General features: G+C 41.9%; 13 protein-coding genes and 1 long non-coding RNA gene across 33 annotated transcripts; 9 read left to right on the plus strand and 5 right to left on the minus strand.

The window, feature by feature from the left end:
- Positions 1-5,315: 5,315 nt before the first annotated feature.
- SBNO1 (strawberry notch homolog 1) lies at positions 5,316-40,865 on the minus strand. Of its 3 annotated transcripts, XM_063350663.1 has the most exons (33): positions 40,683-40,865; positions 34,030-34,163; positions 33,270-33,374; positions 31,204-31,513; positions 29,465-29,509; positions 29,013-29,113; positions 27,778-27,874; positions 26,094-26,254; positions 24,948-25,081; positions 24,708-24,798; positions 23,591-23,752; positions 22,919-23,054; positions 22,736-22,841; positions 21,325-21,478; positions 19,881-20,063; positions 19,573-19,670; positions 18,743-18,894; positions 17,993-18,190; positions 17,531-17,701; positions 17,274-17,443; positions 16,257-16,388; positions 15,352-15,487; positions 14,824-14,936; positions 14,654-14,725; positions 14,075-14,174; positions 13,465-13,539; positions 13,063-13,209; positions 12,889-12,983; positions 12,599-12,691; positions 12,036-12,173; positions 11,259-11,335; positions 10,284-10,477; positions 5,316-9,352 (listed from the first exon to the last, which is right to left on the minus strand). In XM_063350663.1, exons 2-33 carry the CDS (start codon positions 34,159-34,161, stop codon positions 9,210-9,212), a joined length of 4,221 nt encoding a protein of 1,406 aa, XP_063206733.1. In that variant the 5' UTR covers positions 34,162-34,163; positions 40,683-40,865; the 3' UTR covers positions 5,316-9,209. The 3 variants fall into 3 exon arrangements, with proteins under 3 accessions (XP_063206733.1, XP_063206734.1, XP_063206735.1); XM_063350664.1 differs by lacking the exon at positions 29,465-29,509 and having other exon boundaries at positions 40,683-40,864; XM_063350665.1 differs by lacking the exons at positions 29,465-29,509; positions 31,204-31,513; positions 33,270-33,374; positions 34,030-34,163; positions 40,683-40,865 and adding an exon at positions 30,081-30,099.
- A 461-nt stretch (positions 40,866-41,326) lies between these two features.
- KMT5A (lysine methyltransferase 5A) lies at positions 41,327-56,659 on the plus strand. Its single transcript, XM_063351337.1, has 10 exons — positions 41,327-41,513; positions 42,614-42,668; positions 45,076-45,626; positions 45,954-46,048; positions 48,179-48,335; positions 50,449-50,665; positions 51,485-51,569; positions 51,925-51,984; positions 53,058-53,248; positions 54,338-56,659. Exons 1-10 carry the CDS (start codon positions 41,327-41,329, stop codon positions 54,546-54,548), a joined length of 1,809 nt encoding a protein of 602 aa, XP_063207407.1. The 3' UTR covers positions 54,549-56,659.
- A 1,828-nt stretch (positions 56,660-58,487) lies between these two features.
- On the minus strand, positions 58,488-63,194 carry RILPL2 (Rab interacting lysosomal protein like 2). Of its 2 annotated transcripts, XR_010073188.1 has the most exons (5): positions 62,850-63,194; positions 61,808-61,959; positions 59,791-59,886; positions 59,309-59,419; positions 58,798-58,813 (listed from the first exon to the last, which is right to left on the minus strand). XR_010073188.1 is itself a non-coding variant. In XM_063351355.1 (4 exons), exons 1-4 carry the CDS (start codon positions 63,192-63,194, stop codon positions 58,771-58,773), a joined length of 651 nt encoding a protein of 216 aa, XP_063207425.1. In that variant the 3' UTR covers positions 58,488-58,770. The 2 variants fall into 2 exon arrangements, 1 of the variants encoding a protein (XP_063207425.1); XM_063351355.1 differs by lacking the exon at positions 59,791-59,886 and having other exon boundaries at positions 58,488-58,813.
- On the plus strand, positions 59,893-62,543 carry LOC134523002 (uncharacterized). 2 transcript variants are annotated; one of them, XR_010073190.1, is made up of 4 exons: positions 59,893-61,555; positions 61,666-61,749; positions 62,163-62,322; positions 62,408-62,543. It is a non-coding gene; the product is annotated as an uncharacterized LOC134523002 (long non-coding RNA). The 2 variants fall into 2 exon arrangements; XR_010073189.1 differs by having other exon boundaries at positions 59,893-61,749.
- Positions 63,195-63,229: 35 nt separating the features above from the next.
- Positions 63,230-65,087, plus strand: SNRNP35 (small nuclear ribonucleoprotein U11/U12 subunit 35). 2 transcript variants are annotated; one of them, XM_063351352.1, is made up of 2 exons: positions 63,230-63,369; positions 64,052-65,087. In XM_063351352.1, exon 2 carries the CDS (start codon positions 64,055-64,057, stop codon positions 64,850-64,852), a length of 798 nt encoding a protein of 265 aa, XP_063207422.1. In that variant the 5' UTR covers positions 63,230-63,369; positions 64,052-64,054; the 3' UTR covers positions 64,853-65,087. The 2 variants fall into 2 exon arrangements, with proteins under 2 accessions (XP_063207422.1, XP_063207423.1); XM_063351353.1 differs by lacking the exon at positions 63,230-63,369 and adding an exon at positions 63,537-63,709.
- A 522-nt stretch (positions 65,088-65,609) lies between these two features.
- Positions 65,610-93,429, minus strand: RILPL1 (Rab interacting lysosomal protein like 1). 8 transcript variants are annotated; one of them, XM_063351346.1, is made up of 8 exons: positions 92,903-93,424; positions 89,101-89,251; positions 81,335-81,453; positions 79,768-79,986; positions 75,869-76,041; positions 75,249-75,341; positions 71,026-71,113; positions 68,408-68,551 (listed from the first exon to the last, which is right to left on the minus strand). In XM_063351346.1, the coding sequence occupies exons 1-8, from the start codon at positions 93,197-93,199 to the stop codon at positions 68,546-68,548; spliced, it is 1,146 nt and encodes a 381-aa protein (XP_063207416.1). In that variant the 5' UTR covers positions 93,200-93,424; the 3' UTR covers positions 68,408-68,545. The 8 variants fall into 8 exon arrangements, with proteins under 8 accessions (XP_063207415.1, XP_063207416.1, XP_063207419.1 ...); XM_063351349.1 differs by lacking the exon at positions 71,026-71,113 and adding an exon at positions 71,955-72,030 and having other exon boundaries at positions 68,412-68,551; positions 92,903-93,423; XM_063351351.1 differs by lacking the exon at positions 68,408-68,551 and adding an exon at positions 68,989-69,054 and having other exon boundaries at positions 92,903-93,427.
- A 2,650-nt stretch (positions 93,430-96,079) lies between these two features.
- On the plus strand, positions 96,080-102,862 carry TMED2 (transmembrane p24 trafficking protein 2). 2 transcript variants are annotated; one of them, XM_063351334.1, is made up of 5 exons: positions 96,080-96,390; positions 97,743-97,935; positions 98,356-98,376; positions 100,322-100,429; positions 101,368-102,862. In XM_063351334.1, the coding sequence occupies exons 1-5, from the start codon at positions 96,211-96,213 to the stop codon at positions 101,490-101,492; spliced, it is 627 nt and encodes a 208-aa protein (XP_063207404.1). In that variant the 5' UTR covers positions 96,080-96,210; the 3' UTR covers positions 101,493-102,862. The 2 variants fall into 2 exon arrangements, with proteins under 2 accessions (XP_063207404.1, XP_063207405.1); XM_063351335.1 differs by lacking the exon at positions 98,356-98,376 and having other exon boundaries at positions 96,094-96,390; positions 101,368-102,861.
- A 334-nt stretch (positions 102,863-103,196) lies between these two features.
- On the plus strand, positions 103,197-111,780 carry DDX55 (DEAD-box helicase 55). Its single transcript, XM_063351205.1, has 14 exons — positions 103,197-103,348; positions 103,623-103,673; positions 103,762-103,848; positions 104,451-104,542; positions 104,656-104,718; positions 105,433-105,582; positions 106,064-106,253; positions 106,801-106,883; positions 107,279-107,410; positions 108,469-108,561; positions 109,208-109,322; positions 110,038-110,206; positions 110,582-110,874; positions 111,357-111,780. The coding sequence occupies exons 1-14, from the start codon at positions 103,241-103,243 to the stop codon at positions 111,522-111,524; spliced, it is 1,794 nt and encodes a 597-aa protein (XP_063207275.1). The 5' UTR covers positions 103,197-103,240; the 3' UTR covers positions 111,525-111,780.
- A 30-nt stretch (positions 111,781-111,810) lies between these two features.
- EIF2B1 (eukaryotic translation initiation factor 2B subunit alpha) lies at positions 111,811-116,037 on the minus strand. Its single transcript, XM_063351206.1, has 9 exons — positions 115,955-116,037; positions 115,776-115,877; positions 115,521-115,657; positions 115,318-115,434; positions 114,730-114,842; positions 113,703-113,771; positions 113,015-113,090; positions 112,689-112,814; positions 111,811-112,253 (listed from the first exon to the last, which is right to left on the minus strand). Exons 1-9 carry the CDS (start codon positions 115,965-115,967, stop codon positions 112,098-112,100), a joined length of 909 nt encoding a protein of 302 aa, XP_063207276.1. The 5' UTR covers positions 115,968-116,037; the 3' UTR covers positions 111,811-112,097.
- A 37-nt stretch (positions 116,038-116,074) lies between these two features.
- GTF2H3 (general transcription factor IIH subunit 3) lies at positions 116,075-121,854 on the plus strand. Of its 2 annotated transcripts, none has more exons than XM_063351400.1 (13): positions 116,075-116,127; positions 116,343-116,422; positions 116,770-116,879; positions 117,483-117,646; positions 117,902-117,964; positions 118,212-118,241; positions 119,076-119,104; positions 119,190-119,264; positions 119,758-119,811; positions 120,045-120,113; positions 120,238-120,373; positions 120,457-120,493; positions 120,578-121,854. In XM_063351400.1, exons 1-13 carry the CDS (start codon positions 116,118-116,120, stop codon positions 120,645-120,647), a joined length of 927 nt encoding a protein of 308 aa, XP_063207470.1. In that variant the 5' UTR covers positions 116,075-116,117; the 3' UTR covers positions 120,648-121,854. The 2 variants fall into 2 exon arrangements, with proteins under 2 accessions (XP_063207470.1, XP_063207471.1); XM_063351401.1 differs by having other exon boundaries at positions 116,773-116,879.
- A 322-nt stretch (positions 121,855-122,176) lies between these two features.
- Positions 122,177-133,008, plus strand: TCTN2 (tectonic family member 2). Of its 3 annotated transcripts, none has more exons than XM_063350759.1 (18): positions 122,177-122,343; positions 123,169-123,282; positions 123,580-123,653; positions 124,411-124,606; positions 124,855-124,955; positions 125,208-125,404; positions 125,640-125,763; positions 126,414-126,549; positions 127,191-127,256; positions 128,094-128,222; positions 128,486-128,563; positions 128,895-128,975; positions 129,281-129,392; positions 129,774-129,877; positions 130,278-130,434; positions 131,227-131,352; positions 131,860-131,948; positions 132,756-133,008. In XM_063350759.1, exons 1-18 carry the CDS (start codon positions 122,268-122,270, stop codon positions 132,869-132,871), a joined length of 2,076 nt encoding a protein of 691 aa, XP_063206829.1. In that variant the 5' UTR covers positions 122,177-122,267; the 3' UTR covers positions 132,872-133,008. The 3 variants fall into 3 exon arrangements, with proteins under 3 accessions (XP_063206829.1, XP_063206830.1, XP_063206831.1); XM_063350760.1 differs by having other exon boundaries at positions 122,184-122,291; XM_063350761.1 differs by lacking the exons at positions 122,177-122,343; positions 123,169-123,282; positions 123,580-123,653 and adding an exon at positions 123,683-123,981.
- Positions 133,009-133,354: 346 nt separating this feature from the next.
- Positions 133,355-155,375, plus strand: ATP6V0A2 (ATPase H+ transporting V0 subunit a2). Of its 2 annotated transcripts, none has more exons than XM_063350758.1 (20): positions 133,355-133,502; positions 135,296-135,374; positions 136,778-136,875; positions 137,732-137,869; positions 138,432-138,532; positions 139,263-139,389; positions 140,186-140,268; positions 140,620-140,713; positions 141,049-141,261; positions 141,856-142,006; positions 142,758-142,897; positions 143,883-144,040; positions 148,501-148,591; positions 149,397-149,515; positions 149,978-150,188; positions 150,724-150,843; positions 151,083-151,202; positions 152,370-152,487; positions 153,098-153,269; positions 154,155-155,375. In XM_063350758.1, exons 2-20 carry the CDS (start codon positions 135,359-135,361, stop codon positions 154,255-154,257), a joined length of 2,373 nt encoding a protein of 790 aa, XP_063206828.1. In that variant the 5' UTR covers positions 133,355-133,502; positions 135,296-135,358; the 3' UTR covers positions 154,258-155,375. The 2 variants fall into 2 exon arrangements, with proteins under 2 accessions (XP_063206828.1, XP_063206827.1); XM_063350757.1 differs by lacking the exon at positions 133,355-133,502 and adding an exon at positions 133,674-133,944.
- A 291-nt stretch (positions 155,376-155,666) lies between these two features.
- Positions 155,667-213,171, plus strand: DNAH10 (dynein axonemal heavy chain 10). The gene is made up of 78 exons (XM_063351338.1): positions 155,667-155,904; positions 157,857-158,002; positions 158,802-158,907; positions 159,878-159,993; positions 160,477-160,702; positions 161,403-161,560; positions 162,275-162,505; positions 163,161-163,351; positions 163,826-164,024; positions 164,464-164,658; positions 165,250-165,420; positions 166,165-166,341; positions 166,700-166,825; positions 167,551-167,720; positions 168,445-168,596; positions 168,988-169,152; positions 169,811-170,018; positions 170,909-171,065; positions 172,239-172,715; positions 173,180-173,338; positions 173,676-173,792; positions 173,866-173,968; positions 174,204-174,382; positions 175,056-175,267; positions 175,584-175,740; positions 176,183-176,416; positions 176,514-176,636; positions 177,442-177,675; positions 178,201-178,424; positions 178,922-179,191; positions 179,286-179,469; positions 179,762-179,896; positions 180,307-180,459; positions 181,002-181,190; positions 181,300-181,446; positions 182,341-182,532; positions 182,694-182,812; positions 182,981-183,139; positions 183,462-183,597; positions 183,727-183,849; positions 184,396-184,530; positions 184,822-185,038; positions 185,519-185,638; positions 186,563-186,708; positions 187,099-187,251; positions 187,792-188,052; positions 188,722-188,894; positions 189,499-189,592; positions 190,647-190,814; positions 191,121-191,309; positions 191,965-192,136; positions 193,073-193,276; positions 193,878-193,958; positions 194,361-194,558; positions 195,201-195,362; positions 195,934-196,108; positions 196,969-197,150; positions 197,919-198,055; positions 198,952-199,169; positions 199,537-199,758; positions 200,382-200,529; positions 201,044-201,323; positions 201,690-201,919; positions 202,626-202,899; positions 203,321-203,425; positions 203,978-204,132; positions 204,902-205,056; positions 205,299-205,485; positions 206,313-206,513; positions 207,707-207,916; positions 208,299-208,394; positions 209,138-209,309; positions 209,771-209,902; positions 210,344-210,555; positions 210,636-210,803; positions 211,063-211,243; positions 212,373-212,518; positions 212,990-213,171. Exons 1-78 carry the CDS (start codon positions 155,667-155,669, stop codon positions 213,134-213,136), a joined length of 13,764 nt encoding a protein of 4,587 aa, XP_063207408.1. The 3' UTR covers positions 213,137-213,171.
- A 1,551-nt stretch (positions 213,172-214,722) lies between these two features.
- On the minus strand, positions 214,723-232,745 carry CCDC92 (coiled-coil domain containing 92). Of its 3 annotated transcripts, XM_063351216.1 has the most exons (6): positions 232,487-232,744; positions 224,343-224,485; positions 222,976-223,082; positions 218,197-218,343; positions 217,740-217,781; positions 214,723-216,255 (listed from the first exon to the last, which is right to left on the minus strand). In XM_063351216.1, the coding sequence occupies exons 4-6, from the start codon at positions 218,324-218,326 to the stop codon at positions 215,480-215,482; spliced, it is 948 nt and encodes a 315-aa protein (XP_063207286.1). In that variant the 5' UTR covers positions 218,327-218,343; positions 222,976-223,082; positions 224,343-224,485; positions 232,487-232,744; the 3' UTR covers positions 214,723-215,479. The 3 variants fall into 3 exon arrangements, with proteins under 3 accessions (XP_063207286.1, XP_063207285.1, XP_063207287.1); XM_063351215.1 differs by lacking the exon at positions 224,343-224,485; XM_063351217.1 differs by lacking the exons at positions 222,976-223,082; positions 224,343-224,485 and having other exon boundaries at positions 232,487-232,745.
- Positions 232,746-243,793: the final 11,048 nt, after the last annotated feature.

Below are 243,793 nucleotides of genomic sequence, written 5' to 3' on the forward strand. Positions count from 1 at the left end.
GCTGGCATGGCCCTGCCTCGGCTGCGGGCCCAGGGCGGGCAGCACCCCACCCTTTGGCTGGGGCAGAGCAGCCCTGGAGACTTGCTTTCATCCCAGCCCTGTCTGGGAAAGCTCCTGAACCTGCTCTGCGTCCAAGAGCGGAGGGGAATCCGCAGCAAAGCCGAGTGCTGGCTCGCCTGAAGGGCTGGTGTCACACACCCAAATGCCCTGATCAAATTGTGCCTGTGTGAAATCAGCATCCACGTGACACCTGCGATGGCTGCAGAATCTAAAGGCTTTTTGGAGGGACACTTTGGGGTTAAGTCTCACAACTACCCCTCCAAGTGCAAACCAAGTATCACCAGAGCAGTGACATATTCCCAAAACAAATAAGAGGCAAGAAACCCCTCTGTCCCTCGTAGTCTCATCGCAACCCCAACTTTAAAGCCTGATGGGAGCATCCGTAATTGTTTTGTTACTGGTCATTTGAGCAAAGGAAGTGGAGAAGAGAGTGGAAGCAAAGCCCAGGGCTGGAAAATGGAAATGACTGTGAGGAAAGGAATGTGGAGCTTCACGACAACTGGGGTGGGAAGAAGAACACAGAGCCGAGGGAAGGAGGAAAACCAGGGGATGCATCGCAGCGGCACGGCCACACAGATTGCTGCAGAGCACGGTGCACGGCACGGGCAGCTCCTCGGCAGTCTCTGTTCGGGGCACCAAATGGCCCCCAGCTGGGCACAGCGCTGCCTTCCCCTGCCCAGGCTGGCACCTCAGACACGGCTTTTGCCAAGACGAGCCCAACACATCTGCTGAGCTCCTGCCCCAGGACAGCACTCAGAGCTGAAGGAGAGCCCTGAAGACGGCTCTTGCTAAGCTGGCGTCTGCCTGCGAGGATCGCTGGGGTAAAAGCCTCCGTGCCCAGCTCGGTGAGCGTGTGGAGTCTTGCCCTGATGATTGCTGGATTTCAGTCTCCCCGCGGAGGCCGTGGGTCGGGGTGATGCCCACAGCGTTAGGGCTTGGAAATGCTAAGTGTTTTTAGGCAGCCGAAAAATCAAACTCTGCCTACATGTCTACCTGAAGAGTGACAGCAGCAGCGTACTGCCCTGGAATACTGGAATGCTGCCTGCGAACCCCTCCTTCTCCCCCCACAAAAGCCAGGAGGGCAGTCCACGGGGTCCCTCCAGGTCTCTCTGGAGCGGTGGGTCTTCCCCATGGAGCCGCTGGCCAGCCGGCCGCCCTGGCGGACGCTGCAGCCTGGCAGCCGCCGCACCGGCCCTGTGGTCGGGGTCTCTACGTGTGCGCAGAGAAAGGGAGGGACAATCCCGGATGTGAAGGATTTACAGCCCTGGCAGACGCTCGTCACAGGAGGTAGCGTCGTCTGTAATTTAAATAGTGCAGTCTGAGGCCGGGACTTGCCAGCCATCGAACACAGCACGGCTGAGGCAGGAGCCAAAGGCAGAGCCCCCGAGGCCCTGAAGCATCGTCCACCTGCCCAAAAGGGCTTTCAGGAGGCCAGGCCAGGCCCTGGCACCCTCCCCAGGAGCGCGAGCCTGGGATGGGCTTTTCTCTTGCCAGGGAAGGGAGGAAACATGGGTGTTTTGCTCGATTCCACCCTGGGAAGCAGCAAAGGGCCACGCACGTGGCTCAGCAGCCACCCTGCAGCCCCAAAGCCCGAGCTGGGGGTGGGTGAAGTCGGGGGGGTCCTCTCCAAAGCAGGCAGGAGCCAGGGAAATCCCGATCCTGACTGCTGCCTGCTCCCAAAGGCTGGTTCTCCTGCACAGAGAGGGTAACGCCGGGGATGGTTTGCAGAGACCAGCTGCAGGCTCAGGTCTTCAGTTTCTTTGCTCGCTTCTACCTTTTTAGTCACTCCAAGTAACTTCAGGGGAGATCTTACCCAGGAGCAATTAAATCACTTGCGCCCTGGTTTATGATTTAACTTGGTCACTCTGGCTAAGCTGATACAGATCTCTGTTTCATGCCCTGCAGTTCGTTGTATACTCAGCAGGCCCAGTCAGTTCATCCAGCTTATAAACGTGGAAGGAAGGAACACATAAACCAGACCTGGGCTTCCAAAGGTAGAAGCCCAGCTCACAAGCTGCCTCTCTGGCATTTTTAACGTGTATTATGTACATACTGGAAAAATGCCAACCAAAACCTCTCTTCAGACATTTCTCCCTTACTTACAGAACAAAGTCTACTGCTTTATGAAAATAAATAATTAAATTCTGAGGTTTGGGCATCTTCCTTTGTTGCTGAGAACTTGGCATCGTCACCTTTCCAGATTTGGGGAAAATGAGAATAAAAGTCAATATAAAACGATTCACAAAAATAAGATTACATCAGCCTGTTTATCCCAAACGACCTCTTTGGACAAAGGAAAGACACTTGCCTGCTACGCACAGAGTATGAAGCAGTTGATACTTTCCAATCTTGACACAGTTTTTATAAACTCTCCTCCCTTTTTTAAGATCATTGCAATTAGCATTCAAAGAATGTCGTGAATCTGCTCTTAACTACCAATAAAGCCAGTTTAATTAACCGGTGAAATTAAACAGGTTAAGTGCCAGGTATTTAAATGGATTGAAAGAAAAGATGTTTGGATTACTACAACATGACTTCGACTAGTCTGAAGGATCCTAAAATGGAGCGGCAAAGTTTAACGCACGCAGACGTTTTGCTGAGAGGCGTTCCAGTGTAAACAACCTGTGTGGATAAGGTCCACAATAGAAAATTAAAAGGGAAAAGACCCCCAACAAACAGTTGGCTTTATTTATTTAACTTTTTTTTAGCAAAAAAAAAAAAAAACCCAAAAAAATCAATACAGAATTCATTGTGTTCCAGAGTTTGAGTTTGTCATTTTTGTGAGTCTCAATCTTCCTAACCTTTGCTGTAATATTTTATGGCCGGGCACTGGAAGTTCTGCCCCTCCGTAGGAGGGCCGCGGGCAGGCACAGGTACTGTCTGCTGACGGGGAGGACGCAGGGACACGCAGCTCTGGAGGACAACATCTTTGAGGTTGGCAAACATCTCCACTTAGGCCAGACACATACAATCAATCTTAAATGTTACGTGTCTTTGGAATTCTGTCGCATTGAACTATTAAATATGTAGACTGAAGAAGCACGAATAGCCAAGCTCTATTTAAAAAAAAAAAGGCGTATCTGTTGCTCAGAGGAAATCTCCCAGCAAAGGGGATTGCAGGGGTGCGGGACAGCCCTCCACAGGGCTGCTGGAAGGTGCTGCAACAAGGAGCACCCCGCCTCAAATAAAATTCAGTGGGATTCAGGTCAATGACTGAAAAATAAATCAAATGACTTGCCAAATAAAAATGCCATTATGTGCCTGCAATGAATTTGGCATTTTACTGGTTATCCTCCCCAATTCAGAAAGCAGATATGTAAATGTGGATGTAAGCAGAAATGTCAGTAGAAATGTCTCTCTGTCCTTCCCAGTGCAAATCAAATACAGGAAAACTCCTCTTCTGCAGGTGCCCTGTCTCATTAAAATTATGCTCTAAGCGCAGCTAAGTTCAGAAACACTAACCGAGCTTAGTTCTTACAAAATAAAACTTAACGCATGTTGATTCAGGTATTTAAGCACTGCAGGACTTCTATAAACAAAAGACATTGCTTAAATCCGACTGTATTTCCAGACTGGCTGAGCTGCCTGCTTAAGCGCACCAGATGCAGTGCCCTCAGCCTGTCCTCCAGCACAGACGTCTGGCTGCTGGGAAGAAACATCGGCATCCTTTACGCAGGGTGACAAAACCCCGCGGTATCGGTTCATGACACAGCAGGCGAAAAATTCCTTGGAGGAGTTTTGACCTCAGCTTAAACCTGTCCAGTTCCTATTCTTGAACCTTATTTCTGCCTCAAACTTCATTCAACAACTCAAAAATTGTTTTGGACTGATTAAGAAACAGCGAAGCCCATCAAATCAGCTAAGTTCTTGCTTGGTTTTTACTTCTCACTCCTTAGCAGAAGCTTTTAGAGGCAGCCTGCCCTCAGCTGCTCTAAGCGTGGCTGGGAAACACTGGTATTTCCAGTCTTTTCTTCCCTCCTTCATGTTTTTCTCCTTAAAAAGAGAGTTATTGTGTTTCAAACTCAGTGTACAACCTGCGCAGCAACTGAGGCCGAAGTGCCAGCCCTGGGGGTTTCCCAGGCCTCGCTGCGCACCCGGGCACCGTTGCGGTTGCGTTACGTCGGTACTTCTGCCAACTCCGTCCGCCTGTAGCGTGGGAGCCTGACAGGGAACCGCACGCTGCGCCTGCCGGTACACGACACCGACGCCTCCGTTATTCATCCACACTTATTGTTAAAGCTTGTATTGACCACAGGAATGACCAGAAGTATTTTGTTGCCATTTGCAGCTGGATGCTTCTTGCAGTGACTCTCCCAGTCAATGGACTTTGCAAACCTCTGAATTCAGGAAAGAACCGTGTGGACACAGTCCTTCCCAGCAAGAGAAGGGCAAAGCCTGCGTGACAACTGCTGGAAGCTTAAGGGCCAAATAAGAGACAGATAATTCAAAGGATTTCTCATTAATCTTTGATAGATGTATCTTTATCTGGTAATTGAAAATACGCACTATTTTTTTAAAGGCAGGGAAGTTCCATTGCCTCCATTTTACACATTTTGACATTAGAATCATAGAATGGTTTGGGTTGGAAGGACCTTAAAGCCCACCCAGTGCCACCCCCTGCCCTGGGCAGGGACACCTCCCACCAGCCCAGGTTGCTCCAAGCCCCGTCCAACCTGGCCTTGAACCCCTCCAGGGATGGGGCAGCCACAGCTTCTCTGGGCAGCCTGGCCCAGGGGCTCACCACCCTCACAGCAGAGAATTTCTTCCTGAAATCTAATCTAAATCTCCCCTCTTTCAGTTTAAAGCTGTTCCCTCTTGTCCTACGGCTCCACTCCCTGATAAAGATCCCTCCCCCTCTCTCCTGGAGCCCCTTTAGGGCCTGGAAGGGGCTCTAAGGTCTCCCCGGAGCCTTCTCCAGGCTGAACCCCCCCAGCGCTCTCAGCCTGTCCTCATAGGAAAAGCTCAAAACTTTCCCAGGCAATACTCTACAACAGATGTACCTTTGCCGCTTTCAAATTACCCACCTCTCTAGAACGCTTTTAAAAGTTAACATTTAATAGGAATGTAGTAATCATACTTTTACACGTTAGGACAGTGGGCAAGTCCTATTGATAATGCATTTAATTCTAGAACTTGTATTGCTGGAGCTCACTGAATGCCCAATTGGAGATGCTAATAAGTGGAAGAAAATGGGAATATACCTAGGATTAAAGCTTAAGATCGGGAACGCAGTGAAAAAACTAAAGAAAACAAACTACATGAAAATTCAAATACTTGTTTCTCTCTGATAAAGGCACTAAGAAATGAATAGTACCAGTCGCCGAAAGACACCGGGAATCAATCTCTCTCAAGAAAATGCATTATATGCTAAAAATATAGAATAAAACCACATAGCATCAAAAGGATCACGGAAGACAGACAACTGATAGTTTTGAAAAAAATGATGACAACATAAAACATCTACAATGTATGCAGACATCCCTCGCAAGTTTTATATATGCTATATATATTTCAAAGTACACACAAACTGCCTCTTTGGCAGGTTGAGAAAATAGGAATACATCTTGGGAAGGTCATGAAGAAAAAAAAAAACAACACAAAAGGAAAACAGAGTTATTTACATTCAATAATTCAGTAGCCTTTAACATCTCTATATACATACATACTCTTTCTATATATGTACAGACTGCGATGGGATCTGAATGAAGCTTATTCCAAACGCAAACAAAAAATACAAAAACCCCTTGGTAATTCACTTGACAAATGTTTACAGGTTGCAGAGCTTTCTTCATTTACAAAGAAAATACTACGCGCTGACGAGACAACCAGCATCTTTGGGCAACTTTAAGTCCTTACAAGAGGTGTGTGCTCCCAACGGACCATACAGCGATTGGAAGAAAATGGGAAACTTGCTGTGCAGAGGGAGGGTTTCGTGGTCTAGAATTGCATTCACTGCGTCAGATCTTAAATATGAAACTAGTTAACAAGTCAAAATTTAGTTGCTGTCAAGGGACAGTTTAAAAGAGAAAATCCCAAATTTTATCCCTTTGGTTCCCAAGTCAAATAGGTATCTTCCCCTCCTACAGCACGCTTCCAAAACTCAGCGGGTACAGAAATGACTAGCGCTTCACGTTTAGCTTAGCCCCTGTTACCAGACATCTATGCTTTATGGATTTTATATCCATTTCGGATGGCGATTTGTATGAGGCAGATCAATTCCCTACACACAGGAAGAATACAGAGACGACTCTTGCCTGGCCTGGTAATATATCTGACAGGACAATTGGTCTCTCCTTTTTCCTCCCTGCGAGGATGTTTGTCTTTGGGACAGCGCTGGCCGGGGGAGGCGGCGTCGCTGTGCCTCACCCCGTCCACAGCACTATCGCTATTCCTTTTCTTCCCCCAAGCTTTATCAGCAGCTCAGCAAGGAACAAACTACCACCACAAAGCCACACCCCAACCACTAAGCAGGAATTTTCAAGAGAAAAATGTTTCTGTAGCTTGAAGGTGATTTTTTTGTTGTTTTTTTTTGTTAACAACTAACACTCCAGTGCAGCGGATGCAGCCATTAGTAAGTGAACAACAAAGCCAAGGCGCTGATGGTGGCACGCAGCAGAGCAGGCGAAGGAGAGCAAGTAGGGGAAGAGCTTTCTGGAATGGGAACAGTTCTTACGGATCTTCTAAGTGCTCTCGGGGTGTTTTTATTTTCCTTCTCACGGACACAAGTCCCTGGGAAGTTTCAGCGGGTGTGAGTGAACAGCATATGCTATATAAGTAAAATAAAATAGTATGGTCTGGTTATCAATACAGAGGACATCCAGTCCAGTATTTGCTCATCCCAACACCCAAAAGTTAACACAACAGCCTGAGAAGAGCACTTAGGAACTGAAGTGTAGTTAAATAATGACTTGTTTAAAAATAATAATCAAACCCCACCATCGCTATTTGTGAATCTACCACTTCTAAACCCACCTTAGTAAGGATTAAGATCTAAAAATATGTAACCATCTCAGATGGTAGAAATTTCTACACCAAATAATAAGAAGACAGACAGACAGTGAAGTCCACACAGCTTGCTGTTACTAGCTATTTGGTTCACTACCTGTTGCAAACATAATCTGTCAACATACTCCTCAATCCCATTACTTCTCCTGGAACGGATGCCAAATATATCCAATGGTGGGTACGAAACACATGAACATCCTCCCCCACACCCTGCCTGTGGTCTACAGTTCTCCAGGGCGTGATCAGCTCCTGCTGGTATCACAGCACCCAGGCAGGCTTCCCTTTACTACCAGAGGATTAGGAACTCTCAATGCACCTACCACCTGCACTACAAGTTCTTTAGAGAGATGTAGCAGGCGCTACAGCAACAGGGAGACAGCTGATTTATTCTAGATCTGCATTTCCAGTTAGTGACAAGCGTGTGCAGGGGATTCATCCCCTCGACCATTTCGGAGCAGGAGCTGAGGACAGCAGGCAGGCCTCCTTCCCCGACACAGGCAGCGTTAACAGAACCTCAAGCGAAATAATTCACGTAAAGGAGCTCACTTCAGCCCAAAACTGTGGAGCTTCTGGCCCCATTACTTATGGAAAAACTCAAAGACACTTGGATCTGGCTCACTGAGTGTTTACAGAAGTGACACAGGCTACAGCGGATCACTGCTCTGTCAGGTGAACATTACTTAAAACACGCATCAAGGTTTAACCACAGTTTCCTTCTTGCCTCATTAATGAGTTCAACTGAAGGAGTTGGACTGCAAGACAGAAGCCTGGGTAAAGCAGACTGGAACATGCCAAGTCCTGTCGAATTCCAATTGTACAGACTTGTTAGTTTTTTTGGAATACAGTGATTGCCTGAACAAGACTCCACTTCTTGTTAGTACAATAACTTTTATTTGACATCTACAAGATCGTTATCTTGTAGTTTTTTTGGACAGGTTTATACAATCTCAATTTTTCAATAGTGCAACCTGTGCAAGCAAGAAATGACAAACATTGTCCTTCACTTTCTTATAAACATCTACTATTATAGGCAAAACAAAACTTACCCATATTATAGATAAGTGACTATTCACATTTGTACATTACAATTTCTTTTAAACAGCTCCAGATAAACTCTACAATGTCTTACAACATATTAAACAGTATTCAAGTTACTGGGTAACAGAAACAGCACATACAGCGGAACCCTCAAGTGTTTCCCATTCTCTAATTTACAGCTCAAGTAAGGTTTCATCTTACAAGTGACAAATTAAATTACATTAATGAAGTAAAAAATATAAGATTGTATGCGAGATGGAAGTGAATTTGCACTTAAGTTTCCATAACCACCTCAGATTAAGGAAATGCTTCAATTTAAGGAAAATAGGCATCCAGCCATCTTTGCAGTACACATTAGGAATACCATTAATACATTAAAAATGAACTAATTTTAATTTAAGATGTTTATCACAAAAAGAACATGTTGTAGACTCAAATATATAACCCCCAGGAGAGAACCAGAAAAAATGCAACACCTGGGTATAAACACTATAAAAATGCAATAACCAATGCTGTACAACTAAGATTGTGTTTCTCTCTGAATTCCTGTCTTGTGTGTTTATCCTGTCCATGCCCGTTTCCAAAGACATGCACTGTCAAACAGAAACTGGGAAGGAACCTGAATGCATGATGTGCAACCTCTAGGTTTCATGCTTTTATAAACTCATAAATTGAAGAGAAAAACCCAATATATATTTTCTATATATATACTCAATACATGCATTCAAGGAGATCTCCCACAGCAATGGCATTGATGCACTGCGTTAAACCCTGAGCACTGTATGACAAGATAAAAATAAAGCCTGCTTGGGGATTTTCAAGCATTTTCAAACAAATTGTGGTTTGTAGCTTAAAAGGCCAAAAGTAAAAGCAAACAGGAAGCACTACAGAGAGCATAAGGAAAGACAGATGCACCACCATAACAACTGCTGGCTTTCAGTTCTACCAACCTTTTTAAGATCTCTTTATTCCCAAAGTATTTGAGAGCACACAACTGAACTGAAAAAGTTATATTTCTTTGGAATCTGTCCCTGATTTTTATGCAAGTGATATGCTTTTACAGCCTTTTCCTCAAACACCAAAGTCAACACCTGTAGTTTGTCCTCTTATGCGTTGTTGAAATTGGTGATGCTTTGCGGGTGATGCTGCTGCCATATCTGCTGCTGTTGTACTGCGAGCTGTTGAGACTGGTCTGACGTTGACAGGAGGTTTACAAGGGGCGATACACAATTTGCAGGAATGATCAAACCTGGAAACAGCAACAAATCAATTGTTTCATAAGCATGCAAACCATTTGTTCATTAAAACCTCAGGCTGATGATTCCACCTTTCAATTTATGCAATAGTCAACGGTGACCATTTCCAATGTCAAGTCTATTCAAATGCAGCTACAAGTTGTGCTTCTCAAGAAAAGGTCTATCTTCAGAAGACACTAGATCCTTTAGGTCATGAATCAATAGAAAGTTGCCATTTTGCCCCCAAGACAAATTTTATTCTTACGTTACCCGCTGCCACCTATTTTTGCTTTTCTAGTCTCGTGGAAGTTACACCATTATCAGAGTTTAAGCCTGAAAAACCTAGTTTCAACATCTTAGAAAACTGTTACTAGAGTAGGAGCTGCCATGCACAGCCACAGAAGTCCACATTTAAAAAAAAATAATAGAGATTTCAGCCTCTGAGGTACCTGCTATGAGGGCTTCGCTAAGAGGTTTAGCTACAAGAAATGACACCGTCATCTTGCAGTCATTCTAAACTATTGATCATGTATGACTTTCCGTAGCTCAAAAACCACAAAAAAACACCATTTCAAGGGCTTGCTATTCTTTGCCAGAAGTGTGAAAGAAGTGCAGCCCTTACAGTTTCACGGGTAGCTTGGTGGGAACAGGCCAAATATGACACTTTTGTTTCTAGTAAATCAAGAGAACTGAAAGAATAAATGTTCCAAAGCCTGGCTGAAAAAAAGTCTTCCTCCTTTAACCTGACTCAAAACGGTGTTTGTACTACACACACAGTTTTCAATAGTTGTACTTCTGCCCCTCCCCAACATACACACTGAGGAGCCTTTTCTCTTGGAAGCATCTCTATGAAGTCTACTACGTGACCGTCAACATGAAATGACTTTTAAGTTACAACTACTTTCTACTTCAAGATGGAAATAAAGGAGCAGACGAGCCACTTACCTACGATCCTCTGCCCATCTTCTGTTCTTAGACGAACTATTTGCATTTTCACATTTGTACCACTCACAGAGGCTAGAACGCCTTCTACTTTTGTCCAGACGCTCAATACTGAACCACACAGGACATAGTAAGTTCGGCAGCGGAGTCCCACTTCACAAACTAATCCCAAGCCTGCCTTCTTACAATTGCCTCTCCTACAGTAGAGAGGAAAAAAAAAAAGCTTTCAAAAGAATTCTGCAAACAGGAAGTATCCAGTTGAATTAAAAATGAGACCTGAGGTTATTTAACATGTATTCAGAGTTGAGCGACAGCTGCAAGTACACAGTAAGGGAAGGATAATCCACAGCATGCCTCTAATGGTAACGCTTTGAGAAGGGTTGGCCTGTTTAGGACCAGATCTTCAAAGTGTACAGACAGAGCTCTAAGCCAGAGACACCACTCGTTTAGATCACCTGAGAACCTGAACCTCTTACATACAAGACTGGTATCTGACAAGCGTATTTCAGAAGCTCCAATATTAACCTGAAGCTTCTACTAGTTATGCCATTCCTCAGAAATTAAGACATCAGCTGCCGAGTTCAGACAAGAAGAGGTAGCACAAAACCAGCTGTTTCCGACATCTATCTCTTCTCTACATGAAGTATAAATATTTTTCCCTCCAAATAGCATTAGAACTATTCCACCACAATAATAGAATACATCAAGGCACAAAGCACAAGCTACTCCTGGGTCATTATATTTCTACTGGAGTGCAATTTATACATTAGCATTCCTCTAATATCAGTACTTTAAGGGCAAGTGCAAAGCTTCATGTTTCCACTCAACAGTTGGGTCATTTGACTGGTCGTGGGACAATTTTTCTTAAGCACAAGAAACACAAGATTTCACATGAACAGCAGAAAAGCAGAAGTAGTGATAAACCCAGTTTGGGTAAACAGTTTAAGTTAAAGCGTCTACACGCACAGAAATACTAACCAATAAGCATGGGTGCAGGTATCCGCAGAAGAATTGTACTGCTCTAACCAGTGTGGCAGAGCATCTTCGGAAGGTACCTGGAAAAGTTACAGTGGGGATAATAATGAAGTAAAACACATCAAGACTTGCATAAAAACAACAGCAATTTGGTCATTACTATGAGAAAAGCAGGAGCACCAACGTTCTGAGGGTGAGGAGAGGTACGTTATCCTGTAGTTTGAGGCTATTCAATGAAAATGCCATCTCAAAGGATGCGCAAAATGCTTGAATACAGCAGAATCTTAGAGCTTTTCCAATAATCAACCTGACTTCGGAGTTTCCTTAAGTTTTTACAAATTCAATACCATGACATTGTTTAAGAGTAGTATTGCATATTTTACCAGCCGCTAAACAAAATAATCCCTTAAAGTATTTAAAACTTCATCAGCAAACAGCTGAAGCTTCAGCATCATTGCTTAGAACATACTATACATAGCTGCTTATTTAAGAGCATGTTTGTACAACTTGCACAGAAGCAAGGCTTTTCCTTGCTAGACCCTAGAAAACCTCATTTTACATTACCACACCACAGATCATTTATATTCAGAAAGCTTGGTATACAGGAATGCAGAAACCATGTAGGATCCACTTAAAAAGCCTAAATACAACCTCTGCTCTGGAAAAATATACTTAGTTTTTAACTTGCTGGAATTATACACAAATACCAGAAAAAGAAAGTCCTTAATATTTCTTTTCAAAATTTTCTAAGTTTAAAATTAGCATAATTTTAATGATTACCTTCTTATATTTCTTTTTCAGGTCTGCACATGTTTCTAGTTTGAGTTGTTTCCCAGTATTTGGTCTGTACACTAAAAAAAGCTTCTTTTTAGGATTCACTTCTTTTACTAGAATAGCGGTTTTCTTGTTATTTCTTATCTGGAAAAGAAAGAGAAACCACAGACTTCGTAAGTTTAAACGTGCCAACAGTATCAACCTTAGTGATGTGATACTGTGTTCTTTACAGAGTAATAGTGCGTGTGTGCCAGAACAACAAGGACACCTTTAGAAGGCAGTACCACTGATCTACATTAACCCCACAATTTTACTTGCAGTGAAAGCATCTGGTTTCTTGATGCAGTTTTAAATAGAAGCTATTAATTTGGGCTCACTTTCCTATCAGAAGGTATCCGGAGCAGCTAAAAAGGAGCACTTCATATTAGCATCGGAAACAAACTTAACATTAATATAAGATTGAAAGCATTTTGCAAAACTGAACACTAATTAATTTCATATGAGACAACATATTTGGTTAGCCCCCCCAAAGCTTCTCTAAACATAATCCAAGAGACAGAGAATCTTACCTGTAGTGATAAATAAAATCCATCATCTGGACCCGTCTGTTCTGCCCAGATCTTAGTTGCTTCGTCCCAAGACATTCCTCTCTCTACACTGATCTAAAAGAGAGCCATGCAGAGGTATTTAAATCTCAGACTTTAAACTGGTTACAGGAACTAAAGAACTGTAGAACCAATTATTGCCCAGTGAAAGTCCTGGAACCTCCCCTCACTCACCACCCACTGAAGCTGATTTAAAAACTTATTGGCAAGCAAGTTTTATTAGTTCATACAAAGAAGATACAGAATTAACTTACTGTGTATAGTTCTACATGTCCAGAGGTAGAATATCCGGGAGTTAAAAATTTCTTAACGTCTGCCTTCCTTACTTTTTCATCCCCAGAGCCCAAATCTTAAAAGGAAAGGACAGAGTTACTCTGCTTGTCTGTTCTTACTTAAGTGCAAGAGTACCGAGAAACTGATTTACTCACCTAAGATGCCCATATCGTATCTTCCGTTCTTTTTAGCATTTTGAATAACTGCATTTAATGTGTCAGAAAAGTACTGGAATAAAGCATTCTGCTGATGTACTTCCATACCAAGAATTCTATTCAGAAATTTCCCTATATTGTTATAATCTTAAAAAGAATAAGAAATACACATATTAGGTGAGCAAAGGTTAAGTTTGATAACAACAAGCTCTCAATCAGCGTTTAAAGAATTTCAAAAAGACTACCCAAATCCAATCTTCAGAAGTGAGGAAAACATTCTGAAGTTCTCCAAAAAAGTGACTTTTTAGATAGTTACAACTTCAGTTCTGTTGCTAGGAATCCACTATTATGATATATGATATTCCTAGCAACATTCTAAAGATACGCTAAACACACAAATACCTTTATCAAGCGTTAGTATTCCAGATCTGTCTTCTACATTTATCAAGCCTACGCCAATCAATCCCTGACGAACATCTAGGAAAAAGAAACAAGTTAAATCATTGCTGCTTTGCCATCTAAAAATAAACCAATGAAGTAACAGCTCGTTTAGCAGTCTTGTTTCAGGATCCAATTCCAAAACTTCTGAAACCCCTCAAATACATTACTTGCAATTTCTACCTAATACATCAATAAGCAAGACAGAACTTTGCCTTCTGTCCTTCCAGGAAGCACAGGCAGGGAAAACTGTTAACGGCACTATACGTGAGCCCAGAGGAGAACAAGATATTGTAACTGATAATGGGAAAATTAAGTTAAAGGACTGTATGCAATACTTTGGCCAAACACATATAGAACATGCCTTATATTAAGAGAGTTCACACATCTTGTTTCATACATGAACTTCAACATTCAAGCAGGGTGCATAGGAATAACATCCCGTGAGAGCCTATCTGGGCCAGCTTATCAGTTTAAATAGTAACAATGTTTTCTAGCTCTAAAATTATTTGCATTTTCTGCATAATAGAGAATGATCAAAATGTAGCTGTTACATCCAGTGAACTATACTTACCTTTGAAGAAGTCTCCAGGAAAATCAGGAGGCGGCGAGACCATTGGGGAGTCTAAGTTCACAATGGATTTCATAACAATCTCTAAAGCATTTCTGCCATACTGCATAAGAAAAAGAAAGTTGCTATAACAACGTGATCCAGTGTTTGTGCCTCAGCCCCAAGCACACATGATTTAACAAGCATTTGTAATTCACAATAAAACGTTTCTCTCTGCAATAGTAAAAGGAACTGGTGATTAGCTTTTCAATATAAACTACACTATATGAACAGCCCAGTCTTAATAATTAGGATTTCCAAGTTAATCTTTCAGTTGTGACTGAAAGGACGCATACCATTTACTTAAGACTTGGATTGTTAGCAAACACAGAAAAGTAATTTACACACATATTTCTGTTCCACATGGCTTTGCAAACAGAAGTAAGAATGTTTACTGGCCAGCTCAGAAAGGGGCCTCCTATCAGGAATTAATCCAGTTAAAAGTAAAACACTTCACAGGAGATGGAAGAAATTCTTCCTCAACAAGTCACTTGCGGAATAAGCACCACAGCATGAGCTTTCAAACAGAAACAGAAGCATCACCTTGTTGTCAAAATTGAATCTGCTGAGGTCTCGAGTTTCTGTAGCCCGTCTGTCACCATGGGTGAGGGCTCCCTGTTAAGACACACCTTTGTCATTAAATCAAATTTTAAGAAAGAGATTTAAGTTGTATTTTCTCAAATGAAGGATCAGATTTCTTGAAACAATCTTACCAAGCTCTCCAGTCTTTTTGCAACTATAGATGCAAATCTTTGCTCTCCTGCCAATTCAGAAATTAGGAACACGTACTCCGGAGCAGTCACTTGGTTGGATCTATGAGTTCTTCCTGGATAATTAAGTACAAGTACATATGTTAAATAAATTCCACTTCATTGAACATTTCTAATAAACTATGAATTGAGGAGACTAAAGAAAAAAGCTAGAACTTAATCCTGCTGAAAATGAGTTTCTGCTGTAATACAGCCAACAGAAGGTAATACACAAGTGCTCTAGAGCAACTTCCATGAAGATCCCAAATACATGAAAAACCCCGTAAGCTGCAGTGTTATTTGCTAGGTTTCTTCCAAAACTTTCAAGACTATTAGCTATGGCTATGAACAAAGCTGATTCTGTCCATAGGTAAAGGAGATTGGAAGGGTCCTTAAGAGGAAGCTTAGTCAATCTTATTTTCCATGAATTAGCAGTAAACTCAGTTAGCATTACTGAGTTTGCTAGGGGAAGGATACAAAAAAGTTATTTACCAAACTGCTGTATTGCTCTGTCCGCACTCCATGGCAACTCCAGAGTCATGTGAACTCTCCGTCTCTGATTCTTAGCTCTACGGTCTGCTTGCAATGATATACCGGAGCTGGCAGCCTCCGAGATTATGGCAATGTTCTTTTTTTAAGAAAGGAGTTGTTAGTTAGCAATAAATCCAAGATCAAGCTTCAGTTTTCAGTTTCTAAAAAGATTTAATTTTGCAGCTACTAACATGCACGTGGAATGGTTTCACTTTTATTTGGTCTTCCTATTGCAAGAAGTGTGGGGGCAGGAAGAGGAGAAAAAGTATGGTTCTCTATCAGTTTGAAATGCTAATGAATTTTTTTGAGTGAAAGGAGTGGTTTTCACTTTACATTTCAGCAACAACTTTCTGTGCAAATGAAGAAAGGCAGTCTGTTGCAGCATTGCCATTCCAAAGGGCATGTTTCTGTGATGTTGGCATTGCACTTCAGAAATAAAAGGGGAGGGACACAAGGAGACTTGCTCTGATATCAAACAACACAGAGAAGACAAAAAGCTGCTGCTAATACTGTATAAGGAAGCATACGGCCATTCTAGCATCTGAATGCATTTGCCTTGAAAGAATGTAAATGTTTGGACTGCGCGCAAGTCACTTACAGGAACATGAGTATTTACCCTCAAGTGTAACAAGAGGCCACAGAAGTTCCATGCAACAGCTACATTCACGAGACTTGCCCTCTTGTGGTAGCATGTCTCAAATGAACCACAGGGAAGTTTGTTGTGACTGGAAAATGCTTTCTAACTAGTACTTACTTATAGCACCTAGAAAGTCACTGTGGGATAATGGTAGAGCCACAACTTGAACAACTTAGTGTTACTATGGCATTCAGCAAGTTTTTCTAAATGGTGTCTCTTTAAGGACTACCTTATCTCCATCCATGAACCTCTGCTTTTCTGTGATGTTCAGAATTTCAACAGGCACATCAAGTTCAGACCTTGACTCATAAGATATGCTGCCATCATCATTGCTTACAACTCTTCCTTTGCGGCCTGTCATCTTTAAAAATAAAAGGGAATAACAAGCTCATTATGGTAATATCAAAATTATTACATGACCAAAAGCTTCAAGCAATGATGCTATTTAATCATACATTGACCTTAAAGCAGATTCAGTGATTTACTCCAAGTGCAAAACTACATTAGAGAATCTGGACTATTTTTTGGTTGATGACATTATCTGCTACGTGGAACGCTTGGAGTTAACTCAGCAAATCAGAAGTATAACAAAGCATATCTATGTAGAAATGATGTAGTATTATCCTACTGTCCATAAGGGATTTGCCAGGAGTACTAAGAAAATAAACTAAACTAACAACTGAGATTGTCACTGATTTTAACAGGGTCTTTTAAATCAGTGATGCTTCTACTTGGATAGAAACAGGTAGCTTACTGAAGACACGTTTCTCAAGTTATTGAGAAAAAGAGATAATTTATCAGGCTTTTCACTATCGCAGTTTTATTATACATGTCCTTAGTTTTCATTGCCTACAAAGATGAACTAAAGCTGCTTTCTCTCTCATATACACCAGCTTCAAATTGACTACGACTAGTTAGAGAAATATAGCACTATAAAGCAAAAGAGAAACTAGTATTGATTTACCCATCAAGAAACTGTAAGTCTCAGAAATAACCTATTTACCCATTCAGAACTCTCCTCCGTATTCTAATACTATCTTCAAGTTTCTCCTGAATTCAGAGGCATTCGGCAAGAGTAACCTATATTCTTATCCCTGGGAGATTACTGTCTAAAACTGATGAACGAGTTCTCTCACATGCAGCCTTGAAGAATGACAACACTGATTTACTGCAGCCAGATCATGTATGGCTGGAGCAGAAAAAAAACGCAGTTTTTTTTTTTTTTGAAATGTGAACATCAGCCTACCTCTGCAACATTTTCGGGACCACCCAGTTCATCAATAAGCTCATCCAGTGTATTAGGTGGAAGATCTTCAGCCAGCTTTTCCAGTTTATCAAGCAGTTCTTTTTTCATTTGTTGGGCCCTTTCAACAGCATCCTGACTTGTTACAAAGCTGCTGTTTGTGTTACTGTTTGCTGAAATTTAAGAGAGACTTTAAGACTTAGAATTTCGCTGCCTAATTGCTAAGAAAGCGAATCAACGTCAAAGAAACTTTTTCTTACCTGACGTATTGGTACTAGAAGTGGTGGTACCAACGGTGGAAGTAAAACAGCTAGGTCGTTTTGATCCAAGACCAGAAGCTAGTAAGGCACTTTGAATAGAATCTGGATCTATACTTTTCTTCTTTTTCTTGTCTTTATTTTTTTTATGCTCTTTTCTAATTAACCAGGGATCTAAAGTTAAATAAAACATTTTCAAAAAGTTTCAAGCATTTACTAAAAAGTCTTCCTTTACTTTCTACATTCTCATTACAAAAGGTGAGTGACAGAAGCCTGAACTCCAGTGTGTAAAACCTACTTAAGATGCAAATCAACATTCTAGTACTAATTCCAGTCTTATTAGAATTAAGCTACATGCTTATCAAGCACTCTTATTTTTGGCTCACTGGAATGGTTAGGAAAGACGTTATGCTTACTGTCTGCAAGTACAGTTACTTGCTTGATGAAACACTTAAACTGTCTTACCATCTTCATCATCTTCACTGGATTCATCTCTGAACGGGTTGAAGTCATCATCATCTCCAGAACTCAAGAATCTGGAGCTCTCATTGTCACTTTCTTCATTATCTGAAGCATCAGACTCACTTTCACTCTCATCAGAGCTGCTACCTGCAAGGCCACCTGTTTTGCGAGCTTTTTTGGCTTCTCTGCTTATTTCTTCACCTAATTCCATCACCCCAGAAGAAAAAAGGATTAGTTTAGACCTTGTGGTCTATTTTGAGGTTTGTTTTACCATCACTGCATACAAACTAGAAAAATATTCAACTTCTAAAAACAGAACTATTTAAAAGAATCTAATCTAAGTTTCAAGTAAGACCTTTCACCCAAGATTTATGATCACCTACTTTTCGGCAAGAACATAATCAGTTTGGGAAGGGCGGTGATATTAGGCAGGAAAAAAAAGCAATTATTTGTGTGACTGCATCAGGAAGCAGCCTGACCTGTACAAGGCATTTTGGGATATGGTCCCATGCTCAATCAACCCAATTTTGAGCAAAGTAACAACCAGAATTTACAGGCTATGTTGCTTCAGCAGTAGTTTTAAGATCTGTTAATGGAGATGTCTAGCAAAAGTCTTAAGGACTTGTAATACATGCTCCTTCCCAGATGATTGTACTGATATTTACATTCCTTTATTTTTTTCAGAATTCACTCTTAGGCAGCTCTAAAATTGCCATTTTCACTATGGCATTAGCGTAAGAACTTAAGCATTACCTTTCCGTTTCTTTATTTTGTTCTCCTTGCAAGGGCTGTCTCTGGGTGAATTGTTATTACTTTGAGCAGTCAAGTCAATTCCCAACAAGCTAAACAGCTTCTTCCTGTCAGGAGCTGGAAAGTGCTTTTCAATAAGAGACTGGAATACTCCTCTGTTTAAGAAAGAAGGGTTCTTCAGTCAAATTTGCATTTATTTAAAGTAGAAATCTGTAACATTTTAACTGACTTCTCTGCAGAATTATTCCTTGTAAATAGTTCTTACACAAGCACTCTGTATAATTATCAAACATACTACTGTATTTGTCATCTTAAACATAGGAGACATTTACTTTACAGCACTGTTACTTATAACTTGTTAAATTTGGTTTTGGTATCAAGTGGTATTACTACTGCCATTTTCCTATTGCTCAGAGTTTAAGTGACAGAATAACTTAATTTATTAAGATCTTCAGCCAAGGTAATCTCAGGATTGTATCTAGCTCATCTGATAAAAGAGGAAAGTCACAATTGTAACTTGCTTTGGTATAAATGCAGTGTACACTTGGCAAGTCTTCCCCTCCTCCCACTTTGAGTACAAAAGTACCAGCTGTTCACACCCGAAAACGTCATTTCAGAGTGCCAGCAGAACCAGGAACTAACCAATGGCTCACTTGAGCAATACTGTCAGATTTTGCGTACAGGCAGCTTCAGTAAAGAACACGGCTAATAAAGGATACCCAACTTTGTGGGCACTGATGCATCTTTTACAAACGAAAGGACAAATTGCTACACAAACTAAGTTGGATTAAAGACACTTTCGTAAAGGACAGTTCAACAAACTTCAATCTTACTTTGCTGTAGAAACAAAGTCATTCAGTTCACCACCACCTTCCTCCAAAGCTTCTAATGTTCTTGCTTCTCCTGTTGACTGCAGGCCAATAACGACACACTAAAGGACAAATGAATACAAGGCGTTGTCATTAAGATGACTGACTTTTCAGTTTATTTTTTCCTGAATTTCTGCTCATTAAATAGCTTTGACACCATAAAATACAAAAGCATGATACTACTGTGTCTGAAAATCTTTGTTATAACAAAAGAAAATTTAATAGCTTTACATTTAACAAAGATATTTAAAAATAGGTCTTTATCAACTTACCTTCCCATTCTTGATTTCTTCCCGAGCGAGCTGCACCACCCTCTTCACTTTAGATGCTATGCAAAGGTACTTGAAAAACCTCTGATGAGCTGACCAAAACTGACCCCACATGGACTTTTTCATTCGTTGTTCTGCATCGATAAGATCAGCTGCTTGTTGAAACCTCTCTCTAGCACTGACCCACTGAAAAAAGAAAGTGTTGATTGCTTTACATGTCATATTTCGAGGCTACATTGGTACATTGTTTAATATCAAAATAAAGACAGAAGAGAAGTTTAAGTTTACAGTACTATGGGACCGCAAGTCACAGAAACTCATCATACATCAAAACAAAGCTCACCAAAAAAACCCAACCAGCTACGGCTTAGTAAATTCAGAATGTAATTACTCTCATAATGAAAAACAGATACATTCACATTACCACCAATGCAAACATACACAGTATTTTCTAATTATCTAGTTTTTTCCATTAATACAGTCAGGTTAAGAAAGCAAAAAGTACTGCCCATAATTAAGTGTAAAGCAAGATCCCAAGAAGAGACAAATCCCACTGCCTTCATCTCTATAACATTTTGTTATACCAGTTCTTTCCAGATAAGGTAAAATAAGCTTTGGACACAAGTTTAGTGATTCTTTTAAACAACATTCACAAAGTGAAGTGCTGTTTTAAAGTTGATGTCATAGACTTGTCAAAGGTTAATTTTAATTATTGTAGCTATACAACATGAATACAGAGTCATGCTTAAGCATCTCTTATGCAGGTGAAGACCCTGCTCATTTTAATCTATGTCCAAGGAGTAATTATTTTTACCTAATACAGCAGTGGCAACATACAAGCAGAATGTGCATTTAGGAAGACGACACTCAGCTTAACATATGGACAAAAGCAACTAAGAACAACATGAAAAAGATAATCAGCAGATGAATAAGGGAAAACATTAAAGAGAACCACAGCTCCAATGCCTTGGATTTGATCTGCCACATGAGTAAAACTATCACCCTGCACTGTTTAACTAGAAGCACCACTCTACCATACCGCTTCAGTGAAGTGCATGCAGCCTGTCTAATGTTTTGCAGCTCGTTCTCAGCTCAGTTGCCTTAAGGGGGAGGACTGGAGCACAAAAATATGACCAACAGGTGAACAGCTTTATCTTAGGCAACAATGATCAAGGTCTTTGAAGCACTGCTAGAAGGCAGTGGGTCTGGCAGACACTGGAAGATGCAGCCAACACCACAGCTTTTATGGCTCAGAACAAGAATTAACAGCTTTTTCCAACTCTTAAGTGGAGAAGTCTTTACATTAAGATGAGACAAGATGATGCCATACCTGTCTCTCAGCAAGCAACAGTACTACATGCAATTTCAGGAGCATTCAAGTTTAAACCAAGTAGCTACAACCTCTCAGAACTCAATACAGAAAGCAAATTTAAAGAGGCATTCTTACCAGTTTCACAGATTTATTGTACATTTTAACATATTCCTGTGAAAGTAGAACTTCATCAATTTTGAAAGTTACACCTGAAAAACTCAACTGTCTTGCTATGTACATTCCTCTCAGCTTCATATCCATAGCAACTATTTCCATGGCACCAACACCTCTAAAATAAAGGAACAAATTAAGTAAATATTAGAATTTTCAAAAGCAAGGATTTGTTAAAAAAAAACCCTCAAGTGCTTTAGAAGAAAACAGCATGCTTACAACTATGAAGGCATATGTTTTCAAAATCAAAGTACTGTTGGTTACACACATCTAATCAGGGGGTCTTGAAATTTAGCCTTCACGTAAAACTATATTGCTGCCTCTTGAGTATTAAGTATATCCCAAGAGGTATGATTACTAAAACACTTACTTCCCCCACCCCCCCGAACAACCTAGCAATGCATTAGGAGACAGTACTTTACTAACTGTAAAAGGATAATGAATGGCCAAAATACATAACAAAATCTTGTACTGAAATTTTATAAACTCCACTGAAGATTTAAAATAATGAATACAAACTGTATTAAGCTATACAGATTTATGCTGATACAAAAATAATTAAACTAAGAGGTAACTTCAGTTCTTTTCAACAGCAACACACCTTTACCAATACCTTTAGAGCACAGAAGTCAACTGCAAAGCCAACCTACTCACAAGCTTGAGCCTGTAATTTCGTTATTGCTCATTTGATGCGTACTCAGGAATGAAGTGGAGACTACATTTGCAGCCTAGAAAAATCATGCATCATGTAGACAGTATGTACGAAGATGCATACTACGCCCTACTATAGCATTCCGAAGTGTTCAAAATTCTTTTTAAGTAGGCAAAACATAATACATTAAGACGTTCACCTACCAAAGAACGCAGCATTTTCTACTGGCTTCTCACATTTAGTTTTTCTAGTAAGTTCTGAAATACGAAGTACCTTACAACAGCATATATAATTTTTCTGAACTGGGTTCTTGTGCCAGAAAGCAGAAGAACAAGACTTCTTCCTGTTAAACTGCCTAAGCTGAATGCATAAACATTACAGGTCTTCTGAATAGAGCGAGACATAACTATACTGAGTGTACTCAGTACACAAAGTGTGTTCTCATGAAGAGCAGCAAAATATTTTCATTTCATAACACCCACATTTTAAGAAGGCTATTTTCCCATCAAGCTTCTAACACTCTCAAAGTTTTCTGTGAGTGAGGGAAACATCCCATTTTTCACCACAGGAGATAAATTACATCTCCGCTAGATTTAGAAGCTAGAGTCAGAAAGTTCTTAGTGTGACAGAACAAGTTTGCAGAGGACTATGAGTGAGTGAAGACAAAGGAACACAGTCAATCACAACCATATATGTTCTTGCTACAGCTCTTCAAAATATTACCTTCTTTCAACAGCCTGAATAAAATCGCTGAATTCCCTAAATGGAGTTCCTTCACCCCATATTCCAAGACGGTTCATGTATGCCATATTTCTTGGCTCAGATGCACCTAGGAGAAGAACACACTCTGTACCAGTGCCAGTAAAAACATACAGAGACATTTAATGCAAACCAAGTTGTACATACCTGTGGCACTAGCATAAACAACCCTGGCTTTTGGAAGTTTATTTTGAAGTTCCAATACAGCCAGACCTGTTTTTGTTGGTTTCGATGAACCAACAGGACACAGATTCTTAGCTTTATGACACTCATCAAATACAATCTGAACTGTCATTAAGGAAAAAACTTTGTCCCACTTTAGAATGGGGAACTAAACCAGAAAACAATAAAATCTGCTAATTACAATAGGTGGCAGCAGTCAATTGTAAACTCAGACACTATTTGTATTTTTCACTAAAAACTTTGGGAAAAATATTTAGCTAGTAAGTATTTAAGAGCACAATTACCAACACATGAGTTCCAACAAAATTAAGAATTCACTGGAGAAAATTTCAGTGTAAACTTAAGGTTCTTAAATGCAGTATTTTAATTTTATGTGTTTGTCATACAAAAAAGAACCAAAAGCTTCACTCTTGTACCAGAGTTGTGTGGCAACAGTATGATGGTAATAGATTTGGTATGAAGTTTGTAAAATTTCCAAGTCTAATGTCAGAGCATGCACACAATCAATTGCTGTCATGAATAAAGAACAATACCTAAAACCCCCAGTAAATAAAAATACAAGACGGTCTTTAATGATGCAAGCTTTAGTGCTTTAGTACTTTAGTTACAATCAACTGAACTCCAAATAAAGGATACAACTCCATCAAAGTCTTCACCACACCAGTGAAGAAGCTGCTTTAATCTGGTTTTGTATTTACCACCAGACTGGCTTTCACCAATAAGAGAAGAATAGGTAGCAAAGATGACACCTTTCTTCACACTTCCATTATGTTTGGAAGAAATTTTCCCATACTTGAACTGCAATAAAAGGATAAGAAATTATTCAAGAGAGATCCCTCCTCAAACCTACCACCCACCTACCATATGATAAAGGGATACTTGTGGTCTTAACATTAAGGTGTGTACACTTCGAACCACCTGTATCCCCACATAACAATGATGGCACAGCTGGCATATGGTAATATGGTTAAGGGGTTATATTATACAGGGCCTTACTTAAATATGTACTTAAGGAATACTAGATGTGAGGCCTCAAAAGATTAACAGCCATATTCTTTGACTACATCGTTTCCTTAAATACAATTAAGATTTTAGTTTCAATGCATCCCTTAGAGCTAATAGGTCAAGTGTATTTACAGCTGCTACCATAAACAACAATTTCTAAAGCTTTACTATATTTTAGAAATTAAGACTTCACAAAGCAAAAATACTAACTTAAAAACAAACTTTAAGTTCAGTGAATTCAACCAGTAATTGCACTTTACAATTTATGTAAGTGCCTAATCCTGAGCAGAGGCACAGTCTCCAAAAATAACTGCACACGCTACTGCTGCTTTCATAAATTACTGAGGAAGTCCATTAGTCAAGCATAACATACAAAATGTATTACTTATCAAGTGTGCACTGGGAGACAGAAAGGAAAAAATTCAAATGCTACAAAGCCTAAAAGATGTAAAGAATATTTCAATTTCTAGAAAATACTCTACTAGTAGAGTCAGTAGTGGCTTGAAGAGTAATGTTTTTAAGAAAAGTACCACATGCTAAAACTTAATCCTACAAGGGTTCTATTTACATGATTAACTTAAAGCTCTGTGTGGCTCTTCATAAGATTAAGGCCTGTCAAACAAGACCTACACAGCAAATTTGTTGAAGTTAGTACATTCTCGCTCTTAAAACAGTCAACATGCACAACTTGTCACACAAGCGTACCTAAAGTTTTGCCTCAACTGTACATAGTAAAAATTTTCCACACCTTGTTTAATGAATGAACCAGTATGTTTTTTGCTCCAATATCTCTCAAATCTCTTTCAGCATCGTATTTCAGATCATTTGACACGCTAAACCTGAAGATATAAAACAAAGCATATATTCTGTAAGTTACAGCAGAAGTTCAAAAAGCTGTTGCTGAAACATTTGTCAGAAGACAGACTACGCTGAATTTAAGTACTATAGTCAATGCAGTGTCTGCTCTAACAAATCCTGACACACTTACCAGACTGCTCTTTTTCTGCCTAACAAGTAATTTTCATAGATTATTCCAGCTATGGTCCTTCCTTTTCCTACACCAGCACCATCCCCTATCAAGAATCCAGCTCTGTCTCCATTGGGCAGGAATGTTTCATGTTGCTGTAGGAGAAAGAACAAAAAACTTGTACCCATTCTCCAAAACACATCACTGTGGATTCGCAGAAACGAGCAAACATAAGAAACATCCTATTGGATGAGACCAGCAGCCCACCCAGCCAAGCAGCCTCCTCCCAGCAGGAAGAAGGGATTTTATTTAGGGAGAGCATATGAGCCTAACTGCTTCATGTGATCTATTCCCCCACTTCCTCCCTCAGCACCTAGAATTGCTTTATCTATCTGTCTAATTCTTTTAGAGCTTACTACCGGACTGGCTGCTTTTTTTAAACCCATTGACAGGCAACTCAACAGCCTTTTGTGGCAGCAAGACCCCGACATTCACTGCCTCTGTAAAGAGGTATTCTCCTATCCATTTTAAACCAATCTCTCAGCTTCACCAAGTTCTGCTTTGTTCTTGTTTTGTGGAATTCCACCACCTTCTTGATTATGTAAACATTTATTTCATTCCCCTTTGTTTTTCTTCTCTCCATCTCAAGGCGCCCCAGCCTTATTAGTCCCTTTCCATAAAGCAACTTCTTCCCTCCTGGGAAGTTAGCTGTCCTCTAACTTCAGTATCTTCCTCCCCAACATGCAGAGAGCTGCATGCATAACTGATGTGGGCCCACTGAAGTTTAACATAGCAACAAAATAACACCCAGATTTGATCTCTGTACCTTTCTCAATGATGCCAGTCAGTGTTGGCTTTCCTAGCCTGCTGCTACTGCAGCCATTAAGTTATTTCAGAGAAATAAAAATAACGACTAAGATGTCCTTCCTGAGTTCTAAGACAGTTTGAGATCAGCATCATGGAAGTGGTTTAGACAAAGCTTTCTTAGGTGTATCACCTCACATTTATTTGAGTTGAAGCTCATCTGCCACCTTCTAATGCAACTCAAACCTTAAAGCTCTTAATTATTTTATCTCCTTGTAGAACTGACATAGCTGCACTTCCAAGATCGTAGTTTTTCCTCTGCAAATTCTGTTAGCTTTTAAGCTGTACTAATGTCTAGCGTACCTGGGCTGCATAAGTGATTGCTTCAAGTTGCAAAGCTGACAACCAGCCACTATCAATTGTTTCTTCTGATATTGATGTCTGGTACCACACATCAGGAGGAGTCACACTGGATAATGAGCTGGTTTCCACTACTGGGTCAGGATGACGTAGACCAATTTTTACTGGTTGAAGAGGGAAGGGAAGGAAGGGAGAAGATGAAAACATAATACAGAGTTCTGTTGCTGCAGCACAGGTTATTATATTTACCAAAACAAATGACACTTGTCCATTGCAAAGGCTGAACTCAAGAACAACTATGTTTCATTGCAACACTATGTCAAGTATTAAACAAAGTGTATCGCATACAAAGGAATACATTATCATGAGTTTATATAAATGCAATCTTAACTTTATTTCTCTTCTCACTACTTTCCCCCAATTTTTATGAAATTTGATAAAATTCAATTCATATATAACTAAAACATTTGTGTACTTGATGTGGTTGAGAAAAACTGGTCAAAAGCTTGCCTTCCCAAAAGGCCAGAGGTGGCCTCAAGATGCCAGAACCACAAAAGCAACATTCTTTTCACTATTTATATAGTGCTGGTTTTAAGCAGTATGAGAGAAGAGAGATACAACAGTCATAGAATCATTTAGGTTGGAAAAGACCTTTAAGATCACTGAGTCCAACCATGAACCTAGCACTGCCAAGTCCACCACTGAAACCACATCTACAGGCCAGAGATGGTGACCCCCCCACTTCCCTGGGCAGCCGGTTTCAGTGACTGATAACCCTTTCAGTGAAGAAATTTTTCCTAATATCCAATTGTTTAGATTGGCACAACCTGGGGCTAATTTCCCCTTGTCCTATCACTTGGGAGAACAGACCAACCTCCCCCTCACTCCACCCTCCTTTCAGGTAGTTGTAGAGAGCGTAAGGTCTCCCCTCAGCCTCCTCTTCTCCAGGCTGAACACTCCCAGTTCCCTCAGCCACTCCTCATGAGACTTGTGCTCCAAACCCCTCACCAGCTTTGTTGCCCTATTTTGGACATGGTTTAATTATTGTCACTGAGATCTGTCAGCAAAAATTAACTATTTAGTTACAAATTCCGTACAAAACTTTTTGCCTTGCTTTTACAGCAAGTCAGCAATGTACCTAGGAAACAAGGTAACAGCTTTTTGTCACTGATTACAATAAAGAAAAGAAAGGAGAAGAGAGGATGGCAATTAACAGCAATAAAAGATTCACTTTCTTAAAAACAAAACAGGTCCAAGAAGTCAGTCAGGAACAACGCAGGAAGAATGTGCTTCAGGTAATTTCACACTGTAAGACTCAAACTAGATTAAGTGTAGCAATGACCACTTAATCCCTTTACAAAATTTTCTTTGCTGAGGCACAAAGCGTCTTAACTCAGGTAAGAAAAGCCTGATCTTGGTTCAATCATATTTCTGAAACAAGTACTGCTCAAAGATACACTAAATAATTCCAATTCTATTAAAAAAAAAAAATCTGTGTACCTTCCAAAACTAAGCACTACAGACAGGAAAGATTTCCTAGGAAAACCCACCACAAATTCAGGTCCTTTTCACTGGATTCAGACAGTAACCTATCTGGTTTTTGGTGTTAGTAACCACAGAAGAGTAAGTAACAAGTCAGCTGTCAAAACATTTCAGCCTTTTGACATAACACAACATCAGGTCATACATTTTATTGGCATATACTCAGCGTAAGTTTCTGCATGGCCCATTTCTTCTTCATCTTCTTCCTCAGGTTCCTCCTCTTCTTTTACTGCTGGTACTTTCTAGAATAGAGGAATACCTGCATTAGTCAAACAGTGCATTGTTAATACTCTATGTCCCAGAAATTAACGTGAGAAGCGAAAGGAGCACTAACACGCACACATGTACTAGATGAACAAGTGAGCAGCTGGGAAAACTGCAGATGGAAACATAGATTTCTTACACACTGAACAACCCTTCAAAGACAAAGTCAGGGAACTTCCTCTGCTTTGCAAGGAGATTTGAGCACTCCAAACTCACATAAGCAGAATTAAAAAAGAAACACTTCTTACAGCATACTAAATCCAAACTATGACTTAAAACTGCCCTGAAAACACAACAGCTAGTTAACAGCCAAAACCTAACTCTCAAGTACTCCTATGAAGTCTGCTGCAGTTTCACATTCATTACGTAATTTCACAATTTCAGTGAATAATTACAACAGTCACAGTTCTAGCCAGTATTCCCTGAAACCTCACAGTTAGCCTTTTTTTTTTTACTGTGATCTTGATCAATGTAAATACATGAATATTTTTAAGTACCCACTAGATATTAAAAAAATCTTCCACAAGCTAGCTTAATATAAAAAAAGTAATCTGAAAATCCTTCTGTATGCCAGTCCCTAAGGAGCACTTGTTCATCACAAACTTCAGCCTGGTCCTTGCTATCACTGCACTTAAGATGCTGAAACTCAAGTGTTTACAACATCGGAATGTATTTTTATTACACTCAGAAAATTGAATGATACTCTATTTACATCTTAAATCAAACTGCCCAGAAGGTCAGCCAAGCTATAAAAAGTCTTCTAGTTTCCTTGTAGCTAGTTACATCAATGGGGATATTTTAGAAGAAAATGTCTTAAAACACAAAAGCTTATCAGCTTTAACTGGAGCACACCCTTCTTCCACACAATGAGGTTCCATTAAGGACAATAATTTCTTGAAGCTGTCATTTACTACATAGGTAGTCTGCTCTACACAGCTGTTAGTTTGTCATCTAACCAAGTACTCATCTAATGGATAAACCAACCTTTTGAACAAACAGATGCACTCGATAATTCTACCACACAAAAGCCACGTATAACTACTGAAACTAGTCACAGGTGGTTGTAGCCAATAAAATACACATCCATTTAGCAAGTTAACCATTGGTATTACTTACCATAGTAGGTGAAAAACTTCTCATTTTAATGTCATTTATCCATATTCTTGCTACCTCTTTTGTGGAAGCCTCCTTCTTCACTGCACCATTGCTTAGATCGGCTACAAAAGAAAAGCAGTGTTTTAAAGGAACTCCCTCCAAACATCCCTCAAATTAACATCCTTCTCTATTAATAAGCGGGAAGATAAGTTTAAGATGTCCAGTAACACACCGATGCTTCAAGAACACAGCATTTTTGTCCAAATTAACAAGTCTGAGCAAGGAGTTAAATCCTGTTACTTCTTTGACTGAAGAAACATCCCATGCAGTTGTATATTAGTTTCAGTATTAAAAAGAAGTATTTTGGACCTTCACCAAATCTATACATTGTATTTAGAAATACTCCATCTTGCGAGCCTTTGAAGTTTAACCACAAACCAGTAAGCCCAGTGTTTCAACAGAAATGAACTTACCTGGACTGGTGGCATTTACCACCTTCGGAGAAACTACAATTATTTCTGTAAAAAAAGAAGTCAACACTTTGGACTCAATTGTTTAAAGTTTATAACAGGATCCTTCAAGAGGACAATTTATTAAATTTCCTGTCCTAAGCCACATTTGGAAGCAACTGCCAACGGGGCTCAGTACAGAACTAAAAAAATTTACACAAGGATAGACATAAAACATTGATAGCAGCTGTCAAGCTTCCATCATGTTCACAATCAATGCATGTAATGAATTTAGCTTAATTGCCCTAAAAAACAATTAAGACAATTGCACAAATAAAATTTTCCTCAAAGAGGTTGCATAATTTAACTTTTTAGTATTTTCTGATGCAGAACTCCTGCTGCCTGAATTATAAAAGACCATGTTTCCTTCCAAAAGCTTCTCTGCCCTTGAATTTTCTACAAGTATTTGTCAATTTTTTTTTATAAGCACAAAGAAGGATCCAGAAACACAAGCACAGAAATAAAACGAGAAATGCAGTTCTAGAAGTTGCATGTCTCCTTTTCCCTTAATACAGAAGCTACAGATTCAACTATTTTCTGCATCTGGGCCACTACAACAGCTATTGTGTATTGATGTTACCTATTATTTATGTTCTTCTGTGAGTTCTCACTTCGCAAAAGGGGATAAGTCAGTCCTATGAAACCTTCTCCCCTGCTCTTCCTCACTTCTTTACCTCCCAACCCAACTTCAGTTGGTGTCTCAACTTCAATTTTTGTCAACCACTCCATAACAGAAAGCAATGAAACAAGGAGGCACATTCTTCTTTTTGTTTCAGTCCTAACAGACAGCTTCCTTTATTGCACACTATCTGCATATGAAAAAAATAGGTTACTTCCAACCCCGCCTAGAAAAATCAGTAAATCCTAGTTCAGAGACAATGAAAATATAGTAATTCAGAAAAAGCCTATGTACCCCTCAGCAACTACTCTGATCTTAACCTCATGCTAAAACCAGAATAACCTGAAATAATCATAAGAAATACACACACACACAGCATTTCCCTTATATTAAGCTGACCATATAAACTGTCCATGTATTAGAAATAACATACAAAGAAAGATTATGAAAGGAATCACAAACTGAAGATGTGGAGTGTAGTAACAAAATACTTGTGGCATTTTAAGTTAACACCACATTTAAGTAGTAACATGGAAACAATCAGCAAGTTTTTAGGATTTAAGTTCTTAAACACAATAGATCTGATGCCTCCCATGAAGCATACAGGACAGAGATCTTTCTCAGGAGATGCTTTACAGAAACACACTATTATAGGAGCACTAGCACGTAATACAAATCTAGTTTGGAAAATGCAAAAAAAAAAGTACTCATTTGTCATAGTTCCACAGCAAGTATAAAGCAGAACGGAAACTGATGTAGACTCAAGATAGCCAAAGCAACGTCAGTAATGTTCATGAATTAATTTTACCGATTTGCCAGCTGCAATCTAAAATGACATTTTCATCATTCCTTGCAGTAAATCAAGAGCTTAAGTTTTTTTAAAAGCCTGTTGTTTTGTATTACTTCACCCTGAATTCTAACACTACTAAAATTAGAACAGAATTTATCGGGTTTTCTTGTCCATTTCATTTTACTGTGATATTCTACTAATAAATGAAAATACAAGATGTGCAAAGATCTTCACATTATATTATTTCACTATTTATCTAAAACAGTGTAATTACAAAGAAAGAAGAAAACTTACTTGCTGCTGTTGCTACTGGTTGGGCAATATTAGGAGGTGGCTTCAATTTCATGAGTTCATTAAGACTATTATTCTTTAGCAGATCTTTCAGCTGAATCTGGTCCTTTGAAGGTGTAGTGGTCAAGGCATTGCGTACTGCTGGTGCTGCAACCGAGGGTCGAGTAGTTGTGCTGGTCTGAATGATTTTTGCTACAGTGATAGTCTGCCTCGTAGTTGTAACAGGTGTTGTTTTTGTCATCACTATGGTAGTCCCCAAAGTTGGAAGCTGATTTATTTGATTCAGCACAAAGGTTGTGGTGGATGGTGGTTGCTAGTAACATAGAACCAGGGAAATTTTCAGAAGACAGTGGGGAAAACAAGCAGACTTTATTAGCCTTTCACCCAGAGCACAGGAGTCAGCAGTTTCTAAAAGACTCTTGTAATGAGAGATGTCTGCAGTTAACATGCTGAAGATGCTAGAGTCATTATCTTATGGTGCAACAGTCTGAGCAAGAAGTGTCTATTTATCAATATATTTCTGTACATATTTTTGAATGTTATTTTTAAACTTTATTTTATAGTAAGAGAAAGAAAATAAAAAGATAGGATGAAGGATGGCACAAAACATGACTACTAGAAGTACAGGAACCCTGAGCTGAAGAGAAATTCCAATATATAAACTAGCTGCAAAATTGTCGGAGTAAATAGCTTGAATTGCTTAGAGCATATGCGTAGCCTTTTTCAGACACACTGAACTACATCCACCTTCCTGCAGAGCTGCTTTTTATATTCTCATTTCAGGTGCAACCACCAGATTACGGTGCTCAGAATTATCTGGAGCTAGTAAAGGTAGTACACAGTTCAGGTACAGGAGACAAGTTTACACAGCTTCCCTATCCCCACAATTTGCATGCACACAGGACACCTCAAAATGTTTTCCTGCATACTGTTTTGTCCCCCTTAGTACTCCTTATCATATCAACCCGCGGGTAAGCTAAGCTTTCCCAGTCTCAGTAGAACCAAGAGGACGGCCAACTGGCATTTTACAGTCCTACCTCTTTTGTTACATTTTACTACTATACTGTATTTGGTTAACATGACAAGATTTTGGTAGTTGGGGGGCTACAGGGGCGGCTTCTGTGAGAAGATACTAGAAGCTTCCCCCATGTCCGATACAGCCAGTTCCACCCAGCTACAAGACAGACGCGCCGCTGGCCGAGGCCAAGACGACCAGCAGCATTGGTAGCGCCTCTGTAATAACATATTTAAGAAGGGGTAAAAACTGCTGTGCAATCAGCAATTGTGAGAGAGGAATAAGAATATGCAAGAGAGACAACTCTGCAGACACCAAGGTCAGTGAAGGATGGGGAGGAGATGCTCCAGGTGCTGGAGCAGAGATTCCCCTGCAGCCTGTGGTGAAGCAGGTTGTCCCCCTGCAGCCCACAGAGGCCCATGGTGGAGCAGATATCCAATCTGCTGCCCATGGAGGATCCCATGCCAGAGCAGGATGTGTCTGAAGGATGTGTCTCCACTGTGACCGCATGGAGAGGTGCCGATGTCAGAGAGGTTTGCTGACAGGATCTGTGGCCACGTGGGAGACCCACATTGGAGCAGTCTGTTCCTGAAGGACTGTGCCCCATGGAAAGGGCCCACTCTGGCGCAGTTCATGTAGAACTGCAGTCCATGGAAAGGACCCATGTTGGAAAAGTTTGTGAAGGTGATGCTGGAGCTGGGGAGGATCATGAGGAAGGAGGAGAGGCAGAGACAATGTGTGATGAAGCCGGGAGTGAAGTTGAGCCCAGGGAGAAGGGAGGGGGGAGAAGGTGTTTTTAGATTTGTTCTTCTTTCTCATTATTGTACTCCACTGTTAACTGGCAATAAATTAATTCCACAAAGTTAAGCCTGTTTTGCCCATGACAGTAACTGCTGGTCTTGCTGTCTTTACCTCACCCCACAAGCCTTCCATCACATTTTTTTCTCCCCCTGTCCACTTGGGGAGGGAGCGATAGAACAGTGGGCACCAGGTGTCCAGCCAAGGTTAACCCACCACATATACACATACAAAACCCTCAAATACCAGTTCTTACCCGAACATTTAATAAGGCTGGAGTTGATACAGTCTCTGGTTCTTGTTTCACAGCAGCTGTGGCCTCAGTCTCCAAGCCTAGTTCTAATGCACTAAGTGGCACTGACTGCAGAGGAAAGAAAGTATGCATCAGGAAACACATTAGCAGAGAAAAAACCTTAAGACTAAATATTGACCCACAAAATGGAAGTTAATGGGGAAGTCCATAACTGTGCCCATTAACAAAGGTTTCACTGAAAATACAGATCATCAAGTAGTTGATTTCACATTCAAAGAAGTTAAAAATACAACACCTTGTTAGGTAACTGCGGCAAAAATGTAATTACTTTTGTGATGTCACTGTTCAACTTATTACTGTTCCCAGTCTGTGCCTGAAATGGTTACGTACTTGCAGACTGAATACTGTCATGGAGGTTAAACATCACATAATATTACAATTTCTGCTTATTTTATAGGAGAGCAGCTAGACTCCTCTGATATTAGAGCTCTCCATGGATACATGGCAGAATACGCGCATTTAGTGTCCAGAAGATAGGTATATTTACGTTTATACCCACCTTAGTAGTGTATTTCAGATTGCTTTTTTGTATAAAAGTTTAAAATTAATTAGCAAGTCATTTTCTGATCTCAATACTATGAAGCAAGCAATTTATGAAAACTCCACATTCTTTAACCATTTGCTATGGACACCCCCCCCCACCCCAATACATCAAGTCCAAGCTCTTATGTCCTCTAGCAAATGACTATGTTCTTGTTTTAACCTGCTGAACAGCTGGAGTTGGTGCTGGATTTGCAAGAACCACGTCCGGCGAGTCAATATCAAATAGATCATTTGGACTGATTCCACTCTCACTCAAAGCAGCAAGCAACAGATCTTGTCCTGGCTCCACCATCTCTAAAAAATTAGAACCATAAATACAAGTTACATTTAATTTTTATTTGTTTTATGCCCACACACACACTCACATTTAAAGTTCCCTTTCCTGGATTTAAGGACACCCGCAATGCAGTCTCTTGTATACAGTTTCACTTTCTATATTTGCTCTGGCTCTTTTGTTAATTCGTAGATTTTTTTCCTTTTTTTTGGTTGTGTTTTTTTTTGTTGTTTGTTTTAATCTTTTCAATATATCCACCACATTTAGAAGTAGCAAGACTGAAAGTTTACTACACAAAATGCTATTACACCCATAACCTTAACAAGAAAAAAAAAAGATGCCTTTTCTAGTCTTCATCGCACTATATTTTTAAGCATTACAAGAAATACCAAGAGGCAGAAATTGTGAGACTATATTATGCTAATGATGCGTCTTTGTCAGTGAAGCACGAGGCAAGCACAATTAAAACTCATTTAGTTTATCTTGTAACAACAAGTCAGCAATAAAAAGCTTACAAGGAAAGCTTTTATTTCTTACTTGCCAATACATAAGGTAGTAATTCATTCATTGTAGAAGTTTGGGTTTGCATAGTGGAAAGAACAACTGTACCACTATTATAGTATGTTAACTACATATTAAATAGGACACTAACATCAGGTCACAGACTCCTTTATGCATAGGTCAAGCAAAACTAATTTCAAAAAGCTATTCTAGACAGCATAAAAACTTATTAAAAAAGCCAAATACTCTTATGTTTTAAGATGAAGAGGGAAGACAATGAGTTTTGCTTCCTTAAGAAGGAAGCCCATTTGCCCTAGTAAGACAAAAATTAAGTGAGTCCACATAACTTGAGCTGTTGCTTATATATTCTAAGACACACCTCAAGTAGAAATTCATTTCACTTATTCTCCACATGCCCTGTAACACCCACTGGTAACAAAACATCAAAAGCTAACAAAGCTGAACACCTACTCTAAAGCAGGTAACAGGACAAAAAAAATATTGGTATTTTAGATACACACATTCAGACTCTGAAACAGCATCCACTTGCTTATCCTTCTCTACATGTACAGCTCAGCCACATCCAGCCGGTTGGTCACACACATTAGTTAGCACATTTGGCAGAACAGGTAATTCTTGTAATAAATAAAGCCTCTGGCACTTAATTCTTATTCTTCCTAGTTTTAGTCTGCCCAATAGTAGGGAGAGACCTTCAGTGGACTAATACTGAGATGGCTGCACAATTGAAATAGTGGATGTAAGATACTGGGACAAGGGAAAGATATACTTTTAAGCACCAAAGACTGTACTACCCAAAAGAACAGCAAAGGAACACACAATAATTGGTGGAACTTCTACTGACCAGAGGCAATTCCATTAAACACCATTTGCTGTGTCAGAACTAGATGCTATTTTTTTTATTTTTAAAGGCATCTGAGGTGATGAGATGAATTGGTAGAACAGCATTGTTTGTAGTTATCAGGTACAGAAGATATTAAGAAATATTGAGACATCTAGCAGATTTAATTAACATGGCAGCTCCTTCAAAGGATGTCACCTCCCACTAGTCTCACTCCTAAAACCCTGAATGGGTCAAGCAGAATGAGTAAGAACAGACCGTTAGCTTTACCTTTCAGAAGGATTAAACCTCTCTCTCAAAAAAAGGGGGACTAGACATATAAATTATTTGGGTAGGATAAAACCTTAGTTTTCAGAATAAAATAGTAAGAGCAATCATTATATCTAATTTTAGAAGCTTACAGCATTGTTTACTAATTAGAAACAGGTGAGAGGAGAAAGATTAAGTCCATAGACAAAGTTTTAGCTTATCAGTACTTTTTCTGTTAAGAACTTCAGAGCAGCCATTGAAGGTGAATTCCTCTACAGAAGGGGAATTAACAGGGGTTATCCCATCAAACCAGCAGCTCCCAAACACTTTACAATTTTAACTTTACAGTAACAATTTGGGAAAGAGGCATGAACACTCTTCCCCATAATGCAACACCTTTGCTCAATATGATGAAATAAACAAAAATGCCTAAATATACAAAGGAAAAATAAGTCATTATTTAGTCTGCATTTAATTTTGATCACACCATCTCCAAAAGAAAGTATGACTAAAATTTGGTTGAGAGATGAGTGGCTATACTGAATAGCCACACGGAAAGACAGAAGTTTAGAGCTGTTTACCTTAAGAGAACTAGGACCAAAAAAAATTACTCAAGATTACTTCTAGTCTACTCTTGTAATATATGAGGGAAAGGCCTTTCTATGAAGTTCAGACTCAGAGCAAAAACCAAGGCTAGAAAAAAACCACACAAACACTACAGAAAAACACATTTTCCCCAACCATCCTACAATGGTGCCACAACCTATCAAGTCTGTTTCGAGTCAAGTTTAATACATCCATGATGACACAGAACTCTACATTTTTAACCTTTAAAAACACAATGGCTTGGCTATCTTAAGACAGTCTCACCAAGTTCAGAAAAAACATTCATAGCAGTAATACTTTAATTGCTTACTTCAAAATTTTCACTGGATGACTAGTGATAAAAACTAGTATAACAATTCCTACAATTCCAGAATAAGTATCTTTAGTTCAGAAGCATCCCTCTCTTAGCAGAGCCATTTTCACATAAGAAATCCCCCAGCTGCATCTATCTCATTTATGCTAACCCCAATTTAAACAGCCTTAAAAATTAGTGGTTGCTAACAATCCAGCAAAAAGCTAAGTAAAACAACAGCAATTGTTTGTCTGTCAGACAGTTTGGACAGTGATATTTTGACTAGTTTCACTTATTTTGTTTCTGTACACTGAACAAAGCTGCATTGTTTGAAACTGAAACAAAAGGAATTCTGAACTTCTAGAATTTTTACATTAAAAAAAGATCACTGAATACTTAGCACCAATTTTAGGCTTTATGAAACTTCCAAGCACCACTGCTGCCTTCCCTCCACCCTCTAATTTCTCCTCCCCCCCATGTAGTTTTAATTTGGTAAGGAAAATAAATGAGAAAAAAATACAGGAGAAGCTGCATTGTGATAGCTTAGTTTGTTTGTTGTGACATACGCTAGTCAAGCCTAAAACGTTATCAAGCTGAAACAGATCCATAATCTTACAAGGTAGGAGGCTCCTTAGCTAACATAAGTGAAAGCAACTTTATCAAGCTCTGCAGCTCAGCTTTGGCAATACTATATAAGGACCTGTTTGCCACATCTTAAAAATCTCCAAAAGAAAAGCCTTATAAAAAAAGTTGTGAATATTGCAAGCTGTTTCCTGAGCATTTCACCAGTCAAAGAAATGTTCTGAGAACGCAGACTCTTGCAGATAAGGTTGTCTATGCTTAGTCAGGCTGTCCAATGTCACTAAGTAAGAATCAAGCTGCTAGATAAAACTAAAAAATATTTATATTTCAACAGTAGTAGTATCTCAATTATTTTCTTTGTATTAAGAAAAAAAAATATAAACTGCTGCCACTTCAAGAAGGGCTATCAAAACACATCAAGCATTTTTGTGAGGTGCTCTTCTGTTGAAGAATATAGCCTAAAACTTTGGTAAAGAGACAGTTTTGCTACCAGTGCACATTATGTAAATAACTTCTGATTTAAAGATACAAAACCAGGATGCCATGTTTAATATTATGTCATGTATCCATGCCAACCTGGCTCTCTCCCTCCCTCCATTTTAGCTTTGGTACAAAGAAGCAAAACAACAACAAAAAAGAGATATTCTAAAACACATGTCAAGCAACCTGTTCTCCATCTCCCCTAAGAAAAATAATAGTAGAATCCTAAAGGATGAAAAGGCTTTTGATGTTTAGGTCTGCAAGTTACACATTGTAACAAAGTATACCTGACTAATTTAAAAATTGTAATGACTGACAGAATTGCAACTTAGCACAAACTGAACATCACAATCCACTCAGCACAGCTATTTCCAAACCCTTCAGACTACTGGCCTCTGTGGCAGATTCAACCTACAAACTTTGGTTTTAATGCTCAGCCTGGGACACTAGCATGGTTAAGCAACTCTTGTTTTCCTTTTATTAGAAGGGTTTTTCCCACTGGCTTTCTGAGGAATACCTATCACTTGAGCTATACTGGAAGCCATTTAAAATATCACACAAATTCTGACATAGCGAAGAGGAGACAGATATGCCCCCCAAATTCTCTGGCTGCCTAAACTGTGACCTATTATCAACCTAAAAATTTCACATCCCCATTTGCAGCCTCTCACTATAGAGGTGTAAAGGCTGCTAACCCCTAATTGCACACAACAGGATTCTCTGGATATCCAGATGGGTTCTGCTCCTCTCGCAGCTTCTGGCTCCAGAAGGCAACCTGGGTAACAACAAAAAAGAAAAAAACCCAACTAATCCATTCCCTTCTGGCCCTTTCCAAGTCACCATCCAATCAAAGATTAAAGTGCTCATTACTGAACTAGCCCATCCTTACATGCTTTAACCTCCTCAAGACTAGTAGTTAGCATTGCATTTAAATGTATAAAGTTAACTTCTGATTTTTGCTAAAATTATTTCAGTCCTGTAAAAAACATACCAGTTTTTCAAACACTGGTTACCTCTCTAAAGCCAAAGCTTCTAAGGACATGAGGTACAGTTCAGGATACTGTGGGATTCAACTTGCCTCAAAGCTCTCTTATGTTGTTTTATAAAATATACAGTAGTTGTGTATACACAGTCTAAATATGTGAAATTCAGAAGTTGTTAAAGAGACTAAACAATGCAATGATTTGGCACAATATTAGCTTTCAGACTAAATGGCTGCAGGTAGCTGGTGGGGAAAGTTTTTAAGTAGTAAAAATCCCGAAGAGATAAGAACAGTATCTGAGCACTGAATCCATACTTAGTTTTGGTCTGGGAGTCAGTCCTAGGTGTATCTCAATGCACAGGAAATGCATAAACCATACCTGCTACCTACTTCACTAGCTTTTAGAATAGCTACCAGCCAGTTCTGACACCAAAGAACTTGTCTGGACAACAAGACAAACTGCTCACATTTTATTTTTAAAGGCTAAGATTGCACTCAAATATAACATATCATGCCGGTAAGGAAGATATAGAAAACAATCAAAATATCATGCTGTTAACACAAGTGCCATAGTAAATTCTTTGCTTTACATCAAGATTATTTTTTCAATTCGGGGGGGGGGAGGGGACGGGACAAAAAGCTTGCAGAATGTTGACATATATATTTAAATAATTTTAATACAGACACAACCTACATACTCAAAAAGCCAAACAGCCTACCACTGAATTCTTAACTCCAGAGCAAGTAGAAAAAAAATTATTAGTGTGAACAAACGACACAATCTGAAGTTATCTAATACATTAATTCAACCTTTTTTTAATCATTTAAATGATTTGCCTAATCTTTAACAGGTATCAACCATCTACCAGCCTACAAGCACCTGGAAGAAAGTACAAGAGTTCTAATTTATACCCTCAAACACAGCCAGGAACCTGGTCAGCTAAAAATAATAATGAAACAACCGAAAAAAAAGAAAAACCCACAAGGCCTCTTCCCCTTCAGCCTGTAAGGGCATTTTTATGTTAAGCAATTACTCACCCTAGCAACCTCTGTTTGAGGTGCGCTCGTTAAGGGCGGCTGGACTTTGAGGCCGGGTCTGTCGCTCGGCCCTGCCGCTAGCTCCCGGGAGCTGCGGGGGCCCCCGGGGGGGCGGGCGGGGGGGTCCCGTCTCCCGGCCTCGCCACCTTCCCCGCCAACACGTGTTCGCGACATAAACTTCCGGGTTGGGCCCGAATTGGCTGCGTAATTGTGTCCCATGCGCGACTTTTTGTTTTTAGACCTTCGTCTCTTTAAAGATCCCTTTAATAACATCAGGATGGCGGGGAAGAGCGAAAGGGCTGCGCCCCACGGCTGCCTTTACGGCCACTCAACCACCATAAATCACCCCCCACCCCTCCCCCGGTTTCACCAGAGCGGCTCCATTTCAAACCTTTACAATTAACCCACAAAGGCGAGCGGCGCGGACCCGGCGGCGAGACGCCACCGTCCCGATGCCATTTTACCCGAGCAATGCGAGGGGGGGGAGCGAGACCAGCCCCACCACCGCCCCCCACCCCCGCGCCGCCAGCTCCACCAACCCCTACCGAAACGCTCTACAGGAGCCGCGGGGAGGGGGGGATTCGCCACCCTCCCAGAGAGCCCCTCCACCCCCACACAGCCTCCGGCACAAAGTTTTGCCCGACTCCCGGGGAAGCGGCGCCTCCGCCGAGGCAGCGGCGCCCTCCCCCGCACGCCGCGCCGCTCCCGGCCCACCTGGGACCCCCGGCGGGGGCGGCTGGCTGCAACCTGAGGGGCCGAGCAAGACGCCGAGCTCGCTAGCAGCACAGTGGCCTCCCTCACGGACACCTTCCCCCACCCTCGCCGCCGCGGGCCCTGCCGCCTGAAGGGAGGCGACCCCCGGGGGCGCCGCAGCGGGCCCAGCGCGCACGGAGAGCGCCAAGGCGGCCGAGCAGGCCCGCCGCCAGGCGAAAGGGGGGAGCGAGACTCACTCTCTCTCGCTTTCGATCCTCCCGCGGCCAGTCCTGGAAGTCTCCGCCGCTGGCCCCGCCGTCCGCCGCTTTCTAACTCACCGCCGCCATCTTTGCCCTCCCTCCCCTCTCACAGGGGAGGGGGAGGGGAAGGAGGCTGGGGCCGCCCGCCGCGCCGCCCCACGTGACCGCCGCCGCGCCTCCCCCCCCGCCCGACGCGGCGCACCCGCCCCACGTGACACCAGCCACCGCCCGCCGCTGGCGCGCGCTCCGCCCCACGTGACGCGGCTCCCCCCAACCCGGCCTCCCGAGTCACGTGGGCGCCTGCTGCCGCCGCCGTCTCGCGCCCATCCCCCTCCTTCCCCCCCCGCCGGCAGCGGCGGCGGCGGCGGGGCTTTGGCGCGCGCTGCCCGCTCTCCCCCGTCACGTGACATGGCGCTCGTCGTTTCTGCCCGCCCCAGCAGCAGGGGAAGGCAGCAAACTCCCCAAAAGAAAACCCGGCATCTTCAGCGTCCTCAAAAAGCGACGTCCCCGCGGGCGGGCCCAGCCCCAGGGCGGTGGCCAGAGCCGGGCCCGGCGATCCGGGCCCGGTTCCCGGTGGGTGGGGGAGGGGAAGGCGGAGGCGAGCGGCCTCCCGCGGTCACGTGATCCCGGCTCCCCCCAAGATGGCGGCCACCGCGAGGACGCGCTGGGTGGCCGCTCTCGCGAGATCCGCGGCCAGAGGCGGGGACGCCTCCGCTGCGATGACGCGCCGCTCGCGCAGTGCGCAGGCGCGCCTGGTGTCGGCACGGGCGTGGTGTGTGCGCATGCGCGCTGCGCACCCGCCTGAGGCGGCGGGCGGCGCGGGCGGCGGTTGAGGCCGCCCTGGGGCGGGTAGAGCGCGGTGGGCCTGGCCGGGCGTCGTGCTCGGCCCCGTGCGGCTGCCGGCCTGAGGAGAGATGGCACTGCTTCAGCCTCTTCCTCCGCCCGTGTTCTCACTGCTGAACGCGTCTCCCTTCAGGCGGCCCCTCGGTTCCATCCCGCCGCCTTGGCACTGGGGTTCCTGTGGAGCCGGGCCTGGGCGCGCCTCTGTGAAAGCACGCCGAGGCGGGTTTGTAGGGCTCCGAGTGCTGTGGCGGGGTCGGTGCCATCACGTCTTGGAGATACCCCAAGAGCCCCCCCTCGGCTCCCTCACAGCCCCACGGCCTTCCGCTGTCCCCCTCACAGGAGCTTCCTGGGCTCCCCTGGGAGAACGAGGGGTGACAGAGCTGCGCTGTGCAGACGGTCCCTGCTGACCAGACTGCCACACCCGGCGATGCGCTGGCACAGGAGTTTTCCCTCGCAAATATTTTACAAGCTGCCAATGCGAAATTTGCTGCTGCAAAAAGCTAACGGTGGTTGAAAACCTGATGACTACTTAAGCTAGTTTTACATTTGGAGAGGCTACCTTAGCATTTAAGGCCCTCAGATTGACAGATTTTTGCTAAAAGAGAGAGTCTTCCATTAAAATGTTTTCCCAGTTGTGTAAGAACATGGAAATTTTTAAGAGCAGACATACATGAAGCGTGGGCAGTCATGAAATCTGCTTAAAATGTTCAGTACTGCTTATTCAATTTTATTCAAGTTTACTTATTCTATCATTAGACAAACTCAACAAGGATTAAAATAACTAGTAAAGGATTAGACAGATTTAGGCTAAGCTATTTAAAGACAATGCGATGTTAATTAAACTGACTTAAGTAATTCAGATTAATCAGTGATGCTTCAGACACTAAATGAAGAAAAAGATGATAGAAGTCTGGCCAGAGATAAGAAGAATTTAAACAGCAGCTAATATCTTCATTATTGGCCTCAACGCACCTCAAATAAAGGCACAATGAAGCACAGTCCACATGCTGTGTATCTAACGTTAAATGCATCTAAGCAGCAATCGAGGCAAGAAAGTGATGTTTTTGATGTCTTGCGTTGAAAAGATAGTTACCCGTCAGGCCTGCGAGCAGAGTTTATGATCATCCTCGACTGGGAGAGGTGAGTAATCCCACTGGTAGCAATGATGCTTCCTACTGGTATGAAATTAGCACATGCGGAATTACCTGCAGGATGCTGTTTCCCTAGGATTTTGCATGTGATTTAAGGATCCCACTGAATGCACTTTTTTTGACAGAGATGCTCTTTTTTATCATTGGTAGATACTATACTGAATGTAATTATATTTTATAATCTATGAAATGTAGTTAGCACTTGTTGGCATTTTACTGTATCACTTCTTAAAATAATGTTGCTTATTGTAACACTCAACCGTTACCCTTAGGGCATAATTTTTACTTATTTTCTAATGGAGAGGTATGGTGGCTGAAACACGAATTGTCAGGGTTTCATCTTGTGAATAAGGAATTTGTGTAAATGTTGTGATATGTATTGCAAATATGACAGGTGCTGCGTAAGTGAGAACTACAGCAAGAACTTGCTCTCAGGTGGAAATATTTAAGAAGCATTTTTTTTTGTATATTTGAAAGAAAATTAATTTTTTAATTCAAAGGTAACCAGTCCTAAAAATAAGGTTTTTTTTAAACTAGGTGAAGTGTTAATTTAGACTGAAGGTATTTACTATGAATATGTTCTTTTCTTTCTGAGCAAATACACCACCATGCTCGTTAATTGTTCATCCCTTCCCCCAGAAAAAAAATTCACATTTTCACATTAAAGCAGTGCTCTCAGGAGCTGCCCTCACGGCACTACGGGAGATAATATTTAGGTCACTGGGTTTTTAAAGCCGGTGGGAGCCGCGCTGCTGCCTCTGGAGCGCAGGAGCCGGCCACCGCTCTCCATGTGCCCGGTGTCCTGAGTCACGGTGACTGGCGGTTCCAAGCAGACGCGACCTCTTTTGGGCTACAGGCTTATTTGTGACACCAGTTTAACTTCCCCTCGGGACTGGCTTTTTGGCCATAACTCCCTTAGGAAAGCTAAGAGGGGGTGCCAAGCTCAGCGTGTTTTGTTAATTCATAGCATGATCCCGCCGTGCTGGTAGCAGGGGCCGGTTGTAGATGACGTTGTTTTCTTTGTTGCTCTAAGGAAGATAATTACTTAGCTTGCTTTGCCCTCTAGTGGCTTCCGAGTGCGAACTCGGTTGCTTTGTTTAATATGCATACATAAAATTAATATTAAAAATATCCAATCCCCAAAAGCTGAGCAAAACCACAGTAAAGATGTTTCTAGAGCTTCCCCAGGATATTAGGAACAGTGTTGCTCAGTTACTGCAAGAAGGAAATCATCATTAGTAATTTATGAAGATTTTTTTTCCTGTCACATCCTAGCATGTGAAAAGAACAGTGTGAATTGGGGTGGAAAAATCAGACCAGTGTCTGCTGAAGGGCTCTGGTGCTTTTCTGGAGAGTGTGATGTACCTGCCTCGATGGAGGAGCTCATCAATGTGATGCTCAGCTGGTGCCACCTTGACTCTGCTGGAGTTTACAGGGAAACACCCAGTGCATTTTGGCTGCTTTTCTGTGAAAGGCCTATGTGTGCCTTGTTAGTGAAGACACAGACGTAAGAAATTATGGTGACAACGCAGAGCTGGGTTTCTTTTGCCTTTTCTGAAAGCGCTGTTCATGCAGAGAGCTGTCACGTAATGAGGGGAGTGTAGACTCAGACACTTTCTGGTATCTCCTCTGCAGTTGGGCCATGTCCGTGTCCTGTCCGCTCCCCAGCTGCTGAGGGACAGCCTGGGAGGGATGAGGCCATCCCTTCTTGGTGAGGCTGACAGCGGATTTTTTTTTCTGTTGTTCTTAAGGAAAAGGAGAGTTTTCTGTTGTATTGCCATCCTGAACTGGCCGATTATGTTGCTGTAGGAATGCCTGAGGGACAAGCAGCGCCTTGTGGCTGCAGATAAGCTTTGGGCAGGAGGCCGTGCCCTGTGCCGATACGCTCTGGGGGCAGCTTAGCTGCCACAGCCCCTACCCTGGGCACGCAGAGGTTAGGTGGATCTTCAGAGGGCTAACACAGATAAGACGACGGACTAGTCACACGTTGTTGCTCAATATAATTGCTCTGCTTAACAAGGAGCACCAAGGAGGTCCTGTGTGGTTATTTCCTAACTTCCATGATGACATCTGCTGATGAAGAAGTGACATTCAGCATCCCTTGATCTGTGAGCCTGCTCGCTTTGTCCCTGGCTTTGCTCTTCGCAGCCGGACTTTCCCCATTTCGCAGGACCTGTACGGGACCCGTTGTTGGCTTTTCAATGCCAGAGGCTGTTCCTGGCCATGGGTCTATGGTAGTGCCATGTTCAGCCACCCTTGTTATGGAATAGAAGGGCTTTGACACTCGAGTGTTACCTGTTCTCCAGGCAAGCTTTGCGGACGGAATTAATAGACTTAAATTAGCAACATGGAGATTTAAGCAAGACATTGCATAAAGCACTTTGATAATTTCGCAGAGCACAGCTCTGCAGCCCTGCTAGAACCAGGAGTCGCCCGGGCCCTGCCGTGAAGTGGCGGGGGCTGCGAGGCGGCGCAGGAGGGAGGCAGTACTGCCGGTGCACCGGAGGCCGGGCGGGGCGGGGTTCCGGCTCGCCGCCGCTCCCGGGCCACGGACGGACCGGCGGGGCCCGCTCCCCGTGGGGCCTCCTACCCACGTGGCGGGACCCTGCCGCGGAAGGGCGTTCCTTCCCGGGCCGCCAATCAGAGCGCCGGTTGCCCTTCGCACGGGCCAATCAGCGCCCAGGGAACTCACATTTAAATCCTGTTCGCGGGAGCTGCCACTGTCTCCGTGTGACAGGGAGAGGGCGGGTTGAGGCCCTGCGCGCCAATCAGCGGCGCGAAAGCGGTTACGGGCACGCCGTTAAGCCAATGGGGTTGCGGAGAGGAGCGCGGCGTCTCCCTGCGGAGCGGTTGGTTTCGGCGGGGGAGCTCCTTGGGGACCGTCGGGGCAACCCGGCCGCGGGGGGCTGCCGGGCGCCGGGCCGCGCCGCCGCGGTCATGGCTAAAGGTGCGCGGGCGCGGCGGCGGGGAGGAGCGGAGCCGGCGGTGTGGTGGGGCTGGGGGCGCGGTGGGCTGTCGCTGCAGGGCGGGGGCCGCGCGGCGCGGGGCATCTCGGCGGCGCGGATGCTCCTCCCGGGAGGCGCGGGGCGCCGGGGCCGGCGGGACTCCTCCCCCGCGTGGTGTGCGCAGCTCGCCGGGAAGGGGCTGGGCCGCCGCGGCTCGCCCTGCCGCATCCAGCCCTTTAAACATGGCGCAGGCCGCGGTGGCTGGGCGATGACCGCGGGCGGCCGCGCCGGACATGGCTCAGGCGCCCATCTTCCCTCCTTGCTCCTAGGAAAGAACATGCCCAAGGCCAGGGCGGGCGGCGCGGAGGAGGCGAGCCCCGAGAGCGCCGAGAGGAAAGGCTCCGGCCGCCCCCGGGCCGGTGGGGTAAGCAGCGCCCGGGCCTGGGCGGGCGGAGAAGAGCGGGTGGCTCCCGGGGGTCTGCCGCGCCCACCGCTTCCCCCCGCTGTGCGAGCGGGGTGGCCTGCGGGCGGCCCCGGGCGGCTGCGGCTCCTCGGATCATTCGGAAATGGGTTAACTTTAACTGGACTCGAGCTCTTTCCGTGTTTCCCCGTCCCCTGCCGCAGCTGCCCCGCAAGAGCGGGGCGCTGCCGGGGCTGTCAGCCAGCAGCCAGGCCCCAGGCTCGGCAGTCCCTCCCTGCCATCTTCCCCGTCCTGTGACAGGCAGTTGGCCGGAGGTTGATCGTCACTTTGCATTTAACCCCCCCTCCCGTGGAAATAATTGTGGCTGTTGCATCAAATCCTAGAGCTCCTCAGCTGCCCTTCATGTTCTGTGCTCTGCTGAGAAAATCCCTGCTCTCGGGGGTCTCAAGCCTGGCACAGACAAAGACGTGGCAGCCGCGTCTCAGTAGCGCCAGGAGCGCAGCAGGCAGGGAGCTGGGAATCAGGGGAGGAAAAATAGTCGGTCGTTTCCTGTTAATGGTGTGTTGAAATTCAGAATGCTCTGCTGGCACGGCAGGTGGACTGCTGCAGTTCACTGCTTTCTCCGGAAATGCCCATATTTAAACTCTTTGCTAAATCTTGAGAACTTTGCAGTGCAGCGTTCACTGCTTGCAATTATTAAAATGAAATGTTTTCATAGTATTTAATCCTTAAAAGTCCTAGTTTTTTAATTAACAGGCCTTGTCTTTCATAGGCCTTTTAGAAATACTGGGGGTCAGGGAGTGTCTGACTTGCTTTTTCTCAGGCTGTTCTACTGTACTATTAATCAGTAGTAAAGCTTATTTGTGGACTAAGATTTGAGCCTTTAACTGGTCTTATTTTGTGTGTGAATTATGTATGCATTAAGTTTGTTACTCATTATTATGTTAATTATTAAAATTACCCTATGTATTCTATTGCGTGCTTTGTTTACTTTTTTTTAGTGTTTGTGTTACTACTATACTGGAGTATTTGTTTAGTCAGCTATATTTGAGCTATTTTTTTAACTAATGGGAACCTTTGTGCTTTCCTAAAAAAAATGGATGCATTTTTTTTGTTGCTTTAACTGGCTTGCAATGTCTGAAAATTGGTTCTAGTTGAGTCAAACTATAGCCAAGACAAACTCATTCTGGCCAAGTTGCATCTTCTTGTCCAGGCACTGAGATTTCAGAGCTGAAATTTGTGTGCCCTACATACAAGTCAAACTTGGCGAGGTGGTAGGACACGGTAAAAGCAAAGGTGGCACGACTTCACTAAGCTTTGCTAAATTTGATACTGCTCACCGTTGGCTCAAGCCAGTGTACAAACCCTGGTCTCTGTGGTGTTTGACTGTGCCAGAGGGTTTTACCATTTTTCTGGCTGGGTATGAGTGCTTTGTGTGTACCCTTTAATGTTTCTTTTGCCATGAACAACTTTTACACTTTGTTTTGTGAAATATAATGGATAAAAAGATAGCGTTGTTTATCTCCCAGACTTCACTGAGAGGTGTCACTCAAGGTAGACTGTGCAAAACTGATTCTTGTCTTCTGTGTTGCTCAGTAGAGCATATAATTGACTGTGTGTGGATACGCTCATACCTCTCTGGTTATGAGAGGTATGCTCTAGGCTTGGGCAACTTTTGCTGTGCTATTCATATTTTTTTTTGGCGTGCACTCTTTGAGGCTGCCTTCCTCCTGAGGAGCTTGGGGTTGTTTTTTTGGTTTGGCTTTTGTTGGTTTTGGGTTGGTTGTTTTTTTTTTGTTTTTGTTTTTTTTTTTTTTTTTTAAGCATCAGAGTTCATACTGTGAAGCACAGGGTGGAGGCTGGAGTTCGTTATGACTACCCCATCCTGCCACATCTCATGTGAAAGTCCTCTTGGACTGAGAGTTTGCATTAGTACAGCTCTCTGAGTGCTTACCACCATTATGTTTTCACTTAGTAGAAATAGCAACAGCAGCAAGGGTGATGCATTAAAGCTGCGTAATTTGCATTAGCACAGTCAGCTGTCAGCCCTGGTCTTTGCAGCGTGTTGCGGATACCAACTTGATGTACCTGGCATCTCTGTGATGTACTGATTTTTGTGTGGGTCTGTTTTAGGAGAATGTGTTTATTGGTCAATCCAAAATCTACAGCTACCTGAATCCTAACAAAACTCCTGGTGCTCGCCCCCCGCTTCAAGAAGAAAACTCTGTCATGTATCACGAGGTGAAATGTCAGGGCAAAACACTAAATGAAACCTACAGGAAAGGAGATGGTAAGATTGATCTTTGGATTGCTTGCCTCATTAAATGTGCTCCCCCCACCCTCAATTTGAAAACTTTAATACGCAGTCAAGGGGACCAGTCACCTCCCCTGGCCCAGTTGCTTTCCCACTCTTACAACTCTATTGGCAAACTGGGACTCTACAAAGATGAAGGTGTCCTTATCCTTTTCAAAACTTAGGTCACAGGTTTACCAGGCTATTTTTCCTCTGTTTTTTTTTGTCTGGCTATGTTTGTATTGTCTCTCTGGATATAGAAAGCTAATGCTTGCATTGTCAATATGCCCTAATATCCTTGCAATTCTATTACTACCGTCCTTTTTCAGGTCAGTGTTTGCTGTTTATCTAATTTATTTGGTTTTGGTTGGTTTTATTACCTAAAACTGGTTTATTCTATAATTTAACTACTTTATACTGATTTATATAAAGGCAATTCAAAGTCAAATCAGGTATGAGGGAGAGGTACTGGTAGAAGAAGAAGAAACAATTCTTAAAATTTCAGGATAAAACAAAGGCAGTGAAAATGAGGAGCACAGATTATGGATGCTGAGTGCCAGGCTTCATAGGTGCTTGCCTGTAGTGAGTAGAAATGGGAATGTTCTGTGATTTTATGGAGAGGGGGAAAAAAAGCTGGTTTGTGTTTAAAGGTACATTTAATAACCTTGGTAATTTGTCAAAACACTTTGATGTAAACACTTCTAGAAAGAAGGTATTTTAAGTCCCACTCAACACAGGGAGTGTCAGGTTTTCTGGAAACTTAGGGCCTTTAGCTCCTAATTTAGCTCTCCAATTTTGCCAAAGTGAAGATGGCTTTAGCTTGTCCCACTGCGGTGGCCTTGCAGCTGTGCTTCATTTCTCCAGTGATATTGAAGCATCTGTTTTAGCAGACAGGACTGTTAAACCTGGTGATTTGCTTTAAATAAAAACTTTATTCAGCTTTAAGCCGTGCTCACCTACCTCTAAATCAGTTGGCTGAGAAGGAGGATGTGGTCGTATCAAGGTAGGATTGCGTGCAACCAAGAAAATGTTGGTTGTGTGTGGGGTAGACTTCTTGTAAGTCCCAACCCTTTAGCTCCAGTGGATTTTGTCTGAGTGGTGTTGGCCACTTGGTACTAGTGTCTGCAGCTGCTGATCACAGCAGTGCGGGATCCGGAGAGGCTTCCTCTCCCTCTTCAGTGCAGGATGTTCATTAGCTTATGGCAACTTGGTAATTTAGTATGCCAGATGCAAACCGTGTAGTTGTTTCAGACATTGCATTGAAGATGCTGCGTGTTCAAGTGTCCTGGTTTCAGCTGGGATAGAGTTAATTTTTTTTCTACTAGGTGTTGTGTTTTGGGTTTGGTGTGAGAGCGATGCTGATGATGCTTATTGTTTTAGTTGTTGCCAGGTGATATTTTACATTAGTTGGGGACTTTTTCAGCTTCCCATAGAAGCTGAGAGGGAGCATAGACAAGACAAGCTGGCCAACAGAATATTCCATACCATAGACTTTATGCTCAGTATATAAATAGGGCTTGCCCCAGGGGGGGCAGGGATCTGCAATTATTGTTTGGGACAGGCTGGGCAACCAGTCACCAGGTGATGAGAGCGACTTGTGTTGTATCACTTTATTTTGTATATTTTTTTTACCATTATTGTTATTTTCCTTTTCCATTATTGTTCTATTAAACTGTCTTTATCTCAACCCACAAGTTTGGTTTTTTTTTTTTCCTTTGCCTTCCTTTTCTCCCTCTTCTCCCTTCCCTTGTGGGGAAAGCGAGCGGTTGTGTGATTGTAGTCACTGGCTGGGGTTAAACCATGACATCACATTTGGAAAAAGAGTCGCAAACCTAACATGACAAAGTACTTGTGCTCTGTTTTACCCTTTCCCTGCTCACCCCTCCCTCTGTACTATGTGTACTGTAGCAATGACTAGTCAAAAGATGAGTAACAGCCTGTCTCTGGGTTCTAGCAGAAAGAGATTGTATCATTCCCTTCCTCTTTCTCCTGTTTGACAGAACTAGAAACTTGGACTAGAAACCATTGGAATTCATTTAAAGCCCTCTGGTATAGATGATCCTAAGTTCATCTAGGCTAATAAAGCCTTACTTTATTTTCCTGTCACCAGAAAAAAAGAATGGTGGCAATATAATTGAAGGTGCTATGAAACCAGAAGACCAGAAAGATAAAGAAAGTGGGTGCAATGCTTCGGTGCCCTCCTCTGATCAAAAACAAGAAACTGTAGAAACCCAAAAGACACCCCTGCCTTCAGACTGTGCTGATGAGGCAAATGCAAAGCCAGCTCAGAAAAAGATGGTTAAAGTGAAACGTGGACCAAGGAGAAAGTAAGTGACTTCTGGAATTGTAAAAGCTTGTCTTCTGTGTCCTTTTACACCAGAAGGCTTTGATCTGCATTTTTCCTTCAGGAACTACAGATCTGTAATTAATTGTTACTCTTGTTTTGTTGCCTTTTTTTTAAAGCAAACGGTTATGTTGGGGGATACAAATTTTGAAGGAGGCTTCGTTTTCTCAAGAATAATATGTTTGAAAATACAAAATAGCACTCAAAGTATTTACCTACCTTGCAGAAGACTGTTGTTTTTCTTGAAAGCAAGGCTAGTGTCTTTTATCTCAAGTGAGATACTTGCTGATCACCAACAGAAAAAGAAATTAATGAGCCATTAAGACCTACTTTTCTGTGGACAAACGGGAATGTATCTTGTCAGAAACAGAATATTAGATTAATTACAGTTGGAGGCTTTCTGGCTGAGCTGATGATCTTTCTCATGATATCAGAGTAATGTGACCTAACACTAATGAATTCCTTGCCAAGCAGTTTTCATGACCTATATTTTAGAGTGCCTTCTGGCAAGGCACACAGGGGGCTTCGGATTTGCAATGTGACCTTCAGTTGGCTTCCAATGGCATCTCTTTCTTGTTGTTAAAGGCTTAGTACTGGAGGAATGGAAATATAGTGGCAAAGAAAAGGGGATCTAGCTTTTGGCTTGATGTGGAGAGTACTGATAAGAAACACTGATTCATATGGATCACCTTTTAACATACCAAGCTGAAAATAAAGATTTCTTACAGATACCTCTGTCCTAGAGGTGTAACTTCAGAAATGGTCTGAAATATGCATGTTCTCTATTCTTCTTATCCCTTAGAACGCAAGGAAGGACACCAAATCGAAAAGTGACAGATTATTACCCAGTTAGAAGAAGTTCCAGGAAGAGCAAATCTGAATTGGAGGTAGTGCTTCTTGTTAAAATTAAATTACTTATAACATTGCTGGTTAATCGAGCATTTGAGGAAGTGCATAACTATATGTAAATGGTTTCCGTTGGACAAATACATGCACTGGAACTATTGTTAAGAACACTCTTAAAATTTCGGAATGCTGATCCAGTTATTCTAGAAGAGAATCTAGCTGATTATATATTTTAAGGGATGGAAATCTGTCTCTTCACCATTCAGTTTTGCTAGAAATATGGGATGGTTTGGAAAAATAAGTGCCACAGGCTAATAATTTCCTTTTAACTATAGAATAAGCTACAAAAAGCTATCAACAACACTGTGGCTTTATTTGTTCTTGTTTCTTCTGCAGACTGAGGAGAGGAGGAAAATAGATGAGCTAATTACAAGCGGGAAGGAAGAAGGAATGAAGGTAATGGCGATGTCAACCTGAGTAGCCGTGTACTGTTTATACAGTATCTTGCTGTTAATCTGTTTAAGCACAAAGTAGCAGAACTCGGTCTCGGAACTGCTGCAGTGCCTCGGTAGTAAGATGAAAGTGCAGCAAAACTGGAGCATGCTGTCTTTCCTTTTGGATGGGCAATATTTGGCTCTGAAGAATATGGATGTGCAGGCTCAGTCATAAATATTAAAGGAGCTTTATAGTCTTCACTGAAAATGCACTCGTTCCCTTTGGTATCTCATTTTTTGGGTTAGCTTCCAGAAATGGGGTTAGATACAGCATCTTAACTGTCATATGTTTTAAAGGTAACACCATATATACTCTCTGCGTGGTAACAAATTGTCTCTTAGCCTGTTTTACAGCCAATTGCTGTGGGTCTTCATTATGGCACTTGGGATAATGGGTTGTGCTGGTTTTCCTCCCATTGCTAGCAAATACTGGTTATTGTGACCAAGTGCTTACCATTTGGGTTACTCTGATCACGCTTTTTAGAATTTAAAGCAGAAATGGCTCTGGAAGTGCAGAAGAGCTGTGATTCTTGAAAAGCAGCAGCCTGCAGCTCACACTGTCACATCTACGACAGTGATAGGAGAACTTACTTGGAGTTGTCCAATTTACAGGGGGAGGCAGGAATAATAAAATATTCTGGTGGGTGATAAATGTAATTTCTGTGATAATCTGTGCATGCTAGTGGTGATGATGGTGAGCTTGAAATGGAAAAGCTTACTGCCTCAGCTAATTGGTAGTTTAAAAGCAGAAATAGATAACTATTCTCTGTGTATGGTTTATTTAAAGTAATTCTTCGTTCTTTGATTAGAAGCCTTCGTATCAAAACACCTGGTAACTCAGGGTGTGTCTCGAGCTCATCCTATAGTTCTTCCACGATGCTGTGCATTGTGCTTCTACAGCTGTCTGCAATACACATAAATATCCTGCTGCAGCATTTTTTAATGACAAATCACTCATTTCCTAATAAACAGTGTATTTCCAGTCACGTAAATACTTCCTAATTTCCCAGCTGATTTTTCTTTTCAACTCAACAGATTGATTACATCGATGGCAAAGGGAGAGGAGTAATCGCTACTAAACATTTTAATCGAGGAGATTTTGTAGTTGAATATCATGGGGATCTCATAGAGATCACTGATGCTAAAAAGCGAGAAGCTCTGTATGCTCAAGATCCATCCACAGGCTGCTATATGTACTATTTTCAGTACCTCAGCAAAACGTACTGGTAAGCTGTTCTTCCCTTGAGCGTCATAGTTGAGTGATAGAGACTTTGAATGCTGCTAAGTCTTGTCTTGTTTTCATGCAAAAAAAAAAATTAACGGAAACCATGAATTAGGAAATCTTTTTGGGGTACTCTTTCATGGTCCCAGAGCCTCCTCTACCTCTGGGCGAAAAGGTAGGTGATTCAAAGCACTGCTCTCTGAAGTACAGCACAAGCGATATGGAGAGTTATATCTGCTTGGATGAGACTTCTAGTTCTGCTGTGAACTTCTGCCTAAATTCATTCTTGTAAAATTAACTCCTTTTCCTGAGTTGCAAGGATTTTGTTTGAAAAGTGGTACGGACAAACTCACTGGAGAAGAAGCATTTCCTTCAACTGTCTTTGACCGGGTCCTCCTTTCTCTAGTACGTGACACCCACCCCATGTGCATGCTTTATCCCTGTATTTGTCATGTAATTTGCCCCAAACTCCAGTTCTCTCAAAGCAACTATTCAGACTGCATTCTTTCTTCCTTGGCTGATGTTACTGGATACTGGAGTGTGGGTCACTTAACCTGTACATTAATTACCTTGAAGCACCCTATATTCTAAGTGTCTGACTTCCAGTTTAGATGCCATAATACTTTTTTGTGCAATGAGAGGCACTAGAGCTTTAGTATCCAGGTCTCTGGAAGTTGGGCATGTAGTATTTGGGCATTCTTAGTCTTTCATGTGAGTAGAGACCCTTGCTGGCTTACTCAGTGGATACTACTTAGCTTGGACACAGCCTTCTTGAGGGTGTTTTAAGATGTCAAGCCTTGCTGATGATGGTCTACATCTGGATTCTGGTGTTCCTCGTTGACAGTTGAGAGCTGCTTGGAAACGGTTCACGTTTTTGTGCTAACTTAATCTCCCAGAATTGCTTTAGTTTACCTACATTGCCATATTATGTGCTTGCTGTTCAATCATATGAATATTCTGTAATATTCTGTTTTTCCTTCATTTTTCAAGCCTTTTGTGGATTCCTGGTTCTTTATCTGATTTGTGCTTTGGTTTTTATCCACAAATGTGACTACATGATATGCAGCAATCCTGCATTCTGTTCTTCTTCCAGTGTTGATGCTACAAAAGAAACTAATCGTCTGGGAAGACTGATTAATCACAGCAAATGTGGCAATTGTCAAACAAAGCTTCATGACATTGACGGTGTGCCTCATCTCATACTGATAGCTTCCAGAGACATTAAAGCAGGTGAAGAACTGTTGTACGACTATGGAGACAGAAGCAAAGCTTCCATTGAAGCTCATCCATGGCTGAAACACTAATTCATCTTCTTTGTTTGGGGTTGTTTCTTTTTGTTTTTTGGACTGAGTGCTCTACAAGGAGTCAGTGGATGTTTGGGGTTTTTTTTCTCCCTGTCGTCACTTCCCTCAGCTTTCTTAGTGGACTGCTTATGGTGTTCTGAGCTCCTTAAAAACTACCTTTTTGCTTTGCAGTATTTAAATGCCTATTGCAGTTTTCCAGGCAGGCTTGAATAATTGATCTTAGATTGCCAAAACTTTCATATCATGAAAGGAAACCCTCCCTAAAATTTGAATACTTTTGCATAGTGACCAGTGCCACTTGAGCACGCAGTCAAAGACTCGCACAGAAACTTAATCACTTGGGTTGTGCTTCTGCTTTTGCAGTGAAATCTCATGCTCCACTTTGTGGGGTGATGAACTTGGCATTAGCTTTATGACAGCAAATGTACTTCTGTACTCTGACTCGTACATCCAATGGCTTGACTGCTTGTCAGACTGCTTTTTACAACCCAGTGCTGACAGGCTTCTCTGAGACGGATGCAACTGTTTCTATCATTCTCAAATAATTTGTGGTAGGGATCCAGTTTTTCCAGTGTCGTGTCTCATGTTGGCAATGAACTTTAAATGCACTGGCGCTGAGGGAAATGGATGGTCAAATTGGCTGCTTTCTTCAGAGAAATGACTCCAAGGCAAATGAGGATGGATTTTGACAGACTGGGTTGATACTGATTAGAAACGTGAAGATAGAACCTCACAGTGAGAATCAATGTTTGACATTACTTATTTTCTAAAATTTAAAATGGTACCTTTTTATAGTTGATGGCTGATTCTTGGAGGTGTCTCCCAGAGGATTTTAAAGACGTAAAAGAAAAAGCTGTCTCCAAAAAATTTTTTATTACCTTCCTATGCTAATTAGCCACATCAGAAGCTATTTATTTACTGTGAATGCTTGAAGTAGAGCATAGCGGTTCCAAAAATAGGAGTCATCTTCATATGCAGCTTCAAACTGTAATGATGGAGTTCATGCAGTGAAGAAAGTAGATTCCTTATTGCCTGGTCCTGTAGGTCTGTCCAGCTTGGTCTGGTCCCACTGTCTTAAATGGGAGTTGAGTGCTTAGCATCTTGCGGATGTTTGTAACGTTACTGCTGGAGAACCAAATTTGTGATATAGGCGGGCAATACAATGCAGGTCCTTTATGTTAAAGATTAATTCTTACCAGTTGGAATTTTTGCCAAGGCAGGCTTGGCACGTGTGTAGATGAAAATGGCTGTGAGCCATCAGCCACGCTTGCTGCTGGAAGATGTCAGCAAGGGATCTGTGGCTCTGTTAATGTCTTCTGTTCCTCATGTCTTGAAGGCTGCTGCTGTTCCAGCTAACGCCTTCTAGGACAATCTTAAATGCTTGCCTATGTGATAGGTCAAATAGCAGCAACATCCTGGTTGTATGCTCCAGCAGCAAGAGAGGTGGCTTAGTGATGTATTTTTTAAATTAAAAACTTGAAGACAATGTCTCTGTAAAATAAAGAATATATTTATTATTGATGAAGTGGCTGCTATAGTACCTGTCTCTATTGCGGATCATTAACATTTTGAAAGAAAGCTGTGAAAATCGTTAGCCATTAAATGCTTTATATTATTTACCACTTAACACAAGGCAAGCTCATCAGAGACAGCCTGTGTATTTTCGCCATTTCTGAAGAGTAACTGGAGACCTGTTGTCTTACACGTACTGAGCTACAGGTAAGGTTTGTTGGCTGACTTATTTGAGTTGGCACTGATTTTTCTCTGGTCTTGGTAACAGAGACTACAGCCGTGTACAGTATCCTGTTTTACTAGAGCACTTCCCTGAAGTCAAAATTGAAATAAAATGCTTCTTTTTGTATGTTTTTTTTTTAATTTAAATATTTGCTTGTTCTCTATCAGGTCAAATAGCTTAAAACCTCTGTTCTTCAGCATCACTTTTGTAAACAAGAAAAGGGGGAAGATCACTCCCTATTTTACATTTTAAAAAAAATTGTCGTCTATGAAACCCTTAACTGGTAACTGAGTAGCACTGCATCGGAAGATGGTAATAAAGCTGATGTTGCACTGAGTATGTATCCTTTACTTTTCTAGGAACTGATATATATATATATATATAATATATATATAAATATATATATATATGTCAAAATGCTTTTCACAGAAATATGCCACTTGAATTGTTATCCCTGTGTCTTATAGGAAGGTTTCATCTAACAAGCTGTAAAGCACTGAGCAGGGAAAGATGCCCTTGGGTTGGGAGCTAAACAGCTTTTGTCAGGCTCCTGTGGCTTTGCAGAGGTAACGGGGTTGCTCTAACAGGACTGTAGCCTTTTCCGGAGTAGCCATAGCTGAGGAATCTGCTCCCCTTTTGAGAGAGGAGCTGTGTGCAGCTCACTTGGCACAGAATGGATGCAAGTGTGACGGGTCCAGAGGAAGACCAGCCCAAAAAGGTTGAGGTGTTCTCCTGTCTGCTTTAACTGGTGAACTCCCACCTTTTTATTTATTTATTATTAAAGAACATCTCACATGGTAAACTGGAAAGAATAATTGCGGCTTTCATTATTGTCTCCTTCAACTAACTGCAAAGATTGGCCTCGGGCTATGGCAGTCTTCTGTGTCTGTGTGGCAGGTTGTTACTTTTGCACAGCTCTGTTTAATCTGTGCAGTTTATTACTTGAAGTTGTTTCATTAAGACTTATTAGAGTGCTTAGTGTGTTTTGGGGCATAATTCCTCATCCCCTCCATTTTTAAAGGAGATGAGAAAATATATCCCTGGATAAACATCTCCTCAGCTCAGAGGTGTATCCTGGCTGTTGCTGATGATCAAATTGATTGATTGTTTTTTCTCTAAACACAAAGCCTCTGCTAAGGAAATGCAGTAACTTCCTTCCCTGCTATCATGCTCTAGAAAATATGTCGCAGGGACGTGGTTAAGGCTTTTTAATATTTTGAAGATGGCAAAATCACTTTAGCAGTTCTGTGCCCTGGCTGAACCAGCTTGCTTAAGACAGACATCTTTGATGTTGCATCGCTAACGTACAGTTACTCACAAATTCTCTCTGACAGGAGACTGCGGTTCTACCTTCTGCGAAGCTGCATTCGCATCAAGCATCTGAGCAGATGTTTGAAGTGTCCTATATTTTTCATGCTGCTAGTGTATGAGAAGGGAATCAAAAGATTCCAGAGCCTGCTTTCGCTTCTGAAGACAGTAAGATCATAGTTTGATACCTGTCATTGCTCCTTTTATGTCTGCTCAGACTTTTGTGCTCTAAAAATTCTACTTTTCTAAATGTGAATCCTAATTGGTATATTTCAAGCTGCTTTTCTACTCCTCTGTTTGCTCTATATGCTTCCACTAGTGAGAAATCTCATTACTGAGGCTAATACCCAGCTTGTGGCAGATGATTGAAAGAACAGAGCTTATGAAAAATACAACTGTCTACCACAGGAGACCTTTAACTGTCAGAAATGAAATGTTTGGTGCATCTGTTCCAGTTTGAGCATGTCTGCACCTCTGAAAAGATCAGTCCTTCATGTGGGTGGAGTGCGATGCAGCAGCTTTTCTTCCCTTGCTGTGCTTTTCTCCACCATCATTCATCTCTACCTGAAACAGCCGCTCCTGTGTGTGCAGGGGCTCTGCTGTCACAGCCCAACTGCACCTTCCTTTGGTGGGGTGTGACAAGCTACTGCCCGTGTATCGCCCAGGTAATGTGATAAAAGACAGAACAAAAGGCAGCGCTGGGTTTTCTTCAAGCAGTTCGCCATTAGTGTAAGATAGTTACTTTCCGCGTAAAAGCGGTGGGGACTGTGATCTGAATGGGTTCTTCCTTCCCAGCGCTTCCCTGTGAATGGCACGTAGCTCTTGAAAATATCTTCATCTTGCAAAATCATTTGGGATATGCATTTTGATAGGTGCACAGAATAAATAAGTGGTAGTACAGATCATCACAAGCTCTTTTAATAAGAATAAAAATCACCTTTGTATAAACACTTATTCTCTACACGTTGGTAATGTCTGGCTGGAATCTAAGAAATACAAAAAGTGTCTGTCTTAAACAGTTTCTAAAAAAGCAAACTAAAATCTACTCTGAAAGAATATGATACAACACATTTTTATGAGATTGCGTATTCTCTACAGTAGGAGTGATGCTTTTTCTTCCCATCATTGACTCCTCTAACACCTTGGAGGCTCATCAGTGCCATTTCTGAACAGCAGTGGTTAAGTTCTCGAGGATGCTCCTTTTCCGTGTTTAAAAGAGAATCTAAAAAAAAAAAATAAAGACAACAAAAGGGAAACAATAACGTACAACTGGAAAAGAAGGAACATGCAGTGAGATGGCCATGTTGATGTGTTCTGCTATTTCGGGGAATTTCAGGGCCACAGCCTGAGCTTGTGGGTACCGCATACAGCTGCTGCACACAATGTAAACAGAGCTCTGGGGACAGCTGGTGTGTTCCCACAGCAGTGTCTTAACATGCTAGCAGGGGAGGCAAGTAGCACATGGTTTTGTTCTGAAATGCTTATTTTTCCTAGAAAAAAAGTGACACCCTGCTTGCCTGAGTGGAGGTTGCCTTCCTGTGGAGGGCTTTTTCCACAGGAATGGATTTCTCTATCAGGTTTTAATTTTACAGGGAGAGGAGGAGAAAACAATATCCAGCCAACTAGGCCAAAGTTCAGAATTCATCCCTGGATTCACTGAGTCTGGAGCATGCCGTGTTCTCCCATATTCTGCCAAAAAAGATGCAGACAAACTTACAGCCGTTTGATGATTGTCTTCTCTTCGCTGTCCTTGCTAGTGCCGGGGCTGCTGCCACTGGCCTCTTTTTCCAGTTCTTCAGTTTGGTCCCTTTTCTGTGAGATGATCCCACTGGGAAAAGAAAAGGGTTTGTTTATTTTTCGTGGGTTTGTGCACAGCGTGTCATTGCTGTCTATGTTCTGCCCTTCCCTGGGCAGCCTAGGATGTGGGTGAATGGGTGTTCACAGGACAGAGATGGCAGCATGGCTTATTTCTCGTGATTAATTGCTCTTACTTTCCTTAAATACTACAATGTAATATTGCTTAGGCTGTACTCAATTGAGAACACAAAAGAAGTAAGAGCTGACTTCTCCACAGAAGAAGAATGGCAAATCATAACAGGAGTGAAAGGGAAGTGTAATTACACGTTGGATTTATACAAGAGTCCAAAGACAACAGCAGGACGCAGACGGTGAATTTCTACATGGGTGGATCCGTGGTACCTTCAGCGCAGCCACGAAGGCTCAGACCACGCAGCTGGGAATAGATGCGAGATTCCCAGCTTCCCTGCAAGGCAGGTGCCTGTTTCTCTTTCCATCCTACAGAGGAGAAAAGAAAGGCTTTGCCCAAGTTGTAGATTTTGTCATCCTACTCTAATGCTGCTACGCTCTGCGAGGTTGTAACTGCCTATTTTAGGCAAAGGCTTCAGTTTTACCAAAGGATGTTTCCCCTGCTTGGAATAGGGCTAGATTTTACCCGCTTGCATACTGCACTGTGTTTTCACAGCATGCCAATTTACTGTCCTGAGCTGACCTCATTTATCTGGAGAGCTGAGTGGATCAAAGCTCGTGACTGCAGTGGCTGAAGGCTGAAAGTAACTAAGCAACACTGCTAACGAGCAACATTCGTCTGGACCTTGGAAATAAAAATACAGGAGAGTATCTGGAAATTGGTGTGACATCAGGAATGGGATAATTCTGAGGTAGATTCTCCTCTTAGAGAGAGGAGAAACGGAACTATGAGCTGTTCGGTGACACTGCAGATCTCTAATATTTGCATGATAGCTTTTACTCAGAAATCATGATTAAAAACGTAAACCCCAAACATCGTTAGTCGTTTTAAGCCATTCTCTGTGAGGATGTTGGTTGCCTTGTGCTATATAGAACTTATATCCAATATACACAAGACATTTTAAAATATATATTTATCCTCTTCCCCCGCACAACTAGTCTTTATGGCCTATAATTATAATTGGGATTTTTATGTGAATGTTTCAAGGGAAGATGGTTTTTGGTTTAAGCTGTAATGCTGTACAAGGAAATAATCACACAGAATTACTTGACCTGAGAAGCAGCCTTGCCACGCTCCCTAGGTGCACGGCTCTGTGGCTTAAATCACTCAAAAACTTAAAACATTCACACTGTTAATTTTTAACTTGGCCTGTAATAAGCTGTGTAACACAGCTGGGAAATCAAAGCAAGACGCCGTTCCAATGGCTGCACAGCGAAGGCAGGCAGCTGAGCTGGGGAAGCGGTGCCTCACGGTGCGGTGAGAAACACTGTCGAGCAGGCTGTAAACTGACTTCTTGGATTTAACTTTAACTTCTTGGCTTAACCTGCCTGCTACAGACAAGGCAAAGGGTGGCCTTACTCTATCTAAGAGGTTGTTGTCAAGATATCTCAACTGAAATCTAGTGTGCTCAGACATTTTGTGTCTAGATTAAGAAGTCATTTCTTGCCCCAAAGAGTTTATAATGCAACCTGGTGATGAGGGGCAGAGGCTGGGGGAGAGCAGCCTTACCAGCGAAGGGATTTGTAGCACCGAGAGCAAGACCCTTCCTGCATCCCGCCCTTTGGCTCACACTGATTCTCCCAGGCTGGTCCCTTCTACAAAGACCAAAATTGTTCTCTAAAATCACTTGTTTCGCATAGGTAAGTGCCTTACACAACCCTCTGTTGGTAGTCTTAAAAAAAAGACCCCACAGCTTATCTGGAATGATGATGAAAGGGCCTGATATTCTGCTTTCTAGATCAATGCTAAACCCCCTGTGGGAGCAAAGGAGCAGTAGATAAGCTCACATCCCCCACAGCAAGCCAGAGGAGGAAGGACATTTTGACTGAGATGGAAACCCCCGTGCTCTTTAGTATGTAGCGTGGCTTTAGACAAGAACAGTACATGTGCGACTGCTGTGACTGCACAGATTAACTCATCTGCATGGGAACCCAGCTGGTACATGGAATGGGAGTAACCGCATGGAGGCTTAGAGCGGTAATTATGGGAACAGGCTGCGAACTGCGCAGAATAAGAGGGAGTTTAGTTTTAAAATGACGTTGCATAGAGACTTCATCATTCCCCCATTTTTCTTTGCTTGTTTGTAGGCTCTTGGGAGCACAGATCTCTCTCGTCTGTCTGGACAGTGCCTAACCCAATCCAGGTGCTCAAACCTGCAATACTCCGGTCTGGTAAGCTCCCCAGGCAAGAAGTAATTGTTATTAATTCTTTGCTGACTTTATGATATACCTCTTATAGCACTGTAGCTCCTCTTGCACCACAAGAAGTTGAGCTTTCAGCTGGTTACGCTCTTGCAATACATCTCGCAGCTCCTGTAATGTGAACCGGGGGCGATTTGGATCTGTGAGGTCTATTACCATCTTATCTGGTCCAAGGCTGAGCTGTAAAATAAATGGTATAGTGGTCATGATCTTGTAACCTGTCAAAAACAGGGCATTCCTAGCGCAAAAACTCTGAATTTTATCAATATGTGGGAATTCTTAGAACCAGTATGAGTTCATTGCAATCCTGATTTTTTTTTCCAAGTAGTTCATTATAGTTTTTCATACTATTTTTGTATTCCCTTGCTGTCTGCATTTCACAGACAAGTATAGAGCCCAACCGTGACAGGCTCTGACTGCAGCTAAAAGCGACGTCTCTGTCCCAAAGAGTTTGCAATACAAGCTGCTGCTTTTATCTGCTTTTCTGATGATGAGAGAGGCTGAGCAATTTACCGTCACACCAAAACTCTGTGGCAGAGTGAGGTGAGAACTGAATCCTCCTTTCCTAATTTAAGACCTTTGTGGTAATGGCTTTTTTTGGTCACAGACATCCGTTTCCCTTGCACAGGGTAACAAAGCTTTAGCGTTTGCATGAGTGGCAAATAGTCTTCGTGGGGCCGGTGCTGTGCAGGAGCGGTACAAGGGTGGGTTTGTACCGCGCAGCTTGGCCTGTGTGTGTCTGAAGCCCTCTGCCAGCACTGCACCTTGCTGAGCCACAAGCGTGGTTAGTCGCCGCAGCGGAACAGGAGCGAGGGAGCCACAGGGATGGAGATCTCCGCTCTGGAAAGGGCTTCACGGCCTTCTACAAAGATGAGAAACAAGCTTTCTGAGGCTCGTTCTGCTGCCACGAGAGAGACCGGCGGCTGTGCCAAAAGCATCCTCCGACTCGGCTGGCGTCAGGGCAAGCTTCACGACCCGCGTGTGGCCAAGCGGACAGGCCAAGCGTCGGGGAAGGGGCCTCTGGAGCCTGCGCTCCCCCGGCAGCCGCCCCCCTTTGCCCCGGCACCCACCTGCTGGGCGCCGCCCGGGCCCCCCGCCGCCCGCAGCGCCTCCAGCTCCCGCCGTAGGCTGTCCCGCTCCGCCCGCAGCTGCTCCTCGGCCAGGCTGCTCTCGCTCACCAGCGCCTCCAGCATCTCCAGCACCCTCACGATGCGGAACTGCAGCCGGGCCAGCGCGGCCGGCACCCGCGGGCCGGCGCCGAGCTGCAGCAGGTCCCGGCCCACCAGGGAGGAGATGTCGTAGACATCCCCGGCCGTCAGCTGGAAGGGGCTCTTCTCCAGAGCCCTCTCCGGGCCGCCATCCCCCTCATCCTCCTCTTCCTCCTCCAGCTCCTCCTCCTCCCGGCCCTGCTGCATGCCCGCCGCGGCCCGCCGTTAACTTCCTTCCCGCGGCCCGGGCCGGGCGGCGCTGCCGGCGGGGCCCGCGGGCGGAGCGAGCCCTCCCGCCCCCGGCCGTTTCCATGGAGGAGGCCGGGGCCCAGCGGCGCTTCCCGCCCTGCCCCTTCCCCTGAGGAGACACCCCCCGCCGCCGGTAAGGGGACGGCGGGGAAGGGCCGGGGATGGCTGCCGGCGCCGCGCAGGGCCCGGGCTGGGTACCGGCACCGGGCTGGGCCGGGCCGGGCCGGGCGCGGGGGGGGAGGCGAACGCATCGGCCGTTTCTCAGCGCCACATTCGCCACACGCCGCGGCGAGGCGGCTACGGGGAGCGGGGCGGGGGGTCCGCGTGTGTCGGTGGCGTGTGTGTGTCGGGGAGGGGGTTAAAGGGGATAAAATAAACACCGGCGGGAACGGCCCCTTCTCCCCGGCCCGCCGGGGCCTGGCGAATCGGCCTCTGCCGACGGGAAGAGCCGCCATCCCGCCGCGCCGGGAGAGGTGAGGGCAGCGGGGCGGCGGAGGGTCCCGGAGGCCGCGGGGCCCCTCAGGCACGGAACGGGACGGCACGGGGCCGCGGGGGAAGGACCGGGCCGCGGGGCCCCTCAGGCCGGCGAGAGGGAAGGGGCCGCCGGGCTGCCTTCAGCCGGGGGCGGATCCGGGCTCCCAGACATGGCTCTGCCCTGGGAGGTGAACTCAAACAGCCACATTGACGGTTTTCTGAAGTTTGTCGGATTTTGGGGTGAAAAATACTGTACAGCAAAGGTGAAAGTGCTTCTTGCACTACCTGCTCCTCTTCCTAAAATACCTGTGTGTCTGTGACGTGTGGTTTTTTCCCGGTAGACAATGAATGACTGGGCCCCCATAGCGAAGGAGTACGACCCCCTCAAAGCCGGGAGCATCGATGGCACAGATGAGGAGCCCCATGACCGTGCCATATGGAGGGCTATGCTGGCACGCTACGTACCCAACAAGGGAGTCACAGGAGATCCTCACCTCACCCTGTTCGTGGCAAGGCTCAATCTTCAGACAACAGAAGAGAAGTTAAAGGAGGTCTTTTCCCGGTATGGAGACATCAGAAAGATCCGTCTGGTTCGAGACCTGGTCACGGGATTTTCCAAAGGTTACGCATTTATTGAGTACAAAGAGGAGCGTGCTCTCTTGAAGGCCCACAGAGATGCCAACAGGCTGGTTATTGATCAGCATGAGATCTTTGTAGATTTTGAACTGGAAAGAACTCTCAAAGGATGGATTCCTCGGAGGCTTGGAGGTGGTTTTGGAGGCAAAAAAGAATCCGGGCAGCTACGGTTTGGAGGACGGGACAGACCTTTTCGAAAGCCCATCAATTTGCCAAACATGAAAAATGATTTCTATGGAGAAGGCTCAGCAGAGAAAAGAAACTGGTCTCGTGACGGAACAAGGGACTGGAGAACAAGGGACCGAGACCATGAAAGGAGCAGAGACAAGCGATGGCCAGAAAGGGAGCGGTCGTGGGCTTGGGGTGAAAGTGAGAGAGAGAGGGACTCGAAAGAGGAGAGGAGCAGAGGGAGGGAGAGGAAGGACAGAGACAGGAAGGACAGGGATAGAGACCGGAGCAGGGAGAGAGATACCAAGAAACAGAGAGACGATGACAAGCATCGGTAGGTGAGGATGCCGTCTCTGGGGTGTGGTGTCTGCTCGGACATCCACAATGTTTCCGTTGCAGACGTTGCCTTCAGCTCGGGGCTGTGAGCAGCATTCCCTGGACAGGGAGCTGTGCGTGCTCTTGCTGTCTTGTGCCTGGGACTCGCCTGCTAGAAGCTCTCTGTAGTTCGGTTGCTAATGCAGTTAAGGTACGTGTTGAATTGTTCTTCAGAGAAAATAAACTTTTGTATTAATATTTTTGAGCTGGTGAATGCTGTAAAAAATGTACCACACGTACAGGCATCCCACTGAAACACACTGAGTACACGCCTCGTTAGATACCCATCTGGCTTCCTGAATTCGGGTTCATGAGAGGGCTCCGTATTTAATCATTTATGTGCCGAACGTCCACGCTCATTTAGCGAGATGGATGCCCTTCATGAAACAGCCACTTGTTGAAGAAATAGTAATGGAATAGCAACAAACCAGGCTTCTGAAAAATGTGCCCCCAGACAGAAGCTGGTGGGAAGTGACTTTATTTTCTTGAAGACACTGGAATAGGTGAGATCTTTAGTAATACTGTGGCCTTAGCTGGTTCTGCGAGGTGAGCGAGAAGCATGTAAGAAGAAATCCTAAACCTTGCCCAGTTTGGGGCTTTATTTCCATGAAGAGTTGTATGAGCCTTTTTCAGGGGAAAGAAGACAGACGCGCATGCTGCCTGCCCAAGAGGAGATGGTAGTAACTTTCCACAAAAAAAAGGACACCAGTCTTGCAGAAATACTTGTTTTTCAGAAATATTTATTAAACTGTTAAAATGATTTACTGCCCAACCAAAAAAAAGAAAAAAAAAACAACCCAAAAAAAGATCAGTGATCCTGCACTTCGCAGGCAGGATTGTTATGGCCCTTACCTGGCAACATCCTGGCCCCTTTGCTAAAAGCAGATTTTACTTGAATATTGAGAAACGATACATGACAGGTCTTCAACTCTTTACATGCTCTTCCCTACACGCCATCCCTTCCGATGGCACTTGGAGTGTATCAACTCAGCGTTTCTAGCAGGAGGATGAGGAGCAAAGTGGTTAACGCTTAACAGGTCAGGAGTAACTAATTAGATTTTTTAGGTAACGGGCTAGAGATGAGTGGGGGAAGGCTGTACTGCTTAGTGCCATTGTTAGAATTGGCTGCAGACAATGGTGCCCTGGGCTCTGGCGGGACGAGCTTTACTGCGCTAGGCCAGGAGATGCCCTTTGTGATACACCAGCTCACTCTGTGTATTCCTGTTATCCCAGCTCATTGCTCTCGGCTGATTTCAAAAGTGATGTGCTTATTCAGGCCGTGCATCCGCTGCATTCTTGCTTTGTTTCTGATCACTACATCTCTTCTACATGTGCCGAACGACTGCAAACTATGCTAAGAAGAGACTCCACGGGCATCATTCACAATTTACTTCAACTGCCTGATACAACTGTAGTGTACTTTTTTTTTTTCCTAATGCGGAAATTAAATTGAGATCTTAGCAACTTAGTATCATTAAATGAAGACACACACACCCCCCCATTTAAGAACTGCTTTTCACACAAGGGGGAAGTGCTGCTGTTTTATGGATACAGCTTTCTGTAAGCATAAAACTTAAAAATATGTTACCAAAACGTAACCAGGCAAAAGCATATCTGCCTAATACTAGCATCAGACGCTACTGTCACTATTTCACATGCAGATGTCTTTCATATAAGGCCACATCCCCCCCTGCCCCGAAGTGCAGTGACACCAGGGAGGCACAGTGAACACTTTACCTAGAGGATGCGGAAGTCCGTGTTCAAAACAGCACAGTTACAGTTGGGAGCAGAGCAGCATTCAGCCCACCATTGCGAAAATAGTTCCCTGGCAGTTTCACTGTAGATGGGCTGAGAACCGTTTGCTGCCCATGCACATTAAAGAGTCCACAGTCTTGGATCACCCTGTATTAAAACCAACTGGCCTGTGCTAAACCCTCTGGCTCGCTCTCACCCTGGAGTCCTTCGAGGCTTCCTCCTACATTCAGGACCTGGAGCAGCTGGAGCTTTACCCCAGCCTGAGCATTGGTTTCTGTTCCTAGTGCCACTCCTGAGAAGAGGCCCTTTGCAGAGCAGATGTCATGCCGGGGTAAGGTGCCAGCAGCAGCTGACAGCCCCCTGCACTGAGCTACCTGTGCAGAAGTCGCCTGTGGCCTTGTCGTAAGTAGATGCTCCTGACCAGCAGCACCGTTCTCCAGGCAGACTCTCCAGCACACAGCCAAGTGCGCAGAACGGCCTCGGCACCTCCTGTGCACGGTGCTGCAGGTGCGCTCCCCTCTCCTGCCTGGTCTTGGTGCCGTCGTGGAGCATGTGGTGCAGATGCAGGGCGTGCGCCGGCACCGGGCTGTACGCAGCTTTTACGCTGCAGGGGGCTTTAGTGTCACGGGTTTTGTAAGTACAACTGAGGCCTCACAAGCTCAATCGCAAAGCAGATCTAAGTCCCCCTTCCGGGCAGCTCAGCGGTGCTGGGCTTTTCCTGGCAAGTTAAGCCCCTGTAACTGCAGGCCACGCAAACATCAACCAGGGGAGCAGCCTGCACACAGAGAATTCATCTGCTCTGCCCAAGTAGTGTTTAGACTAGTCAGAGAAAACCTCATCGCTAAGTCAGTTAAACTAGTGTATGTCAGCTAGTTGAGGACGTCTTCCACTCTGAAGTTAGGCAGTCCTATCTAGACAGAAAAGTGGAGTGTGACTCACTTAAAAACCCGTCTGTGGGAAAGAGACCCAATTCCTTTACAGCAGCTGTCTGCTACTCTAGGGGGAAGTCCCTGGTAAGAAGGAAAAAATTAATGTGTTAGAATTCCTCCCTGTAAGCAATTTGTTTTCCATTAATACTGCAGAACTCATGGCAAAATGCAAGGCACGCTCACCTCATACATGGGTTTCTTCATGCTTTAGGCACTATAAGCAGCAAGGGAAAGGTACGCTCACTATCCCTCTCAAGGCTACTCCAGTTTAGCAGTTTGTATCAGGTGGACTTCCAAGTGGTTACTCTGCAAAATGCAGATGCCAGCTGAACTTGACAGGACACACCAGTGCTAAGACCCGCCATGGAGAGCGGCCCGCTGTCGTATCCCTCTTGAAAAAATTCTTACAGAAATAAAAAGCAAACAACCGATAGTGTTAACAAACAGGGTAAAAGAGTCTTTGCCACTAGATATTGTACACTGCAAACTTCTAATAATGGCACAGGTCCTTTTTTTGGTTTAAAGAAGCTTGTGTTACTGTAGTTAATGTGTGAACAAGACCATGGACTTGTTATTCAGCACAAAACAAGTCATCTAGAAGCTTCGATGTCACAGGGTATCAGCGACTGTTACTACAGAGCTTGGATTCTGTTTTCAGCAAACAGTCACCAAGTAAACAGAGAGGGATCCCTTTTGAAGAGTACATCTGAAACACAGCCACCGAGGTGTGCAAGGCAAATAAAAGTGATGAGCTGCCGGATTTGCTTACAGAAGCTTCTCGTTACAAGACTGTCGAGATCTACTGCGGTAAACTGAACACCTCAAGCTTTCAGTCACAGGTGCTGCAGGGCTTCTTGTCCTTGTTCGGTGTAGGAGTCATCTTTATTTGAATTTGACCATTCTCCAAAAGTATCCTGGAAGTGGACATTTTTCTGTGATGCCTGCATACGTTTCTTATCACGAGAGAAGAAACTAAACCTTCCGGGAAGGGAGGAGTAAGGGAGGAGAGGGAAAAGAAAGAAAACTGTTTACCATCTTGAAAATACTTCAAACACCCGACACGATACACAGCACAACAAAACACAGAGCAAAAAAATCTGTTTGCATCTGCAAAAATCAAGGCAGTGAAGCCTGATGGGAGTGCATGTCAAAATGTTATTAGAGATGAAGTCATTGCAATCTCAAGCAGTTTGGCTATGGAAGCTTCAAATAAGCTCTAAATGCTGTTGACTCTACAAGGTGCAGGTATCATTTTAGATGTACATCCCCCCTTCCCCAGCCCTGAGATAAAGAAGCGACACAATACAGGTTAGTTTCTTGGCATAGGTAAAGTGGTATCTTTGGCATTAAATCTGTATAATTTACCATAAAGCAGAAATAGAGAATGTTTTTAAGAGTGTCAGCAGGGAAATTCATCAGATAAGAAAATAAGCCGCCACATTTTTATCGAGTGTACAGATTTTGATATGTAGACTTGATTCCTGCAAAAATAAACGAATAAATGCACGTATGTGCACAAGAGTTTGCAGGATGAAGGCTCTAAACAAATGCACACAAGTGTGCACGTCATTTCCTGTCACACGCCTTGGGTGCTCTAAGATAATGACGTACATGAACCAACAGCCATTTAATACAACAACAAATTGCCAGCTGACAACAGAGCTAAAAAATTATAGTTGGAAAAATCCTTAGTATCATCTTATTTGTACAGCATGAAGTTATTTGATTAGGCAAATTCCATGTTCGTCATGAGTTCAGTACAAGAGGTGTTAGTGCAGCCTTTAGGTCTGCTGAGAAATGCAAAAGTTGTGGTTCCAGCTACCAAAGGTTTGAATTGGCTGCATACCCTTATGGTTTTAATGGGGCACTTGAGGAGGTAAAAACTGATTTGCTTGCACAGTACCAAGCATAATGCAGTTCTGATCCAGGGCAGGAACGGGTAACTGCTTCTACAGTAAAAGACTACACAAATATAAACTCAATTTTGACAGGTGATGGAATATTTGTCAGGGCATAAGCCTGACCCTGTGTTCACACCCCACCATCCTCGGCGCGTCCTCCACCCACGCTCCCTCCGGTCTCCCCCCAGTACCATGATCCCAACGGTCCAAGCCGCCTTGTGCAGACCAGGGAGTTCTGCCTTCGACATCTCTAGTCACATAGGAGGCTGTATTTGAGTGTCAGATGAGGTTTAAGGCAGCTTTCCTGAAAAAATATCCTATCATACGTGCAGGTAAGCGTGATGATAATTACTAAGAATATTAAGAATAATTATTTCTTGACTAGAAAGTGATTAAAAAAAGCTACTCAAGCGCAATGCCAGATAACTAACGTTGCTAGCAGGACCTGAACTTTTGCATTTCCTGGCTTCAAATGTGCAGCCTTAATAGTGAAAAAAGTCTTGCACTTAATTAGCCTCACACTTTTCTACCACCTTCATCACAGGAGCTCATACATTCACACACATATGCTATGTCTTTTCAGGGCCAGATCCAATTCCAGCTCACAAAAGAAGTGCCTAGTCACTGAGGCTTTCTGCTGAGCGTGTTTGGTCCTGCACGGTCAGGCTCGGTATCTTGAAGTCCACACAAAGGACTGCTGTATTTATGCAGTAAGTTTCAAATGTCAAAATTCAGTAATTTTTCACTTTGTAATGAAATTAAGTAAGAGAAAAATATGTTTGTAAAATGTCTACACGAAGCAGAAGGGTTAGGCTTTTTTAATTCCTTCTGAAACAATGAAAATTGTTATGCCTAGGACACTCTCATGGAGGACGTTTGGAGAAAGTCTGTCTGTGTGGAGAGGAAAGGAATTTAAATACTGTGTTGCTGCTGTAAATATAAAGATCACTAAAGCAGCACTTCTAATGCAAAGAGGCTTTGCATTAGCCAGTATCAGTACATCTTCCAGGGACAGCCAAGAAAAGGATGACAGAATCGATTATTGAGAGTGATACTCTATTCCAAAATACATAATTAGAGACAAAATATACAGTGCATAGATAGAAAGACACAGAAGCAACAGCCTATGATTAACCCTGGAAATTAATGTAGATATCAGCCATTACATTCTGTAAATCTAACTCACTGTTTTGTAACAAGTCATTAGAATGACATGGGTTTCTGAAAAAGCATTGGTGTGAATTGTGAATAGACAGTCTTAGTAAGCAAAATTAACAGATGCTGGTTAAAATTGCATATTACAACAGTTTTCTAAGGAGTAATGATTGGTTTAGCATGGTAACATTGAGGCAAAAGGCGATAAAATGTCAATGCTTGAGGATGAGCATGGAGGACTACGATGAGTTGTGTGGACTGACTGGTCATTCTGATTGGCACTGTTCTTCTGTGATCCCACAGGCAGCCGATGAGAATGCAACCAGCAGTGCGTGTTAACACAGGGGCATGCAAAAGGAAACCACGGTACCAAACATTTAAAAAAAAAATTCCTACAAGGGACACAAGTCTTCTTATTGGTTGCAATGTGGGATCGTCTGGAATCAATCCAGCTGCTACCATGGGCATTATGGCTGTAAAGATCCTGGTCAGGAAAGTACAGACACAGAAGAGATAAGACTGGAGCAAGGGAAAGAAAAAGCATTCCATTAAAAAGAAAAGAGGCAAACATGATACACGGGGTTACTTTGAATTACCACACAGGACATGTTACAAGGAGAGGTGGATCTGCATCACCCAAGACAGTTCTCCTCAGTGAAAAACTTATTTAGAAAAAGCAGTCATTGAAACAGTTTAAATTGCTTTTGAATTTCTAAAAGATACCACTTTTCTGTTGTGAGGCAGCCTGCAATCTGGGTTGGATTTCATCAAGGTATTACCACCTGTAGCAATGCAGAGCAGAGTGCACATTTTTCTTCCCAAGAGACAAACAGGCACATACATAATGAAATGAAGGATGAAGGTGTATGTTAGGAAATACAAAACAGGACTCTGCTGTGACTACTGGATATTTGCACGGAAAACAGGGTTAGACAGGGCCAGCATTACAATTAACGATTTACAAATGTTACAGTTGATAGTTTCAAGTTAAAAACCAGTATCGCAGGTGAAATCTTGAAATAACCTCCTGTGCAAGCTACTTGGTTAAAGGGCCTGTGTATCTGTTCCAAAGGAACCTGCATTGCTTCACATGCAGAAAGATGCGAACTGCAGGCAGCTAAACGCTTATTTGAAACCTTGCAACTATTCTAGCAGCAACACTTTCTAGCTGGCTAGCAGCAAGACTGTTTCTTTGTAAGAGTTCAGCACTTTTACTACACATCATCATAAAATTCATGCAACTTAGAAGTTGAGAGAGCACTCTGGCTCGGTGCTCTATGCCCAGCCAGCCCCACACAAACCTGCCAACACACCTTCATCCATACCTGGAACACCCTCTGTTTTTCTAAGGGTTCTCCTCAGAGGTTCTCCCTTGTGCCAAATAATTTTTTGAACTGTGGACTAATGTCAATTAAAGATTAAGTTGAAATCATGAGAGACATTTCACTTGTGACCAAATGCAGCTCTCCCCAACACAGTCACTCTAACTGATATTCTTAGATTCAAATTGAAAACAAACAAGCAAACATTGTTGTATCATTAGCAGTAGCTAGGACTTCTATTTTTATGCCTTGTGGCACGGTCTGTTAGCTGCAGAAATGAGACAGACACATCAGCTTTTGTAGACTGCAAGAATAGGAAGAAAACTTATGGCTATTTCAGGCATTACATCAGTGACAAACAAGCACGTATCCTTAAAGAGAAAACAAAAGGGCGTTTTCTGCTCAAAACAGAGGGAGCATTTTTAATCCTTGTACTTTTCCTCCTCAGTAAAGCCTCCTGGTTCCATTATTTCATCAAAACTCTGACATGTCATGTGGTAGAGACAAATCTAGAAATCAATCAGTCTGAGATCAGAACTCAGAGTTTGCCCCAAACATGCGAACCCTGGGAGTGAAAAAACGTTGATTTCTGTAACTTCTGTTTTCCCTCCTTTATGGGGCTGCAGCACAGAATCACTCGAGCACATCTTAGATGGCACAGGCTACATATACATCTGTCTCATTCCCTGAGATACAGGGTGGTCAAGGGAAAAAGGGCACATACACAGGCGAGCATAAAACTTCTCTTGAGAGGACAGCAACAGCGTCTCCTACGTTTGTACTTCAGCTTTTTGTTTAGTCAGGAGGAAACATCTGAAATGGAGGGAAAAGCAATCCTGCTTCCATTTGTAAAGGCACTCTGCACGCAGATATCAGCATTACAAGATTTCATTATGTCGTTAGGTGTGGAGAGTTTATGTGCCGGTGTGTGACCCAGGTAGCCCTATAGGGAGGTGCTGGCAGCATCCTGCCCGGGAGGGGGAGAAGGGAGCTCCGGAGACAGCTGGCAGCAGGCAGGGACTGCAGGAGGGGTGATATAACAGCGCAGAACAGATGCTACACTTGGGTTCTTTGTTTTTCCCAGCAGTGATATTTCCTGTCTTTTTAAAGCCCACCTACAAGTACAGTGTTGACGATACACACAGAGAAGAGTGGGGAAAGGAAATAAACCCACGCTAGACAAATCCTATCCAGACAGGCTGCAAGAATAAAACAATCCTTCAGATTATTTAAGTAAACTGTTTTGTCTTCTCTTATTTAATATGATTGCTAAATGAAGAGACAGCAGAAAGAAACCTGGGGAAAGAGCAGGACAGCTAAAGAAAGTAATTCCATCTCAGCAGCAGGTTCAATATCTGCTTCCATTGTCCAGCAGAAGAGGACTCTTGCCTCTTCTGAAAGGGACCAAAACAACCTGATTTTATGTTTTATTGTGTGTGGTTTTAGTTATATGAATTTAACACAGAATCTGAGAAACAGAAAGATTAGACAGGTGGTTGAAAATGTGCATTGGTTGAACGGTCTGATGCTCAAGAGGCTTTCACTAATAAATTAACGGAGAGGAATTGAGATAACTGGTTGAAAACACTTATGTGCCTCCTGCCATGTCTCCCTGCATTGCTCATGCATGTATACAGAAGGCAGAGTCAAAGTTAATACCTTGTCAGCATACGCTCTGTCTTACAACATCTGTTTACATTTTTACGCTGTCTTTCATACATCAGGCATGGAAACTTCAATCAACACAAACTGCGTAAGCTGCAACCAGCCACCCCCCCCAACAGGATAAGCTTTAAAAAGTACTAAAATAAATTTAAAAGAAAAGAGAAGCTTTACAGTGGCAATCTTGTGAGACAAAGTACTATTATTATCATCACAGTTGCAGAATGAAAACTTAAGTCCAAACTCAAAGTGTATTTTCTAGTGATGTAAGAGGAAGGGTTCTCTCGGCAAACAGCAGCACAGGCAGAAGCTGGAGTCTACTGAAAATAATCAAAAGCGCCCTCCTGACTTTATGGTGTTTTGGATCAGTCCAGATCTTCCAAATGGAACTTTCTCTCACAGGGCTGTTGCTATTATTAAACAAGGACTGAAGGTTATGGACATGGGGACAGGATGGAAGAGCTTTTTATGTTGAAACAAATGACTGTTTCAAAATAATTTATGCAGTTAAAAAAGTTAAGCTTCCAGTAGCACAAAAATCCAAAGACTTGTTAAAAGGTTACAAGATTTAATTTGGAATAAATAAATGTACAAAGAGGGAGTTTCAACAGGCAAATGGATTAGCTAACACTGTCATTTTATAACTAAGTGATATACTAGTAAATGCACACCTCTGACGGTAAGGTTAGGTTTCGGACAGTGACATTAAATACTTCACCTGAAGAAGGTGAGCTTCTTTATAGCCAAGAAAGCTGGCATCCTCTCCAGCAGTGAATTTGTTCAGCAAACAAAAGGTTTTTGTGCTGTACAGATAGCGCAAATCAGGGTCTAAAGGCTTAGGTCAACAGGGAAATGGGCACAACGAGGTCATGGGGAAACCTTGCTCTCCACACCCAGCTGCTACAGGTCTGCAGCTGGTTTTACTTGTGAACAACACTCTTTACACATCTTCTGAGCATGGCCTGGGGGCCAGTGGTTTCTGACACTCCCCCACCTTAGGATCTGTGCGTCAAGGAACTGGGACTTGCACTTGAAAAGGAACATCGTTCCTACAATCCGTGCACACTGAGATCTGGCACTGAGTTCAGTTTTGGGCACACAGGACAGGCTGAGCAGTGCTCTGAATAAGACCACAATTAGTAGCACCTCCCTTTGGAGTATGACTATGTGTCCCAGACAAGAAAATTCTCTAGGAAGATCAAGTGTCTGTGTTTAAGAGCTCACCAGCTCTCACCAGCCATAATAAAACATTGCAATACATGCTCTTTTGGTTAGCCTGAATAGCGTACGGAAGAAGGAAACATTAGAACTAGAGTGGGCTTCTTGTGGACACTAATCTGGCCCATAAACACAAGCACATGGAATACTGTTGGGCTCCCTGCTGCTGTCTGCACGTAGGGAGCAAAAGCTACCACAGGAAATAATCCAAGACTGAAACTTGACCCAGAACTAGGCAAAAGTTTTGGCCAAAACCTATGTCTGTTTCGTGATACCTGTCAAGTGCTCCTGCGATGTCTCTCCCATGTACATTAAGGATGCGGTTATCTTAATTTTTAAATTTAAATTGTCCTACTCATAAGAAACATTTAATATTTGCAGGCTATATCCAGTATCCTTAGAAAATATGCTACTTACAGTCGTTTGATTCCAGATTCAGGCTGAGTTGAGGGTTTTGACTGAATTATGGGTGTAGGTTGAGGGGATCTAGTTTCTTCTTCTATTTCCTCACTTGAAAGAAAGAAAAGATAATTAATGTTCTCCTCCCAAGCCATGGAAGCACTTAAAGTTCTAAAATTCAGACTGAGGTAGTACTGTTGATGAAGAAATGCAAAAAGATTTGGTCCAAGCTCACTGAAATCAATGGGAGATTTTTCTGTCAACCAAGGAATGGCACCTAGAACTGGGCACCCTTTCAATATTCTCTTCCCATTGTGACAAGGAGAGGAATGCACTGAATAAAAGTTCTAGAATTTTCATTTAAGACCCACTCATCCTCATTTTTGAAGTTCAAAAGTATTAAATGTTTGCAATCTTTCTAAGATTCATGGGGAACCTGGGAGTTAGAGAAGGACATAGTTTTTCCCGATTTTGAGGAACCAGATTGACACTAAAGCTGTACGCTTGCAATCTATACTTTAAGCCTTTGCAGAATTGTGAGCTTGTTGGACACTATTTAAGAGCACATTTATTGTTTCTAGATCTGCCCTATGGCTCCTCTGTGTATAGCATGCAACAGGAGAAGAGATCTAACCTACCTTTTGTAATATAAAAGCTCCTCTTGAAGTAAAAACACTTTAGATTTCAATTCATTCCTCTCATGAAGGACATCCCGGAGCTCCTGCAAGGTGAACCTTGGACGATTCGGATCTTTTAAGTCCATTGCCATCTTTTCTGACTCTGAGAGGCAGTCATCATTGTTCGGTTCTGTCTAGGAAGTGAAACATGGTCTTTAAATTCACCATGTGAGTGCCATGTCTGATGAGTTTAAAGTATTTATCAGTCTAGTTCCCAACCTCTTCCTTTTTGCACTATTAAATCACCTTTTAAGAGAAACGTGGCAATTTTAAGAGGAAAAAAAATGTAGAAGGAATTTGTTTTTCATGTTAAAGACTGTCAGCAAGAACAGCTCAGTGATCTGATCACTTTGGTCGTCCCTGTGCTCAGGTTGACTGTTGCCACACACAGGACTGGTGAGACCATGGCAAGCCTCTGAAAGATGGTCTGAGCTCTATTTTACCTCTCCTCACCTTGTGTTCAGAAGAGGAAGACCTAAGACTTGTGACCTACAATCAAAGCCCTGTGCTCACAGGAATCTTTCATAGAGTTACATGTTTGGGAAAACAAACACCAATTGTTTCTAGCAGGCCTGAACACAAGGTCCAACCTGAGCCACCTTATAGGTGCTAAGTTTTCTTGTGGAGAAATTCCTGTGAAATCCAGACTGACAGAAAGTCCACTGAAAATATATAGTCCAATTTTTGATAAACAAGTCACTTTAAGGAATTCATAGTTTTAACAAATGGGGTAAATCAAACATCAGGCTTTTATATAAACACTGAAAAAAACTGCACAGCAAAGATCATGACAGTTCCCTCCAGCTCCTCCCACAAAGAGAAAGCTCCTTTGGATGTAAACATATCAAGCAGAGATTTAAGTTTATATCCCCTTAATGCCATTATTAAAAAAGCAGAATTGGTATTAGCACCAGGATCTAGCCACAAAGTAGAAGAAAACTGCAGATGAATGCTAGATGAGCCATTTATACGTATGTACCCTTGTCTCTTCTTTTCCTCTAAGAATTCACTGTGAGCTTGGAGGAATTTTATCTCCCACCCCCCAGTTTCTGTGGCTCCCAACAAGCCAGAACTTGCACTCCAGGCAAATGGTTGGATTCCCAGGTCTGTGGCGCAGCCTTGTGTCACCCAGGTAGACTCTTGCACTTGCACAGAACGATTTGGCCTTAACTGCTTGTGAAAATGTGGGCTGTATAAGCATAGTAGACAGAAGACCATTGCTGAGGTCCTCTACTGTTGTTCCACTCGGTGGCTGCACAAAGCTGAGGACTAGCTAATGAGAAATCACAAGTTTCTGGGAAGGGTACTCAGAATCGAGATGCTGAAAAGCAGCTACAAGCCTTTAGAGGTCTGCAGGATATCTAACAACACAAATAAATCAGGGCACACTGTTCCAGCAAAGTACCTTTGAAATGTAGCAAAGTACATTTGAAATGTGACGCTTTTTGCAAGGACTGACTAGAAACCAGCACATGAAATCAGAGATGCCAGCAGCCAGGTCAGCCACTCGCCCTCCCAGTAGGATGCAGGGATCAGACTCACAGAGCTCCTGTGTTGCAGATGCCTCGCTGGGATACAAGCTGGACATTTGAGGAGCTAAGTACTGAAATTCTAAAACAGAGTCCCATTTTCGTAAGCCTGATCCTACCCTCTTTTGAGCTCACGTTTTGTGAAACAGTTTTGCTATATGATTTCAGGTTAAACTTGCCTGGGCTAAGGTTGAGTTAATAACAATTTCTACAGCAGGGATTACAATCCTTGTCCTGCAAAGACGAAGAAGCAGAGCAGTGTTCACTTGTCCATTTGTTTGATTCACGCCATTCATCCAAAAGCATTTCTTTACATGGACTACAATAAATAGAGATTAATGCAACTTAACAAGAGGTTCAAAGGAAATTATCCAAATATTTTTCCTCTTCTCCACCTCTCTAGATTAGGGTCTGAGCTGATGCCTCTTCTTTTGGTTCTATATTTGCACCACACCTTTGCCCAAATAAGCTATTTTTGCTAGATTTTGCTCAAATCAGCAAAGACTGAGCAGCCCATAGCCAATGCAAATGTACTTGACTGAAGCCAACAAGCAATGTCCATTCCAGAGCATGCAGCTATTCTAGCTTTCTGCTTGCCACTGCAATTCCTGTCTAACCATCATCCTGGCACAGAGAGCGGGGAACGGCTCTCATTAGAAGAAGCGCCATTGCCATGGAACTGATGAGTTAGAGAGAGGTAAAGAATGCATCCTTTCTCTCCAGAGACTGAGGACACTTTCACTCCTGCTGGCTCCAGGCCTAGGCTCCACAGCCCCATTTACAAAGCTGTGTGTCCTGGATGAATTAACAGCAATGAAATCATCCTTTTCTTTATTAATACAGTGCTTGCCCAATTCAGCAGTGACATGTTAACACAACACTGGCTGTCACGTTCCTGGGGGGACCAGGGCACCCCTTCAGTCTTTGCCACTGCTTCTTGACGTATATCCTGCCTACTACAAATGAACTGGATGTTTCACTCTTTGCTGCATCTATCAGGCATTTACAATGCTGCTTGGTACCGGAGCTCTTACCAACGCATCCTGCCAAACCGCTCCATAGGATAGTGCTCCTCTAAGTTCTTTCATATCACGATACCTATTATCCTGTTTTATCAGGATACCTACTATCTTATTTTCTACTCTTCTAAGAGCAGCATTAGGAAAGGGAAATAAAGCACATTTGCTTTAGTAGGACAGAATTAGTGTCATATGCACAAAGGAAAATAACAGGAACGATAAAGAGGACTAAGGGATGCAAGAGACCAGAGATGCATCAGTTTCTCAGGAAGCTCCCCTCAAGTTTGCATTCCTTCTGCTCTGATCTCAGCACCATTGCAATTTGCATATTGCCACTTTGCCTGTTCCTGCAAGTACTTGAGTATGTAAGCAGTAACATTTGCTTTTCATGAACATTTGTGCTAGTAACACTTCACTGCACAAATTCGAATACGAAATGAAAGCAGAAATGAGGCCAAAGTTAGTTCCTCTAAAAGGTGCCTTCAAAAATTTATATGTTGATTTGTTAGTGGTAGACCAGCTCAGTCCTGACAGATCAAAAGTGCCATAAGCACTATGAGGACCAAGTGCGCAGAGTTCTGCATTGCTTCTGGGACTGCTTCTCACAATTTCTTTTCTACTATGGTTCGCATGCCGCCACCGTTATAGTGCGTTGTACCTTGGAGAACTATTAGGGCTTGCATATTTGTATACTCGGCCAAGCTTAAGCTACTGGTCAGATGTTTATCTTCTGGAAAACCCAGACTGTTTAAGGGATCAGTGTGTTTTCCTTTGGGGGAAAGGCTTGATGTGCACAAACAAAATGAAGCCAAACATACTAATACAACACTACAAAAACTTTATCTGCCTCTAATACAAACTAACAGCTGATACTCCAGAGATTTTGGCTTGCTTCATGATGTTTTTAACGGAACACCCTCTTTTGAAGCAATTATTTTTTCTGGTATCTGGTGAATTCTGCAGCCTAGCACACGGCCCAAAGGTTACACTTCCTAGGACATGTGATGGGTAGCCAAGTCAAAGGGGAGAGCTGTTCTCTAATGCAGACATACCAATGCTAGCCTGTGCTGCCACTCTGCCTCCCGTGTGACCAGTTCCCTCCTTTAGGAAGGAGGGGTCTGTTCCACTGGGTCATCATCCACCCTAACAGGGCCTTTCCTGTCACAGTGCAATGAGTGACATTGCTCTCTGTCACATCTAAACATAAGATACTGTCCTTGAGCACCAAAGAGTATCCAAAGAAGAGGTCCTTGGTATGAGGTCCAAAGCTTTTTAAAAGGCTGTTTAAAAAGTGATTTAAAGCGCTTCTTACCTTTATTTCCTCCCCATTTTGGCTGTCCTCACCCTGCAGTTTTTCTCTCAGTTTCCCCAGCTCTGCTCGCAGGTTGCCCATCTCCTGCTCCTTGGTTTGCAGATATGCTTCTAACTCCACCTTCTGCTCAATCAGTGCCTTGCCCTGAGCCTCAACAACGGTGATCCGGTGCCGCAGGTCATGGTTAATTTTCATTAACCTGTTCTGTTGCTGCTGAAGCTGAAAAACATTGATGCAATGGGTCATCATTCATTCACCCATCAGCCATGATGGCCAAGTCCCAAACATCATGTTAAAGAAGTAGTGGGTTCCTGTTGAATTTAATCTGGAAAATTCTCCCCCCTCTTCGCTCCCAGATTAGTTTTTTAAAATCTCCGATTATCTACTACAGTTGCAGTCACCAAAAATTAATTGGCTTCTAAAGTAAAGAAGCATTTTTCCCCTAGCACAGGGAATTCTCCAGCTAAAAGTAAATCCATCACTTCTGATATTACGTTTCAAAAAAGCAAAATTCAAGGACAGGGTGGCTTATGGGATTCTGAATCAAATCTTAACCCAGAGTAGAAGAGAGAAACAAAAGACAGAGGAATCCTTACTATTCAATTCATATTATAAGTACTTTGCTTTGAGCTCTTAGGCCCTCTCATAAGGCAGGATGTGACCTGCTGGGCATTGTATGGACAGCACCAATTAGAAAGGCCACAGCAGCTGCCAGAGGCACTTGGGTAGCAGAGAGATCATCTAGGTCTGGCCCTTACTAGCACCAGAGAAGTCCCATGGCCTAAGGAGATGAGGCAGCATGAGAATGGGAAACAAAATATGGGTAAGGAGGTCATTCCTCCTGACACAGAAAGAACCAAGACATCATGTGATTCCTAAAGTCACAGTGGAGTGCGTGATTCATCTGAGACTAAACCCGGATCTCTTGTGCTGTTGTCCCCATGGCCAGCCATCGTCTCAGTGACCTTCTGTTCACTGCTGGCAAAAGTAAGTGACCTTGGTGGGGCTCGGGCCCCTTCCTCCCACCCCCTTCCTGTGCAAAGAGGAAATCCGCACTGAATCCCTGGTGTGGGGGAGTGTGTGTGGAGTCCCTGCAGCCAAACTCTGCAGAGATCATATGCAAAATATACAGTAGCCCGCTCACCTACAGCAGGGATCTCTGGGTGAGATGAGGCATGGGGGTGCTGAGGAAGTTTGCACTGCCAAAGCAGAGAGAGTCAAGAAGCCAGAGAAAGTTACCTGTCCTGTTCCCATGAAAAGGGAGAGGTATCAGGTCCTTAAGGAAACAAACAAAACAATCTGTTCTTCCCCCATCTTCCTCTCTTGTTACACTGGTTTACAGTCACCTTCCAAGTGTGCCTGGTCCTTCTGAACACAGCAGAGGGTGTGTGTCTGCCCTGAAGACTGCTTAATCATTTTGGACACTCCGCAGTTATGCCGGACACTTCAGTTACTGGACTAACAATCTGTCATTGCTGACAAATTCTACAATAACTTAAAACTTGAAACCAGCCTATGAAAGTATGGGTGAGAAAGAAGAGAAGTATGAAGACTAAGAGCCACTTACAGCCTCTACATCCTCATTTTTAAGTCCGAGTTCCCGGTCCTTTGCTCTGATTTCATCCCTCTGTTTATCTACCACTTCCTTCAGTTTCTTCATGACTTGCCGCTCTCTCTCTGACATTCCTGGTTAAAAAAAGAACACAGAAAGCAAACTAAGGACAATCAGGAGCTGCTGGGACTGAGAGCAATAACAGTGAGAAATATTTAGGTAAAGACTCTGGAAGTTGCCTGCTGGTAAAATTACAGAGAAGTTGTTGGAAGATGCTTTGAAGGTTAATTCAAGGGTAACAGGGAACACAGATGACACAATCCACTCCATAAAGCCACTGCACAGAAACTCCTTAAAAAAGGAACTGACGGTCCTCAGAAACATTTACAACAGTGGAGTGACACTGCTACATCTTGCTGCCTCAGTAGTTTTACACCAGTGTTTGCAGTATGCCCCAGGGAGCTTGCTTATCTGTGTGATAATCTGTAGAATCAGCTGACCAAGACCCTGTGAAAACTGTAAAAAAGGTGGTCTGATTCCTCAGCAAGATCTAAACAACATATCAGTATTGTGGATTGCATCTAGATCCAAATCTGCTGAGGTGTACTGGACTAGAATGATTTTCTGTTGAAACCCTTTTTTGTGTTGTGTGAAAGGGAGATGAAGCAGGACCTTCAGAGGGTACCCCCATCCTGAATCTAGAACAGAAATTCAGTCTGAATTATGGTCAGATATCTTCTCCCCATGTTTTGCAACCCTTTCCCCATCCTATTGAGTGATAATTCATATTTAAAAGAACTGTACTTCAGAGAAAAATACTACATGGCATTTCACTTATGAAAGATGTTTGGGACATTGCCAAGAATCCAACATTGATCCTGTTTGAAAATAAATAAAGGGTTAGATTAACTTGAAATCTGAACAACAAATCATTAGGAAATGTCATAAATCACAAAACAGGAAGCATTCTTCCATTATTTACCCTCACAGAGATAATCGAGAACTCCTGGCACTACAGTGGTGAGCTCCTCAGAGCAAACACAGACCAGACGGTTTAACTCAGTGAGATGATAAATCTACGACACTGACGCTTCCTGCTAACTGCACAGGGACATGCAGTTTGGTGGTCCTAAACTGTCACATAAAAATCACATTGCACAACATCCCATAGGATGGCTTGAAGATGAAAGGCCGTGACCAGGGCAGTGTGGCTGCTCTGGCCGAAAGTCCAGTCCAAGCGGGAGCTGGAACCCAGGGACTACTGCTGTCTTGTTCTATTACCTTTGGAAAAGCAGTTACTTGGGTCCTCAGCTTCCTCCATCTACAAACTGTGAATGGTGATAATTCCCTCACCCCTCTGGGGTGGCTGTAAAAACACTTCCTTTCTAATATATTAATGCAGTTCCCACAGCCTACATCAGAAATAGGCTGCATACACTTCAAGTGTATCCAGTCAAATCTCTACTTTCTAACATCAGCTCAGACTTTCTGGTTATGTTCTTCTCTCATCAGAGAAATCCAAAGTTGCTTCCATAAGAGAATGCACGCTGCATGTCTTTAGGAACTCCAGCTTACATAGCATCTACAGTTTGAACTGATGGATAATACAGTAGAGCGAGACAAACCTGAGAGAGATAGAGAAAGGGAGTAACTCTTTGGTGGATGTGCACTCCTGCAGCAGCTGTGGGTTCCCATGCAGGCATAAAAAGCATACTACTGCAAACAGAGGGAACAGCAACTCCCCCTCACTGCTAAAGGACCGTAGAATCTCCCAGAGCTATAGTACAGCAGAGAACAGGTAACCAGTTTGTTGGGAAAAGGACTGGTGATCATGGCTGGCTGGGAATTTGGTTCAGAGGACATAGAATCATAGAATCACAGGGTTGGAAGGGACCTCTGGAGATCATCTAGTCCAATCCCCTGCCAGAGCAGGGTCACCCAGAGCAGGTTGCACAGGAACGCGTCCAGGCGGGTTTGGAATGTCTCCAGAGTTGGAGACTCCACCACCTCTCTGGGCAGCCTGTGCCAGTGCTCTGCCACCCTCAGGGTAAAGAAGTTCCTCCTCACGTTTAGGTGGAACTCCCTATGCTCAAGTTTGTGCCCATTGCCTCTTGTCCTGTCCCCGGGCACCACTGAAAAGAGCCTGGCCCCATCCTCCTGACACCCACGCTTTAAGTATTTATAAGTGTTGATAAGGTCCCGCCTCAGCCGCCTTTTTTCCAGACTGAAGAGACCCAAATCCCTCAGCCTTTCTTCATAAGAGAGGTGTTCCAGTCCCCTAATCATCTTGGTAGCTCTCTGCTGCACCCTCTCCAGCAGTTCCCTGTCCTTCTTGAACCAGGAAGCCCAGAACTGGACACAACACTCTAGGTGCGGCCTCACCAAGGCAGAGTAGAGGGGGAGGATGACCTCCCTCGACCTGCTGGCCACACTCTTCTTGATGTACCCCAGGATGCCATTGGCCGCCTTGGCCACGAGGGCACATTGCTGGCTCATGGTCATCCTGTTGTCCACCAGGACTCCCAGGTCTCTTTCCACCAAGCTGCTCTCCAGCAGGTCAGTCCCCAACCTGTCCTGGTGCATGGGGTTATTCCTCCCCAGGTGCAGCACCCTACACTTGCCCTTGTTGAATTTCATAAGGTTCCTCTCTGCCCAAATCTCCAGTCTGTCCAGGTCTCTCTGTATGGTGGCACAGCCTTACAGCCTATCAGCCACCCGTGTCATTGGCAAACTTGCTGAGGGTGCACTCTATCCCCTCATCCAGGTCATTGATGAATATATTGAAGAGGACTGGACCCAGTACTGACCCCTGGGGAACACCACTCATCACTGACCTGTTCCTGTAAAATCCCAGAAAACAGCCGAGTGACATGGTGTTCACATTCTAGTATTACACTCTCAAATTTTTTAATTCAGTGCTAAGTCTACCTGCTCTATTTCTGGACCCTGGTCCTTATCATCTCTCTGCTCTAGGTTCTATTTTTTTGCAGGATAATTTTAATTCTTCACTGTGATAACAGCTCACACCCACCAGGGAGGACAAGTAGACACTGAGGAGTACTGCTACTTAACCCCTGTAAACGACCCACACTCTCCTGTCACAGCACTGGTACACTACTGTATCCACAAACCCCACTACAGGTTCCTGGATCCACCCTCTGCAGCCAGTCTCAGGGCTGGGGCCTAAAACATCAGCTGTATTTAAAAACAAAAACAAAAAAAAAAAATCCAACTTTGCCTTGAAGTACAGAGGGACTGCAGTGAAACTTTAGACTGGTGGTTTCACCCCAGTAGGAACTAGGAATAGTGAGTGCAGCTATATTCATTAGTACTTTTGAGATGCTTTGAGATCTCTAGATAGCAGGTGCTATTTAAAGAATAAAGTACCATTTCAGTGCTGACTCCTTTTCCTCCCACTGTGCTCATTTTTCTCCCTAACATCTGGTGAGCATAAAAGACTTCGATTACGTGCACAGATCACTACATTATCCTTTTTATTTCAGGAGGAGGGGAAAAGAAAGGTGGGAAGTGTTTGTCAAACAGTCACATCATCTTTCATTTCCTCAGGCACTGGGGAAGAGGAGAGTGAAATCACTAAATGCCCTAAATGTAAAGTAATTATCTCTAAATGATTCAAAGTCTAATATCTGCAAGATCTTAAATGGCACACCCAGCCAGCTTCCCTAGGCACATCCTATGAGCAGCTTCCTGTGAGTTGCCGTGATCGTAGCATTGTTCAAGTGAGAGAAACGAAAGCAGCTGAAAAAAAAAAGGAAAAGAAAAAGAAAAAATAAAAACCACCCATCCTTTATGTTTAGGGACCTGTTTATTCTTGTATTTACACAACATCTATCACAACAGGCCAAAGTGCGAGTCACGGCCTGTGGCACTATACCACTACCTAAATATTCAGAATAGAAGTTTGCCTCCACTTTGGAAAGGGAACTGTAGGTTCCCCAGCAGCCTCGCACAAGAGGCTCACACAACTGTTGACATCCTGCTGCTTGTAGGTATTACCACAGCCAGTCTGAGACAGCAGCTACCCTCGCTGCAGTGAAACAGCAGCCTGCTTGTCCTGTTTGACACACACTGGGTCAGGTTTGCTTGTGGCATGCTACTAGGATATTCCAATCAGTCAGCACCATCAAGTAGTGCTCAGTTTGAGCTTGGGAGGAGTAGCATTAATGGATGTTGCAGACTTACCTTTAACCCCTCTTGTGTACTTTGTATTCTGCCACATGTCCTTCTGCCCTGCTCAGACTCTCAGCAGATGCCCTCTGTGCAGAACACTTCTGTTTAAATAGGGTCTTGCCCACCCAAATCACTGGCCTCTCTTGCCTGTGCTAAAAATAACTCCTTTAACTGTCTGGTGAGTAAGCAGCAAGCTGTTAATCCCAGGGGCCAGCCGCTAAGGGGAGACATGATCACAATACTAAATCATGCTGAGATATGAAGACTGGAGTCTGGTGAAAGCCCAGCTAACAAAGTATTCCGCTTGAAAACCTACCTCTATAGATTTTATGCATATCAGATCAAATGATGGAGACCGAAAAAAAGCAGCATGACTGCTTTTTGACACTGTCCAAACAAGTCATCTGAGACTAATCTATCCCCATTCACTAATGACAAAATTCTCTAAAAGGAAAACAGTTGGGTTTGATATAATAGGTCCCAATAATAAGATGGGGTTGCTATAAGTTAACGTGGTTTGACTTAAACTGATGATTTTGGCCAAAGAACATCAGAGATCCCAGAATCTCATCTCTGGCATGGGTTTATGGGTTTTGTTTGTGTTATTATACTTGGGTAGACACAGTAAAAATAACATGAAAAGCATGCTTGGCATTTGCTTGGCTAGCTGGATGTGAAGTGTATGGCTATATTTAAATACAAGCACATGAGCTGCAGTGAGATAGATACTCACTGGAAGAAAAAAATAAAAAAAAAAAAGAGAAAACAAAGGGGAAGCTGGTTCTTTATAACAAGATGTCATAGTCTTCATGATCCATGACTCATCACTGTCATTCTGAAGTTTTGCATGGAGTTTGTAAGGCTGATGTTAAGCTACTTCTTTGCCATTAATTCACTCCTAAATGGAAAGTGTTGCATTTGTTTTAAGAAAAAGTGTTGATCCTGAGAGGTTTAATTATTTTTACTTTTTGAAGGTTTCATTATACTCCTCCTCAGGACAAGTGAGCCGTACTCAGCTTTTGGGAGAAAGCAAATGCAACTTCTGCAGTGTTGGACAGAGTTTCCTCCACCTGTAGCAAGCCTCCATTTAATCCAACCTCCAGTGTCTGGAAAAGGATATCCCTTTGTTCCTAATGCTATATTGGAGAGATGCAATGGCTCAGCTGTGTGGTCTGGTTTTCAGATTGGACAGTGACTTTGCACACTACACACAGGATGCGTTTTGAGGGAGCGATGGCTTTACTGAAAATCAGAACCTTGAATCAGAACCTGTGAAAGTGGAGCTGTGGCCTGAAGGAGTGGACCAGAGTCCTGTCCATGTACAAATAGTTCAGAAAGCCACCACTTCCAGACTGACTCACCATCACAGGCAGGTTTTGCCACTGGAGTGACGCTGTTACCATTCTCAGCTGTCTGCCCCATCTCTAAGCTCAAGGCTGCCTCATTCCCAAAGCTGCAGTCATTTTTTTCAAGTCTTTACCTTAAACCCCAGGAAATCATAACAATGGACTCAGTATCCAGCAGCCTTAAATTATGTACTATGAACTGTGGAGCAAACAGGCATCTGTTCATCTGCCCCTGCTCTTGAGAAAGAGCTATTTGCTGAGCTGTGGGTGAAAGCTGAGGACGGCAATTGTTTCAGTTGCCACACTGAAATCTACCTGTACTTGCAAGTCAGAACCTTATGTCTTGAATTTCATTCTACTTCAAGAAGTTGCCCACAAATTGGTTGTCTCAACTCTTTAGGATTCACCCACTCCCTGAATTATAAGTAATAAGTCTATGGATTTATATACATAAGTCTATGGGACCTGATGAGATGCATCGCAGAGTCCTGAGGGAATTGGCTGTTGTAGTTGCCAAGCTACTCTCCATGATAATTGAAAAGTCACAGCACTCAGATGAAGTCCTCAGTGGCTGGAAAAAGTGAAATATTGCACCCATTTTTAAAGAAGGTAGAAAGGAGGACCCTGGGAACTACTGACCTGTCAGCCTCAACTCTGTGCCTGGAAGATCATGGAACAGATCCTCCTAGAAGCTATGGTAAAGCATGTGGAGGACAGGGAAGTGATTCAAGACAGCTTCACCAAAGGCAAGTCCTGCGTGACCAACCTAGTGGCCCTCTATGGTGGAGTGACTACATCAGTAGAAAATGGATATCGTCTATCTGGACTTCTGTAAGGCCTTTGACATGATCCCCCACAACATCCTTCTCTCTAAATTGCAGAGGTATAGCTGAGTGGTGAGGTCGACTCGCCTGAAGGATTGCATGCCACCCAGAGGGACCTGGACAAGCTGGAGGAGTGGGCCCGTGTGAACCTCATGAGGTTCAACAAGGCCAAGTGCAGGGTCCTGCACAGGGGTCAGGGCAACCCCTGGTCCCAATACAGGCCGGGGGACGAAGGGATTGAGAGCAGCCCTGCTGAGAAGGACTTAGGTGTACTCGTGGATGAGAAGTTGGACATGGGGACATCAGCACAGGTAAGACATGGACCTGTTCGAGCAGGTCCAGAGGAGTGAGAGGGCTGGAACACCTCTCCTATGAGGACAGGCTGAGAGAGTTGGGGTTATTAAGCCTGGAGAAGAGAAGGGTCCAGGGAGACCTTATTGTGATCTTTCAGTACTTAAAGGGGACTTATAAGAAAGATGGGGACAAACTTTTTAGCAGGGCCTGTTGTGAAAGGACAAGGGGCATGGTTTTAAACTAAGAGAGGGGAGATTTAGACTAGAGATAAGGAAGAAATTTTTTTACCATGAGGGTGGTGAAACACTGAACAGGTTGCCTAGAGAGGTGGTAGGTGCCCCATCCCTGGAGACATTCAAGGTCAGGTTGGACAGGGCTGTGAGCAACCTGATCTAGTTGAAGATGTTCCTGCTCTTTGCAGGGGGGTTGGACAAGATGACTTTTAAAGGTCTCTTACAACCCAAACAATTCTATGATTATAAGTTTCTTCACTTATTATAAATTGGCTATAAGTCCTAAACGAGTGAGGGAACCCTAAAGGCAGATAAACCAAGTAAAATCAGTGTCTCCTACTCTAGGAGAATATCACGATACTCTCTTAGAATATCCCCATATGGTAGGCTGATATAATTCAGACAAAGCAATCTTGATTTGCTGCTTTACAAATAGTTATCCTGAATCTGAATAGTTCAACAGTTGCACCTATTTTTGTGCATAATGGTGTGAAATAAACATTGCTGAATGGATTATTCCATTTGTATTACAAAACATAAAGCAGGCTTAAAAATGTTTTGGTTTTTTTTTTTTCCACAAAGCGAAAACTAAAAGAAAAGAAGTGATAGACCAAAAAATGAAGCTAGCCTTTACTTTCAGAGATGCTTCTCAGACAAACAAAAACTTGTTCAGGCTTTTCTTTCACTCCTACCCCCACCTCTTATCATGTCTTTAGTATCACCATGTATTCAGAGATTTTCTATTCAGTTCAGAAAAATAAAACCACCAAACCCCCAAGCCCAGACCTACATTAGTCTATAGGAAAAAAGCCAGAATATCCAGTCAAAATATTTTGATAAAGTATTGCTTTTTATAACCAAAGCAAGTACTGAATTTGAAGTATCAAACTTGCCTTCATGCTTCTGAAATTCCTCTTCTGTGAAATTAATGTCTTTGTGAGACAAGTTTGTCATCAGTTGTTTATTCTCCTCCTGCAGCTGTGCAATTTGGGTAAGAAGGTCCTGTGCTTCCCCTCTCCAGACATCCTCCACCAGTTCTAATTCCTAAAGGGTAGACCGGGACAACACATTTGTATTTTTAAACATGTTAAGAGTCTTTGACTGGGCTATTTACAGATCAAGCTACTAACAATCCTACTATGATTTTTACAGAAAACAATCAAACAAGACTACTTTGAATTTCTTAGAAGACATGTACTTTTCTAATGCCAGCATCAAGGAACCAAGTATCAAAGTCTCCTTAGGCTATATGCTGAATGTAAATACAGGAGGAGAAAATTGCTAATGCAAATATTTTTGACATACAAGTTACCCAAAGGATGGCTCCTCATGCCCTGTTTTGCTGTGAGGACCAGATTAAGGAGACTGTTGTGTTAGGCAAGATAACGAAACACGAGCAAGAATCACCTCCTGCATCCCAGGAAGCAGCTGCAAAGGCTGTTATAAATGCCCGAGAAACGTCACACAGCGTGGGCCAGGGGAGTCAGTGTTAGGCATGCTCATTTTGAAAGAGTAGCATCTCTAGTCTAAATTTCTGTTATGAAACACAAGTGTAAAACAATGAGCCCACAATACTGTGCAGCAAACCCAGAGCTCCTAGTCCACATGGTAAACACAAGACAGAACTGTGCTGCTTCTTATGTAAATTGTTCTATATGGAATGTCTTGAGTGGCATCTATGTTAGCAGCAGTGAGACCAGTCAAAACAACTCCCATTTGTCAGGACACTGTGTGTCAAGAGCAGCTGTCACCAATCCCCATAAAGGTCAAATTAGGACAAAAAGTATAAGGTCCTCAAGGAAAAACAGTTGTATTTAGAGCTTTACTTGCTCCAAAAGCTTTTGCCATAAATCATATTTCTGCAGCGGGGGGCATTCTCTGCTCCATTTTCACGTATGTGCTTAAAACAAAAAAAAGCTGCATGCAAATCACTGGAGCCAGGCTGAGTCATTGCTGACTTTTACATTCATCCAGCATGCCCCTTTCCTACCTAACAACAAAACACATTCAGACAACAACCCCGCCAAGCACAGCTCTAGGCTAAAATAAGCTCTGCTGAGAGATTAAAGGATAGCTTTCTGCTTTGAATGTATGCTCTGATAATGGGAAATCATGCTCCTATTGACTTTCGTGTCCAAATGCCATTTTATTCCAGCATTTATTACTGCACTGCTGTCATTTTATAACGCTTCCCAAAAGGTTTGCGGAAAACACTACATGACAAATAGATTATAAGTAACATGTAGGCATTGTAACCCATGCAGACTTGGTTATTAAGAAGCAAAGAAGATTCCATGAATCATCTCTCTTTTACTTGAAACTCTATCTTAAGAGAAAAGCAAATCTGTAATGAAACTTTATATTGCCAAATACCTAGACTATTTACAGTAATGCTGTATATTACAACTCTGTAGCTAAAATAACATGCTGACCTAGTTCAGATAATAAAACAGCACGTTCATCAATTATAAGCATACTGATGGAAACAAAACAGCACACACGCAAAAGCCCAAACTATCTAAATCTCTATCGTTTATGTGTGTCTGCTCTGTAAACACACAACTATATTAAGATTTGCCTAGGCAAACTTTCTTATTTATGGCTATTGAAAAGACCAATGAATTGGAGCAGAAATTAACTTCTGAACCCTCACTCACTAGCAGAATCATCAGACAGAGAAGGCAGATCTATGGGCCAGTAGGTGCCAGCCAGCTCAGTAAACTCGAGGCAGTGCTAAGCCAGGTTTATAGGCAAAACAGATTCACATCTAAAGATTTTAAGTACTATAATCTCATAAACTGATCCTTGCAAGGACCACTAAAAGCTTGTCTGGATTGTTTTTTGGAGGCTTTTGGGTCACAACTATTTCTCAGTCTCTGGCTTTTTCTGCTTACCAGTACCTGCCCTGTGAAAGAGTTAAGTCTTCAAACCCTCACACTGGAACACAGATGGATGTGACACCACTGTTCTATAGGGACTTGGTGCACTGGGAATCAACTCGATTAAAAAAGTATGTATGTATCATGCATTTTATTTTCCCTGTTAAAATATATTTCCACCAAAGTTTTGCCTGGATTGTCCAAACACTCTATGAACCATTTCGTGACTATTAGAGAAGCTGGAAGAGTAGAGATGGTTAGCTGGTGGGAGATCACTTGACATCTGGCATACAGTGTATGCAGTTGACACGTTTAGGAAACTTTTAAACACATACATGAACTTCAGAAGCATCTGCACAGAACATGAACTTGTACAATGATACTGGGTGTTGCTACTAGGCCCAGTTCGGTATCCACTTCACCACGCAGCATTCTGTAAATATCTGAGATAAAGCATTACTGCTGACTGGCAATACAGCAGTCTCTGTGCAATCAACGGGGAGCTCTTCCCCGAGGTGACATGCCCTCAAAAAAAAACTTCTGGCAGCTAGGGCTCAGGAAGAGCTAATTCGACTCCAGAGGGCCCAGACACAGTATGGGACCAGCACAACAGACCACCCATTTACCTCAAAGTTAGATCTATTAGAAGGGCAAAGGTAGAGGTTTGGTACATGTACTTGTATGTATTCTCTAGACCGTCTTACTTCATACTCTGGAGACTTACTAGGGCTCTGTACATTAAAGATCTTCTACCGCCCTTTTCAGAGACACTGCCCCGAGACTTCCTCTGCAAAATGTTGCAGGAATTATCCTGGATTTTTCATATGCTAAGTGGAAGTCCCCTAGCAGACTCTTTTTAAAACATAAAACTTTGATTTAAATAAATTAAAGCCAACTCTTGAAGTTTGAGGTCTCTCTTCCAGAAATTCCCTGTCTCCATTCTGAATCTGTGTGTGAGCAGGAATGGCATGAGGCATTGATGATTCGAGCAGTGATGATTTAGCACAGTAATCGACTAGAAGAACCATTTCTTTAAATCCATTATCTGGATGGTTTAAATCTGCCACTTCCACTGCAGTAAGTGGAGCCGCTCACGCTGTCCTGACACATGAGGGTAACAGGATATGGGAAATGATCTCTACCTCGGGCTTTCATGGGAGTGGAGTCAGGGAACACTATGATCACCCCAGATCAAGCCAAGGGACAACGTCTTACCATCAGAAGATGGAGCAGGAATCTGAGAGAGTGCTCTTCCCTACTCTTCAGCTCTAACACTGCCCTGAAATCACTTAGTCCTCCATCTCTCTCCTATGACTTGTCTACCTGATGAGCATACCAGGGAGACTAGACTGCTAAACCATTCGCAGCTCTGGAGAGAAAAGCGTATTATTGCCAGTGACCTTTCCTGGCCTAGCAGGAAGCAGCACTATCCTCTCCTCAGGAGAGGGGATGGAGCACGAGTCCTAATCAGGGAGACACGAGGGAAAGGAAACGCAGTCACTGGGGAAGGGGTGGAGAAAGGGAAGGAGGAAGGAAACTTCCAGGAGGGAAGGAAAAAAAAGAACCACAACAACACACCCAAACCTTCAGCGACGCTAAGGCAGCATCCACGCAGATCCCGTGATCCTTCCCCGGCGGTACCCACCAGCGTGCCCGCCCGCTCCCCACCCGCCCTGCATCCCGGACCCCCGCTTTGTTTTCCCCAGCGGCTGCGGGGGATGGACGGCGGCGGGGGGGCCGGTGCCCGCCTCTCCCCCCGGCCGGCTGCGACAGCCCCTGCCCCTCCGCGCGTCCCCCCAGCCCCTTCTGCCCGCACCTTCTGGTGCTTCCGCTCCTTCTCGATGCGGTCCATCCTCTCCAGGCGCAGGCGGTCGAGCTCCAGGCGCAGCTCCTCCATCTCGGGGTTTATGTGGTTGCGGCTCACCAGCACCTCCAGGATCTCCAGCACCCGCACCACCTTGGGCATGAGGCGGGCGATGGCCTCACAGCCGTGCTGATCGATCACCCGCTCAAACTCCTGCCCCACGGCCGAGGCGATATCGTAAACGTCCATCACCGTCAGCTCCGCCGCGTTCTTCTCCAGGGCGGGCGGCGCCCCGCCACCGCCGTCCATGGCTCGCCCGGCCCCGCGGCGCCCTCATAGGCGGCGGCGGGGCGCTCTCCGCACGGGGCGCCCCTTCCTCTCCCGGTAGCCCACCCTCTCCTCACCCGGCGCTCCCTCAAGACGAGCCGCGGCCCCGCACAGCTCCCGCCGACTCGGGCTGGCTCGGCGGGGCGGGGGGGTGTTTAAACTTGGCCGGGCGGCGGGAGGGGAGGGGAGCGGCGGCGGCGGGAGGGCGGGCGGGCGGCGGGCGGGCCGGGGGAGGCTCCGCGCATGCCCCGCCGGGCTGCGGGCGGTGCGGCTGGGCCCCGGCCCCGCCGGTTTCCCGGTGGCAGCGGGGGTGACAGTCGGGGCTCTGCCGGGCTCTCCGTGTGCTCTCCCCGCGCTGCGGCTCTTCGCTCGCTGCTTGCGCCAAGTCGCTTCAGCAGACGGATTCCTCCTGATATCAACCCAAGGCTTCGCCCTCCGGGGATGACAGCCACATGGCCGGAGGGTCAGAAGTCACACCCACGCGTGTGCTGGGGGATGCGGCATCCCACGCTGATGGAACCCAGCACCGAAGTGAGTTCGCCGTGGCGGCAGGGCCACACCGGTGTGTCTGAGAGCGAGCCCAGCGCCCGTGTCCAAAGCTGGCTTGTACAGTACCGGGACAAGGTGATCCCCTGCTCCAAGAGAGGATGAAGGCTAGCAGATGGCTGCAGGCAAACATCATGGGGCGAACAAGTCCTTCTGCAGGGTGGCAAAGGTCTCAGACAGTAGCTGGCCCAGTGTCAGCGTTTGCAGGCCCTCGCTCTGCAAGAGAGTCGTTGTGCCTGGACACACACATTGAGATTTTATACATATGAGTAGTTTGTTGGCACGGATCTGCTTACAGAGGAATTTAAACTAAAACCAAAATGTATTTTTGCTGCTTAAGTTTTCCAGTATTTTTGCCTTCAGGTCTGAGTGCGCACTTTTAAATGTTCTTTTCACAGTGTTTAGTAAGAGCTGCTCCGGATGAGTCTTTAGAGATAAATTAAATGTGCCCTGAAATTATTTTAGGTCCCAATCCTGCCACTTGCTGTATGCAGTGTAGGAGTAACACACTATATTTTTGACAAGGCACTATGAATAATGTCAAACACTGGAACTAGTCGGGGAAAATAAAACTGGAGTTGCAAGATCCAAGCCTGGAATGACTGATATGTACTGCCTGTTGTGAATACAGCACTAATTCTCTATTTTTGGCAGATGCAAAGCACTAATGCAAGTGAATGGGAGGGATGAATGATATGAAATGCAACACTGACACTCAGAGAAACTTTTTCATGCCATACTGTCACTATCTCATTCTGTCACGAGTTACAAAATTTCAGTCTTCCTCCTGCGCTGCCCCAGGCACTCATTTTCACCATGCCGGGTGGCCGGGACGGTAATAAAACATTCTCCAAACACCTGAGTTTGACATTCAATTGCCTAACTTATAACAATAATCGATGATGTCCTGTGAAAACATATCTTCATATCGTTTATGAGATTGATTGCTGAAACTGAGCACCACAGGATATTGCACAAAGTTCCAGAGGGAGTGCAAGGATGAATAATGGTGTAGTCATCCTTTCCTGGCAGAGAACGCTTGTGAAAGCATGGGAAGGGGTGGCAGAACGAGCAGAACATTTGGAGAATACTCTGCAGTACCTCAGGGGAACAGATACGCTGTGAAATCACCATTTTGTCCAAGTTAGAGGTGAGGAAAGAGTTCATACCACCAGGATTCAGTATTAAATGAGTTCCCATTGTTACGTATAAATGCATGTAGAGGGAAAAAATCATAATTTAGAGAAAATGCTAGTGGCAAGACTAAAACTACTTTGAGATAGATGAAAAAACAGCACAGCAGTTTGTGCTTTGGAAAGCAGTAGATTCAAGGTTGGCTTGGTCCAAACTCATTGGAAACAATGGAAGTTTTCAGTGAGTCATCAGGAGAGGTCTCTCATCCCATCATGAACGTGACCCGCAACTCCTCGAGTTTGTGCTTGTCTTGCTGAAAACATTCCCTTCCACACGTATCCGCACCCCGAGCATGCACTGACACAGCCAGCTCAAAAGTGGCAGTTTGAGTGAGATGAGCAGAATTTACTTATGTAAATCAAACATTTGGATTACATTTGTCATACAACTGAAGACAAACACAATGTCTGAGCATTATCAGTACAATAACAGGTGCTTACTTGGCAAACCCAAAGGCATCAATATTTCACTAGAAAGCCAGATTGTGCTTTAGTCTTTAAATCTTCTGCAGACAATTAAAACAGCTAGTCATGAGAACAGACTTCCTTAAACTCAAGCACGACATTCTGTATTTCTGACTGGAATTTTTAATTGAAAATTAGTATTTAAGCACGGCCATGCATAGAATGGCTTTTCACACACAGCCAGTCTTGGGAGACACAGAAGCCTGCCGCCTGCCTCGTGTTTTCTTGTGTGTGACAAAGAGCCCACACGGTGGGCTTCCCCATTACTTTGTTGATCGTTAGCTGCCCCCCAAATCTCTATCTTGCTGTGGCAAGTTTGGGTTTCCCGGGCTTCAGCAGCAGCTTGGGCCGCGGTGAGGGACAGGCGCCCTCCCTGCTTCCCGCCCAAATCGCCTCAGCCGCCTCAGGGACGTCCCGCCCCCCGCTGCCGGGCCACGCCCCCCTGCTGCCCACCCAATCCCGTTCCGCGCGCCGATCTGTCTGACAGGACAGCTCTCCCCGCTTCAATCCCATTGGCTCCTCGCCGCCGCCACTCCGTTCTCATTGGTTCCTCCCGAGGGCGGGGCCCCGCCTCCTGCTCCGCTCTGTCCCTGCCCTCCGGGTTGGGGCGGACCCTTTCCCAACGGTCCCTCCATGGCCACCGTAGCACGGGCCGTACGTGGCACTGGGGCCGCGGCGGCCTATGAGCGGCGGCCCCGTGCCCCGGAAGGGGCGTGGCTGAAGCCGGAAGTCCCCCTCCCCTTTTCCTGCTGGCCCGCCGCTCGGTGCCCCCTCCCGCTGGGCTCCGCCATGTCGCCGGTGCGGGCGGTGCTGGCGTTGCTGGCCGCGCTGGCGGCCCCGGCTGCCGCCTACTTCGTCAGCATCGACGCGCACGCCGAGGAGTGCTTCCTGGAGCGGGTGCCGTCCGGCACGAAGATGGGGCTCATCTTCGAGGTGGCGGAGGGGGGGTTCTTGGACATCGACGTGGAGGTGAGGGGGGGACGGTGCCGCCGGTGGTGCCCTGTTGAGGGTAGGGCGGCCGGGCCCTGCGGGGCTGCCCGCGGCCGGGCCCTGCGCTCATCCCCCACCGCCCGGCGAGGCCGTGGCGGCCCCGGGGAAGGCAGCGGTGGCCTGAGGGGGCGAACACCGACTTGAGGAGGCTTTAAACCGTCGGGGGAGCTTGAGACGGTGCCGCTGGGTCGCGGGGACTCCGTGCGGCGGGCTCGCCCTAGGCGGGCCGGGCACAAGGGCTCCCTGGGCGGCAGGAGCAGGCCTGGCGTGGGCCATGTCGGAGGGGACGAGGTGCCTTTCCCGGGCCTTCGGGTTCCTGGGGCTGCTTGTCGTTCCTGCTACTGCTACAGAAGGCAGTCTTCCTGCTTTCGCAGCCGCTCTCTTGAGATTTCTGCGCGGTGTGCTCTTGCCGTAATAAACCTTTTGGCGGGGAGAACGAACAGCGTTACTCTTTCCCAAAGCATGTTCGTTATTCTGGAAGCAGCGTGTCCCCCCTTGAATCAAAAGGTGTTGGCTTTAATCAGGTCGATTGGCATCTTGAAAGTTGTAGGTAAGTCTTTTTCTTCAATGAGGTGTCAAATCAGTTGGAGAATAATAAATAAGAGTTGCTTTAATCTTGGTGAAGAGCAGATAGTTGTTTGTTTGGGATAACTTAAACATGAGGGAGTTATTGCTGACAATATAATAGTTTAAAACTTTACGTTGCTCTAGTAGAGGACAGAGTCAGGAAACTATAAAATCCCATTCAGATATCACTAGTTGAAGCTCAGCAGCTGAGTTTGGTGTCCTGGTGGGATGGAAGCCTTAACATCACAGTGACCCTGAGCACTCAGTATTCAGGCCCTTGATCCATTTGAAATGGCAACTGCAAGAGTGCACAACTGTATGTCTAAAGTAGTATTGACGTAGGGGAGAATGTCTTTTTTTTCTTTTTTGCTTTCCTTCAAACATCAGAGATAAGGTTCCCCCTGCAGTTTTTAATTTGGCTAACACAGCTGTCGATAGCTTATGGTTTATTTGTTCTTGAATGCTTCTTATCTTGAATACGGAAGGTCAGTAATCTTGGCCAGTGAGAGAGGCTCTTGTATGGCTTTCTTTAGCAAGAAGTTTTGTTGGTTATGTTTTTTTTAAAAGATTTTTGTGCAGAAAAATGCATAGCTGCTTTTGAGTTGTGGGAGAGACAGCATGAAGAGTGCCAGACTAGTCAGATTACAGATGATATTTGTAAATCTGACTGGATAACTTCAGGATATGCGTGCAGTGCTGTAACAGTGTGTTCAAAACCACTGACTTTTAAATAAAATTTATGATATTTTGTTTTCCCCATCCAGATTACAGGGCCTGATAATAAAGGAATTTATAAAGGCGATCGAGAGTCCAGTGGAAAATACACATTTGCTGCCCACATGGATGGAACTTACAAGTTTTGCTTTAGCAACAGAATGTCCACCATGACTCCCAAGATAGTGATGTTCACTATTGATATTGGGGAAGCTCCAAAGGGGCAAGACATGGAGACAGAAGGTGAGAGAGACTCCTGGAAAAAAATTAGCTCCAACTTGGGAGCTTTTCCTTACGTGCATGATTTATGAACCTGACTAGGATTCTCAGAATTTCTGCTTCTTCAGACTGTCTAGTTAGCTGTTCTTTTGCACAGCTAAAATGGATATGGATGTTCTTAGACCTCATTACACGATTTAATGCAAAATCACCAGGGAATCACTTGGCCATCTGCGGAAACTAATGCTTTCATCCTTTAGTCTTTTCATCAGTTTCATTCTCTGATTTCTAGTTTGCTCAGCAGTATGTAGACTACTATGTGCATTAGTTGAGCTCTTTGATAAACGTGCTAATATAAAAAAATTTCTCTTAGCTGTGTAAATTACTGTTTTATCTGCAGCCTTTTGTCCTGTACTTGTGTTCATCTCTTACACTTTTCTCTAGGTGGTGGAGATACCTGGGATGGTATGTGTACTGCTTTTTGAAAGCTCATTAGCATCTTGTCTTTTGCATATGTTTATTCACTAACAGCTAACGTTTGCTTTTTCTCTGTAACGTTTGTTTGTAGCATGAGAATGTCTTTTTAATAAACTACATAAAAGGTCTGATTCTGAGCAATGCTGAGCACCTGCAAGCTTTCATCAAGAGGTTTATATACGTAGCAGCTCTTGGGATCAGGTCCTTGAACTGTCCATGACAGTTTGTCTTCAGGTGGTTATTTATGGCTAACAGAAGACTTAATCAGGAGTTTTAGGGGAAATTAAACAAAAACACTGAGCATCCAAGAACACTGGATATTTTAGACAGTGTTTGTTTTTTGTTGCTAAAGTGGGTGTTGAATAATCAGGGGCTTTTGGAAGCAATAAGCTTCTTTTAGGTCGTTAATTATCAGTGATGTTACAAGGAGGAAAAACTTCAAACATGTCACTTGCTGTGAAACAAATGAATGTATTTGGTAACAAGTTACAATGTTTTATTTAGGAATCACTAACTGTAGCTGGGAAGGCAATAAATTCTTGGTTTTTATTTTAGCAAGTAAATAACTGTGTGCATTGAGTGTTTGATATCACTTAAAAAGTAACAAATTTCTAACTTTTGATATTTTTTTTTAAAGACTCAGTTAAATCTTTTGTTGAGTCTGAATATATCTGTTGTAAAGCATGTTAGTGCAGCTTTAAATTTTTAAGGCAAAGACTTTTTTGTTCAGTGTGGTTTTCTTGGAGTGGGTTTAAACAATCCCTGCAACTGTTACTTCTTCCCTCACTGATAAACTGCACTTATTGCAATGACCAGTTGGCCATGAAAATAAAGGATTTACAATATTAGCAAAGTGAGCGTGGTTTACACAACTCTTCAAAATTTTAATTGTAGCTTGTATGAGTGTTATACTCTGGTCCTCTTTTTGGCTGTTCCCTATAAGACTTTATTTTGAATAGCTTTATTTTCAGACTGTGATCTGAAACAATTTATAAATAAAAAATTAATAAGGCAGCTTCAAAGTCAAGTATGTCCCTTCAGTGGAAAATGTGTTGGGTTTTGTGACTTTAAGAGAGCTGATCGCCCAGAGCGTGTCTGTGGAATGGTATCTTGAACTTCTCTTGGTGCTGGAAAACTTTGAAAATTAGTTGCGTAATTCATAAATTTGTAAGTGGACAGTTCTTTGAGCATGAGTGTATTTAAAAGGTTCTGTGATTGACAGTCAAATCACTAAATCTTGGATCTCTGATCCTTCCATTTGCTGAACTATCTCAAGCTAGTTTTCTGTTACCGTTGGTTTGGTATTTTCCTCCTCTTCTGCTTTCACCACATACCAGATCCTGAAGCCAGTTCCTGCCCTCTCCAGGCCCCTTTGGCATTGTTTCTGCTGAATGCTGTGCTTCAGCTGAACGGGAAGATCACAAGATGTGATACTTTGCTTCAGAAAGTGATCTCGTTTTGCCAGCATCATGATCTTAAGCTAAATTCTCGGTCGTTCTATTTTTGCAAGCTTAACAACTAGGAAAAGCTGTAATGTTGAGATAATTTGCTTGGATTATATTGGATGATATTGGCAAAATAGATACTAGTGTGTGGTATTGATCTCATGTGTTCTTACATTCTGTTTTTCTGTAAAAGTATGCCCATATTAGAAATAAGTGGTCTGTACTGACTCTAAATTGCGTGTCTTCTGCCTTCTGTTTGGATATGGAGAAAGACGATTTCCCACTTAATAAATACCAGAGAGATGTGTTAGGAAAAGTGGCGCTATGAAAACTAAACTAAACTTTGCGGTAAAGAGAAAGTTTTCAGCTGTACAGACCGACTGCATTTTTCAGAACTTCTGCGACAAGAAATTACTGTTCATAAATTTTAACATATTGTTCTTTGAGTCAATAACAGACTTTCTAATGCTTCTGAAATTATTCCGCAGCTCATCAGAACAAACTAGAAGAGATGATTAATGAGTTAGCAGTGGCCATGACAGCTGTAAAGCATGAACAGGAGTACATGGAAGTTCGCGAAAGAATACATAGAGCAAGTATGTGTCTTTGACTTAAATGCTTCTCCCCTCTCAAATTAACTTACAAAATGGGATTTTAAAGTACAAGTCCATGAAAGCTATTCTAAGTTACTAAAAAAAAAAAAAAAATAAAGATTTAGAACAAGTTCTGAAGGACCCGCCCGTACAATAAAGAATGTAGTGGATGCTTGCAATCTTCTTTAAGTTGGCTTGCTTCTCATATGATGAAGGTTGTTATGCAAAATAATCTTTGCGTAATTGACATAAATTCTAAAGTTCTTTGAATGGCATATTCAAGAAGATATCAGTAATGATATGATTCCCAGGGGTACATGTTGGTTGAACTATTACTTCATCCTTGAAATGGGTGTGCCTTAATAATTGAGCCAAAGGCTTTTAAAGATATTTTGTTGAAATAGAGCAGAACTGCTGCTGTTTCCAAGTAGAGAATATGGTGAACTCTCCAGTCACAACCCTCATTTTCTGAAATACAGCTTTAAAATATGACTGAGAGTGCTAAGTGGTGCATTAGGGGAAGCCTGGTGAGAATAAAGGGCAAGTATTTTTAATGTGAAAATATGATGTTACATTAAAGCACTGGCCCGTCAACTTTTTGAACCTATGGATATCTCCAGTTTTATGAGCTTTGTTACTAGTGGTTTGATTTAAGAAAATGATGATTTTTAGAACCAAAAATTATGAACCTTCAGTGATTAAAAATTCCCTGCTCAACTTAGACCGTAATGTGCAACTGTTACTTGCAAAAGCAAGTGGCTTCTGTTTGGCAGTCAGAGGCTTCTTTCTGGCCTCTTTGAAAGTGTGCAGAATAGAGAAAGATGCTGCAGTGTATGTCCACAGTTGAGGTTAAATGACAAAGTGTGTTTTAAATTTGTTTTAAATGCTTTGTAACTTACTACTGTTTGGTTTTTTGTTTTTTTGTTTTTTCTCCCTAACAGTTAATGACAACACAAACAGCAGAGTGGTTCTTTGGTCATTCTTTGAAGCCCTTGTACTAGTTGCCATGACACTGGGACAAATCTACTATCTGAAGAGGTTTTTTGAAGTCCGAAGGGTTGTTTAAGAGTACTTTTCTGGTCGCGGATTTCAGTTCACTGTCTACCAAACATCCTGGTCACAAAAAAGTCAATTAGTTTCTGAACCCTCTTCACTGAACTGTAAAACTTATTTGCTTATGTTCCTTCCTAGTTAAAACTGAATTGTTTTTCTATATCTTCTGTAGCAAAAGCTGTGCTGAAATCTTGTCACTAAATTGGCATATTTTTTTTTCACTTAAATCTGCCTAGTCTGTATGCTAAGCAAGGTCCAAGCAAACTGCAAATGCTGTAATTCAACTGTAGTAACAAGCAATGTTGGTGTCTTTTCTAACTTCCCCCCCCCATTTTCATACTTGCGGTTCTATCTAGGGAAAAAACGGTACAAGGCCCTAACATGACTGTTTGCATTTTTGACATCTTTAACCCTGCAGTAGGTGTTACGAAATTGAAATAGTCCCTTCTTTACTTACATAAACTGCCAAGGAGAAGTGATTGGAACTTTATTCTGATAACGAATAGAAGACAGCTGACCACTTCCAATCTAGTATTCGTATCTAGTTGCTATTTAAAGGAAAGTCTTCAGTAACTCTCCTAATTACATCAGCTTATTCCCAAAGTTCTTTTAAATGACATAGTCGATACGAAAATACGTTTTCTCCTCTCATGACCGAATGTTCATCGTTTTTAGTCTTTCGCAGGTTTTATATGGAAGCCAGTTGTGCGCAGTGTCTTGGCAGACAATAGTTGTTGGCCCTTTGGTTTTTGCAGGTCCAAAGTTCAGACTGTTGGCGCTACTGCGGGATGCATTAGTGTTCAGGACATCTGGATTCCTGATGCCAAAGGGTTAATGATTCTGGGGGTTTATTGCGATGCTATGCAGCCCTTCTATTTAAGTTAAGTGGCAGTCTCTGCCATTATCTGATCATAATTAGCATAATGCTAAATACTGGTGTGTTTTCTTTTTCAGGCACATGTAGATTTGTTTTTGTATAAAGTTACTTTCCTCGGTCTCTGATGATTGGTTTAAAAATTAAAGAAGCGTCTGATGTGGGTGCTGAGCCAGGATTATGTTGTGACTGATGTATATTAGTTGTAATCATTTTTGGGGGTGGGGTGGGGTCTTTTCCAGGGGGGAGCCTCTACAAGTAACACACAACAGTTTTGTACAATTAATTTAAAATTTGTTACAGGTTTTCATGTTCCAGGTAAAGTTTTTTCAACCTCGGGCAAACACTTGCAGCAGTTCTTCAGAAAGGTGGCTGTTACACCTTATTGTGACTGTTGTGTGCCAATATTTTTGTGTAAAACACTTAAAATCGAATTCTAAGATGTACATTTAAAAATTGCTTGTGAATCTAAATATGACCCAGGTTCGATAAATAAACAAATTCTTTAAAAAAAAAAAAAAGGAGCAATTTTGTATTTCTTTTTTTCTTTGATACTTTAAGGAAGTACAGTTTAGCACAAAGCTTTTTTTTATAAGGTATCTCTTGGGATATCAGGAATTAATCGAAATGCCATCCTGCTCTGTGGGCAGGTATGAGAAATTGCAGGTAATTCTAAACCTACAGGTGGGCAGAACCCCAGAAGTACTTAATGTGATAGGCCGCTTGCCATAAAAATAGGATTTTTTTTTTTTTTTTTTGCTATATTCCACAGAGGGGGGCAAAACCCGCCGGGGCGGAACCAAAGTTCGTCGGCGCGTGTTTCCGCCCGGCCCCGCCGAGGACGGACCGCGGGGCGGGCGGTGGCAGGGCGTGGGCGCCGCTCAAAGATGGAGGCGGTGACTGAGGGGAGCTGGGAGTCGCTGCCCGTGGCGCTGAGTCCGGGCGTGCTGCAGGCACTGCGGGAGCTCGGCTTCGCCCGCATGACCCCGGTGCAGGTGAGGGGTCGCCCCGGCCCCGCGGCTGTCCTGGGATGGGGAGGCAGGGCCTGAGGGAGGAGGGGGCCGGCGTCTGTGGGCTCGGCCGCAGGTCGGAGCGGGCAATGGGCTCTGTGGCGGCGAGGGAAGTCGCTGCCCTTGGCCTTCCCGTCGCTGCCTCTGTTTGGGCAACGCTTACAGAGAGCTTTGGTGTCCCTGTGGGGACTGGGCCTCTGTGGGGTTTACTTCCACCATAGGAAATTCAGCCGTTCAAGTGGTATTTCTCTTTTTTCAGTCTGCAACCATTCCACTTTTCATGAATAACAAGGATGTCGCAGCAGAAGCGGTGAGTGCTCTTCCTTAGTGCAGTTCGTTGTTTTTCTTAGTTTGTCTCTGGAGCTGGGAAAGGGCTGACTCTGTTTCCCTTCCTGCAGGTAACAGGCAGCGGCAAAACCTTAGCGTTTGTAATTCCTATACTGGAAATCCTTCTCCGACGGGAAGAAAAATTAAAGAAAATGCAGGTAAGATGAAGTTATTTCGTTCTGAGTATGTTTTTATGATGTACCAATAAAGTTTGATGACTTCAGGAAAAGTACCAATAAGGAAAACTGCATACATGTAAAATGACTGTGTGCGCAGCTCTTTGGTATAGTAACGATAAACTGTTTAAAACTTGAAAATAAATATTGGGGTGCTTTCTTTGCACTTAGATATAGCTGTTTACTTGATGTGATCAACCTGTTGGTTTCTGAGCTGTTAGAAAAGTGTCTTAAAATATCAAATACAATGGTGTACTGCAGACAAGAGTCTTTGAATGCTTTTTAGTATCCATTGACTTTGAATATGTTTTAGTGTGCAGAGAACTTGCACTGTTATTTGCTATTAAATATCATTATTAGATGCTGTTCTTTGAGCACAGGTATTTTGCATATTGGTAAAATGCCTCTTTCTTAGATATTTTCTGTTATTTTGTATACTTTATTGTATTTCTATGGAAATGTTTTGTCTAAAACTAGAATCATAAACATGGCCTATATTCACTTATCTTATAAGGGAGAATTTTGCCCAATTCTTCCTTCTAGTCTGTTATTTTCCATAAATTCCTTTTGTTTTTCATGTGCAGGTTGGGGCTATAATTATCACACCAACGAGAGAATTAGCTATTCAAATTGACGAGGTGCTGTCACATTTCACAAAACACTTCCCCAAGTTTAGGTGAGTGAAATTCAGGGTTGTCATGACAATAGTTCCTTTTTCTTTGGACTTCTGTCATTCGTAGACTAGCAAAACTTAAAGATGACCTAAATCTTTCTGTTTTATTGTTTTAGTCAGATTCTTTTAATTGGTGGTAGGAATCCCATGGAAGATGTTGAAAAGTTTAAAGAACGCGGGTGAGTTGATTGTCAATGATTTTTATCAATGCTTTGCAGCTGTGGTTTTCTCCTTGACTTTGGGGCTTTCAGATTAGGGCTTTGGTCTTGATGGTGGTAAAATGTGATGGTACTGCATGAGTATGTTAGGGTGCATGCTGAGGAAATTGTGGATTCTTTTCCTTGAGTGAGATATTCCACAGTGAGGCAATAGGAAAGGATCATGTATGATATCAGTACCATTTACATGCTGTTTGGGTGAAGAACGTGCAGCATGGTGAGCTGAAAACTGTCTTCACCGAATATTTCAGTTCCTTTTTTGTAAATGTTGTACTAGTGGTAGGCTCTAGTGAGATTGAGAGAGTGCTGATGAATAATTTTCTGGAACTGTTTGGTGCTGATATCAATGATGAAGCAATCGTATTTTTCACTGGCTTTTGCACACAGGTACCAAATATTTCTTCTACCTGATAGTTGCTTTATAATTGCTGATTATATTCTAAACTTCTATTACCACAAATGATGTGCTTTCACCTGAGCATTTCTTCTCCCATCAACATAATGTCTGCAAGTCACTGAAATTTGAATACACTTAGAGGTGACAAACTGAAATGCTTTTATTGATGAATGCAGTCAGTTTGAGTGCAGGTTTGTGCTGTGATAATTATGTTAGCAGCTCCCCAAAAGCCCTTACCTTGCGGTTACACAATTGCTGTGTGTCTTGTTCACAAACAGTGGGAACATCATTGTAGCTACACCCGGCCGCTTGGAGGATCTATTCAGAAGAAAAGCAGATGGGCTGGATCTAGCAAGTTATGTGAAGTCCCTTGATGTCTTGGTATTAGATGAAGCAGACAGACTTCTAGATATGGGCTTTGAAGCAAGGTATTTAAATAATAAATTCTAGTAATACTTGTAAAGTTTTAAATGAGTTCATATATGATTGGTGTGAATGAGCGCAGCCTACAATGACCTCTATAGTTAGATTTGTTTTGGTTTTGTTCTTTTACCTCTCTTTGCTCTGTAGACTATATAAAGCAATTACTAAGAGGGGAAGAGAATCAGGAAAAGTTGTTCCTTGATGAATACAGAGCTTACAATTTCTTTTTCTTAATGTATATTAGCACATGCTATATTAATGCTTGATTAAATATCATTTATGCACTGGAATATCTTAAAACACTTTAACAAATAATCTTTGATGACTCCTTTCTCTTAAAGTTAAGATAATTAGCTCAATAGAAGATGCTCTATACTTGGCACTCTAATAAAAGCTACTTTGTTTATAAACTCTTACTTCCAATGATTAAGCTTCTTTCTGAGGGAAGTCTTGGGACAGTTATGTTTTACATGTGCTTACTTGCAGTTTAAATACCATTCTGGACTTTTTGCCCAAGCAGAGACGGACAGGTCTGTTCTCAGCAACTCAAACTCAAGAGGTGGAGAACCTGGTGAGAGCAGGTCTTAGGAATCCTGTCCGCATCTCAGTGAAAGAGAAGGGAGTGGCAGCAAGCAACACACAGAAAACTCCAACACGCCTGGAGAACTATTATATGGTGCGAACCTCTGTACGTTGTGATAGATCCAGGAAAAGGAGAGGGAACAAGAAACCATCAATAAGTTTTTAAGTCTTGGCCGGTTAGGATCACAGTAATAGAGGAACCAGAAGTCTCGAAGGCATAAAGCTCTTGCAGATTCTCTGAAGATAAGTAACCAAGCTGAGGAGAAAGATCTGACTGAGCAACCCTGTTTTCTCCTGCTCTGTGAGCTTTATTTGGCTGCCCAGTAGTTGTAACCTTAAACTAGCTGCAGTGCTGTGGCTTCTTGGCCTGCTTATAGTGAATGGTATGGGAGGAGAATTTGGCGAAATTAATGTGGGAGAGGTATTGGGGATGGGAAGACTGGGAGCTTACGTATTTGTTTTTGCTTAAAACAAGATACATGAAAGAGTAATATTGCATGCGTTGAACTGTGGTACAAGTGATCAGTATTAACAAATTATGCCCATAGGCATTTATCCGTGCACAACGAATGGAGGAAACTGGCAGATCACTTTGTATCAAGTCCATTTTCTTACTTTTTTTTCTTCTTTCTTTTTTGTAGATCTGCAAAGCAGATGAAAAATTTAATCAGTTGGTGCATTTTCTTCGACAGCACAAACAGGAAAAACATCTAGTCTTTTTCAGGTAATTCTATTTGTGTTTCATTGTGAAAACGGTATGGCGTTTTATTACTTGAATTCCAAAACTGTGCCCTGTTTGGACAAGGACACAGCCATTTTAAAAGTGATTCACTTTAATAGATGTCTTGTAGAATATGGTGCCTAAGAAGAGATTGATCATTGCTTCATGTCAGGATTGTATTGAACTTTATTAAGCGAAACATAAATTTCATATGCATTTTTAAAGTAAGGCATTATAGGTGATTATATGTCAATTGTAAAAATGATGTACATATTTAAGTAAAAATAGGTGATAGTGTATATTTTTGAAAGTTCTCAGACCACTCTGGCTTGACTGTCTAAATCAGATTAAAAATGCAGCATAATCTTTTGCTTTTATGTCTGTCTTTATCACAACAGCACATGTGCCTGTGTGGAATACTATGGGAAGGCTTTGGAATCCTTAATTAAACAAGTAAAAATAATGAGCATTCATGGGAAAATGAAACACAAGCGTAACAAGATTTTTACTGAGTTTCGGAAACTCCCAGGGTAAGAACGTATGAATAGGCTAAACCAGCCAAAAGTAAAAATAGTAAGGGATGTGTAATTTGTCTGATGAAGTTATTCTGCCACTTAAGTGGTGGCGTGCTGAGGAGAAGGGTGCTACTAGCTGTTTTTGAATATATTTATAATAACAGAAACTATGCTTAGGTACTCAAAGAATGATCACAAACAAAGTGAAAATGTGACTGGAGCGTTTAGATAATCCGTGTGGCAGCATGGAAGGTGGAGGGACATGGATTTAGGATATCCTGCAGCCCCGGACCCTCTGGAGTTTGGCTGCTTGCTGGCCAAACGTTCGCATTGTGAAGCCCGTCACTACTGCTGCTATCTGTGCTACTGTTTTAACTGGGCACACTGCAGTGTCACGTGTTACAATCACACATTAGCCTTCTTGTATGAATGTACCATTGGTAGGGAACTGGTAGTGAAAATAACCTCTTCCTGATTGGTAACCAGAGTGGAAACCCGGGATACTATTTTAATAATATATGAACAAGAATATGGCAACGCAATGCTGTAATTTACCTGCAGAAAAGTGTTCTGTGTCAGCTTTGCAGCGTGTGCTTAAGAAACTCTCACCCCATTAGCTGTCACTTTTTTTATTGCAAGGGACCTGAGTTTTAGCATTTTATATTATAAGAAAAATAATTGCCAACAGGCTGGAAGAAGAGCTGTTTAAAATAGCATGCTAAAACTGTCATTCTCTTAGGTCTTTTACTAAAACATTTATAATATTACATTCAGCAGTGGTGGATGCAGTGGTAATTTAAAATAGAATTTATAATAGGGAATTGATTTTTTTCTTAATGATACGTTGGCTGTAATATAAATCACATTCATAATAACATTTTCATAATGTTATGTAGACTTTTAGTTGGTAAAAGCTGCAACTACCTTCAAATATTTTGTCTCTTTTCAAAAAACAAGTGTTTTAAAACTTTTTGTTCCTCATTCTCCAGTGTAGATGCCGAATACTTGGTTGGGGGGACACTGGTTCTTCTCAAATGACGGGTTAATGAAAATATGATTTTTCTTCTTTCTAGTGGCATTTTAGTTTGCACTGATGTGATGGCCCGTGGCATAGACATTCCAGAAGTACACTGGGTTTTACAGTATGACCCACCTAGCAGTGCAAGGTACAACTTGAGATCTTAAAAAACTTTACTTGTGGTCATGTCACTGTACTGTTTAGATATAAATTGGGAACATGCAACTGCAGAAAACACATTTAATTGCTCCCTGGAAGTTAGTCTGAGTGAACACACAAAATAATGTATGAACAAGGGAGGCTGGAACACTGCAATTTTTGTTGTAACTGCTGTGAATTGAAATGACTGTGTTGTATGTGTGTAAGTCAAATGGGCGGTTGCAACTTATATTTGTGTAAAGAGGCACATGGTATGAGAATATCAAATAATGAGAGGTGAGACACTAGGGTGAGTGAGAACAGAGATGAGAATGGGGACAGAGCTCTTCAAGGAATGATACTTTGAAAGTTCACATAAAAGGTGCTTTTCCATGTATTTTAACTTCTGTAATTCTCCCTACAACACGCTTAAACTCCATCCCCAAAACAGATCCCCCCGTCTTAGTATCTAGTCCTAACAGTGGAGTGGGACTGTTGCATGTATTGCATCTTACTGGTTCCTGCTGGTTCAATTCAGAAGTATATAGCACTCTGTATTTTCCATTCCGTCAGATTTCCTGTTTTGCTGTCTGTCTAATGTTTAAAATCAGACTGAGCAACTCCTGTTAAGTTAGCGCTGTGTTGTGTTGTTTCAGTGCCTTTGTGCATCGGTGTGGTCGAACAGCACGGATCGGCAATGTGGGCAGTGCGCTTGTATTTTTGCTTCCCATGGAAGAATCTTACATTAACTTTCTCTCAATCAACCAAAAGGTTAGTAGACTTTTGTTCTAGCCCAAAGCAGGAAAGGGCAAGGGGACACGCTTGCTGATAGGGATTTTGAAATGGGAATTTGTAGGGCTTAAGGTCATATGCATAGGTAATGTTTTAGCAGAGGTTCATAATTAAAAAAAAAGACAAGAGCTGCTTATTAATCACCAAATGCAACTGTTAGAAAATGACTGCTCCTGTTAGAACACGATTGCTCCCAGTGTTACTGTGTTTGTAATGTGAGCATGTGATGCATCAAGTAAGGAAAGGCTTTTCCTTTCAAAGATTGAGTATTTCCAGAAGGGCAGTGCTGGCTTACACTCCTACCCCCAACCCTGCCACGGCCAGTTTGTGTGCTGCACCTTCTGTGCTCTTTATGTTCAACGTGAATAATTTCCTGTGTCTGGTCCTGCATTTGTGGGATTAGTTGTTTAAATTCTCTCTAGTCCTGCTAATGAGAACGTAGCTTGATAAGGCATGAGACGAAGATGTTGCCTCTCGAGCTGCAGCGTGCGAGCTCTGTTGCTGGGTTAGGGTGACAACGTGTGGGGCTAAACGGTGGAGTGTTAATTGACTAAGGGGGAAAGGTCTCAAAGCTGACTGAAGATTTACTGGGGAAGAAGTGCGTGTTTGAAGTTCCACAGTGCATTTTACATAATTCAGCTGAATTTATCCTTTGTTTTGTTTTTGTTTTTTTCATTTCTTTTCTGGTTTTCAGTGTCCCATGCAGGAAATGAAACCACAGACCAATGTGTTAGATCTTCTTCCAAAACTGAAGTCTATGGCCCTAGCTGACAGGGCAGTGTTTGAGAAAGGGATGAAAGCGTTTGTGTCTTATGTCCAGGCTTACGCCAAACACGAATGTAATCTGATCTTCCGAATAAAAGGTAATTGCCAGCAGTGGCCAGTATCTTTCACTGTTCCTTTCAGAAGACAGTATTTGGTTTGGCAAAAAACATAGTGTTATTGTCCACAAGCTTCAACTACGGATTCCATTTCTCAAAGTTATGATCTGCTGCATCAGACTCTGATAAAACTATTTTTTCCAGCAACTTGTTTCTCATTGTTTTCAAGAGAAAACATTTAATTATCAAGTTTGACCAAACTGACATAACATAAATAAAAGTGCCTTTGTTACTAGTATTAAGTATAGAATGCAAACAACACAATAAGATAATGTGTTTGTTTTTTTTTTTTCTGTGACTTGCTAAGTTAAATTAACTTTTTTAGGAAACTGACTGTAAAAATCTTTATTTTAACAGATCTGGATTTTGCTAGCCTTGCCAAAGGTTTTGCACTGTTAAAAATGCCAAAGATGCCTGAACTAAGAGGAAAATGTTTTCCAGACTTTACTCCAGTCACTGTTAATACAGACTCCATCTCATTTAAGGATAAAAATAGAGAAAAACAGAGACAAAAGCAATTAGAACAACAAAGAAAAGAAAGAGAGGAAAATGGAGGCAAAAAGAAATTCATAAAGAACAAAGCCTGGTCAAAGCAGAAAGCGAAGAGGGAGAAGAAAAAGAAAGTAACAGCTAAAAGGAAGCATGAAGAGGTAAACTAAGCCCGTTCTATTAAACTGCATGTGATTACTGTAGCACAGGTACATACTTTCAAATGTCAGAGAGCCATGAGATTTTAGTTTGATGGAACTGATGAGTGTAGATTAACTTTTTAGGATGTTGACAGGCAAAGCTTAACAAAATGAGAGAAGCTTTTTAAAGCCCAACACTAAAACAATTTCTCAGCACTCTGATGCTGGTCAGTAATGCTGGTAGCACAGATTTTTATTTCTCAAAGTTCCAGCAGTATGGCATGATGGTGGCCCATACTTGATTTATTTTTTTTTCCTCTCTGCTTTTTTCAATTCTCAGCAAGTGTAACTGAGAATGAGATAGTTTCCTAGATAGAAACTGAGGATTATTTCCTGCTTAGAAACTCCTGGCAAAATCTGAGTTGTAAGCTTCTCTTGTGGTCAGCTGTATAGAATTAAACCTTTTTGTTGTGTCTAATCTGCTATTTTTCAACTGTCAACAGGGCTCTGATATTGAAGATGAGGATATGGAAGAGTTGCTGAATGACACAAGGCTCTTGAAAAGATTAAAAAAAGGAAAAATTAGTGAAGAAGAGTTTGAGAAGAGACTAACAAGCAGCCACAGTCGACTCAAAGCAGAAACTGTTGCTGATTTAGAGTCCGAAGGTTGACAGTTATTCTAACCACACTTCTACGTTAAAATACTGCCAATTTCAATAAAACTGTATTTTTATATCAAAATAACAATGCAGAGAACAGAATTGATCTAGTTTTTTCAATAAAGAGACCTGGTGTCCACAAAGACATACAAGCAAGCCTGCAAGAACAAAGCTGAAAGCGCGTTGGCATGGCATGGCAGGAGCTGCACATTTCCATTTGCACCCTTGTGCATTTTTTAATTTTGATTTTTTTTTCAGGTACGTACCACAGATCAGTAAGTAACAGCATACCTCAGAATGAGTTTGAATACATCATAAGGTATTTTATTTTACAATACCAAAATATTCCACCCATCCTTAAAATAATTTATTTTAGGGCTTTAGAAGCTGTAGTAACTTTGGGATTTTTTTTTTTTTAACAGTGGTCCATCCACATGTAATGTTTTGCTTTAAAAACTCAAGGCTGGTAATTGCATTAATCCTTATAATGTTGTCTCCTTGCCATGTAACTTGTACCATCTTCCAAGTTCTTACAACTGTGATCGTCACTGAAGAAGATGATACCTCCTGTACACAAGTCCTCTGTCACAGATAGAGTTTAATAAGTTCATCACTGACAGCTGATGGAGTTAACACACCGAGGTCTGTGAACAGTAACGTAATTAGCGATGGTGATGTGTAGTCAATCCAAGGATGCTCCTCTGTTAGATTCTGACTTGTTTTCAGAGTGTCTGCTTTGTACTAGAAGGCAAGGGAGACCATTAGTTATTGCACAACTGCAAGTTAAAACCTCTTACAGGTCTTGAGCAGATGTTTGTGGTAAAACTGAAGGAAATCAGTTAGTTTAAAATGAGGCACAGGCTGGTGCCACCTTGGTTTTGGCTGGTTTATCTTCTTTATAAAGTAAATTTGTAGTTCTGAAGTGTATTGATTTAGCTGTTTCTTGTCCTCAGCTGCTCCTGCACCGCAAGGGAACTGCTTCAGGAACTAAATGTTAGTATTACGATAAATTCTAGCTGCCTGACATACGACTAACAGAGAGCAGCTCTGCATTATGTGAAGTAAGCTACACTAGAGAGATACAGACAAATGTGAAGACATGCTTAGACAAAAATTTTTCATGGACATGTAAGTGTGCATCTTAGCTGGCTAAGATGTAATTTGAATTTCTCTTACCTTAAACTTATCTGGGACATCCTGCTGATTCAGAGGGAAAAGCCTTACAAACTTGAAACTTTCCGCTACCACATAAAACGGCTTATTCTGAGCTTTGGCACACACAGCAATTTGATTAGTGCCAATCTGTGGAGACAGATGGAAAACAACGTACAGACTCAGTGCTAGCATGACATAACCTTGCCCAGTTTCCAACAATAAGTAGACGTTTACTGAATAACATCCAAATAGAAAAGATTTTTCAGAAAGCCTTGAATTCTTCAAAGAAACCAAACTTTAAAAGTCTAGAGTTTACAGAATGATGTAATAAACTCACTACCTATTACCTTGTTAATAATGCCTCCGCTTTCAACTACACCTTCAGCACCAACTAACACCAGGTCCACTTTCTCCATAATGTAGCTGTTCAAAGGGGGGAAAAAAATCCAAATCTTACTGGGTAATACAACAAATGACTCACTCAACAGAACAGAAATTAGTAATTCAAACAGTCTTTTACTTTACTGAACTACTTTCATCTACCTATGTAAGTCCACGGGCTGTTACACATCCCTGGAGTGAACCTTCATCTGCTTCCCAGGCAGGAATACTAAGTAATCGTATCTTCAGCCACACCGGACCTTGGCAATTGTGTAAATGCTGGAAGAAGTTGAAATCTGACTAGGAATGATGCTCAGTTACAGGATGTGGGTGCCTGTGATAAGATACTAACTACAGTGAAGTGTAACTACACTGTAATAACCTCAGCCAAATCCACAGGATGCTCCTCATCCCCAAGCTCTACATTTAGGTCTGACTCCATTTTTCATTCTAACGAGAACACCAAATACTTGTTTTGTAGCAGGCATATTCTCTTAATTGCGCACCTAGAGGTGTAACTTGTTTAGCTTGTTTGACGACTATGACAAACTAAGTAACAACCTCTGTAGATTGAACATGTGTCTTGGAAACTTACATATAACACTATCAAAATAAAATTGTGATGAACAGTATTAAAATTTAATGATCACTTACCCAACGGCAGCATCCAGAATCACAGTCACAGGAATGTTCAGCTTCCTCAAGGCTTTTGCCATTTTTTGACTATTAAAAAAATATGTTTGAAACTTAGAAGTCTGTTTTTTTTAAAGACAAAGCTAGAAAAATACTGTTCTCAAAGACTGAAACCCATGACTGCCCATGTTCCCTTGTTTGTAGTTTTGGTTTATCAGGTACTCTCCAATAGAAAGTAAGTTACTGTGTAGAAATGGAAACAATCAGATTACAACAAACTCCAAGAAAGTGAAGTCAGTTTGTTTTAGCAGCCAGGAATTACATCTACATAAAGATGAGTCCATCAGCTATTATTAAGATGACAGATTGCCTAAGCTGTCTCAGCTTTTCCATCAACAGAGTATAAGAAACAAGAAATAAAGTACGGGATGCATTGCTGGAAGTCATTTCAGGGAAGCTGGAAAATTGTGTATCAATTGGCTGAATGTCCTCCATTCTAGTGAAAGCTGGGTTAGCAACTTGTTATCCCGTGTACAGGATTTACTGTTTCATTTATGCAACATTGTAGGCTCTGAGGAGGGAAGGCGTGCTCTCCTGCTAGCAGCAATATACTTTATTTGGCATCTTCAAACAAGGTTGTTAGCTAAATGTGGTTGGGGTTTTTTTGTTTTTTTTTTTTTTTTTTTTGTTTTTTGCTATGCTTAAGATAATAGTGATTATTTTAGCCTACTTTTCAAGCAGTCTACCAGAAATCAGGTGTCTCCCATTTCCCAAGGGAAATGTAGGTTGCCTGGCACTGATTCAAAATTTGGAAACCTTTGAAGAAAACCTAGGTAAGAGTCTTAGGAGAATATTTAGTATTGGAAACTACTTGCCAGTATTGTTTTTTTTTTTTCACTTGTCCAGAATACTGTGACTATATTAGCGACGATTACCATTTAAAATGCTGCAAATGAGCCTAGCCACTCTTCTTAAGGTATGACAGATTTGATGCTAGCTGGAACTTACCATGTTAATCAAGATAAAACACAAATTAATGAGTACTTGCCCTGCTTGATCTGGCTGTGATTCAGTAACATAAACACTGAATCGCTTCTTTGACTCAACAGCTGCTTCCAACACTCTGAGGACCACTCTTGAGTAGGCGTGTGTCAATATTCGCTGTCAAAAAAAAAAATCAGGCGTTACTTTTTGCTGAGCTTTGGGAAACCTTTACTCTTGTTAATGGTGTTATGGCTTCTATGTCACACAACTGTCCAACATTAAACAATAATGTGTGTCACTTGTATTCTATGAACCATAGGACAGCAAAGCAGTCTGTGAGCTGGGCTTTCTGTGGCCGAGGGGTGATGGTCTAGTACTTTAAATGGAAACTTGAAGCTGTGACTCCTCAGCACCTCTTAGAAGTAGAGCACGAGTTAAAGTTGGATTGTGTGGAAACCAAAGTAGGGGGGGAGGAGATGAGTCTTGAGAAAATAAAATGAAAGGTGATGTTACACCTATATACTTGCAGAAGCCACCATCAGACAATGCTGGTGTGAGTGTTAGTAAACTTTGCTCCCCTCCCCTTCTGTTTTTCCATTACTACAAGCAGCAGAGCACCGGAATGAGAGTGACCCTGCCTCGGCATACTTACGGCACCATCTCTGATGAAAGGATGACACAGCTTGGCGATTTTGTTCCTCGAGAGTGAGACTTTCCTGAGGAAGATCTCCCCACGCTCGATCATGATTTCTTTGCACTTGGAGTAATCCTGAAAAACAGGGCGATATCTGCTGTCAGACAGGAGGGTCCCTCCATGGCAGGCAGCACAGCCGGGCCGGGGGCGGCTGCCCTTACCGAGTACTCCAGGGAGGTGAGGCTGATGAAGCGCAGGAAGAGTTCCCCGCCGGAGGAGACGGCCACCGAGGAGTCCACCCGAGACAGGGTGTTGATGGCGGCCAGCAGGCTGCTCCTCAGGCCCTGGATGGTCTCACCTGCGGAGAGGCAGAGCTGTATGGCCGGGGCCGAGCCGGCGCGGCCCTCGCCGTGGGGCGACACGGGGCAGAGGGGCGTCCCCGTCCCGCCTGGAGCTGAGGGGGTATCCGGGCCCACCTCTGTCCTGCTTGAGGAAGCCCAGCAGCGCGCGGATGGCGGCCACGGCCGAAGCGACGTCGGGGTCGTCCCTCAGCTGCGCCCGGAAGGTCTCGATCAGGTCTGCAAAGCAACGGGGCGTGTCAGGCGCGGCGCTGCCCCGCGCCCCCCGCCCGCTCCCCGCTCCCCTCTCCCCTCACCGTCCGTGCTCATGGCCGCGCCGCTCAGCTCCCCGCTCGGCCGCCGCCGCGCCGCCCGCCTCGCCTGGGCGTGGCGCCGTCCCACGGACGCGTTTGGATGACGTAAGCCGTGCCGTGGCGTCATTTCCAAGCGCCGGGAGCGGCCGGTACCTGCGGCTGGGCAATGAGCGCGGGTGAGGCGGCGCGGCAGGGAGCAGCCGGCGGGGCTCGGCGCCCTCGGCCTTGCGGCGGCTGGTTCCCCGTGTCCCCGCCGCGGGCTGGGATCCGCCCGGCTCCGCTGAGCTGCCAGCGGTCCTGGGAGAGCCCCTCCGCGCGGGGGCCTTCAGCCGGTGGCGCTCGGCCCTCGCAGGGAGCCTGGAGTGACCCCGCCGTGTTGTGGCTTTTTCAGATGACGAGCTGAGCCTGCTGGTCATCGTCATCGACACCAACCCGATCTGGTGGGGAAAGAAAGCGCAAGGAGAAGCTGAGGTACCTCCTCTGGGTGTTGGTGCTTCTGATAGTGATTTCTGAATGAAAAAACTTATTATTTAAAAAAAAAATAAATCTTAATAATTAGGCAACAGGTGGGACTGGTCTTTGATTTCTGAGCTATGCCAATATTGTCTGCTAAAACGGATATAATGGATTTTAGAATACTCTTTTAAATATAGCGACCCAGCATTGTGTATTTTTCAAAGCTCTTTTCCTAATGCTTCCCATTAAGAAAGGAAGCTCTTCTGGTGCATTAAAACTCAAGTTCTTTAGTTACTTGAGAGATTTCTTCTAAGTTACTTAACTGTAAATGTTATTGTGCTCTACTTTCTTCTTTTTTTCAGCAGTTCACCCTATCAAAATGCATCGATGCAGTGATGGTACTGGGAAATTCACACTTATTTATGAATCGTACCAACAGGCTCGCTGTAATAGCGAGTCACACACAAGAAAGGTATAGTTGCATCTTAACAGTGTAAAGGTTTAAAGTACGCTTCCCTATATCTGTGTCCTGATCTTCATGTTAGAATGAAGTATATAATTGAAACCAGGTTTAAAACGCATAATGTATCATTGTCTTAAGAACAGAAATTAACTAAAACTATGTAGGAAAGAAGTAATTGATTTAGTGCCTTACACAAATCAGCAAAAAGGTTTGTAAGACAGAAGGAAGATTTAAATAGACTTTCACTTAAAAATATATGGGGAGAGGGAGAGAGGGGATGGTAGAGACGCAGTGAGCAGGACGATGCAAGTAGCAGAAGTTTCCTGTTTAGTGGATATTCCCCAGATATTCGTGAATCTCGGGATCTACCCCGAAGTGCAGGCATGGTATCTATTTGCCATGTGCCTTGAAAGAGGGGAGGTGAATTTGGGTTTTCCTCCATTTTGGGTTTGAAGATTACCTGCCTTATATGGTCTCTTTAATGTCTAAAGCATTAAAATTATTTGAAATTAAACTTCTGAGTATTGCTGTCTACAGCTGATTAGTTCATGGTGTTTTTTTCTTACAAGGTTAAAGGCAAAACATGAATACTATGTTTTTTTCCTGTTTCAGCCGTTTCTTGTACCCTGGGAAGCGTTGGGCTTTTGCAGACCTCTTTGGAGATGGCGGTAGCTCCATGGAATCTAATTGCTCTGGCAGCAAGGATGGAAAATATGAATTGTTAACAGCAATAAATGATGCAATTGCAGAAGAGATTAAAGACCTCATGACAAAAAGTAAGGAAAACAAAATTCTAGGCTTAATACACAGAATTGCAGAACGCTTGGACTCTCAAGGAGTTGTAGGAATTTCCTTTATTTTGATCATGCGAATTCTAATGTTTGAAATAGATTAGTTTATTATGCTTGACACTCCAGCCCTCCGCATTAATACCATTTGCCAAAGATAAAACTTGTAGTATTTGGTATAGTCAGGTTCAGCAACTGTTTTTATATACAAAAGTAACTTTTGCAACTCTTCTTGTATTGCAGCTGACATGAGGGGCCAGCAAACAGAAACTCTGTTAGCAGGATCACTTGCTAAAGCACTTTGCTGTATCCTTTTCATCATGGAATCTTCAAAGCCTTTATGTAGTTTTAAGATTGTTTCTTCTAATATTAAGTATGCTTCAATATAGGTTTTACTATTCCTGTTCTGTCATAAGACTCAAAACTGAAATGTCTGCCTAATAACTGTGGGTCGTGTATTAAGATGTGTGTTGGCTAAGGTGGTGAATACGTGGTGTGGATAGGAGTTATTGCCAAGAACAGAATGTAGATTCCTTAATGTCAGCTAACGTAGATATCAACAGGATGAGCAAAGAGGTAAAAGGTAACACCTCTTCTTATGTTCTGAGTAGTTACTTAAGTGTTTGAATCAAATAACATTTAAATACCTAAGTACACACAAACAAATATACATATGTTTTGACACACCTCCATTTCCCAAATTGGCAGTAATAGGTACAGGTTTATCCCGATCATTAAAAATTGCCCAGTTTAAACTAGGTCTTGGTGACAATTAGAAATAAAGGACCTGATCATTGGTTCATATTCTTGTTCTGATTTTCTATTGCATGCAAGTGAAATGAGTAAAACTGAAACTGGAATCTCTTCAGAGTAACTGGAGCTTGAGAGGAACTTGTTTGAAGTCACAAAATGTACAAATCCTCTTCCAAATGGATGACCTGCAGAGCTGTGATGATAGTTGAATTCCTTACTCAGTTTTGGTTTTCCTCTTCTATAATCACAAAAAGTGCTATTTGTGCAAATAGTTTTGCAAGGAGCAGATTAGACTACAATCAGCTATGCATTTCAGATCACTTTAATCAGTGAGAAATACCATAGAAGTTGTGATACGTGTTTCAAGCAGTGGGTTGGTAATGAACAACTCTGAACATTTCTTTCTTGATTGACATCTAACTGCTTTTGGACTATAAATGAAACGGGTCTACTTTCATAACAAGTCTAAATCAGTCTATGTATACTTGCCGAATATTTTTGCTGCTCTCTGTGCCACTGGGACTTCAAAATAGTTCATATACGTATTTTAACTGAATGTTAGATATCTAACATCTGAGATGTTAAATGCTACAGAATTACAAGGGCAAACTACAGGTGACAGAAGCAATGTACTCATGTATTTCTTTTTCTTTGCAATATTTAGCCAATCAAGAAATTAAATCAAGGATTTTGGTAAGAACTTTTGTTGTCAGTTTTCTTTTAGTCTTGAAATCTGGTGATATTATGCAAGTTAACAAGTTTGAATTGCTTTATTTAGGTCATAAAAGCTGCAGAAGACTGTGCGTTGCAATATATGAATTTCATGAATGTGATCTTTGCAGCACAGAAACAGGTGAAGCCGGCATTTCATTTTGATAGATATTATCTTTTATTAATGTGCAAAGATAACAAAATGGTTCATTTCTCTTATGATTATGATCTAGTTAAAGACTCCTTGAAGTGAAGTCTGTCGTGGCCAGGGTGAAAGGTGGTAACCAAGTTTAAAAAAAAAAAACATAAAGGGTTTGCTAGATGAATTAAAGATTACTGTGGAAGCACAGATAGTAGCTGTTTGTCCCTCCTTGCAGGTAATGTGTATGAGGTACCTTTGATGATAGTTCTTTTATTACCATGCATTAGAAGGGAGATGCTGGAAATTTGGATTTGTGTTCCTATCATGTGAAAGAGCTTCCCTATGGGTGTGGTGATCCTGCAGCTGTAAAAGCATGTGCATTTATACGTGGAGCGTATTTATAGCAGACACAGACCATGACAGTAACACTGATGAGGCTACAATGGTCCTAGTGGAATCTGTTTTTTCATGTGTTTTGTCTCTTTTCTTGCAGAGTATTTTGATTGATGCCTGTGTCTTGGACTCTGATTCAGGTCTTCTACAACAGGTACAGACTTCCTATTCTTATTTGCTGTTTACGTTTATTTGTAGATACGCGATGCTATATAGTTTGACATGTTCTTAAGTTCTCTTCTTGCCTTTGTTTCAAGAGTGGATGTGGAAATATGTTCAGTGAATCTGACAGTTCCAACATGCAGGCTTTGAGCAGTATGTGGATATTTTAAATACCCTGTTAATCTCGTAAACCATAACAATCTGATCACGCTCTCTGCTTTCCAGGCTTGTGACATTACGGGTGGCATATATTTGAAAGTACCCCACATGCCATCCCTTCTGCAGTATTTATTGGTAAGTCATTTAAAAAACACTTGTGTTTTTCCTGTGTTAGACTTGAAATCTGACTGACTTCATTGAGAAGGTAAAACAGCAGTACCATTCCAATTTGCAAAATATTTTTTCTGTATTCATGTAGTGGGTATTTCTCCCTGATCAAGAGCGGAGATCACAGCTTGTCCTTCCACCTCCTGTTCATGTTGACTACAGAGCTGCATGCTTCTGTCATCGAAATCTCATTGAAATTGGTTATGTGTGCTCTGTGTGCTTGTCAAGTAAGTTTATAAATATTTAAGAGTCTGATTTCTTACGTTCAAATGAATTGTTTTAGTGAAAGCTGATTCTTTTTATTTTCCAGTATTCTGCAACTTCAGTCCTATTTGTAGTACATGCGAGTAAGTGTTTCTTCTTCTTGTTTCAAGGGTGGGGGTGGGAATACGTCCAGTGTATCTGACAGTTCCTTTTTTATGTTGTTTCAGGACTGCTTTCAAAATATCATTGCCACCTGTCATGAAAGCTAAGAAGAAGAAATTAAAGTTAGCTGTGTAACAACATTATGCATATACCTCCTCCAGTAATTCCATGAAATGGAACGTATGTGAGAAATTGATGATGGCACTTTTTATTGGATATGAGAGAGAACTGTATGCAGTGTTACTTCCTCTTTCTTAAGGGATAAATATTTAAATCATGTGTTTTCTACACAGTCCTTTAAGTAACAAATCATTGTATTACCATGTAGCCTGTGCTGTTCTAAATACTAATTCGGAATTCCAGAAGTTACAGCCTGTTAAGAGACAGATGCTGTGAAGTAAAAGTTATTCTGGCCGTGGCAAAGTTTCACGCTTCCAAGTTATTTTCAAAGACAAGAAAGCTATGATTATTTTTTTTAATGTTAGTGTAAAGGTAAGAATGATAACTTCTGGTGTGTAGGATCAGAACCTTAGCACTATGTTATTCAGGGACTTCAGCTGCTTGCTAGCTATTGCTAGCAATTTCTGGACTGAATTTGAATATCAATTTCAAAAAAGAAAAAAGCCAACATTGCTAAGATGGCTTAGAACCCACTTTTTTTTTTTTTTTTTAAGGTGCTAATTCCCCTACATGTGCACTCATCTGTATTCATATGCCTTTGTACTGTCTTTGTGGTATTTCTTTCTCAATTGGGTATCACTTAATTTGTGAATAAAAAGGTCTCCCTTTGTTTAAAGTAACTTCAATAAATGCAAACTAGCTGCTTAGTCTTTCAGGTTGCATTTTGAAACTGGAAAACAAAAAAATATAAAAATATTCTATGTAATGTGGCAGCAGGAACACTTTTTTTTTTTTAATGTGGTTTTATGTCTGACATTTGGCAAGAAGGAATGCTTTTGGATTGGTGTTTTTTATGTCAGAACAGGAGGATATGCTGTGTACTTCTGAACGTGGCTTTAGTTTAAACAAACAACAAAAAAAAGATCTTCCACAGGTTACTGTATAATTTGGTGGCTCTACCTCTTGCTGGTAACTGATGTTCTCCTGTAAAGAATACAGAGAGTAATTGTTTCCTGTATAGAAAATGACAAAATTTTTTTTTCCCAAGACGTATACAGGAATTTATGTCATGTCTTGATAATTGCATCAGCTTTTTGTCCATGTAACAGTTGTAATAAGTGCCAGTCTTCTACGGGCTTGGTAATTGCCAAAAGCCATTTTGTTTGAAGGCTGTATTTATAATTTACTTTGTATAAAACGTTTGTAATAAAACTTTTTTCAAATGCGGTTAGATAGTGCTGTAGTAGGTATTTCTGGGGCTGAGCTACATGGCCTTGTTGCAATTTTATTGTGTGAAAGTGGGACAGCACTAGCTGGCTGTGGATGAAGTGCCTGAGGGAGGAGGCGGCCCGTGTGGAGTGAGGGGGAAAGATCAGGGGCAGACAGCTCGGGGTTGCCTTGGTTGACCCCGCTTTCGGCTCTGCGGCCGCTCCCGGGCGGAGGCGGACGTGAGGCGGCCCCGCTGGGCTGTGTGACAGCCTGCTGCTGCCCCCCTGCTGTCCCCGCTTCCCCCGTCAGGGAGCCGCGCCGCCGCCATCGCTTCCCGCCCCTTCCCGTTGCCATGGCGCCGTGCTGGCGCCGCAAGATGGCGGTCGGGCAGCAGCCACCTCCTCGGCGCGGCCCTCCTTAGACGCTATGGAGGCAGCTTTCCTCGGGACGGTACTGCTGCTGCTGGCAGCACCTTGCCCTGGGCAGCGGGTTTGGCACCCCGGTGGGTGGAGGGCGTCAGGGGCCGCAATGAAAGGCGGCCTCCGAGGGGCGAGACTGCTGAGGGAAGGGGGCCAAAAGGGCGGCCGGCGGTGAGGGGAAGGAGGGCTCGGTCTGTGGTGGGACCTTCCCTGACCGGATAACCGTGGGGCCTGCCCGCGTGGGCGTGAGGGGAGGCCCCGAGGGGTGGCGGGGGGGTTGTCCCCTGGGGTTAGGAGGTCGTGGGCCTTCGGTGGCCCAGCCCGAAGGTGGTGGCCGTGGAGGGTCCTGCCAGTGCTTAGCACTGGGGGAAGCTCGGAGAGGGAAACGCAGAGCTGCTTCTGTTGGACCTTTCAGCGTTGGTGAAGCCTGTAAAGGAAATTCTAGTGAAACTCCCAACTTGGAGCCCTAAACTTGAAACTACGTCCACATGCTGAGGGCAGTAGTCTGCAATTAGGGATCACAGGTAGTGCTACACCCCTGATACCACCAAAAAGTGTGACCTGAAGTCAGCAAGAAATGTTAAATATGTTATTGCCTGACTTGGGTAGTATCTGCATGGGCCAGTAAGTGCTGCAGTCTCCTGCCTTAATGTTATACTGCTGGGTGTTCACTGTGCATCTTGACAAATGCAAACTTGAAGTATAGAAAGCTACGGTGAAACCACTGCTGTAGCACTTTGCGGGAATGTAAATACAGTCCTAGGCATCGTGAAATATTTTTGTGCTATTTGTGACAATTTAAAGTATAGGAAGGTAAGAATCTATCCCAAGCCGAAGACCTAAGTATTGTCTTACAGATGTCAACTTATTCTGTGTGTTAAGACTTGTTTCTTTCTTTTTTTTTTTAGTCTTTCAGCCATCATTTATCCATATGTCAGGGCCCAGAGTAAATTCATTTTTTCTTGGAAATTCTTCAGGAGTTAATTTTTCTATAATTTTAAGTTCTGTAGATGAAGCGACAGGTAAGAACACTTCATTTTTTCATTTCTTTTCCAAATAGCATGCAAATAAATGCGATTGAATTCTGAATGTTTTTTCTGCCATTAAAATTGATGGAGAAACAGCAATGAACTTCATTTAGTGCTTTAATTGTTACTGAAATAGGAACTCCAAAAGACTTCTGCTGATTAAGCCTCCTTGTCAGCTGGGCCTGAGGGTATGCCTACTTGAAGGCACAAAAGGAGTTTAAATGTACTTCTAATTTTCTAGTCTTTTCTCAATGACAGTGTAATGCTTTTTTAATCTTTATTTTGATATAGGAAAATTGCAACTTGCAAATTGCAGCGGAATTAAAAGAGCTGGTGATTGGAATTTGAATGTAACACCTGGTATGGTATGTAAAATACTGATTCTTCAAAATGACAAGGACTGAACTGTCATATATTAGGGGCTAATGAAATACTATCAAAATGTTAATGTATTAACAACCTAGTTTGAATGTCTTGCCCTTGCCTTTTTTCCTTGACATATCCCTTTGTGTGGATGTCCTTGCTGGAGTTTGCTGAGGTGCAGCTTTGACACTGGTTCCTTCTTGTTCTCATCCTCTCCAGAATTGCCTGTACTTCCTGGCTGGCTGTAGCATTTGAGAGCGTTTCAGATCTGCTGGAAGGAGCCAATAGAAATAAAAAAGTGGTGCTTATATACAGCATGAGCTCTAAAATGTCTGTATTTATTAGCCTTGCCTTCAGTGTTATGGTATACATAATTCCTTAGGGGTTTTATCAACTCTGCAGTCATTCCAGTTTTCAACTGAAGTTAGGTGTAAAAACTGAAATTCACTTTTTGGTAGTTGTTCTTGTCTTTAGAAATGTGCATGGGATTTCTGAGGTAACTTAATCTGTGTGCATGCCTTAAAAAGTTCTGTGTACAGTTCATATCCTTGCTGTATTTGCATATCTTGGTAGCAGACCCTTTGTCATTGCACTCTCAACAAATGTCTGATTTTATATAGGAAGAATATAATTATATTGTAGCACTGACAAAACACAGTAGTACTGAAGCTTCTCTTTCAGAAGCTGTTGAGTGGTATAAATAAGAGTAATTTAATACAAGCTGTCAAAACTGACAAATTTTATTTTGCATTTTTTCAGACTGCTTCCAAAGTGACTATAAGCTTGACTAGAAACCTGCAATTGTGTTTGCCCAACGCTACTGACTGCTGTACAACACCTCTCTGTGTGGTTGAAATGCTTCAGGTTTTAGCTTGCCGTGATTCAGTGATGTTGGCCCATCTCCTGATTCAAGCTGAAATATATGCCAACTCTTCCTTTCCAGGAAATGTGTCAGGTAAGTGTTTAGTTATACTAAAGAAGAAAAGGCATTTTGGCTGGTCTTTTCCTCCATATATGAAAAAAATAAAAAATGGGATTTGGGCAGCAAGAGATACTGAATAATCATTAATGAAATTTAAAAAAAGGTTTGTACACAGTCAGAATAAACTGCAGTGTGCATTGTGTATTTACTTGGATTCCAGATTCAGATCTATTTAATCTGATTTTCTCTTCTTTTTTTTTTTTTTTAACATTCTTTTACAGAAAATGCAACTATCATCCCAAACCAGGTGTTTCACCCATTGGGCTCTTGTCCTTGTGACTTGACAGCTGGAGCTTGTGATGTTCGTTGTTGCTGTGATCTGGTACTTATTTCATATTAAACTTTGATTAAGTGTTTTCAAAATTTCTAGGTTCATTCTGTTGTCTGGGGCGAGAGAGGTACTGAATGCTTCAGACTAGATGGGGCTAGAGGGCTTGTTTGGATTTTCCAGTATTTCTAATAGTAAATATGACCACACTCTAAAAAATTGGTTTGTTTTACCTGCAAGTATGACTGTAATGCCTATGGTAATGCAATTACTGTGCTAAAAAGTGACCATTATTTTCCCTTTCAGGAATGTACCCCAGACTTGAAGCAGTTATTCAATGAATCATGTTTCAACGGAGTGTTTGGTGGGGATGTAAATCCACCTTTTGATCAGCTGTGCTCTTCTCAGTCAATGGAATATATCCCTGATTGGTTTCCCTTCCTTTGTGTACAGTCTTCTCTTAACAATACACCATTTCTTGGCTACTTTTATCACGGCTCTACGTAAGTCTTAAGAAAATCTATTTTCTCAACGTACACATTAGGCATGCTACCAAAAATGTAACCTGTTTCTATTACGAAAGTTATTTTGAAATTGGAATTTTAGGGTACAAACTTTAAGTGCAAATGGAGAAATGTCATTGGTACTATATGAGAACACAGGACATGAAAGCAAATGTATAATTATTTGTGTGAAGTAGAGAGCAAAGAATTGTTTAATTTTTTAACTTTTTTTCAGTTCTACACCTAGAGTTCCTCCATTTAAGATCCCTTTACAAACTTCTCCTGGGAGACTTTTCACCGGTTACAGACAAGGAGATCCAATTATGACAGAAGAAGATGAGTATTTTACCATTCCCCAGGTAATCACTTCTTGTTTAGGAGCTTTTGGTTCCTCTTGGTTTGTTTGATATTCTTTATATATGAAACTCCTTATCGCTTTGTGACCATTTCTGCAACTTGCTGTTGTGAAGTGGTAGAATATGTTTTTCACAAAAAAACCCCAAACCAACCACGAAATCATTATTAAAAGTAAATGTTATCCTTCCTGATCTTCTTGCCCATCCCCCCAAATGATAATATTTTAATTATTTCAAGAGGTGAAATCAAGCTTGGCATCCCAATTAGTAGTTTATGTCTTATCATATTTCTGTATTTTTTGGTTTGCCTGCTGCGTTACTGAGCACTATCATTTTTCCTTTTGAATATTAGTCATCTGGTTGTACTTTATTCAAATTCCTTTTGCATTTTAGAGAGACTTGTTGGTTTTAATTATTTTGACAAACAAGGATGAAGCCATACTGTATACTGAAACTATTTTGAAAGCTGTGCTTTTTAAATTTTAACCTCTCTCACTACAGATTGAAGTATTTTGATAACATCAGATTACTTGTTTGTCAAAGTGTCATATGGCTGCAGTACATACTTGGAGCATTTCATTAACAGTCTTAAAATGAAAAGCAAGGAGCTAGAAGAGGGTCCAACATACTTATTTCTGTTGAACTACCTGCAGCAATCCATGGCTGGGCAGTGTGTTGGAAATGCCCCCGTAGCGTATCTCCAGAACTTTGATGTCAAATGCCTTACCAATCTAGCATCTTACAAGGAAGGACTGCCCCATGACGTGAGAGTAAACAGTGGTACTGGAGGTATGCTGCGTAAACCCTAGCAGAAATGTGGTTTATGTTTCTCAGAGCTGCTAGAACAGAACATACAAGAGTGCTGTTGACATAGTAGCTATGTGTAATATCTTCGTTATCTAGTGGCTGTAGTTCAGCATTTGGGGGTGTTCTATTCCTGTTTCTAATATCCTTCCAGCAAGTCTCCCACTATTTCCCAAGATTTAGGATATAAAAAATAGTGGGATTGACTTGTATTTCACATTTATCTGTTTCTGGTAACTTGTACTGGTTATGGCTACGCATAGAGACAGAACAGCATCTCTCCCACTTTCTATTTTCAGGCTCTTGCAGAGCCCTTTTTCTGTCAAGAGGGTGCAGTATCATCATTTTAGAATTAGTAAGAAATGGTTACTTTCTGCATTGCAAAAGCGTATACTTACGAAGTGTCCTTCTGGAGTTTGAGATAATATGATTGCCTGCATGAAGAAACTAGCTATGCTCTCAATATACATAATCTGCTTGTTTCTTTATCAAAATTAATTTTCTAAATAATTTTCTACTTCATTTTCATAACAACAAGGATTGCATCTTAGATGTGAAAACAGTATGCCTGTCTCTCTTATTAGTCAGAATTACTGCTGTCTTTTGTTTTTTTTTTTTATTCTCAGACTTCATCCAACAAAATGTCATCTACAGGGCCATCACTGACATGGGCAAATTCATCACTGAAAGTGGTACGTCTCTTCCATTTAATAAATAGGTTTCTTACCTAACCTGGACTATATAAGAAATGGGTGATTTTCATGCTTAAAATGCTTGCTGTGATTCTTAGGAGGGATCTTGTATATTATCTAATGCCCCAAAGGTAAACTGTTTGGCTTACTGCAAAGCAGAAAGCATTTAATTTACTGGATCTTCGTTAAAAGTTGGTCAAGAAATCAAGTCCCTTAGCTTACATTAACAGTAATTTTTGAGAAGAGAAAATAGTAGTAATAAAAATAAGCAAAGATAGAAAGAACGCTTTAAAAAATCTCCAGGATGAACATGTAAGTGGGATGGGTAGACTGTAAGCTGATGTATATGTCTCTGTTTTGAAAGCTCTCGTGCCTTTTCAAGAGGCTTTTTCATCCAATGAAGCAGTTATTTTTTATAGAACGGTTCCCAGTCAGTGGGAGGGTAATGCAGCACAAATGGAACTACTGGGATTCAAACTAATGTGGTTTTCTGGGCAGTGATGGCTCCCTGGGAAGGATGTGATGAAAGCAGAGGGAGTCCTGAGTCCAGAGAAGTGCATCAGCTGGTGATGTAAAGTCCAATGCTGGGTTCTGCAGGAGAGATTTATCTACAAAAGGACCTGGAACCGCTGATGTTAAAATATTGATAATCTGTGGGATTGTACTGTCACCCTGTCCTAATAAGATGGGACTTAAACAGTAAAATAAATGCTCAAAAAGATGAATAATTTCCAGAATTTTGCCAGGGTTTTTTAATGGGTACTTTTTCAGCTACAGTAATATAGCATTCTAATTAGCAGTGCTTTTCGTTATGGTTTTTTTTTTTTCTCCTGCCAGAAAGCCTTCATGCTGCTGAGGTTCTATGTCAAAATGTAACTTTTGCAGAGGACTATACATTCATTTGGAAAGACAAGAAAATAGAGCAAATAAATGTCACAGTCTTCCTCGGAAGTTTATGTGATGGAGGTATCATGAAATTTCTTTTACAATTTTTGATTTACTTTTTTCCCTCCAGCATGGAAATTCTGTGATAGAATCTCTTATTTACTAATACTTCTTAAAAAGAATTTCCCTTGGACTCTGGAAAGAAAATGCATGGGACTGATTTCCATTAATTTGTATTATTTTGAATCTTCTGTTACTAATGAAGGATGGAAATTTGTATCCTACGTAGAGCACACTTTTTGCTAATTATTTAAAAATAAAGTAATATTTTTTTCTTTTCTCAGAAATACTGGCACAGAGATTCACAGTCAAATTTCAAAGCTTAAAGAGTATTAATGCAACAGTACTGTTTGGGAATCCAGGTATTATTACTTTATTTTGCTTCTTAAAAGTGAAAATAAAAAAGATTTGGTACTGTACAGATCATTATCGGTGACTATGTTTTATGTCTCTTTCATACATCTTTATGTTGCTAGCCCCCTCCTTCCTGGCTTAATGCACTGGCAATTGTAATAGCGGTGATTAGTTCTTAGGCTTTTGTTGTATAGATATTGATTATTTAAAGTGACTGTATTCCTCCTGTAATGGAAATGTCTGTCTGCTTACTTCAAGATTGATGCCATTTATTATTCAAACAATGCTAATGGTTAAACATTCTTATGCAGTGTTTGTGATTTACCCTTTTATGTTTAGGTTATCAAGTTGGAAAACCAGTGAAAGCTGCAAATATGAATGCTTCTGATACTTTTGGAAGCCTAAACATTTGGCAGCCAGGTACTGGCTTGTGAGGTTGCAACTTCAACTGTAGTTAATGTTTTGGGTTTTTTTTAAATATATTTTAGTCAAGAATCTCTTCCAAATTTTGCTTTTCTAGACTATTCCCTAGCCTTTATTAAACTTCAGTGAGTAAGCCTTTAATGCTTTCTTGGAAAACTTAAGTTGAATGGACTTGTATCTATATTGGAATTATGCCACTTGGTGGTTTGCATTCTAATGTTTGATATTTTTGCACAAAATTGAAAGCTAGAGATCAAAAGGTTTCTATAAGAAAGCTCAAGTAAGATGTTTTCATTTCACAGCTGGCAGAGGTTTATGTACATTGGCAACTTCTACACCAGTTTTATTCGGACTAGATTCATTCTCTGGGTGCATTCTAGAAGTTGGTATTGATGAAGATTGCAGCCTTTTAAGGTGAGCTACGTAGGTTGAATTTTTTCTTGTTGCTTATTACATGATTATTTGCAAGCGTCTGCTATCAGTGCTCTTACGTTCTTTTTAAATGGTCATGTATGCATTTCAGCTTTCTGCGGCTCATAGTCTCACATTTTTAAAAAAAGGAAATTATAATAATAGTTTCACTCAGATCTCTCTGTATTCCAATGAGGTTTATGTTGGAGTGGAATGCTTTGCCATTTCTTCCATTCAACAGATAATTCAATAGTTCAAGTTTGTTTTTGTTGAGTTATAACATCTTTCAAAGGAAACTGACCTTATGATATAGTAATAACGCAACCCAGAGTGGCAGACAGTACAGATTTACTTTTTGTGTAATCTGGCATTTTTATTTTGCAGAGGAAATGTAATTGAGAAATTGAATTCATTAATACAAGCTACTCATGTTGGAAAGAGGGACAATTCAAGTTACAGTGATCTAAATGACTGGGTGGAAATTATACGTAAGTGAGATTTGTGTTATTGTTTATAGTCTAAATATGCCTGTATGATGAAAAGAGCCTCTCAAAATAAAACCAAACTGTAATTACAAATCCCTAGAGATACTGATCTGTGTGTCTGGATCCATCCATCCATCTATCCATATATGTGTGCACACATGCATGTAACTCAATATGTATACAGAAACTGCACTAACATGTATTTTCCTGTCAGCTAGTACACATATGGCTTGGTATTTTAGTTCTCTGTTGATGAAGTACTCCTTGTTTTTATGTGTGTTTTTTGCTGTGTTCCTGTGTGAAAGTTACTGATATTGCATGGGACTATGACAATAATAGAATTATGGAAAATATAATGTTCTCCATCTTATTTTCATTTAAATAACTCTGTTCTCCTCTGTAGGTCTTGATCCCTTTAATTCTGATACCAATGTGAGCAGTGGAAACTTAAAAGGCATTTGTCCAGATATTCCTGCAAATCTGAATATTCGCATAATCTTTGCTGATGTGGGTGCACTACAGGGGATTCCCCAGCAAGAGATTCTTGCTGTGCAGATCAGGTAGAGAGAGTTGTGTCTCTGGCTATCTGACAAATAAATGTTTCGTTTTGAGACTTGCTTACCTAAAATATCCAGATTAAATTTTACAAACAAAAATGTTATTTCTTTATTTCTAATTTTGTACATGCCTTTTGTTTGTGTTTGCAGCCCAAATTCCTTTGATCACAACCAGGTTTGCCTTTCTCCCTCTGAAATGAAAATAATAATTTAAAAAATAGTAATGGTTAACAGTAGATTATCTTTCTACTTCACTGAAATATTAAATAAAATCTATGAAGCTGCCAGTAGTAGGCATATGAAGGGCATTCCATCAGAAGAACATTTTAATTTCTTGTCACATGATGGAAGTGGCAACATTATCTTGTGTTCCAGCTCACCTCAATGTAGAGCTCTTCTTGAGAGCGGTGGTAAATCATAGAATCATTGAGGTTGGAAAAGATCCTTGGGATCATCAAGTCCAACCATCAACCCCACTCTACAAAGTTCTCCCCTACACCATATCCCCCAACACCAAATCTAAACGAATGGTTTGTTCTTTCCTGAAAGAGGGAATTTTCACACTGCAGACATTTTCTCCTCTGCCCCCCCAAGTCAATCCCAATCAAATACATGGGATTCTGTTCCATTTTGCCTCATTTCCAGACTTTGCAAGTTCTCTCCCTGCATGGTGTTGAAAATGCAGAAATCATGAACCGCCTCCTAAATACTGTGTATTTTGTCCTTTCATCGTTCTGTTTAGGCTCTAAATATCCATTTACAGCCCTCAAGTAATAGTTATGCGTATTCTTACAGTTACTCAACGGTCATATGGCAATTCCAGTGCGGGCTTATCTGTGAAAACAGCACCAGCTTTCTTCCCGTGACTGCTTCTGTGCAGTTTATCAAAGTGCCAGCGCAGCCGCCCATTCCAATGACAAGGTAACTTAAAAACGTGGATACTTCACATTATGTTAAGCAGTTGTGAATAGCATTGATCAAAAGGTTACTTTGGTTTGGTGGAGTACAGAGCAATAAGGCCTGGTTCAAAGGTTTATTGAGTAACAATTCTGTTAGTGACAATCTTCCTCAGGAGCATGAAGAACATGAAGGGCTGTAAATTACCCTGCGAAGTTGTCATTTGGCTTTAGCGGACAAGTGTTTGTGTTGTTTACATGAGTGGATAAGGGATGCTGAGTGAGGCTCCCAAACATTGTCTGAAAATGTTCATCACAAAAAGGCGCATCTGACTAAAAATTACAGAAATGGAGTAGAGGGGAGGCTCCTGTTTTTATTAAAGAAAAAAAGTCATAAGAAAATAATGAGAAGTTTGTGGCTTAGTTTTGTTTTTTCCTGTAATCTTGGACACCTTTGCACTCTGTTTTTTGCACTTATGCTGGTGTTCCGGTACTGTAGTTAATAAATCTGTTGTTTTTCTTTTTTCTTCAGATTTCAGATGAATTATACAGAATTTGACTGCAATCGAAATGCTGTGTGCTGGCCACAACTTTTTTATCCATTGACACGTTTTTACACAGGTAAAAATAATCAGCAGTGTGGAATGCTGTGAACTGTTCTTTGAAACATAATTAGATGTGTGGAATTTAGTCTGAAAGAATGCTTTGTAGAAGGGAACTAAAATTTCTTTTTTAGAAAGCGTGGTCCAAAAAGTCTGTTTAATTTTTTCCTTGATAATGCATTAATTTTTTAGCACGACTAGAGGAAAAATAATTACTAGGTGTACTTTGTGGATAAGGTTGAAATTTCGTGAATATCTGTTTGGCAGAGGTTCTTTTTCACTCCCATGTAGAGTTTGGAGGGAGAATATATCACATTATGATACCATTCTGTTTCCATTTCCTACTGTAATTGTAGCATTGTCAGTGTGTGTCATTGCCCTCAAGGGGTGGAGGAAGACTTTATTTCTCACTTTGCCAGTATGTGGTTTTTCAGTCAGCTCACACGAGTTCCAGTAAAAATTTGCCATATTGGTAAGATGGTTAATTTTTAAGTTTCCTCTGTGTAGAACTGTGGTGCGTTATGTTTCGTGGGAGGCTCTGTAGATCAAATGTCTGGCATTTCAAAGGGCATCGAGGCACTTGCACTCTGTTCCCAGAGCTGCACGGACAGAGGCAGTGGCCCGTTTATTACCTGCACAACTCCAGGGACTAAAGTTATACAAACTATGAAGCTTTATAAGTGTGATGCATCTTAATTCCTTGCTTTGTACTCCATTATTTTATTCAGGTTATGCATATACTTTGATCTGTATCCTTTGGGTTGTTGTCTAAACTAAAATTTTGCTCTAATATGCTTACACTTTTTTTCCTTTTTTTTTTCTGCAGGAGAACCATATTCCCAGTGTCTCGCGAAAGGCCTGTTATTGGCATTTCTTGTTTTACTTGCAGCGATTATGAGCAACCCTTGGTTTTCTAAATTATGGGATAGTTCCTTGGTTTAAAAACATTGATGTAAAAAGAACCATTTTTGTTAGTATTTTAAGTACTTTTGGGTAAAATGTATGGATAAATATTCCTGGATTTTGTAGACAATTTATATAAACTTTTAAAGATGCATAAAATGAATACTCTTACGATACACAGGAAATGGTTGTGTTATCAAAAAAAGGAACAGAATTATTTTTAATTGCTCGGCTCTGTGTTTGGGGGAGCAGGAGCGCAGAGCTGACGCCTGCAGGGTGGGCTCTGCATGACCCGCTGCAGGAGGCGAGGCCAGCCCTGCGGCTGCAGAGGGGTCGGGTTGTCATCCTCATGGACACACTGTTGTCATCCTTATGGACAGACCGTTGTCATCCTCAGGGATGGACCGCTGTTGTCCTGTCAGGTGTGTTCTCCTGTCCTGGCACAGCAGGTCACTGCGTCGGTTCCTTTCCATAGCAAACCCGTCATGCCCACCTATTTTTGGGGCATCGGACAGATTGATCTGTAATTCTCTCTTCCAGTTAACTCTTTGGCAACCTGTACCTGATCTGGGCTACACAGGGTACAGACAACATTTACGACCGGTTTTCCTCAGCTGATCAAATACGATGTTCAGTTTGGGATTTCCCGTGGTTCGGCTCTTACAATTCCGTTAGTAACGTATCTTCTTTACCTCCTTCCCCGCCGTTTCCATCCCACGTTCCCGGGGTTCGCTGTGAGGGTGCCGTGCTCCCCGGGCGGTGCGGGGGTGCCGAGCTCGCCGTGCTGCGGCCGCGCAGCCCCGCCGCCAGCCGGGCCCCTCCGCCGGTTGGCCGCCGCCGTTTCCCCGCCCCCCGGAAGCAGCTGGCCGCGCTGCCGGCGGCGGGCTGGGGCGCTCCGCCATGGCCGCCGTACCGCGGGCTGCTGCCGGACGCCCCGCCGCGCCGCCTCGGCGCCCGCCTCGCTAAGCCCCTCCGCCGCCCTCCGCCCGCCCGCCATGGGCTCGCTGTTCCGCAGCGAGCCGATGTGCCTGGCGCAGCTCTTCCTGCAGAGCGGCTCGGCCTACGAGTGCCTCAGCGAGGTGGGCGAGCGTGGCCTGGCCGAGTTCCGAGACGTGAGTAGCGGCCACCGGGCCCGGGCGCCGGCGGGGCTTTCTGGGGCGAACGGGGGGAGGTAGAAGGTCCCCGAGGGGGCGCGGCGGGTGGGCGACATGGGGAAAGGCGAGCCGCGCAGGGGAGTTGTCGTGGGGAAGAAGTAGGCTTCGTTACGATGATGCGATGTAAAAGACTCCAGGACCGCCTCTCGTCCTCCTTTCCCCGGCTGTGACTTGCAGATACATGGCTGATCTCTAAATCGCGTTTGCCTGAAAGGAGGTTGGGAGATGGGGAGTCGGTGTGGAGCCCCAGCCTCCCTGAGAGTCTAGGGAGGGTTGTTTTCGGGTGACTGTATCCTATCTCTCTGTTAGTGTACACTCTGGGATTTTTTTGCAGTAGGATCCCGTGGGAGAGCCCACTGCACACCTGAAGTCACACGGACTTTAGTCCGAGTGTATGTGCAGAGCTTATAGATACACCACCCCATTGACAGATCGATAGAAAGAAACATCTTTAGCCGTTGTGTAGGCTTATTTCTTCAACATTGCTGACTACTGGTTTGTAAAACATGTCTGTTCCTGGAGGAGCAGCACAACTTGGAAACTACATGCCTGACTGACATAAAATTGGGTTGGGTAATAATTAACCTTGTTTCTGCATTGCCTCATTGTAATTATATGATCTTTGCTTGCTGACTGAGACTTTGAAATTTCTTCCAAGTGTTCTTCAGAAATATAGGTTGCAAAATGTTTGCAAGGAAAGCTGGGAGAACTTAAATTAACAGCTAGTTAGTAAATATGGCAGGTAGGAGGAAACAGATCTGTAAGAATCACTACATGGGTGGTATGTTTAAGATTTTGATGCCGTTCCAGGCATTTGACACACCACTTATTCCAGAAATAATGTATTAGTGGGTCTGAATTAAAAGCTGAATAAGTAGTCAGAGACATTGCACGCTCGTAATATGGGGATGTACGCAAAAAGATTCTTTCAATAGATTCTGTGGAAATCCATCTCAAAAATTTGGTTGTAGAAAGGTTGGTTTGTTAATTTGAAGTTGTTAAGCAGTACTTTAAAACTCTAGAAATAAGATTAGGAATGGTTTCTCCAGTAGATCTAGCTATTCTGTTATTTGAGTAAAACTAGCAAAAGGCTAGTTTTTGCGTAGCATAATCCTGCTTTAATAAAACCAGCCTTGCTATTTGAAGACTTTTTAGGTTTTCGTACATCTCAGCTGAAAAGCACTTTGTAGAAAGAGAGCACGTGGAATACATGCAAAATAGTCCCCATGAAGTCGCAGAAATAGCGGTGGTTTTTTAGGGGCAGTTGCTATTTTAAGTACCTAATAAGCATTTTGTCCTTCTCCTTCAGCTTAACCCAAATGTAAGTGTATTTCAGAGAAAATTTGTGAATGAAGTAAAGAAGTGTGAAGAAATGGAAAGAATACTTGGTGAGCTTTGTTTTCATTATCTGCCCTTTCTCATCTGTGGCATTATTAAAGTTTACATCGCTAGAGTGGAACTACAGTGGAGGTTTCAGCTACAGGGTTTTTTAGTCTTCCCAGTCTTGTATGATTTGAATGATGTAGAGTCTGATAGAATTCTCGCATGTATGAAAAAATACACGTACATACATCTACATATGTAGAATCTTTATGTAGACTTTTGGACCTGGAGATCATTTGACTGTAGTACTGAATTGCATCAGAAAATACAAATATATTCCTTAATTTGTCTTGATATGCTGCATCAGTTTTGGGTCTATCACAGAGTCGTTTAGGTTGGAAGGCACTTCTTGAGATCACCTAGTCAGCCTCCAGCTCAAGCAGGGGCAGCTGGAGCAGGTTGTCCAGGAGTGTGCCTGGTGGGATTTTGAATTGTGGAGACTCCCACCACCTTTCTGGGCCACCTTTTCTAGTGTTTTACCACTGTTCTCTGTTTCTTGGTTTTGTGAGCTCTAAAATTTACGTAGACTATAACATGTACGTGCTAAATATAGGTTAGGGTTTTTTTAAGCCCAGAGTTGAGGTAGATTTACTAATGTGTTGCCAATAAATAGTTCAGTATTGACTGCTTAAAACTCTGCTAGGAAAATGGAAGCTTTACTGTGCATATTTCCTCGACTATAAAATAAAGCCTGTTTTTCATCCTACATAACTCAATATTGTTGAATTTCCAAGCACCCTCAAAAATGTGTCAAGTTGTTAATAATTGTGTTCACATGGTAGTTAAAGAATAGAGAAGGGGTGTGCAGAGCATTACAGCCAAGATGCAGATTTCTTCACTGTGTCCTGGGCAAAAGTTACCGTTAAAGGATTCTTTTTATTGGAATCTCGTCAGACGCATGTGCTGGTCATGCCAAACAGTCCCAGTAGCTATTTGGGCAGCCTCCCTGCCCAGTGTGAGTTGTATTTGTTGTCAAGGTTGCTTAAGCTGCCTTGTTTGAACACTCTTTATTCCAAACATGGGTCAATGAGCAGAACGTAGATTTTTGGCAGATGGCTTGATTAGCAGAAAGTGGTATCTTGCAGCAGCAGAGAGATACTATGAAATGTTAAAAGCTGCTTAAATAGTCCTTGTGCCTGGAAAATTTCAGTCAGAAGGCTCCAAAAATAGCTTACTTTTGCAAACTTCGAAGACAGAAATGTTCTATGCATTTATTCCTTGCATGTTGTAAGCCCCTCTTTTTTGAAGACTCTAGTGTGCGTGGTGTTGCTAAAATAAATGATGCTGCAGTGTGATCGGCAGCATCAATAACAGCTGAAGGGCAACTATGCAGCATTCTGGGAAGCATAAGGAAATGCCATTTCCTTTCTGATTTTGGTGTTTTGTTTTTTTTTCTTCCTCGCTCCAGGGTATTTAGTACAAGAAATTAAAAAGGCGGATATTCCACTCCCTGAAGGAGATGTTGCTCCTCCTGCCCCATTGCTGAAACACACTTTAGAAATCCAGGTAACTTTTCGACACAACAGATGCCAAAAGTGTAGCGCTGGATCTTGGAACTTCAATTCAAACTTAATTACTTGCTATCTTATGACCTATGACTTAAATTATAGGGGTGTGTCAGGGAGGGAAGAAGCATTTGCTTTCGGTTTTGCCCATTTTTTTTTTCTAACAGAGTTACTTCAAAGACTGTCAGTGAGGATTTGATACTAATACAAAATTATTGTGAAAGGGTCAAAGCTAACTCGTGGGGTTTGCAGTCATCTATTTTATTTTGATGGATTGGCATATTACACTGTTCCAGGCAAAGTGTTATCTGTGGATGTAGTCCTTCAGCCTCCTTTATTGCTTTGGGACTTACCTAAGGCTTTCTTTGTGCATCCAAAATTTCCAGGGTTTGTGGGAGTTTTATATGCCCAAGGCTCTGCAGGTTCCAGTGCTGGTTGCGTAGCAGAACATGGTGCTCTTTTCTGTGAATGCTTTTTCTGGTAGTGCGTCAGATGTAGAAGCTTGTAAAATACAGATATAATTTTGAATGACATTCTGTTTTGCTGTAATTCCATTAATAGAATATGTAAGTGTCTTGCACCCTGTACTGTCTGAAGTTGTATTTCCAAATCTGCGTTACTTAGCTCGGACGCAAATTAGCGTCAGAACAGCAGACTTAACAGATGCCAGTGGAGGATCAAGTGTACTCAAAGCAATCTTTGTCAGGCTGAGGGATAAAACCTATGGAGTTTAAGTTAATTAGGAAACTGAGGAACTCCCATCGTTGCAGCAAATTAACATGTGTTTAAAATTCATCCTCCCCATATTTCTAAAACAGTATAACTGATTCTGTGTCATTTTTTCCTCCATGTCTTAGGAACAGTTGCAGAAGCTGGAGACAGAATTGAGGGAAGTAACTAAAAACAAAGAAAAGTTGAGGAAAAACCTGCTTGAACTGACAGAATACACATGCATGTTAGAGGTCACACAAAGATTTGTCAGGAGAACAACTGAGGTACTGATTATGTTGTTTGATGAGGAATGTGTGGCATGAGGCATTTGTGTTGCATACCGTTAGTAGTTGTAGTTCAGTGCATGGCTTAGTGTCAGGCTTTACAGCACTGTACGTTGTTCGTTATTATTTGTGTTCAGTACCTAGAGAACCTGGCTGGCAGCCTTTTGTGCCGGGCTGTGTTCATACACATAGCAAAATGCAACCCTGAACGTAGAGGAGGAGCTTTGTGATTTCTCTGTTGAGTTGTTTGAATGCTACTGCTGATGCCAACTGAAAATGAAGGCCTGTTTGTGTTATTTTGATGCATAAATGGTGCTAAGAAATGTACTGTGTAACTTTTGCAACACTGTCTGTAGTTGCTAAGAGCAGTGCACTTGAGATTCCAAGATCTTTCTGTTGTCTGAATCGAACACAGGAAAGTTTTTTTTATTTTTTTATTGAAATAACTTAATTAGCTTTTGTTCTTCAGAATAATGAATGAATGAATGAAATGAGTGAATTTCAAATGAATGAAAAATATTTTTTTCTGAAAGCTTTGAATGATTTTTCTTTTATTTGCCAGTATGAATCCCGTTTACATGCAAATTATGAAGAATTTGCATCTGTGGAAAACGAGCAATTAATGGATTACAACTGTATGCACAGATTGGGTGCCAAGCTGGGGTAGGTGCTGTTCAGTCCATGTACGGCAGGTTGTCAGTGTGTGCTGTTTCAAAACTGCTTGATGAGCTGCTGTAAATAATGGGCTGTTTTCTTAAAAGATGGAATGTAGTGTGACTAATGATTTCAGATGAGCCAAACAGTTTTAGACAAGGTAGGAGACTGGCCCAAATGCACCTTCCTAACAAAATTGGATTATTTGAAGAGATAGATAGGACAGCACCAAAAAAACTGTCACAAAACTTCCATCAAACCAAATATGTATGTTAAGGAAAATCTTTAAATGCTCTAAATCACTACTTTCTTCTGCTGTTCAAACTGTTTTTCTAGGATAAACACACAGTGTTTTAATCACCTGGCAGCGTCAGTTTTAAATGTAATATTATTAATGGTATCACCTACTTGCCTTTAAAATGATATATGGATACTGGTCACTACAACACCATTATGAGATGGTATCTTACTAAGGAAAAATTAAGAACCTTATTGTCACAGAAAGAAATGATGTCAAATATAATTCTATTTGTGTGCTCAGGCCTACAGTCTGTTTTCCACGTAGAAATTGACTCTATTTTATGTAACAGTTACTTCTTGTTTAGGGGTGATGCCTCCTTCTCTAGAGATGGCAGATGTTAAATTATTGTGACTATGTGATCCTGAGTGATGATGTACTCGGGTTTATAATTTTTCTTGTGGATTTTAGTTTATTTTTCAAATTTTTCTTTTTCCATAGATTTATATCTGGGTTAGTTCACATAGCAAAAGTTGAAGCCTTTGAAAAAATGCTGTGGAGAGTCTGTAAAGGCTTACATATTCTTACATATGTGGAGTTGGATGAGTCTCTGGAAGATCCAGATACAGTGAGTAAACATTGTACCTATCAGTTTATTCTGTTCTGTACTTTTCTTTAGACTTGGAAGAATTGCTGCTCAGGGTCTTGGTGAATGTAAGTGATTTCCCAGTGCCCTTGGAGGGAAGACTATTTTAAAGAATTAGAACTTCTAAGACTTCAAAATTAGAGCTCTTGATGCCACCAGAACTATAGGAGTGGCAATTAATTTATCATTGTTCAGCTTGATGAGTGCAGACCTTTATTGTGCTATAGTAGTGACTTTATGATTGGCTGCCTTGATCGACATACGTGGCATAAATGGCTGCTTGGGTATTTATTAACTAGGTCCGTATAGCACATTACCTCTTAATAGTAAATTTATTTGTTCATTCAGTAGCTAAGAAGGTCTGGAGTACAGTTGATCTTCAGTGAAGTTTTTTCTCTGAACTTATAAAATTAATTTCTTGTAAATCAGCAATTATGGCTACCTGATCTGTCACTTCTAAATTTTGCTTCAATTCTAATTTGTAACGTTTTAATTTTTTAAGACTTTTTTATTACTAATAATTCTGAGGTGGTAAAATATAATATATCTTTTATTCTCCCTGAAAACGTTTTCTGTTTTTCTCCAATATACCAAAAAAAAAGAGAGAGATTGGCACACTTGAATTTTATTTTTTGATCTTCACTAAAATAGTGGAAGGTTAATGGCACTAACACAGCTTTTTCTAATTATTCAATTGTGTTACTTTGCTCTCTAATTTTGTCACAGTGGAGTTGTTGGTTGAAAACGAACTTCATCATCTGAACTTTTTTTTCTTTAGGGCGAAACCACAAAATGGTTTGTTTTTTTAGTATCCTATTGGGGTGAAAAAATTGGCCAGAAAGTTAAGAAGATTTGTGACTGGTAAGAAGCAAAACTAACATATATGTAATTTCTTTATACCTGGGTTATTTTCTTGTTAGTTTTCCCCCTGCTCCCCTTCCTTGTAAGCGTTGATTTTTAGGCAAAGTTTTTGAAGTTAAATTTGTTCCTCCCCCTGCCATTGCATCTAGCTTTATTATTATGCAATATACAAATAAACCTATGAGTCATTTTATCTGCAGTCCTTACTAAGCACAGGCAAAATACTGACTCTCAGTTGAATTTCTTCCATGGTTATTAGATGGTGTGTTGCAGATTTGACTAGGGCATGGGCTTGCGTGATTTGTTTTGTTTTAGTTTGGTTATTTAACACAAACTTCTGTTTTTCTGTAGCTATCACTGTCATGTGTATCCCTATCCAAATACCCTGGAGGAGCGCAAGGCCGTTGTTGAAGGACTAAATGTTCGTATTCAGGATCTTCACACTGTGAGTAAATATCAGTATTCCCTTTGCTGTAGTTATTGCACCACAGGAAATTGTTTGACGAATCACAGCATTAAATATGTGAATATGTTTCTAAAATACATACAGCTTTGGATCTGAACATGACTGTATGTCATGTCCTTGGTCTTGTGTTGCATGTACCTATTAAACTGGAGGGTACTTGGCATTGATTTCTATTTTAAGCAATGGTTAGTGTGGCCTCCAACAAATGTCATCCAGCATTGGACAAATACTAGGTGCTCTCACTGTGGTTAACATAACCACTGGTACATTTTCAAAGAAATCTTTTTGTTATTTTTTTTTTTTCTTGGACAAAGGTGCTGAATAAAACTGAGGATTACTTACGCCAAGTCTTGTGTAAAGCATCTGAATCCATCTATACCTGGGTTATCCAAGTAAAGAAGATGAAAGCCATCTATCATGTACTCAACCTGTGCAGTTTTGATGTCACAAATAAATGTTTAATTGCTGAGGTTTGGTGTCCGGTGGCTGATCTGCAGAATTTGCGCCATGCCTTGGAGGAAGGTTCAGTAAGTCAGCTGAATGATCACTGATGTTAAAACTTTTGTCTCGAACTAACTGTACAGATAAGGAAAGAAAATGATTATTTAAAATGGCTAAAAGTAGGCATAGGCAGGTCTGGGTCTCTGTATTAGCAGAGCCTTTATTTAGTCCTGTGTTGGGTATTTTGGGTTTCCTTTTTGTTTCTTTTTCCTTGAATGAGAATTTCTGTGTTGGACCCAAGTCTGAGTGGGCTCACAGTGCTATTTGCTGTCAAGTAGAAGGTGCTAATTCCCTTGTGTTAGTTGTGTTGAGTGCAGCTCCATCTTTTTATTTTACAAGAGGGAATTTTTAGTATCAAATTTTTGTTTTATAATACTTACCGATGATTCTCATTTGGTATTTCATAAGTAAGGATTAGAACACTGTACATAATGAGTCGTCTTAGAGAAACAGATTAATGTAATTTATTTCTTTTTAAGAAGGCACAAAGGGATAAATGTTAAACTTGAGGCTGTTTCAAGATCAGTGAAACTGCTGATAGAGAAAATGTTTTCACTTAGTTTAGATGAAGTGTCAACTGAGTTTTTATATAAATGTATCTTCTTTCTGCCTGCAATTAGAGGAAGAGTGGAGCTACAATTTCTTCATTCATGAATACCATCCCAACAACACAACCTCCTCCAACTTTGATACGTACCAATAAATTCACCTCAGGGTTCCAAAACATTGTTGATGCTTATGGAGTTGGAAACTATGGGGAGGTTAATCCAGGTTGGTCCTTGTGAGCTGTGCTATCATTACTGCTTGCCTTGTCACGTGTTTAAATACCTTGCTGAATTGGACACTAGTAAAGGCAAAATGGTGACAACCATACTGCTTATTAATAGCTGTTTTAAAACTTCAGTAGCTCATTGAAAGTACAAATGGTGCTCCAAGCAGTAAGATGGGATTTGATTTTGCAGAGTTATTTTAGCATTAAATATACTGATAATAGCTGTATTGTTTTTCTTCATATGCTTTACCTTGGCTAAGATACTTAGGGGGAAAAAGAAAGCTTTGGTAATGGCTATTGATCTTACTGAAGCATGGAGCTCATAGCTTGGAAAAAGTCCAGCTTGTTGTATAGCCCAGTTAGTTTAATGTCCTTATGTGTTTTTGCAGCTACGTTGTCTATGTCATGCTGTACAGGGGAATGTATGTTTTATAGTTCAGAGCTGAAATAGCCACAGAGGAAGAATAGTTTGTTTCGTTTTTGTTTGCTGGGCTCATATTATTATCCTCAGAATTGTTGGCTAACGCTCAACTGCAGAATTGTCATTACTAAGGGACAGACATAAGGAAGCTTTAAACTGAGTTCAGTTTACAGTGTGGGGGAAATGTCTATTAGCAGTGGGTGAACGGACTTTCAAACTCAAAGCTGAAAATTGTTTGAGAGGTTATAGTTTAATTGCTTAGGCATAATTCAGATACCAACATCATCTATTGTGCTGTGGGCCTGAAACATGTTATGTTGTCATTTCAGCTCTCTATACCATCATCACTTTTCCCTTCTTGTTTGCGGTTATGTTTGGAGACTTTGGGCATGGTCTACTAATGTTCATATTTGCACTCCTGACAATACTGTATGAAAACCACCCTAGATTAAAAAGATCACAAGATGAGGTAAAAGGAATTACAAATAACTTACTCTTCATCCAGCAAGATAACTTCAATTGAATAGTTCTTATGTTTCTGAAAAGTACTATTTATTGCATGTGTATTAGATGGGGTTTTCTTCCTTTGTTTCAGGTTTTTCTGTGTTTAAAGTTGCCGTATTGCTTGAGATGAATGTGATGATCTTAACAAACTGTTCTCTTTTTTTTGAAAGGGCAGAAATAATCAAGTTGGAATGAAAGACTGACAAAAATTAATTGATACTGTTGGGCTCGTCTTTCCTTCTGCGAGGGCTACTTAGTGATGTGTGTGTTTTACAGAATGTGGTTACAGTGACTAATGTGAGGAGAAAATGATTTTCCAAATTCCATCTGCTGTTATTTCTGAAAAGGAGTTGTAGTTTGAAATTTATTAACTTAAAGTTAACTAATTTTTTAATGTTATGAGGCTGGAATGTGGGAACACGTGCATCTCTCATTAGAATTATCTTTAATTAAGAATGGCTGCAAATGACTAACTTCTTGAAAACTAGTCTCAGGAAGGAAACATGGTTTAAAATGATTATTCATTAGTGTAACAATGCCAATGAGAAAAGTCTCTGTTTGTGTCATGAGAGCTTGTATGGGGACTTCAACTCTCTGCATTAATTTAAACCACAAATATCTTTCAGAATATACTTCCTGCTGGTAGCTCTATTTCCTAATGGATATAAACCTTTGCATATAAATCACCTGACATAAAATCAATGTGGGGAGATAAACTGTACCTATTTGGTGACTGCCATTTGTAAATTGCATATTTACATGCTTAAAGCAAAATTCTCTGTGTTACATCTTGGTTGGCCGTAGGTTTCTTCGTATTCCTTAATGACTATTCACAAGGATTTTTAGTTTTTAGAAGTCTTGGTATGGCCAAAAATGTGTTTCTTTTAGAAATGTGTAGATAACGATTGTTCACATAGCAGATGATGTTCTCTATTTTGTCTTTTTTCCAGATAATGAAAATGTTATTTGAAGGCCGATATGTGATTTTATTAATGGGTCTGTTTTCTATATACACTGGATTGATCTATAATGACTGCTTTTCAAAGTCGTTAAATATATTTGGTTCTGGATGGAATGTTTCAGCGATGTTTGAACAGAAGGTTTGGAGGTGAGTAGTGTGCTTCTGTTTGCTATACCATTAAAACAAAAAGGTACTTCCTGCAACAATTTAACCCTTTCGGTCACCCATTTTAACTGTCCTTTTATTGAAAGGAGTAAGTAAATGTAATGAAATCTAGTAAAATAATAGAATGGGTTGGAAGGGACCTTGAAAGTTCATCTACTTCAACCCCCCTGCAATGAGCAGAGTCTCTCAGGTGTGTCAATGACACCACTCAGCCTGGTGTCATCAGCAAACTTGCTGAGGGTGCACTCAAGCCCCCTATGTCATTGATGAAGATACTGAACAGTACTGGTCCCAGTTTGAACCCCTGAGGGACACCACTTATCACTGATCTCCATCTGGACATTGAGCCATTCACTACTACCCTCTGGATGTGACCATCCAACCAATTCCTCATCCAGCAAACAGTGCACCCATCAAATTCATCTCTCTGCAGTTTAGAGAGAAGGATGTTGTTGGGGATCTTGTCAAAGTCCTTACAGAAATCCAGGTAGACAATATCCATAGCTCTTCCCGTGTCCACTGATGTAGTCACTTCATCATAAAAGGCCATTAGGCTGGTCAGGCAGTTGTTGTTAAATCTAGTTGTATAGGTAGTAAGTGCTAGTGTGCTGCGGGCTAAGTGATACATAGAATCATAGAATTGTTAGGGTTGGAAGGGACCTTAAAGATCATTTAGTTCCAATCCCCCTGCCCTGGGCAGGGACACCTCCCACTAGATCAGGTTGCTCAGAGCCCCATCCAGCCTGGCCTTAAAAACTTCCAGGGACGGGGCTTCCACCACCTCTCTGGGCAACCTGTTCCAGTGTCTCACCACCCTCACGGTGAAGAACTTCTTCCTAATGTCCAATCTGAATCAACCCATCTCTAGTTTTAATCCATCCCCTCTAGTCGTACCATTACCCGCCATTCTAAAAAGTCCCTCCCCAGCTTTCTTGTAGGCCCCCTTAAGATACTGGTAGGCCACTATAAGGTCTCCTCAGAGCCTTCTTTTGTCCAGACTGAACAACCCCAACTCTCTCAGTCTGTCTTCATAGGAGAGGTGCTCCAGCCCTCTGATCATCCTCGTGGCCCTTCTCTGGACACATTCCAGCACATCTGTATCTCTCTTGTAGTAGAGGCTCCAGAACTGGATGCAGTGCTCCAGGTGGAGTCTCACGAGAGTGGAGTAGAGGGGGAGAATCACCTCCCTCGACCTGCTGGCCACGCTTCTCCTGATGCAGCCCAGGATATGATTGGCTTTCTGGGCTGCAAGTGCACACTGACGGCTCATGTTGAGCCTCTCGTCCACCAGCACTCCCAAGTCCTTTTCTTCAGGGCTGCTCTCAAGCTAGTCACTGCCCAGCCTATATCGGTGCTTGGGATTGCCACAACCCAGATAGAGGACCTTGCACTTGGTCTTGTTGAACTTCATGAGGTTGGCATGGGCCCACCTCTCCAGCCTATTAGGGTCCCTCTGGACAGCATCCCTTCCCTCCAGCATGTCAGCCACCCCACACAGTTTGGTGTCATTGGCAAACTTGCTGAGGGTGCGCTCTATGCCATTGTCCATGTCGCTGATGAAGATGTTAAACAAGACCGGTCCCAGTACTGATCCTTGAGGGACTCCCCTTGTCACTGGCCTCCACTTGGACATGGACCCATTGACAGCCACTCTTTGGGTGCGGCCGTCAAGCCAGTTCTTTATCCACTGAATTGTCCATCCATCAAACCCATATTTTATCAGCTTGGAGACCAGGATGTCATGCAGGACAGTGTCAAAGGCTTTGCTCAGGTCCAGGTAAATGACGTCAGTTGCTCTCCCCTTGCCTATTGATGTTGTGCCACCAGGTTTGTCAGGCACAATTTGCCCTTGGTGAAGCTGTGTTGATTGTACCCAATCACCTCTTCGTTATTCTTCTGCCTCAGCAGTGCCTCCAGGAGGATCTGCTCCATAATCTTACCAGGCATGGAGATGAGACTGACTGGCCTATAGTTCCCTGGTTCCTCCTTCTTACCCTTTTTGAAAATGGGGATTTTGTTTCCCCTTTTCCAGTCAGTGGGGACCTCACCAGACTGCTATGACTTTTGGAATATAATAGCAGTTTAGCAACCTCATCCGCCAGTTCCCTCAGTACCCATGGGTGTATCCCATTGGGTCCCATGGACTTGTACACTTTCAGTTTCATCAGGTGGTCACGAACCTGATCTTCACTTACAATGGGCAGTTCTTTCCAACCCCTGCCATTGTCTTCTGTGACTCTGGGAGTGTGGCTGGAGTGTGGCCAGTGAAGACTGAGGAAAGTCGTTGAGAACCTCGGCCTTCTCCATATCACGTGTCACCAGTTCTCCCATTTCCTTTCTGAGGGGGCCCACACCTTCCCTAGTCGTCGTCTTGCCATTAATATACCTATAGAAATTTTTGCTGTTTCCCTTGATCTCCTTGGCTAGATTTAATTCTAACTGAGCTTTAGCTTTTCTAACCAGGTATCTTGCTGCTTGGACAGCTTCCTTATATGTCCCCCATTCTAGCTGTCCTTTCTTCCACTCCTTGTAAAGATTCTTTTTGTGTAACAGTGTGTCCAGGAGCTCCTTGTTAATCCAGGCAGGTCTCCTAGCATTCTTTCCTGCCTTCCTCTTTGTCAGTATACTTTGCTCCTGGACACGGAGAAGGTGATCCTTGAATAGTGCCCAGCTGTCCTGGGCCCCCCTTCCCTCTAGGGCTTTGTTGCACAGCACTTTGGCCAGCAGATCCTTCAAGCAATCAAAGTCTGCATGCCTAAAGTCCAGGGTCGTAAGCTTTGAATACATCCTCCTAGTTGCCCCGAGGATCTTAAGTTCTATCGCTTCGTGGTCACTGCAGCCAAGGTTATCCCTGAGCCTCACGTTGGTCACCAGCCCTTCCCTGTTGGTGAGGACAAGGTCCAGCATAGCACCTTTTCTTGTTGGTTCCTCTACCATTTGGAGGAGGAAGTTGTCATCATGCATTCCAGGAACATCCTGGATTGCTGGTGCCTTGCTGTGTTGTTCCTCACAGCAGATGTCAGTGTCATCTACACTTAAAATAAAAAGGCAGCAATAGTTATTTAAAAACAAAAAAAAAATCAAATTGCCTATTATCTTAAATCCACAGAGAACACAATTTCTTGCAAAACCACTATTAGAATTTGATTATATTTAATTCCGTCAATATATCAAGTTAATTTCGTATTTATCAGTGCTGCTTTACTGGATTTACATGCCCTCTGTCACCTGGAACATTTCCTAGAATATTATCTTTGGGTATAGATGATTATCAGTCTTCTGAAACAGTGTCTATTGCAGTACCCTAATGCTGTACGCTAGCTGGTAACTTTTAGTCATTAAAAACTGCAGCTGATGTAGTATTTTTTTATTGTTAGTAAGAACTTGTATCTAATTTTGAGGTGACATTTCTAAAGTTTGTTCGGTCCCTAAACCTTCTTAGATGTGTTTTCCATCTTTTTTGTGGTCTCACAAAGGTGTTCTTATGAATGGCTGTGGACTTCAGTAGTATTGTAAAATCCTAACGGAAGGCGCTAAGACTTTGTCTTGTCTTGTATTCTTTTTATTCATAAAAAGCAAACTGCCTCCTGTCTTATAGTTTGTCTTTATGCTAATGGATTTAATTTGCCTCCAGTTACTGTATTTTCCAGGAGAGGTTTCTGAAAATATATATATATATATATATCAGACTTCGAGAGGAATAGAAAACAGGGCTAGTTTTGGAGAAATTTGTCCTAGGCCATATGTCTGGAACGAGTAGCCAAGAAGAATTAGCATCTACTGTAAAGACATTAACAATAAATTAAATAAATTAATTGCCTAGCAATTATTAGTCTTTGCACAGCTTTTCTTGATAGTTAAAAAAAAAAACAAAGTAGGCCATGTGAATTGTCAAACCTGTTTCTTCACAAAGTGGGGTAACCTCATTGTTTTGAGGTGTCACGTCCTTTTGGTATTTAAATGTTCACAGCTCTGTTCACTCCGCCTCAAAAACAGGAAGCAGCTTGAATAATAGAGTCAAAACCACTGACTGGTTAAAATGTGAACGAAGTAGGAGTGGAAACTCATCCAAATGCAAAACGGGAAAAAAGATATTTATTACTCTTTGGGTTTTTGTTAATGAATTGTATATAAAAGCAAATTGTTTGCTTTTTAAATGAAACTTTCCATTCTAGGGGAATGAGGAATAAAATCTAGAAACTTTTCTTTCACCAACAGTTAGTGTGAGTTAAGCCCAGATTGTGAGTTTCTAGAGATTTTTTTTTCTATTGTTTTTATTAGCCAGGGCCTTTGTGCTTAGAAATCCTTGTATTCTTTTGAAGTCTTGTCGGTGGGTTAGCTAGTCATATAAAGAAAAGCAGCAGCAGCGTCCTGCAGAACTGAAAGTATATGTTGTCGCTATGTTTAAACAATGTCAGATCTGACTGTGTTTTTCTCTGCAGTCTTCGTGATCTGAAGGATAATAAATTTTTAACACTGGATCCAAATGTTATTGGTGTATACAATGGAGCTTATCCCTTTGGAATTGATCCGGTTAGTCTTATTATTTTAAATTATCCATTTGTGATGATTAGTCATTTATAAATTAGATTTTGGTGTGTGTTAGTGTTGTGGTTTAACCACAGCCGGCAACTAAGAACCATGCAGCTGCTCGCTCACCCCCCTAGTTTGGATGGGGGAGAGAATCGGAAAAGTCAAAGTGGAATAAAAACTCGTGGGTTGAGATAAAGACAGTTTAATAGGTAGAGGAAAGCAGGGCTCCATCACGCGTAATGGTTACTTGGGAAGACAAACGCCATCACTCTGAGCGTCTCCCCCTTCCTCCTCCTTCCCCCAGCTTTATATACTGAGCATGACGTCATACGGCGTGGGATATCCCTTTGGTCAGTTGGGGTCAGCTGTCCTGGCTGTGTCCCTTTCCAGCTACTTGTGCCATCCCAGCCTACTCGCTGGCAGGGCAGAATGAGGAGCAGAAAAGGCCTTGAGTGCTCAGCAACAGCTAAAAACACCAGTGTGCTGTCACGCTATTCCCGTCCCAAATCCAAACCATAGCACTATACCAGCTGCTGGTAAAAATTTAACTGTACCCCAACTGAAACCGTGACAGTTAGGAAAATAAATCTTACTATGGAAAAAAAAATGTTTCTTCTTGCATTCTCCATTCAAAAAGAGCTTTTCCCTTAACGAGTCAAAGAAAGATTTCACTATTTTCATGAAACTCAAATTTCAGTTGTGATCACTGTTTGAGGTAGAATTCTGGTCTCCAATAGAGAAAGGATGCTGTTTAATTCCTCCTGTTACACTGTTCTTTAATACTGGTTTGTCTTTTCTTCTTCAGATATGGAATTTGGCAAGCAACCGTCTCAGTTTCTTAAATTCTTTCAAAATGAAAATGTCTGTGATTTTTGGAGTGACTCACATGACATTTGGAGTTGTATTGGGGGTATTTAACCACTTGTAAGTACAACAAGTTAAAATAATATTAACATTATAGTCTTTGTCAAGTCTTGAATTATAACTGTTAATCTGGTAGGAGGAAACTGGAACAATATTTTAAAAACAGAATAATAGTAATTGTGAAAACTGTTCTTAAAATAACGACAGTAACGGAGAGATCTTCCTTCACATAAATAAGATGATAGATCAGTATTATGCCAGCAAATCTGCAGACATGGATTACTACAAGATTTTATTTTATGTGTTGCTAAATAGAGATACATGCCTCTTGTGGTCTTAATTTCCACTGGCATACCTGGTTAATATGAAGAAATCAGTTTCGGATTGTAACTGCAGTTGTGCTGTTTAAAAGTGCTGGGTACTGTTCTGTTTATTGAAATTATGTTTGCGCCATGTATTTATCTTGACCTTTTTTTTTAAAAAAATTATTTTTCATTTTTCCCCCCCATTTTTATGTTTCAGGCATTTCAAGAAGAAGTATAATATTTATTTGGTTTTTCTTCCTGAACTTTTATTCATGATGTGCATCTTTGGCTACCTTGTGTTTATGATCTTCTTTAAATGGCTAGCGTACTCTGCAGAGGACTCTACATCTGCTCCTAGTATTCTGATCCAATTTATTAACATGTTCCTGTTTCCTGGAGGTGAAACAGAGGTCTTCTACACCGGTCAGGTTAGTAGCGTTCTTACAAGCTTCTTACTAATTTACAGGTTAGTAGTGTTCTAACAAGTGGAGACTCAGCTGATGGCTGAGTGTTCCCCTAGGAAGGGGAGTGTATCAGACTGAGGGAAAATTGAATACATGTTATGATTAAATAACATATTTACTCTTTAATCAGTTGTAAGATTTTACGTAGTGACTTGTGAAAATACCTGTTTCTAGAACAAAATCTCCCAGGTTAAAATTAAGGCTAGAGAATGGAGTCTCATGCTTGTAATTTTGATGCTTTTCTGTATGCCGTAGTCTTATAAAACTGAGTATTGGTAATGCCTTAATCCAGAACCTAGTCCTGAAGATGCTGGATGTCTGTAAACCGATTTAAGGGCCTGATTAAGTAAAACGCGTATGTTCAATTTGAGTACATGCCCACTGAAATCAGTAGTACTTTTCTTATGCTTAAACAGGCCTTTAAAGGAAAATGGGAAGGCTTTTTCCTGCTTTGGATTTTGTGATCAAATCTAATTTTCTTTCTTTCCCTCCCTAACAGGTTGCTCTACAGAGGTTTTTACTTAGCATTGCTTTCCTTTCTGTTCCTGTAATGCTTTTTGGTAAACCACTTTATTTATATTGGTTGCACAGTGGAGGCCGAGGCATTAGGATGTACAGGGTAAGTGTTAAGAGACACTTACACATTTCTTCAGTATAGAAGAATTCAGCTGCTGTTGTATTGCATATAAAGTAATGTCCTTACTAGGTATTTCTACTCAACTTGGAAAGTTTTTGACTGTGACATACAATAGTGCTTTGTTCCTCTAACTCTTTTTCGCCTTTGCATGTGACTACTTTAAATAAATTTTAAAAAATACGCTGGCAGTCCTCTTAACACTATGCATTTCCATTTTGCAGAGTGGCTACAAGCTAATTCGAAAAGAAAGTGAAGAAGAACTTTCTCTGCTGAGATCTCATGATATGGAAGAAGGAAGCAGTCATTCAGACAGTGGACACAGAGAGGGGGACGGAGAGGAGGTAACGTTTTTACTTGACCTCTAGTTCGCATGTCCTTAAAAGCAAATTAGAAGTGGAATATCAAGAAGATAACCTGTACACTGAGTTCCTGGAAGTTTTCAAGAAAATACGCTGAGCCTTTACAAATACCTTGATGCGTGAATGCAATTTATTTATTTTTATTTGTAAATTCAGATTCCTACAGTAAACGACAATCTATCTGAAGTGGAGAACAGGAAGAGTTCTTTGCTTAGATGCTTTATTTGCATCTAAGACTATAGTTTTTCTTAAACGGAAGAATGGGATAAAAATCTTTGAATTTGTATGCTTTTATGGATTCTTAAGGCAAGAGCATGACTGCCCAGCTTCCTGTTAATTAATTTTGGCCCTTCATCCAGACAGAAGTCTTTTTATGTCTGCAAATTACATCTTGTGATGAGGATTATTGCTAATGGGGGTTGGGAGACATGAGCTGCCTTCCTAGTCCTTAGCTATTGCTGCTGGTTAGTTTGGCCAAATTTTTAAAGGTCTTGACCAATTCCACTGATTTCATGTGAATTGAAAGACAAAAAATTGCTTCAGTTTCCCAATGTGTAGACTATGTGTAGTACTTGCTTCACAGGGGTAGTAGACTCCTACTTCTTATGTATAGAAAATGCAAGAATTGTTTGCTTAAATAAAATGGGTCGTAGTTCCATGCAAAGTAAACGTTGAAACTTGCAGTAATATTAGTCTTGTAATTTGGTGTTAGCAACAAGTACGTATATTTAGAGTTTACAGTATTAACATAGTTAATCACTAGCATTACTAATAATTAACCTTGGGTTTAAAGATGCAAAAATTGACATTGTAAACTTACAACATCAATAGAATGGGAATTAGAACCGTAACTGGTTTTACTACTGAGACTTTTAAAGTATTAGATCATATTCCTTGTGGAGAGCATAAATTGCATTCGCTTCTATCTATCAACAAAGTAATTGGGGAAAATAACTGGAAAACTCTAGCACCTGTTGTTTATTTTTTTTTTAATATTGTATTTGTAATAAGAATCTTAAACATAGCAGATCTTTTTTTTTACTTGATATGAAATCAATGTATTACCCTTTAATGGAATTTTTCTTCCACGTATATTAAGATTTGCAGACGAATATTTTTGTTGTCTCACAATGTGTTTTCATATTTTAGTTTAATTTTGCAGATGTCTTTATGAATCAAGCAATTCATACCATTGAATACTGTCTAGGATGTATTTCTAATACAGCCTCTTACCTGAGACTCTGGGCATTAAGTCTTGCTCATGCGCGTAAGTGGGGGTTTTCTTGTTTGTTGGTTTTTTGTTTTTGTTTTTTTTTTTTCCCATCTGTCGATTTTTTTTTTTTTTTTTTTTTTTTTTTTTAATGCTGGTTAGAGGGGGGCTGGCCTGTTGAAGTGATACTACTATCAAATTATCTTTTTCTTAATTTAAAAAAGTTCCCTTTTTAAACTAATCATGATCTATGGGAAGCCCCCAAACTAAAACTGTGAATTATTGTTTGGAACCTAGTAATTTTCTTCATTGATTGCTCTGTGTTGTAAAGAGGTTGATTATCTGAGCACAGTGTTACCTCACATAATAGCATATCAACAGTTGAAGTGCCGTTTCCTGTTTCCCATTGATTGACCAGTTTGGAAGGTATTTACGCTCTTGCTAATGGTGTCACAGTGTAAAATATTGCCATCAGTAGATCTGATTTTGGAACTGGTACTTCAAAATGTTTCGGCGGAGGAGGGGGACAACTAACCGAGGTTAAGGGTTGCCATGTTCAACAGATCCCATAATATTGTTTAAACTAGAACACGGGTCAGTTAGAGTAGCTCTCTGCGTGAATGTATGCAGTATCAACACTAATAAATTAAAAACTTTTTTTTAATAGAGTTATCAGAAGTTCTATGGCAAATGGTGATGAGAGTGGGTCTTCGTGTGGATACAACATATGGTGTCTTACTGCTAGTTCCTGTTCTAGCGTTTTTTGCTGTGCTAACGGTTTTTATTCTTTTGGTCATGGAGGGGCTTTCTGCTTTTCTCCATGCTATACGACTTCACTGGTAAGTTCATTTTTTCTTAATACTACTTAGCATGTACTGGCTTGTTTACGAGGAATTTTTGTGTCAGAATATTAGGTGCCTTATTAAAAAGAAAAGTGTAAAATTCAACAGCCTCATGCTACTGTAACAGATTTATTCAATCATATTAAATACATGGCTTGTTAGTTGAATGTGATTTGTTCCTCTGGAATATTTTCAGTAAATTCAAATATTATATTGGCTTATGATGCATATTAACCTGTATCACATTCAGAGTTTATGTTGGTGCAAACTATGAGCACGTTTGATTTATAGTATTGAAGCTTTTCATACTGTAGAATATTGGTAACGTGGATAAGTATTTTTAATTTCAATCTGATTATATCACTGAAAGGCTTCAGTCTGATTTATATTAGTGACCAAAACTTTTGCTAAAGTGGTGTTGCCAACCCTTAAGTATTTTAATGCTTTCTTAGTCTCACCAGCTCTGCACATTGCAGTGGATCCAGAAAATGTTTAGTTTGAAACCTGATGAAATTTACAGTATAAGAAAAGGCAGATATATAGTATAAAAACACGTGAGGCAGAGCTATATGCATTACAGAGTATTGTCCTCATGATATTGTATATTTGCAAAACAGTTAACTGCAACTAACTGGAAAACAAATTAGTAAGAAGTGAGGAATGAGCCATTACAGCACAACGTCGGTGTGTTTGGGTCTCTGAGAACCATGAAATTTGCCTGAGTCTGTGACAGGAAGGTTAAATAGGGGCACAGAAAGCCTAAGTGACAGGATTAGGACTGGTTTTGTTCAGCCTCTTGTGTTGCACAGTTCTATCCCTTGACAGCTGCTCATTTTGGATTAATTTACAGATTCTGTTTTGTTTTTTTTTGTCTCATTTCAGGGTGGAATTTCAGAACAAATTCTACTCTGGTGGAGGATACAAGTTTACGCCTTTCTCTTTTAAGCACATTTCTTTACATTTTAATAAAGATGATACGGCATAGTTTGGTTGCTGTCAGCAGAAATGTTTGGAATTGTCTGCAAGTAATCGTGATTGGATCTCACCTACGAATGGTTTCTTGTAGGACAAAGTCTTTTTCACTGATTGCCTTATAATGCAGCCAAATAATTCTGTAATATATACCTCCAATAGAAATACATAGCAGATCTGGAGCATCTTGTAAAGTATATAGACATAAAATGTACATTTTTCTTGATAAACTAATGTTGTAAATTAATTTTATTCTTTAAAAAAGTTGTTACTGCTTGTCCTAAAACCAGTGTAAGCGTGTTTTTTGTTGAGGCTGTTAATTTTCTTGAATGGTTACTTTTAAGTTATCTGAAAGACTTTTCATTATTATCATTACTAATCATTACTAATCACATACTTAAGCAAGCTCCCCTCTCATGCACTTTGGGAACAATTCAGCAATGCAACTGAAGCAATGTCTGTTTTCAGTATCTATTCCAGAAGGATTATGAAAAGTAAATTTATACATAGCAATGCAGCATGCTCTTTTTTGTCTGTATTTAAAATTGCACCAAAAATGTTAACCCATTATTCTGAGTTCTGCCCGGAGTTACTACTTCAACCTTTCAGAAGCCGCAGTGATATTTAATGCTACAGAAGAAGGCAGGCTTAGAAGTGGAGACTGGAAGTTTTATCTGTCTTATTTCCCTGTGGTGAGGTGCTTTCTGATCCATCCTGCAAAGCTGGTGTGTGCAGCCCCTCGCTGGCCCTGACCGCCATGGGTACAAGTGTCAGGAAAAACGTTGCAGCATCTGGGTGAGGACACAAATAGGAGAACCAAACTGCCTACTAGAAATTTCCATCCCAGGTTCTGTTTCTACATGCAGAGTTTCTGCTCGTAGGAGTAACTTTTGCACAGGGAATGAAGGCCTGGCCTCGATCCCCATTTACATTTGGTTGTAAGGACACACACAGACATACGGTGTTACTTACCTGATGTTGTTGAACCAAAGTTTATACTGAATAGGCAGAAAGGGGTCATTTTGTATTATTTTTTGTATCGGTGTAAAAATGGGGATATTACCATAATGTTTTAACACCTGTGCCATCGGAACAGCGTAAGTTTCATACTATTTACGAATAAAACCTCGTTTGCGCAGTTCGGAGTGGGCCCTTACGTTTGTACCTAGCCCTTTCTCTCCCCCGGGCAGCGCTGCAGGGGGCGGCCGGGCCTGCACGCCCGCGGCCGGCCCCCCCCTCCCGCTGCCCCGCGCCCGCCTCGCGCCGGGGCCGGGGCCGAGGTAACGGACCGCCCCTGAGGGGCGGTGGGAAGCGCGAGGCGGCCTCCTCAGGCGGGCGTTGGGCGGGCGGCGGCTATCGCTCCGCCCGGGGCCGTTGCCGTGGCCACCGGGAGGCGTCGGTCGGGCCCCGGAGGTCGCCGCCATGATCCTGGACGATGTGCGGGTGCAGTGGCTGCGGGACCGAGCGCTCGCCGTCCTGGGGCTGCCCGATCCGGCGCCATTCGAGGAGCTGCTGAACCGCGGCGACGGCGAGGAGGGACGGGCTGTGCTGCTCTTTTTCGACCGCGGCACCCGGGAGGGGGACGATGAGAGGGAGGCGGGCGCCACGCTGCTGCTGCTGCGGGCCGAGCGGCGCGGCCGGGACGGCGAGGAGGCAGTGGGTGAGGGCCCGGCCTGCACAGCCCTCCCCCGGGCACTGCCTGACCAAACGCCCCTTTGCTCTGACCTTCCCTCCCCAACTCCTGCTTTCCCCCTCCCTCAAGCCCTGGTTTGTCCCATCTCCTGAGTCCTAGCCCCGTTATCTTTACCCCTTTCCCTGCTTTTCCGTCCCTTGGGCTGTGTCCAGTCCTCCTGAACCCCTTTTATCCCACCCATTTCCATGACCTTTCTCCTCTCTGGTTGCGCCTTGGTGGGATTTGCACCCTCCCTGCTGTGGGGTGGTTCTGTCATGCTTTCCTGCCATTTTGTGTGCGTGCAGGCACAGGTGACACAGACAAGTTTGCAGACGAGCAGCAGGAGGAAGGCCCGGATAACCTCCTTCCTGAGCAGTTGACTGAAACAGCCTCCTCTGTGGCGTTGGAAGAAAGTAGGTGGTTTGAGCGGCCAAAGTGTAGTCGTTGCAGGCCATACTGCTGTGGTGGCTAAATGTGACTAGCTAACATGGCTCTCTTGAGCAGATCCAGCTGTATCTGTAACATCAACAGCTTCTTTCCCAGAAAAGTAGATCTGATTTTGTGGATAGTGTCCTGGGCAGTGTAGCTAATTTAATTTTTCTCAGGACCTTCTCCCTCAGGATGTTCCTTTGAAAGAAACCTATCCTAGTTTGGCCCTTTCATCTTTTCCAAACAGGTGGAAAGAAAGAGGCTGGGGTGAACAAAACCAACCCACAAGCACAGATCTTCTATCCAGTCTTTGTCTGTGACATCTTTTACTGGTTTTGTAATTTCAGATTCCTAGAGATTAATTTTATGAAAATATATAAAACAAGTATGTTCCGTTTAGTAGGAATTAATTCATTCCCCTGGAGAGTTGCAAGCTCTTCTCTTTATTCTGATGTAGTTTGTTGAGAATAAAAGTGATCCTGTAAAGAGTTACCATAGGTCTAATACTTTAACCACAGTATTGCAGAGCAGCCTTTCACAAAAAAAAATAGAAAAAATGAAGAAAAAGTGATAGAAACGGTGTCAGAAGAGAGCAATGATTTTCTATGGCTCAGAGATTCAATTTTCTTCTCTGCTATCAGTATCTATGTAACTTCCACAAGCTTCTGAAACAGTTACTTGCAGAAGCAGAGAGTCATGGCCTGGTATTTTATATCCATAAAAGAATTTTGTTCATACTGTGCAAAAAAGATAGGACAATGAAAGTTAAGTGCTGAAGCCTGGTGTGGGTGTAAGTAGACTAAAGGAATGATACAATTCAACTTCCCACTCTGCACCTCTGAATGGAGGCAGCTGCAGTGCTGCAGATTAATGTTCAAAAGCAGTAAGACAGGGAAAATTATTTATTGCTTGATAATAATATCAGCACACAAATGATCCAGTTGAGGATGCAACTATACTTTTTTGCACTTTCAAGTGTCCAGAAGCCTGTGCTGAAAGGGGAAGAAGGCATGGTGCACCTTCTGAAAGACAGAATGAAATAAAGTTTGAAATTCTTGACTGGCCCTGGAATTCATGCAGTTGTTCCTGTGTTACAGTGTCTTCACAATCACCTCTTGGGCATGACATAACTATAAACATTTTCCACATCGTAGATCTGTCACGACAAAACCCTTAATTGTTTGCATTTCCTTTTACAAAGTGGTTTCACCTTGAAATGTGTTAAGCTACTTATTTTGTCATAGAAGATCAATTGCATTGGAAAATGCTGGTAAGGATATTCTAAATAAAGCCCAGTTACCTGTGGAATGCAGTGTAGTGACTTGCATATTTGGATTCAGTTCTTCAGCAATAGTGCTGTCCTATGGGAAAATGTACAATTAACACCAGGTTTTGATGGTTGGTTGTTGAAAGGTGTTGTTGAAGATGGAAGAAAATGCTCAGTCATTTACTTTGAGAAGAAAAATGGAATACCTGTTTTTTAATTCAGTACTCGTGTTATTCTTTCTTAGGGGTGACTGAAAAGGGCAAGGCATTCCCTCTACAACCTACAGACAATGAAAGTGTGTCAGGTCACGTATCATCTCTCTCTAGAGGGTCTGAATTGAGTAAACTGGAGCAAAGATCTACAACTGATAGTATGGAACACACACCACAGGTAAGTGTTGTATTTCACTCTGTTCTTTTGTGGATATGAAGATGCTGGTTTTCTGATGCAACTGTTTCAGTAAAACTGGCAGGCAAATTAAGGAGGTACAGTGCAGAGCAAGTACTCAGAGCAGAACAGAACATTTTACGAGAACAGGAATTTCCGTTCAAAAGCAATGGCCCGTGGTGTCTGCCACAGGCTCTGACGTTGACTGACAAGAGATTGCAAAGGTAATTTGCTTGGCAAAAGGCTGACTTTTGGTGAGAAAATGCAGCAGAGTTACTCAGGCACCACATTAGCTATTCCCAGAGTTGCTTGGAAAAGAAAAGTTGCAGTTGGAGTAATTGCTAGCTAAAGACACGGTGGGAGAAGAATGTAAGGAACAGTGAACAAAGGCTTTTGTACCTCAAGTCTTTTACCTAATTAGATGGTCAGGATGGAGTCTGGGGTTTCTAACTAGACTTGGTTTATGACTGAGATGCAGGTGGAAGGGGAGTACGTGCTTGCACGTTCTCAGAAAGGCACGGGGGGGCAGGCATTTGAGTGCTTTCCTTTGTTTCAGGCACTAATGCTCTTAGTCCTGTTGGTCTGGAAATCAACATTGTTTCTAAAGCTGATGGCTTTTACTGTTAGCTGAGTGGTTTTTTAACATTTAATTTGTGTTAGTAGTTTACTTGGGCAGCAATGTGAAGATAATGGAGTTAAACTAATGATTCTGTCCTATTGCTAACAGCAGGCATTTTCTTGCTGTTAAGAAACGTGGCAGCAAACAGTAATAGTCATACTTCCTTTTTATTTTCCGTTTCAGCTACAAGAACAGAAAGTTGTCAAAGTCTGTCTCTACATGGCTCTTGATGAAATTCCCAAAGAATTTGCATCAGACTTTACCGTATATTTTCTGAGGGACGCAAAAGGTATGTGCCCTGAATAACTGCAGGCTCAGCGTTTTCAGTGTCACATTGAACTTTACTTCACATTGAGAAAAGGTGATGGTGACAGGGATTCAGGATAGTGCATATCCAGATTAATTAACTGGGTACAAATACTCTCAGAGTAGAACCAGGAATCAGGAATGCTCTTCATATGAAATTTATGGGAGGTTAGCTATCTCCTACGTTTTACCATCAAGGATGAAGCTTTCATGCTGCACCCAGAGGAACTAAGAAGATGTAGTTACTACAACTGCTAGAACTGTGTACGATGTTTGGAGGATGAGGAGCTGTATCTGAAAGTTAGACAATAAGGTAGTGATAAGCACAACTGGGTTATCAGACTTCCTGACCTGACTCAAATTCTGATATACAACAGCAGAATGTTTTATCCTGGTATTTATTGCAGCATCTGGAGTAGCTCTGGTTCAGGTTGTAATCAGACCTCAGTATCTGACTCTAGCCCTATAGGGAACAGGTTCTACACTAAAGCAAACAGGTATTTTCACACCTGTGTCAAGGAACAATCAACAGTATGTTATGTCTAATTTAGTGCCAGAGATTGGTCCCAGCATAAGTATTTATGTGGGCTCACCAAGCAGCAACATGTGTTGTTTGAAGCTACTAAATATTTTGTACGTGCCCATTAGTTTCAGTTTTTAGAAACAAGACAATTGAGAAAAAAGGAAAATTATGATAATGTATTTGGTCATTTTATGGCAGTTCTGTGCAAGATTTTCCTGATCTGTCTGTAGAATAGGAGTTCAAATCAAGACCGCTGTTTTGTTTGAACAGAAAACCGTTTCCTACCTATAAGGCTGGAATGTAAAGACTTAGAGTCAGGTGATAACACTTGAGTGTTTGTTTTATTGGAGCTTTAACTTATTATGGAAAGGACTTTATGCTTTCTGTATAAAATAATTAGATTTATGCTAATTGTTTGTATACTGTTTAGAAAGAGTTGCTGAACCTAATGACCTGAGTGAAGCTAATGAGGTTCTTCCTAAAGTGATAAAGTTTGGTTTATTGACTGATGATACTCTTTTGATGCTAAAGAATGCCATCTCACAGGTAAACGTGTAACAGCTTTTATATATGTAGTCTTGAGTGTTTCTATGAGTGATTTGCCTATTTAGTATTCTGTTGACAATATGAACCATGCATAAGAAATACTAGTATTCGATGAGTGACCTTCATATGCCAAAACGAAGTTTTTGTTAATCCTTATTTGATATTTTGTTTCCCAATTTTTTGTGAAGATGTGGAGATGGGCATTATTTCATTGTCTGGCCCCATATGAGAAACATGTAAGAGTGTGACACCAGATACCTCTATTTTTGTGCCGATAGACTTTTGTAAAAGCATGCTGGAGCTATTCCCCTGCAGAACTTGAGGTAGAGAGAATGATGCTAAGGAGGTGAAATGGAAGGACATGCACTTAGATTAAATTTTAGAACAACAATCCATTGCTTAATGAATTGCTAGTAAGCTGACTTTTATTGTTTTCTTTTTTAATATGAACCATCTAATCTGTGGTACCTGTTCGAATTATAGACACTTTCACCAGCTGTCTCCTATAGTCAGCAGCAGATTGAGGAAACTTCCTTTCATCCAGATAGTGAAAACACAGATTCTGAAAAAAGGAATTTACTCACGACTGAGCTTGCAGAAAAGAAAGAACAGCCTGTGGAATATTGTAATATTCAGATGAGGAATGAGATTCAAATGAGCAGGCAAAAATTCCTAAGTGTTACTCAGCAGACTACACAACAAACTGAAGGTGAGTATTCTGCCTAAGCCAGCGCTGTGGTTTTTAGAGTACATGACAGTAGAAAGAGCTTCACCTAGGAATGGCTTTATATAGAATAACACATACAGTTTCTGGGGAAGCTCCAGACCTGATGAAAGTTTATCTTTGCTGATAACAGTAGTATTTTTACTGCCCTGAAGCATAGCAGGCAGTATGGAGAAATAGATGAAATCAGTGGTAGTCTTTCAAACAGCCTGGAATAAGAGCAGGAGAGAGGGTAAACATGCCTCATTGCTTACCAATGTTCAGGGGACTCAGGCCATAGCAGGGTATAGAAAGTGGTAGACCAAATGAGACCCTCGTGTGTTGTTTAGCATCCCTTCTCTGACAGGGGCTGCTGTCATGACACTAAGGGGAGCGTAGTGGCCTACAATAAGCAGATTGATAATCTTCTTCAGCAAAGCCCTAAACCGAATTCTGAATAGTTAGAGATTGGGTTAAGGATTGAAACTAAGTGCTTTTAATGTATTTCTAGGAATATATCTTTCTTTGCACTGTGTTAACTGTGAAGCAACTGGATGTTTTTTGACGTATTCTCACATAGGTAGAGCAGGTGCTATGTTACCTATCGTCCAGTAGCTAACAAGATGGAAGGCATAAGCCGTTTCAGTGATGTTACTTCACTAATGCTGATGGAACAAGACAGTTAATGTGCCTTTTCTTCCAATAGGAAATATTAAACTGGAGATGCCAACTATAAATCTGGACAGAGAAGTGAGTGCTCTTGCCACAGTTCCAGAAGTGGTTGAAGCTCTGGAAAGTTATGCAATGACCTGGCAGAAATTAATATCCACAGCTCTAGAGGAACAACTGAAGAAGGTTCCACAGGTAATGCTGCTTTTATTCCTGGAAACACTACTTCATTTCCCCACAAGAATCTCTTTGAGCGGTTTGTGCTCATTTTTAGTCCGTCTTCATGTTTGATTGTTGGAAAGCCATTTACTAATTGATGTAAAGTAGAACAAAAGTAGTGAGGAACTGTGTGAGTCTGGGAAATAGAATATAAATAGAATATAAAGTAATTCACTGCAGATCCTACCCACACAGGATAACTGTGGAAAACTAAGACATTTTTGTTATCTGCTCTCTTCTAAAGATAGCCATGCAGTTTTAAAAGCTGCAATGATTTTTTTTTAAATACACAACTATATTTTTGCTTGAAAAAAGTCCTCTCTTAAACAAAAAAACCCCACAATTGGAAGGTTCTGATTCTGCAAACACTTCCACATATGAGCAATACCATTAGACATACTGTGGTATTTAATGTCTACAAAGTTACTTGCGCATAAACTTTTGCAAGCATGGACTCTCCAGCTTCAACTCAGGGATATACTCCTCATGAGCAGTGCCCTTCAGTGTGTGTAAAACTTTTGATTTCAAGGATCTTCTTCCGTCTGTTTTTTTTTGCATGGTTGAATCATGTCAGGGTTTTCTGAGCATACAGCATATTGAAAAGAAGGAACAAATATAGTCCTGGTTATAGGTTTTCACTCTTGTGTAACAGTAATTTAGAATTTTTATTTTATTCCACATTACTTGTAGGGTGATGGTCCACTTGCAGAAATTAACCTTTGGCGTGAAAGAAATGATACTTTAAGTGCTCTTACTGAACAGACAAAGCTTCCAGAAGTGCAAAAAGTCTTGGCAATATTACAGGAAGCTGAATCTGAGCATACTGGAGATTTACAGATAGTCTTAAGAGACCTCAGAAAATGTCATGTGGAAGCTATGGATAATGTTAAGTTTCTTTCAACTCTTGAACGCCATTTGAAGGTATGTATCCTTAAGAAGACTTTGTGAAGTTTTAACTGTAGTTGTCTGAGTTTGGTTTCTCCGTTGACACAATCATCCGTTGTTTATTTTTTACTTTTTATCAACAATAAAGATATACTCTACCTTTTTTATAGTTAATAAAAAAAAGGCTTGCTTGTTTTGTTTGAGTGACAGTTGTTCTAATAATTGAAAGCAGAAGCCCAGAGCTGTGAAGAGCTTGGTTTGTAAAACACAGGCTTGGGAAAATTTGTTAGCATAGCTGAATTGGGGAAAATAAAGGTTCCTCTAGTCCATTTTTGAGGTAGCTTCTATCACTGATTACAGCTGATGTCTCAATTTTTAAGCTTTATTGAAGATCATCCAAACATCCAAATAAAGAGTTAAGCCAAAACCAGTCTTGGGACATCTTTTACAGAAAAGAGAATATTAATGAGACAGGATCTAAAAAGCATTTGGAGAATCGATGCAGATTTGCACATCCTTAACCAAGTGTGTTACTTGGGTACCAAGGTGTTGCCTTGACTGGGTATTTTATTTTACAATGTCACAGAATTTCTTAACTTTGGGTATCTATAGAAAAAATACTGGTTTATAGAGTATGTATCTGTATATTTTCATGACATGTTATTCACAATATTTATAATAAATTTAATAGAATTTAACATATGGCACTGGATTTCATGTTGTTTTGGATACAATTCCTTCACTGATGAATGCCTTGAGAATGGTATGGGTTATCTCACGGCATTACAACAAGGATGAACGGATGGTACCACTCATGGAACGAATTGCATGGGAAATTTCAGAAAGAGTGTACAAAGTTGTGGATTTACACACGCTGTTTAAGTAAGTACTGGATTCCTGTTTAACTGGGCTGTATTTATTAAAAACTTCCTTGTCTTACAGGAAGTGCAGTAGATAGCACTTTAATCCAACAGGTTTCATCATTTTTCACTATCTGAAGTTGTATTAGAAGGTCAATTAAAAGTCAATTTATTTTGTAATTTTCATGAGTTACTGAATCAGCCCTGAAGAAATCGGTGCTGGTCCTCTTTTGTCTAGAAAGGACGTAAATTAATAAACCCAATAGAATTATAGTGATAAAGAAGTGACAGAAATATAATCAAAATCAGTACTGAAATAATATCTCCTCTCAAAATCAGTCATATTAAAAATTAAGACCTCACAGTTTTAAGTTTTGCCTAGATCTTTTATAATTAGAAGCTGCTAAACCAGGGCATATTAATCCAGTTGAGATATAGTTTTCTATCTATAGTCTTTTTATCTATAGTATCTTAACTGTTTTGATTTGATTAATAGAGAAGATAGAGCTGCTGCAAAAAAGAAAATAGCAGGAGCCAAAAGCACTCTTGAACAATGGAAGGAATGTTATTTTGCCGTTCGTGCCCAAATTGAAATATCAGGAAGAGAGCAACACTGGGAATTTGACCGAAAACGTTTATTTGAAAAAACGGATTATATGGCTTCAATCTGTCAAGATCTGTATGATATTCTGCAGGTAGTAATATAGACAATAAAAAAAGGGATTGTGTGATCAGTGTCTTGTTCCGTAGAGGAGATTATTTTGTATTGTAGCTCTTGAAATGTTCGCAGCTTTTAGTTTTGTGAGTGGTTTTGTGTTTAAGACCTGAGCAGTGCCTTTGATTCCGACAAAATGGAACTTAATGTTTGAGACAAAATAACTCTTCTCAAGGTACTGGTTGAGAAAAGATATTACTGTGTATGTTGCTGTTATGAACAGACAGACTTGTAACAACTGTTTCACAGATTTGCAGTTTTCATGGGTTGCTATCTTAAAGAAATAATTTTAGATAAAATAACCATTTAAGTATACCATAATATTAAATTTGACCATATATGAATCTGTATATCAATTGCATGATAACACATGAACCATTAAAAATACAGTTTTCTGGTATGTTCTTCTGAATTAACAGATCACTGAAGAGTTTTACAATGTATTTGGTCCCGAACTGAAAGCTGTCACAGGGGATCCAAAGCGTGTTGATGATCTAGTGAGAGCAGTAAATGGACTAACTAGTCCTATGGAAGAACTGACTTTTGATCTTTTTAGCATTGAAAATGCACATGACTGGAAATTAATTATGGAAGAATTTAAAGAAGAAGTTTCAGTAAGTACCACATACTGTGATCCCCCTCATTACGTCTTATATATAGATTCCTTCTAGAATATCAATGTTTTCATTTAAAGAAAATATAAGTTTGCAAAAGAAAAGAGTATATAAATAAATATGTGAATGAAAATGTGAGGAATTCGACCATATTTTAAAGTCAGTATGCTGTTTCCAAGTTGTTTTTGTTTATAGTTTCACTTTATCATGAAAATGGTGAAGCACACTTTTTGTTCATTAGCAGAATCGCTACAGTATGAACAGAGGCTATATATGACCTCCCTGTACTCGTGTACTTCCTTTTTTGGTTTCATTCAGTCCTTCACCCCTCAGCTAAGAATAACGACAAAATACAAATTGTTATGATGTTTTTTGGGATTTATACACCTGCCCAGCAAACATATTAGTTTACATTAATTTCTTGCAGCTTACTGAAAAGGCATCAGTTTGTAGTAATCTATAAGACAAAAAAATAGTAAAAATATGGTTGACCATTCTTATTAAAAAGTCTTTTCATTTTGCCCTCTTTTCTTGGTTTTACAAGATGAATCTCTAAATGATAGCATTTCTTTGCCATCTTCCTTTGTTTAGGTTATTGAAGAAGATTCCAAAAAATTTATTGATGAATCTTTTAAGACCCTTCGATCAGCAGAAGCTGCACTTGACATGCTCTTAAACTTCAAACACATCCGCTCTCGTGAAACCATTAATAAGCAGATGATGATGAAGTTCAATGATATTTTGGACCAATACTGTAAAGAGGTATTTAATTTAAGGATTTCTTACGTAGTACATGAAGCTCTTTACCTAGTGGCATTCTTAAATCTGTGTATATGTCTAAATACCTGTAGTGTCCTTTACTACCTGAAAGACTGACAAGTTTTACAAAATAAACATAATAATTGCTCTCACTTTTTGGAGCCTGTTGGAGAAATAGGATGGTTAATTTGCTGAAACGGATGTGCATATCTGTATGTACGTGGCACTGTATGGTAACTGAAAGATGTTTGCATGTACTCTGAATGTGACAAGGCTTGCGGCTATTCCTTTACCTTGTGAGCAGTAGGTCAACAGTAATCCTTCCTGACCAAATACATCTTTCACACCTTACAGCTTTTTTGTGATGGACAAGTTCATGGTATGACCAAAAGGTGTCAGAGATCAACCGTGAAGGCAGAAATAATTCCTGACATGTTGAAGACTGTATATGGGAAAGCTTTTCATGTCAGAGCATTTTTCTTGATATTTCAAAGAACGTTGAGTTTAACAATAAAATGTAATCTTACAGAAAACACGGCCACAATAGCAGTTCCACTGGATATAGAAAGGAAGACATTCTCTGTAATACAATTAATACAAACAAGAGGTGATGGGGAAAAAAATAATAATTGTTTTTATCCTGCTGCTGGAATTAGCTTCAGAGCTTGTACTGTGTAGCAGGTTAGATACTGGCCATGGAGAAGCAAGTGGAGAAATGATTTTTTGCAATATTTCATTCTCTTCTAGGTTGAAAATGTTAAGCAAATCTTTGTGCAGAACCTGAAGGATCCACCTTTGTACAAGAATCATCCTCCAGTGGCCGGAGCAATATACTGGTCCCGATCCCTTTTCTATCGGATCAAACACACTATTATTCGATTTCAAGAAGTAGAGGGATTGCTTGCTAGTGAACGTGGAAAGGAAGTATGTTAGTTTTTTGATATTTAATGAAGGAAGAAATACTTTCTTCATATTCTTCTTCTTAAGATGTGGAAGTGCTCTTATGTGAGGTGAAGTTCCAAGAATGTCTTTGCACACAGCAAGCCATGTTAGATGTGAAAAGCTAATTGGGACTTTCCCACTGTTTTCCAGAGACAGAGTGACGGAATCAATGACTGAATTCAAGAGCATAAATTCTCCATCACCTGTATTAATTACAAGGCATTATTTGCCCTCTCATCTAATAAAAATAAGAAAGCATATTAAGACAGCATATTAAGGCAGGTTAGTGGAACATTTGTCATGGTCTTTAAAATTAGTTATGTAAAATTTTCCTTTCTAGGTAAAACAAATATATCTTCAAGTGGCCAAGAGGATGAAAGAGTATGAAGATCAAAAATATAATCAGTGGAGAGATGGGACGGAACAGATACTCCCACTGCTATTGAAAAATAATCTTCTGACTGTCGTCACTGGTGGAGCTGCGACCCATGTCAATTCAGAGACTTTTGAGCAGGTGAGATATAGGAAGATTGTATAGCAGACTTCTCTATAAAGAAGAACTGAAACCTATCTGATGGTCAGTGATATTTTTCTAATAACAATATTTTAAACAGTTTTTGAAAGGAAAATTTTAAAAGTTCTGAGCTCAGAATTGTTTGTTGTCCTTTATAAGACGTAGTTGCTGAATGACCTGGCAAATGAAATGGGTGAATGTTGTTTCTCTATGTTTTCTTCTGTGCTGTGATTCCTGTTAATTTTTGGGTTTTGGTGCAACGTCTTTGGGACATTACAACAAAACTTGGGACTGAGATTAGGAAGAGGTAGGTTCCCAGAGGAGATCATGCAAAATCCTGTTCTGACTAAACTTTTGTCTGACTATGAACTTCCATTGGGTTTTCTGTTGTAACTGGTTGCAGCTGTATGTAAACAGTGCTGATTTGGTTTGTTTCTTGTAATCAGCTTTCATGGAAGAGGTATTTGTGTGTAGTTTCTGAAATTAGAATGCTGAGGTTGTTATTGAATTTTAAAGGCATTTCCACAAGCTCTGAATGTCAGCCATTCTAACTTTTACCTACTGCCTTATCATAGAATCATAGAATCATTCAGGTTGGAAAAGACCAAAGCTAACCTTTTTGTTGCATTGTAAGTTTGGTGTTCCTTTCCTTTCTGCTGCTTTTTCTTGTGTTGTAGAGCTCTGTGACAGAGGAGCCTATCACCACAAAGGAAAGTGTCCGCTTTATAGTGAATTTTTCTCCTGTACTCCAAGAGATTATCAATGAAACAAAGTACATGGAACAACTAGGGTTTCCAGTCCCAGAAATAGCAAGATATGTGGCATTACAGGAAGACAAATATCTTAGGTAAGGCTGTAACAGAGTACGTGTTCACATACAGACTTATGGCAGTGTTTCAAATGATTTCACTCCAAACCAGAAAGGGCCTTGAGTCATCAAATTTTGGAAACATGAGAGCTCTTTGTGACTTTTTTTTAAGGGTAAAATGACTAATGGCCATGTTGCACTAATAAGATTTTCTCTGGCACTATCTGCATCCTTTACCCTGTAGGACGATGTCACACAAATGAACATCTTGTCAAATCTGAGAAAAACCAAGGAAAGTAATTTGTTTTGCAATGAACTGTTAGTGCCATTTAGATTTCAACTAACATTTAAACTCACTGCAGCTTTCTTCTTGTGCAGCTTTGGATAAGTCACTTTTGCCCAAATTATGACAGGCATTTAGCACACAGGTATGCTGATAAGAGCCCTAACAGGATTTTAAAGTTCGCCTGTTGAGTTACGTGCTTCAAACTGAGCTGTCTTAAAAACTTTTTCTGAGTTGGGGCAGAAGAGGTTTTTCTAGCTACTATTGGAGCCATATTAAATTTTTCTTTTGTTTTCAATAGGAAACGAATTGCATTTATAATCAATACATATTTAGTGGTTATTTCTGCAAATTTTGCTTTATATACAAGTCTGAATGGAATGATGGAAGCGATCTGCTCTTTGATCTGAGTTCAGAGCTGTATTTCCAGAAAATAATGATTTTATGTTTTGTTGTTATTGTGTTTCTTACACTCCTTAGGTATACAAATGGATTGAAAAACATGCTGGATCGCTATCACAAATTAATGGAAACAATGAATGAAGCAGAAACCAAACTTCTTGATGACCATATTCAAGAGCTCTGGAGAGTATTCAAATCAGGACACAGAAGACTCAAGTGGAATTCCTTAGGTAATGGAGATACTATTTTAGATACTGATACTGATTTTCAGTTAAAAGATTTCTTCAATTCTGCAATCTTTTTTTTTTTTTTTGTCATATGACAGCAATGTATCCCTAAATGGTACATCCTATTGCCACAGTCAGAATAGTAGGTTAGACAGACTCTGATCCGGGAGGGTATTTCTTATGTTTTTATTATGTCTAAAACACTAAGTGGAAATGGATAGAGACTCTCAGATAACAGCTGTAGGGGAGCTAGATGAAGGATTAGGTGAGAAATCACCTAACCTATCTTTCTGCAGAGCATCAGTTCATTCTCAGAGATAAACCACATCTGGTTGTGGCAACTTTGATGCATTGGTGACATAAAAAAACGCAAATGGTTGTGATTTATTTCAAGGTATTGGTGACTTTATTGTCCAATGTACACGAGCCATCAGGAAGTTTGAATCACTTGTCCATCAGATTCAGAATAACTCTGAAGACATAAACAACGCACTTCTGTTCATAGAATCAACAAATCTCTTTAAGTTTCCGCTTTCAAAAAATGGTGATGAACTTCCTAGTAAGTCTTTATATTCCAAGCTCTGTGATGTTTTATTTTGCTCTGTCTGCTACTTTGCATTTTTAGTTGCCATGATCAACTCTTTTAATTGTTACCAAAACTAGTTACAGCAGTATTTCATGGTGTAACAGAGGAAGCACAAGCAGAGATTTAGTACCCTGAAGCTGATGGTGTCAATGAGACAAACAGATCATTTGACTTGTGTCCACCTTGCTTTTGATCACTTTTCCCCTAGCTTTCCCATGATCCTTCTTGTATGCAGTAGTACAGCCTTAGAGCTGCAATCTGCATGGAGTGTCAGCTCCCTTTTGGGCCATCTGAACTGAACTGGTTTCCTCAGATGGAAATTGCAGTGAGGCGATTGTCTCCCAGGTGTCCCTGTCACTTGAGTGAGTGGGTGATGGATCAAATTTCTTTCAATGCTTTGTAAGTCTTAAAAAGATTCCTTTCACATCTAATGGTTGCTATTAAATAATTGAATCCATATACAATCAGAGGGCTGAAATATTAATAAATTAAGCATTAATAGGTGACGATGTTTTTTATCAGTATACAAGATCAATTTCATGTTCACAAATAAAGCCCAGCTAATTATTCCAGTATGCAAGTCTGTTAGGTCTTTTGCAGTTAATAACACTATTTTTTGTATCTTTTATAGAAGTGAAAGAATTTTTTGAGTATGTTAAGTGTGAAAGAGCAAAAGATGTGACACACATGGTTAGAAAGTATTCTACAATTCCACAACTGCTAATGAAAGTGGAAAGACGAGTTGCCAATACAAACAGTGGCAAATCTCCAAAATTAACTTCCTATTATGCATACTGGGAAAATAGGATTTATCAAGTGTTGACACAGTTAATTGTGAAGTAAGTCAATTGTTTGCTTTAATGGATTTTCAGTCTTTCATCTTCATTTTTTTCTGGATCTGTTGATGAGTGTGTATACTGATTTTTTGAGTTTGAACACCTCAGTGATTTGCATTTTGAGACAGATTTGTATTTATACTGTTTTTTTCCTGTGAAGAATGGAGAACTGACAACAAGATACAGGAGAAACCCAAGTTCTTAGAAAATGGATATTAGCATGTTGTTGGCAGAAGAGAGCAGTAAGATACATTTTCTGCAGTGCATGTAGTTGCGTTTCCTTGGTTTATTTTTAAAATCAAGGTTTTGTTTTACTAAAGAATACAATTTTGAGAACTTGGTGTCGGGGTGCCAGGTGTATCCCTATCATGCAGGAGACACCAGTAAAAGAACAAAGGTTTGTTGGATTTTACTTTTACCTCTTCTGCAGCAACTAGGGCCGAGGAGGTTCTTGTAGCAAGGTGTTGTAAAGGCTTATATTATAAGGAATATATTATTACCATAGAGCATTACAGAGTTATAAAAGCTTCCCAGCCATTTCTTCTTCTCATGATCCATGTCTTTATAATCTGGTCGGTGCTCAACTCACTTCTGAAGCTTCATTGTGCTTTCTTGGCTGGACTTTTGCAATAGAGTTGACCATAGTCACAGGGTCCTTTTGCACCAGGGTATCCCCATTTATTCCTTCCAATAGCTTCTTTTAGCTAGTCAAGCTTTTGCATTAAATCAGCATTAGTGGGACAATTTTGCTCTGATACACATCAGTGTTTCCAGCTGAAATCGGTGGTAATTGGCTAAGCACATACCCTATAATTGCAGTATCTGTTGGGCATTTCCATGGGGGGCAGCACCTGGTTATTACTATCTTTGACATGACTTTTTTCTTTTCCCAGGAATTTGAAGGCTTTCAATGCAGCTGTTCTTGCAAATGTGCCACTGTTCCAAACAGAAGCTATTTTATCTGTTTCTGAGATAGTCTTGCAACCTAATGCCAGTGAGATTGACAAAATGGCTGTACAATGTATCCGAGACTGTGTTGAGGTCACTAAGGTGATTTTTGATAAAGATTTACTTGTTGCCAGAGTTTGCTTATGATTATAATGAATTAATCTTGCTTTATGTTTGGGAAAGCATAAATGTCATAGGGAAGATCCATATTGCTTTATCTTGAAATCAAAATATCCAGTACATTGTTCTAATTTTACAGACCATCCTAATTTTACAAACTGATGACAAAGGAAAAAAATTGCCATAAAGCTTCATGCAATTTTTACCCAGGCAAAATTATTTATTACTTTGCAGCAGTTTTGCTAGTGTAAGAACATGATTTGGTTCTATAAATCAGCATACATCAGAAGGAAATGGTTTTCAGATTGCACTGCAGATGTTGCTTTCTGTAATTAAGCTGTTGGAATAAGAAATGCCAGTAGCCTTCTCTATATCACAGCTCTTCTCAAAAGCAGCAGAAAACCAGGTCAGAAAATGTTGGGAGAAGGGCACCGAGGACACATCTAGGACACCAGGTTTACAGCAGATGAAATATCTAGCTTGCTGGCAAAGATGTGGCAGTATTTCCCTGCATAAGTATGTTCACACTGAACTGCTTTCCAGAAAAGATGCCAAATATTGTGGCAGTGTTCCTGCCCTGTGATGATGGAGAAATGATTCCAGGTGTCACCTGAAAATAATAAATTTAGATTAAGTGTGCTTCCTATGCTCAGATTTGCTGTTCTGCTCCACTGCTGCATCCAGTCTGTTTGATCTAATACCTGTTTCTGTGTTCGTGATATATTGTTACTCAGTGGAGATTTTAAAAGCAGAGTGAGTAGTGCATGGAAGGGTTTTGTTAGGATGAGATTAACTCTTCTCTCAAGTTTATGGTGAAAGGTAATCTCTTTTCTTGCTGTCAGAAAAACAATTGATTTGAGAAATCATTCACACCACTTCCTACATAGTCTCCTAAATAATGATTAATTTCTTCACTGAAAGGGTTATCAAGCATTGGAATAGGCTGTCCAGGGAATTGGTGGTGTCACCATCCTGGAGGTATTTAAAAGATGTGTAGATGTGGCACTTAGGGACATGGTTTAATGGTGGACTTGGCAGTGTTAGGTTTATGGTTGGACTCGATCACCTTAAGTGATTCTATGATTCTATGAATGATTCGATTAAAATTACTCTCTACAAAGTAACTGTTTTTCAACCCTGTCTTGAAAACTCTAGCATTTTGTACGATGGATGCATGGTACATGTATTGAATGCCCTCCTCAGCCTGTCGAGGAAGATGAAGTTATCACTTTCAGCTTTTACAGCGATATCTCCCAGAACCCTCTGATAATTGAACAGGCTGTTCTCATTACTCAGAATGTCCACAAACTCCTGGTTTCTCTCAGCAAGTATTTGAAGCAATGGAAGAGGTACCAATTGCTGTGGAAATTAGACAAAGGCGTAGCCATGGAGAGGTTAGCTGCAGAAAAGCCTGCTTGTATCACCTTTGATGAACAGTTGCAGTTCTATATGAAGGTAGCTCAAGAAGTGACTCAACAGCCATTGATTAAAGATGAGCGATGTATCAGGCTTCAGCTGGCTCCTTTAGTCTACACAGTGCAGGAGAATGCTAGAGGCTGGGTGATTTCACTTGGAAAGTCGCTTAATGAGTCTGCAAGAGAGGAGCTCTTCAGTCTTCGGGAGGAAATTCAGGTAGGTGTTTTCAATTCCTGTTGTCTGGTGTAGCTAGCATGGAGTAGTAGGTGATGATCTGAACCACGCTCCAAATTGATTGAAACTATCATCTGGTGTATTCTGGTACGTCATATGTAAAGAGGTGAGCCCTCCCTCTCTGTAGCTGGGAAACAGGAGAGTGTAGTAACATGAAAAGCCAGGACGTTTTCACTCCTGTATTGGCAAAAGGTTCATACTGGTGATTCTGAAGTTCCCTTTAAACTGCTGCTTGCAACTTCGATTTTATTGTAGCAAAAACATCCCTTCTGTACTGGGGTTTACTTTTTGTTGATATTTTTTCTCTCTCTGTGTGCTATATTTATTACATAGATTAAAAATGAAAATGAATCTGCATAATATTTACTTGTGTTTGACTAATAATTATAATTCTGCCTAATTGCTTTGTCAGTGTTGCTTCTGGAAAATATTTTTACTTTTTACAGAGCTTATCAGAGAATCTTAAGAGATCTCCAGATTCCCTGGGAGATCTGAGAATTGTCCTTCGCACAATTGCAGAGATCAAAGGCATGTCCTTCAATGTGGAACTGAAATATTTGGACATCTGGGAGAGATACCGAACTCTTGCAATGTACAATATTCCAGTAAGTGTATGTTATGCCTTATCTCATAAAACATTTCAGATTTGAGCTAGGGACACAAGTGCCTCACATATGAATGAATAAATGTTTTCCTTGTAAGACATTTTACAGAATCACAGCGTTATTGAGGTTAGAAGGGATGTCTGGAGATTGTATAGCCCAAACCCCCTTCTCAAAACAGTATTTCCACTTTAAAATGGACATATTGCATGTGTTTAAATCTGATTCAGATAACTTTGATGCTTGTTTTGTGTTTTACAAATTTATAATGTGAACACGCACTCCTCACTTTTTTGTGACTAATTATTTCTTGTGAGACATGTTACTTGTTTTGTTTTAGGTAGCGAAAGAAGAGCAAGAAATGGCCAACAAGATTAGGGAAGAGTGGGAGGCTCTCTTCTTGGAAGCATCAGAAGTTGATCACAACCTTGGAGGCATAAAAAGGACATTCATGAAGGTAATATTTGTAATTAATGTTGAAAAAAAATCAGAAATGGAAAGGAAAACAACTTAAACACTGTTCTCTTTAGATTACAGAGCAACAAATTGAAGACTACAGCAAAGAGGTGGAAGATTTCTTCCATACATTCATGACTGAGGGGCCTGGTGCTGTTGGGGAAGATCTTGAAAAAGGTAAATGGATTAATGCCTGTAAAGTGATGTCTTAAAAGTATTAGTGTTTGGACAATTCTTCAAATTTTATGTAAAAAAGAAAATTGTGCTTTCCTTATTAACATGCAAACTGATCAACCAGGAATGTGACATTTTTAGTACTATTAACTTCTACAGACTGTATGCAAATGCTGTCTTATTTATTCCTCATGATCCCTGGGATTGTTTATCTGGAAAAATTCCTCTCCTTTCCCAGGACTGGAACTCGTGGCCATTTTTGAAAAAGAAGTGGAAAAACTGGAAAAAATTCATCAGGAATTGGGCAGTGTTGAGAAACTTTTTGACATGCCAGTGACAGTGTACCCTGACTTAATGAAAGCACAGAATGATATGAAAGGTCTAAAGCAGATCTATGAAATTTATGAATTACAAAGAGTAAGTATTACACTGTGTATAAACAGACACACACGTATTCATGCACATACATACAGAAACGGTGAGGTGGAGAAGAAGAGGCTGCATTGTCTGTCCTCTGGTTACTATCAACTCTGTTCTAAGCCTTTGCATGAAATAAGCTCTGACCTATAATTGACTATCACCATGAAATGATTTTAATGATGTTAGTACAGGACTAACAATGTCTCCATAGCAGGCCAAACACATACTCCAATCAGATAGGAACAGACCTCCCCCCACCCCTAATAAATATTGTGTGGCATTTTACTGCACAAGTCTCCTGATCATTTCAGTGGAACTACTTTTGGATATAGTATGTGTACAGGTGACAATGGGTATCTCAGGCTTTAATTGATCTTAATAAGTTTTATTTTTCCAAAATTAAAATGCCCTGTAAAGTATGCTCTTAAGGGTGCTTTTCCCATTCTCTGTATTTCCTTTTGATTATTTCTTATACAACTAGTTGTGTTTGGCTATGAATCTGTCTTGGTCATGAACCTGTCTCTTTCTCTGTTTGTAAAATGTTAATACAATTACATCTGCATCCGGACTCTGATCTCTACATCCTACTGTAGTGGCAAGATTTTTATTTTTTTTTGGTCAGAACTAAAAGGAAACATGATTTTTTTCCTACTGATGACCTTGTTCCCAGGCAGCTAAAAAGGAATGGTCTCAGACACTCTGGAAAAACCTCAATGTCCAGTTTCTTCAGGAGGGAATCGAAGGATTTCTTAAAGCCCTTCGAAAGCTGCCCAAACAAGTCCGCAGTATGCCAGTAGCATTTCACTTGGAAACAAAAATGAAGGCATTTCGAGACTCCATTCCTTTGTTGCTTGATTTGAAAAACGAAGCTTTAAGAGAAAGGTTTGCTTCAATTTATTTAAATCCATTTTCTATATATGGGAAGATTTTGTTTGTTTTGTTAGAACTTTGAATTTCATTTTCTGGGGTCATGCCGTGTCCTGCAGCTTGAAACTTCACTTCCTGCTTAATGAACTTGTGTAATAGCATGCAAGGTGACTACAATGACTAGGATACTTTATGTATTCAAAATACTAGTTCTCGTTTAAATCGTAGAGAGCTAAACATGGTTTAATTATTATATATTAAATTACAGTTGTTTTCATTTTTACTGTATCATGGTGGTTGGTACAACTGTTGATGTGTCAATTTGAAACAGGCATTGGCAAGACCTTATGGAGAAAACAGGAAGAAGTTTTGACATGGCACCAGAAACATTCACTTTGGAGAATATGTTTGCTATGGAACTTCACAGACACTCAGACATTATCAGTGAAATAGTCGGAACTGCTGTTAAGGAACTTAGCATTGAGAAGGTAATGTAAAAAGTCTTAATAAAACTAAAAAGATGCCAGCTAAAAAGCTGACAACGGTTTATGTTTTATTTGAGATTTTTGTGTTGGCATGACAGCAAGTTCAGCCATCTTCAGGGATGTATAGTGTAACTGATGGCAACTAAGATCAATAGCTCTGTTAATAAGCTACCAGGTGGCACAGAATCCCAGCTATTTTAGCTTTGGCAACAGTATATTGGATTTTTGTTGTTACAATAAGCAAGTTTGGCCTAGGAAAAATGATCTGAAGGAGGATCTATTCTGTTTCTATCATGATATTTTGAAATAGACCCTTCTTTATAAACTGGTGTTAGACAATCTGTGCAAAAATTTTGCTGAATTAATTGATTTCGTTTTTATGCTAAGATTATAGTTCTCTAGTTTTTGAAGACTAAAATGTGCACCTTTTTATGCTCACATACAGGGTGTGAAGGAAATAGTGGAAACATGGGAACACCTGAAATTCACTGTACAAATGTACTTCAAAGGCACTGAGAAGCGAGGTTTTATTCTGGGATCTGTAGATGAAATTTTAGAGATTCTTGATGACAACAATGTCAATCTTCAGAGTGTTTTGAGCAGTCGATTTGTGGGTCCTTTCCTTTCAACTGTTCACCACTGGGAAAAAACTCTGTCATTGATTGATGAAGTAATTGAGGTAGGGAGAAAAGTGCTGGACTAAATAATTAATGTTTATTATTTATAATCGGAGTTTTCTATTTTTTTTTTCTTTGATGGTAACATTTGTGTCTTAGATCTGGATGGTGGTTCAGAGGAAATGGATGTACCTGGAGAGCATCTTTATTGGTGGAGATATCAGATCACAGCTTCCAGAGGAAGCCAAAATATTTGACAACGTAGACAGAATGTTTAAAAAGGCAAGTAACTGACTTGACTTGTGATCAGCATAATTATTTAGTGCATTTTACTTCCAGTTGCATAGTTAGCTGTAGTCTTCTATGTCATTTGTAACACTGAGAATGGTATGTTATAAGGAATTGAATATGAGATTGGGGAACCCAGGAACTCTGGTGTTTTACTTCACGTCTGTCATACACAGAAGATTTCTCCTGATTTAACTGAGCTGGGCAGAGGTGTGATCCTTGGCTGGTGGTACTGGGCAGGCTGAATCCCCTTTTCCTTTCATTGGATACATCTTTTTACCTTTACCATGATAGGAAGCTTAGTTGTGTTTCTATAGGTTAAGGACCTACATACATGCTAAAAAGGCTTTACGGGTATAATGCCACCGTTCCCATACTGAACACATTCCCAGTATGAATAATGAATATGGCTTACTTTTCTTTTTCCCATCCAATAAATTGAGATAGTATTGTGATTCGGACATGCCATGTTTGTCCTTCACTTGAAGTTCCACTGTATACAGGAGCCAAGTCAGGTATATGCTTATGCTTGCATAACTTAGGATACAGGCTTGTCTTGCTTACACTTGCTTTTACAGTAGTATCTCCACGCGCTCAGCTTTGAAAGCATACTATCTTCATGTTTGTCCTGGGTTCATATAGCACTGCAGCAATAGGAAACCATACTTAAAATTGTCTAATTCACTTCTGCAAGAACCTGTATTGCTGTGCTACCTATATGCTTTGTCACTAGTTAAATATAATTTAGTGTAGTCCATTGCTGTTCAGTATTTCTAAACTTTCTCTTCTCCCTATATAGATAATGGAGGAAACTGTAAAAGAACCAACAATAAAAAAATGCTGTGAAGCCCCAAATCGCCTGTCAGACCTCCATCATATAAATGATGTGCTGGAGAAATGTCAGAAAAGCTTGAATGATTATTTGGATTCCAAGAGAAATGCTTTCCCAAGATTTTTCTTTATATCTGATGAGGAGTTGCTTAGTATCCTTGGCAGCAGTAACCCACTTTGTGTCCAGGAACACATGATAAAGGTACAATGTCTGGTTTTCCACAGTGCCTTGTGCTTTCAGGTCCTTTAAAAAGTTTAACAGACTATACTGTACATGCTGTTAAGGGTGCACTAGTATTTATTGCGTACAAAGAGCACCCTGGCAGCATCTTGAAGAAGCTTCTGACTAACTAAATCAAATCTGATCGATAGTCTCTCCTGGCTCTCATACTAGCCAGCAGTAGTTACAGTAGAGTAACGTTGGTAGAGGAACATTCAAGATACACCGGAATGACTGATCATTAAAGAACCTTCCTGTGGCTCCTGATAGATCTTTATTTTCTAGAAAAAAACCCCAATCTAATTTGGGCCGGATCATCTGCTTATTTACTCTGCAATTGGGCTGCTGAGCTATCAGCATTTGTATTTGATTACTTACAGTCACATGCATTTCTCTTTACAGTCCATGGAAATCTTCTTTCAAGATTAAATGGAGGGCTAGATACACTTAAATCTTTGAAGCTTTGTTTCTAAAATGCCATTGAGTTTCTTTGTTGGTGCATTTCAGATGTATGATAACGTAGCCTCCCTGAGGTTTCAGGATGGTGATGGGGATAAGAAAATTGCAACAGCCATGATATCAGCTGAGGGGGAGGTGATGGAGTTCCGGCAGGCTGTAGCTGCAGAAGGCAGAGTGGAGAATTGGATGACAGCAGTGCTACAAGAAATGAGACGAACGAACAGACTCCTTACTAAGGAAGCTATTTTTCGATACTGTGAAGACAGAAGCAGGTGAAACGATGTGTCAGGGATAACACAAATACTGTATATGTTATTATGAGCCTGTAGTGATATAGAAAAATAAAGACTTAATTTTTTAATTTTTACACAATTTAGCCTGTATTTCTGTATGTGGAGGGATATGAATACATGCATATGCAGTATTTTAACTAACTAGAAAAAAATGTGTTATCTATTGTATGTAATTTCCTAAGTCTTGAGTTTTTATTTTTCCTGTTGTGTGCACAGCATGTTTTGCTCACTATGAATTCCACCTGGCAATCTTTACACATGGAATATCAGAGTATTTCCTAGGCTTTTGAAATACTACCGCATACCTTGATAGAATTCTGTACATCTGTGTAAACTTTGGCTCATGTGGTAGTTGTTGCAGAAATAGGAGGAATGTCTTTTTTTTTTCTGTTACTTTTTTTTTTCTTTTCCTATCCTGATCAGTTACTTAGAATAAACAATTACTCAGACTTCCTCACTATATATATTTCCCATAGAGTCGATTGGATGTTACTCTACCAAGGCATGATGGTGCTGGCTGCTAATCAGGTGTGGTGGACTTGGGAGGTAGAGGATGTCTTTCGGAAAGTGAAGAAGGGAGAGAAACAGGCCATGAAACTTTATGCTAAAAAAATGCATAGACAAATTGATGACCTGGTTACACGCATTACAATGCCTTTGAGCAAAAATGACAGGAAAAAATACAACACTGTTCTCATTATTGATGTTCACGCCAGAGACATTGTTGATACATTCGTAAGAGACAGGTAAACACTGCCCCCCAACCTATTGAAAAAATACCAAATGCATAAATTGTATTTCCATCCTTTTACCTCATGTGCGCCAGTCTCTCTTGTGTAGCATTCTGCAGGCTCAGGAGTTTGAATGGGAAAGCCAGCTGCGTTTTTACTGGGACCGAGAGCCAGACGAACTGAGTGTGAGGCAGTGCACAGGCACGTTTTCGTACGGTTATGAGTATATGGGTTTGAATGGACGTCTTGTGATCACTCCCCTTACAGATCGTATTTATCTTACACTCACACAGGTATATGTTCAAGGAGATTTTTACTAACAAACCCTTTTAAAATACACTTCTCGGCAATCACATAGTTGTTTTATCGCCACTTTCTGTTACCTCCTAGATATCAATGCGAACGCTATTATGTTTGAAAATAATTGTGATGTCCTTCTAACCTGATTGCATCAAAGATAATATAGAATGCATTCACAGATAAAATTTAAGGCTTTTTGTACCCAACAGTTCATTTGTGATTTTGCTACCAACCTAATATAAATGTAATCCAAGCTTTGCTTTGCTTTTTCATCTGTTTCCAAAGGCTTTATCAATGTTTTTGGGAGGAGCACCAGCAGGGCCAGCAGGTACAGGGAAAACGGAAACAACCAAGGATCTGGCCAAAGCACTGGGTTTGCTGTGCGTAGTGACAAACTGCGGAGAAGGCATGGATTTCAAAGTAAGAGTTGAAGATCTGTGTTCTCAGATAAAGTGCCAGTTACTACTCTTTTTCAGTGCCTAGGATGAGGACATATTCTGAACTTCTGAATATGTACCTCCCTTAGAGATACCATGCTGATTGATAATGAAATATAGTTAAAATGTCTGTTTTGAAGAAATTCTGGAAGGAATTTCAGGTGCTTTCAAGCAGTGGAGCAATGACTATATGATATGTGTTTAAGCTCCTCACGGGCAATCTGCACTCGGCAAATAATCATTGCAAGATGTTATGACAGATTGCTAGCTCCTGCATATGGAAAAATCCAGAGTTTTTACCCAGTCGTTGAGTTTTAGCGTACTCCAAAATTTGCTGATGCTGAATGTTTTATATATTCATTGCTGAGATATTTTTCTTGTTGTTCTTGTTAGGCAGTTGGTAAAATTTTCTCTGGTCTCGCCCAGTGTGGAGCGTGGGGATGCTTTGATGAATTCAATCGTATCGATGCTTCCGTGCTTTCAGTCATTTCTTCTCAGATTCAGACTATTCGAAATGCTTTAATGAATAAGTTGAAAACATTTCAGGTAAAAATTTAAAAAAGAGTAATTGTGAAGGCTGATGTTGTTTTTGAGGCCAAGATTCAGAGTTAGATCCCATCATTAGATACTTCTTCTGTAATTCATTTGTGCTGAACTTTTCAAACTCCTGAGTATCTACTCTCAGTTTCAGAGATGTTAAATCCTTCCTGATTTCCTAATCCTTTTCTAGGTTCGTCATTTGTGAAGTGGGATAAAAGTAAGCTAAATAGGATAATAGTAAGTACAGTAGTAATTAGGGACAGGAGTAACTTAACTTGATGTGGGTTGTGAGGCTTTATTTACTCACGTTCGTTGAAATTCAAAACCCTGAGACAGAAAATTTGATCGAGAAGTGTGAAATGTCTTGATGTTTATGTGCAAGGTACAAATGGTGGGATGAATGTATCTGGATGACTACCTAAAGCTAAGTGTTTTAACGTGTTGTCCTAAGTGGGTGCCCCAGTATCGCTGGTTTTCTCTCTGAGCAAAAAGTACTATTTGTTTAAATTCCAAATACACATTGTTGTAACATTGTCTTATGCCTTTAGTTTCAAGGACAGGAAATTACCCTTGACAGCCGAATGGGCATTTTTATTACAATGAATCCTGGTTACGCTGGCCGGACTGAGCTCCCTGAGTCTGTAAAAGCTTTGTTCAGGCCTGTGGTTGTTATTGTACCAGATCTTCAGCAAATCTGTGAAATCATGCTCTTTTCTGAAGGGTTCCTTATGGCAAAGGTAAGAGAATTTTATAGCTACCCATACCCATGTACGCACCCATGTATGCATGGCCAGTGTTTAGTTGCGACTTACATGTTCGTGATTCTCTAACTTAAATCTCAAACAGATGCTTGCCAAGAAGATGACGGTGCTATACAAGCTGGCAAAGGAACAACTTTCTAAACAACATCATTACGATTTTGGACTGCGAGCCCTTAAGTCGGTGTTGGTGATGGCTGGAGAACTGAAAAGAGGATCAGCAGACCTCAGTGAGGTAGATTTGCTACTTAGTTACCGTGGGTAGATCATCTTTCTCCTTAGGAAGAGGATGCGTTTACATGTCTGCTGTAGTTTGTCTCTGTTGGAAACAGGAGCACTGGTTTTATTTGTCTTATTATTTCATTTTGTTCTTATTGAATTTCATCATGCCCTGTGCCAGCAAGTTACCATCAGAACTCAAGTCAAAGTAGAGGAATCTATAGAAAATGAGGTATTTTACTTCTTGTTAAGTCCAGAATGCAAATAGCCAGATGAATGTCTCTGGATGAATAGCGAAAGCTAGTTTTTGAACAGCAAGTGCTCCAGTCATGCAGTTATTAATTGTGTAGCTCAAATAGTACAGTATACTTATAAATTAAATTTTTTTAGTACTGCATTGCTTTTTATGGCTTTCTTTTACACATATTTTTTATTTCTATATGTACGGTTGTGATACCCAGTTGCCTGGAAAATTCTTATTCAAATTTCTTCTTAAAAACTTGGAGACACTGAAGGAAACTCTCCTATAAAGTTATGTACAGATGCACATTGCAGGTTGGCAGGAAGTTGGGGTCTAAATGATGCTCTCAAGGGGACTACAGAACTTGGGTATATTCATAAAAGTGTTTGTTATTTTAATATCAAATCAGGGAAGCTGTGGTGTGGGCCACTCCAGCCATTTGGCATTTGTTTAATGTGGTAGAAAAAGGCAGTGTGTTATTTTTAGCTATTGGTCTGCTTAATCCTTATAAAATAACCTTTGTTTCCACTAGTAACTGATGCCAAGAAAACATTCTCAAAGCTGTACTGGAGTGATCAGGAAATAGTTTTTAGAGATATTTGAAGTTACTACATATAAGATAATTGGTTAGCTTTTTGGTAAAGATTGATTTTGCTATGTTTTTTCTAGGAAGTTGTATTGATGAGAGCTCTACGAGATATGAATCTTCCTAAATTTGTGTTTGAAGATGTACCTCTCTTCCTTGGCCTAATCTCTGACTTGTTTCCTGGCCTGGATTGCCCTCGAGTCCGCTATCCTAACTTTAACGATGCTGTAGAACAAGTGCTGGAAGAAGGGGGTTATGTTGTTTTACCAGACCAGGTATAAAAAATGTTATTTTTTTGTTGTAAACATTAGGCTGGATATGCATTGCTGCACTCTGGAGTGGCACGAGGAAAGCTTAATTGATATAGACCAGCTGCTGGTCTTGTCCATAGAATAATTATGGACAGCAGTCTATTGAATCAGTGTTTATTTTTCAGGTGGATAAAGTAGTTCAGATGTATGAGACAATGTTAACTCGTCACACTACAATGGTAGTTGGACCTACTGGAGGTGGCAAATCAGTTGTCATTAATGCTTTGTGCCAGGCCCAAAACAAGTGAGTATAGAATTTGATACATGGAAATCTGGTTGTAAAATGGCATAGACCGCATTATTCAGCGCTGTGTAGTCATGACAAGATCAATAGCTGATCATAGTGTTTGCCTGGGTTAATATGAGATGGTATTGTGTCATTTTAATATTGCTTTTCTTGCTGTATCTCTAGGCTGGGATTATTGACAAAACTTTACACACTGAACCCTAAAGCTATGAGTGTGATTGAGCTGTATGGGATCCTTGACCCTACCACACGAGACTGGACAGATGGAGTCCTGTCAAACATTTTTCGGGATATCAACAGGCCTACTGACAAGAAAGAGCGAAGGTAGACAGCTAGAAATCATTGTCATTATTTTTAGATACTGAGTTTTACATCAATATTTTATTTTTTTTTATTTTAAATATTTGATACTGCACTATTAAAAAAGGCAAAAAGCTGAATAAATAGAAAGTGTCTAGGGGTTTTTCTGTCTTCTGTGAGTTTCCAGCCTCAGTGAGATGGATGGAAACTATGCAGTTATCAAAAAGGAATGGGAGGCTTTAAAACACCTGGACTGACACTGACACCATTGATGGCACATCTGAATTCTGAAATATGTTAGTAAAATCAGAGATTAGTTGGTGCCCCTTGACTCCTGTATCCACAGGTACATTCTGTTTGATGGGGATGTGGATGCTCTCTGGGTTGAAAACATGAATTCTGTCATGGATGACAACAGGTTATTGACCCTGGCAAATGGGGAACGCATTAGACTTCAGTCACACTGTGCTTTGTTGTTTGAGGTAAGTAATGACTGTACTGTTTAATACGTGGGGAGGGTTAGATACAGGCGGGTCTACAAAGCCTGAAAGGCTGTTACTGTGGCTGTTCTTTGTTTAAGTGTATGATTATCTTGTATGATTATTTTATAGGTTGGTGACTTACAGTATGCATCTCCTGCCACAGTATCCCGCTGTGGAATGGTCTTTGTAGATCCTAAAAATCTAAAATATAAGCCCTACTGGCAGAAGTGGATCCAAGGAAGAGGAAGTGAGGTGGGAATTTCCGCACTTGTTCAGAGACCATCTGTATTAAATACTGAACTGTAGACAGCTGGAAAAACCCAACTTCTTAAAGGCAGCCTGATTTTCTGACAACAGATCTCATCACTAGGCCTGCAGCAGAGGGCTAAAGAGATTTTCTAGCTTTTCTAACTTCTGGTTATTTCTGAGAAGTGAAGAACCAAGAAATCAGTTTACCTGACCTTCAAAGAGTTAACAGTGAGATTGCTTAGGTCCTTGTTTCTTACATTTACATTCAAAACTCAATTCCACAGGGAGTTGCAGTAAGACAACTTAGTTGCTAGCACCAGATGAATGCAGATCCTCACCTGCTGGAAACCCAGCAGGTTTGCAGTACAATATTGTTTTTCTGTACAATAGTGTCACATTTATTCATGTGACTGTACACTGTCTTTGGTAGAATTGATTCCTGCAAGAACAATCATACTTGGTCAGCCAGGTATTGGTGGGAAGCTCTGCTGTCAAAAATCAGCTTTCCAGGTTTCTGTGTGCTGAATTATTGTCCTTTTCGTTCCTCAGCAAGAAAGAATTGAATTGAATCGTCTCTTTGAAAAATATGTGCCCTACCTTATTGATATGATTGTAGAGGGAATTGTGGATGGCAGACATGGAGAAAGGCTGAAGACCATTGTTCCTCAAACAGATTTAAATATGGTAAGGAATAGAGAGTAAAGGTTAAAAAAGTTTATCTAAAAAGAAATGGAATGATGGAGAGAGTAAAAACCTCCCAAAGAAAGCACAGGAGTAGAGTCCATGCTGGAACGTCAGTTTGCTAGTGATGAGTACCAAGAGATAAACGAAACAGTCCGTTCCTAACAATGCTCTTCTACTGTCATTAATACTCATATCAGTAAATACACCTGTAAGGACAAAAGATCAGCAAACACTCAAACAGCTGAAAACATGTTAGGCTTACTTACAGAGTTTTGTCTTGTTTTACAACAGGTGGTGCAGTTGAGTGTGATGCTGGAAGCTCTACTTGTGGTACAGCCTGATGATCCTGATATTCTGGAGTGTTTTTTCTTGGAAGCTTTGTATTCCTCCTTAGGTGCTGCTCTTCTTGATGCTGGGAGAATTACATTTGATGAAAATGTTAAACGTATTTCCTGCATGTCTACTGTTCATGATGATAACATCCTGGCTAAGCCAGGGGAGCTGCCAGGTAGGATCTTGTCATAATTTAGTCTGAATCCCATCGATTATATTAGGAAAGTGTTAGTTTCCATGAAGGCAGAACATCGTTCTTCCTTCCAGCTAGCCATACTGGCTGCAAAATATGCTCTCTGAAGGACTATCACTGAAAACCATGTAGAGATACTGATGCTAGATGACTCTCAGCTAGTGATCTGTCCTCACAGAACAGTACTTTTCTATGCTGAGCTGAAGAGGTAAACAGTGAAAGGAAAAATAAAATGTGAAAGGAAAACCAGTGGAAGGTACTTAAAAAGTGGTAGTATGATCCAAGTGCTGGACGAGGAGAATTTTGGTTGATGCCTTACTGGGTTAAATGAACAAGTAAACAGAATGCAGTTTTGCCCAACTTGGTCCAGAATCTTATTCTTCACTTTCACCTCAAACAGATTATTTTCTTATGAAATATTTCAGTGTCCTAGAAAACCTCCAGTTGCTTAATGGTTTGCAGGTCAGCTGCCAACTTTGTACGACTTCCATTTTGATGGATTTCAAAAAAAGTGGGTGCCTTGGATGAAACTTGTTCCTGAATATATTCATAAGCCTCAAGTGAAATTTCTTGACATTCTAGGTGAGTGTAAGATAAAAATACAGTAATGGTATGCCTTTAATTTATAATGTGTCACTACTGAGTGCATGGCTCAACATGAGGCATCCTCTTTCTGTACTGAAGGTCATCTACTCACATTCAGTTTCTTGTGATGGCACAAATCAGTTGCTTCAATGTTCTTGTCAAAGTAGCTTAGCAGAAATAGAGTTGATATTTACAGCACTGTGTAATAAATGAGGAAAGGATGAAAAGGTTGTTTCAGTTAATAAGGCTTATTAGGAGCTAACAATGCCTTTTACAAGCCAGAATAGCAGAAGATTCAGTGTCTGCTCTACCAGAAACTCTAGGAAAAATGTCAGCTTTGTGGTTCAGGTACTCGATAGGTAAAAATTGCATTCTTAAGGCTGTTACTGGTTGTTACTTCAAGCACTGTTTAATGGTGACAGCTGCTTTTCACAGGTAAGGACAAATTAATGCAGGTTACTTTATAGTAAGACTTAAGCAAGCACAGGTTAACTTCACTGACACAAGGGATAATTATATGATCTCTAAAGTTGCTCCTAATGGCAGACTATTCACATAGAACGAAATTCATCACTGTAGAGTTCTGGGAAAATGCTTATGATCCAAATAAATCCTGATTATATCCTTGAAATAGGGATTAAATGGAGCTTAACCAGTCCATGACCCTTCTATATGGAAGATAATGTCTTTTTTAAAATACCTATAGGAGAAAAGATCCCAGGGATAAAAGCTGAAAAGTGATAGTTGAGCAATTAAAATTTTCTTTCAACATTGTTAGTGAGTTGATACTTCAGATTATGTCTTTGTGCAACTGCATGTTAATACCTTGAGAGTCTCATCCAGCACTGTTCTATAAATATAAATCCCTCTGCTGTACTGCATTTTATTTTAACCTACTATCATATTAATGATCTTTTTCAGTGCCTACAGTGGATACAACACGCACTACTTGGTTACTAGAACAGATGGTAAAAATAAAACGCCCGGTTGTTCTTGTAGGTGAATCGGGTACATCTAAAACAGCAACTACACAAAACTTCCTAAATAATCTGAACAAAGACCTTAATGTATGTATGAGGCATTGTTTTTAAAGCTGCATTTTTGTCCCTTGTCCTTGTGTTAAATTTGCATTGTGAGGCCTGAGTCTGTGGGTAGCAATATTGACTTTGGTAACATGAACTGCAAGTTCAGGCCCAAAGTGTGTGAATGATTTGAGAATCCTTCAGGATCAAAGATGTTTTGTTCTGTTCTGCCATGTGTAAATTCAATTTTATAAAGTAAATATATGTTATTGAAGTGCTAAGAATGGGATTACTTTTCTTTGTCATCTGTAATTCAAGTGAATAAATGGACCAGAAAAGTGTTTCCTGTATGTCTGACAGTCTAATATAAAGAATATTTTTGAATGCTCTAGTTAAAAAAAGAACAGGTAAAAATCCATTCTTATCCCTTTGCAGCTGCTGCTAGTAATTAACTTCTCTTCTCGTACAACATCAATGGACATTCAGAGAAACCTAGAGACAAATGTAGAGAAGCGAACTAAAGATACTTACGGCCCTCCTATGGGAAAACGTCTCATTGTTTTCATGGATGATATCAATATGCCAAGGGTAAGCTGCCAATAGTTTGCAAGGTAGTATAGAAACATTTGGGGTGGCACAAATGTGGTCTCTTCATATACAGATCCAGTGAATCACAAGTCGAGGAGATTCATGGTAAATCCATAACTGGATTTCTGTTTAGAATCTTTAGAAGAGTTGGACTTGTGTGCAGTAGGGAGTGTTTCTGTCTGTTACAATATTTGTCCTATATATAAGTGAGATCCTGTTGGATCATTTCTTTATGCCATTTAAATCATGTCTCTCTGGCCTGATACTGGCTGCCGGTTGTGTACTATAGGAACCATCGCTTTCTCTTTACAAATAGGGCAAAAGAGTATGTGCGCATTTCGTTTATCTCAGGGAAGAGGCACTTTTCTCACAGGACACATTGGAGTGAATGTTCACAATCAATGCTAAAGCTTTACAAAGTGTCTCTTAGTCCTTATAATGTTCTCCTCAGTATGGAGCACAGTATTTCCACATTTATAGCAGTAAGTGGCATGCTGATGTACTGCGCTCTAAAGATCTTGGCTCTCTTGTATTACAAAGGTTGATGAGTATGGCACACAGCAACCCATTGCCTTGTTGAAGCTGCTGCTGGAAAAAGGTTTCTTGTACGACCGTGGTAAGGAGATGAACTGTAAACTTCTTCGAGACCTGGATTTCATTGCTGCCATGGGGAAAGCTGGAGGAGGTCGGAATGAAGTTGACCCTCGATTCATCTCACTCTTCAGTGTTTTTAACATACCTTTTCCTTCTGAGCAATCACTGAATTTGATCTATGCCTCCATCCTGAAAGGCCACACCGCGGTAATTTAACTGTTTTTAAAGGATTGCTCAACACGTTTATTATTTTTAAATAGACATTCATTTCTGTTATCACAAGACCTGAAATCTTCTGTTACCATTTTTTTTTTCTTGTTTAGAACCTCATGCAAACCTTTCACTTCCTCTTCTCTTTCTCAGAAGATAAGTTTACATTGTTTTGATAAATTCTTGAGTAATATGTAAACTTTCAAGTCAGCAGATCATTTATAAAACCGGTGCTTTTCATAGGTTGAAACCTGTGAACCATTTGGTTACAGTTCTTATAACCAAATACGCAAAGGTCAGGAAAGTCCTGAATGACAGTGAAAAATTTAATGAAGTAGACTGCATTACTATCAAGTAAACTGAAAAATTATGTAAAAAAAAAGAGCAACTTATTTTTTCTGCTATGGAAGTGCTGTAGAAATCCCAGTCATGGAGTTTGATATCTTCAGCACTGTGCAGGCTTGGGAGTGAAGATGGGCCCTGCCCAAAACATTTAACTACAGAATGTTCGTACTACACAGGAATATGAATTTCTGAAAATGTTTGCCCTCAATTATTTGAAATATACCAAGCAGGGTTAACAGCTGGAAAGCGGAATATGTTTAATAGCATTGAGTTCCCTCTGGGCAGTCTCATGAAAACACCTCTTCTTTCTCATGTTTTCAGATGTTTAATGAGTCTGTATCAGCCATCTCTGACAAGATTACAGTGTGTACTTTGGAGCTTTATAAAATGATTATTCGTGACCTACCCCCTACTCCTTCCAAATTCCATTACATTTTTAACCTGCGGGATCTTTCCAGGGTCTATAATGGACTTATTCTTACAACTCCAGAGAGGTAAGAATTGAAAAATTGCCTTCAGATCCTACAGCTATTTATACTGCATGAATCTGTGTGAAGATGAGGTAATTCTCCCAGGTATCCAGTGACAGGATGTGTAGGAATGGTTCAGAGCTGTGCCAGAAGAGGTTTAGAATGGACATTGGGAAGCATTTCTTAACTGAGAGTGTGATCAAAGCCTGGAATAGGCTTCCTGTAGACGTGGTCGATGCACCAAACCTGTCAGTGTTTGAGGCATTTGGAGAACGCCCTTAATAACATGCATTAACTTGGTCAGCCCTGAATTGGTCAGGCAGTTGGACTAGATGATTGTTCTAAGTCCCTTCCAACTGAAATATCCTATCCTATCCTATCCTATCTTATCCTATCCTATCCTATCCTATCCTAGTCTTGATAACAAACGCTGATGCGTTAGTCTTTCATAAATAAAATATCCAGAGGTAAAAATGCAAGCAAATTATTTATTTGTCCTTATAAAAAGAACAAAACCAAAAAGAGTTAAAAAAAGTCAGTCCAGACTTTGGTCAGTGTTATTAACCATATGGCCTTAGGAATCATGTCAGCTCATTTGATGCAGTGTGATATTCCAATGTTAATGTAGGTTTCCAACAGTGACCCAGATGGTGAGAGTTTGGAGGAATGAGTGCCTGAGGGTTTTCCATGACAGGCTGATTAATGAAGCAGACAAAGCATTGGTGAGTAATTTCTTTCAATTTTTAGTAGTCACTGACTATTACTATGGCAACTAATTTGCAACAGCAACATTACCAACTGTTGCACTCAGGTCTTGCAGTCAGACTGCGGACTTGTCTAACCACTATGTTGCTCCATTAATTTAAAACGTGGCCCATGCAGTTTTCTTTTCTAAAATAATGTGAGTATGGTAGACTAAGTGAGCAGATCTGCTGAAGGAATGGAAAGTGTCACTTGGTTTGCCTGTCCAGGAAAATTGCTTAGCAGTGGCACAGGTGACAAACTGTGAGGGCAGTGCAGGGGAAAACTCAGGAAATTACTTCATTTTCAAGTCAGTATTTTCCTTTAGGAGGGATTGTGACTATACAATCAAGTAGGAAAAAGAAGGATAAGAGCCGAGTCCTTAAACAATGCATTCAGTTTTTGGCTGTTTTGCAGACTGGAAAATGCTCCGAATTGTATCTTAAAACACAAGAGAGAATGACACCAGTTTTATACCTTGAAAATTAGGGGAGGATTTGGATAAAATTTACTTACATATAAGGTTAGATGAAAAGAGGTAGATTAAGGTGGCTTCAGATTTTTGTGCTTAAAACTTTCTCCTCTAACGTAGAAAGATGCAACCCCAGCTCAATTTTAACAACTCAGAATAATTATATTGCAACTTTTCTGTATTTGTGCATTCATTCGTCTTTACAATATTGTGAGAAGTCTTGGTGGCGAGACATCCATGAATGATGTGAAGGAAGGTTTATTAATATAATATTTACACCAATATATGACAAGGTATTTTTTTTTTAACAGGCTTATCCTTTCTTGTCTTAAACTTCTGCAGTTCATTGGCTTGAATGGTTCTTGAACTCCCTGTTAGATCATTTTAAATCATACATAGCACACAATGGGAGGCTGTGGTCTTTGTATCTTCTAGTGACATAAGTATTCCATTGAAATCAGTCAGTATTTGAGCAAGAATCTGCATTATCACCCTTCTGAGAGTTACTGGATTCAGAATCATCTGCTTTGTTGTGTTTCCTGACTCATTTCATATACTTGAAGGTACAAGGTCATGTAAAAAACCTGATTGAAGAGAATTTCAGAGATGACTTGGAGTATGCAATGAGGGATCCTATTCTTTTTGGAGATTTTAGAATGGCACTGAGTGAAGGAGAACCTCGTATTTATGAAGATATCCAAGACTATGACACAGCAAAAGCTCTCTTTCAGGTAGTGTGCATCACCTTGGAACCGTGCCTGATTCTGTCTCTGTGCCTGAGGAATGGGCAGAAGCCTGCCTCAAACTGTAGGAAATCTGTTCTGGTTTTGTGTGCACATAGAATTTTATGTGCATTGTTACCCATTTGGGGTCTGCAGTAATGAAAATTGAGGGTCAGCTACAGAGTCAGCAGTGTTTTCCCGTAGCTTAGTTTCCCTGAGGAAGGGGAAAGGAATAATGCTGCTAAATGGGTTGTCATTTTATTAATGTTATTAATTGTTCCTTGGTCTCCTAGTAACATTCACCTTTATATGCAGGAGATCTTGGAGGAATATAATGAAGTTAATGTTAAAATGAATCTGGTTCTTTTCGATGATGCTTTGGAGCACTTAATCCATGTACATCGCATCATACGGATGGATCACGGGCATGCCCTGCTCATAGGAGTGGGAGGCTCAGGAAAACAGTCTCTAACAAGACTGGCTGCCTATACAGCTGGATGTGAGGTTAGTGACCCTGCATCTTTGCAGTGAAAGAAGACAAGGAAAGCAACTTTGTGATCAGGATTAAATTAATGGGGCAGGGGAAGTCAGTCAGTCAAGGTAAGATCAGGCTGGCATCTCCTCCCTGTGGAGAGAAAAACAGGGTGAGGTGATCGCTTGGAGGTCTAAGATCACCAGATGGGTGATCTGGGCAGGAAGATGTCAGTCCCTAAATCTGGGTTTTAGCACTGGGGACAGAAAACAAGGATGGATTTGGGAGTGAACAACTAATAGTCCCTGACTACTGCTTTTGTTACTTATGTGTATTACAGCAGCACTCTGTTGCTGCTTGAGGAACCTCATTGTGATGGATACTGCAATATTTCAGATAGGAAATGTTCCTCTCTCACATGTACTTCCAGTTTCTTAAAGAGGCTGTTGGCTTGGACAGGAAGAACAAAAAAGGAGGATGAACATAAAGCAATTTTGAAAATGCAGTCCTGCAGGGTTGTACGAATATAATTTTAAAAAAGAATGTAACGCATAATTTTTTAATACTTACACATTTACTGATGATAGGTGCCAAACCAAAACCATTGATCCAGTCTAATTGAAATTTAGAGTTACCATCATGTCTTGGGTCCATCTGCGTCTTCTCAGTATATGTTTGCATCCTTAGGTATTTGAGATCGTCTTGAGTCGAGGATATGGAGAAAATAATTTCCGAGAAGATTTAAAAAATTTGTACCAGAAGCTGGGTATTGAGAACAAGTCAATGGTCTTCTTGTTTACAGATGCCCATGTAGCAGAAGAGAGTTTCCTGGAACTCATCAACAACATGTTAACTTCAGGTGACACAGGCAGCCTCAGTTACTCCCAATCAGTATCTACTTGTCACTCATAATCTCAAACATACCCTTGATCCAGCTATTACTGTTTCACACTGTGCTCTCTGCTGCTTTAGTTAGTTACACCTTTCAGTACTACCTGAAACGATCTTGGCCTTAATAATGGCATTTTGGCATCTTCTTAGAGTCATTTATATGTGTCTAGGAAGGCTGATCATGATGTTGCAGGAGTCTCAGATTTCTTCCAAGACTGATGTATAACTTCAACTGCGTTTAGCCACAAACGCACCTCCTGTCCCATTGACTTTTTAATAGCGTTCACCTGAACTGCAGCAACTGCTTATATATATATATGTCCTAAACTGCAGTTTAGTATCTTTTAGTGTATGCAGCAGCTGAAAATGAGCAGCAGCTGGCACTGTGTGACCACTCTCTCTATAGAAGTTTCAACACAGTCTGATTTAAAAACAGATGTGTTAAATTTTATCCCTTTCCTTGGTCTAGTTCTCCCTGTTCCTGTTCTGCTTATGTCTGTCATTAGGTAACTTATGCAATACTAGCCGTGTGATTGAGAGAATGAAAATATGAACTGATGGTTTGCAGAGACTAATGAAGATTTTTCTTTGCAGAGTTAAAAGCACTTTATGTTCTTATGACATTTTGTATATGATATTGAAGCCCAAACAAAAATGAATTAATCATTCCTCCAAATCCCCTTGCATCATCCTAAGTACTGGCTATTTTCCATGGGGGTTTGATAGTAAACAAGGAGGAGAAGCATAAGAGAGATTAATAGGTTCATTCAAAACTATGCAGAATCATTTTTGCAGAACTAAGTTTAAAATTTGTGACTGTGGTTTCTCATCTGCCCTATCCCCCGCCATATGGCTTTCTCTTACTGGTTGTTCTCACTAGTATTCTTCTGTCCTTGTGTTACAGGAATGGTGCCAGCCCTTTTTGCAGATGATGAAAAAGACACCATACTAAGCCAGATTGGAGATGAAGCTACTAAAGCTGGCATGAATCCAGCTAAAGAGAGTATCTGGCAATATTTTGTAAACAAATGTGCAAACAACCTTCACATTGTCTTGGGAATGTCCCCAGTTGGGGATGATCTGAGAAAGTGGTGCAGAAATTTCCCAGGTATCAATTGTATACACTGCTTAGTCCCTTCCTTGTGAAATACTGGCTTGCAGGAGAAAGAAAATCTCCAATGGACGCTCAGAGATGTCTGGCAGCTAAAGCAAAGCTGCACAGGTTTCATGATTAAGGATTTGCAGTGCATGATTTTTTTTCCAGTTAATTACCACATATCGGTGGGTATTATTGATTAGCATTTACCAGATTAGTCCATTTTCCAGCTGAACAGCTAGAAATCAATTAGTCATCCTCATTGAACTGGAAATATACAGCCTATGTCTGCAGCCTCCCTTCTGTAGTTTACAGAAGAATGCGTGGTATTAAATCAAGCATTCAAATACCTTGTTGCAGCACGTGACTGCATTGTGTAGAATGGTACAGCCTAAAGAATAGTACAATGGGGTTACAGGACACAGGTGCAAAGTTGATTGTTTACTATCATAATGGAAGTGTTGACTTTGTGGTAAAAATTGTTGCTAAACAGGAGTCAAGACAGATCCTGCAGATTCTTGATCGAAATAAAGTTAAGCAGGGGACTGCCTGGCAGATGAGTGTCTAGTTTTACAAAGGAATTTTTCAGATAACGCTATCCTTTTATTTTAAGGTCTTGTCAACAACACTGGTATTGACTGGTTTTTGCCCTGGCCCCCCCAGGCCTTGTACGCAGTTGCACAATCCTTTGTTGGTAAGTACTATGTCAGTATTTTAACCCATTAACCCTTGTGATAGCCTAAGAAATATATTCTTTACTTTGCAGTCATTGTAGATTTCATAATTTGATTTCCCATTTTGCTTGCGTTTAAACGGGTGATGCAAAATTCCAGGCAAAAAATGGTTTTGGATGGAAATTTCTTACTCAAATAGATTAAAAAAATTGCTAAAATTCAAGTTCCCGACTCTGCGGACAATGTGGCCTGCCTACCAGAAGGTCCAGGTTCTCTTCTCATTCTACCCTGATCTTGCTTTTTGCCCCAGAAAAGACTATTTTTATGCCTGACTTAGATGTACATAAGAGAGATGGTAATTGGCAGACTCTTAAAAAGACCCAAAACCTTTGAAATTTTTTATTTCTTCTGCCTAATTTTAGGAAATAGCACACGCATCCCGTCAGAGAGCTCCAAGTCAGTGATTGAGCATATGGTCATGGTGCATGAGTCTGTAGGGGACTTCAGCAAGAGGTTTCTGCAGAAACTGAGACGTAGCAACCATGTCACGCCAAAGAATTACCTTGATTTTATCCATACTTATTCAAAATTGCTGGAGGAGAAAAACAAGTTCATTTTAGGTAAGGCTGTGTAGATGTTTTTGTCTTTTTAATAAGTTATTTAAATATTTAATTTTTTTAAAATTGTGGTGAGAATCCTGCATATTGCCCACATATACAAAACTTATGTTATCAGTACTATCTCAAATGCTGTGCTGGCATCTGATTTTGACATTGGACCAATATCCTGGCCACATACTGGAAGGTTCAGACTCTGTCTGTCAAATGGTGGCCTCTCCTTTGTGCTTTTTTTGGTTCCTTTTCTGACCCAAGTCAGAATCTCCAAACCAGGCACTTCCCTACTTGGGGAAGAGTCTGATTAAATCTAATACCAGCTCAGCCTTGCTCAGGGTTTGACATTCTTCTTTAAGCAGTAAGTGGGCAGTGAAATATGCGAAGAGGATAAAACATGAACGGTGCAATACAGAAAGCAAGTTGTGGCACAGGATTATTATGTGGCAGCTCAAGTGACATTAACACCATCTTGAGTGGGAGGCTTAGGAAAGGAAAAATTTCTCAAGAGTCATTTTTCTTTGCTAAGTGAGGTTGCCTTGCCACAAAATGCATCTATAAGTGTATTTACCTTCTGTGAGATTGTCTATTGCTGTGTGATAGGACACAATCAATGAATCTCTAACGTTTCTCCCTTTATTTTCTACCTAGCACAATGTAAACGGCTGGATGGCGGCTTAGTTAAACTGAAGGAAGCTAGTATACAGCTGGTTGAGCTGAACAAGAAACTTGCTGAGCAAAAGATTGTGTTAGCAGAAAAAGCAGCTGCTTGTGAAGCTTTATTACAAGAGATTTCAGCAAACACAGAAGTAGGTAGGTAGTTTACAGGCTAAGCAAGCCTCACCTAGTCTGTGTTGTGTTGGGTTGACCCAACACAACTGTCTAAGAGCTCCATCTGCTTCTAGAGGTAACCCTCTTGTTCTATCTGTGCTGATCTAGTGTCATGCTAGAAGAGTAGGTCCCCTATCTTGCTCAGATTGCCATCTTTGCAATATATTTGGCCTACAGTACTTTACACAACTCAATGCTATATTCTCCTGCCCTTGTCTTCCCTTTCCAAGGTGTAGGACGTAACATGGGAAAGAGGCATTAGCAAGAAAGGGACTTTCTGATTCAGAAAATTACTATTAGATGAAAAACAGAGGGAAGCATGGGAGCAAAAGAGATTATGTGCGCTCTTGTGTGGAACACTAACAGTGTTCCTAGCCTGGTGATAGAACTGTAAACATTGGCAAGCTAGCAACAAAAAGGTACTGAGTTGGTGGCAATTTCTAATTTTCAGCCAAGAGCAAATCTATATTAGTGTATGTTCTATCTATATTAGTATATGTTCTGTATACAAATTTGAGTAATCCATTTATGGTCCTGCCTTTATAATTCCTAGCTGAGGAGAAGAAAAAACTGGCTGAAGAAAAAGCTGTGGAGATAGAGGAACAGAATAAGATTATTGCTACGGAGAAGGCAGCTGCTGAGGCAGCTTTGGCTGAAGTCATGCCTATTTTAGAAGCTGCCAAACTGGAGCTTCAGAAGCTTGACAAGTCTGATGTTACTGAAATCAGGTGACTCATTTGGATGTGCAGTAGCGTAAACTCTTGGAAATTCACTGAGACGCCCTTGTTTGCAGGGTCTGAACCTTAGCCTCACCTTTCTCACCTGCATGGTGTGTGGGTAAAGGTCAGGGCATCAGTTGTCTGGGTGCAGAGGTCACAACAGAATCCCCTGATTCTTAACCCAGGACTTTCCCTCAAGCCTGTTCTTACACTCCTTTGTTTGATGTCTTCCCCATAATTCTCTACCCTGTGACTAGGAACTGCTATGTTTTTTTGCCTGAGCAGTGGCTGTCCAAACCCCTTCGTTCCTCCTCTGTTTTTATTCTGTGTGAATACCAGTAGCACATACGCATTATTTTTCAGGGATGCTTTGATAGCATGAAAATGTATTTCTCTGCTGCATTAACTTTTTCCTGTGTTTTTACAGTACATCTTGTGTTTGGGAATAAATATGAAAGCACATCCAGTCCTTGGCTCTCCCCAGAATAGCAACGGCTCTTCCTACCCTGCCACACTTTTTTAGCTTCCTTTCTCTTACAGGTCTCTGGATTCTTCCTGTACTGCTTCTCCCAAGGGACAGCTGCTTCACTGCCCTAGGGAAGAATATCATGGCTCAGTGTTTTACGCCTTCCACTGTTGAAATCCTTTAGTATTTCATTGATCAAATTGTCTGAATACAAGAATCAGTTTTGAGCTTTTGACTAGTTAATAATTTCTTGTCTGGCTTGGGTTATCTTTTTCACTTTGCGTAGGATGTCTTATGTACTAGTTCTTCCTGTATTGCAATGACTCTCTTAACGAGTACCCGTGTCTGGCATAATGTGCTTTGTCTCCTCCTTTTCCTACTGTTGTCTTCATCTGTTTTCTAGATCCTTTGCAAAACCCCCTAAGCAGGTGCAGGCTGTTTTGGAATGTGTTCTTATAATCAGAGGTTACAAAGAATTAAACTGGAAGACAGCCAAAGCAATGATGTCTGAGGCAAATTTCCTGCGATCCCTGATGGAGATAGATTTTGACGGAATTACTCAGAGCCAAGTGAAATCTGTCCGAGGTAAATTACTGATCTGTATACTTGGAATGAGTGCAGGTTCTTCTTAATGTGATTAGCCATGTCAGTGGCAATCCTTCCAGTGTTATTTGGGAGGGTGGGATTCACTTTGTGCAAGGAGACAACGCTGTCCACAAAGCTGCAGGCATTGCACTGTTGGGATGAGTGGATTTTTCAGAGTTAAAAGACCTTTTGCTATGTTTTACATCCAGTTTATACCTTAGCTAGGGTCTTACACACTCTGGTTTAGAGCAGGCAAGAAACAAACAGTATACCTGAGCAGGCCTGCTATCTGCTTTTATCCACTTTTAGTAGAATTACGATCTCATCCATGTGGTGGCAATTAAAATGTGATGTATGCAGAGTGGAAAGAAGAGAAGCTGTATCTAAAGCTTATGGGCCAAACTTTGCACATGCTCACTAGGATGTAATCCAGAGTAGTTCCATTAAGAGGGGGATTTGGCTCTTTGAAGAAAAGTGTGTCTGACTACTGCAGAGAAAACAAACCACGATCCTCAGACATGCTGATCACCTCCTGAATGCACACCTTTCATGGAGAAAGAACTTGAGAAATCCCTAGCAATATTGTGCTTGTATTGTTACAGCCCCGTAGCTTTGTCTTAGGGTCTGAGTCTCTTTAATATTCTGACAAATGTTTCATATTGTCTGTCACAGCATTGCTCGATATTGCTGGTAGGGAAAGCTATTTTTCTGAGGATTTCTGCACTGTAATTCAACTCACTTGCAATATTTTTGTGTTTGCCCATTTAGGTCTGTTAAAGAATCTTAATACTAGCTTTAATGAAATGGAACTTGTTAGCAGAGCAGGACTGGGAATGTTAAAGTTTGTTGATGCAGTGATGAGCTACTGTGATGTAGTTAAAGAAGTCAAGCCGAAGAGAGAAAAGGTAAAGTTTGTAGATGCAAACTCAGAGGAGGATGAAGCATGATCCTGATGAGAAAAATAATACTCGACAATTTTGTAGACTGCCCGTTTCTCCTCTTTGAAGTGTTTAAAAAGAGGTGTTTAGGAGAGCTATTGCAGTAGGAGTGAAGCAGGTACTCAGTTATAAATTGCTGTGTTTTTTGTGTCATGATGCTGGGATGTGGGTTCCCATTCCTGCCAGTGCTTGAAGGAGGAGGGAGGAACATGTTCAGTTGGAATTTTGTAATCTAACGTGCTTAGGAAAACACAGTTTATAGCTGTTTACTGAAAACGGACTTCAAAACACGTGACATTTGCACAGAGCAGAGCTCAGTAGTACACAACGTCCATGTCCCTTAAGCACAGACCTTTTGATTTAGAATGACCGGAAAGTTAGCTGTATTACCAAAGGAAATCTAATGCCCAACAGATGATACTGGGATACTTTCTTCAAGAAAAGGTTATTATATACAGCTGGCTACTGAGCAAGTATCTTCACTAGATGATGAGTCTGACTATTTTTGAGGTCTTAATATTGTTGTTATTATGCAGACAAACCTACTCTTTTGTGACAGGATGAGAGTCCTGCTGACCTCCAATGTCAGCAGGACTGCTCACATGCTTTAATATTATACCTTGTGGATGAAAAACTCTAGGAGATTTATCTGCTTTGAAACCGCAGTATCATACCATGATGTATATATTTGGGATGGGGAGAGGTGGGTGAGAAACAATGCCAGTTATTTTGGCTTATGCTGTTTATTACCAGGTCCCTTTGAAATATGTGAAATAGCCAAATGAAATCTAAGAACTTAAAACTTCTCTCCAAAGCCCTTCTTTCCTCTCATACTCTTTTATTTCCTTCATAATATAATGTAGGTGGCTAGGCTAGAACGGAACTATTACTTAAGTAAGCGCGAACTAGAAAAGATAAAGGCCGAGTTGGCTACCATTCAGGAGGAGCTTAAAGCTTTGGGGAAAAAATATGAAGAGGCAATAAAAGAAAACAAACAGTTACAAGAAGAAGCAGAGATTATGCAGAGAAGATTAGAGGCTGCTGACAAGCTCATCTTTGGCTTGGGATCTGAAAACAAGAGGTAAGTCTAGATTCAGAGGAACATTTTTGACATCAGAGGATCATGTGCCGGGGATAAACATTTTTGGAAATGTCACTTCCTATGATGTTTGTTACTGAGAACGGCTAATATCTGTTCTAAGCTAATATCCATTAGCTCTTGAAAAATAACAACAACAGTTTTTAGTGCAGAAGAAAAAGGTGAACTCAGATTAAATGGAAGAATGTTGAGATCAACTTGGTGTCTGTGGCCATCATAATAGCGAGAGAACAACTGATTGTAAATTTGGGGGTCTGTCTCAACCTATATCTAAAGTAGCAGCAGCTGGAAATTCTGCACCCATCTACCTGGTACAGACTGACCCGGGATTCCCTTATAATTCTATCAGGTGGACAAAGGAATTAGAGGACTATGAAATACGAAAGGTGAAGCTGCTTGGAGACTGTCTACTCTGTGCTGCCTTCCTGAGTTATGAAGGAGCATTCAGCTGGGAGTTCCGTAATGAAATGATCTATCAAGTGTGGCAAGAAGATATCCTCTCACGAGAGATTCCTCTCAGTCAACCATTTAGCTTAGAAAGCCTCCTGACTAATGAGGTAGAGGTTAGCAGGTATGTCCAGTCAAGAAGCCCAGTGATTACTGAGTGTGAAATCGTGAAGCGGGAGTCTGAATTCTGAATCTGTAGCATAGGACTGGCATTGTGGGTGGCGGTGCACAGCCATTACCAGAGAGCGCCCGTTTTACTCTCATGTCTCAAAGATGGCAAGGAGACAAATTATTTTTCTTCTGGTTAGCAGAAGAGGCTATTTTTATAACAAACCATTGTACTTTACAGTCCAGGGATATTCACTGCACCTAGACACATATAATACCTTTTTAGGAGATTTCTAAAGGAGTTATCTATAATATGTGTTCAACCCAAAGACCAACAGGAATCTTTTCATTTATTTCAATGAGTTTGGAATTAAACCCATGCCCAGGTAGCCTATATGTCAGCTACTGCAGGATTACTCACCAAATGCAAGTCCGTATTTGGAGTGGTGTAGTTACAAATGACTCAGACAATGAGTCAGTTGGAGTTTTGACACTGTTCTCACAATCACATACACTATATGTTTCCTTGTGTGTCTAAATAGTGTCTCAATGAATTGCATAATTTTACTGACAATGAAATGTGCTGCTTTCCCATCGAGTTTTTGTCACAGCCTGGTATTTGATCAATTCCGTTCCCAGGTGGGTTTCCCAAGGATTGCCTCCAGATGAGCTCTCTGTCCAGAATGGCATCCTGACAACATATGCAAGCCGATTCCCGCTCTGTATTGACCCACAACAGCAGGCGTTACATTGGATTAAGAAGAAAGAAAAAAAAAATAACTTGAGGGTAAAGATAAATGACCACTTACTGGTTGTTTTAAAAGCTGCATAAATATCTGTCATCTTGAATGGGGAACCGATTGTGTCCTGACAAATGTGTTGGCTGTTGTGTCTGTAAAATAGATAGTGCATCTCAGTGTTCACGTGACTTTCAATATTTTAGGACTGATAGATTGTTTGGGATTTTGGCCAGCCATAGTCATGAAGAAACAGTATAACCAAAAGGCTGGTGTAGATTGTGCTGTAGATGCTCCAGGATGGAGTTTTCATGTAGGACAATTAACAGAGGCATAGTTGAACTTCGAAGAATAGCACTGCAAATGGAAATTATTCTCAACTGATCAGAAAAAAAAAAGCACATCTACTGTTTTGTATCAGTGCAGTTTACATCATCTGTAAGAAGAAAGACAAAAAGCAACAAAGAGCAAATTTCATTAATGCTGGCAACAATTGTAAAATAATAATGTTCAGCAAATTGAATATCAGTTCTCTTTTCATATCTTCCCATTATTCTCTTGCAGATAGCTTCCTTTAATGACCCAGATTTCCTTAAACAACTAGAACTGGCCATAAAGTATGGAAGCCCTTTCTTGTTGCATGGTGTTGATGAATACATTGATCCTGTGATAGACAATGTCTTAGAGAAGAATATCAAAGTTGCACAGGGGCGAACATTCGTTGTCTTGGGTGACAAAGAGGTTGACTATGACAGTAATTTTAGATTGTACCTAAACACCAAATTATCGAACCCAAAGTATTCTCCCTCTGTGTTTGGCAAAGCTATGGTTATCAATTATACAGGTAAGCGAAAGTGTGTATTTAGTAACAAAGTAGTGATTATGCTGTAGTGTGCATTCAGGGCCTGGGTGTTTGTCTGAAACAGCACTGAAACTCTAAAAAATTAATATTTTATGAATATACTTAGCATCTGATTTAACAGAAAATCCTTCTCACGTTTCTCCTCTAATCTGAAACTGGGCTAACTATCTCTTCTTGCACCTGTCAGGTTAGGATGCTTTGGTAGAATTAAGATATAGAGTTATTAATCAAGTCACTCTGTTGCATTGCTGTAGTTTTGTGAGATGATCGAGATGAAATAAGTTTTGTGAAAGTTCTCCTTGTTTTTAAAAAAAGACTTTGTGCTGCGTACATGTGTTGTATCTGTAGTTACACTAAAGGGCCTAGAGGATCAGTTGCTCAGCGTCATCACAGGTTTTGAAAGAAGGGAATTGGAAGAACAGAGAGAACAACTCATCCAGGAGACAAGTGAGAACAGAAACTTACTGAAAGATCTGGAAGACTCTCTCCTTCGGGAACTGACATCTTCCACAGGAAACATGTTGGACAACTTGGACTTGGTGCAAACCCTGGAAGAGACAAAATACAAAGCTACTGAGGTACCGACTCTGGGCTTTTTGGAAGGATGTAACGGAACATAGTTCTTCCTTTTATATTGTGCTTCATCTTTCACTGTTGAAGCTACGAATTAGTTTGAAAGGAAATGGAATGTTTTCTCATGAGTATGTTGCATCTTTCAGTGTTGGGCCGTATTTTATTGCAGCAGAGGACCAAATCCTATTTTCAGAAAAGTCCTTATCAGGATCAAAGGGTTGCTTACAGTTCTAAAGCAAAGAGCACGTGATATATTTCTTTTAGCTCTGGAACAACCTTTGTCTTGTATTGTATCAGATCTGAAATGAAAAATTAATACATTTGTTACTCAGAGAGGATGTAGAATCTCCATTCTTAGAGGTTTTCAGGCTGTAGTTAGACAAAGCCACAGCTGACCTGCTCTAGTGGTGGTCATAATCCAGCTTTGGGCAGAAAGTTGAACTAAAGATCCCCAGAGGGCTTTTCCCACAGTATTTCCATGATTCTGTGTAAATCTTTACCTTTACTTTTCATAAATATATAGGGTGGGATTAATTTTCTCTACCTTCTGATTTTTACAATTCATACTACTTCTTTGGGGTTACCTGCCCAGATCCCCTATAAAGTCAACATAGAGAGGCAGGCACTGAATAGCTCTGATGATTGTGATATAATATACATACTATGGATCAGTGCAGTAATTACAGGTGTATAAAATCAATGTACGACTAGGTGATTGAAAAACTGAAACTGGCTGAGACAACGGCAGTGGATATTGATCGTCTTCGAGATGGCTACAGACCAGCTGCCAGGAGAGGGGCCATTTTATTCTCCGTTTTGTCTGAAATGGCCCATGTCAACATCATGTATCAGTACTCACTGGTCTCCTTCTTAGAGGTTTTTGGACTCTCTCTTCGTAAATCAATGCCCAGTCCTATTCTTCCGAAGAGGTTAAAAAACATCATGGATACGCTGACTTTCAACACCTATAACTATGGCTGCACAGGTTAGTGCAATTTAGCGATGGGCTGATACTGTGATGTGCAAATGCTCGTTAAAAGCCGTGCCTTCAGTTGGTTTACGTCAGAGGCAAGTTACCAGTGAATGCACAATGTTCAGTTTTCAGCATTGGTCCCCATTTACACTTTACTACCTGTTGTTTCTGTTTGAAGAAACTATGCATATTGTCAATGTAACTTTTAAAGAAATGGTTTTCTTAATACTAATGGTGAAACGCAGCTATGGATCTCCCATCCCTGGATGTACCTCACAGATGCTGTTTTGACTCTTTAAGCCTGATCCAAAGCCCCATCTTTGATCATCCTGATCTTTGTGGGGTGACCAGATGCAGAATGCAGATTTGAAGACTGCTGCAGTTCCACAAGTTTTAGCAGTTGATTTTTGAAAATATTGTCCTTTTAACGTAGGTTTGTTTGAGAGACACAAGTTACTGTTCTCCTTTAATATGACTGTCAAGATAGAACAAGCTGATGGCAGAGTTCCACAAGAAGAACTTGAGTTCTTTTTGAAAGGTAAAGTGAATATTTATATATAATTATATAGTTATACATAAAGGTGAAGTGAATAGTTATATATAAATATATAGCTATACGTACAAATAGCTGAAAGATCTTTCGAAGATAGATTTTTGACTAGATATGATTTGCTGTGAAGCTAGCACCTAGAGAAGCCACTGAAGATAGCTGAACTGTGTTGGTTTACGGAAGTTGTGGATTCTGCTATTTCTATTTTTTTCACTTGGTTAAACAGTGAAGAGGCTAATCTTTCTCTGCAGCTGTTGACAAATCTCACATTAGCTAATTGTTAGGATGTTACCTGAGAAAATAATCTTAGTTATTTTCTGACTATGTATAAATAGTTTTAGAAATGTTTGCAAAGATAAAACTCTGGCTTTTGCAAGCACTTGTAAAATGCCATCTTTTCTTTAGCAGACCAGTTTAATCTTAGAGTGCTTCCAGAAACAAATTTCCAGTTGGTTTCTGTGTGCAGTGGGACTGTATGTGTGGTCATGTATTGGAGAATTTACGACATGGACGTTCACTCTGGTTTCTGAATGTGACTAGGCAATATTTCCCTGGAGAAGAGTGCACGAAAGAAACCGTATGCTTGGCTTCCAGATCAAGGCTGGGAAGACCTAATTCGCTTGTCTGAACTATTTCCTGAGAAATTTGAATCTCTTCCAGATGATGTGGAAAATAATCCAGATGTATGGAAAAATGTACGTGCTTTTCTGCAATCCTGGTCTCCCTCCTTGTTTTTCTTCTGGTATTAAACATTCAAGTATGATGCAATGTGCCATAGCACTCGGCAGGAGGCATGTCACCACTGGCTTTTTCTGTCAAGGCCTTGCTTTTCTTCTTGACCTCAGTTAGGGATTGGCTTATTTCCAGAAGAATTAAGCTCTTATTATTTAAAAAAAACCACCAAAACTAACCCAAAAATCTTCCCTGGTATACTGTAGGTTTTTTTAATTTTCTAGTCTAATGCCTTACATGATTCATTTGCCCTGTTGAAGTCAGAGGAATTTTAGCTGTTGATTTCAACAGTCAACATTTCACTGTTACTTTTTGTACTGCTAAATTGTACTTTGATCTTCTTGTGGCAGTGAGTTCTATAGGCTAGTTACAAACACAGACTTTCCTTTGTTCTGCCTTTAGTTTCATTCCATGTCTTCTTGCTTTATAAGAAGTCTTTCTGTAAGCAATCTGTTAATACTTTTTGCTTGAGATGCTATTTTCTGCATCTTCAGAAAATTACTTGACATAAAATGAAAGCACAAATGTGTTTCTGGACATAAACTGAAAAAGCTGAATTTTTTGCATTCATTTAATCTTTTAATATTTCTTTGGAGCTGATTGACTTTATTCTTTGTTTTTCTTGTGTCTCTTGGCCCCTCATTAATCACAGTGCTTTTGTCTGCTTTCCTAGTAATGTCATTGATAGAGCCACTTGATCCATTGGCATTGTCTCCCATCTTTTCTTGCCAGTGGTATGGTACAGATGCTCTGGAGCAGATGCCATTCCCTATGCAGTACCAGAACAATCTCACACACTTTCAGAAACTCCTACTTTTACGGTGTTTCCGAGTGGACAGGCTGTATCGGGCAGTAATGGACTATGTTACTCTGACAATGAGTGAGAAGTAAGTCACCCTCTTCTTTCAAATCCGAACCACACCATTCAGGTATTTCCCATAGAACTGGAGTTGTAATCAACTATGTAAATGACTTTGTAATTTGCCTAAGCAACAGAGCGTGATTTGTCTCCATATCATTTCCACGTGTAGTCTGCAGTAAGCTTTGATGTTTGTGTAAAAGTCATCTTTGACACAAGATGGCCGCTCTTGTGTAAATTAGCAGTTTGTTGTGCTTCTTTTCCTACCAGGTATGTGCAGCCCCCTGTGATCAGCTTTGAAGCTGTCTTTGAGCAGAGCAGTCCTTACTCACCAGTTGTTTTTATCTTAAGTCCTGGCTCTGATCCCGTCAGTGACCTCATGAAACTGGCCGAGAAGACAGGCTTTGGAGGAGATGATAGACTCAAATTCCTAGCCATGGGACAAGGCCAAGAAAAGGTAACTTGGGTGGGAGGGTGGGGAGGTGCTGTGTGCAGCAAGTTAATGGGTTAATTGCAAATCATACTCCTCATGTTGTGGGCCTGTTCAAATTTCCTTTCCAAAGGCCGGCTCCATTTTAAAGGGAGTTACTTTGTGGTTCAGACCTAGCGTGCAATTTTCCAGCTTGGGAATAATGCTTTCCGGTAATGTGAAAGAGGACATTTGGCTGATTGGCTGATTCGGAATCAGAATGATATTGTCGCCTGCTGAACAATAGTTGAGCTGAAAAGGTGTTACTCTGCAGCCTTTCAAAGGTTAATCAGTGTCTCTGTGTATGGACACTAACTGATTGGAAGTCACAGTGTTTATTACCAAAAAAATATCCTGCTGCTCATTCTGTCTTTCCTGTAGCTTTCCCTTTTGTTATGGACACGAAGGCAGGGATGGCCAAAGCTTAGCAGCCAACTGAATTTGCTGTGAATTCAGTCAGTGGGAGAACTCCTGTCAGAATCATTTAGACCACCATTTCCTAGGCTCTGATCTTCACCCTCTTCTGGGCCATGCACACTCCTGTACTGTTTTGAAATACTTCAGTGCTCTGCATGACTTTTAATTTTAAAAGGAATTAATGAGATTTAAAAAAAAAAGCATCTCAAAGCAGCTTCTTGTGATATTGGAAAAGGTCTGTTCTCAGCCAGGAGCATTCCGGTAAGTCTACTAAAGCTAACTAAAAGGCCGAGTGTGCTTGCTAGCTGGAAGACATCCATCGCACTAACCCATCGGAGTTAGTTTGCGTACAGGATAGAGGGAGTGTTACTCACAGACAGTTTTTTCCCTCCCTTAAGATTGCTTTGCAGATGCTGGAGGACGCGGTGGTTCGTGGAGAGTGGCTAATGTTGCAGAACTGTCACCTTTTGGTGAAGTGGCTTATCAATCTGGAGAAGGCCCTGGAGAAAATTACAAAGCCTCATCCAGACTTTCGCCTCTGGCTGACTACTGACCCGACCAAAGGCTTCCCAATTGGAATACTGCAGAAGTCCTTAAAGGTAGCGTGCAGTGGGGAAACCCCAACTCGGGAGGGCATGTCCTGCCCCTCTTGTTCAGCTGAACGGACTGGCTTTGGGGGGAGTGTGGCCTGAATGCAGCATATTGACTTGGGCTGTTTGTACCAGCTTTTTGTCTTTATAAACCAAATCCTTATTCCATCATCCTGTTTGTCTTGTGGGGGTTTTTCCTTTGGGTGAAAGCTGTTCAGCATTTTTTGTTTTCTGAAGCAGTTATTTCAGAGTAGAGGTTTGTGAGTAAACCTGGAAATGTGACAAACGATCTTTAGCTTCAACTGCCACCGCAAGTGAGGAATATCCAGAGAGACAGAAATAGTCCTGTCAGTCCTGATGCTGAAGTGCAGAACTGAGGTCTCTGTCTCACCTGGCAATAGTGCCAGCGGAGCAGACATCTAATAGGATAATGGTTTCCAGCTGCTACTTCAGGCTGCAGCATTTATCACAAGCAAGCTGAGCTGATTATTTTGAAGGCACAAGCCATGGTGCTGTGCTAATGTTCTTTTCTATGGCTGCTTTACTTGTGTTGTGGTGAACCAGTCCAGTAAACATAATCATTTTATTTCGCAGATTTGGAAGCAGTGGCATGACAGATCCACCCGATATGTGCTCTAGTGTGTCAATGACAGCTCTGGGGCATTCACCTCCAGCAGTGCTTAGTGCTGCCCTGGGGAGAAGCGAGCATGAATGTATCTTTAAAAGGCCGCAAATATGCACTTGCTAGGTCTAGCCATGAGCAGTGAGAGCAAAGGTTTCACAGCGCTTTGAAAAAGCTGCCAGGAAGCTGGCTCAGTTTGGTCATCAGTAAAGCCATATTAAGGACTGTTAAGGCATGTCACTGTGCTGATAGGTAGGACACACCAAAACATGTAAAATACTGGTAATATTTCAGTAAATTAGATCTTCAAGTATGATAAATATTAATGACTTTTCAATAACATGACTATTTCTAAAATAATATCAAGTTTCTCTTCACATATGTGTGTTTACCTTGATAAACTTCAAAGGTCTATTTCATGTCTTTACTTAAGAAAAAAATCCATATTGATATGAATTTGGAAAGCTGTTCAAAATTTTCAAGCTTGCGTTGTATAGCTCACCTCGAGAGTGTGATATATTTACAGCTTATTTTCCTGAGGCTACCCCGTCATTGCTGGCTTCCCTAATTATTTTGGTAGGTTGTGACAGAACCACCTAATGGTCTGAAACTGAATATGAGAGCCACCTACTTCAAAATTCCCGAAGAAGCCTTAGAGCAGTGCCCACATCCTGCCTTTAAATCCTTAGTCTATGTCTTGGCATTTTTCCATGCTGTGGTTCAGGAGAGAAGGAAGTTTGGGAAGGTTGGCTGGAATGTGCCATATGATTTTAATGAATCTGATTTCCAGGTAAGAAAATAATAACAACTGCTCTTATATTCTTGAGTTGCTCCGATTACTTTTGAAAACATGTAATTTACCCAGCTTAAATCCTTTCTCACAATAACATTTTGCCTCATTTTTTTCTGCTGCTCTGGACGCACGTAGACTCCCAATCTTCTATAATGCCAATTTTCGCCACTAAAAATTAATCAGATTTCCCAATCATTCATGTTTATTTCGCCTCTCTTATGGGTTTATTTTCTTAAGAGGATTTACACTTAACTTTTTGATTACTTGAGAAAGAAATGATTGTTAGTTTTTAAACAAGAACTACGTTAAGTAAAAGCTATGGATATGTATGGATGATTTATGAATCTTCTTATCTCACATGTTCCAACAACTTTATTAGGTCTGCATGGAAATTCTTAACACATACATGACAAAAGCTTTCCAACAAAATGATGATAAAATCCCCTGGAGCAGTCTCAAATATCTTATTGGTGAGGTGAGTGCCTACAACGTCACTCAGGAACACTTGATGGTAAAAAAATCTAGATAAATGAAGCTTTCTTTCTGCATGGGTGGTATCATCAAGTAAAACTGGCTGAGAATCTCTCCTGGGCTGTCTTGAAACTCCTGTGTAGCCCTGAGCAAGTCACTTAATCTCATTGTCTCAATGAAATCGGGCTATTGTGTGCAACTGCACAACAGGGGAGTTATGGTGCTTAATTAATTTTGAGTGAGAGCGCCCTTGGGATCCTCTGATGAAAGGTATTGAACAGCACAACTTTACGGTATTATTAGTACAGTGGGGTGTGACTGATGTGAGTTCTACAAACAGATTTCTAAAGCTCTTGCAGTGCTGTATGTGATATGTGCTGTGTAGTAGCTGGCCAGGTCTGTGTAGCTGCTGTGACATGATATCCTACAGGGAACTGTTATTTTGCAGCACTTAATCACAGCTGAGCGTGAGCTGGTACCTCAGGAAAGTGCCGTTGCACATAAATCACCCAGACCGGTTATTAGGAGTGGCGCACAGCAGCCATCTCCAGAGTAAGTCCAAATAGTTGCTGCTTGTTCCCCCTTGAGAGTGGCTTAGAGAAGATGTACTCGGTATCCCTTAAGGGAGACAGTGTCATACCATGAGTCACTGTAAAAGCGAAGAGTGTTTTGGACCTTTCAGTGATTGTTAACTGTATTTGCTGCCTCAAAACCCAGTGCTATAATATCGATGTAACTAATTTCTAGGTCATGTATGGTGGGCGTGCAATTGATAGCTTTGATCGTCGCATTCTGACCGTCTATATGGATGAGTACCTTGGTGATTTCATATTTGACACATTCCAAGTGTTTCATTTTTATAAAAACGACACGGTTGATTATAAAATTCCACAAGGGACTGTAAAAGATGACTTTGTTGGTAAGAAGTGCTTTTCCTGCCACGTAAGTTAGCATTAAGAAAAGTCTACTTACAGTATGCATTCTCTCCGTCTGCCATGGCTGGGTATGAGAAGTTGAAAGGAACTTCAGGCATCGAGTGTGTTTGTCTTGTGATGTTATAATCCGCTGATGATACTGTTCTTTAGGTGAGCAGCCCCTTGCAATGTGAGCTTACCAGCCAGCTCCTCATTTCTTTAAAAAAAAAATTAACACACCCAGATAAACGGCTTGTTAGTGTGTGTGTGTGTGTGTGTGTGCGCGCGCTTAAGCTTTCAGCCTTATTCACTCCTTGCAGTGTTTCAACACCAGCTATAGCATTTGGTTTTTTGCAAGCAGAGTAATAACAAAAATCACTCAAGGAATGTTCTGCAGTATTCTTTTCTGCCTGGTAGCTGTGGTTTAATATAGCGCATCCTTACGAAGCCTATTTTTGTATTGCAGAGGCGATAGAATCTCTGCCACTTGCTAATACTCCAGAGGTGTTTGGCCTTCACGCAAATGCTGAGATTGGCTATTACACACAAGCAGTTCGCGATATGTGGTCTCAGCTTCTTGAGCTGCAGCCTCAAACCGGTATGGTCGCCATTACTTTGGGTTGGTTTTGTAAATAACAAATAGTGAAGTGGCGAGCTCCTTGTCCCAGGGATTGTGACACCAGCCGTGCCACAGCCCACCCCAGGGTACCGGGGCCTGGCACGGCCGCTGCTGCCTGCATCCTGCGTGGGGAGGTGCCCGATCCCCAGGGGGGGACACGATGGGATTGTGTCTTGGCCTCTGGGACAGTGGGGCCCAGGTGAGCGAAGCAGCTGAACGACTTGGCCCTGCCAGCATAGGAGTAGTTCAGCTCATGCCCAGAGAGAGTTTGAGGCAGGCGGGAGCTTCTGGTGCAAATGTCAGTGCAGAGCGGGAGACTTTGCTGCAAAAAGGTGAGTCGGCTCTCAAAGTTCTTAGACAATTAATAATTGAAGGGGTAACCTATGCAGACTTAGTCTCACTAAACCATCTTGGTTTCAGGTGAAACTGGTACAAGAATTAGTCGAGACGAATATATTGCAAATGTTGCCAAGGATATAGAAAACAAAATACCGCAAGTATTCGATCTTGACCAGATACGGAAAGGTTTTGGACCAGAGATAACCCCGACGACTGTGGTGCTGCTGCAGGAACTGGAACGTTTTAATAAGCTGATCATTCGAATGGCAAAGTCATTGGCTGAACTGCAACGGGTAAGTAAGAGCCCAGCTACCAGAGGAGATCAGTCAGGCTTTACCTGCCCGGGGCTGGCTCTCGGACGCTGTCTTTCCAGGCCTTGGCTGGGGAAGTTGGAATGAGCAGTGAACTGGATGATGTGGCTCGGGCGCTCTTTAATGGACAGATTCCTGGAATCTGGCGGCGGCTAGCCCCCGACACGCTCAAAACACTCGCAAATTGGATTGTTTTCTTTAGAGCGCGGTATAACCAGTACACCAGCTGGGTAAGTGAGTGGCTCCAGAAAGCTTTTTGTTCTATCTGCTTGATTTGCTGTGCAAATTGGTGCAGAAGTCAGTGATCACACACTGCTTTAGACAAGTTGCTCATGCCAGTCACCACCTAGAACGATAATGAATGGTTGCACAACTATGGATGCAAGACAGACTAGCCAGTGGCCAGTCTGTGAGAGTGCTGGCCTCTGGGCCGAGTACCAGGTGTGGTGGGAGCACCCAGGTGCTGCAGTTTGTCTTCGGTGATTGCAGGTTAACGAGGGTGAGCCAAAGGTGATGTGGCTCTCAGGCCTGCACGTCCCAGAATCTTACCTGACGGCTCTCGTTCAAGCCACCTGCAGGAAGAACAAGTGGCCCCTGGATCACTCTACCCTCTACACAGAGGTGACCACGTACAGGACCGCAGAAGACATCGCTGAAGGGTCTACTCAAGGTGGGTGTTATGATTATTTGGCAAAAATAATAAAGTAGTTAATTGGTGAGAGAAATTGCCTGGCAAGTGAGTAACTTACTTGGTAACTTACTTATAAGTAAGTAACTTATAGGTAACTTAAGCTATAAGTAAGTAACTTATAGCTCCGCAGGCAATACCCGGGGGTTTGCATGTCACGGTCCACATTTCACGCTGGGAATAGCTGGGTTCTGGTTTCTGCTTTCCTGCTGAGCCCCCGCATACACAAATGTGATCTTGCTTCAACTCCTCTCACTCACGGGCATGGAACTTACACCTCTCCCTTCCTTATATCCCCTTAGATATATCTACCTATATATACACATATACATATACATACTTTTTCCTGAATGGCTAGAACATTACCAATCCTAGCAGGTTTATAAAGATCTATTTACACCACAAATAATATACTGAAATATATTTAAACAAGAAGGAAATATAAATATGTATGATTTATTGTGTAAATATATCTTTATGAAATCTCTATGACTAGCAACACTCTAATTACTAAATATAACAAACTCTGTGTAAAGGGGGCAGCTGAGCAATGCTTTTGAGCACTAGACCTGATTGGGAACAGAGGAGGAAAAAACATCTGATTGTTTTTGCTAAATCTAACTCCCAGTTAAAAATAAAAGTCACCTCAAGGGCTTACCTAGACTATTCTTTATTTACTAACATTTAATCAAAATTCTTGGTATTTGTACTAGAACAACTCCATCCCAACCCTTCCCCTTTTGTCCAAATGATCTAACGAGCCAGTCCCACAGGCGTTAAAAAGCTCTTGCAATTTGGCTATTACCTGGGCAAGTAACTGGAGGATGGCACCACTGTGGGGAAGAAAACTGCAAGCAAATCAGCATTTGTTCCTAATAATGTTTATCATAAGTAGCGCGAGATAATTTTAATTTGAAAAAGAAAATTAAACATGGTAGGTCACAGTTGTATTATAAAACCACCACAGATCAGTATATCTCTGTGGAGCTGCAGTTTGAAACGTAGCGCGTCTTGTCATGGCTGTACGCGCCAAGGAGCGTGTACACAGATTTTTTTTTTTTTTTTTTAGTAGCTCAGTTTACCTGAGGTGTTGCATTTTCTGCCCGCACAGGCTGCTTTGTTTCTGGTCTGTTTCTGGAAGGAGCGGACTGGGACGTAGAGCACGGCTGCCTCGCCAAAAGCAAGCCCGGAGTCCTGGTGGTGGAGTTACCCGTTCTGAAGATCATTCCCATTGAAGCACACAGGCTCAAACTCCAGGTACTGCCCCTCTGGGGCCACAACCGCCCATCAGCTTAGGAACTTCCTTCCGTTTTCACATCTCGGTAGCTGGTAGCCCCTTCCTGCTTAGCACAAGCGGCAGTATTTTATCATTAGCACTAGTATATAAAGTGTGCAGTTTAACACTTCTCCTTACCTTAGCCATCACTAAAGTTTCTCAGGGTTACACTCAAGGGGGTTAATATATTTGTTGCCTCTTTTCCATTCAGGTGGAATGGAACAGGCATCTTGGGACACTCCTATATTCCCACTACTCTCTTAATTATTTTCCATTACCAGTTAATGACAAAAAGAATGTTTACATTTTCTGGGTATCAGATACTTAAGACTTATAACAAAAGTAGTGAATTGCTGAAGACAGTCATCTCTCCTACAGGCCCTTCTTGTTTCCACTTTCATGTAGTACTTCAGGCTCTACTCAGTGTCCTTCTTTCCTCCACGCTCTTTCAGAACACCCTCCGGACACCTGTGTACACAACCTCCCAGAGAAGGAACGCCATGGGCCTTGGCCTTGTTTTTGAAGCTGATCTTTACACTACAAAGCACATTTCCCATTGGGTCCTTCAAGGCGTTTGTCTCACCTTGAATCCAGACTGACAGCTTGAAGCTGGCACTAGATTTTTCCCACAGAATCCAATGCTTTTTTTTTTGGGGGGGGGGGGGGGCAAGGTGGGGACCGGGAGGGGGCAGAGGGGAATCAAACTAGGCAAAGATTCACACCGTGAGTGTTCACTTAGGCACACCTGACTTTAAATAGTACCATACAACCAAGCCAGTACAATCAATAAATTCATTTGAAGAGGAAAGCGTTTTCCATAATTTGTACTTCTGGAAAGTCTCCGAGCTGGTGGATGTGTGTGTATATATATGTATATGAAAAAGGTAATAAGTTAGTCTCACACACACACAAAGACTAAGGTTTGCCTGTACGGTTGTAAGAAATGTTTTTAATTGCCCAAAGCATCACTTCTGCTGCGCTTAGAAGCGGTGCCTTCTATCATCCTTGAACAAGTGGCAGGGTAGATCAGTCATACAATAAATCGCCATAAAAATATGGCAACAACAACCAAAAAACCCCAAACCCACTGCTGGTTAATTCAATACACTGAAAAATAGTAAACCACAGAATAACCAACCTTCTTTAACGAACCATTTTCCAGGAACACAGCTTTTTCCCTGTCCCTCCCCACCAGTCATGAAACAAATCCTACCACGCAACCGGCACGGTGTAACACTGAGGAGTGTTTCTTGGGCTTCAAACAGCAAGTGACTGAGTCGTGAGGGTGCAGGGGGCAGGGCACAGGAGGCCTCAGGGCTCGTGGATATTCCGACCCTCTCTGACTGGGACCAGCCTGCCGTAAGCTGTCATGCTGCACAGGAAACGTAGCGGTACCACAGTTGGGAAGAACAGCTTTTGTCATCCTGCCAGGGCCTCTGTGGGGGAAGCGCACAGGTAGTGACCCAAGGCTCCAGAGGGAGAGACACACCAACACGCAGCTGCAGAAGAAGCTTAAGAGGGGCAGACTACAGCTGGCACGGGGAAGGAAAGAGGGCAGGCAGGGATCCTTCATCAGCTTTCACAGAGATTATGCGTTCCAAGTTTTTGAAGGCACATCATAAGCTTAGCAGCATTTGGGAGCCATTGGTTCTTGCTGGTCCTACTCAGAGGCTGCAGACAAGAGTGAAGCGGAGGTGAGCTGGAGGTGCTGATCAGAATTTAAGAAAAAAATGGTCAAATTTGTGCTCCTTTCCTAAAATTACCTACCCTCACAGCTCTCAGTATGCCTTTCTTTCCTAGGAAAAATAATAATAAAATAATCAAGTAGTCTAACAGATGTAGGGTCTGCCTGTTGCTCACAAGAAAGGAGCAGGGGAACCAGGGCAAGTGAAGGCAAGTCTGTCCCAATTCACAAGGATAAAAAAAATCAAGGATGCCAGATTTTCCTCCCGTATGAACTGGTTACATCAGTTAAACACATTTTAGAGGGACAGCTCAGCTTTCATAAGCTGGTAGAAGCCAGCACCATCTGATGATGCCCAGAACAAGTCTAAGGTTTTCAGGAAGCATAAATAATCCCTTTACAAAAAAGTGCAGGTTAGAGCATAAAGAACCATTTCTCCCTGGAAAAGGAGCTCTGAGCCAGTATCAAAGGTGCTACAAGTGCAGAGTACTGACTAGTGTGAAATGTGGAATGGAGCCATTCAATTTAAAAAAAAAAAAAGCAACCGTAAACAATCCAGTGTTTATACTCTTTCTATGAGGATCATTAACCTTTTAAGAGAGTGCTTTATTCCCCCCTCCCCTTTTTTTTTTTTCCGCTTAAAGCCACAAACCAAAGTATTTAACATTAATCAAGTAATGCTTGCTGGGACTCTCGGGATTTTGAGAAAGAGAAACTATGAACACGATTTGCAATCGAGAGCGTCACGTGAAGGAAAAGATGGCCTTAGTTCGTTTTACAGTGTACGTACATCTGCGTCATTTTCAATGCTACTGTGAGAAAGGCTTTGTCAGGGAGGTTAGTGTTTGTGTACGGATCCTTACATACACAGTGAAGACAAAAGAACCACTGGTAGTTCAAACATTAACAGCCACTACATATTGCTGCAGGTGTAGAGTTAAGTTTGTTTTCACTAATATTAATAACGCAGCCTGCAGCCTGTGCCTTTGTCCACACGTGTAGTTACAATAAATGGAGCAGTGCTCAGAAGCAAGCAGTCAGGTACCCCTGATTTGGCCACAGCATTTAGTAGTTATATACCTCGCCATATGAACACAGTCGTATTAGGTTTCATTAGAGGAGCATAATCTAGAATGATGTATCTGGAAGAAGTTTGGCATGCATGGGGCATCAAAAGAAACTTTACTGCAGGTGCTATTTATCCTACAGGATCACAGTGCATAAACAGCAACAGAGTAGAGCATTTCAGTGATTTTACTCAAACAGTTCTGTCTGTCCCTGAGTGCTTTCTGACCACTTTGCTTCCATGGACCTGATCCACTGCCAGCGTTTCAACCTCCGGCTGCGGCTGGGATGGCGCGACGTGGTGGATGCGATGCGCCACCCCAATGTGTGCCTTGTGTGGCTTCTCTCGGGCCGGGCTGTGCGATTCGCCAGATGCACGATCTGAAGCAATAGGTGGGATAACTAACGGCCTCTCCTTAATAAGATGTACCTCTGCCGTTTCCCTGGCCAACAGAAACGGAGTGGGATCAGGCATGGCATCCACAGGCTCTCTTAACAGCAGCTTCCGGCTCTCCGATCCTATTCTGTAGGCCTCTTCAAACTCGGGGTTGAGTGGTGTCGACAGACTCTTCTTCATCCTGCGTCGTGGAGTCTCCGGCAGTTTATCTTTGGGAGGGGACGGCTTATAGTTGGACAACACGGGACTGCCAGAAGGGGTCCCCTCTGAAGTCCCGCTTGAGCTCATCAGCTTCTTCTTAGTAGCGTGCAGTTGAGAAGTTAAATAAGCAATAGTGCTCGCTCTCTGCTCTAGTTCACTTGACAACATATTGAGCTTATGGCTTTTCATTTTTAACTCTTCCAAATACTTCTTTTCTCTTTCTTTAATAGTGTTTTCCAGCACCATTATCATCGCATTCTTTTGTTCAAGTTCTTTCAATAATTCATTATTTTCAGCCTCTTTGGCTTTCAGCTGAGCTTCAAGATCTTCACACTTCCTTTTGAGTTCATCACTTCTTGAACTACCATTTCCTACAAGAATAGAAAAAGCAGAAGTGTTCCAAATTAATGATGGCCACTAAGTAAAACAGTGCGATAGGGTTCCTTTTGCTATCTCAAAGCCATAAGAGAACTCCCAAGACTACCTTCAGCTAATACTCTTAAAACTACTTCAGAAGAACCAGGACAGCTTTTAAGGAAATGATGACGAGCTAGTGCCACTCACCATGGGTTAGTAGCGGTGTTAGTAAGTAGAGATGCTTCGTATGTTCTGGGGAACAGGGATTACAGAAACTATGCTTGCTGAACTTGCTCAAAATTGGAGCCATTTTGCAAATCCTCTGGTTATTAAGAGGAAGTTCTCCCACTGCAAAATGCCAGACTGGCTGTAAAGAGTGATGGAGCTCAGCAGGAAGACATGCCAGGCTTCAGCTTCACCCCTCCATGGGCAGCTGAAGCCCGTGACGCTAAGGCAGAGGTGTGCCCTCTTCCCCAAGGCTTTGCTGCTGCAGAGGTCTCTGTGGGGATCAGGTGTCTGAGCCTGGCTGCCTTCTCTTCTCAAGAGCGCGACACATCACCCCGTAACACCAGGGGTTCTTGCACTGGTGAGGGCACACCGTCAGGAACAGGCAAGGCTGACCCGCCTCAGCGTTCTTGCCCTCACGCCATAGGGCCTGTGGGGCGATTTTGTCTCTCTTCCCTCGGTTATTACAGCTGGGCGGCTTCCCAACTGCTCAGCAGAGACCAGCAGCCTGGATTTCTCCAATAACAGGCACCCTATGTCACAGGGCTATCGACTGTGAAGTGTTCGGTAGTGTCCCCTCCACACCGGGCAGTGCCTGTGTTTGGCACAGCATCAGCACAGGTGGCATTGCTGGTAGATCACCTACTCTGAGATTCCTGTGACGAGAAGCATCTGAGCAACTTTGCATTATCAGGGAATAACACTGAATACATGCAAAGTTGCTCAGTTGCTTTGCTAAATTTGCTCATGTTCTCTCTTATCCACAATATACGTCTTGTCCCACACCATCCCTGATCCAGGACGTTACTCCCAGGGAGTATTTTATTCTTGTGCTTCACGTATTGATAACATAATACATCTAAAATAACTGGAATCTATGATATATATTTATATAAATAAAAGCTTTGTGGTGGGATTACAGTACCAGCTAAGTTTTAATAATAGTCTCACTCTTCTGCTCCTAAAATTCATGTTCCCTGTTCCTATAGAACACGCAGGGAACTCATTGTTTAGTAGGAGCACGGAGTCGGCAGTTCTACACTCTATTCCTGGCTCTCTCCTATGTGACCTTGTCAAGAACTTGTGACATTTCCTGCATAATTAACAGTAAGTCTGGAAAGGAGAAAACTGTTCTTATACCTTTGGAGTTTATAAAGTCAACATCTGAAGTGGAAAGTATTCTCACCTACTTGTAATGGAGAAAATACAAACATTGAAAAAGATGAGGAAGCTTAACGTGAACATTAAAAGAAAAATGCTATGTATTCCTTACCTGACAAGTCTGAACTCTTTACAGTCAGCTCATAGGTTAAATCTGAGGAAAAAAGTTGTTTATTTTTGTTAGAACATCATCATCTGCCCCATACCCCGCCTGGTGAGCGTGTTTACAATGGCATACTTCAATAAAAATATAATGAATTCTTCCCCCCGCCCAAAGCAATCACAGGAGATCCACTGATCTGTATGTTATCTGATCTGTACTGCACGTTATCTGATCTGTAGAACAACTGGAACTATCAGGTGACACGCCGCTTTTTTTATAAAAATAATAAAAAAGATCTTTGCTTAATGATCACACAGTTGTGCCCCGAGATACATGCTGATCACCCTAAATACACCCTGGTGGTGGGCTTTGCTGCCAGGTTTCACTGCTGAAGTGGGAAGCAGTTATTCCATTCTTGTGAAAAGAATTAAGCACCGAATGGGCACTGGCATCCTGTCCCGGCTACCTGTGCAGTGCTGCTGCAGGCGTCGGATCTCCGCGTGCAGGCCTTTCAGCGTGTTGGCATGTTCTCGCTGGAGAAACAAGAGATTCTTCTGGGCACTCTGTAGCTGGTTCTCCAGGTTTGATGTTGCCATCCTGAGGCGCAGTCACCCTGTCAGGAAACAGATGTAGAACTGTAACAGTCCGTTATCTTGCACATACACAGATCCTCACTCTACAACCAGGATCTGCAGGAGTAGCTGGATTCTACTGTTAATGAACTGGTATGCAATCAAGCAAATGCCACAAAAAGTTTTTCTGCTTCATGACTAGTTTAATTAGAAGTGCTCTAAGTTCATAGAAAGCCTAATTATACTCTAGGCCAGAGCAGCGTAGGGAACTCATTTGTTTGGAGTTAACACATTTAAAGGATTAATTTCAGACAGACAGAGTCACTAATCCTGTTACAAGATAAAAGTGGAGTTCTGAGAAATGGGCTAGTATGTCCCTCTGTCTTGTTGGGGGCTTTCTGCTTACCTCCAGGGATACAGGAATTAGTAACATCCCTGGACAAGAACAATGAAGAAAGCATTAAAAAGCGCCATCTCTAAAGAGAAACATGGAACAGGGAGTCTGACACACAGCCGGGCCCAGCAGTACCGTCACAGACATGGCTACGGGTGCCTTAGCCGAGATGTGCTCACTGGGACCCGCATGGGAGCCAGCTCTGGCTGCTGCTGGCTGCTACTGCGTTTCCCCAGCCCTAGAGCAGGATCCTGCACCCGCTGCAGGCCCCACGGCACGGGAGACCCCGACGGGCCCGATGACGTGGAACAGACAATTGACAAGGACGGTGTTTCATTTAAAGAGAAAGCCAACAGATTTTTCTTGCTCAGGTTCTGAGTACATGGAAAACTGTTACACCGCTGGCTTGCCCTTGCAGAACAGCCTTACAAAACTAGGCCTTGGCTACAGCAGTGCTCAGACTCAAATAAAGGTAGAGCCGGTTCACTGTACGATGCTGAGCGGCACCCCTGAAGACCCCTGCACTGCCAGGGTTACTGCTGCTCCTGACGTACACCCGCAGGCCAAACTGCCGGGACACATCTGTCTGGTAGAGCTGGGTACAGACTCTCAAATGAATTCCCTGGTATAGAGGTAAAAATAGCTCCTTGCGCCAGGCGCATCCAGATGCTTCCTGCAGAGAAGCACACGCCGTGCCTGGGGCTCTCTTCTGCGACATTTAAAGGAGCACCTGGAGGAGCGTCCAGAGAAACACAAACAGGATTTACCAGGTCCCTAGTGATATCTAGTCACCAAGTCTGTCATGACATGACATTGTTTTGTCCTGTTTCCTAGTGAAATTTCAACTCTAAAATAAGTATACTAATGAGAAAAAGTAATGATGACAACATGCAACCCTCCTGCAGCCTCAAAGCACAAAATCACTCGGGTATACTTTTAGTAGTTCTCAAATTTCGCTGTGTGATCATTACCCCTCTCTGCACACACAGAGCCATGATGCTACAGCCAGGACGCACGGTGCTGCTCCACCTACAGCGGGCTTTAGAGTTTAGGAGAACTTTCCAGAAACACGTGTCCTTAATAACTCCACATTACTACACTTAACATTTCTTTAGCAAAAAATCTGTCATGCTTGGGAAACGCTGGGAAGCCAGCCTTCTCAGAAGCACGGCAACAGCACAAAAACAGGTGCACAGACAACTTGCAGAGAGCCGGGCTCCCGGGGACACCAGTGACAGGCAGTGGCATACGCTGGGTGGGAATTACGCAAGCGCTGGTGGGAGAAATGGCCTCTGGGGGACGGAGCAGCACAGGGAACTCTGTCACAGCCCCTGGGCTACCACCAGGAGCAAGGAGGAGAGGTTTGTCCCAGCACAGCTGAGGGTCTCTGGCCTGTCGGGGCTGGGAGCCACAGCGGCCCCCTCCTGCCACTAAGTAACCCAGGCACAGAGGGGGAGGCTGGGTTAAACACTGCTGATGCAGGAGGAGCATTAGCTTTGTCATTACAGTAGTAAAAGCTAAATTCTGTTATCTGTGTAGTTTTGTAAAAACAATTACAGTATTTGGGTTACAAAGATAAGTAAAGAATCAGGACTCCCGTTGCCTGGACAACCATCTGCAACAGCATTACAACCTCGGTCTGCAACTACGGGACCACATGCTGTGCGTAACATAGACCTTCATTCTGTCACCCTCAAGTGTCTTCCATTGGGCTCTTTTTGCTATGTAGTTTTATGACAAAAATTTGAGTCTGCAAGTTTAAAATTGGTAGAACATACACTCAGAGAAAGTAACACACTTTTGTCATTCCTAAACATAACACAGCCCCGTGTTTAATTTTATACTTTCTACTCCCACAAAGAACAGCAGACTCAGTGCTCCTGCGCCTTGGTAAAACATTGGGGTTTTTTGGGGGGGGGAGGAGGGGGACAAATAAACACACACACACAGAGCGCCGCCTTGATTTCATGTGTGACCTTAACTGACATCATCAACTGACTTATCGCTACAGAAGCACGTATTTGTAAGAAAAATAAAGTGAAGGTATAAAAGACTTGAAAGGAATCCACTTCCGTGCAAGGGGCAAACCAGAGCTTTCGGTTACTTTGTAACAGAGATCAAAGGTTAAATGCAGCGCTGGAGAAGAATGAGGGTTAGCAGTGCCAACCTGCGCTTTGTTGAGCAAACAGGTCATTTCTCAATCACCATCAGTAGCAAACAAGCAAAAATTACGGCCCAAAAATATTCTGAAAAGAGGTTTCTGGGTTGGCTAAATAAGAAATAAACCGAGTTGTGTGTACAGGCTCTCGCTCTATGACTTCTGAAGAGGGGCTCACCTGAGCCGTGAGCAGTTTCCGCAGCCAGGAGCGGAGGCACCGGGACACTCCATGAGTCCCACGGTGGCACCCCCTCGCTCCCACAGCGTCAGAGGACTCTGAAGATGGACCACGCAGTCCATAACAATCACCGTGGGCACCATGACTTTTAAGGGTTAACAATATTTTAGCTGTGTTGCACTTTCAAAGTGCCACCATCTTGTTTGCAAAGCTGACTTCAGACAGGCAGCTTTACTGAATCATCCAATTTCGTAAGTGATCACACCCTTACCGACCGAATATGACAGCAGAATAAATCCTGCAGAGCCCATGCCCTCACCATAGCGGGAGCCCAGAGCACATGGCAGACAAAGGCTCAGGAGGGATTTGTAATCAAGAAACATATTTTCCAAAAGAAACTCTTAAGCACTGACAGTGCTAAGGGAAAGAGCAGCCTACCCATAATATCCCAAAGCCTTAACTGTCACAGTGGTTACGAACGGCGGCTTTATGCCTGTAACTACCATCTGAACAGGAAAAGACTTCAGAAACAAACAACATTCATAACTCAGTCCTTGCAAATAAATGTGGTTTTTAAAAACTAGTTTCTAAATGTTAGTAAAAGCAAAATAAGGCTGTCACTATTAATCTCCTCAATTGTTTTTTCACCTTGATCTCTTGCATCTTAAGGATCACACTAGGATTAGCTACTCTGAAGAAACAACCAATAATTGGAGGCAGGCTAGTTTTATGGGCTTCGGAAGAAAATAAAAATTACCAGCACCAGAGCATCGTCTCCCCTGCAGCACCGGTAAGTTAATCAGTGAGAGCAATTAAATCAATCCACTATGAATTTTATCTGCAGCCCCTCTGCCCTGAGGATAAAGGATCGGAGGGCTGTTTCGCACAAGCCTTCTGCAGCCTTCCCGTGCTCTTCCTCCCCCCTCAGCCTGGCTGCTGCCTGGCCCCTCTCTTTGCCTTCACGGGAAAGGGAATGCCGCCACCGGGAAGTCAGGGCTTCCACAGAATGCCTGGGCAGAGCTTCAGTTCAAACGCCACTCTATCCCGCCCAGTCACGTCTTTTTAGACGGCACATACAAACACTGTGCAATCCGTGCACCCGTGCTCTGGGAAACAGCCAAAACCATAGACCGTAGAAGCAGGGAAAGGGGAAAGTGTCTTGGATAGACAGTGACTATACAAATACACTTTTGCTATGAAATCTGCTTAGAATTGCACAAATTAGTATCAACAATATATTCTCCAAGCCATTTGTTATTTTGTAGCTATTTTAGGCCAAACAGGTTTTTAGACCAAATGTGTTTAAAACACAAAATTAGACCTAATATTATTCAAGTCTGAGATCTGGATGAACTGGATTTCAACTGTATACACATTATCTGCCACCCAAGCTCTCATTAGTACAATATTAAAAATATTTTTGATTGCTTTTGCAGACAAATTTACAAGGAAATTTCTATCACACAAGTGAGGGAAGAAAAAGATTCACATCTGCAGTCTGATTAATTAGCTCTCAGACGCCCACAGATCGCCTCCATTTCACCCAGTTCTACGTTCAGCAATATTTTTCCCTGCAGGAACTTTTTTAGCCAATGCCTAACTAAAAAGCTGGCCAAACTGCCAAAGCAGAAGCCAGCTAAAGAGAAAATATTTCTATTTCTAGAATAATATCAAATTGTTTTATGTTCCTAGAGCTAATACAACTGAATTTGAAACAAAAAGACTGAAAATATAGATAGGATATATAGTAAGTTAGGCCAACAATCTAGAAAATAATTTGTTGTTGGGTAAATTTACCAAAGAGACCATTTCTGAAGAGCAGAAACATGGGGTTAGAAGGAGGGAAAAACCTTCTCAGCATGACGTGGTAGAATCGCTCTGGCAATTGTTCTGCGTTTGGGTCAGACAAGAGAAGTATCTTCAGACACCAGAATAAAGATTACCTTAAAGAGCCCGGAGACACCACGGGTATTTTGTATAGAGACAGAGCCTGGGAGAGAAGCAGACGTCCTGGCTGTGACCCTCCTGGATGCTCACATCCACGATGCTTCTGCAGGACAGGGCAAGAGGGGACATTACTTGCTCAACAGAGACTCAGTGCTATATGTTGTCCAAATTGTTATGATTTGGCGCAATTATGCCCTTAAATAGTCCACCCAAATCATGTATTTCAATTTAAAGCATTCTTGCTGAAAACTGTTCTGTGGGGTAGGGTGTCAGCAAGAAAATATGCTTGTTTATGACTGGTAAGTCATTTGCATACAACTTTCTAAGTCACTTAGTTTTGAATAATTAGATTATAAAACACTTGAACAATTGGATTATTAAAACACTGAAGGCGTTCATTTCTGTTTTTCCCACTCACAACCAGTTTGCATATTTTGTACATTTCATAACGTCTTACAACTGATGAACTTCCTTGATTCTGTAGGTTGTGTAAAGACCCAGGGACATCATGCAAAAATATAAACTCAGTTTTAAAGCCAGAAACACTGACAACTGTCACAAAGTTAAACCATGCATTGAAACTTAAAAAACTTATTCTGAATTGACAGCACCCCTTTAATTCCACATTCTCACCATTAATGAAAGCTACTACAATTGCATAGAACATTTTATTTAACGTTAGTCTCAAATTTGTCAGCAGCTCCTAGGATAGATGCAAGCGAGACCTACTGACCCATGCAATCTCAGTCAGAAAGCTTTTAAAATGGGATACACTCAGGAGATGTGATGAAAAAGAAACAAATATATTAAAAAAGAATTAATGGTCTTGGGAGGGGTCAGTCTAAAGGAAAAAAAAAAAAAAATCTATTCAGGTATGTCTCCTATTGGGGTTTCAAAGAGGAAACCCTATAGAGCGGTTCTGGGATTGCGCTGAGCTGATTTCATCTCCTGCTCCCTGAAAGAAGAAAGAACGTGCAGCCAAGAACAAGGCTATGGTCAAAAAGCACAAGCAAAATAGCAAAATGCAGAGGTCAGCTGAGCCCTTAAAAGCCCAGATGAGCAATCTTCACTCTCTCACCATGGAAATCGGTGGGACAGCTCTCAAAGCAACCCGTCTCTGGCTGGATTTCATCAGATAAATTAAGCCAATGCTGGGAAGAAAGCTGTAACTGCATACACCACAGAGCAGTTATGTCACTACGGTTTCTCCCCTTCCCTTTTGTCTCCAAAGCAACTTCAAAAAAACAAAAAAAGTTTGTTGCGTTCTTACACAAAAGGAGCTGTGCAATGCGTACGTCACTTGATAAGGATATAAAATGTTAAAAGGGGCATTGCAGCGTTCAGCTCTGTGATGGTAACACACCTCTTTCGCAGCGAGACTGGCACTGAACACCGACAGCGCTGAACCCGTCAGTTACACAAGCTGTACGCGGATGGTACACTGCATCCACCCTTAAACACGCAACACTTCTCACTTCTCAGGATCACCAACATCACACGATGTTTCTAGATATAGTTAGAAATGTAGATATAGTTAGAAGCGCAGAAATGTAGACAGCTCAAAGATTGAACCTTCAGTCCTCCAAACAACGGATTCATAATTGCTCTTGAATATAGCCTAGGAGGAACAAATGGAACGAGTTAAAGAGCATTCCTTTGGGAACAACACTTTAATCCCTGCTGCACCTCAGCTTCTAGTAAAGTAGAGAAGGTAACTTAAATTAACATTCTTGTAACCTCAGCTTAGAAAGGAACTGCTCCATCTCTTTTACAAGTGCGTGTTCTCTTAAAAGGGGAACAAAAATAAATAAATCTTAACCTGAAAATTAAAAATATTGAACAAGGGCTTCCAAAATGCAACTTTGTTAGATGCTCACCATGAACAATTGCTAACATTTTAACAGCCGAATCTTGCCTTGCAGATGATGTGCAGGCTCCAGGCCTTTTCTGATCTTAAGTGTTTGGATAGAGTTCAAAATCTGTCAAGGCAATGAGCATCTGGCTGTGTATTACGTGCCTTTGCGCAAAATCAGAGCATCTCTATACCCCACTGCAAGACAAGAGGAGGGAGACGCTGATCTATGACTTCAGACAGTCCAAAGGAAGCTACTGGAACAAAGCCCAAACAACCATAGTTATTTAACGTTTTCGTTCCTGTTTGGTATGCACTATACAAAACAGAATAACCTCCTTTTACATGGATGGGATGACTGCCACCTGAGAGGCTGCTTTACCTCCCTGCCAACACATAGCCAAATCTTCTTGAAACATGGATGGGCAGGCAGGCCTTCTCCTCTCAACTGCTATCTAGTCAGTGCCCTCTCAAAATGTGGCAAAAAATGCCAAAATGCTTTTTGTATGCTAGACAAAAATACAATTTTAAGAACTAATTAAGGACACAGGAGTCTTCTCGTAAGAACCTTCAAAGTTTTAGCCAGTCCCCATTTTAGAGACCGTCACTAAACCGACCAAACATCTCTAAATAATGTAGCTCTAATGATAAAACGCCCAACTGACAGACTTAGCTGTTCTTTGCTTACATCAGCTCTCCATCTCCAGAGACATATGCCATCACAAAAGCGTTTGTTCAGCTTATTTTGAAGGACATAACAAAACCCCCTGCCGTCTCCACAGCCAATTTGAGGGCTTTGCTATCTTTCTGCTTGGACATTTGCTTTAAGTTCCCCCACCCCCAACTTGGTACCATTACACTTCTACTAATGTAGCTCTGGCAATAACACAGTTTAATAACAGCCTATTACACAGTTTCAGATTTATGGTTGCCCCTCATTTATCTGTGCATTAGACTAAACCACTTTAACTAGTGCAATATTTCTTAAAGTCATGTTATTTGGACTATGTGCTAGACCTACACAACCACCTTCTGAACATCCGCCTTCTGTGCTAAAGTATAACATACTTACATGTAAATATTGTCCCAATAACTTGTTTTCATATTCTTTTAGTTTGCATGGTTTAAGCCAAGCCAAATTAGTAGTTCTTTCCTGGAGACAACTGAGGGGAAAAAGGAAACGTGCCACTCCTCTCCCAGAGGAAGGATATCATTTTGCTTTCTTAGCTCCTTTTTTATTTCTAACACTTTTCAATGCGATTTTATTCAGTTGTTTCTCTACATGTATTCCCCTCCATTTTCTGATCAGAGATTCTGCAGACTCTTACAGTTAATCTCCGAGTGTCCCTGAGGAAGCAGAGATTTTAGTATTTTAGTAAGAAAATAATTTTTTGTTACTCCAACAGCAATTGGTATGACAGCAGGAAGAATAGCAGAGTGGACACACTCCTGGTAGCAATGATTTAATTCTGCTAGATGCTCTAAACGAACAAGCTGGTACTTGGCACAGAAATCGCTGACTGCTTACGTGCCCAACTGTCTGCCTGAAGTCATGAGGACTGACAGGAATAATTCACGTGGAATTTTCTCCGTCCTTGAGACCCCAGAAACCCAGAGCTATCACAATGGAAGAGGACTAAAAGTAATCAGATGTTAAGATCACTACCATGACAGAGACTATTAGAAAATCAAATCAAATGGTCCTGCAGTGGCATTTTATACAGATACAATTATTCTGACCAATACCAGGGTAGCTAATGCTACGGCTGTGCAGCTGACATGCAGAAATAGCTTACTCTGGCAGAAAACACTGAAAATGACCTAATTTGGCTATAATTCACTTTAGGGAAACAAAGAAGGTATCATCTAAATAACACCGATTACTTCAGAAGAACCCCTTTAACAATTACGAAGTCCATGTAATTTTTATTTTTTTAAAGTGACAGTAAAAGCCCTCATGAGTAATTCAGAGGAACAGGTTGGTTCTCTTCTGCTTTCTATTGTATTCACCCCTTCATTCTGAGGACAGAATAGTTTGTTATTTTAATATAACCTCCATTAAACCCACAGAACACAGACTGCACCCAATCACAACTAGACAGTTGTTACATTGCAAAGACACGCGTTAGTTTTTCTAGTGAAGATAATTTCTTTTGTCAGAAGGGGAATGACAAGAAAATTAATATCCAATTCCCCCAGACTAACACAATCTCAATGTTACACATAAAAACGAGCCTGATTCTATTTCTTTCAAAGTCATTAAGAAAGTTCTCCAGCTTCAGTTAAAGCTGAATCAGGACTTAAGCTAGTAAGGTGGGCTGTGGGAGGTTTTTGTACAAGGATCTGTTAAGCAGAACTCCAAATTTATGCTTAGAAATAATGCTATACTGTGGAAAAGTCAAGGTTTTTGGTAGGGTTTTTTTTTTTTTTCAGATATCAAACGTTCACTTACGAACACTTCATGTCCTCTTTTAATTTTATTCACTATGATCCGTAACATGTGAATCGCACAAGAACTCAAAGAAAATGTATTTGTGTCATTTTCAAAAATTTGCCAGTTCTGAAGGCTTGCTGAAACCCAAACCAAAAAAATTACTATGCTGGTTTCACATAAGCAACTTGGGTGGGCATCTTCCTCCCCTATAACAGGAAAATAACCTGCCACCACACAGACACGCAACTGTTCAGCCATCCAGCCTAGCTGTGACTTTGTCTCACCCATTCCACTCGCATACACTGAGCACGCCTTTACTGTCGCGTTTCTGAAATGCTCCGAAATCACCTTCCTGGTCATTCAGTGAACCAGGTCATGGAACTGGTCCAGCTGAAAACAAACCCGTTTTTCCACTGGCTATTTTTCAAGTGACAGGTTCACCATGCAGCACTACAAACACCTGTGCGGCTGATGGGGAAGGTTGAAAAAATAAATAATTAAAGAATTTAAAAAAAAAATAAATAAATCAGTAACCAGAGTGGGAGGGTGGTACAGACAGAATTGCTTCCCACAACAGTGCCAGCTCCGGACACTCACCTGAGCTTGAGCTCCTACTGCAAGAACTGCAAAAATGATGATTTTTAGAGTTTACCTGGAATATTTGTGAAACATCAAAAGGCACTAAAGCCTTACAGCAAGCTAAATAAATCTGTCCTAGGAGAGATCCATTTACAGAGAATAGCTACTGAAACAGCACTCTACAGAATAGCACAACTATTTTTCAGGCAAGTTTAACAGGCTGAGGAGTATGCTTTTCTCTAATGCATTCTGTGATGCTGTTTCATAAGTCATTGATTTTATTATTTTAGAACAGCAACTACGATCAACCATACAGAAATTGGTCTCCACTTTGCTAAAGTAAAGGTTTTGAGATCTGCTGATGAAGGATATCTAGTGGTAGTGACGACCTATATCTAAGTCCTCTCTTAAGCAAGTATAAGATTTTTTTTTTAAGTAAAGTTTTTATTTTTCTTAAGTAAAAAGAATGTCAGGACAAAGAGTTTCAAACAGAGGTGCTTTATACTCTTACTTGCATAATCCAGGTATCTCAAATTGAGACAATGAAACAGCACACAGTTTAACTCAAGCTTTCACAAGGAACAGAAAGCAAACAAGCACACATACTTTTATGACAAAGGAAACCTGCCACTAATGACATAATTCACACAATTTTTTCCACACAGATGGACACTTCCTAAGCTCGACACCTCCACTCCACAGAGATGCGATATGCTGCACCTTTTGTCCCTTCCTCTGGGCCCTGACTCAGATCACAGGGAGCTACTCTTCCCTGGCGTATTTTCAGCCTTTCTAGAGGCAGCTATCATTCTGTTTAGGGAGCAGCCATGAAATTTTAGTTTTCAGACAAGCAATGTTTTTAAACAACATTGATCTTAAATCCTGTCACTCACCCAAATAATTAAGACCAACAAGCAGCAACGTATTTTAAGTAGAAACCAAAGGTCTTCTAGGAGTGAAGTGAGAGTAAACATGGTCCTCAATAGCAGGAAAGAAACCATGATCCAAAGAAAAGGCTTTTTTTCAAGGATTATTTAAAAAACCCCCAAAAGAACAGCTTACAGAAGTTCTGATACGCTCAAGAACATTGTCTTCAGCAATATTTTGTCATGCCTCTAACTTCTAGTAGTAAATAAATGTATTGCTCCCATTTACAGTACCACGCTCTTTAATATCACCAGGAGAAATGAGCTGGTAGATAACTGTAAAAAATTACTAGAGAAAATTATTCACTGATCGCATGGAGATACTGACTAACACCCATTATCACTCTGCTGGACATCCTTGTTTAGAGGAAGACAATTTTTATGTCACTTAAAAATGAGCACAGAGACTAAATCAGACACACAGTCATTGAAGATACTACAGTCAGATACATAAAGGATGCCAGGTCGCGCCAAGCAAGTAAAGGAATCAGAGGTAGCAACTGGGGGGCTAACATTCAAACTTGGCTCTACTAAATGCACTATTCATTATCTTCATTTACTTTTTCAGATATTGCATTAGCTTAATGCGCAAGAAAGGAGCGGAGAGTTTGTTTGGGCACGCTGCAGAGGCAAAGGAAACCAGAGCTCTAGTGATAATATTTCTGCCTGAACAAAGGGCACCCTCCCCGCTTCAACTCCACCCCGGCTCTGGGCCGCGGCACTCAGCACCATTGTTCCCAGGGCCAGGACAAGCTCTACCAGAGACTGTTCAGACAATACTGGTATGGTTACACACGATTAGCTTATTGCAGCATATTCGTATCAATAACAACAGTGTGGAAGCTGCAATAAGGAACACAAACATCTATGCTTTTCAGCGTGTCACAATGTTTTATTGTGTGCTGCAGCAGACATGAAAGAGGCTGCAGAAAGCCAAACCAGCGACCTTTCATGCAACTATCCTTTTTATCAACCGCAAAATCCTCAGATTTTTCCTTTCTTCATCAGTGGCTTTGCTTTTCAAACCAGCAGTAGGAAAAGCTATGCACTTGTCTACTCAGAATGCATTTAACTATTTCCCCTACAGCATCAACATTAAGTTATCTGATACACTGATTTTTCAGTAAATCACTGCTAACCGAAAACCACCACTGCTACTAACAGACACACATATATATACAGATACACAAATATACATAAAGTGTCACTTGTCAGCAAAAAAATTCTTAAGCATTATAAATGGTTTCAGAAAGATGAAGGTGTCTATTCTCTCTACAAAGTAAACTACAATTTGCTACATTTTTTTCAAAATTTACCATGAAAAATGAGGTTAAACATAAACTTGAGTAAAAATATTAATTACAGAATAGTATTCTCTTTACACAAGTAAGTATTAAAATGCATTGTGAATCCTGTGGACAAAAAAGTAATCCTTCAAAGTTTTGCTACTTCAACAACACGGTTTTTTAACCCATAAAAAAAGTAATGCGACACCTAGAAATGAGAGTCTGACACAGTATCAAAAAGTAAACTTGCAAACTAGTTTATTACAACTGTATTCCCTCTACTGTACCATGTATAATGTTCAAGAAATATTTCACTTTACATTATGTCCCACATTCTGGAATAATAGCACTGGGAGTTTTTCTTCTGCCTACTGCTGTTAAAGGATTGACTAATGTAGTAGATCTGTATATACAAATACATTGTCCTTAATACCTACAGCCTCTTGAATTAGGGCACACAGAGGAACAGTTTGATTTTTTTAACTCCAATGATAAAATGCATTTTTAAAAAAATCATTTAAAAGCCCTTGAAGTACGCAATTATATCTGAAACCTGAAGTAAATGAAACAACTTTAAGGAATGAAATAAGATTGCTATTTTAGAATTTGCAACAACTACTGGACTGAAAACTACATACAGCATTTGGATTGGTCATGACGCCTTCATCTTTTCTAAGGGGATGGGGGAGGAAACTTTACAGATATACTAAGCAGAAGTACAGTAATAGAATGAAAACAAGTAGCTATGCATCAGTTTAGCCAATATTCTTTTTGTCCACTTATGCAGCTAATACTTTCCTCTGTCATGACCACTCGATCTTTGTTGTTTCACTAAAAATGACTGCTGGAACCTCAGTACAATGAAAAGCTTGAAAAATTAGCAATATTACAAGTCTCCCATTATCTGTTTATAAAACACTTGCTTTAAATAATCAAACCAAAAAACATTGCGCAGTTTAAGAACATAAATGTCTGTATTCTGTATTTAATCTAACCTCTCCCAGAGGTTGTCATAATAAAGCACTACAGAATTACATTCACTAATGAGCAAGTTATATGGAAAAAAGGCACTGTATTTACAGTCATATCCATTTATCTTTTTTTTTTTAGTTACGGAGCATAATTTATATTGCAAAAGCATCACAAAAGCTTTTTATGCTTAAGCATCTTACCATCTAGGCAAAGCCAACAAGTACCCTGGATGCTACTTATGCACCTGCAATGCAGATCAAAATGGACAATTCCATCCTCAGGGCTGCCTCAGCTTCTCTGCTTTTATTTACCTTCGCTGTCTCAGTTTAGCACAATTTAATACGGCAAACTCGAACGCATACCCCTGTTGTCCACACGGTGGGAAGGGCCCCTGCTCCCTCCCTGCTGTCCCACCCTGTCCTGCGTAGGGAAACAGCATCTATGCGGCTGGAAGAATCTCCATGTCTGAGGATGCCCTGCACTTCTTTGCTGCCATATCCACAAGCGACAGGCGTTATCTTCAGAGGGAAAAAAATCTCCTCATCTCAAATGAAGATTATTCCCTACCTTCTCCAAAATGGACCCGATCCATATCCATCCTTCTTCCTTTTGCAGGCCCCGTGTTACCCATAAAAATGACACTGTTGTCACTTTCTAAAGTGAAAACGTACCATACAAAAGGAGGCTGTGCAGGATGGAGGAGGATGGGATGCAAAGCCTGCCCCAGCGGGTGTGGGGGGAGTCAGCAGCCCCACCGAAGCCCCCCTGAGCTGTGCAGAGGGAGGCCGGGGAGGGCGGTGGACGGCCGGGCGGCTCCCCTGAGCCAGGACAGCTTCGCAGACAGAAATGAAAGAAACGTCCTTGCCCCGGAGCCCGCAGAAACAGGAAGATAAGGGGTAAAGCGAGCCGCACCCCTTTTCTCCTCCGCTGCTCTAGTGACCAGAAAAGGGGCCTTTTATGCTCTAAAGAGAGAAAAGGAGGCACTTTGGTCCGGCGCCAGCGCACCCCGGGACGGGCAGCCGCAGCCCACCCCGCACGCCCGGCGCTGGCTCCGCGCCGCACCACAGCGGGCGGCACTGGCCGCCCTCGCCGCGACGGAGCTCCTTCTCCCCCGAGGCGCTGCTCTTCAGCCGCCGGGGGCCCCGGCACCGCCACCGCCGCCCGTAACGCCGAGAGGGGACAGCGGGCACCACGACAACCGCCGCCTACGGGGGGGGGACCGGCCTCACAACGCGGCGGCGGGCGGGGAGGGTCTGCGGGGCCGCCCAGGAGACTGGCGGTGGGTGCGTGTGAGGGAGGAAAGGCCTCGGCCCCCTCCCGGAGCGGCGATGCCGCTGACCCGCCCCGGGGGGATCGCGATGCCGTTAACGCCCCCTCAGCCGGTGGAGGGGACAGGTGCCGTCGTGTCCCCCCACCCCTCAGCCGGCCCGGGGCCGCCACCGCCCACCGTCCCCTCACCTGCTCAGCCCTCCGCGGCGCTGCCGAGGCGGCTCCCTCCCGCCGCAGGCCCCCACAGCCGCAGCGTGCCGCCCACCCCTCGCCGGGTCAGGCGCTGCCGGCGCTCATCGCCCCTTGCTCGCCACCAGCCCGAAGGAGCCGCGGGTCGCCCCGCGGGGCCGGCACTTACCGGCCGCGGGGGGGGACCAAAGCGGGGGGGGGACGGCGGGCCCGGGGGCGGTGGCGCAGGCGCAGGTGCGGCTGCGGCAGCCCGGCCCGTCGCTATGGCAACGGGGGGTCAGCGCTGGCAGCGGCCGCGGCTTTGGCCCCGCCCACCGGGAGGGGCGCGCGCCTGTACGTGCGGGGGCAGCGCGCAGGTATGTGCGGGTGCTGCGCGTGCCCCTGGGCATGGAGAAGGCGCGCGGGCGTGCGCGTGTGTCTGCGCGTCTGGGGCGGCAGATGCGTGCGGAGGCATGAAGCGGTGTGTGCGCACACACAGGCGAGCGGGGCGGGGGGGCTGGAAACACGCTCCAAAGGGCCATGACAGCGTGGATGTGCGGATGCGGGGCGGGGGAAGGAGGGGGAATGTTTGTGCTGCTGGCACTATGTCACATATGTCTCCCCATGCCCAAGCAGTTCATGGCCACAGGCGTGTGAATTTCCCCGCAAGCCCTCCCAAACGCGCACCGGGGCCCCAGCGCAGCAAGCCGCCCAGGGGTGGGATCTCTGCAGCCCGTCCATCCCCGCACTCGCACCGGGATCCGCACAGCCAGGTGCCTGCGACCCGAAACTGCCCACCGGCTGGGTGGGCCCTGGGCGTGCAGCCGTACGTGGCCGGACGCTCTTTGTGCATCTGTGTTTTCTGCATAAAACCTTGTGGAAGATTATGCCGCGTGGCATAATCACTGGCACGGGTTCCGGCAGACGCACGCCAGTTCAGAGGGGCAGACACGCACAGAAGTTCCCACGCAACTAATGAGCACAGGGCGGGTAGGGCAATCGGGGATTTGCCCATGACCGGGGCACTGCCCCTGTGAATGGCACACATAGGAAAAGCCTAATAAGATTTCTCTTGCATCCAGATTCGTACAGAGGGATTGTAATGGAAAGAAAATACTTATTATAGGGGACCTAAAAATTACGAGATAGATTGAGTTTGCAAGCAGCCTACAAAAAAAGCTGATTAAAGTTTCTAAATGTTAAAGATAGTAATTTTCCAAGGAAAAACAAGTATTATATCAAACACGGACAACTATTTCAGGCCTTAACCATTATAAAATTCAACATTAAGCTGCAAGCTGGTGGATCTACATACCTTCAATGTGATTCTGTTGTGTATGATGAAACAGACAATGGATCTACGTGTGCTTCACACCTCACAGCTCCTGAAGCCAGGGAAAATGAAGCGCAATGTAGCCTGGAGGGAAATATTTTTAAGAAAACTTATTAGTTCTTAGTCAAAGCTAAAACAAAAGAAGAATAGTTTCAAATGGGCATTTGGAAGCAAAAAGCCTGATACAGGAGGAGATTTAAGTGTTCCAGCACTGATGGAGACAGGCCCTGCAGCGGGAAGGAGCCGGCTGCTGTGTCCCACCGGTGTGGGGTGGGTGTGAGCAGTGTCCCCACGGCACCTTCCCGGCGCAGGACACAGCAGCAGTGCTGTCAGCTCCCTGCGCGTCCCTCCGCGGGGCATCTCTGTGCTGCAGCTGCCCAAAGCAAGGCTGAGCTCACATACAGGTGCGCAATGTCTGGCAGACATAGACCCAGAGAACAAGCCATCCCTCTCCTGTTCATGCTTTTCCTTCCGTTTTATCTCAGATCCACCCAGTTTTTTATATAAAATGTGGACTCTTAATTTAGGATCCCGTTAGGTGATGAACTAGTCTGAGAAGGCAATTCAGGTACGACCTGTGCCAAAAAAAAGAAATGCACTTGCCATTTGAATCTTCCAGGCAGGAAAGACAGAAGGATGTTAAATTCAGTATGGATCCCTGATAACCTAACACGGATGAAGGGAAAAACACCAGCTGTGTTGTTGGAAAGAAAGTGCTTTTTATTAACTGGCCTTAAGATGTGACATTCATACAACAGAAATAGACCCCTCTAACCCATGTGAGGAAAATGTCTTGGAAACGAAGGGATGAAAATACATTAATTCAGACATAAAATCGAAATTGTCCCTAAGCATTTTTTCCATGTCCCCCTGCTTTTTCTGAAGTTTTTGGTTGTGTGAAGTTTCAGTCTGCAAACGTCACCCCAATTTGTCATCCTTTAAAAGGCTGCTCTGCTTCAGCAGCAGCATCCGCTGCCCCTCGCCAGGTGAGTGGCCCACTGAGCCGCTCCAGTTTCTTCATGTTCAAAATGGGAATATCTTTGTCTTGCAGGGTGCTGCGAGCATGGTAATTATGTGTCATTAATAGCTGCAAAGCTCTTTAAAACGCCCCAAAAGAAAGGTGCTGTGTAATACAGTTAATTATAGCTCAGTGACTCCTCTTTGCAGAGGGTTGGGCTGGAGGAAGCTCTGGTCCTGATCACAACTCCTGAACTTCAGGGATGGCCAAGGGGTTTTTCCCCAGAAATTCAAATCCCCAGTCCATCAAAGCGCAAACACAGGGCTCTGAGGTAGGACCATCTCACAGTAAAGTCTCACATTGTTTATGCTCCACCAAAATCTGAGATCCCAAAAAGCTCTGAGATGATGTGCAGCAGCCCTGAAGGCCCTGTGTTGCCCGTGGGTTGTAGCTGTAGTGTAATTATCAGTGCTTCCTGCAGTTACAGCTTTCTGTGAAAACTGCAGGCATCCTTTCAAAGATTGGCTCTAAGCAACCACCCCAGGGTCAGACAGAAAATCCATGGGGAAATGGAGATAAAAAATCAAGATTTCTTGACTCCCATGATTTTACAGGATCAGGCAGAAAATCCATCAAGCAGACTCCAGATCTGACGATCTCCAAGTCCTGGACTTCGAGTCAAAGACCTCTGTCCCTTCATGGCTTATTCTTCAGCCATATGGCCAAGCTCTGCAGAGCAGGGAACTCCTTGCGCGAGTGGCTTTGCCGAGATTTGACGGGATGCAATCATCTGTACGGATTGCCAGGACCTTGTTGCTAAGTGGAGAGCTGCAGGTCGGCCAGTCTGTCTCTGCACCAGCTGAAGAATTGCTCTGATCCCCTGCCACGTCGCCCCACGTGCCCTCTGCAGGCTGGCCTGGCTGCACTGGAAATGTGCCACGTCACTTGCACGAAACATCTCTGAAGGTTATATATAGAAATCAAGTGGCTGCAAAGCCTGGGCAGACGGTGTTAACGCCAGTGGAGGAAGGAGGGCTCCCAGCAGCATCGACAGTGGCAGGAGCAGCAGGTCCCTGCCAGCGCCAGCTCTGGGCTCTTCTCCTTACCGTGCCGTCTGGGGACAAGGAGAGGGACCCGGTAGGAGGATGAGTGTAAATTGGTGTATAGTTGGTGGAGAGGCCATGTGTACTTTAAAAAGCCCATGCTAACTAGTTAATGGGCAGGAAGATACTAGGGAGAGGTTAGGGCAAGGCTGATCCTGTCCTGTGTTTTGTCTCAGGTGATGCGCATCCTACCCTCCGCTTTCCCCTGTCTTGGGTTTTCCCTCCAGGCTCTACTAGGAGCAGGGACAGAGATTTTCCAGGACCTTAGAGGCAGCGCATCTTCCCACTCTTGCTGGTTTTTAAGGTGCCTTTCTCTCCTTGTTTTCTTTTGCTTGCTTTGTTTCTTAAAGAGCGCAGATTACAGGGACAGGAGGCAGCAGCAGGCTGCAGAGCTGGAAGCAGAAAAGGTTCATCACCTCTCCTGTGTCCCTGCACATGGATATTGTTTCTCTTTGCTGTGGATCTGTAATATCAACATCCACAGCTGAGCAGGGTTTGTTTCCAGTAATGCAGATCTAAATCCAGACACCCTCCACCCTATAAAGCCAAAAGAGTTACTATTAATTAGATCAGTGTGGCGGAGATGAGAATCTGGGATTAGCTTCACATTCACCCTGTTGGGAAGGAGACGGTGCTGGAGCGACTGTCTCTCCTTGCAAGCAAACAGCCCCCAGGTTGTCACGCAAGTCTTCTGCTCTCCACAGCAGCCTGCTGGGGGTAGGACAAGGGGAGGGTTATTGGGAAGAGGCTTTCCCAGAGCTTGGGGCAGAGCAGGGAACAAGAACCAGGATGAAATTCAACCAACATGTTAAAATCTGAAGGGTGATGTGATCCCTCCCTGTTCCAAAAAGAAAGATTTTAAAAATCAGAACCAAACATACATAAGTGTGTGTGTATAGAGAGATATTTCTATACTAATCCTCATTTAGTATCTTTGCTACCAGACATCCTATTGAGGAAGCATCAGTTAAAATACCCAAGTCTAATTCTGCTCGGTGACACCAGCCAAGCCAGTGTTCCTCCCGCAGGGCTGTTCTTGAGCGCTGTCTTTGGTCCCTTCCCTGCATCTTACCAACAGCTTCTAAGATAATTAGCAGTCATCAGATGAGATCTAATTTTTAACAAACTTCTCCCTGCATGGGAGAGGGAGGGGAAAGCTTAGTGAATGGCAGGAACAGTCAGTGTCAGGGAGTGACGACAGTTTCTTTTATCGTCCCCTGAAGAACAGTGACATTACCAAGGATTTATTTACAGTGGCTGGGAGAAATAAGGGAGATGCTGTCAGCTCCTTAAGGCAGAGAGTGTTTTTAGTTATTATTTTTCCTTTGTTTGCACAACACTTAGGCCAGCAGGGTTCCTGGTGCAAGAGGAAGCCTCCTGCTGCAGAACAAGTAACATCTGATGACAAGTGCTGGAACTGAGGCTCAGCCATCTATTGAGGAGCAGAACTGGGGAAAGCGGGTCAGGATCCAGGAGAAGCCTAATCTGGCCTGGTTTATGGGCTGGAGGAGCAGAAGGTGGGAGCGGGCTGCCGTGAGCCGCACATGCATCTCTACGCATGGAGGGAGGCACAACACAGAGATCCTTATTGTGCCTCTGTTGCAGCATGGTTTACCACTAATGAAACGGTGCTGAGCAGAGCGTGGTCAGCTCTCTCCCAAAGTCGGCACGTTGGCCTGCATTGCCTTAGCGGTTGTTTGCTTTCTAGTGGGATGCTCAGGATCATCAGCGTTTGGTTTTAGTACAAGAGAGCATCATCTGCAAATAGATCTGCCGGGCCTTGCTCTGGAAGAGCATGCAGGCAGCTCCCCACAGCAGCAGGCAGCCAGAAGGATTTTGCATCCCTGGTATCATACATTGCCCAGAAAGCTAATTTAGTGCAAGCAGCTTTTATCTCATCCATTAAATGTGCAAGTGAATTGACCAACTCCCCGAATGTAAAATGCTGCTAGAATTGCTGGCTGGGAGAAGGCATCAGCCCCTTACTCAATCAGCTCCCTTATCTCCACTTTACCAACCAGACTCTTAGAAAATCCGTTAGTTTTCAGCATCAATTTATGAGGTGGATGTTAGCCAGAATTCTGTGATTGTACATATTATAACAAGGGCAAAAGCAGTTCCCACCTTTCAATTATATAATGGGCCTTTCCCAGGAACCTGAGGAGGAAGGGTTCCCGCTGCAATCAGAGTGTCATTAAGGCCCAGAACAGCTTTCAAAAAACTCTTCAACTATGCAGCTAAACTTTGACAATCAGTCCACAAAAGACAACAGACAAGTTGTGAATAACCTAGAAATAAGAGGAGAAGAACAAACATTTTTCCTAGTGCAGAAGGTGACCTATGACATCTGCATTTTCTTTTGTTTTTTAAGGCTTTTACAAAAAAAATAAAATAAAAATCTAATATACAAGTAGTAATAAAATAAAAATCTAGTATACAAGTAATCACTGACAGCTTATATATGCATGCCGGGGACCTGCCTGCTTTAGCATCAGGAAAAAGGCCTTTTCTCTGTGTTCAAGGAGCAAAACACACATACAGAACCGTGTCCGTTTTGTCAGACTGGCTAGATGTGCTGTAGCTATTACCATGCATTAGCACTCATCACATACATTTACACACAAGCCATGATTGCTTCCTTTCAGGTCAGTGATAAAGCGGCTTTGGAGAACCAGATTCACAGTGGGAGATGTACCCTTGGGCCAAAGAATTGTTAAATTATCAGCATCAAGGAACCTACTGCAATGCAACTTGACAGTTGTACAGTACTAGGCTGAGGCTGTGTTTACTCTGGACTTTTTAGCCTGGCCTACATTGAACTTTTTTTTTTTTCTTTCTGAGTAATTTCCCATCATTGCTACCCCATGGGTTCACTCCCGTGGCAGTCAGAGGAAAAGACAAGTCACCGCAGTTGTCAATACCTGAATCAATACCATCATCTCAGCGAGCTGATGCCTGCCTCCCCCAGCAATACAGGCAATACAAAATCCTGGCGGTACCTACAAGTAAAGTCAAGCACATAAGAAAATACTAGGCTAAACAATTGCAGGGGGTCCAGAAAGTCCTCCACGAATCGCACTCTCTGCCTTCTAACCCTGCTCCATACTCAGGTGTGTACTCCTTGCACACAACCAGCCCTCTGCTGCCACAGATCTCCATTGCCTCCTCGTAATAAGCAGTGCCAGCATGAAGAGCTTTAAACCTTGTTGGACAAAGAATGGGAAGAATACAGGATTCCTTTTGCCTAAGGGAGATTCAAGGCATGGAAATATTAACTAACCTGCCAGAGCACACTGGGAAGCTGAGCTACATTGCCTGGGGGCCTGCCTCACATTTTAAGAGAGATGATCTCTATTCCCATGGAACAGAACACGCTTACTGTTAGCTAGGGAAGTACAGATGCCTATAATCTGGCTTGCAAAGAAAAGGACTTTAAATGACCAGGAAACAGCACAAAGATCTGAGCTTGCTTTATGAATCTAAAACACTCACTTGCCTGTAAGCGTAGCATTCCGCTGCCATACAACTCGGCTGCTCCATGGTCTCTAGGTGAGGAAGAATGAAGATTTTGTTTTATCTTCCTTGATGGTGACTGGTAATGACCAGTGAATTGGTGTCATGTGTGGCCTTTTTTTTTTTGCAGGCTGTAAAACAATTAGGCCCATTCGCCATTCCCATTACAGTTTTGCTTCGTGCATCTGGGAGGGTTTTGTGCTTGCTGCCGGAGCGCTGTGTATCTGGGAGTTGTAAAGATGTCTGTGGTTTTATTGCTAGATTTTTACAAACCTCAGGTTTGTATTTTATTATGATTGCTGCTGTGAGGACATTTTAAAAAATATTATGTTTCTCTTTGAGATTACGTTTCACTCTGTTGATCTTTCTCTTGGCGTTTCAGGGAGTTGGGGGATACTGGCAAAACATGCAGAGTAAGCAAAGGAGATCTCCTTCACCCCAAATCCTACTTTTGCCAAATGGGAAATGCTCAGGAAGTTTTCATTTATTAAATTAACATAGGCTTAGGCTGGTGTGAAGCTATCTTTGAACAGAGCAGGGCATGCTGTGATGCTAACAGCCCAAGGCAGTGCTGTTTTCCCTCTCCTATCAGAGCTGCTGAATCCTTTCCCAGCCTTCTTTTTTGCTCATACAAACCTTATATAAATACCCCATTCCTGGAGTAATGGTCAAATTGCACAGGTGGTTAACTGCCACTGTTTCGAACCTGTTTTCAGACTGGTAGGACTGTGTGTCAGATTGATACACAAATGATATGTAGAGATGAAATCTCTCCCTTCCATGCAGAGATGCGCTGGCATTTGGCTGCTGTAGATCTGTATCAATTCTCTGTTGTTACCAGTCAGGGGAACTCTAAAACCTCATCGTGTAGCCTTGAAGATACAGAATTGGTTTCCATTAGCTGGCTGAAAAGACCAAAAAAGGCACGTAGGAATCTACAGACATGAAACTTGCGGTCAGTCTCAGCTCTTATCTTTTTATTATGTTCACTTTCAAAGGACTCCAAAGAACCTGGCAACTATTAAAGAGCGGGTGATAGAGCTGTAAATTACATGGCAGTGTCCTGAAAAGAACCAGTTTCAGTATTTGGAATGAAGGAAGTTAAAGTCCATTTACTGTATGAGCTGTTGCAAACACTGAGACTTTCTGATCGATAGGATGAAGATGGGAACAGCTTAGGATAGAGTAATTTTAGATGTTGGGAGTTATCCTGTATTATTTATTATTAGAGATGGTTTGGTCCAGGCACTGATAATGACAGTACTGTAGTCACTGAGTCTCGGCCTTAAATAAAGTATTCATGGGTACCATTAATATGCTGTTCCTCAAGTCCTCAACAGATTTTGCAGGGACGAACCCTGAGATAACACTGGGATAACAGGCTGCTTAAGCAATTGGCTGGAGCCTTTAGGGGGCTCAGGGTACTGGTTTTCCTTCTGGCTATCTGCTATCCTATCTGCTCTGTGACCTTTAGCGAGGCAGTTCTCTTCTCCTGCCTGTCCCTGGCTGTGCCAACTTTGGAACTACAGGACTGAGATGTCGGTAGAGGCTTCTTGGCAGCAGAGGGATGCCAGCAGCAGATAATCACCAACTTGAGTCATCGGGTTTGCATAAACACAAAGCTGCTCCATCAGATGCCGTCTGTGCCCTGGCCACCTCTTCTCTGGGCCTTGCTGTGAAAACCCTGCTGACAGCAAACCTGTCCCTGGTGCAGGTTCCTCCCTGGGCCTCCACACACGCCTGGGGCATGAAAAGAGCCAGGGTCTGGGGAACGTTTATGAATAAAACCAGAAGAGATATAAGCCTTTGTATTTTGTTTTGTGTTTTTCCATACAGGGTATGGTGGTTTGGCATCTGTCAAGTGAACAGATTAAGAACAGATGGGGAAAGATGTGAAACCCCGTTGATCTCTGAGGGATTATTTCAGAAACACAGAGAACAAAAGCATGCTGGATTCTGGCCCCTGCTCTTACGTCCTTTCTGCAGACACTGCCCAGAATGTGCTTTGTGCTGGTGAAGAGTTCCTCTGCTCCTGTGCCTTGGGCACCTCCGATCTCCTGCCCCTCTTGTGCAGCTGCCCTCTACCTTCTGAAGTACATCACTTCCAGCCTCCACCATCTCAGGCACCACCTGGGCTGTACCAGGGGACCCGCCTGGGGTTCCCCCCCAGCAATGGGGCTGAAAGGGAGAAGGGCTACACCCTGGCCTGCACCCACAGCCCGAAGGCACAGAGACCCTGACCCGCTTCCTTTGCCCATGCTGCAAGCAGACAGCTTGTAGCTCCATTTCACGGTTGGTTTATCGTCCATCTTTAAAACAAAGTCAGGTCACAAACTCCACAGAACACATCCCTGTTCAGTGCGGTCCCCAGCCAGGGTATCACCACATGCATTTTTTGCTTGCAGCCAGCAGAGGACGCTTGCCTTCTTTGCAAAGAGTTTGCCCTGCGCTTGGATGCGACAAAGCAAAAGAGGAAAAGATTCAGGGCTTGGCCACACGTGGGCACTGGAACAGTAAGAGACGGGCCTGTCCCACACTGCTTTCTAGCCCCAGGGTGCTGGTGGTGTCTTTTTTTCTTAGCCTTTCATGATAAGTTTTGAGATGTGCCTGCAACACGCTGTAAACCTTGCAGGCTGGCTGTGCCGGGGTCCCTGGGACATGTAAGCGGCTGTGCTCTCTGGGGTCTGTAACCCCCCAGATGTGGTATTACCAGGCTTTGCTTCAGAGCGTGTGACTCCATGGGTGGCAGGAGGACATGTGGGCTGACTTGGCGTCGTGGGTGATGGCAACAGCAGAGATCTCAGTGCAAAATGCAAAACCTTGGCAAACGTTAAGTTACCGAACTTGAACTGAGCTCGCTGTTGCAAGGCTGTGCGAGCCAACGAGCTTCAGTCTGGATCAGGTACGTAACTGCAGACATGGCGCATTTGAGATTCAGGTAATGCTCAAGAGAGCATATCAAAGCCAAGCCAGACTAATCACTGACCTCTGCAGCCTGTTTGGCTGCTCTGATGGCCTGGAAGAACATGAAAGTTGCCCCGGGATTTGGCTGCGCTGCCCTGGGAGGGGCTGAGCCATGCAGAACAAGCCGGGGCTGGAGCCCACAGCCCCGCTGTTGCTAACACACACGTTGTGAGCAGTTTTGCGGCAGCGGATCAGCAGAGTGAGAAGCACCCTGGGTTCTTGGGTGCCCAGTGCAGCTTAGTCCTCTTCGAGGGAGCCTCTCTGCCACACGTGCCCAACAACCCTGTGCCAATGTTTACACTGCAAGTCTTGAATGCAGGACAGCAAAATAAGGCCCTCGTCCTGCAAACGGCTAAGCTTATAAACTGCCCCGCTTCCTTCAAGGGCTGGACTTGCCTGTACTGTTAAGCAAGGGCACGGATGTCTGCAGGGCAAGAGCTCATTGTACTAGGTTTTACACTGATCTGAGCGTCTACCTGTAAATGTGCTGCTCCTGCTTTTCTTTTCCAGGCCAGTCCTGTTTGATAGCGTTTGCAGGACATGCCTTTGGGGAGGAGGGCACTTGAAAAGGCTGGTTTTGTTTACACTAACATTTTTTAATTGTGGGTTATTTTTCTTTTAAGAGTTGCAACTGACTTTCCCCACCTCATATGGAAGATGCACATGTTTTCCTTCTGGTGATTAATGGGAAGGGAACCAAAACAAGGAGAAAGAATAAAAGTTAAACCTCTGTGGAGAGCCCAAGAAGCATGCAGGCCACGTTTGAAAATGCTACACCCACTGTGCCATGTAAAATCATCACAGTTACATCTAATCAGTAAGCACCTAATCTCTTTAAATTGTCTTCTTTAGGGACTTGGGGCCTCATACAGAGAAAATGGAGTCAGAATAGTTTACAGCTATGTACATCACGTCTGTGCTTCAAGAAATAAATACATACCTCAGGTCCTGAACGGTGGTGGACATGCCCATGGTGTCCAGATGAGTCTGGGTTTTGGTCAACTGTGCTCTGCCTTCCCCTTCTGACCGTCCTCTGTATTGGAGGGAAATACGGATTTTACTCCTGGCCCACAAATGAAATCTTGGTCTTAAATGAGCCATCAAGCATGATACCTGGAGCTGTAAAGGCAACACAGACAAGTGTGCAGAAAAACATACAGAAGTCGTGGAGAAAGTACTCCTGCTGTTCACCACAAATGGGCCTCAATATAGCTCTCCTGAGGATACATGAAAAACATGGAGCCTTCCAGGCATGGAAGAAGCACTTTGTGGGCTGCGTGGTTCTGGAGCTGAGCCTGAACATGGTCTGTGGACCCTGCACCTCACCTGAGGCTCCCATGTCTACCCGAGCTCTTTCTAACATTGCAGGAATAACCAGAACTGCAAGCCAGCAGGCTCCTTCACCTCCCATTGATCCCAGGCTGCCTGTAACTGGGACCAGCTGTAGGAAAGGACCC

Source organism: Chroicocephalus ridibundus, chromosome 13 (genome assembly GCF_963924245.1).
Source record: "Chroicocephalus ridibundus chromosome 13, bChrRid1.1, whole genome shotgun sequence".
Lineage (NCBI taxonomy): Eukaryota > Metazoa > Chordata > Aves > Charadriiformes > Laridae > Chroicocephalus > Chroicocephalus ridibundus.

Coding starts and splice junctions, on each gene's coding strand:
- SBNO1 (XM_063350663.1), bottom strand. CDS start 34,161: ATGGTGGAGCCAGGACAAGATCTGTTGCTTGCTGCTTTGAGTGAGAGT. Junction 21,479..22,735: donor ATTCAGGCTGTTGAAAGAAG/GTAATATTTTGA, acceptor CCTTTATTTTAG/AGGTGTTGGTGCCATGGAAA. Junction 19,671..19,880: donor AAGAAATCAAGAATGGGAAG/GTAAGTTGATAA, acceptor TTTGTCCTTTAG/TGTGTCGTTATTGGCCTGCA.
- KMT5A (XM_063351337.1), top strand. CDS start 41,327: ATGGCGGCCACCGCGAGGACGCGCTGGGTGGCCGCTCTCGCGAGATCC. Junction 46,049..48,178: donor GCCGCCCCCGGGCCGGTGGG/GTAAGCAGCGCC, acceptor GGTCTGTTTTAG/GAGAATGTGTTTATTGGTCA. Junction 51,570..51,924: donor AGAGCAAATCTGAATTGGAG/GTAGTGCTTCTT, acceptor TTTCTTCTGCAG/ACTGAGGAGAGGAGGAAAAT.
- RILPL2 (XM_063351355.1), bottom strand. CDS start 63,194: ATGCAGCAGGGCCGGGAGGAGGAGGAGCTGGAGGAGGAAGAGGAGGAT. Junction 61,960..62,849: donor GCCCGGGCGGCGCCCAGCAG/GTGGGTGCCGGG, acceptor TTTATTTTACAG/CTCAGCCTTGGACCAGATAA. Junction 58,814..59,308: donor AAGACAATCATCAAACGGCT/GTAAGTTTGTCT, acceptor TTTTTTTTTTAG/ATTCTCTTTTAAACACGGAA.
- SNRNP35 (XM_063351352.1), top strand. CDS start 64,055: ATGAATGACTGGGCCCCCATAGCGAAGGAGTACGACCCCCTCAAAGCC.
- RILPL1 (XM_063351344.1), bottom strand. CDS start 93,199: ATGGACGGCGGTGGCGGGGCGCCGCCCGCCCTGGAGAAGAACGCGGCG. Junction 89,252..92,902: donor AGGAGCGGAAGCACCAGAAG/GTGCGGGCAGAA, acceptor TCTACCCTTTAG/GAATTAGAACTGGTGGAGGA. Junction 79,987..81,334: donor AAAATGAGGATGTAGAGGCT/GTAAGTGGCTCT, acceptor AATGTTTTTCAG/CTTCAGCAGCAACAGAACAG.
- TMED2 (XM_063351334.1), top strand. CDS start 96,211: ATGTCGCCGGTGCGGGCGGTGCTGGCGTTGCTGGCCGCGCTGGCGGCC. Junction 97,936..98,355: donor GCAAGACATGGAGACAGAAG/GTGAGAGAGACT, acceptor ACTTTTCTCTAG/GTGGTGGAGATACCTGGGAT. Junction 100,430..101,367: donor CGAAAGAATACATAGAGCAA/GTATGTGTCTTT, acceptor TCTCCCTAACAG/TTAATGACAACACAAACAGC.
- DDX55 (XM_063351205.1), top strand. CDS start 103,241: ATGGAGGCGGTGACTGAGGGGAGCTGGGAGTCGCTGCCCGTGGCGCTG. Junction 103,849..104,450: donor AAAAATTAAAGAAAATGCAG/GTAAGATGAAGT, acceptor TTTCATGTGCAG/GTTGGGGCTATAATTATCAC. Junction 108,562..109,207: donor GACCCACCTAGCAGTGCAAG/GTACAACTTGAG, acceptor GTGTTGTTTCAG/TGCCTTTGTGCATCGGTGTG.
- EIF2B1 (XM_063351206.1), bottom strand. Junction 115,435..115,520: donor TCACCTCCCTGGAGTACTCG/GTAAGGGCAGCC, acceptor CCTGTTTTTCAG/GATTACTCCAAGTGCAAAGA. Junction 113,772..114,729: donor TCACAGCCAGATCAAGCAGG/GCAAGTACTCAT, acceptor TTTTTTTAATAG/TCAAAAAATGGCAAAAGCCT.
- GTF2H3 (XM_063351400.1), top strand. Junction 117,965..118,211: donor ACTTGCTAAAGCACTTTGCT/GTATCCTTTTCA, acceptor CAGCTAACGTAG/ATATCAACAGGATGAGCAAA. Junction 120,114..120,237: donor CCCTTCTGCAGTATTTATTG/GTAAGTCATTTA, acceptor GTATTCATGTAG/TGGGTATTTCTCCCTGATCA.
- TCTN2 (XM_063350759.1), top strand. CDS start 122,268: ATGGAGGCAGCTTTCCTCGGGACGGTACTGCTGCTGCTGGCAGCACCT. Junction 123,283..123,579: donor TTCTGTAGATGAAGCGACAG/GTAAGAACACTT, acceptor ATTTTGATATAG/GAAAATTGCAACTTGCAAAT. Junction 131,949..132,755: donor ATTGACACGTTTTTACACAG/GTAAAAATAATC, acceptor TTTTTTCTGCAG/GAGAACCATATTCCCAGTGT.
- ATP6V0A2 (XM_063350757.1), top strand. CDS start 133,828: ATGGGCTCGCTGTTCCGCAGCGAGCCGATGTGCCTGGCGCAGCTCTTC. Junction 133,945..135,295: donor GCCTGGCCGAGTTCCGAGAC/GTGAGTAGCGGC, acceptor CTTCTCCTTCAG/CTTAACCCAAATGTAAGTGT. Junction 142,007..142,757: donor CTATGGGGAGGTTAATCCAG/GTTGGTCCTTGT, acceptor TTGTCATTTCAG/CTCTCTATACCATCATCACT.
- DNAH10 (XM_063351338.1), top strand. CDS start 155,667: ATGATCCTGGACGATGTGCGGGTGCAGTGGCTGCGGGACCGAGCGCTC. Junction 183,850..184,395: donor TCCAAGGAAGAGGAAGTGAG/GTGGGAATTTCC, acceptor TTCGTTCCTCAG/CAAGAAAGAATTGAATTGAA. Junction 193,959..194,360: donor AGTTGCACAATCCTTTGTTG/GTAAGTACTATG, acceptor GCCTAATTTTAG/GAAATAGCACACGCATCCCG.
- CCDC92 (XM_063351217.1), bottom strand. CDS start 218,326: ATGGCAACATCAAACCTGGAGAACCAGCTACAGAGTGCCCAGAAGAAT. Junction 217,782..218,196: donor CCTGCAGCAGCACTGCACAG/GTAGCCGGGACA, acceptor TTTTTTCCTCAG/ATTTAACCTATGAGCTGACT. Junction 216,256..217,739: donor AAAGAGTTCAGACTTGTCAG/GTAAGGAATACA, acceptor CTATTCTTGTAG/GAAATGGTAGTTCAAGAAGT.